Below are 214774 nucleotides of genomic sequence, written 5' to 3' on the forward strand. Positions count from 1 at the left end.
AGAGCAGAATCCTTTTTAGACACACAAACAGTGGCTGACTTAAAGTGCGACAGAGAAGGGACAGAGGAGAATGTCCTAAAACTGCCCACGAAGCCGAGCTTGAGTTATCAGGCTATAGAAGAGCTGAATGTCTGTCGGTCCCGGCTGGTGACTAAACTATCCTGAATTGGGCCTTGGGACAGTGTCTTCAAGATTTTGAAGCAATAAACTGACTCTGTCTCTCTAAGTTTGCTCATCGTAAAGTGCTCACAGCTGGTCTGGAATTAGTCTCCTTCAGAAAACCATGGGGAGTGTATATATTCAGAACAGCCAGTATGAAAGCAGTGAGATCCAGAAAAATTCCACAACAACCCATGTTCTTCAGTCCAAACCTTCTGAGACTTGTGGTGCCTCCTCCATCCATATATACCCCGTGCACTGCTGTTGTTTAGTTGCTAAGTCATGTCCAGCTCTTTTATGACCCCATGGACTGTAGCCTGCCAGGCTCCTCTGTCCATGGGAATTCCTAGGCAAGAATATTGGAATAGGTTATTGTTTCCTTCTCCAGGGGGTCGTCCCAACCCAGGGATCAAACCCACATCTCCTGCATTGACAGGCGGGTTCTTTACTACTGAGCCACCTGGGAAGCCCTGTACCTCATACAGAAACTTTCAAAACTTTCTACCATTCTTGCTAGTGCTTCCCTTGTCACAAAAATACCAACACTGGTGCCGCCGAGTGAAAATCATCCTCAAACAATATCGAGGAGATGCTTGGAGGAGTGTTCAGGGGAGAGAGATTTTTCCATCTTGAGAAAATCGGGTCCATGTTCACGTGGATCTGCTCTCACAGAGGTGCTGTCTTATTTTGCTTTAAACTTTAAGCAGGACAGATTGCTGCAGCCATGATATTTAAGGTTTGACTTTTAAAAAATCTCATTACTCTTAAAATGAATGCTGCCACATTAGAGAATAACCCAGGGAGGAAATTCTTCCTTGCCTGTTTTTACACTGAAATGCAATTAGCCGGCCAAATTATTGTCGCCAATCCTGCAATTATAATTAATTTTCACCCTTTTCAAAAATCTTGTCAAACCAGGCAGATAAATAGCTTAGCAAATGTAAAACATGCCGGGCCACCGCCTCTACACGGACCTTACGGAGTCAGGCTGTGTGTGTCACTCTAATCCAAATGGGAGCTTATTTGGGGGGAGGCCTTGCACTTGTACAGATGTGGTACTTGTTATTCCATGGCAGTAGCTTCGCTTCAGGTTGTGGTGAATAATGATATAGTTTTGCATAATTTCAAATTAGAGTGTGTGTGCGCGCGGGCATGTGCGTTCATGTTCGAAACATTTCCAATTATACTTGTCTGTTAAACACTTTTTAAAAAATCTGAGATAATTTTATTGCCTAAGGCATTTAAAATATTTTATAAAGCACATTATTCCTTTTGTGAAGATTTTAGGTGAAAGATGTGCATTTCGTGTGTGTACGTGCATACTCCCTGGCAGTGAAGTGGGAAGAGCCTTTGAGAGCAGCTGGGAATGTATCCACTCTTGTATTTGCTTTGTTTCTAATGCCTTCCCAGTTTTGTAGCACTGAGTTAGAACCCACCCCAGGCAGCAGGGTGCACCGGGGAGGCAGCTGGGGGGCGGTGCTGAGGTTCTAGACCTGCCCGCTGTCAGGCACTGACTGGGCGCGCCAAGCCAGCCCAGGCTCTGCTCCCCATGACTGGGAGGACTGGCCTCGCCAGGGAGCCCACTGGGCAGGAAATGAGCATCCTGAGCGCCTGGTACGGTGCCCACCAGAGCTCCACGCACTCTCATCATTTCCCGGCAGCGGGGCTGTCTGGTATTTTCCTTTACAGCAGGAGAAAGGAATGGGACGCTCCTCAAGAGAAACAAAGAGGATAGTAAAATACACTGGGAAGGAAGACTGAGCTGAGGTTGGTGTACGTGAGGAGGAAACAGCGAGGAGAGGAAGCCAAAAGTGACTGTCTTAGAAAGCAGACACCTCTTCTAACAGGCCCAACTCTTTCAGCTACAATTACCTATTTTTGTATTTGTGTGCTGTATGGAATATGGAATATTTCTTTTTTAATTAAAATTATTTTTTATTACTTTCTGAGATTGTTTTAAGGAGATTTTGTTACAGCTCTGAAGATGATTGGAAATGCCCAGAAGTGACCAGGGACCCAAATTCAGTCATTGTCAGAAGGTCTCGAAAGATGGAGACCCTTTGTTATCTTTCTAAAGAACCCGAGAGGTTTCCATCCGTGTGAGAAGCTGAGTTGTGATGTTTGCTCTGACCAGTGGTTTTTCAGCTCTTCTCTGATGGGCACAGAGGAGGGGGAGACAGAAGCTGGGGAAGGAGGTGATGATTTTTGGTTAAGGAGAGGGATGAACACCTGTCTGTGGGCGAGGCTTGTTTGTAGTTACTGACACATTCCAAGAATTAACACAGCCCTGCTGTAGTCTTGCCGCATGCCACAGCCCCGGTGACAGGGGAAGACTGTGCTGAGAAGACGGGTGCTGAGCCTCGCAGATGGTCAGCCATCTAGCGGTACGAAGAGTCCGGCTCCCATCTCATGACGTCACCCCAGCGGCTCCTCTCACGTGACTTCCGGCCACACTGCTCCAGGAAGAGGGCTGGGAGCCCCCGCTTCCAGAGTGCCCTTCCCTCCAACCTTTATCCTAATCGAAGACGATTCCTTCACGGACAATTGGAAGCTGGATTTTTTGGAAATCTAGCATTTACTTGAAAGAGAATCATTCTTATTTATTGCCACCAGTTAAATATTATGGAAACATGTCTGCTAACAATTTGCTTCGTGTAATTTGTTCTAATGCTAATAAGCAACAGCTGGGACACTTCCTGTGGTGAATTCCTTTGTGGTTACAGTGGTATTATCACACACGGACTTCACCAAATCGCTGAACTTGAGAAGAACTCACTCCGGCTCTCCCAGGCTGCAGGAAAGTCCCCTCACTTAGAAGCAGTTCTGGGCAAAGCATTTTTTAGAGGAGGGTGTGCGTTTCCTTCACTGTCTGCTCTTGAACAGGGCTGCAGATCTGTGCTCTTCAAGTCCCACCTAGAGAGCCTGGGATTCTCCTCCCTGTCAGCAATGAGCTTGATCTCCTCCAGAGGAAACACAGCCAGCAGAGCTAAAGAGAGACACCTTCCTCCAGGTCGGTGCACGGTGCCCAGAGTGAATAGAGAGTCAGGAGTGAAAAAGGCAGTGGAAGGTGGTCTTCTGTCCACCTCGTGTGGGCTGTGCCTTCCCCACTGGGCTTCCGTCAACAGACGAGGCCCAAGATGGGGGGAGATGCGTCTGAGAGCCAAGCTATGCTCAGAGTGGATGAGGTGATGACACCAGACAGTGTGGGCATCTTCCCTCTGAAGGGTCTAGACGTACCACTCAGACCTCCAGGCTGCCGGCCCACCGTCCTCCGCTCTGTAGCTCCACCGCATGGCCCGAGCCTTTGTGTTGCTCCCCATATCAGATGCTTGTTGTAAAGGCCAACACAAACGCCTTCTATTGGATGCTACTTTGGCACACAACCAAAGCCTTGCTTCTCCAAGCAGCTCACTAGAAATAGCAGACCCTCGCTGGGTGTCATTTTACAGTAAGCATATGTGACCGGAGGCTACCTCCACCGTAAATGTAGCATCCTCAAACCTCAGGTGGGCTCCACCTCCCCCTCCGGTGCTGGAATGCCTTCCCTACACCCCTGAGAAATGGCTCTGCCTGACCACTTCCCATTAGGGGGAGTTCAGTCCCATAGGAAGTGGCTTATTTCTCTGTTGGCTGGCTCTGGTTGTGAAAACGTTATTTCTCAGGGAGACACAGATGTCTGTGAATCAGACACAGACGTTTGAGACAAAGCCAACTCTGCAATCTTTCTCTTTTCAACAGAGCTTGTCCGTGCAGTAACCACACCTATAATACAAATTGACATTGGCAAGTCGGCCCCAGCCCCAGTACATTAGTGTAGGGCAGCAGACACTGTGTATAAATGGGGGACCCAGATAGGTCATGGCCATCAGATTCATCAGCCCTGTCAGGAAAAGCTATCGAAATTCTTGTGGCCTCACACACACAGAAGAGGGTGTCCTGGGAGAATCTTTACCGTAGTTGTAAATCTGGCTGTGGTCACATAAGCATGTGAGTTAGAAAAGATTGCGTGAACAAATCTGTAAGTCCATGTTCCTCAATAACTGGAAAAGACGTGGAGGTCCTACCTCTTAATTGTACTCGCTGGTAATATAATAAACTAAGGAAGCTTTAGTTTAGACAAAAACAAGTTGTAATTGATGACAGAAAAGTAAACATGGTCTGCTGTGAATTGAAGCAAGAGTGATGGAGTTTATGACGCCAAGCCCAAGTGGGTTTCATGCTTGTGTGTGCATGCCCCGGAGACTGTGTATTTGTGAGCTAGTGAGATAAGAGGTGGGAATTGGAGAAGGTATGAGAAGGGATTGCAAAAGGGAGCTTTTGCTTTCTAGAGCATTCTTATTCAGGAGAACTATTGAGCAATGATTTAGAAATCAGATCCCAAAGTAACATATAGTTTAATTTATGTAGTTTGCTGAGATAAAATTCTGGATAATGGAACAGATTCTCCGAAAGTATTTAAAACTTGGTCTTTGGAAAAAGTAGCTACCATCCAGCACCTTGCCTCATGGCACCTGCCATATAAAAGTTACCTCATTAATATTCATTGGCTGAAAGAAGGAATGCTTGACTAGTTTTCATATTTTATTCAAAAAAGCCACTGATTTCCTTTTTGGACACCGTATCTTTACTGAAAGGAGAAGTGCTGAAGGGAGGAGGCCAAAAGAAGAGCTGAAGCCTTTCGTTTCCTCTAGTTCCCCAAACGCTCAGGGAGGTCAGCCCCTCAGTTGTGGACTCGCATCTCACTCCTCTTTTCGCCTTAGGATCTCACATTCTCAGTGGCCTCACGTTCTGCTCAAAGTATCAGAGAATAACAATAGGCTCTTTCCAGGTTTGCTATTAAGACATCTTTTCCTTCTCAGTCCGTGATGGCTCTCAGCACTGAGTAATCACTCGAGGACAGTCAGGATCCCTGGGAGTCAGAGGGCACGTCCCCTGAGCCCTGCACTCCCGGTGCCTTGCAGGTCAGCAGAGCCGACAAGGCCCCCCACAAGCCACTCTGTCATCTCTTGATGGTGGCCCGGTTGGGAAGGCGCACCCTACAGGAGGTGGTAGGAGACCACTTTCTCCTGCCCTTTTCACTCTTCACCCGTCTTCACCCTTGAGAGCTGATTTGGAGAGATCAGGGGCTTCTTTTTTCTCTCCCACATAGTTAACAGGAGCATTGAGAATAGAACTATGTGACTGACTGTTTTTTTCCACAACCACACCAAATTTTGGAGTGTTTCACTTTCAAAGAAATCAGCTCAAAAGCCTGAGCATGTGTCCCAAGGATGTTGTCACTGCTTAGAATATTTCTGCTGCTGCTGCTAAGTTGCTTCAGTCGTGTCCGACTCTGTGCAACCCCACAGACGGCAGCCCACCAGGCCCCCCCATACTAGTGCATCTCTTTTGGGGGTGGCTCAGAGGTTAAAGCATCTGCCTGGAATGCAGGAGACCCAGGTTCAATCCCTGGGTCAGGAAGATCCCCTGGAGAAGGAAATGGCAACCCACTCTAGTACTCTTGCCTGGAGAATCCCATGGAGGGAGGAGCTTGGTAGGCTACAGTCCATGGGGTCGCAAAGAGTCAGATATGACTGAGCGACTTCACTTTCACTTTCACTTTAGAAGGTAGAACACATTCTCTTCAAAGTGGAAAGCCCACTGTCATCACTTGAGGGTGGATTCTTTTTTCTTTTTGGAGTCAAAGGCATTGGGGTCATGTCTGCACAGCAGCACAGCTGATCGACTTGGGATGTCAAGCAGTGTGTCTCCATACTCATCAGTTTGTCTTTTGCTTACATTTCCTTACTGGATGCAGATGGTCTGAACAATAACAGCCACAACTCATTTGTTAACTTGAATATATTAATATAAGGAGCTGCACTGCAGAGACTGCTATGGAGGGCAACATTACCTGGATGAACATTCAAAATGTTCGTTGTAAAGCTCGTTTGTAGTTCGCTGCTGTATCTCTAGGCATTGTAAGCTCAGGATATTGTGAGTGTCCCTACAACCTCAAATGGCAGGGGAACTGGGAGGAAGAAGCCTTGGGGGACACCTGGACAGCTCACCTCCAGGGGAGAGCCTTCTTCCACTGGTTCAGATTATGGTGCAGTGCAAAGAAATGAGCCCTCCGAGTTGCCTCATGCCCCATCTCCTCATCTGGAAAAGAAGTGGGATCCAGATGTCCTTTAAAGGCATTTACAGCTATTACTTCCAGCAAAGGCCAGTGGTGCTGTTGGCTCCTCCATATTCTGTTTTACGATTTCCAGCTTCTGCCTCTCCTCCTGTCTGACCTTGTCTAGATGTTTTCTCCTTCTCTTCTCTCACTGGCCCATTGTGGTTGTTCAATGACTCAGTAATGTCTGATTCTTTGCAACCCCATGGACTGCAGCAAGCCAGGCTTCCCTGTCCGTCACCAACTCCCAGAGCTCATGTCCATCGAAGCATTGATGCCATCAAACCATCTCATCCCCTGTTGTCCCCTTCTCCTCCTGCCTTCAATCTTTCCCAGCATCAGGGTCTTTTCCAAAGAGTCAGTTCTTCCCATCAGGTGGCCAAAGTATTGGAGCTTCAGTCTCAGCATCAGTCCCATGGCTCTTCCTCAAAGCCACTGAAGTATGACTGTGCTATCCTTTCTCATTATTTTTACTTTCCATTTCTTTTTTCCTGCCTCTGTGCTTTCTTTGTTTCCTCTTTTCTGTTTTCTTCATTCCATCAGCTCCAGTGCCTTGAGGGAAAGAGAGGAGAAATGGACAGGGAAATAAAGAATTAACAAGTAGCCTCTTCCCTGCCTAACTGGGCCATCCTGGCCCTTGCCTGGCTCCCACCATCCCATCATTAGCCACCTACAACATTCCTCGGCTCTGTGGTGCTTCTGGCCTGATCTCCACCTGCTCATTCCACTCTTCAAGGTCCTGCCCTCTCAGTCGTCCTTGAGTGTGGGAACAAGAGTCCTGTCCCTTTTAATGGCTTCATTTTGTGATTCACCCTGACATTTCCCTCCTGGGCCTCCTCAGCCTTCGCCCAGCATCGGACCTCATGCCCACCCTGTCAGGGGTCCCTCCTCATTCAGCCGCAAAGGTCAGAGCCAAGTGACCTGGAGCCGCTGGGACACACATGCCTCTTGAGAAGCATGAGTTGTTTCTCCCAGCTATGCTGGCTCCTGTAGCCTGCATGGAGTCACTCTTCCCTCCAGAAGCAATTCTGGCCATCCTACCATTCTTCATAGCACATGTAGCTTTGTCCAGACCCACTGAGCACGGACTGCAGCTCCCAGAACCAAAGCCAGGCCAGGGTCTCTGTTTAAATGAGGAGGGCGGCTAGGATCAGAGGAGAAGCAGAATGACCTACATCAGAAGCACTTCTAGGGTACGGGTTGTTTCTAGGCATTTTACAAGTCTGATGAGATGAGTGTTAAGGGGCTTGTGTCTCGGTAGGGGAAGATGGTGACATATTTCCCAAAGGAAAATGTGGTTTCGAGGGGGGAGAAAGGCAGCAAAATTCTGGAACAAGGATGCTCTGTTCCTGGCCTTTATCTAGCACTGTCACACCCGCTCAAGGTCTTTCTAGAAATCAAACTTGTTTGCCTCCCCAGGAACTGAAAGTGTCTCTGCTCAAATGTGAAAGAGTTTGGAGAACTTTGATTTCTTTCATTCTCCACTGTTTACTAAGTCACAGTACTTAATTTTCTGTCATCTTCCAGCTTTATCTTGGATCACATGAGGATTTTTTTTTAAATGAACTCTTCTTTATCTCATCCTCCAGATCTTTTTAAATAGCAGTTGTCTTATATAGTGTATATTTTCATTTTATAATTACCGGTTGATTAGATTATTTCTCTCCTGTATATACATAAAATAATTTTATTAATACAAAGATTTTATACTAAAAGTACATCCATAGATAAATTGACTTTTTATTTTATACACATGAAAACTAAATAAATAGATGAAATAAAATAATTTCATCACAATTGTATTCTGTTGCGAATTTTTCTCCACATTGACAGCGAAAACTTTTTATTAAGGTCCTTAATAACATCACGAAGCATCGTGAGGCTAAAAGTTTTGTGTTTTACTGCTATGCTAGGTTGTGATTATCTGACAAGGCTCTAGGTAAATAATGAGGAATTCTGAGTAAGTGGAAATCTATGTGTACTAAGCTCTCGAGATTGAATGATGATGATTGAAATGTTGTTTGGTAAGTTGAGGGGTTTATATTCAGATTCTTTCTTTCAACTCAGCCTTAGTTAATTTCACATTTCCACCTCCTTATTCTATGTCTGGACCTCAATATGCCAACACAGGGGACCCTCTGCTCTCTCCACCTGGGAGACTGACTGCAGCTGCTCACTTTCTCTGGTGAAGTTCTATTTTTAATGAAGTTGCAAGTAGGCCATCCCCTCGTCTCAGTAAGAGAGCAAGAAGGTTGACTCCATCCCTTTTCTCTACCTAGATGGTCTCTCCTCCTTTCTAATTAAAGATTGTGAAAGGGTGCATTTGCATGGATATTCACATGAGTGCTTGTGACTGAGTTTGTAAATTTGAGGCAAAGTTCATCCAGCATTTGTTGGATGATGGAAGTTTTTGCAGCACTTGCTTGTGCCGAGGCATGTGTGCAAGAAGGGCCTGGTGAGTGTGATGCAGATACTCTAATTACTTGAAAATCCACTGTGCTTTTACTTTTTATGGTTAGAAGTTAATTCTGGAACATTACTTCAACTCACTGCTTTATTTAGAAGTGTGCAAGGAATGCAGAGCTTTGATTAGGAAATGATGTTGTCTTAGGATCTGGCTTTTTTATTTTTAAAATACTAGTGGATCTAAATTTGCAGACCAGAAATCAGTGAATGGAACTCATTGTAATGGGGAACAGTATTTACATTAGAGCGGTAGGCTCTATCACCTGGGGAAAGAGCGGCTCCTTAATTTTTGCTCTTTGCGAGCATGCTGCAATCAGTGTTTCCTGACATTGGGACAATCCTCTCACCTCAAAGTGTTCCTGTGTAATTGTGTCACATGATGGGAAATTGTAATAGGCAATTTGGTTCTGTAATTCAGTTTGCAAAGCATGCAAACATAAGATAACTAGGTTAAATGCAATAAGCATTACACTAAGGTACAAAAACATGTGGGGAGAAAAGAAGCGGTGTCCATAACTTAGAAAGAATATGAATTTTATTCCTCATGTGCCTCAAAGTGTAGATCTTATTAAAGTTATTTGTCCTCTAGTTTAATTTCATCACATATTGTCCATACAGACGCATTATCTGTGTATGAACATACATGGTTTTTTACCGCACATATTTATACAGGTTTTCTCTTGCTTGTAATATGCAGGCTCCGATGAACCACATTCAGGAGTGAGTTGATGTGCTTATTTGTCACAGTGTACAGTGCAAATGGACTATTAACAAATAGACTCATGTAGGACACCATATCAAAATGTGCTTTAAAATTTTCAAAACCTTTTGGTTATCTGTAACTTTTTGCCTTTGACAATTCTTTCATTATTTAGAGGTCTGTTTTTAATGTATTCCCTTAAATGGTCACTACAGGTACACAATAGATACGTACAGTTTCATTACATAAACACTACTGGCCTTAATGATTTTAATATTTTCAGGTGATTTTTCCATTTTTGATGCAGTATTTTTTTTTTTTCTAGCACAGTGTATCATTGACCTGGGACTGATTCAATAAAATTTCTAAATCCTAAGATTCCAAGACAATGCAGTATTTTCTGTTCATGCTGTAAAAAGGATTTCTGTATTTTTAATAAAGAATGGAATTTCTATGAGCCTCTGTATATTTTATCTGATCAACTTTTTAATGTTCATTATTATTACATTAGGACTAGTTCCTGTAAGTGGCTAACAAGGAAAAGTCTTTCAGATGAAGGTTGTTGACAGCCAAGACCCCAAAGGCCTGATTCACAGCTGTCTGGAAAGCCACTCCCACCGGCTGCCTGAGGCCCAGCCCCAGGACCGCGCAGGAGGGACTTGTCACAGGAGCCTGGGGGTCTCTGCTGAGTACACTTCGTATCTCCCCGACCTTCCAATTCCAGTTCAGGACTACAACGGGGCAGCCCCTGGGGCAGGGAAGGAAAACTCGATCTGGTCGGAGCCTCAAAGTGAGGGTTCCCCAGGGGTCTTCTTAGACCAGGATCTTCTTCAAGGTCAGTAATCAGGAACAAGAGGGCTACCTCCTGTGACAGGCGGGAAGATTAAAATTGCAATGCTTGGACAGCTCCTCAAACAGCATCCTTTGAATCTGGAACCCTTGTTCCAGGCTGTTTACTCCCATTGGTTGTAGCTGTTTGGGGATCATGGCTCCTCCTGGTGTTTGATCCAACCCTCATCCTGAGTGGCCAGTGGCCTGCCCAGAGGCCTTCCACCCATCCCTGGTGCTTTGCAATAATCCTTGACAAGGGCAACGTGGTTCTCAATGAAACAATCCAGGATGGGGAATCCTCTCATGTCAGTGTTCTCTAGGCTGGATAAAGCCAGCAAGAAAGGTTTGGGGACAGCTCTTGGGAAGGGTTGGGGTGCAAACCTCCAAAGCCTTCTCCCACTATCTGCCATGGGTTTGCTTAAAACTTAACAGCCTCTGAAAATATTAACCTTACTATTTGCCCTGCCTTGAACACAACCATTTTCAAACTCATTTCTCCCCTCTCTCCTCCAGTCCAGGACCAAGCTAGGTGGCCTTTCTCACATGTCCATGAGCCCCTGAGCCACCCCAAGAAAACCCAGGCACCCAGGTCCTAAGGATCCCTTCCCCGAGCCTGCTCTTCCCCAGTTGTTAGATGAAAGCTCTGAAAACCCACCTTCCATGACTACCTTTTTCTTATTTTGTACCAACTGTAGTATCCTAATTATAAACTGTCCGTGTGGAGAAGAAATCCTGAAATAAATGCTTTTCTGTCAAATCTGAACATAGATTTGACCAGCTGAACACTTCCAGGCCTGGAAAGCAAGGAGGGAACTTCACGATGGAGGGATGCATCTTGCCTGGGATTTTAGCAGCTACATGGTGTGCAGACATCACTGCAGGGCAGGATCAGTGTAGCAGGTGTGCATGGTCAGGTCTGAAGCTGGCGTGTAAACCCCTGAATGCGTCTACATGTATGCACAGCCCCTGCCTCATTCTCTGTTTCTTAAGGGCCAGAAGATATTGTTAATGAAAAAAATTAATCAGTAGTCAATCTAAGGAAGAAATGGAAAATTTTTATCCAAGCCAATCTGAGTATTATAATCCAGGAAGCTCTGAAGACCGGTCTGTCCATCAGAGGTCAAAACAGTACGTTTTTGAGACAAAAGGTTATGCATCCAATGACATTCTGACAGATTACACAATCCAGAGCTGCACGTACAAAGCAGGCAGTGGGTCATCACAGCCCTTTACGAAATGAAGAAGGAATGTCATCCCCTAAGGAGGTCCGGGTAATGCAGATGTACAAACACACCTAAAGGAGAAGGAGGAGACCCAAGCAGGCAGAGAAACATTTTGTTTAAATTTTTGTCTTGCCATAAAAGATGGATTTTATTTCATCAGTAGATTGGACCAGAAGCCACCCCAGCCTGGGTTTTAGTTTTGACTTTCCCACCGACCAGCTGCGGATGTTGGGGAAATGACTTCAACTTTCCAGACCCCAGGGGTGTTAGACTAGCCAAGGTCCACGTTCCCACTCTCACCCTGACCACTCCAGCTGCCCTGAGCCTGCGGCTTGGTCATAGAAAGGCCTTGTGTGCCTAGATTCTCCTGTCAAGATCTTGAGAGTCCTGAGCTGGTGGGAAACCCATGGGGCCCTGTAGAGAAGAGAGGAGTTTAATTAGCTGGGACCAATATGACCACTTATGTCAGGGTCTCTCCTTAAGGATCAACAAGGGGAAGTTATTCTTAAGAACAGAATGGAGTTGATTTTTCTCAGACAAGTTCCCAGAAAAGAGAATTTCCTGTACACCATGTGAATCACGGTGATTCACGTAGTGAGAGAGATACTGCTCCACTGTAGGAAGGTAAAGTACCATCACACTGAGGGCGGACACAGCTTGCCTTCTGATGGCTAAGAGCTTCCATTCATTTTAGTGCTCAATGAACTTGCACATTTTCCAATTACCCCTTTCATTAAAAAAATAATTTTTTAAGGAAAATTGCTTTTCTCCTTGAACTCTTCACCAAGGTTGATTCAAAAAGCCATCTAGGAGTAGCTGGTAACTTATTGTTAACCTATTAGTGGAAGCAATAAAAAAAAAATCTATTGAGAGGCAAGGGCTATTTAAATAGTTCTGTAAAATCCCCCGGGATTGGGAGGTGAAGAAAAAGTGGATCTGACAGTAGCTCTGTTGCTGGTTTCAGACTAACAGGTTTGGCAAGGATGTTTTGTTAGCAGCAGTTAATCAGCGAATCCCATTACTTAATAAGGTTATCACTTAGCAAAAGCTGCAAATTACAGTTTCTTTCTCTCCAGGCTGAAGATAACATCCTTGAAATTTTGCATCTACAAGTAGTATCTCGTTAGCAGAAATGGGGTAAACAGAAGCGCATTGAAAATGCTATTTGTGTGCAAATCAGACTGATGCTTTCATCCAAATATTTTATAGTCGTGCTAGCCTGCCACTTCCCTTCTCACCCATTGTTTGGTGCTGGTGTGGAGTGTAAATCAGAAAAAGGTAGGAAGCAGCTCCTTTGTTCACCACCAGCTGAAGGAAACACACTCTTGTGTCCACTGAGAGTAAATTCACAGGCTTGCAAAAGCCTAAGTCAATGCCAATTCCAGGTCTCAGCCTTGAAGAAGACTTTCCAGTGATTTAGTGATCCAGGAGAGCCACTTGGCCTCAGCAAGACCACCTCCATTAAACCCCTGTCAGCTCTCACTTCCAGGGCTCTGAGCTCTGTCTCCCTGTCTCCTCATACCTCCCCACCCTTAGCTCTTGCTGATGTTTAAATCCCAGAGCCTCATCTGCCAAATTTCCTCTGTGTGCATTCATACAGGTTCACCCATCCCTTTCCCCACGGGCCTGGGGAAGGACCAGGTGGTGCTAAACATGTTGGCGTCTGCTTTGACCTCCTACGAAGATGGCGTCACATCCCCTGTGGATTGGGAGGCGGGGTCCTGGCGAGTGTGTCCTCCAGCTGTTGGGAGGCACTGTGGGATGGAGAGATGGAGGCAAGGGGAGCCATTTCCTCCATGCAAAATGCAGGGCAGGAGCTGCTGCTGGAACAGGCAGTGGAGAACTTTCAGCCTCATCTCCAGAGGGGCATGGCTGTGTCTCAGCCCCTCCCCGACACTGACAGATGCAACCCAGCCGACCTGCTATGCCCTCGCCACACTGCTCCACTTTCCAGTTCAGCTATTTTGTTTGGTTGGTTTTTTTCCTTTCGGCTCAAAAAGCTCCAGAGGGTATGAATTTGAGAATTTTTCTGGGGCGTGGTGTGTGTGTGTGTGTGTGGTGTGTTATGTTTACACGTGGAGGCTCTCTGCCTCCTTCCATTGTGGATGACGTTCCCTCCCACCCTTTCTCCATTCACCCACCCCTTCCCATGCATCCTCTGGTCCCCAGCATTTCTTGGCGCTGCATGTGATTTCCCCTGGGGAGGGACTTTGTGTTTTCTGGCTGAATGACTCTTTACACATCTCCAGTCCAACACTTTCGCCTTTGGGTTGCACCTCTGCACCCTTCCCCCTCTTGGCTCACGGAGCATTTTTTCTCGGAGTTCTGTTTCCTCCTCTGCCTCCTCTGCCCCCACCCCAGCAAGACCATCCCTGCGCGAGTCTCACTGCCTTACATTTTCCACCCGCAAACACTCTTCCAAGGGCCTCAGTGACTTGTGAAAATTCCTTCCAAACTTGTCTCCTGGAAACAGGACAGCAGATGAAAGATTTCTTCATTAAAATTAGACACTTTAGAGAGGCATCCAGTAAAAGCTCTGAGAGTCCCCCGTGGGCCTCCATCTGCACAGAGCTGGAGAGGGCGGCTGGGCTTTGGGAAAGGCCAGGACCAAGTGCTCTGGGCTTCTCCCCCTCCCCTTTTACCAACACAGACCCCCTCTCTCCCCGGACAGGGAGGATTTGAGCCCCGTGGGGTGTCGCCTCGCTTCCTACCCATTGCTCGCATTCTGACTGCTGCTGAAATCGCTCTTTTGTGAGGTGCCCTGAGGGCCCCATGACCCATGGTTCTCGGAGAACTGACTTTGATTTATGACTTGAGAAGCTGGTGGAGGCTCTGGATGTAATTCTAAGCTGTGATTTCTCATTTGGGCTCCTAATGTTTGATTATGCAGCTGGGTGGCGGCTCCTCCAAGAGGCCAGTTCCCAGTGTGCAACCCAAGCCTGCAGCAACCTCCCAGGCAGGGCCTTAGCAAGCTCGGGGGCCTGGGAGGGCGGCTGTGGAGCTCCAGCTGCAGCACGCCAGGTATGGGCACCCCTCGGTTCCTGCTCAGAGTCGAGGTCAGCCCTGGGTGCTTCACATGAACACGTGGCTGATTCCTCCACCCACCCTGCTCTGTGGGCATCTGGAGGGCCAGGTGAGCGTGCCCCGAGGTGCTCTGTCCTTTGGGAGGCCTTTGTTCTCCGTGAGGATCGAGGCTGGGTCCCCGGGTCTGGTGATTAAACCTCTGTCCTAGGCAAGAACCAGCTCACAGACCCCTGTTCTCAGTCTAGGGGAAACTTTTCCCTTCTCTCAGAGACTATGAATATAAACCTCTCAAAACCTGTCAAAACGCCAAGCACAAGAATGGAGGGAAATTTTGGTTTTTGTCACCTGGCCCACCTGGAGGAAGGCAAGGTAAAGCCTTCTCTCAGTGGAAGCACACGTGCTCACATCCACACACTCAAAATACACTCAACAACTGTTACACATTCACACAGCACTCCCAGCCGATGTGCTCTATCCTCTACTGTAGACCCTCGTGGTGTGTAACTTTCAAGCAAACTCGGGACTCACATCCCTGCCAGCACACTGAATCCCGTGGCGCTGGTGAGTGACCCAGGTCGATTGAGTCCTCCTTGTCCGGCTACAGTCTGCTCTCATCAGGCCCACCTCTGCGGACTCACGGTCACGTGTGCACCCGCTGCTCTGCCAGCAGACGTTCACCAGGTCCCGGATGACATGGTGTGTGAACATGCCCTCCTGAAGCAGGGCTGTGTGTCCTCACTTAGCTCTGCTGAGATCTGCCCCTGGCAATCCACCTGGAGGCAGCCAGGGCCTGGAGTGAGGTCAGGGGGAGGGGGCAGATCTCGAAGAGTCCATGGACCAGCTTGTGAGGCTTCAGAGGAAGACTTTACATTGTCTCCAGGCAAAAGGAACCCCTCTGTTCACTGAGAGGGGCCTGCTTCTGCTGACCTGGAGAACTAAGGAAAACTGGGGGGCTGAAGATTCCCAGATGCTTCCAGTCAATGCCTCCATCCCAAGTCTCAGGGTCCCACTCTGTCACTTTTAGAACCATGCATTAGCTGCAGGAAACCTCAGGTTGTCCACTCAGTGTCCTTGGCAACTCTGCCTCTACCATGATCAGATCTCAGGGCTGATTTTCAGCACAATTTGCACCATGGACTCAGGAGATGAAAGTTACGGGTGGCCACAGAGGACCCTGGCTTTCCCAGCATGCTCTAAGTTGGCAGTAAAGTGTCCCAAACATTTTTTTAAATCAAGTGTTGCAATGCCATCCAAAGCAGCCAGCACCTACTTCAAGCCTTACCATTATAATTATCCCATTTCACCAGTTGAGAGCCATGGTCCATGCATAGACCATGTACTAAGTCCTTTAGTCGTGTCTGACTCTGTGTGACTCTATGGACTGCAGTCTGCCAGGCTCCTCTGTCCATGGGGTTCTCCAGGCAAGAATACTGGAGTGGGTTGTCATGCCCAGGGGATCTTCCTGACCCAGGAATCAAACCATGTCTACCTCCTTTGACAGGCAGGTTCTTTACCACGAGTGCCACCTGGGAAGCCCATGCATAGTCTAAGGGTTCCCAAATTTTGGTGCCTACGAGAATCACCTGATAAATTTCAAAAATTCTCGACACCTGGCTTCCACCTAGAGACAGTTTGGTTTAATAAGTAAGTGGTGGGGCCAAGTGGGGGGTTGAAAGCTCTCCCACATGATTCTAGCATGTAGCAGCTTGGAAACTACCGGCATATCCGGGCACCTTGACTCGCATCTCCCTGCAGCGCTGCAAAAGTATTAGCGTGGCCACTGCATGTCAGGGCACGTCAGGGTTGTTCCCACGAGCAATGGGGGTCCAGCACTTTCAGACCAGGAGGTGATTCAACTCCCAAATCCATCCGGAGGATCTTCTCTCTAGGGCTGCACTGGGAATTGTCTCTGCCCAGAATCCCTAGAAAACAGAGACTGAGCCAAGTTTAAATGCTAAGACTTTCCTTAGAAATGGGGGAAGCAGAACTGAAGATAAGAGAAATGGGAAGAGACAAGGCAAACACATGAGGGGGCTTGTCACCAAGTTGCCCATGGCTTCTCGAGAAAGCAGTTGCTCAGAACTGCAGCATGTCTGTGGAGAGACCACATGACGTGAGACCCATCCTCAGACAGTACCCCCGAGGGGAAGAAGGGAGATGGGCTTACCTCTAGCTCCCGTCTTCCACTGGTCCTGGCATCCCAGTTGCCATTTCTGGGTGTGTGTGTATGGGCACCGGTAGCCTCCCACATCTCAGCAGGTAGAGGCAGGAACTGGGTGGTTGGCATGTGGGAGGGCACTGTGACAGGTGTGTGCTGCTGCAGAGCACACCACCCTAGGTTAAAACAACAGTGCTTTCATGAGAGCACAACACTACAGGCAAGCATCTTGGGCTGGGCACAGTGGAGTGTTTCCTCTATTGGTCTTGCCAGGGGTTGCTCCATAACCACAGGCATCCGGTGGCTCACCTGGGCTCACCTGGGGCTGAATGGTCTAGACAGCTACATTCAGTCATCTAGCTGTTGGCTGGTGGCAGGGCCTCTCTCTGTACATGGTCATTCACCCTCAAGGGGGCAGCCTGGGCTTCCCAACATGGCAGGATCGAGCTCTAATGAGGGGAGACAAGGCTGCAAGGTCTCTTGGGGCTGAGGCTCAGAAGTCACACAAGTCCTTCCTACACATTTTATTAGCCAAAGAAGTCACAAGGGCTTCAGGGAGGGGGAGACAGGCCTCTGGATGGGAGGGACAGGATAGGCACATGGCAACGGGTGTGGATATGGCAGGGAAGCAATAATTCCCGCCCTCTTTATAAGGAGTGCGCATGGTCACTTGATGCCCGCAAGCCGCCCTGGGCCAAGGGCAGTGGTGGAGACACAGCAGCCACCCAGCTCCAAGATGGAACAGCACAAGCTGTGGTGAGAGCTACTCCAACTCCAGCCCAAATCCAGGGAGAAGGTGCAGACCGGGAGGACTCGTACCTGAATCTCATCTTAGACAGCAATGTGGTGACATCTAACAAAGTTGAACATGTGCCTATACTACAACAGCAAAATTCCACTTCTAGAAATTCTCATGGGTATTCACAAGGAGGCCAAATATATTCACAGCAACATTGCTTGAAATAGCCAAACATTAGAACCAACCTAAAAACCTATCAGCAAGGGAATGGATAAACGAACTCTGACCTATTCATTCAATGGGCTGCTGCTGCTGCTAAGTCGCTTCAGTCGTGTCCAACTCTGTGTGACGGCAGCCCACCAGGCTCCCCTGTCCCTGGGATTCTCCAGGCAAGAATACTGGAATGGGTTGCCATTTCCTTCTGCAATGCATGCAGGCTTGCTACAATGGGCTACTATACAGTAACTTAAATAATACAGATATGTCAACGTGAATAAAGCAAGAAATACAATGGTGAATGCAAAAAAAGAAAGTGAAGGGTATTGATATAATTTGTGTCCATCTTAAAAAATACAAAAATGATACCTTATTGTTTAAGTATGTGAATACACATAGAAAAATAGAAAAACACACATGGGAAAGAGACTCAACCTCAGGAGAGAAGTTATCTCCAGAAGAGAGGAAAGGATTGGGGGTGGGGAAGGGTATCAAAACTCGGCCACATCATGTTTACTAAAACAAAAGGTATCTGAAGTTTATGCAAACTTGTGTTACATATGGGCCTTGGCTTCTCGGATTTTTGTACTATTGTCTACACTTACTGTGATTTGAAATATATCTCAATAAATGAAAGCAAATACCCTTAAAAGGGACCGAGAAGCCTTAATTCTGGTCTGGGTTCAACTTCTAAACTTGCTCTTTGCTAAAACTAGATCTGGAAATATACACCAACATATAAAGTGAGCGTTCCTCTGGGGTGATGAAATTTTAGATTATCTCTTCTTGTTGTTGTTCAGTTGCTAAGTTGTGTCTGACTCTTTGTGACCCTGTGGACTACAGCATGCTAATCTTCCCTGACCTTCACTATCTCCTGGAGTTTGCTCAAACTCATGTCCATTGAGTCAGTGATGCCATCCAACCATCTCATCCTCTGTCATCACTTTCTCCTCCTGCCTTCAATCTTTCCCACATCTGGGTCTTTTCTAACCAGTTAGCTCTTTGCATCAGGTGGCCAAAGTACTGGAGCTTCAGCTTTAGCATCAGTCCTTCCAATGAATAGTCAAGGTTGATTTCCTTTAAGATTGACTGGTTTGATCTCCTTGCTGTCCAAGGGACTTCTCAAGAGTCTTTTCCAGCACCACAATTCAAAAGCATTAATTCTTCAGTGCTCAGCCTTCTTTATGTTCCAGCTCTCATGTCCATACATGACAACTGAAAAAAACCATAGCTCTGACTACATGGACCTTTGTTGGCAAACTGATGTCTCTGCTATCTTTAGTTCCTTAATTTTCATTGCATTTTAGCATTTTTATTTTTAATTAATTCATTTTTTATTGAAGGATACAGAATTTTGTTGTTTTCTGTCAAACCTCAACATGAATCAGCCGTAGGTTTACGTATATCTCCTCCCTTTTGAACCTCCCTTCCATCTTCCTCCCCACCCCACACCACTAGGTTGATACAGAGCCCCTGTTTGAGTTTCCTGAGCCATACAGCAAATTCCCATTGGCCATCTATTTTACATATGGTAATGTAAGTTTCCATGTTACTCTCTCCATAAATCTCACCCTCTCCTCCCCTCTCCCCATGTCCATTAGTCTATTCTCTATGTCTGTTTCTCCACTGCTGCCTTGTAAATAAATTCTTCAGTATCATTTTTCTAGATTCTGTATATATGTGTTAGAATACAATATTTATCTTTCTCTTTCTGACTTACTTCACTCTATATAATAGATTCTAGGTTCATCCACCTCATTAGAACTGACTCAGATGCATTCCTTTTTATGGCTGAGTAATATTCCATTGTATATATGGACCACAACCTTCCTTATCCATTCATCTGTCAATGGACATCTAGGTTGTTCCCATGTTCTAGCTACTGTAAATAGTGCTGCAGTGAACATTGGGATACATGTGTCTTTTTCAATTTTGGTTTCCTCAGGATATATGCCTAGGAGTGGGATTGCTGGGTCTATAGTGGTTTTATTCCTAGTTTTCTAAGGGATCTCCATACTATCTTCCATAGTGGCTGTATCAATTTACATTCCCACCAACAGTGCAAGAGTGTTCCCTTTTCTCCACACCCTCTCCAGGATTTATTGTTAGTAGACTTTTCGATGATGGCCATTCTCACTGGTGTGAGGTGATATCTCATTGTAGCTTTCATTTGCATTTCTCTAATAATGAGCAATGTTGAGTATCTTTTCATGTGTTTGTTAGCCATCTCTATGTCTTCTTTGGAGAAATGTCTGTTTAGTCTTTTGCCCACTTTTTCATTGGGTTGTTTGTTTTTCTGGTATTGAGTTGTATGATCTGCTTGTTTATTTTGGAAATTAATCCTTTGTCAGTTGTTTAATTTGCTGTTATTTCCCCCCATTCTGAGGGTTGTCTTTTCACCTTGCTTATAGTTTCCTTTGCTGTGCAAAAGCTTTTAAGTTTAATCAGGTCCCACTTGTTTACTTTTGTTTTTATTTCCATTACTCTAGGAGTATTTCCATTACTCATAGAGGATCTTGCTTAGATTTACATCATTGAGTGTTCTGCCTATGTTTTCTTCTAAGAGTTTTATAGTTTGTGGTCTTACATTTATGTCTTTAATCCATTTTTAGTTTATCTTTGTGTATGGTGTTAGGAAGTGTTCTAATTTCATTCTTTTACATGTAGCTGTCCAGTTTTCCCAGCACCATTTATTAAAGAGGCTGTCTTTGCAACATTGTATATTCTTGCCTCTTTTATCAAAAATAAGGTACCCATAGGTGCATGGGTTTATTTCTGGGCTTTCTATCTTTTTCCATTGGTCTATATTTCTGATTTTGTGCCAGTACTATACTGTCTTGATGACTATAGCTTTGTAGTATAATCTGAAGTTGGGAAATGTTGATTCCTCCGGCTCCATTCTTCTTTCTCAAGACTGTTTTGGCTATTCGGGGTCTTTTGTGTTTCCATATGAATTCTGAAATTTTTTGTCCTAGTTCTTTGAAAAGTGCCATTGATAATTTGATAGGGATCACATTGAATCTGTAGATTGCATTTGGTAGTATAGTCATTTTTATAATATTGATTCTTCCTACCCAGGAACATGGAATAGCTATCTCTCCATCTGTTTATGTTGTCTTTGATTTCTTTCATTAGTGTCTCATAATTTTCTGTGTACAGTTCTTTGCCTCCCTAGGTAGGTTTATTTCTAGATATTTAATTCTTTTTGTTGCAATGGTGAATGGATTGATTCCTTCATTTTTCTTTGTTAGTATATTGAAATGCAAGTGATTTCTGTGTATTGATCTTGTATTCTGAAACTTTGCTAAATTCACTGATTAACTCTAGCAATTTTCTGATACTATCTTTACGGTTTTCTATGTACAGTATCATGTCATCTGCAAACAGTGAGAGCTTTATTTTTCTTTTCTGAATGGATTCCTTTTATTTCTTTTTTTTCCTCTGATTGCTATAGCTAGGACGTCCAGAACTATGCTGAATAATAGTGGGGAAAGTGAACTTGTCTTGTTCCTGATCTTAGGGGGAATGCTTTCAGCTTTTCACTATTGAGAATAATGTTTGCTGTAGGCTTATCACATAATGCCTTTACTGTGTTGAGTTACATTCCTTCTATGCCCATTTTTTGAAGGGTTTTAATCATAAATGTGTGCTGAATTTTGTCAAAGGCTTTTTCTGCATCTATCGAGGTTATCATATGGTTTTTATCGTTCAATTTGTTAATATGGTGTATCACATTGATTGACCTGCATATATAGAATACTTGCATCCCTAGAATAAACCCAACTTGATCATGGTGTATGAGCTTTTTGAAATGTTGCTGAATTCTGTTTGCTAAAATTTTGTTGAGGATTTTTGCATCAATGTTCATCAGTGATATTGGTCTGTGGTTTTCTTTTTTTGTGTTGTCTTTGTCTGGTTTTGGTATCAGGGTGATAATGGCCTCACAGAATGAGTTTGGAAGTGTTCCTTCCTCTGCAATTTTTTGAAAGAGTTCTAGAAGGATAGGCATTAGCTCTTCTCTAAATGTTTGATAGACTTCTGTGAGGCCATCTGGTCCTGGGCTTTTGTTTTGGGGGAGAGTTTTGCTCACAGTTTCAATTTCAGTGCTTGTAATTAGGTTGTTCATAATTTCTATTTCTTCCTGGTTCAGTCTTGGAAGATTGAACTTTTCTAAGAATCTGTCCATTTCTTCCAGGTTATCCATTGTATTGCCATATAGTTGTTCATAATAGTGTCTTATAATCCTTTGTAAATCTGCACTGTCTGTTGTAACTTCTCCTTTTTCATTTATAATTTTGTTGATTTGATTCTTCTCTCTTTTTTTTCCTGATGAGTCTAGCTAAAGGTTTGTCAATTTTGTTTATCTTCTCAGAGAACCAGCTTTTTGTTTTATTAATCTTTACTATTGTTTCTTTCATTTCTTTTTCATTCATTTCTGCTTGGATCTTTATGATTTTGTTCCTTCTACTAATTTGGGGAGTTGTTTGTTCTTCTTCTTCCAGTTGTTTTAGGTGTAAAGTTAGGTTGTCTATTCAATGTTTTTCTTGTTATTTGAGGTAGGATTGTGTTGCTAAAAATTTCCCTCTTAGAACTGCTTTTGTGGCATTCCATAGGTTTTGAGTTGTTGTGTTTTCATTGTTATTTGTTTCTAGAAGTTTTTAAATTTTCCATTTGATTTCTTCAGCAACCTGTTGGTTATTTAGAAATGTGTTGTTTAATCTCGATGTGTTTGTGTTTCTTACATTTTCTTTTTCTTGTAATTGATATCTAGTCTCAAAGCATTGTGGTCAGAGAAGATGCTTGATACAGTTTCAATTTTCTTAAGTTTAGTGAGGTTTGATTTGTGACCCAGGATGTGGTCTAACCTGGAGAATATTCCATATGCACTTGAGAAGAAGGTGTATTCTCCTGCATTTGGGTGGAATGTCCTGACAATATCAATGAGATCCATCTCATCTAATGTATCATTTAAGACTTGTGTTTCCTTATTAATTTTCTGTTTTGATGGTCTGTCCATTGGTATAAGTGGGGTGTTAAAATCTCCTACTATTATTGTGTTACTGTAAATTTCTCCTTTTATGTATGTTAATGTTTGTCTTATGTATTGAGGTGTTCCTATGTTGGGTGCATAGATATTTACAAATGTGATATCTTCCTCTTGGATTCATCCCTTGATCATTATGTAGTATCCTTCCTTATCTCTTGTAATCTTTATTTTAAGGTCTATTTTGTCTGATATGAGATTGCTATTCCAGCTTTCTTTTGCTTCCCATTTGCATGGAATATACTTTTCCATCCTCTCACTTTCAGTCTATATGTGCCTCTAGGTCTGAAGTCAGTCTATATGTGTCTTCAGATCAGTTGCTCAATCATGTCTGATTCTTTGTGACCCCATGGGGTTTTTTTGTAGACAGCATATATATGGGTCTTGTTTTTGTATCCATTCAGCCAGTCTATGTCTTTTGGTTGGAGCATTTAATCCATTTATATTTAAATAATTATTTATATATATGTGTTCCTATTGTCATTTTCTTCATTGTTTGAGGTTGCTTTTATAGATCTTTTTTCTTCTTTGTATTTCTTGACTATATGAGTCCCTTTAACATTTGTTGTAAAGCTGGTTTGGTGGTACTGAATTCTCTTAACTTTTACTTGTCTGAAAAGCTTTTTATTTCTCCATCATGTTTGAATGAGATCCTTGCTAGGTACGGTAATCTTGGTTGTAGATTTTTCCCTTTCAGTACTTTAAATATATCCTGCCATTCCCTTCTGGCCTGCAGAGTTTCTGTTGAAAGATCAGCTGTTAAGTGTATGGGGTTTCCCTTGTATGCTACTTGTTGCTTTTCCCTTGCTGCTTTTAATATTCTTTCTTTGTGTTCAGTCTTTGCTGGTTTGATGAGTATGTTTCTTGGCAGGTTTCTCCTTGGGTTTATCCTGTATAGGACTCCTTGTGCCTCTTGGACTTGATTGACTATTTCCTTTTCCATGTTGGAGAAATTTTCAACTATAATCTCTTCAAAAATTTTCTCGTACCCTTTCTTTTTCTCTTCTTCTGGGACCCCTATAATTCAAATATTGGTGCCTTTGATATTGTCCCAGAGGTCTCTGAGCCTATCCTCAGTTCTTCTCATTTTTTTAAACCTTATTCTGCTCTTCAGAAGTTATTTCCACCATTTTATCTTCCAGCTCACTGTTTCATTTTTTCTGCTTCAGATATTTTGCTATTGATTCCTTCTAGAGTATTTTTAATTTCAGTGATTGTGTTGTTTGTCTTTGTATGTTTATTCTTTAATTCTTCTAGGCCTTTATTAGTTGATTCTCGCATTTTCTCCATTTTGTTTTCAAGGTTTTTGATCATCTTTACCATCATTATTCTGAATTCTTTTTCAGGTAGTTTGCCTATTTCCTCTTCATTTATTTGAACTTCTGTGTTTCTAGTTTGTTCCTTCATTTGTGTAGTATTTCTCTGCCTTTTCTTTTCTTTTTTTTTTTTTTTTTTGACCTATTGTTTTTGAGGTCTCCTTTTCCCAGGCTTCAAGGAAAGTTGAATTCTTTCCTTGAGGAAGGTTGAATTCTTTCTTCCTTTTGGTTTCTACCCTCCTAAGATTGGTCCAGTGGTTTGTGAAAGCTTCATATAACGTGAGATTTGTGCTGATTTTTTGTTTGTTTGTTTTTCTTCTGATGGGCAAGGCTGAGTGAGGTGGTAATCCTGTCTGTTGATGATTGGGTTTGTATTTTTGTTTTGTTTGTTGTTTTTGCATCCTGCACAGGGTGCTACTGGTGGTTGGGTGATGATGCCGGGTCTCATATTCAAGTGGTTTCCTTTGTGTGAGTTCTCACTATTTGATACTCCCTAGGCTTAGTTCTCTGGTAGTCTAGGGTCTTGGAGTCAGTGCTTCTACTCCAAAGGCTCAGGGCTTGATCTCTAGTCAGGAACGAAGATTCAACAAGTGGTTTGATATGGCATTAAGTGAAATTAAAACAAATATCCAAAAACGAGAGACCAAAGATGAACCCCAGATAAATGGCAGTTACAAAATCAGGCAAATAATAATTAAAATAATGGAATATACATGTATACATATATACCCATGAGCAAAGTCAAAGCAGTCCAACAAAAATAAAGTACAGTAGACTGACCTGGCAAACAAAGGAAATCAAGACTTATATTTAGCAGTTAAGAACAAAACTACCTAAAGCACAAATTGGAAAACAAAACTAAAGCAAGGTGCCAAGTGGGAATAAAGCAATGAATACCAAACTAGCAAATATGTTGAGAGGAAAGGAAAGAAAGAAAAGAAAGAAAGAATAGATATGCAAAGTTACCTAGAGGTAGATGAAGAAGATTTATTTACATTAAAGATTAATTGCAAGGGGAAAAGAAGAGTAGGAAAGGCAAACAAATGGATAAATGTCAAAAAATATAATAGCTTTTAAAAAATTAAAATTATATAAAAGAGAAAAGAAAAAAGAATGGAAAAAAAAGAAAAAAGGGGGGAAAAAGGAAAACTCCACAGAACTGCAAAAGCCCAATGTAGAGGCAAAGGTTTATAACAACAATAAAAAGTGTGACTGAGGGGAAAAAAAAGCTCAAAAGGTTAATTGGATGTCATAGTGCCAATAAAATCGACAGCTACAACATGGGTGGGGGGGTGGAGGGGTGGGGGGGTGGAGGGGTGGGGGGGTGGAGGGGTGGGGGGGTGGGGCAGGGAGGAAAAAAGGAAAAAATCCAAAAGATTCTACAGAACAAGTCAAAACATAAGAATAATAAATGTTTTTCTTGAGTCACTGCTGTCGAGTCCTTTCCTTCGCTGGGAGTCGCAGTCCACCTCACTTCCCTAGGAAGCCCTCCAACACTGTGCTGATCTCTGGACCTGCTGGGGGGGCAGCTCAGACTCTAATCTGGTCCTACTCCTGTCCGCAGCTATCAGAACTAGTGCGTTTTCTTTTGTGGGAGCTCTCAGTGACCTTTCATATATTCCATAGACACAGAGTCTGCCTAGCTGATTGTGTGGATTTAATCTGCAGCTTGTATAGCTGGTGGGAAGGTTTTGGGTCTCTTTCCTTAGCTACACTGCCCCTGGGTTTCAATTGTGGTCTTATTTCCACCTCTACAAGTGGGTCGTTCACTGGGGTTTGCTCCTGAGGCTGCCCTGGAGGACTTGGGTTTGCCGCTGTGAAGGCCAGGTGTGGAGGTGGTGCAGCTGCTTGGGTTGCAGGGGTTCTGGCAGCACCAGGTACTCAGGGGGGGTTGGTGGCTAGGGCAGCAGGAAATATAGTACTCTAGAAGGGTGTGGTAACCAGTATTGGCCAATATGCTCCAGTATTCCTGCCTGGAGATCCCCCTTCCCTGATAGAGAAGCAGGCCACAGTCTACAAGGTTGCAGAGTCGGACACGACCAAAGCAACCCTGCATGCACAGATGCAAGGCTTTTTTGCCTGTGGCAGCTCTGCCCCAGTGAGAGTTGAGCATGAAGGTGGCGCAGCTGCTTGGGTAGCAGGGACCCTGGCGGCACCAAGTGTGCAGGGATATGGATTGCCTCTGCCGCAGGAGTTATGGCCCTATCAGATTCTTTTTTCGAGCCTCTTGTAGCTGGTGATCAGAAGGCCTCTTTGGCCAGTCTTTCTCCATAGCTCTGCCTGTTCAGGCACTTAGAGGGTTCCCTTGCCTGGGGTCCTTCTCTGTTGTTCGGTGTGTCAGGCACATAGTAGGGGTCCCCGGCTGGGGTCCTACTCTGTAGTTCAGTGTCAGGAACTTGATGGGCCAGCTTCTCTATTGTTCAGCTGCCCATGCTGGCGCAGGGAGAGAGAGGCTATGGTGGTGCCTCCACCCCCTATGTGTGGCTCAGCAGTATCACCTTGCTTCCATGGCTGCCTGGCTTTCCTCCACAGGCATTTCCCCCCACAATTTCTTTCCTTACATCTCCTTGACCCTTCTCTCCGCAGTCAACAGCAGCCCTCGCCCTGGGATTGCTTCACAATCCCTAAACTCCAGCTCCCAGACACTGTGCCTGCCTGGGGACCAGCGTTCCTGTCTGGGGTATATATGGCTGCGGCAAGGACTGTCTGATTCTCATTCCATTTAGGCTGCCACAGATTAGCTGTTTCACTCTCAGCCTTAAATGTTTCTCCTCTGACTCAGACAATTGCCCCCATGTGGGGATCAGACTCCTGCTTCAGTTCCCCCACCAGCAAAGGGGAGGTTCAGTCCTACTAACACTCTTGTTTTTTCCCCTAGTTGCCGGGGTCCAACCCCAGTGGATCCAGGGTGATTCGAAGGTGAGGGGACGGAGTCAGCCTCTTTGAAAAAATACATATTTAATTACAGATATAGAGAGATTAGAAATGGATAGTGTAGTAGGAAGATTAGTGGAGAAAAAGAGGCTGAATAACTTGGATTACGTGGAATAGCATCCATGCTCCAGATGGGAATTCAGCCAGAAAAACGGGAGCAAGAAAGAAGCGACATGGGGGAATCAGTCTTTCTGGAAACTGATCCGATTTCTTTATTTTTGGGTTTGCTTATATACCTTTTGTTACACATAGGGATGAATATGGAGTCACGCGGGGGTCAGCAGTCCTGACCTTTATCAAAATCAGGTGCTTCACATAAATGTATAAAAAAAAGGTCTTAGGGATTTTATGATCCTTTCTTTCTGATAACCAAAAACTTATTTTTTCCAAGGGTGTTTTTTCTTAAACCAGGCACCACCCTCCAAATAAAGTTGCATTCCTATAGGGTGAGGGTGTAGTGAGTTACAATCAAGAAAGGAATTTATTTAACCCAAGGTTAACATGATTAATCTTAAAGGTTAATGCTTATTTCTCCTATATGCTTAAAGGTTAATACTTATTTCTCCTGTATGTTAGCTATATTCATTATAAGGGTAGGGAACATGGAGATTTAGCAGCAAACATCAACCCAACAAATCAAAATCCTTTCACCAATGCTCCCCTTAAGATCTATTTAGTCTTAAGATAGTGATAAAGTTACATTTTTACGTAGCAAGGACACAGTGATTTATAACAAAGTACAGTGATCTATTACAAAAGAGAAAATCCATTAACTCAAAAAGTCTAGTATTGCTAACCTTAAAAACTACTGTATTTCCTTTTCTATAGTCCAAATACATTGATTAATATATTCCCAGATGCCTAAGGATATGGAGGCCTGGCGGCAATCATTGACTCAAGAAGAAGAAAAAGTCCTATGCTAATTAAGACTCTCAAAATACTCCAAAACTCTCTGTGCTGTTTATGGTTAAGAGGTAGTAAACAATCATGCGGCAGGAGTATGGATAATCCTGTCACACAAGCTAGTCTGTCAGCAGAGAGGTTTGACCTGAGACATCCTTGTCCCACCCAGAGCAGGGAATAAGCAGCAATTATTGACACAACAAATGGAAAACCCTTCACCAATATAATTCCTAACCAACCCACTATACTAATAATTTCTAACTCCCCAAAAGAATTTGCCTTTAGTAAGTCTAAAACATCTCATGCCTCTCAGGTTGGGAGGCTGTAAACAATCACTTGTGGCTGGACAGACCTATACAGGTGGGCTAGATAACCTTCAGAGGAGTCCGTAAGCTGAAACACTCTTGTCATGCTCAGGAATTTTTATTGCCTTGGAGCTGCACGTTTACTCCTTCTCCAAGATAAACGGTTATGGGGGAGAGCATAAAACAGACTCTGGTTTTGGGGTTAGATGCTCGGGAACAGGGTGTTTCCTGAGGCTTGATCACGCCTTTGCGTATGCCAAGCCTCCTTCCTCATGACCTTTGCCATGGGCGGAGTTCCTCACGCTGGCTCCTGGCACCTAGTTCCTTCATCCTTCCGAGTTTTGCGTGGTTCTATATATTCTTTTCCACTAGCCAGGTACTCCTGTCTGCTCTCAGCTGAGATATGCAGGTGTTCGGCATGCACGTCTGATGTATCCATGGAGACAGATGTAGTCTATATCCACCTACTCCTCTGCCACCTTATTCTCTCTCAGTATTGTTTTAATTTTTATTATCAGAAAAAAGTAAGATGTTTCCAGAACACTTTGTTCTTTGACCTTAGACAAATCACTCAACTTTAAAGCCAAATTATACATTATAAAGAAAAAAAATGAAGGGATACACTACAAAACACCCAACCAGTATGCAAAATTGTCAGGCTCTTGACAAAGAAAGACAAGTGGGAAACTGTCATAGACCAGAGGAGGCTAAAGAGACATAGGAATCAAACAGAGTGTGGTTTCCTGCCTCAGATTCTGGGACAAGAAAAGGACACTAATGGAAGAACTCCTGAAATCTGAATAAAATCTGGAATTTAGTTCAAATCAACGTGCCAGTTTTGGCTTCTTAGTTTTGACATGGGTACCATGTTCTGTAAGATGCTAACAGTGGGAGAAATTGGGTGGGGGTATACAGGAACTCTGTGTCCTATCTTTGCAACTTGTAAACTAAAATTGTTCTGAAATAAAATATTTATGCAAAAAAACAATTCCTTTCAAGTCAGGAAGAGTGGTAAAATGACCTCAGAATGCTAATCAGCACTGGAAGAAAACAGAAAGAAATAAAGCATATTTAGGATTAAAAAGGAAAAACTAAAACTGGTATTTATTTGATATGATTGTTTACACAGAAAATTCAAAGCAACAGGCAAATTGTTAGAACTAATAAGGCTTCAATCAACTGTTACACACACACAGATAATTAGAAGATGTAGATATTCTTTTTTTTTACTATATGTATACTTATTTATTTTAAAATTGTAGACAAAATACTGTGTCAATATCTATTGAGCATAGTATAAAGTCTATACCATTATAACCCAAAGAGGCTGAGTTCATGATGAAATAAACATGGTTTTATTTTTATTTTAATTACTAAAGAAACAAGTCTTTTTGTTCTCACTGAAATTATTTTTATATTTGAATATGCTTCACTATTTTCTGAAACTCAAAAAAATGTGTGATACAATCATTTAGTTCCGTTCAGTTCAGTCGCTCAGTCATGTCTAGCTCTTTGCGACCCCACAGACTGCAGCATGCCAGGCCTCTCTGTCCATCACCAACTCCCGGAGTTTACTCAAACTCATGTCCATTGAGTCAGTGATGCCATCCAACCATCTCATCCTCGGTCATCCCCTTCTCCTGGCTTCAACCTGTCCCAGCATCAGGGTCTTTTCCAAGGAGTAAGCGCTTCGCATCAGGTGGCCAAAGTATTGGAGTTTCAGCTTCAACATCAGTCCTTCCAATGAATATTCAGGATTGATTTCCTTTAGGATGGACTGGTTGGATCTCCTTGCAGTCCAGGGGACTCTCAAGAGTCTTCTCCACCACCATAGTTCAAACGTATCAATTCTTTGGCACTCAGCTTTCTTTATAGTCCAACAGTTATTTACATGTTTCTTAATTCATTTTCTCCAGTATTTTGTTGTAGTGGTTTTTGCAACTAAGGAGTATGTCTCATGAAGAAACATAATTCCATAATAATTTCTTTTATTGGCTGTTTTAAGTAAATTTCATTCACCAATTATGGAAAGACTTTTGTTAAAATTTGGCTATAGATTTCCATCTTCTCTGATGTCAATCAGTTGTTCTTGCAAAGAAATAAACAGGTTTTTAGAAGAGGTAGCTATTCTTAAAGATACCATTACAATAGCAATAAAAGCTATAATTTACTTAGGAATAAACCTACCATACGATGCACCATATCTTTATTAAGAAAGAAAATTTTATGCTGAAAGATATAAAGAAGAAATGAATGGAAAGATGCACCATGTTCATGCAAGGAAAAATGTTATATTGTAAAGATGCCACTTCCCTACAAATTAACATAGAGCATTAGAGTTTTTCATAGGATATTTCCAGAGTAGTTCATTTCCACCGAGGGACAGGCCATAGGAGAAACTCCACAGAGCAATGACCACTGACGATAGTCTAATCTCTTCTTTGCCATCATCCCAGGGTGACTGGGTCTGGGTCTCAGTTCCCATTCACCCCAATAGGGTGATGAGCAAAGGAGTATCCAGTCAAACCTACGACTGGGTGTGTTTCAACACTGGCTGAGTTCTGTGTTTTTGAAAGAGGAGGAACAGAGAAAATTGGTTCCTGCTATTTCTATTGCTCAGGAACCAAAGCCTCTTCAACCCTTGGCTCTGGCCAACTAGGACATAATAAATAACCCCACTAGTGGAAAAAACGCCTTCATTTCATTCCATGAGTTTATAAATCAGTATGTTACTCAGTTATCCCCTGACTTCATCTAATATTTTTCTCCATCACTCCACCATTGGGGAGGGTGTCCTGCAGGAAAAACTTACATTCTAAAATGTGCATTTCATCTTCTTCCAGTATGGAAAAGCAGGCTCACTGGAGGAAGAGGGAGCAGCCACTGCCAGCGCTCTGCTTGGAAACCTGCCACGGAAAGGCATCCAGGAAGAACCTCGCGGGCAGATGACTATAGGGCCAGATCAGGAGTTGACAGCCTGCAGCTCATGTAGGAACTGCAGTGACCCTCTGGGAGAGGAGCTGGCCTTGCCCTCCATGTCTGTGCCTCCAGTCCCAAGAAAGCGCTGTGACACGGCTCAGCTCAAAAGACCAACCCCAACAACGACACCCCTGTGTATATGGGACATCACAGTTTGCAAACCATTTTGTCTCCTTTGATCCACAGAACAACCCTGCCATTTGAAAAAAGAATGTGGCATTTTACAGATGGGGAAGCAAACCTAGGCTTCAGATTCACAGCTAGCAAGCAAACATGCCAAAACTCAAGCCTAGATTAAAGATAAATTTAAAAATTGTCCTTACTCTCCTGTCTCCACACGTCGTGCATCACTGCTTTCTGGACGTTTCCCGCCCCCGACTCCCACCTGCCTCCGCCTCTTTAAGCGGTGGTTTGGTCAAGAAGCCCCGCAGGAGCCGTTTTAAACTCCTCTGAAGTGAGAGAGGCCTGTGGTTGGTCCGTTGGCAAGACTGAGGGAGGGACTTTGGTAACTTCAATACAGTGCTCCTGCTAAAAAGAAAGGCATTTTCTCAAAAAATTCCTCTCAAAACGAGGAATTTTAAAGAGCAGCCGGCGACACCTTCTCCGCGTGCTGGGCGTTCCTCCTGGAGCCGCGCAGAGCAGGCACCTGGCCAGCTCACTGCTGCCACCTTGTGGCCGAGAAACAGAGCGCCCACCCACTTCCCCCCGGAATCCCATCAAGGAAGGAAGCTGAACAAAGCTAGGGCCGGCCGGATCTTTTTCTGTCCTTCCCGGGCTCCCCTGGCAAGCCGCTCATCTGAACCCGTTTGCCAGGTTTGCTAGGGAGCTGATGTAACTAACCCTCGGTGGCTGGCTGCAGCGCTTCCTCAGGCCCCGGGGCTGTCCAGCTCCTGACGGTGGGCGCGGTGGCTGTCACAGGGCCCTCTAGGTGGCACCTGCTGCCCAAGGCGGTAACCAGCACGCAGGGCACTCGCCAAACAACTGACAGATGAAACAAGGATTTGCTCGTAAAAATAGGCCTGAACCGGACACCTGAACGCCGGTCTGCTGCTGCAGACCTGAGCATCAAAAGGCGGGAGAGGACACTGCTGGAAATAGAGCTTGTGACAGCCAGCCCTGCTAACAGCCACTGAGGCAAGTTTAGAGGCAGAGAGCATCGGGGGCCTCCTTATTCTCAGGAAACACTGATAAGCTCTGGAAAAGGGGTGCTTTTTGATACCTGTTTGTGCGTCCTTCTAGTGGAAGCGTTATATCTGAATCTGAGATGCTATCGCTCTTTTAAGATGTGGTGCGCAGTAATTTCAGTCCAGGGTTTGTTTTTAATATTCCCACCAGTAACCATCCGTGGGGCTGTGATTTGCTTAATGAGAATTTAAGACCGTTCTATCTCAAAGCACCATGACATCCCATTACACTTGATAGCTTAGCGTCCGAAGCAGATCATTTCTTCTCTAGCCCTCTGTTTCCCCACCTATGAAATGAAAAGATTGAACAAACCTGTATTTCTTAAAATGTGGTTTGTGAACATGTGTGCATGAGAGTTGCATGGTCTTATTAAAGACCCAGATTTCAAAATGACTGCTCTGGGGTCTGGGTGGGGAGTGGGGGGCGGTCTGCATTTTAGTCCATTCTTCAGGTAATTCTTATGTACGAGTGTTTGAGAAGCAGGAAACAAGCTGATGTGGGATCTAAGGCTTATTGAGATCTATATGCACCAAACACTGACCAGAGCAGATCCTTTCCCTCAAAAAGCCCACAGTCCTGTTGGGAACAGAGACGAGTGAACAGAAGGTACAGCAAATGATAACAGATGCTGTGGAGGGAGGAGGAGAGAGTGGTAACAGTCTAGGACATCGCCCCTGAGGGCTTCGAGGTGACTCTGGGGCTGTCCGGAAAGACTGGGTCACCCGGGGCAGATAAGGTGCTGCTGACGGAGGGCGGGAGGGGCGCTGTAGGCCTCGTGAGCAGCATGTGACCTTCCGCCCCGTCCTAGGACGGAGGGGAACTGTTAGATCTCTGACGCCCCACCCCTAGGGTGAGGCGGCATCTGTAAGCCGAGAGGGAGACGCTAAGGATTAGCCTGACGTTTTCATTTGATCCAAAAATGGATCCAAAGCTCTGGTAATCTCATCCTCCACTTCCAAAGCAGTAAGAGGTCAGGTCCTCACGATGAGAACTGCCCAGGGCGGCCAGCACTGTGTCCCACAAGGCACACACGTGGGAGGGCCGTGGGAGCTTCCACAAAAGCTGGCCTAGGGATTGGGTCAGCACATGACTTTCTCCATAAAGGATATTTAAAAACCCTAGTCCTTTTCCTCCTTATTTCTCTTTCTCCTGCCTGCCTTTTCCATTCAATTTCCTTTTGAATTACCCTGATAAGGAAGCCTGATAGTGCTGCCGTCCATGGAGTCGCGAAGGGTTGGACATGACTTGGTGATGGAACAACACTGTCTAATATTTAAAACTTTACCTTCTGTAACGTTTAGAAAGATATATAAAAGCTCAACCCCATCTTTATTCACCTGCTACCTAGGATCTGATCTATGGTGTTCAATCTGCCCTCTATGCCTCACATGAGTTCTGTCCAGGCCTTCTTACCCAGGTGGCCAGTGTCTGGTTTCCTCAGCCTGGTGCCCTTTTGCATGCCCTGAGCAGGAACAAAGCACCTTCCCACCCATATCCTGCTAGTGCTGTGCTAGAGGATGCTCCTATGGGCTCACAGGAGCTGATTCTTAATTTTCAGGAATTTTCTGAGTCAGTTGTTAAATACAGACATTGTTAAAATTTAAATTACACATATTACAATTCAATAAGATGTTAAAAAGTAATCGATGCTCGAAACATACCACTTCCCAATTATTTTCTACCTTATATTATACTATTCTCTCTGCTCTTGAGGTTATCTACACCTACTGTATCTGAATAGTGGAAATATTGCATAACCTGGAGCCTCGGCACAGGTCTTGCCAACTCCGAGTTCAGTGACATCACACTGGTAGCTTGATCATAATGAAAATATTCATGCTACAGAAATCAGCATATGCTAGACCCGAGGGCTTGATTTATTGTTTGCTGGTTGTCTAAACTTCGGGAGATGATGGAAAATATTAATAATATATTGAGGATTAAACTCAAAAGCATATCCTATTTATGGCGGTGATATTGCAAATAGCACAAAAACTTGAAAGAATATTCTCCCCATATTTGAAGGCTACTAGCTGATTTAGGAAAATGTCATTGTTGTCACTGAAGAATAAGCAAAGTTTCAACTTGAGTCTTTGTGGCTTTACTTTTGTCTTGTTGGCTAATGTACAAGAAAACACCACTGAACATTTCTTCAGCAATTGCAGCCAGGTACAGGTACAAGAATTCAGCCAAGACCAACAAAAACATCCTGTGAGAATTAACTGGCAGTAGGGAATTGATAACAAAGAGGGTTGTATTATATTATGTGTAAATTGTGTGCTACATGTGTTTTATATTAGCAAAAATTTATAAAGCTCATGTGTATTTATGTATATGCACTTGAGTATTTTCCATGGAGCCCAGGGTTAAACACTTACCAGGGCACACTTAATCTCCGAGTGTCATGTCAGTGGAACACAACTCACACGCATCAAGGCAACAAAAGCTTTGTTGGTTTTAATCACCATAGTGGTCACTGGAAGGAGCACTAGATTGAGGTCCCTAAAGACCCATGATCTCTCCTTGACACTGCCCCTCACTGGCCACCTGCCACTGGCCAAGTCACGCAACCTATGTCCACAGCTCAGTTCTCTCAGGTGCATAGACAGGTGCAAGGAACGGCATGAACAGTCAAGTCCATTCCAGATCTGAAGTGTTAGGATTTTATGACTGTGTGAGGAACACATGAGTCTAAATTGCAAGGCTGCAATCCGGGAGAGGTTGGTAGCACAAAACTAAGGATACCCCCATTTACGCTTGAGTGTACAATGTCATCTGTGAGGTTGCAGGTGTGTTTCAAATGCCCGCATGTGGTTTGGTTAGTATACTTTCAATAGGAATGACATGAAATCCAGTCAAAGGGGAGGAGAGAGACATAGCCATAAAGAATGTCTTTCTAGGCCTGTCAATTTGAGATGAAATAGCATAAATCTGCCTGTGGAGATGGGAGTGAGAAAAATGCATTAAATATACTCCTCAGGCAAAAGTACTCTTGTCCTAACTGTCCCCCTCCCCACGCAGCACCAGTAGCCCAGGACCCGAGAAGAGATGCACACAGAACACAATGATCCAAAAACCAGCACTTTAGAGCTCCCACAGTGCCTTTGGAGATTTCATGATGCTGAGCAAGAAATGGTTAAGCAAGACTGTCCTAAGCCCGGCAGCCACCGGCAGGGGAGGGGCACTGATTAATAACACGAAAGGGAAGTTGGGCCTCCTTCTCTCTGCCCAGTGGGGAAATCCATTTTCGATTTGACCTCAATGAGGAAGTTACACTTCCTGCCAAAAGGAGTGGAGCACAACCTTCCCATCCCCGCAGCACAGAAGGACCAGAAGACAGAAGGCAGATGGAGAGAGAGAGCACGGAGGGCTGAGCTAACCCAGGAGGGATGGAGCAGGGTGCTGATGGACACACACACACCCCCTCCTTGGTAGGACAGGGATGCTTACTCACTGAGCTGGAGAACAAAGCTGGGAAAGGAGAAAATGCTCCCAGGTGTGGAACAGGAGTAGCAGGAGACTCAGGAGGTCAGCGACCGTGAAAGAGTCTAGACAGACCAGGCCGCACTGCCTGTAGTTGCCTTAGCAGAGAGTGCGCGGAAAGCAGACCAGAAGTCCACCGGATATTGTCATTATAGTATATTTTTAAACTAATGTATGATTTTTTAAAAATATGTAGATTTTATCCCATTTTTCTGTCTTTATAAAAGCCCAAGTTGAAGAACCCCTCTGGAAATTGCTTCTGATTGACAGCTGGTGCAGGAAGACCCTGACCTCATAGTTAAAGCCCAGGATCTGATGCTTCAGAGTGAGAAGAACCAGGGTAGAGGCCCTGCCCCTTTGATCTTCGTGTGCTGAGATCTTCAGGACGTCTGTTTCCTCTAGGTGTGAGAAACATTTGCACGTTCACACACTCTATCAGCTAAGGACCAACCAGAGAAACAGAAAGCACCTCAGTGCTTACGCTCACAGCTCACATGCAAGGGAATTCGATGACGGGGATGGCAAGCTGAGCAGTTAGGCAGGGGGTGGTGAGACTACCCCAAGACAGAGGAACAAAGGGAGGAGGCCACTAAGGGACCTGCCATACTCTGGGCTTTCCAGAGGGAACAGGAGACTTGGCAGAGAGGAAGTTGCTACTGGAAAAGCTGCCTGAAGCAGAGGGGCTGGGGTGAGGTGTGGGGAGGAAACCTTTCTCCCCCATTCCCATTGGCTGAACTCAGTCAGAGTCTGATTTCCTCCCATATAGGGCAGAGCAGAGAAAGTGAAGGAATGGGCCCAGAGCTAGCGCACATTGGATCATTTCATCCTGGAAGTAACCCCGAGTGACTATTATGATTTCCATATCACGAATGGAGAAAGCAAGCCTCAGAGATGATAAAAACCAACACAGCCAACAGCAGCATAAATGGTGAGGCTTAGACAGAAACTTAGACCTTCCATCTGTCCCCCCACACTCTGTCCACTCTCCTTATTTGGTCCTACAGTGGTATGAAGGCAGGGCTGTCTATTGAGCCACATGGCACTTCCAAGCCACTAATGGTAGTGGTCCTTAACCTGCAGCTCGTGCCTGGGCCAGGAGTCACAGTCAGGGCACCACATGGTGCTCTGGCGAGAGGGGAAGCTGCTGTGCGCCAGGACTGCCTTCCAGGGAGGGGAGCTCATGGAAGGTCTTGCCCAACCTCCCCAAGCCTCCATGAAAGGGCCCTGTGTGCTCTTCAGAAGGTAGAGCAACAGGCCAGCACGTAGGGTGTGCCAGCTCATTATCAAGCCCTCCTTCTGCTCCCTGGAAGCCCAGCCTGGGTGGGCATTCTGTGTTTCTGATGTCAGATGGCCTGGTTCCATCTTTCACTGGGGCTGGTATTTGGTTGATCCTTCAGGCTCCCATTTGGCTCATAAAATACAAACATCTGCTGGGGTTCTGGTTGGCCTGTGGCAGACTTCAGAGTGAAGAGGGATGGAGAAAAGGTGAGGAGGAGAGAAGGGACCAGGGGAGGGAGGATGAGAGCAGCCTTTCTGGAGGAGTTCATTAGCTACCAGATGATGGAGAAGCTTTATCTAGCCAGAGCCATGATCAGCCCCCAGGGACAGGAAAGGCAAAAGAGAAGACGAATTTACACGGAGTTTCACTGGGAAGCTTGGGGCTGAGTCTGTGCAGGCTTTTCCTCCACTGCTTTGCTTCCAACTGTTCCTTTTCTCACCAGTTGGCTATTATTTTCTAACGCATTTTGATAATTACTTTATCAATCAAGAAAGATAAACAAAAGCCTAAAATTGCATCCAAGGGAATGAATTCCTAGAGCCAACCAATCTTCAGTATTATGATTTTTATATTTAACTTTTTGTTTTTTAAAAGGAAGTGCTTGGGAAACCGGTTAAAGTCTTGGTACCTCATTCATTTGTGGTTCCCTAGAAGATATTAGCCACCCTCTGCCCTCCTGGCGCTGATCCAGTGGGCCAGAGAAATTAGTTAAGGAAATGCTATCCAAGCAAAATAAACTATCTAAACAGGTCCACTTTCAATTGTATCCTTACTAGAACAACAATTTGCCTTTGATTGGCTTATTAAATTAACAGAGTATTGGGTTGAGGGAAAACCACTTTTAAAAGGTAAAATGCAGGGAGTCTAGTCTACATCATTGCAACTGCTAAGGAAGAAAAAGTGCCAGTTAATGAATAAAACTCATCTTTCAGAAGCCAAAATGTTGTCTAGATGTGCCCTGTGACTGGACACAAACCCAGTGGGGGGCAGGGCCTCAACTTCCCTTTATCCGAAATCCTTGACTTTGGAATGAAAAAGTCACTGGGGCCAAGCACCCTCGTGACCAATTGGAAAGGCTTGCATGGCCTGCCCCACCCCACTGAGCCCCTCCCCGGGCTCCTTAACTCTGTGCCCAGCCAGGAGGAGGCCTGAGTTTTCTCTCCCATAGAGAACACACAGGACTAACATCTTCAGTGATTACTCCCGACAGTCCTTAGCAGGTTCCATAGGGATAGCAGACCTGAAGGAAACCATCCAATTTATAGCTGCTCACGTAAAAGCCATCAGGAGAATCACGAAATGATTCTCCATATGGTGCCCTGAAGCTTCCAAAAACTATACGAGAAAGGGGCTTGGAAGGAATTCTTTCCTCTTCGGAGACAAGGAGGGTCGAAGCCAAGCGGCTGTGGCAAGCGAGGAAAGACAGTGCTCCCCAACACCCACCCCCACGTGTCCCCAGGGGTGGCCTGGAAGATTGTCTGTGAATCGGCCCCGCACCCGGGGTCACCGACGTCGGCTTGTTCGGCTTTTCCATTAACCAAGCTTGTGTTTTCTAGTGTAAATGAACTCTACAGTTACATTGTGTGGAAGCATCGGGACATGGTTTGCCAAATGGAAAAACATTTGGAGGTTGGGAAAAATATCTTGCACATAAATTACTGAAGGCACAGAGAATCTAAAAGAGGGATGAAATCAGAAGCCAAGGAAAAGCCAGGAAGGCGCCAAAATAAAAAGCGGAGAGACAGAGACAGGGAAAGCGATGTAATGATTTCTCTTAATGACCTGCCTTCAGACCAGAGAGGCAAGTTTCTAAGCCATGTTTGAGCCTCATAAAAGCCATGTGCCTGCGTATCGGGAAATATCCTTTAAGTGGCAAGATCAAGTCCCCATTTTTCATCCTTTCCGAGTGGAGCTCTCCATTGACTTTGTTAAGTGCTCACCGCCGGTAAAAAACACAAAAAAGCTTATTGTCTTTGACTGTGGCAAAGGCCAGTTACACACTTGTTAATTTCCTGATTTATGACACTGAGGAGATGAGCTGAAGGCAAAGCTTCCTTCTGTCTCTCCCTCTCTCTGTCTCTCTCCACCTTTGTTTCTGCCTCTCCCTCGCTGTCTCTCTTTTGGTGGTGGTGGTGGAAACTATTAAAACAGAGGCAGATCAGGAAGTTTGTGATAAAGAGAAGCCAGGCTCTCGTCTGACATACAATCTCTCTTGGCTTAACTAAACTTGCTCCTTCAAGGCCTGCCATCAACAGAGTTGGGCTCACGTTTCACCACTAAATCTGAGTCAACAATCTCTAATCTGGACACTGGGTTCGGAATCCAGGCTCAGGTTGCACTTGGAAGCTGACAGCCGGGACGAGAGCAGAGAAAAATACGGCCTTTGTTTCGGGTTTGCTCGTCCCTGCTGAGCTGAGCTGAGGTCATGTGTCGTTTTCTGTCATCAACAAGATAAAAGTTTGCACCTCTCTGGCCCCGAAATGACTCTCCTGCCATTTATATTAAGGCCAAGAAGCTCTCTGCCCTGGGATCGGAGGGCCAAGTGTGTGGAGAGCTGGGGTTTGGAGTCCTTTTCATCTTTCTGACACATGATACCGTGACATAGGCAGCCCTTGCTGGGTTGCTATGCAGATATACAATTTCTGAAAAGTTACACCCGGAAAATGAAAACCCTGGGCTGGATTAGCATTTCACAAAGAACAGGGATAAAATGTGTAGCAGTTAGGCTAAAAAGCTAAAAAAAAAAAAAAAAGAAGTGAATTAAAGTTTCATGAAAACAAACTCTTTTTTAAAAGGATCAATACGTAGAAAAGTATCTTATTGCATTCCTGGCCTCTGGTCCTGAGCCCTAATCCAGCTACCGAATGTGAAGGGGATACCTTGAGGCATAGGCCGAGCCCGGGAAGGGAGGTCTTGGTGTGGGCTGGGGACTCCAGTGCTGGGAGAACGTGATCCAGAGGGGCCCTCCTGGGTGCTGTTGTTTTATGAAACTCTGCTTTCTCTGCCTATAATTGTTTTCATTTTTCTATGTTGTGATCATCTTTCCCTTTTGTTTAAATAAACCTAGAAAGAAAGGGATAAGAATATCCCATGATCCAAAGCTTGTGGCTAAATACGCTTCTGCACTGACCTTCCCTTTCTTGGTCAAGGTCAAAAGGCATGCCTTCCAGAACTCATTCACTCCAACACCAGCCTTCCCTAAACAAAAAATTTTTTTTCAACTACTTCCAATACCAGAAATTATCTTACGCGGGACATTTAAATGAAACGTGAGGGATGTGTTGGCAGGAGAAGTAGGCGAGGAGAAATGAGGAGTGGTTTTTCCTTTTTCTCCCCAAACAGCTGAGGCTTTCTGAGCTGGCCTTGTCCACGCTGCTGGGCAGGTGGTGGCACCTCACTGCTGCTCCAACGTCCTGGAGGGGAACAGGAAATGGGGTAGGGGGTTTTACAGACATAGAGGGTGTGGAGGAGATTTGAGGGACTCAGGGTCCCACAGTAAGGGGGGTGCAGCAGCCAGAATCTACATATCCAACGACTCCTTTGACACTGAATATGCCCTGCGTGACAGGTGTGTGAAGGGAATGCAAAGATGAATTAGCCCTGGTCCTTGCTCCAAGGCTGTTAAAAAGAAGCACATGAGTGGAAATAAGCACAGCAAAGAGCTTTGGAGTGAATCCCCTTGAGCATTCCTATTTGTTGGATTGCGAGGCCAGCAGGGTTTGCAGAGAAGAGTTCTCATTCAGGACAGGAATTGATGGGAGGTTAGGTGGAGAAGAAATGGGCAATTAACTTTTTCTATAACTCAGGGAGAAGGGAACCACTTCTGTGCTCGTCCACATGACTTCCAGGATTGATGCTCCAGCCACTCAAAAATGATGACATACATGAAAGTGTATGATTTGGCCTCAAAATAATTAAATGCTCTTGCGCTCACAAGATGCTTTCAGGCATCCATCCATCCATCCACAAGAGGGAAGCTGAAACGTGAGTGTGCTGGTGAGGCGAGGGCCAGGTATCCGACCGCCCAGATGCAGCAGCAGGCTCTGCCCTTACTTACAGCTTCCTCATCTGTAAAATGGGAATAATCATAGTAATCACCTCCTAAGGACCGTTATGAGGCATAACTAAAATAATGCAACCAAAGTGGCATTTAGAACATGTTGGGTAAATGCCCATTAAGATTAATGATGGGGTTTATTCTGGTGAGGTTCATTCCCTCTTGGAGGGGGTCACATCTGCTGGTTTGGTCCTACCCTGCAGGTGAGGAATGGGTGAGGAAAGAGAGGGTGATCTCTTTCCAGAGGTCTAGAAGCAGACTGGAATGATGTCATCAGGCACGTGCCCTGTTGGCTGATTCAAATTCGTACTGAGTTGTGACCCGAGTTGACACTGGTATTTCTGCAGCTGTGTTACCATCAAAGAGCACTGCACGTGGGGGCTGAGGGCCCAAATCGTGAGTTTCTTCCATATCAGCTGAGTGACCTGAGCAGATCACTTAATCTTCCTGGACTGTATCTTTCTCATCCAGAAATGAGGGTCACACTGACTGTATAGCGTGTGGTTTATTAAGAACTGTCTGAGCCCATCTGAGTGACTGCCCTGTGTGGAGTCTGGCACTTGGGGACTTTCAACATTTTTGTCCATTTGTGCAGTCAGCTAGCTGACCTCAGATCCAGTGGTCCAGCCCCCAAGTGATGGTGAAGACGGGCCCTAGCCCCCTGCCCATTGGGTAGAGGGACACAGCCCTATGTGGCCCCGGCAGTCCCACGCTGCTCTCACTTGACACCCCTTCACCATCCAAACAAGAGCTACAGGAGAAAGCCCTGCTTACAGCTCCCCAAATCAGAATAAGGGGAATGGAAACCAGCCCCTGGCCCACACGCCCCCTTTCTTCCTGCCACAGGAAACCTAACTCGAGACGAGAGTGCCTTTCTCTTCTCTTCTCTGAGCTGCTGGCCCAGGCTCCTTCCCATCTCCCTCAAACTTTCCCTATGGAAACAGTGACAGTTGCGTTTTTGGTGATGTTCAAAACCAGGCATCAAGAGAAGTAGATTAGTTTTTCCTCTCTGAACACAATATAGAGGTCAAAGCTATCTGAAGTGCATGGTTCGGGTGCCAAGGCTGGGGCTTCCCGGGTGGCACAGTGGTAAAGCATCTGCCTGCCAATGCAGGAGACGCAGGTTTGATCTCTAAGTCAGGAAGATCCCCTGCAGTAGGAAACGACAGCCTGCTCCAGCATTCTCGCTTAGAGAATCCCATGGACAGGGAGCCAGGCGGGCTACAGTCCATGGGGTCACAAAGAGTCAACTCAGTCACAATACGACTGAGCGACTGAGCACCCTCCCCCGACCACACACACACACACACACACACACACACACACACACACACACACACACTTGACCTGAACTCTGCCTGAACCGCCAGGCATCCTGGGCCCTGCACAGAGAGCGTGGCCCCTGGAGCCCACTGCTGGGTTCTGCCTCCATTTGTGGACAGAAGTCTCCTTCTTTGTCATGCCTCAGGTTTTCTTGACTGTGAAATGGGGATGATGGTCATGCTAGCGCCTCCTTCACAGGGTTGTTATGAGAATTTAATAGCGAATGTAGCAAAACTGGGGCCGCGCACAAAGGAAGCACCTAAGGATGGGAACCAGCCAAGGCTCCCCCTTTCACGAGAACTCCACACACTGATGGCAACTGCTCATTCCGCCCACCATGGTGAAGATAGAGAATAAGAGGCCATTTCTGGGTGACGAAGACTAACTTGCCATCTATATATGTACCCGAGGGTCAAGGAATGATCTCTAAGGCTTTTTTGGGGAAAATGTGTAACCGTCCCATTGCCTGGAGTCACCGCAGAGCCCAGAGGCCTTGGGGCAGCGCTGAGTCTTTTCCCTTTTGTGTCGTGTCTTGCTTTTAAAAGCTGCCTGAAGATGTACTGAACTGGGGGTGCCACAGCACCTCCTCTCTTGAGCCCCAGAAACAAAATGAAACTCCAAACGCAGCCTTCCCATGTCTGCCTCACGGCGGCTCTGGTTTCCGGGGTTCCCTGCCCTCTTCTCCCATTAGGCTGGTAGGAGAAAAGAGCCTCAACTCAGCCAACGTTTTCTGTTGCAAAAACGGAGAATAGCTCTTCAAGGATGCCAAGTTAGGAAGGCCAAGGTGCCCTCCCTTGAGGAGCCTGGATGATGTGGGAAGAACAGTGTGAGACGAGGCCTCAGTGCATTTAAACAAGAGCCGTGGGAGCCAGAGGGAGAAATGACCAATTGCCCCTCGGGGAAGCAGGCCTGACTCCATAGAGAGGTGGGACAGCAACTAAGCTTTGAAGCGGTTGGCTTGTTCATTGTGGTTACAGATAATAGCAAGAAGGAAGGCTTTTCAGATGCGGGGCCCAGGAGATACAAGGCAGATAAACCAGCACCCGCTTCCTCAAGGACTTCACAGACTTGTAAAGGCATGGCCAGGTGAGTGACTGGACAGGCTGAGTGTGCTATGCACGGGACGGAGGTGGGCTTGGAGGGGCCCCAGCCCAGCAGGGCGGGGAGGAAGTGGGCCCTGCAGCCTCCCCAGGAAAGCGTCCCCAGAGTAGTTGCCAAGTCTTGAAGGGCTACAGATACTGCCCTGGGAAGACAGGGACAGACAGTCAAGGTCAAGGCAGCTCCCTGTGCAAAGACACAGGAGTGGGAGAGAGAGCAGGGGTGTCAGGAAACAGTTCCTAATTCTGCAGATGGTATGCAGGTGAGGCTGAGGGCAGGGAGCCAATGGGGCTGGAAAAGACAGCAGGGGCCAAAGCAGGGAGGGTTTTGGGTGCCACTCCATAGGCCACAGGGAACCGCTGAAGAGCTGTAAGCAGGGTAGATGCATTCCCGGGAGGGACCCTGTGGAAGCTTGTCAAGGAAGCTGAAGCTAAGAGTGGAGGAGGAGCCGGAGAGGGCAGGAAGCAGGTTCGAATCTTGATGCCTTTGCCCCTGGGCCCCAGCCCTGGCCTTTGGCTGTGCCCTCTGGGCAGCACCAGTGGCATTTACAGATCTGCTCACAGCTCAGGCTGCCCATCCAGTGTCAAGGGAACATGTGCAAAAGGAGGTGGCTTTGCGTAGCTGTGAATCCAGGCTCAAAGTGTACATTCATATAAACCCTAGGAACTTACAGAGAGGTCCTGCTGAGACTGAGAAGTGGTCCATCTTTTCCACAACCCCACCTTCCCACCATGTGTAAGCCACCCGGGGCAGGAGCGGTGAGCTCTGGTCTCTCCTGGGCTACCCTCGGCATCACATACGGGTGTGTTCAGTGGGCCTTTGCTAACCAACAGGGAATTCACTGCCTAATTTCTCCGAAAGCAGAGTGGCCTCAGCATATCCACACACCCAACAAGCAATGGAGAGGGGTAACCATGAACACTCAACTCTCTGGCTTAGTTTTAAATGAGGGCCACTTTAGAACAACAAACCGAATCACTGCCAAGAACTTACAAAACTGCATTACTGCACCACAAAATGACAATTCCTGAAGATGTCAACAGTTTTTCTGCAGATTGGACGTGCAACCTAGGTTCTGGGGCCAAACCCCTGGGCCTGAATCCCATTCTGTCCCTCACTGGCCGCATGATCTGGGCCGACTACTAAACACACTGAGCTTTTAGATCCTCATATGCAATTAAAATAAGGGGAGAATACTAGGACCTTCTGTGAGTAAATGAGGCTAATAATGTACTTGTACTCAACACGTGTTCATAAATGTTGGCATAATTATTTCTATTTCTCTCTACACAGTGTTGATAGCCCAAGAGGATTCTGTATTTCAGGGAACACTGAGATTAAGAGAAGGCAGAGAAAGAGGAAAAGGTGTGCTGTCTGATGTGACACCACGGAATCTTTTCTTTATTGAAACAAATGGAGCTTTTGTTTCCTTAAGGGTCAACATGTTTGCTGGACAGTCTTGGACTACAGACAAAAGCAGAATAAGTATCCTGGGCGATGGTGTCTACAGCCAAGTCCAGATAAATAATGCTATCAGGGACTCTGCACCAGACCGCCCCAGCTGGGTGCCTGCCCCTGTATGAACTCGGCTGGGGCTAAGGGATTCCCATGGAGTCATAACCATAAACCCACACGCGGAGCCTCCAAGATCCCTCAGGCTCCACAAGAGAAAGAAACTAGGTCGTCAGAATCCACCCCAAGGATGGTTATTTAGAGAAGACTGCTGATGGTGCCTATGTTTTTTTAATGAACATTTGTTTTTTGACAAGTGAAACCAACTCAGTGTGGAGCCTGGGCAGGTCAATTCACTTTTCTAGGCTTCAGTTTTTATATATATATATGTAAAACAAGAGGGTTGGGGTAGATCTACATTGACTAGAACTAGGTATTCATGTACTTCCCATCTTAGAAACTTTCTGATGTTTAATTCAGGTACCAAAGCAAAACCAGATTGACTCTTCCCATTCACGAAGTACTCCTGACCTACAGGTGAACTGATGTACTGATGGGAGCAGAGTCCACTGGGGAGTTTTGCTTCTAGCGCATGGCGCTTCCTGAGCCTTAGAACCAAACCTTTGGAGCCAAAAAAATCAGGACTTGGAGAGCCTTTGGGAAGGGACACCCCCGTATACCGGCCCAAGAGCTCACTCCACATGTGCTGTGTATTATCAGTGATGGACATGGTGGGAAATCAGACCCTCAAACAGACCAGGTGGGCTCTTGTTTGCAGAGATGCAGGTTGGGAAGGGCCAGCTTCACGCCTTCTATTTCGACATCTTTTAAAACTAGCCTTATATGAAAAAAAAAATTTCCCTGGGGGAAAGACATGCACACCTTCTGTAACAAGGAAAATAACAACAATAGTCATAATAATGAGAAAAGCAAAATAAGCACATGTAAGTGCATTTTTCTTTCTTAGAGATTTATTTTTGTTTGATGAATCGGACACTGTGTCAGGGAGCGAGGAGAACGTTGGGGGCCCCCCGCAGGGAAAGGGATGCCCAGAGGTGGGGCTGCTGCGTCCTGCATGGGCGGGTTTGGTGTTGGGGTCGGTTGGTTGGTTTAATCGGTGGCTGGAAGTTTTCCTTTTGTTCACTTTTATAAATCTCTCCCTGGGCTTGCGAGCTTCCCCTCCCTCCCACCCCCTTCCCCTGCCCCCCCACATTTCATTTTTAAAAAGCGAGCTCGCTCGCCAGGTGTGTCCCCCCAAGCTCTCACAGCTCTAATAAATAAGGAGCACCTGTAAGACAGTAGCTTGACTTGTTAAGTGACTCTGTACAAAGGAGGATATAGAAATACAGTATGTACACCGCATCCACGGCCCCGTGGTGCTTCAGGGCCAGCGTGACACCGTCCTGGCCTCGCCCGCCCCCTCCTGCTGCCAGCTCGGCAGCCTGTGGGCAGGGGCACCTGGACCCCTCCAGAGGGAACAATTGCTTTATTGGAGTTAGTAAACAGATACACTGAATCACAAGGTGATTTGATTTTTTTTTCTTTTTTTTTTTTGTTTTCTTCTTTTTTTTTTTTTTCCCTTATTTTCTTTTTCTGTACTCATCAGAATGGGATACTCCACAACTGTCTCACCAACTCAGTGCCAGTACACATGCTCTAGAGGACTTCTGGACTCCCAGCTACAACTGTACAAGTGCACACAAGAAAATCTACCCTGTTATCCTCCACCCACTGATTGAGGATCGAATTGCACATTTCTCTTAACCATGACAGGAGAAAGCAAACAGTGAAACAGAATCATGGGTGAGCTTTCTCACTTTCCCTCCTGTTTTCATTGGTTTGTCCATACCATTCTAATTATCATGAAAGGGCTCTGCGTATAGAGAGATTGCTTCACTGACTTCCTGGATCACCGAAAACCATCAGGGTTGAAATTTCATCCAAGTCTTTCGTGACGCCCAGCAAATATTCCCCCTCGGATTATTTTACACCTTCAGGGCATTTTGGTCTTCAGTTCAACACTCTTGCTCTGTTCCCAAATGGGGCGCTATTTAGGGGAATTTAAAGAGAAAGCTGAGAAGAATAAACATTTACCGAGTTCTCTTGGCATTCAGTCTCTGAAAAACCACAGTATAAACTATTCATGCTGCTTCTTACATCTGTCAAATCGAAAATTAAAAGCCATAAAAGTGTAACACTGAAAATATGGCATTAAAAAGGATAAAGGTGGCCTTTGTAAAAATAACAAGAAAAGTATATTAGCCAATAAAATATTCTAACTCTTCATTTAAAAGTGCATCCTGGGCAGGACAGAGATGAATCTGGAAGCGTTGGGACTCCAGTACGATCCCTCTCCGCCGTCAAAACGTGAACAGTATAGGTCCAAAACCGTACAATGCAAATCACAACTCTTCGTGTAGCAGCAAAACCACAGCAGTTTTTAAAAAGATTAAAAAAAGATTTTTGTTTTCAAATTCGGATCGTCTTCCAGCCTCACCCTCTGAGCCTTGGAAGATGGGGAGGGGAGAATACCTACATTGGTCCTTGTGGCTTGTTGGTGTTTTGTTGTTGGTTTTTTTTGTGTGTGTTTTTTTTTTTTTTTTCAAACCAGGGGCAAAATCCCTAAGTTCCTCTGGAGAGAAGCAGAGATGGTGGCGGCAGGAAGGCTGGGCCCGCTTGGTGGGTCCAAGACGTGCTGGCTTCTCTGGGCTAGAGGCCACTGAGGGAGAGCTGCTTCCTGTGAGATGCTTAATGACAGGAAGCGGCTTTATTTGCTTGAGTTTTAGCCAGAGGGGGTGGTGAGCGGACCAGCTGGTGTCATTGGATGGCGAGATATGGTTTGCTCTGCGCCCTCTCTCCATGCAAGTTACCCTGTGAGTGCGCGTTCCTAGAAATAGAGGAGAAGGGGTTTGTTAGAATCCACTGGACCAAACTGCCCCCCACCCCCAGGCTGGGGAGAACCCCGGCCTGAGTCAGAGCAGCGCACTCTCCAGCCGGCAGGTCAGACTGGAGAGGAGGCCCCACAACGGGGCGGCACAGCCTGGTTTCCACACGACTTCATTCACGGTTCTGCGCAGGGTCAGCCCTGCCAGCTTTGTGTGAGGAAATGAAACTCGAGTCGCTTTTTGGAATACCATAATGAGCATGGCGCACCACGCCCTCGCCCAAAGACCACAGCGGCATCCTTTGCGACCTGGCAGCTTTTGCTCTTCACGTTAGTGCACCCTTAACTGGCAGGAGGTCTTTGGAGCTGCTCAAGGGCACCCCCAAAGACAGGCAAGCTCGTTAGGGGACTTGGAGCTGCAGACCTCACCCCCGTACCGCATGTAACAGCCCCGAGGTTTGCTGCAAAGGAGGAAGGCCATGAGATGAACGTTTTAGCATGTGGGTCAGCCTGAAAGGTGAGCCACTCACATCCCTTCATATCCAAACCCAGCGTGGGACTCGTCCCGGTGTAGCAGGTATGAAGGACAGTCACCAGGAAAGTGGGGAACGCCCATCCCAACTTCCACCACAGATGTCAGGCTCTGCCTCTCTATCTTTACTGGCTTATTTCATTTGCTACCAGTTTCTTGGCTTAAAATACAACCTCCTGAAGACACTCCGCCGTCACCCCTAGGAAGCAGCCATTTAGAAGTTGGCCAACCAAACTGTGAAGTCCCTGAGGTGTGGGGTAGTGTCTGTTTTGCTCATGTCCCTACACCCAGGGACAAATGTGTTCAGTTCAACACACATTTGTCAAATGAATGGGAGTCAAACAACTCTTGTTCCCCATGTCCCCAAACAGTACTTTCTTCCCCCCTGCCCGTAAATGGAGATGTCAGAAATGTGAATGGGTAGAATTTGGCTAACATGATGTGGTAGCAGAGGGCTCGTAAACATCTTTACAATTGTTGAGATTATTCCTAGAACAATGAACAAATAATTTCAGGTGACAGAATGGAGAACTTGAAGGGACCCCAGAGATAATATACGCAATTTCCTCATTTTATAGATGAAGAAATAGAGGCCTCAGAGAGACCTGGAAACGTGCTCAGAGTGTCTGCAGCATGAATTTAGTGCAAGTGTGAAAAGGTCAAAATGCCCACTGGGAGGACTACATCCAAGCTCATGCTTTGAACCCTGCTATCCAAATCCTGGTGTTAATGGTAACCATAATAATGATCAGCCAAAAAACAAGACTTGAAAATCTGAATGTGCATGACAGGAAATGCCTGAGTTCCCCAAATCACATTAAATCACCAGATCTGTGTGCATTTAATATGTATATTAAATAACCAAAGTGAAAATGCAAAACACCACAAATATGCAATGGGAGTGGAATTACAAGGCCATGGAAACCTTTTCATTTGGCATGGTCAGATTTGGAAATGTGGATATTTATCTCAGAATAAAGAGCTCACTTTAATTTCTTTTCCTCTCATTCTTTCTCTCTCTCTCTTCTTTTTCATTCCTTCCTTTCTCTTTCTTTCTTGCTTTCTTTAAGACAAAGGTGAAAAGAGTTACCAAAACAAAAACACAGAGCCACCATCGAATAAGAGGTCACAAAGGACTGAGACAAGAACTTGGAAACTGATCCAAATGGACAGAGCATAGCTTTTTCTGGGGAGGATTTATTTTTGTGTAAGAAGCACAGTAAGAAACTTGCTGTGAAGGGAGGAAAGCCATCCCTACCTCTGGGCTTGGGACCAAGAGTGACCAAATCTCATAGTCAGAGGGGACCTCTGAAACCTTTCTTAAAAAAGGGGGAAAAAAAAAAAGGTGTTTAATGCTTTCTTCCAGTGACTGGGAAACACCACCATTTTGAATTACTCACTCAAGAATGCTACAACTGCTTTTTCAAAGATATAGCTTTTTTCTTTAATGTGAGCATGACCGCCTCCAAAGGGGAATATGTCTCAGATAAGTTCCTTATATTGAAATCGCCTTTGGACAAAGGCCAAACACGGACAGCAACAGCCTGCTTGGAGAAAATCTCCAGGCTTTCATAAGGGACCAGGAAAACGGGATTATAATGAGAGCCATTCTGGAACCTTAACTACAGCGTTTGCCATCCCAAACACTATAATAATCATTATTATTCTCTGGTATCTATTATTGTCTGGTAAATAATATGTGTTTTCCCCCAAAGTTCTAAAGGGTGCAGCTGCACCGCACTCTATTTTTTGCAGCCCCACTCCTGCTGCTCAGAAAGCCTCCTCACACCAAGCTTATTTTAATGGCTAAAGGCAATATCTGTGCCATTTCCTTCCCTCTCCCCACGCACGTGCCGAGTCTAGGACACCCACCCAGGCAGGATGGTGGTGTTGCCGAAGTGCGAGTTGCTCTCGGCGGATGATATTTGAGGAGGGGGTGAACTGAAGGCCTCCTCCTCTGTCCTCCTGGCTCTGGATGGTCAGGGCAGCCCCTCTGTTGGTGACACAGGAATCAATGAAAATGAAGCACCAAGCTTGGGAGTCACCTTCCTGAGAGCTATTGGCTCGCAAGGTGTGAAACTCAAGAGTGGGGAGAGAGTGAGCTTGGGGTTTTAGAAAGCGTTCGTGGCAGGAAGTTTCAGGGCCCGAGCTGACCCTTGCCCAGCAGAGGCATCATATGGGACAATCTGTCCTCTCTGTCTAAATTTCCTGATCTGAGTAAAGGGGAAAGTTCTACAGTAAGTGAGACTGAGACGTAGACTATAGTCCAGCATGAACCCTCTGCAGTGACCTTGATTCCTTAACCCCCTGAGCCTGGATTCTCCCTCTGTGAAATGAAGGCCTGGGTGAGATTTTCTATTATATCTTCCATCTCTCATATTCTGTGACTGTATTTATAGGATTTTTGGACCGAAGCCATCATCAAGTATGGAAGTACACACCGTAGAAGAAAGGCTATCAACGTCTCCACCCTGAAGTCCTAAGTTTTAGAAAAAGTCTTCTTTCTATCTCTCTCTCACACACACACACAGACACACACACTCCTAAGGGAAGTGTGTCTTAACGCAAGCAGTTCTGTTTGTGCCTCACATTTGGGTTTTCCTCTGAATTGGGGGTTTGCTGAAGGCAGGACAGCCCAGGGCCCTGCCACATGGAATGTCTCTCACACACGCATGTGCAGCCCATCCTATGGACCATGCAGGCACCGTGTATGAAAACCGCTCCGCAGTGCATGCTCTCCGGCAGGCTCACACAGCCGGGTGCCCTCAGAACCCCAGGCCCAGCTGCCCCTCTGGCCAGAGAAATTCAGTGTCTCCTTTGTGGAGTCATAACTGCATGCCAAGTACACTGAGCGAGCCTCTGTCCACCAACACTCTCCCTTTTCATGAGGACAGCACTGCTAAGACTGACTTAGTTTTCCTTTATCACACGAGCACTTTCAGAGCACAATAGAAAACAAAAATAGGCCTGAGTGTTAATAACTCATCTTAATGTTGATGCTGTCAGTATAGAGTCACTCTCACCTTTTCTTCTTTGGCCTTTACAGCCTAACCATCGGCTCAATGATAATGAATTCACCTGCCAGTCCAGAAGACTTGGGTTTGATCCCTGGGTCAGGAAGATCCCCTGGAGAAGGAAACGGCCACCCACTCCAGTATTCTTGCCTGGAGAATCCCCATGGACAGAGGAGCCTGGTGGGCTACAGTCCATGGGGTAGCAAAGAGTCTGACACAACTTAGCGACTAAACAAGATAGATGCAGGTTGCATTTAAAAGGAAAATTTCTAATTTACACATTCCCAAATATAAATGTGTAGCCACAGAAAATGTCTTATTCTGTATTCCAATGAAAAGTGTCTTACTCTGTATTTTCAAGATAATCCCTCCGTGATACAAGATTCCACCTCTGCGAGGAAGCCTGCCTCCATTAATCTAATCCATTTTCCAAATTTTCATTCTTCCTTGATTCCTTAAATACCTTTGTCATTAGCATAAACAAAATCCTGGAGGTCTGTCCTGTCTTCTAGAATGCAAGCTCTCCGGGTCTGTCATATATATTCCCCCGAATCCAAAATCCTGTGGCATTAACCCTATGATGTGCAAGAGATGCCCACTGCCAGGCTGGCTTGTCTTTGTCCAGTTATCCCGGCCCTGCCGTGATGCCACTCACTCAGGCACGTCGGCCCATCACTTATCACAGTTAAATACAGCTATTACGTGCTGGCTTCGGCCATGCTGTTTATCTGCGACAATAATGAGTCCCCAAGGACTGGACTGCTCTCAGGTAGCTGCAGCTATTCTGGGACGCTCACAAGGGGAGAGCCCCGTGGTCAATGAACAGAGCCGCCTGCACTGGCTGATAAGCCCGGGTGTGACGCCAGATCGTGGTCTCCACACCAAGCCATCCTGGACTGGGCTACAGCTTGGGAAGGTTTTGCCAAAATATGGTTCCCTTTCTCCTCTATCCACTATTGCTTTGTGAAGAGTTCTGAAATGGCTTTTACCAAGCTAGAAACCATTTTAATTTACAAAGTAGATGGCATCTCTTTTCTTAGAGCTTGCTTGCTAATTGATGAAAGTAATTTAAAAACATCGCTTCTTGTTTCTAGCATGATTGCTTTGGGAAATAACCCATGATGAGAAGGCTGTGGCACCAACAGTAAGTTCCATCACTACTGAGCTGCCCACCCCACAGCTCTGATAAGCTAAGGCTCATATTATCTAAAAGAAAAAAAAAATTAAACTAAACAGAAGGCCTTGATTTTCTTTTTTTAATAATTTTCCTCCTTTAGCAATATCTCTTATTTTACTCTTTAATCAACAAAAATTCCAACCATATGAGACCCCCAACTGGGATAACTCCATCTTTAATTCTTTGTTTTACAAATTTAGGTTTTGTTTTTCTTTGTTTAGCTGGTTCTATGAGTCAAATGGGCAGAGAAACTTGTTTGTTCACACAAGTGGCCACGGCTATCTCTTGCTGACCTCTAAAAGATCCCGGGGGAAAGAGAACCCTGAGCTGCAGAACCCCTTCTGTGCACTGCAAAAGCCTTTATCTTCTCCCTGGACAATGGATCTTCTTTAGCCACCTCAAGTCCTTTCTAAAACCTGAGAGTTTAAGCAAAACAAATTACCCTGTCTCTGGTCCTTTTCTAAAAACAGGCAGGGATTCATGACTAACTGCACACATTTTTACAAATGTGCTGGAGCAAGTGGCTACATCCATTCATGAAAGAGAAAAATAAACAAAGAATTACATGATATAGTTAACGTTTTGCAAGAAATTTTAGAAGAAAAGCCTCAATCCTTATGCCCCTTGACTTTTGGGACCAAGCTCTTCCTGTTCAGTTTGGGAAAGTTACAGCATTTTCAAAGAAAAGAGTCAAATTTTAAGGAGCACTTACTTTATGTCAAGTATCACACTAGGCACTTTTATATATTTATTTCACTTGAAAACAAGTGTATTTTATATACTGATTATTGAAACAATAATGCTAATGAAGTATTTATCACTGTCCCCATTTTACAGATGAGGAAACTTTGCCAAGAACTTGCTTGCTCAAGGTCACCGGCTAGAAAGGAGCAAATCTGAAGTCTAGCTCCTACAACCCAAAAGTCCACGCTCCCCTCAGAGCAGGGCTGCCCCCTAGTCCAGGTTTCATCTCTCCCCTTCCTCCCCCAGACAAGCAGATGTCAAAGCTGGCAGGGGCCTTAGAGACAAGAACTCCAAGAAATTTTTTGACAAGAAATAATAATTGCATTTTCATTCAAGTCCTAGCCAATACACAAACTAGCTGATGTTGGCTCACGCGCCTTCCAAAAAATCTGCCCTGGACACAAAAGTAGATGTTTATTGTACTAAGATTGAGTTTGTTATTTATATAATCTGAACGTAGGCAGTCTAAGTTTAAAAGAAAGAAAAGATAAGAAAAAAAAACTGAGAGAAAAAGGCAGCTTTATGTGGCAAGTAGCTATTGTCTATGGATCAACAGACTTTAAGATTTTTAGGCTAGGTCTGGGAAAGAGGTCTGACACTTCATTTATTCTTTAGAACCAGCCCTTTAGCAGAAAGACAGAAGGAGAAAGAGAGAAGGGCTTCATATTTAAGGAAATTTCATGTGAAAAATAAGAGCAAGCATGCTGATTCCTGGCCGCCCCCTCCCCAACAGAGAATGAGATGGAGTGTGTGGCTAATAATTGCTTTTCTCTGGCCTTTCCAGATACTCAGGTACAACCTATTTCCTCTCTGAAATCAGCTCCGTGGTGTGAGGAAGCAATGCCATAGGTGGCAAAAGCATGATTCTGGTCCTTGGCACCAGCTGTGTAACTCAAGCAGCCCAGGTCGTATCCGGTGTCCCACTGAGGGGAAAGGCAGAGGACTCAGGTTCTGATCCTGGCTGCACCTCTCTGTGACCTTGAGCATGTGTTCTGCGTGCCCCAGTCTCTGCTTATACAAGTGGAGCCAGACATCTTAGGAGGATTTCTGGAATAGTTTCCCTAACTTCCGAGGTTGGTAGCATGGAAGTGTTTCATGACCTCCCATGACACGTTGAAGGAAGTTCTGGGCTGCAGGCATTACCCCGACAATTCTTATAATGAGCACCTACTATATATACGCCAGGAACCTCCTGGGCATTGTACTTCCATTGTTTACACTGGAGCCCGATAACTATGAAGTGGGCCTTATTACCTTCATTTTTTTTTGGTATATAAGACATGTTCAGTGGTTTTGCAGGGACACTCTGAATCTAGGCTACCAGTCAGATCCCAGGACTGCCATTTACTGGCTAGTGACTCTGGGTAGGATATTTAACATCTCTGTACCTCAGTTTCTTCATCTATAAAATGGGTTTAATAACAAAACCCCAGAGGGTTGTTGTGGGCATATGACATCTGGAACACTGCTTACATCTAAAAAGGCCACAGGAAATATTAGTTATTACAACTGTTTAGTGAGAAAGATGTAGGCACAACACAGTTATAAAGCTTGTCCAAACTCACAGCTGGTAATAAGCAACATAGCCAGTTTCAGACCAAGCAGACCTCACTCCAGCCCTGGGCTCCTCTCCTAGGCCTTGTAGCTTTTCTAATAAGACAGGAACTCGCTTTCCTGGGTACCGCACATGCACCACACTCTACCTAGGTTTCCTCATCTGTTCTTCCCAGCAATGTGATGAGCTAGGGACTTAGGCTCCAGGAGAGAAACCACTTCCTCCCTCAGTCATCAGCTCTGCTTAAATCTGAACACAGGCTGGCCCAACCTCAAGGCATAGGTGTGTACCCCTAAACCAGATACTGCCTCCCTTTACTACCAGGAGTCCACTTCACCACAGGAAAAGTTTCAGAAGGCCTTTGGTCTGGGGAGTTAAAAAGATAAAAGGACATCTCCCACAGTCACCAAACTCTTTTAAAAGTACCTGCTGGCCCTGGGGGGATCTGATTCAGCTTCTGTGAACATCTCACCCGGTGTCTGACCTTGAGCAAGCCACCCAAGCCTGTGGCTGCTCTTCAGTCCAAAGACAGAGCTTTGGGCATCACCATGGCCACTGTCCAGGCTCCGCGTCCATCCAGGGACGTCCCTTGCTAGGTGAGCCACTGTCTTCCTTGAGCACCTAAGAGGCGACTGACAGCCTGCACCACGCCCTGCCCCAGCAGCCTAAGGTTCAGAGCAGCCGTGGGTGGGGGGATGGGGTGGGGGGGTGGGGTGGGGGGTGGGGTGGGGGGGTGGGGGGGTGGGGTGGGGGGGAGGGGAGGGGGAGGGGAGGGCTGGGGGTCGTCAGAAGGGTGGAGCCCTATTTCCATGACAATCTGGGGCCCTGGCCAGTATCCCCTTGCCTGAACTTTGGGATGTTCTGTAGTCTTGAGGTTTCCTTCCACTGTGTGCCATGAAGCCTTTTAGGCCTACTCTGGGCTCAAAGAAAAGAGTCCATCCTCCCTGCGCATTGCTACGATGGCTTTTCATACTTAAAACGTGGATGTGGCAGTGCTCATCCCCCCATGTTGCAGCGAGAACGTCCTGCCATGTTTAGAATTCACTGCTGGTAATTAGCCTGTCATCAGAATGCAGGGATCGGCTTCAGCGATGCCAGTCTCTCTCTTGCTTCCTTTCAGTCTGCAAACAGCTGCTAAAGGAATTTTCCTCAAACACAGACCTCCAGCCATTCCTGACGTTGCCTGATGTTCAGAGTACAAGCTCCACAACCCTCTGCTCCAATACCCACCTGCCCTCGTCCGGCCTCCCGCCTTGCCCTCTCTGCAGGCAAGCCCTCTGCTCCAATTGGGTGAAGGGACAGCCCTCCCTCATGTGGCTTCTCTTCTTTTCACCTGTGGCTTTTGACACCCTACTGCCTCCCCTATTCCCCAATTCCTGACTGCCAGTTCACGGCCCTTCTGGGTTTTAGAACCTAACCCCAAATTCACCTGCTGTATGGAGTCCTACCGTGGTCATGCCATTAACTACACCTTTCCTGACCCTCTCTTCTCATTCACGTGCCCATCCTGCCAGCCCCAAGCTGGGTACCAAGTTACAACAAAGTGTGAACTGCCTGGGTCCCTGCTCTTGTCAAAGCCCTCTGTCTGCAGTATCACATCTATTAGCAGGTTCTGCATGAGGCTCGTAACAGTGAGCTTGATTATTTCCTGTCTCTCTCAGGTCACTGGCTCCTCAAAACAAGTCAAAGACTCCTGCCGCTCCCTCTCCCACTTCTTGGCTTTTCTCTTTCTCCCCTCCCCACCCTCCTCCCTTCCTCCCTCCTTGCCTCCCTCCCTCCATCCTTCTTTCCTTCCTTCCTTCTAACTCTTTTAGCAGCCTCTCCTGCATGGAGTCAGTATTCAAGACAATTGATTGAAAACGGATAAGTGTTACCCTCTAGGGAAATAAATGAAGACTAACTTTGAACCATAATGAGTAAACGGAGACTGCCTCCCTTTGTTCAGATATGATTAAGAGTTTATTAACTTTTGTGGATCGTGGTATATTAATTAAGTAAAAATTAAGCATTTCAAATATAGGATCTTTAAAAAGTTATTCTGTGCATCAAACACACACATACACACACACACACACACACAGCTGAGACAGAGAACAAGTTGATCAGAGGATCAGACAGTGAGAAGGGCTATCAAAATCAGAACCCTGAACCAGTGACTGCTCATCTTCATTTTCAAGGTCATAAAGTTTTTCCACAAAAAGATTTTTCATAGTTTTTCACTTAGTATTTGGGACTCACATTGCTCAAACCCTGGTGGATATGAAAATAGACATTCAGTCCCATGCCTATGATGGCATCGTATTAAATGAGAGGAATGGAGGGACCTGGATATATTTTTGGTTTGGCAAATTGTAGAACTAGTTTTTTCAAACATTTGAGGTTTGGCTAAAACCAAAACTTATTTTGCCAAGCACTTTGGCCTTAATTTTTAAACCCACGTGTATTTTAAAAGAAATTCAATCTATATGTTTCTGACTCATTTACACTTAACTCATGAAAATGCTGTTTGGTAAGAGCTAGTAGATGTCCAAGCAAGTTTATGAGCCCTTTTAAAGTCTTCTTTTCCCCATTCTTACCAGAAAGTTGTATTTTGCCAGCCATAAAGAGTGTGAGCCCCAGAGGCCTGTGGTCAGTTTGAAATTTATAACTTGTGAAGGTTAAATGGATTTTAAGTTTGGAAAAAGGCCTTTCCCCGCCCCACCCTTCCTCTTTCTCATATTAAGTACTCAAATAGGCTACTTATGATAAAGACGGGATCTATGTCTCAGTTTCTGATGGCCGAGGGTGAATAGTAAAGAATTCAATCTAACTACCAATAAACTGTCTCTAAGACATGTTAGAGGAACAATATAACACTTTTAAGTTCCTATGGGCACAGATTCCAATCCAACACTCTAATGGAAAGTTTTATTAATTATTCTCAGGATAAAAAAAAGGAGTAGGAATCGACATAATTCAAGTTGAACATTTTACCTTTGGGGGATTTGCTCATAAAAAAAAAAAAAAAACCAGAGACAACCAATCCAGTTCATGACTTTTTATACAGTTAAAAAATAAGCTGAATCTACTAAAAATGACATTTGAATCAAAACCAGAAAAGCAAGAAGAACGTGCATGCGTGTTGCAGTGACTTCACCCTCTGTCTACTATACGCTCAGTTGATGCTCAGATACCACTCAATTATAGTATTTTAGTAGGAGAAATCTTTTGGATAAAGTACTTAAAAATGGCTTATAAATATTTAAAATAAAAACATCCAACGAATCATAATGACAAAGTTTTACATTTAACCACATGTGCTCCAAATATCTTGAAATTACTCTAAATATGGGTTTAAAATATCAAAAGGGTTTGTTGATGGGATGCAGAACTTTGCAGAGAAACCTAAACCTGCTCATTCCTGCTCCCACAACACCCAATATGCACAATTTTAAAAGTGTGCGTGTGTAGATTTCCTTAGAAAAAGATCATGTTACAGTTCTGAATTTCCAAAACAAGAGTTGAAGGATGAAATATAGGGTTTCCCCTTCTCTCACCAAATGCAGCTCAGCCACGTTGCTTCCAGATAATTTGTTATTGTAGGTTGGCTCAAATTTAAGACAGTAACATTTTAGAAACAGTTGGAGAACTAAGCCAGCTGCAAGGAGGATATCATTACAAATTGAGACACATGTTGTATGGGAATACCATTCATTTTCAATACCAAAAACACGTCTGGGGAAATAAGCCATGCAAATGAGGGAGAGATATACTCTTTAATTGCATCTTTTGGACATGAGGTCAACGTTTCATATCAAACGAGTCCATAAAATGTGTTTCTCCCTTCTGTTCTTCTGTCACATTCTTACTTCCCTTTTTGCCCAAAACAAAACACAGCTTGCTATCACAGAAAGACAACAAACTAGAGGTTCAAAAGGGGGAAATGATGAGACAACCAGCATCGCAGCCAAGTCTCTGGATGGAATGAGGCCGGGCAGCGTGAGGCAGCTTTGATTGTCCCAGTCCTGACCCCACACCCGCGTGGCCAGGCAGCTCTGCTCTTGTGTCCCCATCTCCCTATTCAGACTTGTGCACTGGGTGAAATCGCACAGGCACATTCTTGCCTGTGGCCACAGCTTGGTCCCAGGAGCTCAGAGCTAAGGGATCTCAGGGGCAACTTGATGAGGGTCCAAATTAAGAACGTTTAGTACATGCAGGAGCTTTTCAAAGCATAGGAGATTTATTCCAACGTTTGTTGTTGTCGTCCTTTGCTTCTGCTCATTTTCACTAGAATCTTTTAAATGACTCTTGAAATAATTTGCGTGTGTGTGTGTGTTTCCCCTCCTTGCTGATGGCCTCATATTCCCCATTCTGACCCCACCCTGATTTTTCCTCAAGCAGAGTGCTGTGGAAATACACAGATCTGGAGAAGAACTCTCTGGGGTATTTAGAGCTGGCATCTGAGATGGCATTTACTCCTTTTTCTTGAGACTAAGACCATGTTAAATTATGCCAGGGCTAAATTGTTTATCTTTTAAAGCTAATTTATTTGTTTCTCTTAAATGGATTCCTTTTATGTTTGTGAGGCATTAAAAAAAAAAGTTTACACATGCAGAATGCATTGCCTTAACATGCATCCATGTATATTTATTTAAACCAGCAACAAAAGAATACAAAACAACTCTGTATGGGAGAGGGTGAAGGAAGATTGAACGGCGGCCACCCTCAGCCGCTGACACAATCTCTTTGACAAGAGAGTCTGGAAAGGCAGTGTATCGGTGGTGGGGGTGTTCCACAACATGAGGTAAGTGTTTCATGCTGTAGTGTGCTTTGGTCCTCAAACACCTCTGCCCCCCACGATGCTTGTCTGCATGGAGGTAGGTGTAAATGATTGAACCAGGATGCCCAGGCAGTCATTTGAGCCAGCAAGGGAGCGATTCATTGGAAACTAGACAGGGAGCTTATTTCCAGTGCCCTTCTGGGCCATGGCTTGTTAATAGCTAGTTGAATGCCTTCACCTGTCCAAGAGCACTCTCTCCAGGTGAAGAAGTATGTGCTAAGGAACTATGGGGATTGGTGGTGCTCCCAGATATGGCCACACCAGTGCTCTGGTGTTTACTCATCTACCCAATTCTCCAACTCGAGCCATTCCAATCCCTTGGCCTTAACAGCAGGGTTGATGGTTTTCCAGTGAAGGACAGCCGCTGCCTACAAAGCATAAACTTTGAAAGGCCAAGTGGTGAAGAAGCATTGAGCTTGTTCCTTTCCTTGCTTCCCTTTTCTGCTTTCCCTACAGATACTCACAGGTTATAGTAACTTGAAGAAAGGTCTGTGACCTTTTGCATTTTGTCACTAAGGCAACTGAGACAAGGGCTACATTATATGGCTGTAACAGTGATTTTCCAATATTAGGTCCACAGTGAAAACTGCTAAAAGTAAATTCCAAGTTTTAAGGGAAATTTACAATTAATTCATCTTCCTCAGAGTAACAAGAAAAACTTCTGCTCAGATACTGCTTGGCGATCATATAAAATAACCCTTCAGATATGTCAGATATGGAAGATACTTTTTTCTGAAGTCAAAAATCCGTGAACCACTCCTCCCAAGAAAATGCTTCCACTCACAGGCACATAAAGCTTTCCACAAAATTCCAGGGGGAGTGGCTGAAGGCTGTGCATAGACTAGTTCATGGAGGGCAGCTTTGGTTGGGGTGCTGCCACACAGATCACGAGGTTGGTAGATCAGGGCCAGGACTTGTGCCACAATGCCTGACCCTGGAGTCCTCACTAAAATTCGAGCACTAAGCATTTCTCTGGCCTCACTCTAGTCCCAGCCCTGTTGAAGGAGGAGGGCTGTAGTATATCTAAAGGAAATAAATACCCGATCACAAATGTCATTTCCCATTCCATCATAATTCGACTGAAATAATATCTAGTCAGATGCCCGCACATTAAAACCCTCTTTCAATCTCCTTGTTCTAAAAGTTAAAAAAGAGACCCAGCAACACTAAGCAAGATGTGTCTAAGAGCAGCCTTGACACTGTTCATCCATAAGACTCTCCTTGATGAGTCTGCAAGGATCACAGCAAGCACTCTCTCCAGTTCTCACCACTCACGTGTGTGCATGACACAGACCTGGCCGTTCCTCACTGCTGGCTCTTTGAACCACCTGGACCTAGAGCTGGGCAGCCATTCGCATCCCAACAAACAGGCAGAGCTGCACCACCAGGGATGGTGTTGCCAATGAATGTTTCCAGTAACTAAGTACTAGCACATTAAAAATCTCAAGTCTGGCAGAGGATCTGAGCACATCCTATTTGTATTGATTTCTTTTTCTCAGTTGAAGGGTTTCCTCTTTTCCTTGCTTTCATGGTCGGCATCCATAGTCATATTTCTTCTGTATGGACTTTGCAGACAGCCGACTCCCTCAAACTTAGCTGAAGAACCTGAACTGGCAAAAAGTTACTTGTCACCTCCATCCTTTGGGCTTTCCTAATGAGGCGAATCCCCTGCCCTCTTCTTGAAATAGTCCTTTCTTGGATTGTGGCTCCGTGGTCAGGCTAATAATTAAACTCTAAACTCCAAAAAGTCTAAACTACAGCCCCCATCCCTTCTTCAGCCCTCTCAGAGCAAACAAAAAGTGGAAGGAACTCCTGCTGCTAGAGTTAGGGGAGCATCTTGGAGTAGGGGCTGGGGACAAGACTCTCAGATTTTCTTTCTGGTCTTAGAAATTTGGGAGCCACAAAGGTGGGGAGTTCTTGGTCTTGCCACTCCTTGGGAATGGAAAAAGTGAGGGTGAAAGGGTTACTCATGGTACACATTTTTTCCATTGATTATTTTACTTAAAGAGAAGATGTCATTTCCCTGGAAAATCAAGGAGGGGGGATATTTTCTTTTGAATAACTTCAAACATTTGCAAATGGTTACTGTGAACTCCCCATTGTACCATAAACAAGTGTAAACTGCTGAAATTCAGAAAATGTACAAATACAAACAGCTATCCCCCAAACTCCAAGGCAAAGACAAGGAAAGGAGTATTCCATTTATAAATGGAATTCTTTGTGGAGAGAAGAGTTTGGGAAATGTTTATACATTGTTTTCCTTATTATTTGGAGGGATTTTATTTTCAGCTTACAGAAGCTGCAGAACTGGTATTTGGCATCTTAAAAGTTGAAGATTAAAGGAAGTTTCCAACCTTTTAAAATCTTCAACTAAACTTAATTAGTTCTGCATCTAGGAAAATATCTGCCTATTTAAATCACTTGTAATCATATCAACGAACAAGAATGCATAAAGTCAGGTAACCAGGAACAGAAACAGTCAAAAGGAAAATACAAAACCTTGTGATTGCCGAGAACTAGCAAAAATGATTATTTCTTTGAAGGTAACAAGCAGCTGCCTGGACTACTGATTTCAGGTTACAGTCTGCTTTGAATCTATTTTAGTGATTTTTTAAAAATAGTCCTATTGTATGAAAATGGTGGGCATAGCAAAAAGAATGAAAAACCTGGATGGCAGTCACTGACAGACTCTATGCCGAGAGATAATACGAGTTACCAACAAGCGCAAGGAGAATCACTCACCTCCGCCTCACCTACCACAACTCAGCCCGGGTTTGGTTTTGGTTTTTAATGCTTCCCCTTTGGCTTTAACTTGTCACCAAACAGTATTCACTGTCAGGTCACAAAAGCCATGCAGTCCTTTATTTAATGGATGCATTTCCAATTTCCGTAACCACATGCATGGGCAGGGTTTCTGAAGGCATAGAAGAAAAACAGCGCCACATGTGCAGAGAAAATCAGGAAGGGTCAGAGAATGTGAGTGAATTACAGCAGGTTGAGACTGTGCTATGAGTTGACACGGAACTAAAGAGGGCAAGAGGCGATGTGATTTAGAAGGGCACAGGCATTCTTCCCCCATCTTAAATCACTCGCCTTGTCACCCCACTGTAGCTGGCAAAGACTGAGAGTCTCTGGGTTTAGAGAAAAGCTGTAATTTCTTGGGGAAACCCATCATAAAAAAGAACTTTCCAATCTCAGGGGGACCGTAGGCGATTTCGTCACTGCATCTTCTGAAATTGACTGAAGTCAGGTTAATATTTTTAGTAATGACTCTGGTCCTCGTACAAGACCCTTGCCTGATTCCTTATTCAGAAATATATATCATCGAAATAGCCATCATATATTTCATGCTTTTATGTTCTTTTGGCCCCATGCTACTTATGGACTAGTGACACTCTCCTTGACCTGGTCACTTCTCACTTTAGTAATGGTAGTAAAAGTTTTCACCCTCCTGTTCTTTCTTTAATATCATTTGAATGAGTGACACTAGAATGTGTTTAAAATTACAGTTCCTGATGCTTTTTTGGCTTTCTAAAGGCCATCACTTTTTTAGTTGTACATCTTTGCATTACTCACTGCTTGGTCAACCAGATTAAACTACGCTGGTAGAGAAATTAGGGCCATTTTCAGCTGAGGTGACTAGCAGAAGGCTGAGACTGTCTTTAGAGAGCAGAACTTGCAGATGTAAAATCAAGGATTGATGAGCTGAGTTTTAGTATTTTGCTCCTACTGGCAAAGCCATCAATGAAAAAGGAAGCCTCAAATTCTGAGAAACCCTTCTTGCATCACCCATCAAGGTCCCTTTCACGGGCTCTGAGCTTCCCAGGCAAACTCCTGGTTACAAGTCGGGTAAGTGTCCGGGTAAATGTGCTGACTTTGAGGGACAATGGCTTGGACACATCACATCAAGTGTTCTTGTCCACATCTGTATTTCCTACTGTGAAGCAATGGGTTGGTATTCTTGTTTTTTCATTGTTCTTGCTGAAAAATACAACTGAAATTGCTAAAAACAAACAAACGAAAAACCACTGTCTAAACACTTAAGAGAAGTTGGTGGGTAGGCTTAGTTTTTATCTAGGAAATTTCCCCCAAGACAACTGACGTGAATAAAAGAATTTCATCAAGTAGGGTAATAAAGGGACCAATTAATACCTACAGTGGAGTCTAACAGCCTAAATTTGAATCTCAACTTACTAACATGGAATTCTTGGAATCTTGGGCAAGTTACCTAATTTCTACACTTTAGTATTCTCGTCAGTAAAATGAAGACAACTGCCAAATGAATCCTGACCCAAAGGAACACTACTGAAAAACACTTAGAGACTGCCTGCACAAATATGAGCAACTGTTCTTCCTAAAAGGTCCACTTCTCCTGCCAGACCTCCCTCCTCCCGGCGTACACTGCCACCAGACTGTAAGCACCTTGAGGACAGGTGCTGCCCCAGAATCACTTTGCGTCCCCTGCCCCATTCCCCTGACCCCCGCTCCTGGAAAGAGCTGTGTACAAGCTTTGTGCTCAACAAATATTCATTCCCCTGCATTCCTCTCCATAAACAGCTGATAAACCTCAGCAGAACATTAGCCTGTTTGCTGTCCTTGCAGACAGAGGAGAGCACCCAGGCTTTGGGTCCAGCAGGCCCAAGTCAAATACCAGTCCCCTCACTTACCAGCTTTGATTTGGGCAACATCTCCAAGCCTCATCTTCATCCTTGTAAATGCAGACAATGCTTATTCCACCAGGACTGGCGAGAGGATCAAATGAGGCCACATCTGGCTACAATAAGCAGCCACACAGGCTCACTGCCCTTCCCCTAACTGAAATTCTGGACTTGTTATTTATGGTTCACTTGGTATTAAGGATTCCTGCCCCACCCCATCCCCCCACCAAGGTCAGGGATGTGCACTCTCACCCACTTCAGTGACTGCTGCCCTTTTCTCTGCCAGAGCCTTCCACTGCTTGGCGAGGTGAACAGCCCATTAGCTGAGCTGCTAAGTCCCAAAAAGGGGAGAAAGCAAAGCTGGTCAGTGAGGCTTGAGGCCTAGCCTGGGGAATGCTGGTTGGTGACGAAGGAAGAGATCCCAAGAACAGGAGCTGCTCCAACACCTGACCAGGCAAATGGGGCTTCATGGCCTGGGTTCAGCTGGCATAGGCATCTAAGAAGCTTAGATTTTATTCTCATCTTGCAAATGGAATTCCCTGGTTATTGAGCACGTTTGGTGAGTTGGGACATTCTGCCAATGCCTGTACCAGCTAGCTCCAGGAAGTGGCTCAGCTCACCTTTTACTAGTCAGTCTATAAGCTCACGACTGAACAAGTACAGGTTCCGAGTAATCATTCGCTCCTTCCTCCCTGCATTCTTCTCTACTTACAGACAGGAGCCTAAGAACAAAAGTAATTAGTAGACAGTGTTTCAATTCAGGTTCAAGACTGGGCTTTATCACTAAGTGACCCTGGCCATGGCACTTACTTGCTGTTGAGTCAGTTCCCTCAGCTGTAAAACAGGAATTGGATCCAAATGATGGTAGTATGTGACCACACAAAGCGTAGTGTACAACACATAACGTAAAACCATGATTGTCAACACAACTCTCTCTCCCCCGCCTTTGCACGCATTTGCCTTTTAAGAAGTAAGGAGCAGTGCACTGCCTCGTGCGGAGAAGAGCCCCGGTGGACATACAAACCTTTTACTTATTCTGATTTCTAATTCGGAGGCACCTCCTTTTGAGTGGAGGCTCCAGGTCCTCGGGCCCGGCGCTGAGCATGGGCGAGGAGATGATGCAAGGCGCCATGGCGGCCTTCTCCGCGGGTTTTGGCACAGGCTGGATCACGCAGCCCGTCTTGGGCAGCATCCGCAGAGCGTACGCGTGGTCCTCGTCCGCGGGGTTATTAAGGTTCGGGTCTGACTTGTCGCCCCCCGCCAGGGCCTCCTCCCCCATCAGCTTTTTGGCCGCCTCCCCGTCCAGGTGGCAGTTGGAAGCACAGTTGTTCTCCTTGACCGACTCCAGCTCGCTCACCGCCGGTTCCTCCGGCGACAATAGCTTCTTGGGGGGCGCAGGAGGCGGCGGCGGCGGCGGCGGCGGGGGCTGCTCAGGCGGCGGCTCCGCGCCCTTGGCGCCCTCGGCGGCGCCCCGCGTGCCGTTCACAATGACATTGCAGGCCGCGGCGGCCTCGGGGCCCGCGGGGGCGCCCGGGCCCGGGTCGCCAGCGGCGGGCGGGCTGCAGTGGCCGTCCCTGCAGCCGCCGCAGGTCCTGCGCTCGGCAGCGCCGGGTTCGCGCTCCGCCTTGACGTGCGCGTGCAGCGCGCGGTGGATCACGTTGTGCAGCCGGGCCCGGTGGCCCACCGTCAGGTCGATGACGCCGTCCTGCGGGCCCTGCAGCACGCCGCCGGGGAAGCCGAGCTGGCTGCCCGCGCCCGGGGGGCTGCAGGCGCGCCGCGTCAGGTCCACCACCTCGCTCCGGCCGTGCTCCGCGGGCGCGGGAGCCAGGCTCAGGGCCTGGCCGGAGCAGCCGGGCGGCGAGTCCGCGGACTTGGACGAGCCCTGCTTGGAGTCCCGGGGGGACAGGGAGTGTCCGCCTGGCTTGCCTCCTGCCGCCGAGGAGTCGCCGGGGGCGCTCGGAATGAAGTTCTCCCCGTTGCTGGAAAACCCGTTGGGGGGCTTGGAATCACTGACATGGGGGACGGGAATGGGAATGGGGATGGGCACGGGCAGGGGCACAATCACGGGGTATGGCACGAGCAAGGTGGGGGGTGGCACCAGCGGGGCGAGCGACGGCAGCCCGAAATTCATCATCTGGGGCACGGGCATCGGGCCATTTGGCATCATGCTTACCGGCGGGAAGGGGAGACTCGGCAAGGGTGCGCCGGGAGGCGGTGGGGGCAGCAGACCCGGGGGGTTCCCCGGCATGGTCGGGGTACTCGGGGGGTGGATGTGGGGCGACAGCAGGGGCCGGTGCATGGGGCTGGAGGTGGGGCCCAGGTTCCTGGGGCCGCCTGGCGGGGGCCCGATGCCGGGGAGCATGGGGTTGGGCAGGGGGCTGTTGGGGTTGGAGGCGTGGTGCGGCGGGCCGCGGATGAAGGGCGGGCGGAGCTGCTGCATGATCTGCTGTTCCATGAAGATGGGCAGCGGGACCGGGCCGCGGTTGGTCATCACCATGGGAGGGCTGCGAGGCGGGACTCCGAGGGGAGGCCCGATGCTCGCAGGTGGCTGGACGGAGACAGGAGGGATGTTTGGCGTCTCGCTGATGGGCATGGACTTGGGCACTGGCGTAGGGATTTTAGTGACAGAGCAGTTGGCAGTGTCAGATGGAGAGACGGTGGTGGACGCCGATGGGCCAGGGCCCTGGCTTTGGCCAGCTGCAGCCACCGGGGAGGGGGCCTTCCTGCGAGCATCTGTTAGAGGGATATTCCAAGAGTCTGGAGTGAGCAGCTGCACCCCGGTGCCTTCTGTTTTATTTTCCATGGGAGGGTGTAATGTGCTGCACAGCCCAGCTGGAAGATTGGCCTGTGTCTCTTTGTAAAAAATGTCCATTTTGTACTGATTGAGACATTTCGCACTGCAGAACTGAAGCCTTCTTTCCCCGTCCCCAAAATCCAGGTATTCTTTCGTGTGTCTTATGTGCTTACACCAGTCACATACCTACAACACAGTAATAAAGAAGAAAAAACATAAGCAATCTCCTTTGGTAGATAGCATTTCATGTTTTACATAGAGGTTCTTTTCAAACTTTATCATGATTTTTCAACTAGGTGGACGTGTTTCCTTCTAAAAGGTAAAAGTCCTAAATGTTTGTAAAATGATTTCTCTTTGGAAGCCAGAATTGCTTTATAAATATTAACTCTTCAGACTAGCAATTACCACCATCTCCTATTTTAAAAAAAGAAAAAGAAACTGTTGTTCCCCTTTAAGCATGACTTAAAGGTGGATCTGACAAAGAGTACATATACCTGCCTATATATTTCCCCCAGTCAAAGAGGCTCATTGTTCATGCAAATCTAAATAGTTCAGATGAAAAGAATTCTCCCAAAAGTTCAGTGGGCTTTGAAATATAGACCCTTAAAATTCTCCTCACACAAGTCACTTTACACTATTGACTGTTGGATAATGCAGTTGGAAGGGGTGTGCTGTGTTAACCAATAACACATAGCACTGAACATCATTATGTCTGGCTTCCAAGGGGAAACTTGGAATTAGTCATGAAGTCTGTGTGAGGTTTAGCTATTCCCAACCTGTGATGTTGCAGCAAGCTAGAATTATTTTTTGAGCTGTTTGCCCACTCTCTCTCAGTAGTCAGAATTTTTGGTGACATTTCTTGGCAGGCAGTCTTATTTAACAACTTTTCAAACACCAGAGAACGTTTTCCAAAAGTTTTTATGGCTTTTCCGCCCTTCAAATCTACTCCTGGCAAAAGAAAGACATCACCAAATTTATTTTAAAGTTGGGCTGCAGAACTAATTAAAGGCTGAGAGCTTTTCCCAATTGGAAATCACTAGACATCAAAGTTCAAAAAATAGTCATTCTCGGCTTCAGAACCCATTACTTTGGAGAAATTATTGTGATTTCATTAACACATTAATTTTGCAACACCATCAGCTCTCACAGATGGTGAAGACATGATCTACAATTCAAATATGACTCTTGTTTGCACAAATGTCTTTCCTTCATATGGCATTTTAAACAAGAATTAATATGAGTAATCTTGCCATAGCTATAAACAGATAAACAGATGTCAAAATTTTCAATAGTTCTTTCAGTGCCTTACTTTTTTGACTGAACATTACACACACAATCTTTTTTTCTTTTTTTTGGTCATTTCCTCAGCACTCAAGCCATACAGCAGGAGAGGAAGAATTCTGAAACACAATGCAATGGTGAGTTCATTGAATCTGAATCTCTTTTCAATAAAGCCCTGGTTCCAATATTGCTCTGCACAGAGCCCTGTTTTTGTTGAGAAGGGTGTCTGTTGTTCTGTTGCTGGTGCATATTGTTTTTTTTTAACTATGGCAAACTGATAGCATTAAAAATGATAAATTTTAGTAATGATTGGTCACATAAACAATGCAAAAACAACATATGCTGGGCATTTGATTACTCATCTCATTTAACTCTCAGCTTTCCTAGACTGTAAATAGTGGTGGCAGGCTAGTCTGTGATTTTGAGTGTACACACTCATGGCAGATGTGTCTGTATGTGTAAATCCACTCTTTTCCTTCTCACTTTTCCCCCTGATATTGCAGGTAATATATTTGATGGTGTGAGACTGAATAACAAATACTTATTGGCATACATTAGTTTTTTGTTTGGTCTCATATCAAAAAACCCTTTCAAAATGCTTGTTGCAAAAACAAACAAACAAAAAAAACAATGCTAAGATACTCCTGTGTTTCATTACAGTGTTTCAAGTTTCTCCAGAATTAAGGGTTATGTTTTCATTTTTATCACAGTTGAGATGTCTAGTTTACAAATAAGCACAGAATTGCCTCTGATGAGAAGAGACACACACAATCTATCAGACTCTTAAAATTCTCATCTAGATAAAGGTTAAATAAACTATTGAAAACTTGATGCTCATAAGTTATTGATTTTAAAACCTGATAATTTTTATAAAATTAATGTATAATGACATGACATAATATATAATGAAATTCCAATATGAAATAAAGCCACCAGATTCTGTTTCAACATTAGGAATCCATAGAAAGCCTAAAATGTAAATTTTTAAGCTTGAAGTGAAGGATCAAATATAGCTTCTTTAATCATGAACTAAAAAAACATTATCAATGAATTAAACTAATTAAAATAATATATTAAATTTTCTGGCATATTTCTTTTGGATCGTATTTTTTAACCATAAGGGGAAAGAGTTTTCTGAAATCCTTAATTGGTTTTCAAATTGCCAGACTTGAATTATTTGCCTCCAGAGGATTCCTATGTTTCCTCAAGCTAAATAAATATTTTCAAGTAGAGTAACAAAAAATAATCTAAATATAACTTAAATGCTCTCCCTTCACTTCCTTCACTTTCAATAATTCATTGATGAATAAGGAATGCTTATAGATCTATCCCAATTATCCAAGGAGAGTTCTCCACCATATTTTATTTATTTCCTCATAAAAGGAATTACAAACATCAAAGTTCAAAGCAGATTCTATTTTATCAGGCTTTCCAGTTAAAGCAAAAGCCTAATGGTTAACTACTTGATTTTCTGTAGCATCCTAAAGGGTTTACATAATATTGTGACAGTTTATGACTATCTCATTTTGGGTAAGGAGTGTGAGTGTGTGTGTATCCTTGTCTTATTACATTTCAATTCTGAACACTGGTCTAAAAATACAGTAAAGCAATCTTTCTGGTGAAGCGAAAAATTATTAGAGGAAAAAAATTGTCACTTAATACATAATGAATCACGTCTGTCTTATAGGACACATCGTTTAAGATTGGGTCAATGAATTTATGGCACAAATGGCTATATCATATGAAGCAATAAAATGCAACACATCATTCATTCTACATCTAACTAATGACACACTTCTCGTAATTAAAGATTTCATCATAAGAGCCTGAGCTGATTACTGAAGATGTAGTAGGTAGGTGAAAATATATACTGTAGATCTTTCTCTTTAATAAAATAACATTTGCATATCCATGAAATACACAGCATGTGTCTCATAAGCTATGGTTTTTCTGAATTGTGGTGTTATAGGGTATCCTTCCCATCTTTTTTCCCACAGACGGCTTTAATTTTTACTTTTTAACTTTTTGAGGCATTATTTTTTTCCTCATTATGCCAAGAAGTACCAAAATTCCTTCAGATATTTTAGAAGATAAAGAGTAAGAAGTGCAGAGCTCAACTCACTGGGCTCTGGAATGATTTCCCCTAATTCCACCCGGCTTTGTTTCTGTTGGAATCTGGCCTCTTTGGTTCCACTTCTCCCCCTAACAGGTCCCAGATTGGATGGAGCTGAGGCTGAAGCTGTTTAACGATGGCAATCTGGGGACCGAACAATCAGCTAATGTGAGGCCTTTGAGCGAGACAGCTGAAATGCTTCGTATCACAAATACATAATGTATCACGTGAAAGACAAAAAGATCACAAAGGAGATAAACAAATGCGTATTCCATTCAACCCTATAACAGCAGTCCTCAAAAAGATTAAATTTACCTTCCTGGGATGTGTCCAATTCTAAACAACAGAATGAACATTTCCTTTAGTCCATTTAGAGTATTTATATTTTGGTGGCTGACTGCCAGGGTAGTACTTATAAGCTCAGTGGCCTGATGGATTCACTCCTTTCCTGTGAAATAAATGTGGCAACCTACACCACTAAACTGCTCAAAAGACACTGCCTCAGCAGAAATATCACTTGCTCTTGATACAAGAAAACTGAAAAGCAGGACTTCTGGTTCCTATAACTCTTTCCATCTTGTATTTCTCCTGGAAAGAAAGAAAGCTATTCATGTTGGCAACTGAGCCTTTATTTTTATATAAACGTCCAAAGTCAAAGCCAAAGTATGCCATGAGGTTACCCACATGGGCACAATATATACACTCGGCTGGGCTTAGAAGAAGATTCGGGTAGTGAGGGAGGGGGACAGGGTTCCTAATTAACACATTAATCAGCTGTCAGCTGTGGGAGTGAGGTTCATCTTCCAGTGGAATCTACTCACCACTGCCTTCTGAGTGGTGACTGGCATCAGGCAATATTAAGAAACTCTTGCTGAAATCTTTCTTACTGGGCAAAGACATTTGCAGCAATGGAACAGTAAAAAGATATTAGCAAATCCTTGAATACCATCAACAACTTGAAAACAAAACAAAAGCTTCCTGTGCTCCTGACTTTTCATGAATACAGCACTCAGGTAATAGCTCAGAAATTGTAGCTGCTGTAACCAAGACTGGAGCTTGCCATAAGAGGCTGGTTCTCTACATCTTGGCCTGTTGAACACAGCATTGATCTTGCAGTCCAGGCCAGCTCAAAAAATCATGAGCTCACCTAGGAGTGAAGCCAAGAAGGCTAGAGAGACCTGGACGGGGGTGATCACTGTTTTGAAGGCTTTGGGTCTGCTTTACGTATAGATAATCACCTCATAGCATGAATTAAGGACCTTAGACTGATCCTGCCTGAATACCTTCATTCAGCTCAACCCTGCAGTCCATGGTCCCAGCATCAGCTGTTCCTTTGGATTCAGGCTCTGCCTTTATCAGAGCCCTAATTTGGTGCACTTGGGCAGCAGATTGATTTGGAATCAGAAGATGTGGGTGTGAGTTTGAGCTCCAGAAGCACAGCCTTACAAAAATGTCAGCTTCAGTTTCTTCGTCTGTGAAATGGAGCTAATAGCAGTGATGGGTAATGCTGGTGTACTGGGCATATCAGTACACCAGCATAGAATATAGAATATTATAGAATATTTTTTCAGTTCCTAACCTGCCTCCCTCATGGTTGCTGATTTCCTCGGAACATCCCATATGTTTAAGTTCAGTTTAACTTAATGGGAAGATGTTTCTATGGCAGCGTGAGGAGGAAAAGGAGGGTTTTCATCCAGGCTTTCCTAGGAGCCTGCGTGTGTTTGACACAGAATGGAGCCTGTCTCTCTCTGGGCAAACATGCTGAACCTGACAGAGCCAGCTCCCATCCTGCCATTCCAGGGGTGACAGAAGGGCTGTCTGCAGTGACAAGGAACTGGATGACAGACCTGTGTGAGTCCCAGCTGCCCACCCTGCTGGGAGGGCCTTATTCAGTTCCTGCTGAGCCCACTTTTTCTAAGGCCAGTCATTCTCCAGTTCAGGCAAAAGCTTGAAAAAGCAGCACGGCTGCATGGAAATGAGTGTTAGAACCATTAAGATGAGTAATTCCTCTTAGGCTCAACTGCTGTTTGAATAGTGGAAGCCATAAACTGTGCTATTCATGTTTTATTAAAAAACAGAACTGATGAACGATCTGCTTGACTCATTACATGGCAGAAACTATCTTCCAAAGGAAGGGCCAGAAGCCACGGTATCACATGCCTTGAAGACAGGATGACCCGAACCGGCATGGCAGAATGTGTGTGAGGGCGAGCCCCCATGGAGCGGGGCGCCAAACTCTGATGGGGGGGACCAAGTTCACCATTCCAACTTTCCTTGCAAAGTTGGATTACAGTGAAGGAAGGAAGAAGATGACCTAGCCTTAGACATGCATAGCCACACAGAAATCAGGAGAGGGATTCAGAATGAGCAAAGGCTATTAAGATGATACCACCCTTATGGCAGAAAGTGAAGAGGAGCTAAAAAGCCTCTTGATGAAAGTGAAAGAGGAGAGTGAAAAAGTTGGGTTAAAGCTCAACATTCAGAAAACGAAGATCATGGCATCTGGTCTCATCACTTCATGGGAAATAGATGGGGAAACAGTGGGTAAAAAAAAAAAAAGAAACAGTGGAAACAGTGTCAGACTTTAGTTTTGGGGGCTCCAAAATCACTGCAGATGGTGACTGCAGCCATGAAATTAAAAGACGCTTACTCCTTGGAAGAATAGTTATGAGCAACCGAGATAGTATATTCAAAAGCAGAGACATTACTTTGCCGACTAAGGTCTGTCTAGTCAAGGCTATGGTTTTTCCTGTGGTCATGTATGGATGTGAGAGTTGGACTGTGAAGAAGGCTGAGCACCAAAGAATTGATGCTTTTGAACTGTGGTGTTGGAGAAGACTCTTGAGAGTCCCTTGGACTGCAGGGAGATCCAACCAGTCCATTCTGAAGGAGATCAGCCCTGGGATTTCTTTGGAAGGAATGATGCTAAAGCTGAAACTCCAGTACTTTGGCCACCTCATGAGAAGAGCTGACTCATTGGAAAAGACTCTGATGCTGGGAGGGACTGGGGGCAGGAGAAGAAGGGGACGACCGAGGATGAGATGGCTAGATGGCATCACGGACTCAATGGACGTGAATCTGAGTGAACTCCAGGAGTTGGTGATGGACAGGGAGGCCTGGCGTGCTGCGATTCATGGGGTCTCAAAGAGTTGGACACGACTGAGCGACTGAACTGAACTGAAGGCTATTATTGTGTGGTTGTGTTTTTAAGTCAATTCATGGAGAAGTTCATTCTCAAAACAAACTTTCTGCAGGTTTAGAGTCCAATATGATGGTGTTTGCTACATAGTTCTTTTTGTGTAAGGGTCTTATTTGGTTTTTTGTTTGGCTTTGCTGTTGGGCTTCTCTCTCTCCAATCCCTGCCTCTATCTCTCAGTCTCTCTCTTCCTCATGTAGGATTTGGAACTCAAGAAGAGATGAACAACCATCTTTGTTAGAACTGAACATCTCTCTAGAAAGCTGCCCTGTAGAAACTTTATAGCATGACTCAATTACTACTTATAAGTTTTCAGCTGGATTTCAGAAACCCTGGGCCAGGTCACCAGAGCAGAGCCTTCTCTTTCACATGTGCCATGAGCTCTGAGAGGCAGAGCAGAGACAGGCTTGGTTTTCAAGATCTCAATGAGCGCTGACAAATGTCTCCTTACTGACCCAAGCCTCTGTTTCTACAGCCAAAGCAAGAGATGGACTCCTGCCCCATATTCAGTGATGGAAGGTCCATCCATCCTCATGGCCAAACGTATGACTCAGAAGAAGGTGATTTTTCCCTTTGTTCCGACAAGTTTGGTTGCCTAAGCACATTAGCGTATCATCACAAAACTCTCCACTTCATTTAAACTGGATAAATGCTACTTACATCTTCCTAACATAAGTCATCCAGATGGAAAGTGAAAAATTCAAACACTGGAAAATCTGGCCCACCTGATGCCAAATGTTTGCCTCCCTGTTTTTCAGTTCTGCAGCCCTGAGAGGACAGACACAGACATAGTCCAGGAGATCTCAGAGCAATGAAACTCAGCCCTGAGCAGAACCTCAGAGATCATCAGGGACCTCTCTCCAGCCTCCAGCTCCTGGTAGGGCAGTACTTAATCATGCCCAGCTCAGGTGCTCAGCTGTAAACTGAGATCATCCATTGGGACGCACTGCCCAGGAAGCGCGTGGCCAGGAAAGAACCAGCAAGTGACTGCAGACATGGAAAATGTGCCCCATGAAAGCAGAGAGCCATGGCCTACCCCATCTCCCGGGGAATCGCCGCTGCTGTGCCCCGTGACTTGATCTTCTCTCCTTTATGTCAGCTCCAGATATTCTAATTGTGACCTGATCTGAAAATTTTGCCATCACAAGTCCAATTATTCATTCACTGGACTCCTTGTTTCAGGAGGCACTGAACTGTGAAGAAGTACAGTAAAGATTTAGCACCTGCCCTCAAGAAGCTCAGAATCTATCGACAGACATGGGAGGGACTCCCCTGACGGTCCAGTGGCTAAGGCTCTGTGCTCCCAATGCAGGGGCCTGGGTTTGATCCCTGGTAAGGGAACTAGATCCACAGGCCACAACTAGGAGTTCACAGGCTACAACCAAAGATTCTGCACGTTTCAACTATTTGGTGCAGCCAAATAAATAAATATTAAAACATCATCAACAACAGTCATGGGAGAAATTTGTGTGCCCCACTCCCCAGATTTGTTCTGAATGCAACAGTTTTTAACTAAAAAATAGTCTTAATATTTTACTCTCTTAGTATCTAACTCCCCTTTGCTCCTCTACCCCGTGACTCCTCTTTTATCAAATGTATATCAGAATCTTCTTTCAGATATGTATTTACCTTGGTTATTATAAACTTTCCTTGTTTTCAAAACAGATATATGAATCTCTTTTGAAATGTACTTTAATCTCACTTATCATTACTCTGTTTCCTAAATGCATACTTGAATATTTGAAATTTCATTATGTGTGACTATAAGAGCCCTCTCTCTGCCTGAAAAAAACTATATAGAGGGACTCTGGGTTGCACTTGTGTAAAAGGAGAGCCATCAACATGATGTGTTAAAAAGTGAAGTATACTAGTTACCTGGCTTCTTTTTATCTGTGGTCACTCACCTCATTTCTTCCTTCATACAGACTTTTTTAGAAAATGCAAAAAATCATACTTCAATACAAGGTTTTAATTCTACAACACAGCTAATCATACATCAATACTATGACTCTTCGGAAGGGCTATTATTGTTATCTGTGATATTTGAAACAGTCTCTTTTTTCCCTAGGGATGTTATTTGTATCTGCCTTCTCACCCACCCGGGCTGTGTCTTGGCATCAGTGATGAGCAGCACCACTGAAATGCCACAACATTAAGGCTGTGTGCATGCTGGTGGTCCAGGTCAAGGGCACTTGCTGGGCAGAATTCACAGGTCCTCTGGCAATCATCCTCCTCAGCTCCATCTCTGGCAGCTTCTCGAAGGCTCACAGCTGCTCCTAGTGACTCTCATTTATTTACCAACTATATTCTGATCGCTCAAAATCTGCCAGCTACTTGGTAAAGGGCTTCACCTGCAATGCCTCATTCATCCTAACCCAGGGATCAAACCCAGGTCTCCTGCACTGTAGGCAGATTCTATACTGTCTGAGCCACCAGGGAAGCCAATGGCCTCCTTCATCCCAACCCAGGGATCGAACCCAGGGATCGAACCCAGGTCTCCTGCATTGCAGGCAGATTCTATACCATCTGAGCCACAGGGAAGCCCAATGCCTCATTCAATCCTCTTTTAACAGTTTTGCACATTTCTGTGCTCCTGGGTTCCAGACTGAACCAGTTCCTATCTGTGAGTGCCAGGATTGCCCATTTCACCCCCTGGTATCCATGGCTGCCCAGTTCTCAGATCTCTCCAGGACACTCCATCGAAAGCTATGGTTTTTATTATCATGCCTAGTGGCAGCACCAATTTGATGCAACAATAATAGATTATATGAGTAATAAGAGCTTGCATTATTTAAGCACTAATCACCATGCTAAGCATGTTACATGAATCATCTCTTTTAATCTCCACGAGTACCTTACCACATAGATAACTGAGGTTTGGATGGATTAAATAATTTGCCAAAGATTACCTCTGCAGATAAGGGATGGTAGATCCAGATTCTAACTTACATCAGTCTGGCTCAAAGACTATACTGCTCCACTATCTCAAGGATTTTTGGCATTTTCCTTTTAAAACTACAAACTAAAATGACTGACTAATACAGACATACCTTGTTTTATTGCGCTTTGCTTTTGCACTTCTCAGATATTGTTTTTTTACAAGTGTGAAGGTTGGTGCCAATCCTGCATTGAGCAAATCTATTGGTGCCTTACTGCCTGCGGTACTTGCTCACTTCGTGTCTCTGTGTTGCACTGTGGTAATTCTCACAATATTTCTAACTTCACTCTATGTTTGTTATTGTGATCTGTCATCAGTGATTTTTGATGTTCCTCTTGGGAAAAGAATAAAACTTGCTGAAGGCTCAGGTGATGGCTAGCGTTTTTCAGCAATGAAGTATTTATTAATTAAAACATGTACATTACTAGAGACATATTGTTACTGCACACATCCTAGAGTATAGTGTAAATGTCACTTTTATATGCACTGGGAAACCAAAAAATGCATGTGACTCACTTTATTCCAATGTCTGCTTTTATTTTCAGTGACCTGAAACCAAATCCACAATATCTGAGAGGTATGTCTGTATTTGATAATAACTTTAGTTTGAAACTTTGGAATCGCAGACATTTAGACCTCTAAGGAACTTCACAGGTCAAGCCAAACCTGTGTCCCCAGGAAGTGTGGGTTTCTTTCCACAGAGATGGTCTTCCAGGTGGCCCTATCTTCCTATGACAGGGTGACCATACAGCTCCGTCCACATGGCCAAAGAGTTCCAAAGAGGCTGCAAGACTGTGAAGAGCCCTGTGCAGCCTACTTTGTCCTTGGACAGCTTTGAGTGTTAGAAAGTTTAATCATTCAACGTCCCTGTCACTTCCACCCACTGTTAGTAGTTCTGTTCACCGGGGTGTCCTAGCACAGGTCAAAACCTTCCAAATACTTAAAAAGAGCCATTGTGTTTCCCCCAGGCTTTTGTTTTTAAACCTCCCTAGATCCTGCACCCATTCGCCAGGGACAAGTTCCGAGAGCCCTCCCATCCTGTCTGTCCTTGACCCAGGCGTCCGCTTCACCTTGGGAACGCCCAGAACAGAATGCAGCCACCTGGCCGAGTCCAGGGCGTTCTCTGCCCTCTCTCCCATGGAACACCGTAGCTCCATTAATGCCACCCGAGAACACACGCGCTTAAGCTAGTTGTATCCCGCTGTTAGTTATTTGCTTTTTCAAAACAAACATTTACTGAATGTCTCTTATGTATGAAGCTTGAAGCTTTCACTGATCTCCTTTAATTCTGACAACAAACTTGTAAAGGAGCTACAGTTTTTCCCACTTTTCTTGAAAATGAGGAAACACGAGTTCAAAGAGACGATGTGGTTTCCCTAAGCTCTCACAGCCTACAAAGAATGGAGCTGGGATCCAGATCAGAACTCCCAACCCATCCTCCCTTCACTCTACCATGCTGCTTGCTTCACTCTGAGTTGTTGCTCAACCAAATCCCTTTTCTCTTAAGTACTCATCAACCACTTGTTTAATGATATATTCAAAGACTTTTGAGGGTAAGCCATGAGGCCGACTGGTCTAGACTTTCAGAAATCAGAAACCCTTTCCCAGTTTTGAAATGTTAGTCCATTTATGTCTTTTTGAAACCTTTCCTATCCATCATGATAGAAGAGAGATTATGCAAAAGTTGATATGAATTAATCTACACACTTCCCCTACATGGCAGGGAGAGCTGAATTTGGTGAGTGCGGCAGGTGCTCTCTACCTCTTTGCCCTCAACATGGGATTCAGAGTCCTCTTTATGGGATCTGTTTTACTCTTTCCAGTACAAAGAGCACTGTCTTTCTGGAAACAATGGAAAAAAGAACAAGTAAAAGGTGTCCAGCCTTGCCTTCTCACCTCTTTTGTTAAACATTTCACCATTTGCTCTGAACAATGATCTCTTCAATTCTACATCTTGCTTCTTCTATGAGCAGAGCCCTAAAAAGTTCCTTTTATTACCTTGGGCAGTTCCCCCAAGCATTTATTCCTTCATGCACCCTAGCCTTCCTGACACAATATCCATTTTCAGAATTTCCCACCCTCCATTTCCCCTCCTCACCCACACAAATTACACTAAGCTTCTGATTTGGCGAACGAAGCAACCTTCCCTTGGATTAAAAATGTCTGCTTTTCTAAATTCTAGGGAACATAGTTGATCACATCTGTGCACATTCCAAGACAGTTGGGCCACTTCCATGCCAAGCAGCTCTCCTCTATATTAAGCACCATGGTGGTCAAAGTAGGATTCCTCTCACAGCTTCTCTGCCTTCTCAGAACTATCCACATGGTATGGGAAGAAGGATCAACTGCTGTTCTAAGAGACTGATATTCTTAGCAAATATGTAGGTAAACTGCCCTTGTCTTGCTTTGTTGCTAATTAATCTGTTTTTAATCTCTACTTCAGGTTTTGAACTCAGTACCCCCCAAATAATTCTTTGAATCTTTTCTTTTATTTTCTTAAAATTCCCACTTTGAATTTCACCTCAAATGCATGTATTGCCATACAAAGATGTATTTTCCTGAATTTTACCCAACTATTAGCTATGTTGGTGGCATATGGTGTTTTATGTTTTAGTTCTATATGTCAACTCTCGTCTAGGCATAACCCAGCCCCACACACTCAGTGGTATCACTGAGGTTGTTTTTATCTTTTTGTGCCCACAATCCAGGGTAACTTGCTTCTTCCACTCTCTGCATCAGTAGAGAGATGTCAGAAGCCATTGTTTGTTCCTGCGCATGGCTTTATTTACTCTTGAAAGGGACTGGCCCCTTTTTCACTATTCCATTCAGCACTATTCACACGTGCTGCCTTCATTGGGTCCAGTTTTACAGGTTTAAAACAGAGCTCGCTGGTTTACCTATACTCTTATTTACTCCTTATTCTTTCATTAAATCTCAGTTATTAAAAACAAAGAGAAAACTCACTACTGTGAAGCTTCCTATGATGTGCACTTCAAAGTCAAAAGCACACCACAAAAATAAAACCCAGAAACCCAAGTCAACAATACACTTGACCCCAAATTTTCTCCACTGTGTTTGCAAAGGCTGTGGAGTGTTTGACAGTAACATAATTGCAATAATGAGGAGGCCTGCCAGCCAGGTTGTGGTGTGAAGCTCATGGATATTTTAGCCCTAGGCTCAGCTTCAGGCCAGCAACGGTCACCTGGGCCAAAGTCACCGATGGAATCCCTTACGCTCAGTTACACACAAATGTGACATTAATGGTACCTGGTGCACAATGCTACAAATTGAAAAGGCTCAGAGAGCTGAACTCACAAACTTGGGGAAAAAAAATAATTTAGGCTGCCTGTTGCCTTGTTTTTTTTAGTTAATCAAAGCCGGTGTGAGAGCACCCACTTAGCGACACTTTCTTAGGTGTCTGACGAGGATGTGTGGGACTGCTTCTGACTTCAGATCCCCACGTTGATTCCTTTGTCTCTGAAAAGCTTCCTGGATGTTTGTGGGCCATCAGCTTGCCTAGTTCTCTTCCATCTTTGTTCTGTGAATGCAGCTATTATGCTGGGCTAACTATTTAGTTGAAAGCTAGCACTCCACTAATGCTAGACTTGCCACTGAGCGTCTCTCTTACACTTCCATCCTCATAAGCAAATCCTGGGTTAGCTCAACGCAATCTCCCCAAGCAGGCTGAATGGCTGAAGTGCTAAACAGCAGACAGCAAGACAACCTGGGACAAAGATATGTATTCATATAGGTTTAAACACATTTGTTATCTCTATAACTTCTTTCAAAATTCAAGTGGTATGATAGACACTATCATAATATGATTCACCAGAAGTCTGCAAGAGATCAGCAGTCAGGTAACATAAATTAAGACTGCACCATGCTTAGTCACTCAGGCGTGTCCAACTCTTTGTGACCCCATGGACTGCAGCCCGCCAGGCTCCTCTGTCCATGGGGACTCTCCGAGCAAGAATACTGGAGTGGGTTGCCATGCTCTTCTCCAGGGGATCTTCCCAACCCAGGGATTGAACCCAGGTCTCCTGCACTGCAGGCGGATTCTTTACCAACTGAGCCACCAGGGAAGCCCAAATTAAAATGAGCGATAACTATATATTCATTATTAGTATTTGGGTAAAAGTCCCCACCTCATAAACCATGGGTAAATAATTCTTTGATCAACATCATTCTTTGATCAACTCTGAAGAAAGGAAATAAAATGGGAAAGGATCCTACTCTTTGACCCACTGTACAATTGGACTGTTGGCTCCTGAGTAAAAAAAGAAAAGAGTATGATGTGCTGTCTAATCCAAATGGCCTGTGTAAGGGACCTCAGATCCAGTAAGATACAAAAGAAAGGTGTACAGGAGGGTAATCAAAACACCGGAGATGGAGCGGCTCTTATAGTACTCACACTGGATACATTGTGCATGTACAGAAGTGGGGAGGAACAGGAAAGGGGAGACAGAGGAGGAGAAAAGAACTTGTAGGAACTACCTTCGGAGAAGGCAATGGCACCCCACTCCAGTGCTCTTGCCTGGAAAATCCCGTGGACAGAGGAGCCTGGAAGGCTGCAGTCCATGGGGTCGCTGAGGGTCGGACACGGCTGAGAGACTTCACTTTCACTTTTCACTTTCATGCATTGGAGAAGGAAATGGCAACCCACTCCAGTGTTCTTGCCTGGAGAATCCCAGGGACTGGGGAGCCTGGTGGGCTGCCGTCTATGGGGTCGCACAGAGTCAGACACGACTGAAGTGACTTAGCAGCAGCAGCAGGAATTACCTTTGTATCAGAACAGAACCCATTACACGCTGAATGCCTGCTGTGGCCACTGCCCGGCTGGTTTCCTGGCCTTAGCAGACTGGACCTCAAGACCTGGGGTGGGGCTCTGCCTAACGAGAACAGAGTAATCCAACAAGCCAATCAGATCTTCTTCTCTGGGGTTTGGGAATCAAGGTAACCCCAAGAGACTAAGCAGTGGTGGGAACAATAGCTGTGAGCAGAAACACATGGCTGAAAGCCAGAGCACCGTGGAAGACAGGCAGTAAGCAGAAGCCCCATGGCAGTGCAGGTCATGGGGCAGACTAGAGCTGAAAGAACTGGGAGTGGCAGGAGTTGCAAGTCCTCCAAGGATGTGTGCTAGAGCAGGAAGTAATGGTGCCAGCTCCTTGGAGGCAAAAAGACAGTCCAGTCACCAAGTTCTTAGGCCTGTGGGGTCATCTTTGCTGCCAGAACAACTGCCCAGGCTCCGTGAGCATGGGCAGCAATGGCTATTTCTGTCTTGTTTCCTTGATCTTCTACACAGTGAGCCTCCAACTTTAGGGAGGCCAAGAATCTAACCCAGCTGTGTATACTTTCTCCAATTTAATCCTGACCACAGCCCTTTTCATTTTCACTTTTTCTCAGCCCTTGTCAGTATTACTCTCTATTAAAAGATGAAGAAAATCTGGGAAGGGGCAGTGACTTCAAAGTCCTTCCTGGGAAGAGGCAGTGACTTCAAAGTCCTTTCTGGCCCCACACTACTTCCTCCTGTGGTTAAGGAGCTCCCTGTGGCCTCATCCCACCAGGAACCCTCTGCTATGGATGTGAGGTGCACAGGGCAGCCACGGCCCAGGAAAGCAGGAAGGTGACCCCAGGACAGCCTCTGACACAGGCCTCTCTATACTGGGGCTATTTCTGAGGGTCACCACAGAAAGGAAATGTGACTGCCACGTCGGGTCCTTGCCTGTTCCTAAATCCACTTGGATTTAGCATCCTCCCCCTTGCCTCACTCACTGACCACTTCTACCCCCAACTGTATTGCCTACAGGGTGTCCTGAGAAATACCAGGCCCATCAATGCTCTGCCCTAAAAACAGATTCCACGGTCAAGTAAGTTTGGGAAAAGTTGCACACCCTATATTCCTCTGGGAGATTCTCAATGCACGTTCCCATATTTAAGCCTCTGAGAAGTTCTACAGAAAAGAAACGTTTAATTTCCTCAACTTTCCAAAAATAGAACTTTTCTTTTTTCTTTCCTAGTAGGATCCTGAAGAAAATCACTTTGGAAAATGCTACTGTCATGATCTGGATCATGTAAGAGCCAGGAAACCCGGGCCTTAGGATTTTTCCTCTGATGAAAGCTTTCCTCCGTGGTACCCAGCCTGGGCCCTTACACCCCAGCACACTCTTGCAGGATAAGGCTTCCCATGTGCGGATGTCTGTTGTTACCTGAACTGTCAGAGAAGGTGATGGTAATTCCCATGCCTTTGCCCTTCTGGATGTTCATAGGCTCTGTCCTGCAAGCAATCAAGATTTTTCGTCCCTTTACAGCACTTTTCTCAGCCCTACAGCTCCCCGCTCCCCTCTCATCAGCTTCCTGTGCTCACCGAGGCCTAGACCCTATTACATTTCACCCTGCGGTTTCAGCTTCTGCAGTCACTACAAACTCAATTTCTGTCCTCTCGGTTCTGGTTACTCCATACCGCCCGCCAGCCCACAGGATGTCATGAATGCCATTACCTCTCGTATGACCTTCCACCCCCTGAAGCTCCACCCAAGAGCATTTTAGGTCACACGACTGCATCTTCCTTGTTATAGAGGAATGCATGAGCATCTCCTGAGAACCAAGGTGCCTCAAGCAAGAAGCAAACTCACAGAGTACAACAACAAGAAACACAAATGGCCCATTGGTATTTTCATATTCAGACACATGGTCACATAAGAACCATCCTTATCTGTCCTGCTGAATAAAAATATAAAATCAAGAACTACTACCCCAACCAGCCTTCCTCGCACACTGACTTTGAATGGAATTCGACTTGCCCATGAGGTTTATTCTACTCCAAGCCACACGGATCGTGTTATCTCTTCCTTTGGCCATTGTCCACCACAGGTGTCTGGGCAAATTCACCCTCATCGAGAGTGTGACATGTGTGTCCCAGAGGGCCAGGAGAACTGTGGTCTCCAAAGGAGAATGGGTGGTTAGCTATCCCTGGGCTAAGTTCATGTCTCTAATCAGACACCTGCATCCTGTAACACACACTTCATGGCCTAATAAACCCATCAGGAGCACAAGGGCCTCATACTGTGATTTCAAACAGATCACCTACTCTTCCAAGTCCTATTAGTTGGAAGTACCTCAGATTCTTCTCTAAGTCCTGTTAACAATGGATAGTCATTTTGCCCAAAAATTTGACTTAAATGAAAGGTTGCAACAATTGTCTAATGGGAAAGCCTAACATGACCTAAGCCGCCCATACCTGTTTCTAGACACTTTCAGAGAACACAGGCTTGGGCCTGAGGTAGTCAAAATGAGCCGAAGGGTGAGCAGACTCGCTGGCTTAATTGAGTTTTTTCGCTGAGCACCAGTGAGACACGAGTTCAGATTAGAATTCCATTATGGGTTCTTAATAATTAAACATTACATGTTTGGAACCTCATTCTTCTGTATTACTTTTTAAATATTAATCTATTTACATCAGCTGGACTTCCTGCAGCTTGACACGCAGTAAACGAGAGTCACGCTGTGAGAGACGACTGTGCTCCTAGCTTGACATCTTTGATGTTCAGTAACAGTAACGCGACACCAACCCTCGGTTCAACCCAACCCTGCACCATAATTACCCGCCTTTTACAATGCAGCTTCTTCATTTTCCAACACACTCATTATTATGCTGACTTTTTTAATCAGCAAGAATCCAAATTCGTCTTATTTGGAGAGTTTTATGATGCCCCTTGAGACCTCAGGGGTGGGAGGCATCCTGCCCTCTGCAGAACCAGGGTTGGGAATGGATGTGAAGGCACATGAGGGTTTCCTTGGCTACTACCTCACACTGTGATGAGACACCAGCAGAAAACTCCAAAACCCGGAGCACACATAAAACCTCATTAAGGGCTAACCCTGCTTTGGGCTGTGCCCTCATGCCAAGAGGACTTGCCCTCAGTGGCCAGCAGACATGGTCCTCCAGGGGACTCTGTGGCCTTCCTCCCTCCTGTCTCATCAGCTCTGTCACCAGCTCCTCACGGCCCTTTTCTCTGCTGCTGGGGGGGTTTGACTCTGATTTTGGCTGCCTGTCTGTTCTCTCCCAGCTCCAAGGCAGAACATCCTGATAACAGAGACAAGGGCTTCCCCAAATCCTAAATGCAACAGTGGATGGCCTGAGGCTGGACAATCAGTGGAATCCACAACTTGAGACCAGGCAGGATGATCAAGGGCTGTCTAAATCCAAGGATGGGGGAACCTGTGCAGTGAGGGTCCACGACTCCATGGTCTCCTAAGTCGAGGTCATCAGCGGACCCACATGTCCTCTCAGCCCTCGCAGAGTGTGCCACGGAACAGTCTCCAATTTGGTTTCAATTTATGAATTTTATTCCCTTTTAAGATAAAGCTGACCATGCAAACCAGTGGTGGCCTGTTTTAAAGAGTAAAATCCCATTTTATTTCATAAAAAGAGATGCAGGATTCAAAATGCAAAATTACCTGGGAGCTACCTTTGTAATAGAAAAGGAGCACCCTTATTCGGACTGCCCACCTCTGTTACCACAGAGGAAGCTGGAGGCACTGACACCTCAAGAGGTTAAACATAAAGATCTCTACCAAATGTCAACATATCTTTCTCTGTTTTACCTGTCAGTGTCATGGAACGGCTTATGCAAAATACCTCAATGCAAACATCTCTAATTAGTCTCAGAAGGAAGCCCAGTCCCACACGAACCCCATCCCACACCATGCATTCCCTCCAGGCAATGCATGGTGGCCACAATGGCTAGTCCGGGAAGGCTTCGAGTCCCAAACAGTGACTGGTGGTCCCCAGGAGCTGAGTGCATCCTAGAAGGCTTGTCTGTACTAGACTTCAGGAAGAACAAGCAGATTCCTAGTGTGTAGGGGAAATGCTCTCGGCTCTTGGGGGCTTCTGCAGTGGCTGAGGCCTCCATCTTTCTCAAGCCACTGCGTTCAAATCTCCCTGCAGCAGACATCTCCTTTTGACCCAGAGTTTCAAGGTCCTTTCCACCAATCACAGGAACAGATGACTTTCGCCTCGTCTTTCTGCCCTTCAAAGACATCACTAACAAGCAGGTGGAGCAGTCAGATGCCTGCTCCACCCTAGATTCTCCAGAAGGCTCCGCTGATTCTCACATTCAGATTTTACCCTTGGGAACACACCAACATTTGAATAATTCCTGGATTTAAGAAAAGCAAGTACTTGCTATAGGTGGACAGAAGTCATTCAGTAGGAGATTGCTCAGTTAGCTTTTCATGTTTATGAGACAGACTAGGAAGCAAAAAAAGCTAAGCATTCTCTGTTTGCCTGATCCCCAGAGACTGTGGTTTCCTCAAGATTATCTCAGCCTTTGTCCCTCTGATTTTCAAGTGACTTGGAAAACACAGGATCATATTTCCTAGAAAATTTCTAAAAGCTTCACCAGTCTATTTCTTGGAAGTAGCCCACTAATATTCAGTCTAAATCTTTTTTTGCTTAATTTCTTTCCCTCATTCTTACCCTAATGAAACCCCGTGTCTCAAGCTAAAATAAATTCCTTCCTTCCTCAGTGTTTATATCCTTTAGATGTCTGAAGACCATGGTCATGCCAACCACCCAATCCTCAGACCTAACGTGAGCCAAATGCAATAGGAAGAATGGTAACACAAACAGTCCCTGTGTTTGCCTCAGACTCCAGCTGGGTCTTCCCTGCTTTGTTAGCTCCCAAGATCCTTACCCATGGAGCAGCTCCATTGTGAGTGTTCCAATTATTAGGCTAAAAAGGGAAATTCCAACAGGTCAGAGCAGTAAACAGTTATCAGAGGGTATTCAAATTGATGCTCCCACTGAATTTATAAACAGGGGAAACGCATGTAAGAATTAAAGATTTTAAAATTTAAAAATAAATAAATAAATAAATAAACAAACAGGGGACAAAATCCCTGCAGAATAATTACCTCTAAATATTTCAAAAATTTCCATCAGTGATGCTGAGAGACTTTTTTTAAGGAAGGATACAAGTTAAATAGTGAAAATGATAGATTATTACCAAACTCCCTTTCGATATTGTTTTGGCATTCCGCACATAACAACTCAGCAGCTTTCAGAAGTCCAAAGTCATAATGCCTTGAGATGAGCGGGCACCAGGGAGTCATTTACATCTCACCTTCCAGTCAGCGCAGGCAGCCCTGCCACTATATGCTTGGTTGGTCATCTGACTCAACTGTGATGCTTCTGCCAATGGGGAACTCACTACTTCACAAGGGTGTCTATCCTACTTTTGTTAGCAAACTCTTTCTGATACTGAGATCTGTCCTCCTGCAACCCTTTCCCATAGGCCTGGCCCTCTACCCCAGAGCCACTGAGCATGTCTATATCCTCTTCCACACAGCTGCCCTGAATCTACCTGGCAATGGGGTTATATGTGTTCCCTTGGCCTTTTTGTCTAAGCAGAGCATTGTCCTTAGGCATCATGACTTTCAGACTGGCCCAATCCAGGCTGCCTCCATCTCACCTCCATTCCATTTTCAATATGTAACACCCAAGGTAAAACAAAACACTCTCCTGAGACTGCCCTCCAGGGACTGCTAGCGCTTAGCTTGCAGGAGTCTTCATGGTGTGGTTTTGTTGGAAAGGTCTTCCTTTCCTCTTCCTCAGAAATGACATTCTACCTTTAAAGACTTGTTTCTTTAGGTTAAAATGTTACAAATTTCAGGAGTAAAAATCCAAATATCCCCAAAGGGATAATATTTTAAACCACTCACAGCCAGTATAAATTGATTTATTCAGCAGTTTTGGACTGTGACCTAGATTCTAATTGCTGGCTTTGTCATTTTCTAGCTATGCAACCACAAGCACATTATTTAACCTCTCTGAATAGGAAAAATAATTAGTTGAGAATAAGGTACTGGGGTCGGCAAATTAAGACAATAGTCACTGAGGACTTCCCTGGTAGGCCAGTGATTAAGAATCTGCCTACCAAGGCAGAGGACACAGGGTCAACCCCTGGTCTGGGAAGATGCCACAATGCCACTAGACAACCAGGCCCGTTTGCCACATCTGCTGAAGCCTGTGCATCTACAGTCTATGCTCCTCAATGAGAGAAGCCACTGCAATGAGAAGCCTGCATACTGCAACCAGAGGAAGCCTGTGCCCAGCAGTGAAGACCCAGCACAGTAAAAAATAAATAAATATAAAATTTTTTACAGACAATAGTCACTGAACATCACCCAAGTATCTGTGAACTTATAGCAAATACTTTTCCTTCTCACTTTCTTTTCTTTCTACTTGCCACCTCTACAATTCTCAGAAAAAGATAGTAGACTGTGTCATCATTATAGTTAATACCAAGGTCATCAAGGGTAACATAAAATATGTGAGTGAAATTCCAGTCAACAAGAAATGGATGGATAGGCGTTTTTAATAAATGTTTTTCTGCCACCCTTCTGAAGTATCGTGAGGCATCATCCTTGAAGTTAAGTCAAAGAGAATCCCTAAATGGGACAGGTATTTTTATTTTGGGATCAGTCTTAGAAGGACTCTTAAGAAATTCTAAATATTGATCCCTGTGTGGAAAAATAAAATGCCAAAGTAGCCACAGAGTTGACCCCTGGCTGGAATGGATAAAGCTGCAGTAGGGCACACCGCCCTGAGTGTTCTGCATAAAGACAGCTCTGCGGCTCTGAGCCAGAGCTTCTCCAACGTAGATACGTGCCAGAATCACCTGGTGGTTATGCTAACACACAGATTCCAGATATCGATAGGCCAGTGTTCATTGAAGAATTATTCACAGGGGCCAAAGGATGGAAACAATCCAAGTTTCCATCAACAGATGAATGAATAAACAAAAACGTGGTATATGCATATGATGAGATACTATTCAACTGTAAAGATGAACCAAGTGCTTACACATGGCACACCATGGATAGACCTTGACAACACGGTTAAGTGAAAGAAGCCAGACACAAAAGGCCACATATTACATGATTCCACTTGTGTGAGACTCATATAGACAGAAAGTAGATTCGAGATTCTCAGGGGCTGGGGGAAGAGGGAAGAAGGGAGTTATTGCCTAATGATTAAAGAGTTTCTGTCTGGGGTGATGAAAAAATTTTGGAAATATATAGTGGTGACACTTGTACAACATTGAGAATGCCACTGAATTACATGGTTAAAATGGCAAATGTTATGTTACATTATATTTTACGATATTAAAAAATTGTAACCCCACACATTCCAGGGTCACAGCCCCAGAGTTTGTGATTCTGGTCTGGGAGCAGGGGGGTTGGGGCTGGGGCGGGGGGGGCTGCATTTCTAACCAGCTTCCAGGTGATAACTGGTACAGTGGGCCTGGGACCACATTTTGAAATCACTGCCCCAAGCCCACAATGAGGCTGAGCAACCCTTCAAGTTCTACTGCTTTGCTTTGCTCATCGTCTAGAAAAGGTCAAAGTTCTCTGCATGTATAGCAATGTCAACCCCATGCTACTGTCTAGTCACTCAATCGTGTTTGACTCTTTGTAACCCTATGGACTGTAGCCCACCAGGCTCCTCTGTCCATGGAATTCTCCAGGCAAGAATACTATAGTGCATTGCCATTTCCTCCTCCAGGGGATCTTCCCAGCCCAGGAGTCAAACCTGCTTCTCCAGCATCGGGAGACAGATTCTTTACCACTGAACCATCAGGGAAGCCCAATGTCAACCGAGGACGGGGATAATAAAAGCAGCTGCCTGCAGACCGACCTGAGGCTCTCGGGGCTGCCCTGTGATTTTTTCCCTCTTTCTCTTGTAAGTTTTGAGCTGCCATTGCAGCAGGAATGCCAGTCACTAACACCAACATCAGCAGAGTAGAGACAGGAACAAGTATGAATGGGCAGTGAGGTCATGGAGAAAGCCATCTTCAGGGGCCTCATCCTCAGAGGACTATCTCCCTCCCTAGTCTAAACTCACCACATTAATGATGAACTATTTTCTAATGGGACTTATTAAAGTCCTTGCTGCCTAAGCATCAAAAGAATGTGTGTGCCAGGCTTCCTGATACTGACCTGGGCAAGATATTCACACGAGGCATAAAGGATGTAATGCATGTGTCTCGTTTAGGGTCCACTAAACTGCCGAAGAGCTCACATTTCTGAGATTCTCTTTTTTGACATTTTTGGGTTCACCTCAAGTTCACTGGTTTTCCCAATGGTATTACTTAACTTCTACAAATTTAATATATTTTTATTCCTGCTCATTTGAGAGCTGTATTTCCACACATGCATGCTTAATTGAGCAAAGTGCACTGGGCATTTTTCCCTACAGAGGTAACGGTGCAGCTTTCTCACCCGGAAGAAACAGCACCCCTCATCACTGCTGTTGAGTAGCCTGCCATCAGAGGCTGATGTGAATATCCATGGCAACACAGGTGAACCCAATGCCCGGCCGGGCAGACCGCGTGGAGCGGGTCCTCCCACCAGGCTGAGGCAAGGCGATAGCTTTTACTCAGCCAGCAGATAAAGTGTCGGTTCTTTTCAATTCACAGGGCTGTCATGTTTAAATATGAAAATGTTGCTTATAGACAAATGTTAGTCACAGCAGCCTGTGGAGACGATCACGGTTTGCACTCTCACTCCTGCTAAAAATAGGCTCGCTTTCTCTGGATTCCTGCAAATTCCACATCTGCAGGAAGTTTTTGTTGCTGGTGCTGGCCCTTGCCTTTCTTTTCCGAAGATTACTGTCCTTTGGCTCCGCCAGGGCCCCCTCCCGAAGGGAGAACGCCATTCAGAAGGATAATAAACACCCCAGGCTCAGACAGTCCCACAAAGGCCTCATGTGGGTTCTCAGTTATTATCACAGGCCCTCGCCTCTGAAGTCTTTAGGGAAGAGGGAACCAAGCAGAATCCAGGGGTAGGATCACTCGGCCTTCGGAAAGAAAAGATGGAGCCTGGCAGGACAGGCTGGGCAGGTTGGGAAGCAGAAGACTCCTGTGTCTGGGGACCGATCAGCAGCCACACCTGCTCCAGCCAGGCAGACGGCAGGCTCCCTCCCGCGTGCTGGAAGAATTTTGTTTTTCAGGTATTATATTCACACCCAGCAAATGGTAACTATGGTAATGATGCATTTTGAGCAAATGTTCAATTTTTCTCAAGACAAGTGTTCAATAGCCTTTATTATTGCTTCTTTTTTCCTGCCCAAGGGTGTGTGTGTGTGAGGGAGGGAGAGAGAGCGAGAGAGGGAGGAAGGAAAGGGAGAGGGAGGGAGGGAGGGACAGGGAGGAGGTAGCCAGGGAGAGAGGGAGGGAGAGAGAAATGTTGCCTTAGGTCTTTTCAGGACCAGCCAGGAGATATTGCTCCGAACATGACCTAAGCGCCTTCAGACGCCCCTAGTGTTTCACTGCACCCTAGAATTACCGGGGAAGCTTTGCTCGGTCCCCACTCTCAGGGGTTCTGACTCAGCTGGCCTGCAGCGGGTGGGGCCTCTGTCAGGGCTTCGTGGCAACCCCGTGGCACCAGGCCCGGCCTCCTGAGCAAAGGCCACAGGTTCACTCACGGATCCTTTGGCTGCTCAGATGTGCCAGGTGCCTTCTTCCCAGACCAGCCTGCCTCACTCCCTGCTGCCTCTGTGGGCCAGCGACCTCTGATACGCCCTGGTGAGGATTCTAGACAGGAGACAGTCAGGACAGCAGTTATGGCTCCTTCTCCTCGAGAAAGAAAGATGGGCCAGCTCTGTAGTCCTGGCCCAGATGCCTCGCTCAGGGGCACCCCAGGCAGCTCTGGACCCAGTGAGTGCCACTGGAAGGGAATACCCATCTTATTCCCCTCCCCATCTCCAACTGGGAGAGGAGATATGACTAAGAGGGCTCTTTAGGACTTCCTCATAGTTCAGTGCTAAGACTCTGCACTCCCAATACAGGGGTCCCGGGTTCAATTCCTGGTCAGGGAACTATTAGATCTATTAGAACTATTAGATTAGAATTAATAGATTCCACATGTCACAACTGAAGATCTTGCATGCCACAACTAAAAAAGATCACCTATGCCACAACAAAGATCAAAGATCTTGTGTGCTGCAAATAAGACCCAATACAGCTAAATATATATTTATTTTTAATCATAAAAAAAGCCAGCTCTTTAAATGAATTCCTATGAATTGATCCCTCTGTGGGACCCACCTTTGCTTATGGAAATTGGAGATGAGTGTTTATGTTGGGAGGAATCTTCCTAGAACTGGATCCCAAGATCAGGAAGGGGTCAAAGAGCACCAGAGGATGGAGCCCTGAGAAGGCCTGGGGGCAGCATCTACGATCGTGACCCCACTGCCCAGCCCTAACTTGGTGTTTTCCTCACCGTTTAGTCCTCATAGTGGTGATCTGGGGGGTGCAGGGTTTCCACCTCCACTAGTCCTCCCAGAAACTCTGTCCTCCTCCTTCTACCTGGGATTCCTAATGCCTAATGGAGCCAGTGGGCAAGGTCACCCCGCTGACCAGGGCTGCCAACACTATCTACCACCCCAGGCTGAAAACTCCTCGGGATCCAGCAGAGAGGACATGGGCAATATATCAACTACCTATGCATTACACACAAATTTGGCATTACAAGCTGAATTACAACCAAGATCTCAACCCTGTGCCCCACTGTTGTTCTGTAATTTCTATCATACACAAACATCCATGTATTCTTGAGATTTGCTCAGAAATAGGACATGTAGCCTACCAGTATACATCCTGGGGCTTTTCTTATCTAGAGGAGATGTTCCTACAAGACCCAGTCTCCTGTGTGCTCCTCTCTAGAGTGCTGATCTCTGAGGCAGGGTGGGGTACCCCAGAGGGTGCAAGGACAATCCAGGGAAGGGATGGAAGAAAACATTAGGGCATCTAATTTTAACTGATTGGGCATGTAATCAAAAACCCACAGGTTTTCTGACTTGAGATCATAGGTCTAAGGCACAGTGGGGCCTCATTTCTATGAAACACTGAAAGCAGCATTAGGGTGTGAACAGCTGCAGGGCAAGGATGATTACTCCTTAGGTTTCCTTTACACTTAGGAGTGTAAAGAACAGATCAAAAGTGATGACTGCCCCTCGTTTTTTAAGGAGGTTTTGGACGCCAAATCTAATAGACTCACTTGACTCCCTTTCCCGGATCTGATGTAAGATTTGTCCTGCCTTGGGACCCCTCTTTGGCACTCTTCCCCTTGCTCAAAGCTCAGGTCACTATAAATCTGATGTTACTTGAGTTTTTATCATGTCTGTCCTATACTCTTAGCTTCCTGAGTCTGCCCTCAAGACACTCATCTCCTGCAAACATAGAGCTTTCATTTTCAAAAAGATGACCATGTCATAGTGAGGTCACTGGGTACTAAGTAGTTCCCTGATTTCGGATTCCATACCCAGTAAAAAAAACCCTCAAAAACAGCTTTTAAATTCGCCACCTTATCCCTTAAATTAATTTTGCCTAAAGAATTTTATGGGTGTGTGCTCACTCGTGTTCCTTTGCAACCCCACGGACTCTAGCCCATGAGGCTCCTCTGTCCATGGGATTCTCCAGGCAAGAATACTACAATCGGTTGCCATTTCCTCCTCCAGGGGATCTTCCTGACCCAGGGATAGAACCTACGTCTCCCGAATCTCCTGCAATGCAGGCAGATTCTTTACCGCTGAGCCACCACTATTTATTATCACTGTAATCTCATTTTTTAAAGGAAAAGAAAAAAGACATTTTAATGCCAAACAACTGAAAGACATAAGCTCTGAAAGAAAAGATGATCCCTCCCCACAAAAGACGGGGACCTTCACTTTCATATAAATTAGCACCTAACCAGCACTCTCATTTTCCCATTTATCATGCCCTAGTCCAGGAATCACCATTTAGACACAACTGAGGTGAAGGGAAGCCAGAGCACAATTCCAGCCAAGTCACTGACAGCACCCTGTTCCCCTGGGCGGCTAAAGAAGAGAGAAGTCCGTTCCCAACAGAACTATGACGTGTGAGGTGTAAGGGGTTTGTCCCACCGTCTGCTTCATCAGTCTTTCTTCCCCTTGGTTATCTATCCTCCTTTCAGGGCCTTGATCCCCGACAAATAAACCCAACATGTCAAACCGAGGTTTTCACCTTGGATAGCCTCAAAACCCAAGGAAAGTAACCTCTGATGGTGGAATTTCAGGTGAGTGGGTGGCCATACCTTCCCCTTGAGTAGCCCCTCAAATCACAGCATATTCATGGCTACAGACCAATTCGCCTCTCTCCAGCTGGACCTGGAAAGAGGTCCACAGCTCCAGCTGCTGTAAGGATGCTGACTGACACAGAGTCTCTCATACTGGCCCAAGGACAGCATATAATGCTGATACGGTTAATTCTACCATTTGAACTGAAAACAGTGTTATACCCAGAAAATGTGACTGTACTGACTGTACTACGTGTGCGTCATCAACAAAAGCCAACCTCAAGCCACGCACTGCCCGCCTGCACGCAAAAGGCTCCTGAACCACACAGGAGCAGCTTCTTCCTGAGCGCTTCAGTACTAAGGTTTTTCTCTCGCATCTTCAGTTTATCAAGTGCTAGCATATGCTTGCTACAGCATGTACCAGGTACTAAATGCTTAGGAAAAACTCTTCAATGAAAAAAAAAAAAAACTATATTCATTAACTTGTTTTCTGCAACAATGCCTGTATCTGACATCAGCAGTAGAACAAGAAGGCCTAGCTGGAGGTGCACCAGTGTTCCTTGGGAGTTTCAAGATAACAGGCCAGAATATTTTACATCAGGCCTCTTCCAGAAATTCCAGGTGGCCATAGACATGATCCTTTAACTGTCCACTTCTTGTTGTGCAATAAATTGTCACCAATTGCCTAAACAAAAAAAAATCAGGAAACATGATCTGACCTGTATTTGATCTGCCCTGGTGTGTAAGGCAGACTGGGATGTATAGCTGAGGCCCCAAGTCATCTTGATGATTTATAGTGACAACAGGCAGAACACTGGAAACCAGGTGCCCTGGAAAATGTACAGTAGCTGTTTGAATAACATCACCCAGAGCACATCCCCAGGACCGGACTTGAGGTCAAATGCTCACTGGCCCTAATCTCTTGTCACACACGCCTTCTTCCCAGTTCCCTTTCTTGGTGTGGACAACAGCCTCTGTCCCCAGATGATGAGAAACCCAAGGCCTCCCAGACTGTCATGTGCTAAGCTCCCTCACCTGTTCCATGCAGAGAGTGGGGAGGGGAGAGAGGAATGGGGATGGTGCTAAGCCCCAAGTTCGGAGCCACTGTGGACAGCTACTTTGAAGTCACGTGGCAAGGACTGGGACTGCCCCGGCTATCTTTCCCACCGCACATGTTGCTCTGCCTGAGCAGAGAGAGGCCAGCCAAGCCCAGCCTCTCCTGGTCCCCCAGGCAGAAAACAAGGGGGTAAATCCTGGTGCTGACCCTGCCCCCCCATCCTCCACTCCACCCAGCCTATGACCCAGCTCCCATCCCACCCTGCTGAGCCATCTCTCCTAGGATGAGAGGCCATGCAGGAGCCCTCCCTTTTCCCTCCAGAGATTAAACAATGAAACCCGAATTCCAGGCGTCAGAATTCAGTTTGGATTTCAGTTTCCCATCAGAGTCCTCACCTTTTCTTCCTAAATTGGAGCCCTAAGGCTCAGACTTCAAATGTGCAAAGGCACAGAAGCAGCGGGCTGAATTTCCCGTGGAGCTGCGGTCACTCGAAGCTGTGTCTGTATCCTCCCACCTTCCTTTACCAGTCCCCCAACCTGCTCCTTCTAAAGTTTCCCAGCCAGATACTCTCTCAGCTGAGGGGACAAAATTCTATCTGTTGTACGTTTTTCAATGGCTGTGAAAGCAGGGGAAGGAGTGTGGGGTGTGAATTTTTGAATAAGCTGTGGGCACATGTCCTGTGAGGATAAGGGGCCCACTGAAGCAGACCCAAATTTATAGGATAAAAATCCTAACCCAGAGCTTCTCAAAAAACTTTAAGGTACATATGAATCCCCCAGGATCTTGTTAAAATACAGGTTCTGATTCAGGATGGCTGGGTGCAGCCTGAGATTCTGCAATCCTGCCAGGGGCCCACATGGAATCCAGGCTGCTGGTGGGTGGACATTTTGATAGTCAACTTGGGGTGGGAGGGTGAGCCCACCGTCAAAGGAAGCATACCTTCTGAACCTCAAACCAGGGCCTATGGGCTGAGGAAACATTTGGGATTGCTTCCTGGAGCCAGAGGCGGTGCGGGAGCGGCAGCAGGAGGCTGAAGCTTCACATTTCCTGGGTCGTTCTCAGAGACTGGGGGTGGTGGTTCTCAAATTCAGCTTCCGAAGACACACTGTTTGCCTGTAAGCTGGACCAGCTGGAGCTGCTATTGCAATCAAATCACTTTTGTCTTCTCCCAGACCACTGAGGAGAAATGTTAATACCCTGATTTATGTTTTTCCCCTATATATCTTCCTCAGCTTTCATTAGAAGCCTTCAAGACATAGCTATGGCAGGAGAATCTCTAGTAGGAGAAAGGCAGCTAACTGAGCAAGAGGCAGTGACCCCAGAGCTCCACCACCACGGGGGTCCCCCCACTTCAGCCCTGTTGGGCCCCCATGGGTCTGTGAAATGGCAGCTGCCTGGTCTTCAAAGCACAAGCCTCAGCTTCCTTTGACCTGCTTTATTCCCAGTGGAACTTCAAAAAAGATATTACAGTACACAAGATGTGAGAACGAAAGGGAAATGGACTCAGAGAATACGGGATGCACAAAGGATGCTGGGTGACAGCTAGCCCATTCAGCATAAAAAGTTGAGGGGAATGTGAGCCTGAGGTGTGGACAGGCAGAAAGGTGACAGAAAGAGAGGGGAGGAGGGGAAAGTGACTCTGAGCAGGCTGACAAGTGACCGGAACCTGGGGGGAAATGTGGCCAGGGAGAAATTCCTGGGGGCAGGTGGCTGGAAAACTTGTATGAACTGGAATGTCATATTTAAGCTTTTCACAGTCCTGTGATAGAAAAGCCCTCGCTGACTCAAACCTTCCATAAAAACTGCATGCACACGCACGCCCACGTGAAGACACACACACGCACACACTCACCCCACAGTCTGGCTGAGAGAACCTAAAATATCAAACTCACAGGTCCTAAAGTGCTGGCACAAGTTGCAGGCCTGGGTCCAGATGCAGGATCCAACTTCAGGGCCAACTTGGAGGGCGTTATTATACCGCAAATCACTAGGGGGCGCCCTCACAGACATCCACACCGTGGTGAGGGCCAAGAAGAGCCTGCCTATCCCCAGACTTCACTCTTCTCCGTTTCTGCAGGGAAGGGGATGGGAAGGGGAAATAAGGGGGTAACTGGGTAGGGCTAGAGATGTGGGAAATACGAGCCGCCACTCCCTTCAGGTGAGACCCCAGTCTCTTCAGACACGGAGTGGCCAGGTCTCCAGAACAGGCTGAGCAGGGAAATCAATTCACAAGGCAGTAACCAACAGCACGCCTAAACAGAAATTACCCAGATGCAGTAGAAAAGGACTTTCTAATCTCACAGACCGAGCCTTCTGTGTCTGCTAGCAAGCGTTCAAAGATGACAAAGTCAACGGGCAGGCAGCAAAGGAATATGAGTGGGAAACAGGAAACTGTCGGTCCTGCTTAGTTAGCTTAATAATGTATTTGTTGAACTGTTTATGACTTTATCTCCTAAATGGATTACAGATAACAAAAGTTACTCCTAGTTCACACAATGGGGATTAAATAGGTCGATAATTCATAGTGTTCCCAAGAGTGACGCTATTTCCAAATGCTGGGCACCTGAACTCATTTGAGGAGGACCACTGGTTTATGAAAACAGGTGATAAAGGTGAAATTGGGAAGGCTGTGCAAATCCTGGGGTGTGTGGTTGTCACTCCGAGAGCTAAGGTTCCTGTGTCTGCCTATGGGTATGATGCCACCAACAAAAGATGCCCCCCAATACAGCCCTGAACCCCAGACCAGCAAATAATGAAAGTTTCCCAGGGCAATCCAATTTGCTCAATCCAAACTTATCTCCTTACTTTCCAGTCTTTATGAAATTATTACAGGGATTGGAGTTCAGGAGGACTCTTGGCCCCCAAAGCATGAGAGCCACAGGCACCCCCTGCCTCCTGTCCCTGCCTTCCCTTACGGTACCTCCCGTCTCTGGGAGAAGGGGGCTGGTGTGGACAAATCAGCTGGCGTATCTCCCTGGGCATAGAGGCTTCCTTCATGCTCCTATAGCACTTTTTTCAGGCTTTTCTATTACATGGTACTTAAACTGCTTTTGAGACAGTTTTCCACTGTGTTTTCAAAGCCAGTCCTGGCATGTCTGTAAACATCAGTTCATATTCCTGGAATAAATCTTTTTTTGTGTTCCATCCTACTACCCACAGGGGTACAGATGGCATGTTTTATGTGGTGGCCACTATTTACAACTCAACCCCATGGAGGCCCATGAGATGCCACAGATGGAGCCCACACAGGAAGACGGCCCCTTCGGCAGAGACATTTGTCCCGACAGGCCAGGAGTGCCAGGAAAGGGCACTCCCTGAAAGTACACGGGGTGCCTCTGCCACCGACACACATCCTCTATCCTGGGCCAGCGGGGTCTTGGGCATCCCTAGGAGGTGCACTGAGAGGCAGGCTTTGCCCAAGTGATGGCGGGGTATGCACGGCCAGTGGCTGTAAGCAGGAGAAACAGCACACAAAATGCCCCAAATTGGCTGCAGAGTTAAAAACATCAACAAAGCAAAGCCTTCTCTAGCAAGGAGGCTCACCACATTCGTGTGCATGCGCGTGAGTATCTGCTAGCTGAGGGTCAATGTATCCTCACTAACCTGATGGAAAGCCATTCATCACAACAGAACTGACCATGTCAGTACCTCAATGAGGAGACGACAGAAGCAGGGGTTTTAATGCAGGAGGAGAGAGGGAAAGAGAGAAGAACCACTTTACTCGGAAAAATACTCCGAAGGAGCCACGGCTGCCTCTGTCTCAGACGAAGATAGCATTTGCCGAAAATGTCAACAGATTGCTTCTTGAGTTAGAGTTGTGCAGACATCAAAAGCTTATTTTAACAGGGCATTTGCTTAAAATCACTTGGTTGGTTTAGGCATTTAGAATGTCTCTGACTATATAATTTGGATTAAGAGGTTCTTGTTGGGTTTTACTGATTTAGCATAAATCAGAAGGACATACTGGAATAGACCCCTTCACATAACCAGAGCCTTTAGGCCATGAACGTAGTAAAATTTGCTCTTTGTTTGTGCTGCATTTTTAGTGGGTTCTTTTTTCTTTCTTTGCTTTTTTTTTTTTTTTAACGCGGCTTAGTTGCTATGCGGAGGCTTAGCGCTCCTGACTGGGGATCAGTTCCAGACTTTGGTTTGATTTGAAACAAGCCAAGCAAATTTGCCTGAATGTGATTTCAAAAGGTTTTCCTATTTCTCTCATCAGGAGGTTGAAGGAAGCTAGGAAGCAAGACACTATTTGAGTTCAAATAATGTCGGCCTGATTTTCTCAAGTATTTAGTATGATTCAGTAGACCCGGTCTGACGGACGACCACCAACCACCGCTGTGATAGCTCTCAGGACCAGGTCTTGGCAAGCTTCATTTCAAAAGGAAGATTACTCACACTCAAAGATAAAGTCTTTTCCCTCCATTTTTACTTTTCTTTCAGTCTTTTTCACTTTCTCCATATCACATTGACTAGATGTGACTCAAAAAGTTAATGGTAATTGGTCTCATCTTAATTTAGCAAAGAGAGAGGAAGAGAGGGAGAGAAATGAGTGTAATTTGCAGAACTCAGTGCAGGTCATTACAGGTGTGTTATATTCGTGTATTCATGAGCCCCCCGGGACAGACATGCTGCGATATCCAATAACTTTCTTAATGTGTAATTACACACCATCAGACTATAATTGATTAATTGAAAAGAGAATGTAGGCAGATGTGAGGGCAAGACTTCTGCTGCTCATTAAATGAATATGTCCTTGCTTCTCTTTAATAAGTTAAGTGGAACTACTCAAAAGCAATTAAGTCAGTAGTGAAATTCATTAAATTTTAAGTAATTATTGGTATTAAATTCTGTAATAAAATTCAAGACTTTGCTCAGTTCTATTTCAAAAAGAAGTATGATCATTCTATGGGGCCAATTGAGCAGAATGAGGGTTCCAGAAAAAAACTACATCTTTGACTCACTGACATTTTGTATGAAAATCACCTGAGAGAGAGAGGGAGCTGGAAGGAGGGTTATGAGGGTCTCTGGAAGCTTGCTTTGCTTATCATCCTAGACAAACTAGAGCTAGTGTCTCATTTAAACCTAGGAAGATCGTCATGTTTTCAAAGCAATTCTTTCATTTAAAAATCTTAGTTTAAATAGTTCAAAAAGAATGAAAAATTACATGTTTTTAAATCTAATGCCTTGAGAACTACATCTGATACCTTCTCTAGTAGCTAAATTCAGACATATACATGAATATGGAGGCGTTGAATGCAATTTGGAGAACATTCTTTCAGGCTCCATTCTCTTATTTGGGAAATAAACATGGACAACGATTGGGGCGGTGGGAGGATGAGGTTATACCATAGTTTAGAGAGGGAGCCCCAGAGAGTTCTCAGAACCCAAAGGTGGCTCCTCCATCTCCTGCCATTATTCATTCTGCCCAAGAAACTGGGCAACTCGGAAATGTGTCAGAAAGGAGGTCCACTCAGCCAAGGCTGCGGCATTCCAGACATTCCTGACAACTCCCTAGACACAGGAGAGACCTTGCCGTCTGAGCTGGCTGTGGAAAAGTGCCCACAGGGAGCCACATGAGGACGGTCTGTGCATTCATTCACACAGTCGGTATTTCTTGAGCACCTATTCAAAGCCTACAGTAAGATGATTTTAGAAATACTCATGTCTATCTATATCTACCATCTATCTATACTATAAAGTAAGTATACAAAGAATTTATGGAAAACCACGGGGGATTCTGTGAAAATGCAGCCCATTTCACACCCACCCAAGATGACCTACACCCTGAACATCACGTGTGTTGCGCTGTGTTGTTAGTGGCTCAGTTGTGTCCGACTCTTTGCGACCCCATGGGCTGTAGCCCACGAGGCTCCTCTGCCCATGGGATTCTCCAGGCAAGAATACTGGAGTGGGGTGCCATTTCCTTTTCCAGGGGATCCTCCCAAAATCGTGCTGACCGAATGATGGAAGAAATTGATGACATGGGCTTTGAGGAAAGCTTGGCTGTGTGTGGTACTTGCATAAAGTTCTTTAATTTATGGAAACAGTTAAGAGATGTTAATGCATGGCCAGGATAAGCCAAAGAGATGTGACGATGACAGCAGCGAGTGAAGGAGAACTGACTCCAGAATCTTTGTCTATTTCCAGCTCTCTTGCTCTAACCATCAGCATCCTAACCAGTCATCATTCCTTTCTTGCAATAGAAAACTTAAAATGTAAACCTTTGTGTTGCAGTCATTAAAAAAAAAACACCCAAAGATTCAGCCATGTATTTTAAAGTCGTACTTCCAAATCTAAAATTAACTTTATATGGTTAGTTTCACAATCTAAAAAGACATTATTGTACTTTCATTATTTGCTGGGGCTAATACACTGATGACATGACGGCCCATCTAGAGGCAAGGCTATGGGGCTGTTGGTTCTGGGAGGTGTGGTTCCCATAGCAGGCGTGGTGAGAGGCATTCCCACCGCAGACTGACCAGACACAGAGGCAGTAGGGAGATATGGAATTCTACCATTCCCTGAGGGTGGAGAGAAAGCATATTCCATACACTCTCATTCCTGTCGGAAGAAAAATTCCAGTCTTCACACACATTGTAATTTTAGAAACCATAACTAATGCTAAAGCTAAATTAGACGAAATAGGTGTATTAGGCTCAGAAAGAAAAAAATCAGGGAATGTGGAAAGATATTAGGTCTCATTTTCTGTTTGTATGTTTTTCTGCTATAATAGGCAATTTATTGTCCCACAGCTCATTTTAATCTTGAACATGACCCTGATCATCTGTGTAGGGTAGAGGCAGCCCAGCAATTTCGAAGAGGAAGTCTAACCAAGAAAGATGCTCTCCAGCTTTACCATGTTCATTTAATGACCTTTTGCTCACATTATTTTGGATTTTTTTTCTTTTCTCTTTCACAACTGCATCAAGTCCCCAGTGCATTCCAAACTGTTAAATCAAACCAAAGAAAAACTGATTTATCAAATAAGGAAGTGCCTAACTGATATATCCTGAAATTTATCAGCATATGAACAAAGAAGATGGCCAAAGAAGTGGGTGATAGTGTTTACTTTCAAAAGAAAAGTAGAATTTAAATAGTCAGTTAATTAGGAAAATCAGGGAATGTGGGATTATAAGAAATTTGATTTGGGGTTTTAACTAGCAAACCCTCTTGGTGTAAGACTATTTTACCCCCAAACCACTTAATAGTAGCTTAATAATCTATCTTGGTAAAGACAGTAATCTCAATAAGATTTTTTTTCTTTATGAAGATCTTGAAAATCTTTAGGGTCATTACTAGAAAAATACCAGTTCTCCTTCTAGAGTCCTGTACACGTGCAAGGTGTAAAAAAGTAAGCTAAATTCACACAATCAAAAACTATATGTCGTAAAAATTTTCTCTTCATTTATAAAAAGCAAGGAATCGAAATATTCCTGTGAGTTTTATTTACTGGCATTTCTTTCTCTCTCTTGAAAGTTAAATACAAAAAAAGGGGGGGGGCGGTTATTCCCTTTACTAGTAACCTTTTACTGAGGCTTATTATATACCAAATACTTTTAATGTATTATTTCATTTAGCTGTTACAGCCACTCTAAATGGTGTGTACCGCTATTATTTCTGTTTTACAGCTGCAGAAACTGACCTTCCCAAGGCCACAAAGCTGGTCACCACCCAGCCAGGTTGGTGTAACTCCAGGGCACATAATCTGCACTGCCTCTGTGCAATTCTCTGAGAGAAAGGGTTCTTACATTCTTGTGAAGGGAGAATCTATGCCTCTTTAATTCAAATTTAAGAGCCTTTTCCCCCCAGTTTGTGTTTTTACAGTGAAATCACACTGATCCCTGAATCATTCTGGATCACAGCTCAGTTTCTTGCTTCTACTTTGCTCTCACTTTTTCCCATTGCACACAACTAGCTACTTACTCAATTATGACTCTTATCCAAAATCTAAATTTATAAGAAAATTGGCTAGAGATGAAATCTTTGCCAGTTATTTATATTAACATGGTCATAAGAACTTGATGACCAATATTTTTGGACAGTCATCTGCAGTCTCCTTCTTGCTTTCCAGCTGTGAGAAGCATTTGTCCTCATCACGGTGTACCTAGACTGTTCTATCTGCCTTCTAGAAGCCTCACCGCTCCCATTCTCCAAGGGGTGAAAGCACTGCTTTCATAACTGTGCCTCATTGCTCAGGTTCCTAATACAGATCCCCATATCCTAAAACACCAAGTGTAAAATTAGCTGCCTTGCTCTCACTGTTTTTATTATCTGACCATAACCTACTGAGTTAACTATGCTCACCACTCCCACAATGATGCCAGGCAGTGTCTCAATGGCCCCCCTGTACTCCATGCTCACCTCGTTCCCATCATTGTACCAACAGCCTTCTCTCTGCTGTGATACACTTCCTTTCCCCATCTACCCTACAGGAACCAGCCCAGACCCCACCTCCCCTGAGGATCTATTCCTGGTGACTCTAGCTCACCATCTCTTCCCCATTAAATGAACTTTTACTTCCTTTTTGTACACATAATACTTTAATATGTATTTCTATTCTCTAATCACCATACACCCCATCTGGCATTTTAATCAACATTGGAAGTTCATTGTTCACACCAGCACAGTTTGCATATAAATGCCTAACGAGAAGGATCCACATCTTATACCATCTTGTAAGCACAGCACTCAGGACAGAGTAGTACTCAATAAATGCATCTTGATTAGAAGACAAATATCTTCAAAATCTAGGTCATATACACACCCATAACCACTTACTCATATTAATTCCACTTTCTGAGATGTGTCTATGACACTAAATATTCAGGTTTTTAGAAAAGGTTTTAAATATTTATAGATACTGCATTGAATTATATATATATATTGTTTCATGCAAATTACACAGAAGAAATTAGATATATAAGAAACTATCCAGACCAAACACACCAGAGAATATATCCCTTGAGAAAAGGACTTTGGGGTTTGAATTATCAAGACCAGCTGTCTCCACTGATGCCACTCAATTTTTAACTTGGATGATTTGATGACAGTCAGAACATTGTTTAAAAATAAAAGTGCTAAGGAAAAATGAAAATTTCACTACAACTTTATTTTTCCATGTTACTTATTTTTATGTGTTCATATATAAACATCAAATTATGTTTTGATATTTACATCAAATACTGCATAAATGATTGAGAGTGTTAAATACCATAGGCTCATAAGCACTTCTGTAATGCTCCAGTCTATTTTCATTTTCTTTTATGTATGTATCAACATTTCTGCATGGGATATATGTTTGCCTCCATATATTGTATTTTGTATGTGTATATACACAATGATATCACATATTGTCAAGATTCAAGCTATCTGGCAAGTATATAAATATTTCTCTAAGCCAGAACTAGTGTTTATACTATCTTTGTCCTAACACAGTTATCAGACAATTTAAAAATTAAAAAACATCACTGTATGAAATGGCTACATAATGGAGACCCCAAAGTGTTTCATATATGTGAATAATTGGGATACTCTCCACGTGAAGGTCTTATCATAGCATATGTTCAATATTTAAATATTGCCTCCCTTCCTGTCTCAGGGTTCTGACATTTAAAAATGTTTATGCGGTTTTTCCCCCCTTCCGTGTTCACACCAAGAAGAGTATAACAGATTCTGCTGCAATATCAGAATCAGATTCAAATTTTTCCATTCAAAGGAAACTAAACTATATTGAGATCTGAACACTATGAAACAGCAGAGTATTTCACACAGTTAAATTTAGGGTATAATTCAGTTGATATCCTGAAGGTGGATTACAGATTCAAAGTGTAGGGAATTTATGTGTCTATGTGTACTCATCTCTTCTCCAGATTGGGAACTTCTCTAAGAGATGATGGTGCTGGTGATGAGAATGGGTTAAGAAAAGATCCCAATTTATTTAAAAAACCCATGCTTTATTCTAATGAAGTCTACAGCTTGTTCTATTGAGAAAGTGTGTGAGAGAAAGAAAGCATTGCTTCTCCACCAATGTGTTTTCATATAAGAGAAATACTGATGGATATACAATCCAATGTAGAACATTAAGCAATTTTCTCAATAATTAAGGCAGAAGTACTGTTTATTATTTTAAACCTGATTTACTGAGAGTATGTCTAAACTGGCTCAATATTTCACTTGAAATTATGAACAAAGCCATCTATCAGCTCCACTGAAGGGCAAGTATACAGCAGTCAAATTCTCAGCCAAGACAACCACAGGGCCACCCTCCACTCCACTTTGTTCATGGCCCATGAACAATCCAGACCCAACCTTAAGCATTTTGTTTTTATCTGAACTAGAACCAGGAGGATATGTTATTTCATATATTCATCCAACAAATTTAATTTTTGAGTACCTACTTCCACAGTTCATTGAATCTATATCACCACTGACTGTTAAGATGCAATTCTCTTATACCAGAAGGGAAAAACATTGCCAACTTTTAAAAAATGACAGGTCATCAATTATAACATGAAATCCCATTTCTGAGATGTGAACATGCTGGGGGGTGCATCATAAAATATGGGGTGGGCAAGCGTGGTTGTCAAGGGTACAGTGAGTAAAGACAAAGGTCTTGCCTCTCAGAGTTCTGAGCCAGGGGAGCCTTGTCTGGAATTAAAAGAGGGCATCTCAACATCTGGTTGAGTGTGGTCAGGGAGGAGAAGCTAAGAAGAGAGCTCTCCAGGAAAGTCCAATGCCTCAAACCAGAAGAGCAGAAAGTGTGCAAAACACATGGTCACAAAGGGCATTTCAAACCAAATGCAGTGGGAAAATACATTAAAGACCTTATCTGCAGCTTAACCATGGTCTTCTTTCTTTCTTCTCTTTTAAAATTCCCTCTCACCAGTCTGCCATCACCTCCACATCCCCATCTCCAATTTTTTGCCTCCTTTATTTCTCATGTATGTCATTTTTCTCAAGTCCAAATATTTTTTATTCCTTTTCCTTTTTCTCCCAAGAGACTTGCGTTAGCTTGTTCTAGCCACAAACCAAGCATATGACTAAATATGATTAATATTATTCCCGGCTGGTTTCTTGGGCACCTTTATATTGATAATTGATAGCCTGTCTGGTTTTCTGGTTTTGTTTGATATATGATCTAGTTTCTATCAAGCCATCAGAGGTGAATTCTCTTTGGTACTTTAGGTAATTGTTCAGTCTTAGCAATTAAAACAATGAAGGAAAATGTCACTGACACTTATCTCCAGTATGCTACTTGATGGCCAGAGGTCTTGAAGGCAAGATCAGTTTAAACCTGGTTTACCAGGTTCATCCCAAAGAATACAACTCCACCAAATCAAAAGAGGCCCAGTTTTTTGAAATGGCTTTACTGATCATGAAAAGAATAAAAATTTTCAAAAGAAGATTTAACATTTATCAAATACCAACTATTGCTGTCAGATTAAAAAAAACCCACTCAAATGCTTATTATACACTGAAAATTATATTTTCTATAGACTACCAAATTTAAAAATATATACTTTGGTTCCTTTCCCTACAATTTAGTACTCACTGGAAATTCTCAAACACTGACATGCCTTTCTGAATAAACTCCCCTTCCTAACATTCCCACAGATGTTCCTTCTGGCTTCAGAAATCTACCAAAGAACTGTTACCATAAAGAAGCCAGAAAGAGTGATTCTGGATTGATTTCTTAATTCTGTCATCCCACAAACATAGACTGGACCCTTTCTTTCACCCACGGATGGGAGAGTGTATCAGATCTGGTCCCTACCTTGAGAAGCTGGCAGTATTTTGGCCTGAGCACAGGTCACAGAGATGTGAATCAAATCAGGCTCTGCAATCTCTCACTACATCTCCTCCCATCTCCCAGAGTAAGGAATGTAACATCTCCAAATTGTAATTCCCCCCTCCGTGAAATGACAATAACAATGTGTGTGCCATGCTGCGCTAAGTGGATTCATTCATGTCCGACTCTTTGAAACCCTGTGGACTGTATCCCTCCAGGCTCCTCTGTCCATGGGATTCTTCAGGCAAGAATCCTGGAGTAGGTTGCTGTGCCCTTCTCCAGGGGATCTTCCTGACACAGGGGTCAAAACTGTGTCTCTCTTACATCTCCTGCATTGATTAGCAGGTGAGTTATTTACCACTAACACCATCTGGGAAGCCCTGATAATAACAATATATACTAGCAAAGGTATAGAGCATACAGGGTCTCAAAAAGGCTCTGTAAAGACCAAGTACAATGGCACACTGGAGGCACCCCACAAAGGATGGCTTCTTGTCTCCTTCCCTTAACAAGCTTATCAGAGGCACATTCATTTGCTATTGCAGATACTTCCATGTGTAAATTATATTTTCCTTTGCTTTGCATTTATTTTCTTAATAGTTGCCTATTGCTAAGATTAACAATTGTACTATTAAATGGGAGGGCAAGATGAAGGAGTCTTGGATCCCATAGAATCTTCTTTGATAGTTTTTCTAAAGCTTAGCTCTAAGAATTATCTGCGTGATACACCTTGTTCCTTTCATTGTTCATAAGGAAATTTCATGGCTTTTGCTTGCAAATATTCATACTCAAGACTTTCAGATAATTAATTGCTAGAAAATTCAGTTAGTGGTATTCTATGATGTGCTAGTAAGTGGACAACCTTGAAAGAAATAATCTTAGTTACAACAACCTCAATGGAATGCCAAGTGTTTGCCAAATACTGTTCTAAGCATCTTGGGGGTATTCATTCATTCAGACCTCATACCAACCTTACCAGACAGATATGATTGTTCTCCTTATTTCACAGACAAGGACATGGACAGAGAGATATGTTCAGTGACTTGCCCAAGGTCACATAGCCAGTGGGGAGAGTGAAGGAGTGAAGGACTATTTGAACCAAATAGTCCCAAGAGTCCAAGCTCTTCAACCTAATACCATACTATTTTGGGGAGGTTTTAAATCCTTCTTTGAAAATTACCCTAACATTACAGTACCTCACAAATCAGCAACATTTGCTATGCAGCCAATAGGGATCTGTAGTGTTCTTGGCATAAATATAGGCAAGTGAGTAGATGTTCAAGGGTTTCTCTGAAGTTTTGTCTTAAGTTAAAATATTTAATTTTAAGTATTTTATGGGCGTCTACCAACCCAACTGGGAAGAGACTCTAGTAGAGAAGAAAGGCAGGTGCTTCTAGCATCTGCCTTAAGATTCTGCTTAAATTAATGCTACTTTCTAGATCCTTTCTGTTAATAATAAGACTAAGGCTTATTGAACTTTTACTCAGTATGTCAGACATAGTAAGTGCTTCATATACACGATCTCACTTATTCCTGAAAACAAACCAATGAGGCAGGTACTATATTTATCTTCATTGTATTGATAAAAGCACTGAGGCTCAGGGAAACTTGACCAGCTTGTACAGCTGGTATGTCTGCAGAGCAGGGCTGGGACACCCACTCTTACCTGAAAAACACGTGGTCCTCCATGTCTCTCTCAAGAACCACTGTGATGTACTGTTCATGTAAGTCAACATGAACACCAAACCATATGCCTCTGATCTTTTTTGTGCAATGGCCCCAGACCGGTAAAGGCAAAGATCTTCATGCCTTGGAAAAGGGAGTTTGCAGGAGACCAAGGGTCTCCAATTAAATCTCATCCCAAGAAAAGTACCTACACCAGAGCAGAAGCAGGGGGAAGTCCAGCCTTCCTGCAGCTTCTCTCCCAAAGAAAGAAACTAAAAAGAGACAGTTAAAGTAGGATTTGCATGGGTGGTAAGTGAGGGACACAGTCTTTGTGGGAGAGGGTCTTTGTAGAGGAGAAGAAAAGGCTCTGAATCACAAGACCATGGCAGTCATGGGAGCCAAAGGGCTAAAAAGAGGAAGAGAGAAGCAGCAGGGCCAGCTGGAAAGAGGGTGAAACAGCAGCACAGATGGAAACAGGAATGTGAGGCGAAATAGCACAGCTCAGGCAGAACACACTCTTCTGCCTGTGTTAAAGTCTGCATGGTCTAGATGGAGAGTGCACTGGGGCCACCTCTAGCAGAACTACTCCTTGCTTAGTCTAAGATTGGCCCTCTCCTCTTGAAAAAGTTTTATTTTTCTAAAAACATTAGTTCAGAGAACCCTTCAGAGAACACCGGAATAGCTCTAGACTACAGGGGTCAGGAGTAGGGGTGGTGAGGGAGGGGGAAAAAAAAAAAGGTTGGATAGGCCAACTCTCTCTAGATAGCAACCAATCCCTGGGGATTTCTGGGTCATTTTACATCTTTGGGGTTTTTACAATGACTATTTCAGGAAACTGGTACACAGCATACTCCATACGCACACGTCATATGATATTTTATTTGATGTTATGGGAGTCCAAGTGTGTCACCATGAGTTTTAATTCTCAACGCCTGGGCTGCTCAGCTGTAACATCAAAGAAACAGTGTGTCAAATCAAGTTGAACCAGGGCATGTATCTGGCTTTCTGCTAGACTAGCAGCATTAAGGGAGGTCTTTGGCCAATTATACCTATTTTGAAAAGCCTATCAAGTTTCAAGTGAAATGTGGCTATTTCTATCATCCTTTTTGAGGTTCTCATTGAGATTCCATAATCTAGCTAGAAAGTCCTAGCAATAGCTAATATCTGACAGCAATCCAGAATTCCCCCACTGCTGTGATGAAGTCAACATGTACTGGTGAGATGGGCTGGGTTGCAAAGAGATCTTAAGTTTTTTGCTTGTAGAAATATATTTCTTACATTTAATTTTAAATCTTGATCATAAATTTTGTCCTATTTTCTTGTCCATTTAAGCTTCAGTTCAGTTCAGTTCAGTCACTCCATCGTGTCTGACTCTTTGCGACCCCATGAATTGCAGCACGCCAGGCCTCCCTGTCCATCACCAACTCCCGGAGTTCACTCAAACTCATGTCCATCGAGTCAGTGATACCATCCAGCCATCTTATCCTCTGTCGTCCCCTTTTCCTCCTGCCCCAAATCCCTCCCAGCATCAGGGTCTTTTCCAATAAGTCAACTCTTCGCATGAGGCAAGCTTAAAGAGATCTTATTTTTCAATAAATACATTTAAAACCAGGGGTGTATGCAAACTATTCTATATTGAATGGATAAACAACAAGGTCCTACCATGTAGTAAAGGGAATTATATTCAATATTCTGTGATAAACCATAATGGAAAATAATATAAAAAAGAATGTATATATACATAACTGAATCACTTTGCTGTACAACATAAACTAACACAATATTGTAAATCAACTATACATCACTTTTTAAAAAGAAAGATAAATAAAACAATAAAACCAGGGGTCCAACAGTAAAGAAAATGAAGTCATCACTAGCGTTGTGCCATGTCTTTCACCTTAAGGGTTTTTAACACTCCATCTGACTATCCAAGCCTCACAGAGTTGTGCTGAGCAGGGAGGGAAGAGCACACTGCATAACCAAGAGTCATTTGTTTTATGTATTCCTAATCCCAAAGCTCCAATTCCCAATTTAATCAGCCTCAATGGATTCTTTCTAGCCAGATAAGTGGTATGCTAATCTTTACCAAAAAAAAAAAAAAAAAAGGTAAACCAAACAAAAAAACATATGTTTCACAATACTTCAGCAGAATAAAAGGGTGGAGTGGGTAGAGGGTAAAGGGGTAGATGAAGCAAGATAAATAGTTGATAACTGTTAGTACACGGACATTCATTTTATGACTCTCTACTTTTGTATGTTAGGAATTTTCCATAATAATTTTTTAATCCACAGACGTACTAGGGATTCCTAAAAGTAAAACTACTAAAGTCTAGACTTGATAGGATGGTGTCAGTTATTCGTGTGTGCTTATTCACTCAGTCGTGTCCGACTCTTTGCAACCCTAGGCACTGTAGCTTGCCAGGCTCCTCTGTCCATGGCATTCTCCAGGCAAGAATACTGGAGTGGGTTGTCATTTCCTTCTCCAGGGAATCATCCTGACCCAGGGATCAAACTCTTGTCTCCTGTGTCTCCTGCATAGCAGGCAGAGTCTTTACCCACTGAGCCTTTAACCCAAATATAAGACAGTTATTTAGACCTCTGCAAATGGACTGGCCTGCCAGCTCTGTATCCGTCAGGTCCTTCCACTTCAGTCAACTTAATTGCCAACTGAGATGTGAGTTACTTGATCTGAACTTTCCCACCTCCTTGCCTTTGCACATGTTATTTCCCTCTGCTGGGAATGACCCTTATAACCCAGCTCCAACTACAAAAAAAATCCAACCCTGGAAGGCCTATATCAAAACTATCCTTGGTTAAGTCTCTAATTACAACATGTGGAAATAATCTCTTCCTCCTTTGTACTCCAGAACTTTGTTGGTGCCCTCTTGGGCCACAGCTCATTGTGTAACAATAATAATCATGAAATAAAGAAGGAGCATGACCATAGCAGCCAATATGTACTGAAAGTTACTATGTACCAGGCACGTTAAATGTGTCATCACTTTCAATCCTGACAGTACCCTTTGAGGCTATTACCTTTTATTATCACATTTTACAGATAAAGATCAAAAATGCAAAGAGGTCCATGAGGCGCAATGGTGATCCAATATGATATGATGTCAGATGTATCACCATAAATGTTAAGCCTTTGTGCCCATGATCCTTCACTATACCATCAGAGCAATTCGGTATTAATCAGACAAAACTCTAACTTCCAGGAAGACCAGAGAGCCCATGTTCCTGATGACTACAATACTGACTATCCTTGTTCTTCCTACTGAATTTAAGCTCCTTCAGGGAAGGGACTGTCTTTCTCTATTTCTGTCCCCTACAAACACTGTCTAGCAAAATGCCTTATACACAGAAGATGCTCAGTAATGTCTTCTTCACGAACACTGAATTAACACAGAGCAGTTCTGCCGAGGGGCAACATCCAACTGTTACAATCCACCTCTCTGCCTCCACAAGGAAATCAGGTGGACAAAGCAGCCCGTAGAACTGCCCAGCATCTCTCCTCTCCACCAGCTCTATATACAAAGGCCACAACACTAAAATAGTTTTCACCTTCTCCCTACACAGGCATTGTAAATGACCAGAAAGAATTATTTCCTGATGCTATTTCTATTTAGCCTCCCAACTAAGGGGCTTCCCACGTGGCTCAGTGGTAAACAATCTGCCTGCCAATGCAGGAGATGCAACAGATGCAGGTTTGATCCCTGGGTTGGGAAGATCCCCTGGAGGAGGAAATGGCAACCCCCTCCAGTGTTCTTGCCTGGAAAATCCCATGGACAGAGGAGCCTGGGGGGTTACAGTCCATAAGGTCTCAAGAGTCAGACATGACTTAGAGACTGAGCAGATACCTGTGCACAAACGTATGCACTCCCAACTAAGGGCATCTCCCCCTTCCTCTGCAAAACTGCCACCCTCAACAGCCTAAGGAAAAGCCAAAAGGAATCAGCCTGTCTAGGTAATGATCCATAAGCTGGAACTAAAGAAGATAGGCTGCTTTCCCCTTCCCCTTTGAGACTTCCTAAATCTAGTTTCTTTCCAACCAAATTACACCACACTGGTTTCTGCACATCTTTGACTATATTTTGACCTTATTCCTGAATAAGGTCTGATGCTCCCTGTATTCTCTGAATTGCTCCAAAGAACACCTGGGGCTCAGTTCTTACCTAAGATGCTGCTAGGTCTTACCCAAGGTGGCTTTCAAGAACTGAGCAAGTACTGACTAACAAGAAGGTATAAGCTCCTGGTATGATTGAGGCCCTCCTCCCATTCTGGCTCTTAATCCAACTCCCACCATCAGTTTGAGCATTTTAATAGGGGAAATAAGAAGGACTTGCAGTCCCAAAAGAATGAGACAATAACGGTAAAGGGATCAGCAACAGAGTTGTAATTTGGGACAAGTGCTGGTCACGGAAGCTGGCTCTAAATGCTGCCTCCTCTGGGCTCTCATAAGCCATGTTGCTGTATTGTTTTTGATTTTTAAAGATTTTTTTTTACGGACCATTTTTAAAGCCTTTATTGAATCTGTTACAATACTGCTTCTGTTTTATGTTTCAGTTTTTCCTCCACAAGGGATCTTAGCTCCCTGACCAGGGATCGAACCTGCACCCTTGCATTTGAAGGCAAAATTTTAACCACTGGATCACAAGGGAAGTCCTCCATGTTGCTGTATTGTTCAGGGAAGGGATATTAATTCCCCACATTGTCTTTTATTGTAAGTTATTTGCTTTGGTCATAAGCTTAGACAGACCAGCAAAATACCCTGAGGAGTGTGTATGTACACATCTATTTATGAAGTGGTAGATGGGGCCACAGTGAATTATGATATATCAAATAATATGCAAGTTTTATCTTATATCACTCATCTTGACAGCCTTGCATTTTCAAAACTACAAAAAAAAAAAAACAACAAGGAAACTGCTGCACAGTCACCAACCTAGGAATCTTGGCCACCAAGCTAAACATCTAGTCATCTGTGCTGCACGTTAAGTGTGAAGGCACATATCATAGTTTGAGGTTTAAACAGGCCAATCAGTACCTACAGGAAATCAACAGTTGCGCGGCAAATTCTTCTTTCAGCCAATGCTTGCTTTGTCAGTGCCTTCTGATTACATATACTTGTGCATTCTAGGCATTGCTTCTACTTTGCTTTTGTTTAGGTTACTTAATATTCCTCCTCTCCCAGGAAGCAGAGACTGGGGGTATGGGAAGGAGGGCAGAGACCACCAACGGTCAGTAACAGAGTCAGAGGCTATGTCCTGTCTCCCTGGCCAGGGCACTTTCTGTCAGCAGCTGTGGCCCAGAGGGTTAACCTTCCAGCCGTGTGTCCCTGACCACCTGGGAACCCAGAATAATCCATTCCCTCAACGCTTTCTCCCGAGAGCCATCATCATCCCTCAAAGAGCTCCCCCACTTTCTAAACCCACTCCTGTTATAGTGAACTGCACAGGAGGGCAGACTCACCCTCAAGCTAAGAAAAGCCCTCTGGAGCAGGGCTTGCAATCTTCTTTTCCACTCTTTTAAATTTGCCCTAAGTTACACTAAGAAAACTCCAAGGGCTTCTTCTCTTATGAACGAACAAATTTCTTTCACAGAGAAGCATAACTTCTCAGAGATTCATAACCAGCCAAACACCATCGCTTCTCTTGCAGGTGAAAAAAATTACATTTCTCCTTGGAGAAATAAGCTCACTTGTTTTTTCACTCTATTTTTTTCTCTTATCATAAGAAATTATAAAGTATTTCTAATAGCTACTAGAAGGACAAAGCTTGCACTGATTTCTCAAAACTACTGCCAACACAATATTGTGTTTAAGCACATCAATGACTAAATATATATTTTCTCTAAAGATAGCTGGAAAAGATGTTCACATGTATGTTTTACTTTCTCCCGTATAAACTGACCACAATCCAGACTCAAGCACATTCGTTTTTCCAGTATATAGGAAAAAAGTAAAATATGGCATATTACTATAAACAGCATCTCTACAAAGGAGTAAGCTATCCCCCAAAGCATTTTAATACCAAAACATATAATAAATGGCCCCTATGGTCTTCTGCTAGAAAACCAGAGCTACAGAGTGAAACATTAAAATGGAAATAAGTGAAAAGGGTTTCCCCAAAATAGGTAACACTAGCAACCCTGGAAGTTTAAGAGCCCTAGGATAAAATACGAGGTGAGTTAAAATTTCAGGAAAAAACTGCATTTATAAGCAGTGAATTTGCCTGCGGATTGATTGGTCAAGGGATGACACACAGAATAAGTGATGCTATCGTAACCGTGCAGACTGTGGAGGGGGAAGGAGTTTCTTCCTGTCAACATCTAGCTACTGCGGCTAGAATGAGTAAGAACTGTATTCTTCTCTCTTCTCCTGCTCTTTGGACATTTCATTTTTAATGAATAGTTGGTATCAGAGCTAAGTCCAAAGACTATTACATGTGCGATTTCCTAATGTGTTCCGCCAAAAAACTAAACAGAATTGAGACTACCTCAGAATGTCACAAGTGAGCATCCTCCTTCTCTTCCAGTGTTTTCATTTAGTTGGAGCAAATGTTTTGCTTTAATGCAATTGAAAAGAAAAGAACATTTAGGGACAACATAGCTAAGATCCCTCATAAAGCTTCATTTTCAAAAGCAGTGTTTGAATCTCTAAATAAATGACAATTCATTCTCTGTTTACTTTAGGTAAACAGAAAATGCATTGCGGAGCACTCGTTTTCAAAAGCTAATCAAGAACATTAGGTCCCAACAGATTCATTTAATAGAAATATAATAGGCATTCCTGCTCTCTTTTCATCTTGTCTCGCTGTAAATGCTAAAATGAACAGCAAATTAACCCTGCGTTGGAACAGAGTCCCTGTCACAGCTGAGATCCTCTCTCTCACGACTTGGAAACATCCCCGCATCCTGTCGCTGCTTTGACTTCTACATAGGAGAGACGAAAGCGCCTGATTGAGTTTGGCAAGAGAGTGCAGGAATACTTGAATTCTAAAGGGAGTACTGCGTGTCAACTCTGCTATCTTTCCTAGCAGAACAAAATATTACCATGTTGTCGCCTAAAATAGTGTACAATTAGGAAGTAGGAGGAGGGAAGGGGGTGGAATTGTTGTGTTGTTTTTTTTTTTTTTCTCTCCAAGCTTACATATATCAACTGTCTTTCTCTTTATTTTTAACTTTACTAGCCATTCTCCAAATGGCTGCTAATCAACTACTATACAGAACAAACTAATAAAGACAGGGCCATCCAAGCTCTATAATCAGATATAAAAGATGTGCAAACAATTTGAGATCTTATACTTCATATTCAGTGATATCAGAATTAGCATTAAGAACTCTATACAGAAAAACTATAATACTTCAAAAATTATGTAATAATGAACAAACCCTTTCAAAAACTGTTTTCACTGTGCTAAAGTAACATTCTAGACTTGTTGTAAGTATGTTATTCTTACAAGTAGTTCGCAGTTATTCTTGAAGGCAAGCCTTGGAGTTTCCTTAGCATAGTGCTGCTGGGGAAAATTTTCAGCATGTCCATCTTCATCTCTAGCCTGAAGGGAAATATAATGGCCTATTTAGGGACTTACAAATAATGGAAGAAAAAAAAGCTAAAAGCATAACAGCTCAGATCATTAAACAAACGGGAATCCAGAAATCACAACATCATTAAGAAATTTGTTTAAATACGCAGTACGCCTTTTAGATATCAAAATTTGGGATTTATTTTTCTTTACATAGTTCAGTTTGAACATGCAAATTCATTGTGGTGTAATATTTTAAATGACATGAAACAAAACAAAATCAAATAATTTTGCTGAAAATTACCACCACTTCAGACTTCCAGTGACTTTTTTTTGCACATTTAGGATTATATGACATACATACGTGTTTAAACTTTTTGGCATGCTTAAGCAATCTGTAGATAATGCACTTTTAAAATATTCTAATAGCAAGGCCATAAGAAAAGCAATTTGCATAGTTATATTTTGCATTGTCATACTATTAGAGATAAACTGATTCCCCTCAATTTTTAAATAAGATCTGAAAGGAGCAATGATCTAGTAAGAACAATGATTCTTAAATCAAATGCAGTAAAAATAAAAAAGATTTAATTAAGAAGCTGCATTAAAAGTTACTGGTTATTTTCATCTACACTGTTAATTAAGAAAGCTGAAGTTTAAATGGAGACATTAACAGAACCCATTAGCAATACCCCTTGCATACAGTCTTCCCTTTCTAATCTCCATCAGTTTCTGGTTTGGAGTTGGAGAGAAGAAAACGGTAGGTGAAAGGAGGCGTGTCCGCAGCGCACTCATTAAACCATCCATTTGGGTGACACTTGCACTCCGCTCTGCTCTCCTCTCATCGCAGCCCTAACTGCTCTCTCTTTCCTGGCCCTTCTGAAATTCACAGCTGAGCTGTCTCCCTCACATATGGCTCGCATATAATTATGCATATTCCATTTTGCACTGCATTAAAATGATGAGCTCCTGGCTCCCTGCCAGCTGATTTTAAAAAGCCCAAGTGAAGTAGGAAAAAGGAGAGAAACACAGGGAGAGCCGCACAGGAAGCAGCAGGTAGTTCTGTCTGCTGTCTCTTTAGATAAAATGTATGTCTGGCACCGGGGGAACAGCTGAGAACTACCTGTTGTGATGTATGGATTGAGGGGGAGAAAACAATGAGCATACGTCGGCACAGAGCGGTGGCAGCACCGAGTATTGTTTCTCTGTTAATGGCGTGAAAGCTGCCCCTGACAAGCACCACTTGTCAGAGCTCTCAGCTAGACTAGGGACTGTCATTTTAGAAAGGGATCCCTATTCTGTACGTTTTAGAAAGGGCAGCTTGTCTTTAATAAAGGCTTCTGCTATTTATCGCAGGGAGGGAACTGATGGAATTTGCAAGTGGACTGTCATGGTAGGAATACTGGGATTACAAGAAGTATTTTTAAGATTTACAAACATCTCTGGGATTTTGTGCCTTTTACCTGTACCTTCCCTCCCAACCCACCACCAAATCAGAGTAAAATGAAAATGTAGTTGCAGGATTGGACTATGTGTGACAAAGAGAAAAGTGTAAGCGTGCTCATGCCCAATGGCTATCAAGGCACTGGAACCAATAATATTTCTTCTCCCAGCATCAGTCCCACTTTGCAGCTACATCAGAGAGTAAGCCACCAGAGCCTTAAATAGGGCCCACTTAAGCAGAGTGTATACATAAAAGGCAGCAGTATAAAAAGCAATAAGATGCCAATGGATAGCATGTCAGACTCTTCTTAAGTGAATTTTAAGGCACTCGGTAGAGGTACAGGTTTCTTGAAGGCAGAGACCACATCTATTTCATCTTTCTTACCCTGCTACACCCAGCACCTTACTTTCAGTTACTGCTTAAACATTTCAGTGATTTAAAAAAACCCATACAAAGATAGTAACTAGACCTAAGCACAACTCTGTAGAAAAATGCCACCTCAAAATATGCTAAACTTGATGGTAGGTTTATTATATTCCTGATGCACTATGATGCAAATGCTTGGAAACATACATTGCATATAGTTTGCAAGGGCTACTATTTACATATCTATATCTATATTCAATATATATGTATTTTGTGTATAAATATTCATAAGGTAGAATATGTTTATTATGCATGTACTATGTATACACATTCATACACACCAGATGCCTAGGGATATTTTCAACATTAGTAGCAAAAATACATTCATTCCACTTACATGTAAGGTGCTCACAATGCTTTTTTTGTTTTTAAAGGACAAAAAAAAAACCCATTAAGATTTGAATGTGCTTCGTCAAAGGAGCCACAGATTTTATATAAAGCCTCATAAATTATGAGGTTAAATAAAACATCAGGGGAAAAGAAAGGAAAAGGAGGGTTGGAATGTTTAGGAGTGGAGAGAGAAAGGCAGAAATTTGCTTCTTTATTAAGCCATGTATTTGCCTCTGCATCACACTTCATGGAGCTTGGAATGGTCTGCCTCTGACAGTCAACCTGATTCTTGAGTCTAAGAAATTCCATCCCCCAGCCATTCACTGTGTTTCCACCACACACCGGAGACGGAAAGCACACGACATACCGGGAGACACCATCACCCTCATGAGTGTGCACACAAGCACTCACACACCTCACACGGAAGTAATCCCCTTTGCATTCTCAAGTTTTTTTTAAATGTAAAAGTTTAAATTATTTTTACCAGCCTAAGTGAAATTAACTGAATCCATCTAAGGCAGTAGTTCTCTGCTCTGGCTACACAGTAGAATCATCTGCAGTGGTTTTTAACATATTGGTGCCTGACCCCCCAACCCCGCCATGTTTCCAAGGTTCTGATTTAATTGGGCCTTGACATGGGTGGTTTTTGTTGTTGTTGTAAGTTCTCAGGTAACAGTAACGCACAGGCAGCCCAAGAAGCACTGATATAATAAGTCTGCCTGGAGGGGAGAACTGAGAGGAGACCCTGAGTGAATTTGCATGGTCTACAGGCAGGCCCCAGGCCCTCTGAAGTGAACAGCTATGCAACACTAGGAAGATCCAGGATGTGGACCCGGCAGTGGGGCTTACTCTGAAGATTTAAGAGATTACATGGCTAGTTGTGGTGGTTTTGTCACTAACTTGTGTCCGACTCTATGCTACTCCATGGATTTAGCCTGCCAGGCTCCTCTGTCCATGGGGATGTTCCAGGCAAGAATACTGGAGTGGGTTGCCATTCATTTCCTTCTCCAGGGGATCGTCTCCACCCAGGAATCAAACCTGGGTCTCCTGCACTGCTGGCAGGTTCTTTACCAACTGAGCTACCAGGGAAGCCCCACATGGCTAGTTGCTTGAAAGCAAAAAAAAAAAAAGAATCCATTTATTTTTAGTTTCTAGTGTGACAATCTTGGAAGACCTACTATACCTCATCCTCAAAAAGACCTTCCTGAACCTCCCTAACCAAATCAAATAGCTCCCATCTGCCTCTCTCAGGCCCGACACAGACGCACCCTTACACTGGCTGCTGTGACTTCTGTCTTCCCCACTAGACTGCGAGTTTCCTAAGGGCTTCTCACCATTGGATCTTTGGCCCCAGTCACTGACTGGAGCCTGGTAAGGGCTCTGTAGAAACGAGCTTTATTATCATTCCATATCAACTATGGTAACATTAGCTAAAACCCACTAGAATTTCCTTACCCTACATGCAGATTCACTTCAGCATGTTTTATAACCTCTTATATATCGAAGCCAGTGCCTTCTTCTGCGTCAGCCCCATTTTGGGTGGCAGACAATGGCATATCAAGGTGGGTGGACAGAGGGAACCCCTGACCCCTGCAGGGAGGGTGTGCAAACACTGGAGTTTCTCAAAATCACTGCTAATGGTAATAACACAAAGCAGATTGACTTTCAGTTGGTCTTATTATTGTTCTTGAGTTCTCTACAGACAGTGCCCCGTCTATTTGTCTGTCTCAAGGCAGACCACTGCCACGGGCTCTTAGTAACTACTGCGGCCACAAGACCCATGTTGGTGTCTGAGTTCATTTTAAAGTGACCAGTTCACACAGAAGTAATGTAGACACGTCATGATGAACTAAGTCTCTCCATGTGTCTCATTCTCAACAGCTTTATTCTGACTAATATGCTAGATATTTATGCCAACTATGGGGAAAAGCAAATGGGAAGCTGTTTATCACATTGTACTACAAATGTGATTGTAAGACCAAGGGTATATTTTTGATCTATTACTCTCAGAAAACTTCACTTCTTGCCATTAAATAGAAATTAAGAAGTTCAACTAAACTGCAAAGGGATTTCCCCATCTTGCTGCCAGTCATGCATCTATTTTCATGCCATGCCTAATATTTGAATAAATAATAGATTATGCGAGAAGGGTTTCTCAGGTGATGCTAGTGGTAAAGAACCCACCTGCAGATACAGGAGACATAAGAGACATGGTTTTGATCCCTGGGTTGCAAAGATCCCCTGGAGAAGGAAATGGCAACCCACTCGAGTATTCTTGCCTAGAGAAGCCCATGGACAGAAGAGTTGGTGGGCTATGGTCCACAGGGTTGCAAAAAGTCGGGACTTAAGGAACTTAGCATGCATGGATGAGAAACTTAGACTAACGGCCTCTCTATCTCAAACACCTCTGGCTTAAACAACATTTTAGTCACCTCTCTTTCTCTGTGACTCATTACTAATTTACTTTTTAAATATTGATTCTTACATATAGCAAACTTAAGTCCTCTTTCAAAGAATCCACTTCTTCCTTTGGTCTAGAGCCTTGGTGTCATGTGCAGTTCCAGGCAAGGCTAGCATTTTTTCTTCTGTGGAGGACTCCTTTGGAAAATGTGGAACGTTCTAAGAACAACTCCACTACCTACCCAGAAAAGTGAGATGTCTCTGACTCTATGAAAAGGTTAATACTGTTGCCATTTAAGTGGAAAGAAAACTAGGCTTCAGACTTAATACCTCCTTGTGATGAATGGGGTTTTACACTTTCGTTTCATTGTGATTTCAGAATTTCTTTTGAAAACAAGAAAAGGTTCTGCCTAGAATGAGAGCTTGGGAGAGTGCTGCAGAGCTTCCAGACTTTGCTTTGCAACTTTTCAGCAGATGTAGCACATGTCAGCTCACACGTGTGGTGTGGTGACTAGACTTGGGAACATCAAAAATAGTGCATCTCAAAGTTGTGGGAATAAGTTTAGTGATGAAGAGTTGTAGAGCAAAAAAAAATTATATTTTTATAACTAATTTTTAGAACCAGAAGCCATAGAATATCTTTTCAAAATTCAAGATAAATTAACTCTATCAGTTTAGCAAGAGAAATGGAATTTCTCATGGGGTGACAACTTTCAAACACCCTTGGAATTTCATTTTCTGATATGTCATTTCTGGTCTGTCCTTCCTTTGTTAAATGTCTACACACGCTGTCTTGAGGAAGCTCAGCAAAGAATGGATGGCAGCTGCCACACGGCCTTTCAGTGTGCTGTGAACATCCTTGTGAACTTGATGTAAGCATCAGCCCAGTGTCTTCACCTCTCAGGGAAGTGCAGCCAGTGCTGGCCCTGGGCTGGAACAGCATAGGGAGGCCTCCGCAGTTACCGCCCAGTTCCTCATGACTGAAAGTCCAGTCCCTTCACCTAGACTCCTGACCCTTACCTCATTTTCCCAGGGTAAAACCAGACTCCATCTCTCCTCCCCACTTCTCCTGGAAAATCTGCAAGCATCCTGTAAGCCTTCATTCAGAGTGCAGCTCCTTTAGGAACCGATCTGAGACCTGTTCCTCCTGGTCTGACCTCTCTGTCCTCTCTATATCCACTCCATCCATTGCACCGTACTATGACCATCTATGCGTTTGCCCTTCCCACAGATTTGTGTGGCCCTCGAGTGCAGAAACTGCGGTCTACTCAGCTGCAAGCTGCAAGAGCCTCGTCTAGTTCCTGTCGTATTATAAAGGCCACATAAATGGAGAATGAACGAATGAGTTCCTATCCTTTAACCCTAACAACTGGACATTCTGCCTTGCACTGCAGTCCCCAGAGGAAGTGTTCTGCCCCCGAACCCAGAAGTACTTGCCATGTTGAGTCTCAGCCTCTGCTGGAGCTCTTTGATCACATCTGCCTCACACTTTGACCTCTCACTATTCCATGCACTTCTGCCCAACACATATCCCTCACATGTGGTTAGACATCAGGGTCTTAGCTTGCAGATCCAGTACTCAATTTGGACTTTAGCCAATAATCCCTTTTCCCCACATGTTTCTTTCCTCTACCTCCCACCCAGATGGACTTTCGCCTAAGAAAAATCAGTCTACCTCTGGTCTTTGCCTACAAAACTCTCATCCCCTAAATTCTGTTCCTGGATTAACCAACCTGGTGCCTTGCTCGATTTTTCCATCTCACCTAGTTATAGTGCCCCAAGTCCATCTGGGACACCTTGGTGTAACTCACCCTGCTCAGGACTCCTGTCTTATCTTCCCAAACAGAATGTAAACTGCCGGAAGGCAGAAGCTGTGCATTATGTACGAAGGCCCCATGCTCAGCGAGCACCTTGTACAACAAGCCTATACATATATGTTGAGTGAGTGAGTGATAGTTGCTCAATCATGTCCTACTCTTTGCAACCCCATGGACTGGTGTAGCCCGCTAGGCTCCTCTGTTCATGGGATTCTCCAGGCAAGAATACTGGAGTGGGTTGCCATTTCCTTCTCCACATATATGTTGAATGGATTCATTAATCCTTGCCCTTCCTTAAGGTAAGGCCCGGAAGTGCATTTTCTTCACTCTGAACTGCCTACATCTATGTAAGCACATATTCAAGTCACTGAATATCAGATGGTAGATAGGTCGTGGACAGGATTGCGTATGCATGCAGCCGGGCAGAGAACTTTCTCCTAGACTGGGGACTCCTAGCTGGCCTCAAGCTCCCTGCTCCGCAATATCCCAGGCACCCAGAAACGTGGGTGTGTGGAACCAGGCACTTGCTCAACTCAACACTGCTCCTAATCTTTGCATCTGTATCCCTTGCCTTCCCTTTCATTAGCTTGTCACTGAAGACTGACTATGGGATCCTGCGGTGACACCCATTTTACTTTGTTCTTTTAACAAAATGTATTTAAATCCCCACTTAGCGTGTGGGCCAAGGGAGAAGCTGTTTTCCGCAGCAAAGTTCCTCCTAAGTCTCCATCCTCCTCAGCTGGCAAGCAGGGGGCTCTCTCCATCCTGCTTCAGGCTCCTCTGACAGCTCACACATCTCTGATGAATGAGATGGACTTATTTGCTGCAGCTATTTTTTCACTCCATACAAATCTTTATATATATCATAAATTTTTAATATCCAATTTGGAGTCTTCAAAGAATAACGGTAACAAACATGCAACACGAAGATAATGGGAATCGAATCATGTTTATGGCCTCCATGAGCATCGCCTTAAACGATGGTAGGTCAGAGCCACTCAGAGCCGCAAGCGTGTGAGGCTGTGGGGCTGATCTCCTGCCTGATTAATGGCTGCCCTCACTCAGGGGCCTAATGGATTGCATGACAGTTACGGCAACGGATTCCACATCAGCCTGAAATACAGCTACCACGTGGACGAAAATATATCATCCTCCATCCAGCACGCTTTTCAGCTGTGTCTGGAATTATCAGAGCAGTTGCTGAGTGGTTCTGAAATCCCTGTTTCTGCTTTTCATTTTTAAAATCTATTTTCCCTTTATCGAACAGGTGGCCCTTCTGGATTTATCTTGCACTGCTCTTTGTCAGGTCACCTGAGTGTCTTTGTTTGGTAAGAACTGCTTTTTCAAAGTGACCACAGGTAAGACCCAGCAACTGGGGCATGTGGCTCCTTCTTTTCAACTCTCAACTAAAGCAATACCACTGTTACATCTAGGCAGCTTCTGATTATCCCAGGACCCTTAATCCAGACTCAATGACTGCTCCCCTCCCCCACCTCCGGCCTCTGCCCAACACTTGCCTTTTGACTTTTCACTGCTTATTTGCATCTATTACCCTGGGACCCTAGAGAGAAAACAAAAGGCAGGGAAACACAGATAACACCATTTTGCTACCAATTGACCCCTATAAAATGCTCAAATAACTGAGCATTTCGGGTGGTCCTTTTATTCCTGTTCTTTGAAATCACTAGGCAAAAGGTCTGGACCCTGGTTTTTATATATAGCTCTCATGATGGACCTGAGAAATTAGAGAAAATGTGAAACAGGCAAGGACTGGAAGGAGACCTCAGGACCCCACCTGTAAGGCTAGGAAAGGATCCAGATGTTACGGGGGAAATTTACTATCCATAGGAAGTCTCCCCCAAACAACCTGGTCTCCAAGGGGAATAAGAAACACACTAGAACCAGATGAAGATACTGCTCTGGATAATATCAGGGATTAATAGGAACAGCTTACATTCCTGCAGCTCTAATGTACTCACCAGACAGCATTCTAAGTGCTTGATACATATTAACTGATTTTACATACACACTCACACATACACCATACAAAACCTTAGGAGGTAGGTATTAGCCTCCATTTTTATATGAAGAAACTAGAGCACAGACAGATTTCATAGTTTATACAAAGTCACACAGCTCACAAGTGGTAGAATCAAGATTCAAACCTAGGCAGCGTGCCTTCAGGGTGACCACTCGAAGCTCTGATGCTCTACCACCTCTTTGCTAGTGACAAAAATAAATCAATATCGAATAACTTGAAAATACTAATGCCATTAATTTAAAAGTATGTATTATTTATTATTAAGGGAATTTTTTTAAGTCTTTGGTTTAGCAGTCCAAGATTGAATACACCAAGGAAATTAGAAAATGAGGGTACTTAATGGCAGATACAACCGAAGGGGGAAGGGTGGTCTGCAAAGAGACTAGGAAAAGAAATCCAAGAGCAAGCAGGAGACAGTAATTCTCTCGCACAACCTGCGGGAGATGGCACTTCAAAAACTCTAAAATTAACCCTTAAAACCAACCAACCTCTTTAACCAAATTCTTATTAAATAACCTTCAGATGGTTGATCAGGACAGCTAAGTCCATCAATTCCAGATGGCTGCCCCTTGCAGAGTTCACTCAACTATTCAGACCCTTTAGTAATTTCCTTTGTGAATTTCTAAAAGCATCATCAACATTATCATATGATTTTTTATTAATCCCATAGAAAATGCCATACAAACTATAAAAGATGTTTGTGTGTCTTATCTCATTTACTCCCAGCTCTCTGGTATATAAGTGCAGGTTGTGACTTTAGTTAACATGAGTCAGTTCATCAAAGCAGTGGAACCCCCTGTACAAATTAGTGACACTGAGTCCCTGGACTTGCCTAGAGGAGAAATGAGGCCTGGACTGTGGTGATTCTTGAAGGGTGAGGGGTGGGGAGCCAAAGGCTTGGCTCATGGGCCTCTGCTCATTACCACCACCCCGCCTACTACTAGGAATAACTGAGACAGAGCATCAGCAATGCACTCTGGTCAGGCTGATGGCTGCTTAGCCCAGCTGGTGGGCATAATGTGGTGGGACGATGATGTGAGAAGTGCGGGTCATGGTCCTGGGACAGTTAGCTTGCTCTGTGTCTCCATCCCAGAACACATCCTTCTTCGTGACATATGCACACAGGTCTTCCAAAGGGTAGATGGATACCAGAAAACATGTGAGAGGATGTGGCTGAACCAGGGCATGTCTCTTACTACTTCTGGAAGAAATATCTCAAAGGGCATACCCCAGTGATAGTGGTCATGGAGAGCTATGTGTCATGAATGGAAACAAATGGTCTCTCTGAATTATTCCCTAAACCTGAGGTCAAGGACTATAAGCTCTGAATTAGCAGCAGTATTTGTCAATGACCATGATGTCACAATTGTTATCTGTGATAAAAGTTCAGTGCTCAGACCAATTTAACTTCCTTTTCTCCCACCAGCAGCCAAAGAAATGCCATAATCAATGTCCAGATACAACAGGGTCACCTACATCTGCTCTGGATGGTTTGTATGCTAAGCTGCAGTGAACCCTGTCCCCTGGGTGTCCACTAAGCAGGATGACAGAGGCCCCAAGGCTGATCTCACAATCACTCTGCACTTTTGTCACTGGTTCCCTACCAGCTTCAACTTTGAGTCCACTCCCAGCTCTCCACCCTCACCCTTGGCTCTGGCCTTGCCATGGACCCTCTGACCCATGCACTTGGCCTGCCTGGAGTTTGCTTTCTCTCATGGACTTAGCTGTGGACCCACCACTCTGGTCCTCCACTCAGGACAGACACAGGAGACTTACTCTGGTTACTGCTCTGGCCTGGGACAGCTTTAGGGTCAGCATCCAATATGTTATGTCAAGTACAATTTGCCTTAAAGGTAAGATTTCTTTAGCAAGAAACAGATCTGGAAATTTTGCAATGTTTATAAAACTGGCCTGAACATGAAGAAAGATGCGGACTAGGAGGAAAACTCTGATGTCACTGTGCACTGTCCACACAAATGTTCCGACCAACGTGGAGTGCTGCTGTGATTTACGTGCTGGAGGCAGGCAAAGGAGAAAGGCAGGGTGACCAATCCATTGGCTCTGCCCCCTGGGTCTTTCAGAGCGTGAAGTTGGAATGCGATTGTGAACAGGATGGACCCTCCTGACAGCTTCAATTAGAGTCCATGTGCCACTTGACCTGTCACACCAATATAGGCATTATCAGGCTTGGAGCAACAAAGTCTAAATTACCTTGCTTCCAACCCTAGGGCCAGTCAGCCTCTCTGAGGACCCAAATGCAAAGATGGTGGCACAGAGGCTTCATGAATGATGACCTCTGCTCAAACAATACTCTCTGGAGTCTTAGTTTTAAATCCTAGTCATTCTGTAGATGATAAATGGAGGTAATAAAAGGTGAGGTTGTGTCATGTTTAAATGGGAGATAATCATTCTAGCAGAATTTGGTGTTGACGGAAAGGCTCGTTGAGGCCAACAGCTGAGTATCAGGTTGAGACCCATTTTTGGATGACAACTTCAGTGAACACTTGCTCCTCTATCATTATTATTGTCCCATGAAATATATTTTGGAATCAAAGTCCATGTGACAAAAGACAAAAAAATGACCTGGGTTTCCACATCCTCTCCCTTTTTAGAACAAGAGATGAACAGGTGCTCCGCACAGTGAGCAGTCCCCACCTGCCACTCCTGTTTTGCCCTATCCCCCCGACCCCTTACCCAGCCATTCTGGTACCAAAATTCCCAAGCTCTTCCAGTTCCTCTGTACCCTGGTATCTCAATTGCTCACTGTGATTCTAGATATGAGATAACTGGTAGGTATCTCCCAGAGATAATGGAGGTTCCAAGACCACAGATTGGACCCCACTGGAGAGCACATTAACACTTCTAGAAACTTCCCACTCAATGACTGCTTCATGGAGCTGTCACCACAAAGGAAGAAAACCCAATATAGAAGTCCCTCTGACAGTAACACAAGACTCAAGTTTGTTCTGTGCAAGACACCACGCTAAGAATTTTGCAGACTTCATCTCATCAAAGTCCCCCAGCAAATCCTTATGAGGTCTATATTACCATTACCACCTCCATTTTGCCAGCAAGGAATTTGAAGAGTAGAGAAGGTAAGCGCCTTGTCCAAAGCTAAAGAGCTGATAAAGGCAAAGGCTGGGCTCTGAACGCAGGCATCTTGGCCCTAAGCACAGGCTCCTGCCCCCACACCACAAGGGGCTCTTCCATATCAGCACAGCCAGCAGCGGAAGCCTGGCTGACGAGGACCAAGAGGAACTGAAGACACTACCAGGAGGCAGAGAAGTGACAGCTCAACATCCCTGTGGGTGCTGGTGGGAGAGGGAGAAACCTTGCCCTCTGGTCTCCCTATTTCATGCTGAAGCACCAATGCCCAACGCAACTCAAATGGAGGTGTTCATGGAAGCCGTCCCCCACCCCATCACCGACAGGAGACTGTGGTCTATCAGACCACAGGCAACACAAGCAACAAAAACACAGCCAAAGGCTGAGCAGACCTAAATCCCGAGCCCACCTGAGGCAGCAGTCTTTCCAAGCGTCTGCCCTCGAGGTGTGGGGCAGGGATGGGGAAGAATGGGTGGGGCGGGGAGCCGCGGAGCGGACGTGGAAATGGGAGTGTGCCAGGGGGGTCTTGTACAGCAGCCAGGGAAACTGCTGGGAGATGGGGAAGAACATATTCTTTGAACTTGACAGACTTCTCATTAGGGGGCCTGCTTGTTTTCAAATCTCTCCTATATTTTGGTTTCATTTACACATCCTATGAATTTAAGACTACGGAATTCGAACTGAGAATGGGAACCCAAATCTCTTGGATTTCAAGATGGATTGAGACTGTTTTCAAGGACAAAGGATTCTAAACTCATAAAACTCACCTGTGGTTCTTGCCTAAGCGTCAAACAGAAAACTGTTATGGTTTGATATGGAAAACAGTAAAAGGGAAATAAGAATGATCACTTGATATATCTATCACTAGTATTAGCTTTCCTTTTTTTTTTTTTTTTCCTGTTGAGTCACACAGCTTGCAGGATCTTAGTTCCCCGACCAGGGATCAAATCCCAGCCCATGGCAATGAAAGCACCAAGTCCTAACCACTGGAGCACCAGGGAATTTCCCTGGCCTCTCCTTGTTAATAATAACAAGCAGTGTTGCGTACAATCAAGTATTCTAGTGTGATAAAGAAATTTCATTAATTTCTTTGCCTTAGAGGATGACAGACCTTTGCCTCTGAATTATAAAATGTTTAGCCCAACTTCATAAACTATAGGTTACACTATTCCAAATTTCTACCAAACCACTAACACGTGGCTTTGTGAACCCACAGAAAATGGGTAGCAATGACAGGGGCATTTAAACAATTTTTTCCTTAGGTCTCATTCATTCATTCATTATTTATTGAGCATCTACAACGAAGGATACAAAATGAATGGGATCCAGCCCATTCAACATTCAACACACGTTAATTTTTTAACCTCAATGTTAACAATAGAACAAACGATTCCCTGCCAAGGTCTAATCATACACGTTTCAAAGTGTCAAATATCATATATTTATATCCTATTTAAAATTTAGATTTTTTAACAATTGTAAATAAACCACAAAAGGACTAGAAAATATTCTCATAATTACATAAGAATTATGAGGAAGTGAAAACCAAGGGGGAAAAGAGCAAATTCTTAAAGGCTGAGCAACCAGTGTGCCATTTGGCTGAAGATGTTAGTACAGAAAAGGGGTGAGGAGAGCCATTTGATGCCTATAATGAGCTGAGTTCAATTTCCGGAGCCACCAGTAAAAACAGGGGATGTTAACATCCAGCTCAAGAATTCGTTGCAAGGATTGAATGAGAAAATCCATTACATGTCCCACACAATGTCTGGCTCAGGGTAAGAACTCAATAAATGACAGTTATTTAAATTTTACAAACCCATTGCTTTTCTGGAGAGAAAAACTCAGCTGACTGGAAGGTCATAGGGACTCAATATCTTTTCTTATCATTGAAGTCTTGATTAAAATTAAGTTGCACGCAGTTAAAGGGCATGCTCAGCAGCTAAAGGCAAAGGTGAAGATACTGGTGAAGATCTGAGGGCTTTTAGAAATACATAAATACACTCTCTAATCGGGGTCCTAACCCTCTATGCAGCCTAGACACAACAGGCACTTAATGACCTCTTTCTCTTCTGCTTTCTGACTACCATTGTGCCCCCTGCAAATAAGGCATCGTTTTGTTTTCTCTCTTTATCTCCTCTTATGTTTCATGAGTAACATCTCCATCAAGAAACTTTCCACCCTCACTGGGCAGTCCCACCCACATAAGCTGCCTAGGGTTGCATGCCGGGGGGACTGTTGTATGTTGAATTCTACTGCCTTCACCACATGTCCGCCAAATAACAACCTAGGTTTTATTGTTAGTCCCCCTTCTTTACTATTCATACCATCTCCCTTTATTCCTTATTTCCCAGCTACTAACTTCATCCTGTATCAACTTGGTTTCTAACTCAGTGATAGAAGACACATGTATCACCTGCTTCAACGCTCTGCAGAGGCTGGACATATGCTTGTCGGCACAAGCACACCTCCCAGGCTGAATGGCCTCACCAAAGATGGACAGGAGCAGACAAATAAAGGAGAGGGAGAATTTCTGAACAGTCTAATATTTGATTCAGCGTTTTCAGTCAATGTGCAAATGAATGGATACTATTTTCTTATTCAAAAGGCTAGGGCTTTTTTTTTTTAACTAAATGTTGCAACATTTATTAGGTCTTTATTTGTTTTAGAATTAAGTTCAAAATTGTTGCCTTTGAGGTTTTTTTGGTTTGTTTGTTTCTTAATGTGTTTATCCCCATCTTTCTGACACATCACTCCTCCTTTAAAACCCACAGACAGGACCCTGAATCACCTGGCAATCCCCTCACCACAAGTGGGAATCCCCTCCTGCACTTAGTCACCTGTACAATCTGAAACAGCTTTCTTTTTCTGATCTATTTCATCATAAATTAAAATGTTGTCCTTGTACAAAACACTTTCATTTCTTTCCACCCCTTGCCCTGTCACAGGAAGCTGCTGTACGGGTACCATATAATGTTTATGCTCATTTGTGTCTTCATATTACATCCTGCCCTCCTGTGCTCTAGGATGTGAGATCTACAAAGATATAATCAGAATGAAATTGTATTAGTTTAGATTAGCATCTGTGGCATCAATTCCTATAAATGATACAGACAAGGCAGAAGCTATAATGCTTGTCTTGTTTCAAGGTAAAAATGAAAAATGACATCTTTGATGGAGAAGACTCCACGGAGACCCGGGAAGAAATGCAGCCAGTCCCCCTGCTCACAGACAGCTCTCTTCCCCGTCACATGGTTGACAGGTGTGTAATCATGTTCCTTAGTCACAGTTTGTGTTAAAATAACCAATTACCCAATGAATGTGGGTCGAGCCCTTGTGTGACTGTCGCCACCACTGCAAAGCATCTGAAACACGGGCTTGAAGGAGAGTCTCTGTGCTCCTCCCCAGCCAAGGAGGATGCTCTGCAAGCCTGGGAAAGAAGACTCTGCTGCTCCACAAGGAATCTGCTAAAATGCAGGACATTTCTCTGCTGGTCGCTGCCCTTAGGATTAAAGCTTCCAACAGGGCCACCAGGGATGGTCAGTGGGGATCTCTCAACATCCCTGTCATTTCCTGTCCTTGTCTTTCCAGAAGACATCAGCTTCACCTCTCGTAGAGCACACGTTAGCACAAGGGCTGTCTGCTCACCCAAATTTCCACATGGACAGGGCGAAATCTACCATCAGCCTGTCCTCTCCCCTGTGGTGTGTGCATCACCTTCCCCCAGACACCACAGTGACACAGGACAATGCTAAAACCCAAGAGCCCTGCCATTCCCGGTGTATCCTCCCAGGCAAAGAGATTCCAATAGATCTCCAGCTCGGGAAAGGTTGGGTAGCAACACAGACAGCCAAGACAGAAGCTGTGTTCTATGTTGTGCGCATGGTCAAGAAGAGCAAATCCATCAGCACTCACAAATAATGTAAACCCAAAAATCACACTTTCGAATGGCCCAAAGGTTATCTGTTAACCTGCTGGGGAAAAAAGCCTGCAAATAACTTACACGAAATCAATGTAGAAAGTTGAGATAATGATTTAGTTACAACAGATTGATTATAATAACACTGTTATTATGCTTCATCAAATATAATAAACCAACTGCTCTGGCTGCAAGGCCTGTGGGTGGAGGAGCCCTACCTCCCAGACCAGTGGCTGAAGAATTTGAAGGACAGGTGAAAGGCAGTTACTGCCCTGTGGCCTGGTTCCCCAGCTGTGAAGAGGTGCTAGTACTTGTTACCTACATTTGGTTGAATGAGACAGTGGTTATGACCTCCATGTAAAACTAACATGGAGCTCATATTAAGAAGAGAGTTTGAGTCATGTGTCCACTGACATCTTCCGGTCAGAAATACTATATGCTTTCAAACAAATAAGTTTTTAGGAAAACCAAGGGAGGTGACAACTCAAATTTTAGGCAGCAAATATGAAAGTAAAATACAATGAACCAAAAACTCTCTGAATTGGCTTATTTCAGCTAAAGGAGACAAGAAGATACAACAGAGTTGAGTGAAAAGTACAGTTCTTTAATATCTCTCATCATTTTTCTTATCATGAAAAGTGTTCCACTGAAAGATTTACCTGTAAAGACCAGACTAATGTTACTTTCCTGTAAAAAGGCTCATAAGCTATGCTTTACCTGAGATGAAGAACAATAAACATTTACAGGGAAGAAAAAAAAAAAAAAACATCAGCTGGTTTTCCTCTCATGTCATTCCTCTCCATAACTGACGAGATTTAACCAGTCTTATTATCCTCATTAGCATAAGTGCTAATTACAGCTCTCCTCTCCTACCGGAAGGGCACCTGGGACCCCACACCAACCTTAACAACGGCAGGCACCCCAGACCCAGGTTGAGGGGACAGGATGAGGTTCGGGGAGCTGTGTCAAGGTGAGTGGAACACAGCGGGCCAGAGGAGCTAAAAAGGGAGGGGCAGAACTACAGGTGGGTATCGAAAGCAAGGGTCTTCTCCCAAGCACAGGGTGAGGCCTGGTACCCCATCCTGTCGCACGGCGGACGGGGTGTCTCTCCTCCACTTATTCATGCACTCCTGGCAATTCTGGCAGTGGCACCTCGAGTGAAAAGCACACTACTTTGCACATATGGTGGAAAGAATCTTGTGCATCAGTTGAATGCATGCTGTACTACATACACATTCTGTTTTATCTCCGGGCCCAGCCGTGCTGCAAACGCTTGCAAATTGGGAAACCTTCTGTGCAGTAAAAATACGGACAGGAGAAGCTAGACTGTGACTTATAAGATGCGACACTAGCCAAAAAAGCCAAAGTAACTAAAAGTTAAGGCATGTGCTTCACACTCATTGCAACAAAAGGCAGCTTAGCAAGGCGAGGACTCAGGGCCTCATTCCTCTTCATCCTGTGGTTTCAGACCCGAAGACGGGCTTCCCTTCCACACACACAGTGCCCCCTGTGGAACCTCTGCCTACATCCAGAGCTGCTTTCACTCTTGGAATGCTTGAAATTTATATGGAAAAAATGTCAGCGAAACTTCTCAGATTTACCTTGGTAGGGGCTAGTGATGAAATGGCTATTTTTGTCCTCAGTTTTATCCTGAAGTCTTTAGCTGACCATCCTGTCATGGGATGTTGCCGCCCTTAGCCAGTCAATGGCTTCATTTTCACTTCCTAAGTGTTTCTAAAAATGGAAATCTGATACGGCTCAAGATTCAGGACTCCCTGTATATTGGGGATGTAAAAGGGGCAAAGTGCTGGACGGTTCTGACTCCTTCTTTCCCTCTTTTCCTTTCCTGACCGCCCCCCACCACCAACTGAAATATGATTTCTTAAGATAACTCTTTTCAAATAAATGGCTCCTAATGAAGGGGATTGATATAAAAATCCATTCTCCCTTTAAATCAGAGGTCTTCCCTTCTTTCCTATTAGCCTTTTATATACATAGGGAAAAGGTGTGACAGTGTAAAGATTTCTGTAATAAATGAAGTCAGTTTTTATAGGGGTCAATGCATTAAGGTTTCCATTGCACTTTTTCAGCCTGCTGAGAATTGTAATGTGTCCCTGTTTCACAAATGGAAGATACTGAGATGTAACTGGGTGATCCAACTGAAGGCATAAAAGAATCATAACGTGGGGTTCTTGGCAAGACACTGACAGGTTAAGGGATAAAAGGAAAACAGCAGAAGGTACCCAAGGTCATGCCCAATATAGTCCCCACTATCTGCTAGCAGCTCCTCCTCATTCAAGGATATCTCTCTCCCCTCCTAAACCTTTTGTTGGTGCAACATCAGGGGTTGTAAAGGAGCAGTAAGCTTAATAATGCTGAGTGTGTTTGTTCCTTCCCTCACTTAATCTGTGTGTAGAATTTGTGATTTCGAGTCCATGTTACTCAGAATCTCTCACAAATGTTAGGAGTGACGGAAGTTAACCCCAAACTGGTGGGAAGCTCTGAGTTGCCTGAGGCGTGCTTCGGCTTATTTCAGTCAGTTGTTCATTTTCAATATGGTTTCAGTTTGTTGAGTTGCTAGAAACAATAAAATACATATTTAAAAGACTGTGTTTTATAAGGACTCCACAGGCAACTTCGCCATACTTTCCACTGTTCAGCACTTTGTCCTGCCTTATTCTTCGTTGTTTTGTTCTTGTGGTTGCTTTCTTTCTTCTTCTTCTTTTTTTTAATGAGTTGAAATATACAGAAAACAGAAGAAAGTCAATCATTGGAAGTGACTCTTGCCATTTAACTCTAATCTATTAACACAGTGTGTGATGAATTATTACTGATATATTTGAAATTCTTAACAGAGTCTTCTGAGAAGTAGATGTACACCAAAGGGAAAGAAACATATTACATTTTTGGGTAAAACCCCAGGTTCTTAAAATGAACAAGGTCATAAGAGAACCAGCCAGCTGAGTTTAAGCATTGCCCCTCTCCACATACATCCACACTAGAGCCAGAGAGGCAGAGGCAAGGGAGATCCCCTGGGCTACTTTCAGAGTATCTCTATCGTTCTCGCCTTCGAACCTCTCTGCCATGCCAGACCCCCCAGAGCAAAGCCACACCTTCAGCATCACAGCTCACTCCTGGACGACCAACCACTGTCTACACCACGTCCCTCCTCAGTCAAGAGCTCTGCTGTTTCGTATCATCAAAACATCTGCATATGTTACTAACTAAATTCTGCGACTGGACTGCATTTTCATGCATAGTATATTCAAATCATTAATCAAGGCTCCTCTTAGATGAACTTATTCCAGCATTCTGAATTCACTTTCTTTATCTCATCAGCTATGGGAATTATGGGAAAGAGACACGTAAGATCTGGCCCCTTCACTCAAGGAGTTTTCTGCTTGGTTAAGAAGATTAGACCTATATATATATTAAAGGGAGGAAAAACGTGACAGATTCTTGCTTAAATACATACATGGGAGAGAGGTATCTTTTGGGGCTGAGGTGGTGAGGAACGGATGGGATTTAGTTGAGCCCTGGAAGGAGGCTTTCAATAGGGGTTTTTAGTCATCTTTAAGGATCTGCCCATCTTTTCACACCCAAAGAGCAAGACTAAAGAGGAAGAAAGCACACTCTGGATTTTGGATCAGAACCACAAATTTGGGTATAGATGATTAAATCCTATACTTTTACCATCTTCCTCATGTGCTCCCTGTTATTTCCAATCTGCTTCTAGATGGAGTCATTTTTTTTTCCTTCCCTCCTTACTACATAAATAGGGGGAAAGGGCTTTTGATCACCCATGATGTCTAGCAAAGTGCTTGACACAGGTCAACACTCAGTAAATGTTGGGCAGTAAACTTGAGATATCAATCAAGGTGTCGACCCATCACATTCTTTCTACGAGAGTGTGTACCCAGCTTTGTACCATGTGACCAGCCTTAGCTGAGTGAAGCATGTGACCCAATGGCAGCCATTAAATAAGCTGGCCAGCAACCCATGAAATGCCCTGTTGCAAAATGATGGAGTGATTCCATCAGATTTTTTCTCTCAGGAACAAAAACTAGAGAGACTACAACAGGTAAGGATGGGAGCTGAACTAAAAAATCACAATATTGAGAGGAGTTGGAGAGGGCATGATGGAGTTGTGCACACTGAAGTAATGAGGACTAACAATTGTGGGGAAGCAACGAAGTCTGGTTGATAGAAAAACATGGAGCCAACAGCCAGGGAAACTCAGAGATATCAAGAGAGAGGAGGTGGAGAGAAGCCAAGCCCTAAATCTGCCTCGGTTCTCACTGTTTCCTAGTTCCAATTCCAGCTCCCCTTCTCAAGCAGCCTACCTAAAATAGACAAGAACTTCTATCTTCAGTTTAACTCCACTCCCTTACCGAGGCTTGTGTTCTTTCTCTCCGTGGCGGAGAGGGGACGTGGCTATTGCAAACTCCCAGGGTGACCAAACATGAGGATTCTGCATATCTCATCACAAACATTCCTCACCTGTTGGGTCCGATGCAGGGGGCGCTGCATTAAACCTTAGGAAAGAGAGTGAGGACGGTTCTGCTTTTGTTTTTCAGGAGAAAACAGCAGTGTTAACACACACAACGAGTTTGCCCATTTTCCTTTGTTACCTGAAATCACCACTAAATGCGTGGATTAGACAATGCTGTCTGTTTGGTGAAAAGTGGAGTCTGAGTAGATTCTATTTTTTTTACGGAAAATTAGCCACTGCCTTTCACCCTTCGGGGCATCTGTCATTTCTAATTTCCGAGAGTGGCAGATGTCAGCTCCCTTAGCAAGGGACAATTTTTAAAATCTGTTTGTACACATAAACTGACACAACCTGAGCCGAAGCCCATGGGGGACACTACAAGATTATGCTTGAAGCGAGCTGGAGAACGTGGCTTCTAGTGCCTTCTCCGCCCAGGAGGGGCGGGATGAGGCAGGATGCCTTCCCTCCCCAGCTCCCTTCATTTCCATCTCACATATTCCAGCTTATAGTTTCGGAAGGCACAGAGACTGGTCGGTTAATCTGAATACTCACATTAGGTGCACTCTGACTGTTCCGTCTCTGGCTCTGCACAAATGCCTAGAGAATAGGTGTATAATCTGGTACCTAACAGAATCTCATTTTTGTTTTTTGTTTCTGTTCAGTTAATATTATGCATGCATTTTACTTATCTCTAGACACCTCCAGTTATAGCCAAAGTCCAAGAAAGTGCTAAGGAGTAAAGAGTTATTCCCTGAACTCTGCCTCCTCTCCGGGACTCCACCCACTCCATTCCACACCTACCTGGTTCTATTCTTAACCCAGGAGCCCCGGGAACCTAGAGTAGGCTCAAGTCACCTCCTACTTAGGTGACCGTATGGAAACAGAGTCATATTTGGTGGCCCCCTCAATACATGCGCACACGCACGCACACACACACCCTTTTCAGTACTCAAACAGTCTGAATCAGACCCTTTGTGCCTGCCTTGTGCTGGATTTGGAGAAACCAGCATGACAAGGCAGGGTATGAGTAGGGAGAACTCTACCATGGTGGAGACTCTGAAGCAACGTGGCCTCCACCACACAGAACCTGCAAGGGTGGCCTTGTGCAGATAGCCTACAGCAAATCAAAACAGAGGCCAGCTCAACGGGGCCTAACAGAAACTCTGGAAGCCATGGACAGCTAGGTCTTATTTCTCATTGTCTATATCCCCTCCTTTGTGCCATTAAATATCACTGAGTCCTGAAGAAAAGACTTCTTGAGGTCTCTTGACCCCTCAAATGACAAGGGGACTTCACTTATTTGTTATAGCAGGATGTGAAATACCACCAGTTGATCCACCCACAGAATCCAAACTGAAGAAAAAAACATGTACAATCTCAAATTTTGCGTTCCCGCCACCCGAACTTCAGCTTTCAAGAGCCGTCTCTTCTTTCTCTCTTGCCCTCTTTATTTTGTTTTGCTGCCCTTCCAGGCAGTGATGCTGTTTTCTTTAGCAGACCAAAAGCAGTTTGTTTCTGAGTTAAATGTCACTTCAATATTTCCCCAAGTGAGATGTTTGAACCAGTTTATGAGTTTCCTAAGCAACCGAGAAATGCTGGAAAAATATTTGGTATCTCAGGTCTGAAAGTTGCCTTAAACTTTGGCTCCCTAAGGCAAATGAAACAGATAGATTGAATATTCCAGTCTCACTGAAGTTTCAAGTTGAAAAAATAAAGTATTGGCCTGAAGGCCCGTAAGTTCTAAAATCCAGCCTCCTCAAGCCGTACCATCAGGTTGATGCCCCCAAACACTGCAAAATTCCAGTGATAGTAAGATACAATGGCGGCGCAAATCCAGACTGGAGAAGCCACAGTCAACAACTAATGTGTGAGGAGGGAAGGAAGCTTCCCTAGGCAAACACAGAATTCTGCGGGTAAATTCCCGTGAGAGCCCAGATTATGCCCTGAAGGCTGAGATTTGATTAACCTTCTTGTAGCATGTGTAACGACAAATGTTATTGGTCATAAAATTATCCAGCCCTTATTAAAACACAGCTGCAGCTCTGGGCTCACTGACCTCCTAGGGGAGACATTTCCATAAGACAGCGAGAGACTTTTCGGAAGGAGAGCGCCTTCCTAGCGTTGAAACTACAGGAGAGTGTTTTATACTTTAATGAGGAGTTCTTGAGAGAGACCAGGCTCCCTGGTATTAAAAGCTTTAAGAAATAGAAGGACCAGATTACATCCAGTCTGCTACTTGGTGGGCAGCCAGCCTACGGCTCACAATATGGATACATCTTCTCTTTATGGAGAACGTGCAGAGGCACATTTGCAGACACACCTATCTTACATCCAAATGCCTCAATTACTGCTGAAGATGTTTTCATTTCTCTTTGTCTTGATAATTAAAAAAAAAAATCTCACAATTTGAAGGACACTTAAAAACTCTCTGGTCCAACTATTCATCCAGTTCCATCGCTAAGTAGAACTATCAGAAAATGGGAGCGGTTTGGAAGTGTTCCAGAAAGGCTAGGAAACCCTACGGGACATTATCGAGGGCTAACACAGCCAACAAAATTGATTCCTCCCAAGAGTTGAAGCTAGTTGGCTCTCCATCTCAAGTTGCAGAGGGAGGGGGGCCTCCCTGTGGTTTCCTGAGCCTCCACATTCATGGAGAGTGTAACTCTAAGACTCCATCCCAAACCAAAGACCATGGTGAGAAGGAGACCCTCTGCTTTTCTGGGCATATAGGTGAATCCATGAGCAATGCTCTCTTTTGTCTATGACAAGTTTTTAAACAGCTAGGGATAAAATAAGAACAAGGAAAATGCATATTCTTTTCTGTAGTTTGTTCCTCATAATTTATATCCAATTTCTTTTCTTCCACCTGAGCCACTAAACTCACTTTTACTAATGGGGCTTCCTTTGTGAAATTTAAACCTGCTCCTAGAAATCCTTCCCCCAATACAGAGTATTTCCTCAGTTTAATTTCTCCTAAATCAGCTATTTATCTGCTGAAAAAAATCAGAACCTGAAAGACTGCAGAGTTGTGTCTCATTAATTTTTTGTCAGTTATATAAATTTTCCAATGATACGCTTTTTTTCAAATGATGTAAAGCTTTTCTCGTGAAATTATCCTGGACCCAATCAAATTGGTACCATCCATGATCTTGTTTTTCTACCTCATGCATACCATGTTCCTATTAATATTTTATCACTTAAAAATTTTTTGTTATGAATTTTTTAAATATCCACAAAAATAAAGATAACAGAATAGTAAATCTCCAAATTTCCATTGCTTAGCTTCAACAATTATCAAACTTTTATTCCACTTACTTCATCTGCTCTTTCTTTTCTCCTTGAAGAAGCATTTAAAATAATTCTGAGTCATTGCACATTTCCTTATGAAAGTGTTAGTCGCTCAACAGTGTTCGACTCTTTGCAATCCCACTGACTATAGCCCACAAGACTCCTCTGTCCATATTTCTCCAGGCAAGAATACTACAGTGGGTAACCATTCCTTTCTCCAGGAGAACTTCCCCACCCAGGAATCAAACCAGGTCTCTCCTGCATTGCAGGCAGATTATGTACTGTCTGAACCATCAGCAATATATATTTCATTCTATCGATTTTTGAATAATTTTGATATTATTTTCTTTTCCTTTTTGAGATTTTTTTCAGGTTTGGTCTTCATGTAAACCATCACAGAAGGTTTCAGAGGCTCTCAGCATCTCAATGTACCACATTCACTGTCTCTGCTTTGGAGAGAGGGGCAGGGGGCAGGGGGTGGGGGGAAGGCTTGCCATACAAATAAGAAGACCCTATCATGAAATATGAGATTCTGGCCATCAATTTAAATTTTAAGCAAACTGGCATACAAAATTACTTGGGGTAGACAAGTGAATGTGCATAACTATACCACTCAGTAACCATGAGATAATGGAGAAGGCAATGGCACCCCACTCCAGTACTCTTGCCTGGAAAATCCTATGGTCAGAGGAGCCTGGAAGGCTGCAGTCCATGGGGTCGCTAAGAGTTGGACACGACTGAGCGACTTCACTTTCACCTTTCATTTTCATGCATTGGAAAAGGAAACGTCAACCCACTCCAGTGTTCTTGCCTGGAGAATCCCAGGGACGGGGGAGCCTGGTGGGCTGCCATCTATGGGGTCTCACAGAGTCAGACACGACTGTAGTAACTTAGCAGCTTAGCTTAGCAACCCTGAGATAAAACATGCTGTTGCCCATATTCTCATCAAGACAACACGGCACCATGCACTGAATGGCCTGCCGGTGTTTAAAGACACCCTTTCTTTAAAATTTCTTTTATTAACCTCTAAAAGGTTTCCTTTTAATCTACCATCATTAAGTGAAATTCAGTATTTAAGAACCAGGGAGCCATTAAGAAGCAAGCGTGTGATGATTTAATAATATTTTAGTTCAAAGAATACATGATTTTAATGATCTCTTTTGAATACCACAGAATCGCAGACCCTGGAAAGAAATAGAAACGTACAACACACCATTCAAGGGATCTATTTCTCTCTGTTGTTCTTACTTCTTTTTAAACTATCAAGCTGAAATAATTATTCAGTCTAAGCAGCCCCCAGTAAATGAAACAGTCCTTAGACAGCTGTCAAGGCTCAGTCTTCCGGAAGCTTTGATTTTAATGAAACTCATTAAGGAAAGAAATTAACAGAAAATATCATAATTTGTCTTGTTTCAGAAAACTAAACAGAAACAAAGGGCTTCCTAACCTGACAAGGAGTCTGACCAGCCAAGCTCCTTTGTGCTATTCAGAGCTCCCCACCAGGCAGCTCTGCACACGCACAGGACTAGGTTAGATAGAAAAAGTACCTCATCCCAGAGGAATGGCCTAGTCCAGCCCAGTGACTTGTCTCCTCATGGAGAAGACCTCCTCAGCCACAGCAGGGTGTTTTTGGAGCCATGCTGTGCAAGCACAGACTATTCAAGGAAATGAAAGTCTATGGAAAATGTAATTCCCATTAAAGGACTCTAGTTGGAGAAACTGTCCACACATCTGGCGGAAAACACTAAGTCCAACTTCCCTCCAACGATGATGAAATTTTAGCTTAGGTTTCTTTCCTTTTTTTTTAAAAAAAAAAAAAGGAAATTATTTTCATGTAAAGCATATATGAAGTATATATGCTCCCTACTTTCCCTTTCACAATATCTTCTAGATCAAATGAAGCTGGAATGTTTAAAAGACTGGCAGAAGCATTCACCTAAACTTCTATCTACTAGCTAGGACACTCCCAAGGAAGGTGCTGATGACCCCACAGTCTTTAGACTCTGCACAGCCCTGATTTGTAAATGTTTAGATTGCACATGGATTTAATTGGCACCTCGCACTCATAGGTCAGATAACCCTGGAGACAACTTCCCAGAGAGAAGGCATCGGAAGTGTATGAAACTGAAAGCAAGTATATCATTGACAGTAGGCTCACTGCAAGCACACACTTCTGATAAAACAAAAACCTGAAAAGACGGTTGGGCTTTTCCAGGGATTTAGGTTGTGTGAGCAGAAGACAAGGAGCAGAGCAGAGCACGGACTGTGTGCGTGGCACTGCTGCACCCCTGGACAGTGTGCACCCGGCTTCAGCCTGACGCAGGGATAGTCAAAGGCAATATCTGGTGGGGAAAGAGACCCAACCCAGTCCCTTACGGGCTGCCTGACCTGAAGCGATGTAACTTCTCCGAGTTTCAGGTGCCTCCCTCTTAAGATGAGGACAAAAACATTCTTTTCGTCAGGTTGTTGTGACGATTTAACAATATAAAGTGCTTGGCTCATCATCTCATGTAATGAGAACTTTAAAAACGGGAGGAACTATGAGTATCCACAGGTTTGTAGACACACACAATAACCTTTGGGGGTCATGAAGGCTTTCAGGGCCAGGATTTGGAGAAAGGATTCTAGAAGGAGAGGAACAAAAGAGGAAGGAAATCCTTGTAGGGTGGGCAGAGGTGACACCTGGAGGAAGTGCTGGATAGGTTCCTGCACTTGGCTCACCTCTCATTCTGGTATTGCACTGTCCCCTAAGCAGGTCCCCAGGAAACCTCTCAAATGAGCTAGTCCTGAGCTAGTCCTATCCTTACCATGAGAATCCATTCAGGGGACCCCAGAGAGAGCTGCATAACGTTTATCTGAACATCACTTGGGATTGGGAAGGTTAGGTAAGGCTCCTGAAATCCTCTTTTTCACCAGCTGGTTGGTAGGATGAAGACAGGAAGCTGTTAAGAAAATAGAAATCACCAGGCAGACATGAGGGACGGTGCGGGGGGTGGGGGGTGGGCAGGGGTAGAGGTTCTTTTATGGCACATAGTATTATTTCAACTATCCAAGAGGTTATTTTGAATTACTTAGTTTTTACCTTCTTCTAGGCTCCATTTGCTATACACTGGGGCATCAGACAAGCCCTCCTCACTGATGCTCTCTTTCCTCATAAGTCTGCAAGTCATTCACTGGTTTGCAATATACATGTCAATTTTTTTCATGCAATATACATGTCACGTTTATAACAACCTGATAGAAAGAATGTTTTTGTCCTCATCTTAAGAGGGAGGCAACTGCAACTCAGAGAAGTTAAATAGCTTCCTCAGGTCAGTCATTCTATGCAATGCATTGAACACTGTGCCTTTTCAAAGGAGAAAAAAAATGGACATATATATTGCAAATGAGTGACTGACTGATGACAAAGATTTCTACTTTAGATTACAAGAGTCGGTATTTGCTACAAGGTACAAACTATGTGTGGATAGTATTAAGAGAAAATAACCAGATCTATATGTCACCTGAACTTTGGCCAAATCCATATTCTTTCACACAACAAAAAATAAAAGTTTGGTATGGTGATACCACTGAATGGCTGATAATAAGATAATTATTCTTACTATTTTAAACCTGGGAAGACAGATTTGTTAATCTGCAGGGGTTTTATACAACCCAACGATTCAGGAACAAAGCCATGTGGATAAGCAATCAGGAGACTAAGGACCCCTGACTCTTGGTCCATTTACCTTAGACAGGATTATGCATACATTGTAGTTCTGTCTTTTTCCAATATTTCCTCTTTTTCTTATTTCATGCCTATTTCTATTGTTTTCTTGGCTAAAATTAATTTCATCTGAATCTTTTCATCTTGAATCCATTTAGATTATTTGTGCCAAAGGATTTACATACTGAAAAAGAAAAACTACAGTGATTAACTAGTTTACCAGTTATTCTTGAATCCTTCCAGGTTCAAAAAATGCAACCAACACTTGATGGTAAAAATGAGGTTATCTATTGGGTTTCCCTGATAGCTCAGTTGGTAAAGAATCCACCTGCAATGCAGGAGATCTGGGTTCGATTCCTGGGTTGGAAAGATTCCCTAGAGAAGAGAAAGGCTACCCACTCCAGTATTCTGGCCACGTGTCCAAGGGGTTACAAAGAGTCAGACATAACTGAGCGACTTTCACTTTCATTAGCCTAAAAACTAGAATTTTTAACATTTAATTCATCTAATTTGGTAAACAAATTAACATTCCTTTCCATGATCCTATTTCAAAAAGTCTGATCTAGTTTATTGAGTTCATCATTTAGTTCAGACCTCGTTCATTCATTCATTTGATGAATATTTATCAAGATTCTTTTATATGGCTGACACTATTTTAAACATTGGGGATATGCCAGTAAACAAGACAGATAAATTTCTGTCTTCATAAGGTTTTATTATGATGGGAAGTACAGACAATAGACAAATCTATTAAAAATATATGATATCCAGTAGCATTAAATGCTGTGAAAAGAAAAGCAGTCAAAAGATGTTAAGAGTGATGGGGACTGAGGATCTTAATAGATATTTGTTGAATAAAAAACAAGTGCTCAATTTTTAATATCATTAGAGTGAGTTTAATTTTTTCTCACCTTCCCTAGTGTGCTATGAATTAGTACATGGGAACAAACATGTAGCCCTGATGTTATACAGTTTTATTAATATAATTTTGTTTATTAATTTATTTATACACTCTCTCGTTCCTGAAAAGATTCATGGTGGAGCTACTACGCATTTCCACAAATTGCCCTGTCTCTTTACTACTGAAGAACTAGGTCTTTATGAAAATAGAAGAGACACAAACTCATTTCCAAAATATTTCATTTTCTCTCAAGTTGATTTCCTTGACAATTTAAGTGTGTCAGTAAGTACTCAGAACTAAGATTTTCCAGGAAGAGCAAATGAAAAGGCTAAAAATCAATACAGGCAGCAACTACTTCTTATAATCCCAATTTTCATAGAAATTTAACTTTGTGATTTTTTTCACAATGTGTCAATCTCAGAAGCATATCAGGATTGATCCTGCGTTTAGCTTCATGACTTTAAAATGTTCAGATTTCATATTCTTGTCGATATACAGTGAATATTAATAAGACATGGGAAAGTGGAGGCAGAATAAAGGGGGAAATTATTCAAAAATTGTGCAGTCACCTTCTGCTTTTCCTCTTTGATAGGGTGGGAGAAGTCTGAATCACACAAGACAAAGGCTAACCTAAAATTTGCAATGGAACATGCATAACTAATATCCCCTCCATAATCAATCTTGGTCCCTCAAAGCTCCTCTTGGCAGCCAGAATTTAGGGTGATGATGACGACAGGCAAACCCAAGCACTGTGAAAACTCAGTTCCTGGATAATCAAGTTTGGTCTGTACAAAATGTTAGCAATGTGAAATTTGGCACTCAGTGTCTATCTGTTGAAACATTTTAGAATAACTTTCTGAAAGTTTGACTAATTTTGACTACACCTGATATGCAACTATAGAAATTAAGACACACTTTGATTTGTGGTTCGTTTTGCCATTCTCAAAACAGTTTTTAAATGGCTGCGTATTCCATAATTTTTCATAGCTTGAGAAAAAATTTTATATGGAAAGAATAGAAACAGCTTTCTGCTGGTAAAAGTAAGCCTATGGTTCACAGAGGCACTAATATTTAATAAATATTTAAACAACTATTTAATAATAAAAGTTAAAATATATTTTTTATTTTTCAAATCATCTCTACTGGAAGTATTTATTAATTACATATGCAAAGGAAGTTTCATATGCTTTCATTTTTCTGTTCATTTCAAAGAAAAAAAACTTTCTAAAATGTGAAATACATTTTCTCTCCCTTAATTTTAGCTCTGCTTTGCATTCATACTATGTTTATCTACAAAGTAATCCTTGCACCAGTAACAAAGTGAATGTACCAAGTGCACACAAAATATGTGTAATCAAATAACACAATTGGTGAAGATCAGAGGAAGGCTAAGTCCAAGCCTGGAGGGACGTGACTGTTTTGTAAATGATAAAATGTGACAGAAACGTGTCTTCTTATTCTTATTATTGCTACTAGTGACATCCCATCAATTGATTTCCCTTAAGGCTCACTCCATAATAGGCTAGGCCACAGCTTTCTGAGTTACCATGCAGCTTTCTTCTATCAGTCACCTGACTTTCAGAACTGCCAGATGGACACATCTGTTCTCAGGTCTGACTAGAGTCTGATTCACCCAGGAAGAAAAAGTTCAAACAGGCCAGTGCCTACAGCTGCCAAAAGATCCGCCCCAGCTGACTATTTACATGCTACCTCTTGTTCGTGTATAATAACCAGGATTCTCCTGCTCAGAGTCAAGGTTTGTGGATGAGACTGTGCCACTAGCTTTGTTAGGCAAAAATTAATGCAGTCGGACTAAATAAATAATTCAGGCCATTCTGTCAAGCCAATTCACAAAGGAAGAGAACTGGGAAACCACACCATTACCTCATTTGGTATCTCTAAATCATGTTCAATCATTTGTTCTCAGGTGTGATGGATAAGGAGGGTTTCCAGAAAAGTGGCTAAGGTGGTGGAAATCACACTACCGTGAGCACTATGAGAGTTTGAGTAAGCTGATTTGTGTGTGTGTGTGTGTGTGTGTGTGTGTGTAGAAGTATGGCACTGATATAACAGAAAACCTCTGAATGCATGGAGGTTTTGGAGAGGCCATTATTAGGTCGTTCAGCATACCAAGGACAAAGCACAGATATACTGCATTAGCTTTAGAGTGTGCATTTTCTGCCTTCTACAAATGACAAGCCACTGAGTGGGATCTCTGCACACCATCCTTGACTCAGGACCATCTTAGAACACAGGTCACCTGTGCCCTGTTATAACACCTCTATCACTTAACAAGCAGAGTTGAGGTCTGGTTTCCCTGATTTGCCACAGAATTCTCAGGTCAAGTGTGAAGGCATATTATAGAGCACTCTCTGGCATATATTGTTAAAGCCCTCATTAAAGAACCTCCGAAAGTCTTCCACTGTGCAACTGGAAATATTTCCAAATCCTCTTATCCCCAACATAACAAATCCCATTGTTTATGAAATCTGATGTTTGGTAAATTTGATACTGCCTGGCTTATAGGGAAGGAGTATCTTCCAAAACAGCCTAAGAGAGTTCTTTAGGGAAAGAAAAGCAAATCATGAGAACCCCCTTCCAAGGTAAGAAGACAATTCTAGGATGTAGAGACACAACAGTGTTGCTAACCAATTTACAGTTCTGTCTGGGTCAGGCGCTATCTGTAGCAGAAAGAGGCAAGATGGCAGATGCCCTGGGTTATTTTAATTAATTTAATCATGTGACTAATTGGTCTCTGCTGGGTTTCTGTGGTAACTGCTTCCTAAGTGCTGATGGGCAATTGTGTTAAATGTAGCTTGGAATCCGCACGTAGGGTCCAGGGCCTTGGAGAGCTCGCGAGGAGAGCCGCGCAGCTGCGCTCGGAAGGTGCCCCGCTGGGCCTCTGATTGTCTGACTGCAGAGCGCTTACAGCTGCAGCAGCCTCTGGAAACGACCTCCCTTTTCTAAAAGAGCACTGCTTACCTACCTTACGTGGGTGAGAACTCACTGCAGATACAGGAAAAGTAGCTGTGATCAAAGGATGCTCAGTTTGGCAGGGAGTTGGAAATTACATGGAGAAAGTGATCTGTTAATAAAGGGACACTGGAATGGGAGGGAGGGAAGGAAAATCCAGGCTACTCTTCTGGGCATCATATGCAGCCCCAGAAGCGGCCATGTGTTATTCATAGCTGCCCAAATGATACTAATAAGCCATCCTTTTAAATGCCTCCTGGGGTTTATCTCTTTTTTTTTCCTGCTCTTACAATGCCATCTCCTCCTTGTCACCAGGAAGGTGCGTGGGAGAACGGGTGGGTGCATGGCCAGTTTTAGAGCACAGTCTACTTTAGACAGATGGAAGGAAAATGACTTCCAAATTTTCTCATGAAGTGGGATATGTTTGTATTTGTGCAATGCATTCTAGCACCTGTGCAGAGAAAAAAACTGTCATCACAGATTTCCCTGAGAAGGGGGTTAAAAAAAAAAAAACACAAAAATCTAACTGCAGCACAAAGCTGCTGGATTTGACCAAGCCCTTCCATCTACAGTCCCAGGCAGGCTCTCAGAACTACAGTCTCTCCCTAGCCCACCCTCCACCCCTGAAGAAAGAATGGTCAGTGCTTGGACCACTCCCGTGTCTGCAGAATGGCGGTATGAATGATACGTTTCTCCAGAGTGGGAGTGGCAGACAGAAGCAGGATGGCACTGCTCTCACCTAACAAACGCCACCGTGACCCACAGAGGCCACTGTATGTCACATGTGCTCCAGACTTCTGCAAAGGGGCAGCTCTGATGGACTCCGGCCCTGCTTTCCCTCCCCCAAACATGAAGGGACATCTTGGTAAATTAAACTAAATAGCCCTCATCTAAAATTTTCACATTGGAGATGAGCATTAAATGGGCTAACAGTTAAATTTCTTTAAAAGTAGTGAGGAGTTCAGTTAAGTATTACAAGGCATCTGACAGGACAGAAAGTGAAGAGGAGCTAAAAAGCCTCTTGATGAAAGTGAAAGAGGAGAGTGAAAAAGTTGGCTTAAAGCTCAACATTCAGAAAACAAACATCATGGCATCCGGTCCCATCACTTCATGGGAAATAGATGGGGAAACAGTAGAAACAGTGTCAGACTTTGTTTTTTCGGGCTCCAAAATCACCGCAGATGGTGACTGCAGCCATGAAATTAAAAGACGCTTACTCCTTGGAAGAAAAGTTATGACCAACCTAGATAGCATATTCAAAAGCACAGACATTACTTTGCCAACTAAGGTCCATCTAGTCAAGGCTATGGTTCTTCCTGTGGTCATGTATGGATGTGAGAGTTGGAGTGTGAAGAAGGCTGAGCGCCGAAGAATTGATGCTTTTGAACTGTGGTGTTGGAGAAGACTCTTGAGAATCCCTTGGACTGCAAGGAGATCCAACCAGTCCATTCTGAAGGAGATCAACCCTGGGATTTCTTTGGAGGGAATGATGCTGAAGCTGAAACTCAAGTACTTTGGCCACCTCATGCGAAGAGTTGACTCATTGGAAAAGACTCTAATGCTGGGAGGGATTGGGGGCAGGAGGAGAAGGGGACGACAGAGGATGAGATGGCTGGATGGCATCACGGACTTGATGGACATGAGTCTGAGTGAACTCTGGGAGATGGTGATGAACAGGGAGGCCTGGTGTGCTGCGATTCATGGGGTCTCAAAGAGTCGGACACGACTGAGCGACTGAACTGAAGTGAACTGAACTGACAGGACACCCAGGCATCAAATGTTATTTAATCCAGTATCTTGCTAAGACGGATGGCTTCCCCACATCTGCTATGTCTCTGCAATGCAGATGGAAGAACCTGTCCATAACATCACCAGTTTTTGTGACTTTAATGACATCCGTTTTGAGAAGTATCTGTCTGCTCCAAGTACTGGACAAACTGATGAAAAAAAGGTGCCATTTGATTCTCAAGGCCTATAGGAGGAGCATCATCTCTGTCACTAAGGCAGAAATTATTATTTATTATTGTACTGTACTGTTAACCGCTCAGTCATGTCCAACTCTTTGTGGCCCCAGAAACTGTAGCCCGCCAGGCTCCTGTGTCCATGGGATTCTCCAGACAAGAATACTGGAGTGGGTCACCATTCCTTTCTCCAAAGGATCTTCTCAATCCAGGGATCAAACTCAGGTCTGCTGCATTGCAGGCAGATTCTTTACCATCTGAGCTACAGGGAAGTCCCATTGGACACTTATTCTAAAAATCTGTCTGGGGACATCCAGCAGTAGCAGTCAACCCGCAGTCTGCTTGTACTGTCTCTCATGCTAACGGATTTACCTCTCACCTCCACCTGTTCCAAACCTCTATTCTAGGCTGCATAGGTCAGAAAACCTTTTGTCTTCTATCTCTGGTTTAAGGGAAGAACTATAACTTTTAGAACAGATGGGAAGCTGAGTTCTCACACCTCTTGTAATCCTTACTTAGAACTCTAAACCTGGAATCAAGGGGTCTATGAATTTTAGAAAGTCCATGAAATTATCCGTAAAATCTGTGTGTATATTTATTCCCTAGAGAAAACATCCACTCTGATGCTTTCTTGAATTACCCAGGAAGGCCATGATTCAAACAAGAGGTTAAGAACCCCTGCCCCAGACAGGCTTCTATGTAGGTTTATGTCCCACTCCATCCTCACTCTGTGTCTAATCTAGCTGTGAGTATTGAATTATTTAAATGGGGAAAGCCTTCATTGTCATTTCTTCATCAACCTACTAAAAACTAGATTCAACCACTCTTTCCTTGACAGCCAAGTTGTCCTCCCAAACAATTCCCCTGGCATTGCCAGCCCTTGTGAGGAATGACCCTCATGTCATGATGAGCTGTGCAGCTCTGGCCTGGAATAGGCCTGGCTGTTGTTTCTTTGACGGTGGTGAGAAAACCAGGCCAACAATTGGTTAGTCTGGTCATTTGACTCATCACCTTTGGCCCAAGACTCAGAACTACAGTGGAAGCTGTTCGGGAGGCTGCTCCTCCTCCTTCACACCTCTTCTCTGACCTCTCCTCCCTGTCCAATTTCCCTCCATCCCCCTGGCTTTCTTCACCAAGTCACCTCTACCTTCCTTTACTTCATTTTCACCTGATTCAAGAGCTTGGCACAGCATATTTTAAATGTGAGATTTGCTTTCCCTGTCTGATCAGTATATCCACCACTCTAAGTTCTCCATCAAGACAAATGCATACTTGAAAACAAATTATAAATGGGGCAGCCATAGGCCATTTTAAGGGATACATATGACAATTAAGACAGTCCACAATGAAAGTTCAGAATAGCTGATAGGAATACCTCAATTTAACCTAGTGAAATTGTAGAGCTAAGGTCAGGGAGAATCCAATAGTGAGAACTTGAAGGGTCCCTATTATGCCATAATGTGTGCGTCCATGCTCAAGTCATGTCCAACTTTGCAACCCCACGGCTCCTCTGTCAGTGGGATTCTCCAGGCAAGCATACTGGACTATTGCCCTTCCCTTCTCCAGGGGATCTTCCTGACACAGGGATCTAACCCACATTTCTTGCGTCGCCTGCACTGGCAGGTGGATTCTTCACCAGCTGAGCTACCAGGGAAGTCCTTAATTACATTTAATACAAATCTATCTATTCATCTATTTTCAAGCTGGGTTCTCAGTCCATTCATGAGATCCAACCAGCAACTTTTTAATGAGACAGAACAGAACAGAACAAAACAGACAATATCAGAGTACATCACATAGAAAATGAAGTATTGTTTCATGAAACTTTTGTTTCAGTTTTAAATAGATATGCCCTGTTTTGTGTATTCTAAAGCTTAAACCTTTTTTCACATTGTAACACTTCTAAAATCGTGATGCATCTTACAGTCGCTGTCAGCCAGGTTGCAGTTATGACATAACTGTGGGAAAACCTTCTGATGACACTTTCTGATAAAATCAAGAAACTGCCAGCATCAAAGTGACTCAGATATATGAATATGGGATGAGCTCGTGTGTGTGTGTGTGTGTGTTTGATGGGAGGAAGTGTATACTAAATTACAAAGTGAAATTTATTTCTCACCACAGGTTCATGGGAAATAAAAGCTTGAAAAATAGCACACTAAGCCCTTTCATAAAATGTATATGAGCACTTACTAATACTGATATTCTAATTAGACAGAAAAGCGGTTCCCACTGCTCTTCAGACAACTGCCATTACCGTTCTCTGCCCGTGGTGACTTCTGAGACCTCACTCTACTCGCAGTAATTAAGGTATCTGCCCTTCACTACTTGTGCGACCCCTTCTCTTTCCTCATCTGTACAAGGAGGATGCTGGAGAAGCTTTCTAACAGCACTTTCATTGTGAACAGTCCATTAAGTGTGCAGATACACACACAACTCTTTACATGTCTGTGCTTCCCTGCTTCCTTTCTCTCCTGCAGAAGCAGCTTCCCATAAAACTGAGACAGAATGATGTTAAGTATTCCTACAATGTCTGTAACGTTTTAAAAATGTTAAAACATAACGTGGGAAGGGCAGTAAGGGTTACACCACTGTGTTTTAACATGTGGCATGTGGAGCTCTCATTCCTGACTCAAAGCCTTTTTTCCTGCCTCACCATCCTTAGCTTTGTTCCTGGCCATCCCATTTCTTGAATTTACACTTTGGTCTCCATCCTCACATGTGCTCATTCGTGCTGGCCCCTGGGCTAGAGGAGGCCCCATCTGGGCCCCAGTTCTTCTTACCCACATCTGTTTCAGCCTGCCTCGTACCATATTATTTGTTTATGTGTCAGTCTCCCCTGTTCAACAATGAGAGCCTTGGAGGCAGAGACCTCTCCTTATTTACCAGCTACACAGCTGGGCAGCTACACAGCACTGCCCAGTGTGCCGTGGATGAAGCATAGTGGGTAAGGGAATAAAAGTGCTGCATGAGGTCAATTTCCACGCAAGCACAGGCAAACACACACTCAAGCAGACATTCTTCTGAGCAGAAACCACGGCTCAGATTTCTATGTTCCATGGCACCCAGCCCTGAGACAGGTCCAGCCTTGGAGAACCTAACTGAGCTGCTGGTTCCTTCACTGGCCCCACAGACATGATCTGTACCCAAACCCCTGTGCTTCTCTCCAGCCTTTCACTTCCCCAACCGAGGCCAGTATTCTGGCCCAAGCCAAGAGCACTGGGTCCCCCTGTTCCTAGTCTTGCTAGCAGCAGCCCCTGGGCAGGGGCTGAGTGACAGAGGGAGTTATTTCAGGACCCACAACCAAGATGGAAGCAATCAGCTTCTTCCTGTCCCTGGTGAGAGGAAGCTGGGCCTTCCAGGTGGGGGAGGGAGGAGCCCCATGAGTGCGGGGCTATGCAGGAAAGAGTGAGGCCCATGTCCCCACTTCTCACACCCTGCACAGCTGGTTTAAAGCAACATGGTTGGTAACTTCCAGGCCCTGGATGTCTCTGGAGAGCACAGGTGATGGAGGAAAACTGTAATAATCACTTTGATATAGGTTTTAATATATCCTCCTATCTCCCTGCATACACTGGGAGAGAGAAACTGAGATCCACATCACCACTGTCAGCCCCAGACCAAGTATTCAGGTCCTGGCGAGTCAAACGTCTCATCTAGAGTTGAATTTCATAGTTATAAAGAATTAAATTTCACTGATTTGGTAAGTGATAAATGGCTGCATTAGAAATGCAGAGGAAGTGAGCAAAACGGCTTGAATGAGGCGGCGACTTCTGCATGCAGGGAATGGAAATGTTAATATCGCCTCTGTTTACTTTGGTGCACTTTAATTTTCTTCTCTCATCACATTTAATACAAAACAATGCCCTAAATGAAACATGATAAGGCCTCTAAACTTTTCACCCAATTCTTCCCGAATTTCTATTTAATTCTGGCTGTCTTGATTTAAGCTTCAATAAATACAAATAATTTCTATGAGCTCCATCCCTGGCCTTGGGAGTACGCCTCTTCATAATTAATTCTCTGGCGTTTATCTGGTTTTAATTCACTTTTTGTGTGCTCAGTTGCTCAGTGGTGTCTGACTCTTTGGAGCCCCAAGGACTGTAGCCCACCAGGCTCCTCTGCCCATGGAATTTTCCAGGCCAGAATTCTGAAGTGGGGTGCCATTTCCTACTTGATGGGATCTTCCCGACCCAGGGATCGAACCTGTGTCTCTTGCGTCTTCTGCATTGGCAGGCGGATTCCTTACCACTCTTTAAGTCAATTTTAATACTCTGGAATTTGGGAAGCCAGTACTTTTTTTTTTTTACTTATTAAACAATTAAGGATATAGGAAAATGAAAATCATATCATTGGTACATGATGTTCTCTATGGTGCTAACAGGCTATAGGATTGGGAATTCTTTTTTTTTTTTTAATCAGTATTGACTTGCTAATCAGATTCGAAGTTTCACTAGATTTATAGCAGTGATGTCCACTGCCTTCACATTTGATTCACAAATTCCTCACACTCTGTGTACTCTCACTGGTACCATTTTAACCAGAAGTAAGAAGTCAAACTAAATCATGGACCTGGGATATGAGTCCACCTTGTCTCCCTTCCATCCAGCTGACATAGTCTAAATCACCCCTTCCCTGGAGCATGCCTCATCAGCTGTGCACTGTAACACAAAGGGGAAAATGTTTTCCCAACCCAGAAACTCATCAACTTGAACCCTGAAGCATGACATCTGAATACCTTACTGCAAGAGCAGAAGGAGCTCATGACTGCTATACACGATCATTAACAACCTGCTTGCATTTCCAGGGCTGCCTCGGTGGGTTAATATATGCACTATGTATTAAACCATCTGCCACGAAGTCTGACCCAGTCTTTCTCCATGGTGGCCAACTGCAAAGGTTACCTGTGAGTGTTAAGAGGTATAGTACACTATCATTACATTTATCTGTACCAATTCTTTGGTTTTATTATTGGTTCTTTTGTCCTCAACAGAATATCTTTTCAGGCTTTTGTGTCCCATATTTGCATAGCCTAGAGTCTAATGAAAATATATTTAATCCTCTATGTCAACTCTTTTAAAGTTCAGCATTAGCCTTTTATAAAACTCAGGCTATAGAAGAATGAACTTCACATTTCCTGTGAAGATGGGACAAAACTTGATTATCAGCATATAGTCTAATGTATTTTTGTGCACTTTAAAAACCTGTCTTTAACACAGCCAAACAAAGGTGGTTTTGTTTTGTTGTTAGTCTAGGCAAGGAGCACAACTGAGCTCCCTTCACACAAGACCAAGTTCCCCTCTCCGAAGATGCTGAGAGAGAGCCCATATCAAGTAGTATGGAAACTGAAACCTCATTCCCTTATGCTAGCTGACAGGCTTCCCTGGTGGCTCAGAGGTAAAGAATCCGCCTGCAATGCAGGCGACGCGGGTTCAATCCCTGACTGCGGAAGGTCCCCTAGAGAAGAGAATGGCAACCCACTCCAGTATTCTTGCCTGGGAAATGGACAGAGGAGCCTGGTGGGCTACAGTCCATGGGGTCACAAGAGTCAGATACAACTTAGCAACTAAACCACCACCACCATCATGCTAGCTGACAGCTCAGTGAATGGAATTGCATCTGATGTCAGGTTACTTTATCATCTATTTGTAAAGCAGAGGTTAGCAGGGGGAGGGGGCAAGGGGGGTAGAGATATTTTGCAGATATTCCTCGGTGATTTTTCAAATGAATGCAACTTAGAGAAAATAACAAACTTCTCCTCCTTCCTAGACATCTACTCCCAAACAAGCAATCAGTATATTAAATGACACTACTCCTAATATAAACCCCTGAGATGGAATGCTGTTAATTTAACTGTACTCTGAGGAATATCATCCACTCCCGACCTAGGTTCTTAATCCAAGGCTAGGCTTTATTCCTTGCTTTTGGTTATTTATTTTCCTCAAGGGTCCCTTCAGAAGGAGTCAGCCAAACTCTAAGTGAATTACTTAGATTTTTGAAAATCCAAACTTACCTGACATTTTGCAAGGCTATATTTGGTTGTGTGTGTATATGCGTGTGTGTGATCACTCAGTTGTGTCCAACTCTTTGTGACCCCATGGGCTGTAGCCAGCCAGGTTCCTCTGGGCATGGAATTCTCCAGGCAAGAATACTGGAGTGGGTAGCCACTGCCTTCTCCAGGGCATCTTCCCCATCCAGGGACAGAACCAGAGACTTCCGCATTGAAGGCGGATTCTTTACCATCTGAGCCACCAGGGAAGCCCCTTGGTCCTTTTTAGTTAGGTTTATATTGAATGTTAATTCAAAACACAAGTACTATATTCTTTCCTCAGGGGAGGTTTCTCAAATGGTAACCCTAAAAACTCTGTATTGTTCTGTGATTCTTCAGAATCTGACTTCTCTCAAAATGATGATAACGGAAGATCAGCAACCTAAAATCTGGGGGCTTTCTGTGTATGCATATGTGTACGCCCCTGCACTGCACATGCAAGGAACACACTGGACGACTGCACCCTTAAGCACTCTGGGGTCCCCCAGAGAGGCTGAAGCCCCTCCCACTCAGTGATTTCCCACTTCTCAGGTATGCTTACAATTTTTAATAGCAACATTGTAATTTATTTCCTTCATGAGCTTTGGACCTTCTGATTTACCCCACATAAGCTTCTCAAACTTGCCTCCGCTGATTTTTCTTGGAGATTCAACTCAGCATTTAAGGTGCATCGAATTCCCTATAAAAACTGCTCTGCAGGACAGGGAGGCCACACACAACTCTCCACACACTACATCTTTCTGTCACACTGCTTTCTGATGTCCTAGGAGCACAGCTTCTGATACCCTAGGTACTTACACACATTTCATGTTTTTGCCATCTTTGGTTGCTTTTTGAAATGTCATCCCATTTGCCCTCTCCATTTCTCACTGGTCTTTAACATGTCTTCTGAGTTTCCTGAGACAGATTTTTCACTTTTCTAAAGGATGCCTTTTCAGTACTAATAAAACTTTCATACTTGTCTGCTTAATCACGCCAGCTTTACTGTCCCTTTTTTACTTTTTTGTTTTTGGCTCAGAGGTATATGAACCATCTGTGCCTCGAAAACAGTTTGCTTAAATAGCCTCCAGGCAGATTTTATGGTTTTTAAGTTTTTTACTTTAACCTTCAGCCTGCTGTTAGCCATTTTCATCACAGTTTTAAAATCAGCCTCTTTTGGAGATGACTGTCACTATATGTAGTTTTCAGAAGTTACTGGAACTGAAAAGGGGGCCGCTGACTCCAGCTGAACTGTGCTGGGTTTCCATTCACAGTCACCTGAGGCAGGTGCAGGCATGGCGGAGCTTGATAAGGGTCACCTTCTCCTCCTGGCATCCTGAGGAGTGATGGAGACCCCCCTGATTTAGAATAGCCATGTCCACATCACCCAGTAAGACCCCGGAACATTAAATCTGACTCACCTGCCTCCTTTTTAGTATTACCACGTGTCTATGGCTTTGTCATCCTGATCCTAGCCACTAAATGAAACACAAGGCTGAAACAAAGAATGCAGAGAAAGGGCGGGGATTCTTCACTTCCCACCACACCACTGTGCCCTGAGAGTCGCCTGTGTTGGCATGCCAGCAGACGTGCCGCTCTGTCTCCACTTTATCAACTTGTGTAGTCTGGGGAGCTGCATGTAAGCATTCCTCTTAGTTGGAATACATCATCACCCAAACTTCCTGTCTGCCCTCACATTAATGTTAATATAGCTCTATGTGCTGTGCTCAGTCGCTCGGTCATGTTCGACTCTGCGGCCCCATGGACTGTAGCCTGCCAGGCACCTCTGTCTGTGGGGATTCTCCAGGCAGGAAGACTGGAGTGGGTTGCTGTGCCCTCCTCCAGGGGAATCTTTCCCAACCCAGGGATCGAAACCAGGTCTCCTGCATCGCAGGTGGACTCTTTACCAATCTGAGCCACCAGGGAAGCCCAACATAGCTCTACAGTTTCTCTCTATAACAAACTCTTTCCACACTCAGTGTCATGGGTAGGGGGTGGGAAGGGGTTAGGTTTGTTTCCAACCATATCTATCAGACAATAATGACACTATTGCTCTCTTTCAAATCAGCACATTTTTACCCAATCTTTTCTCTGTTGTCATTGCTGCTTTTCTGATATAGTTGATAACCAAAAACACTCGGGTTCTTAGTCTTATCCTTATTTTGATTACTATTTATTTACAAATTGCCTCTACCCACAGTGCCTCTACGCAGTCAATATACTCCCTGAAATGAATTAGTACCAATGGGCGAACTCTATAGTTATGAGGTTGAGTGAAGGATCAGAGAAGGCAGAGGCCAGCAGGCAAGTCATGCATTTCTAAAGGTTGGTGGGATGAATAAACAAATGGATGAATGAACACACAAACAAATGGATAAATGAGATTATTGTCCTAGGGAATGTTTATTTGTTCAATTGTTCTCTTGCTTGTAGGTAAAATTCCATTCCTTCCAAAAAAACTTGAAATGAGCAAAGCAGCAGCAACCCAGGGCCAGGATTGGAAATCATGCTGCTGTGTTCTCAGCCCAGTGAGTTCTTCCTTTCCCGGTTCCCCTACTTAACACCTCTTCAGATCTCTGAGACTTCAGTGCAAGCACTGCTTTCTCAGAGAAGCTTCCAGATCTTCCGGTTGGTCAAATCCCCCTATGAGAGGCCCTCACAGCACTGTGCCCACACCGTCATAGCTCTTGCCACAGTGATAATTTCACAACTGCATTCCTATTTAAACAAATCTCTGTCCCCCACTGGACTGTAAGCTTCATGAAGGCAAGAACTAGGGCTTTTATTTATTTATTTTTTGGCCACTGTAGTTCCAATGACTAGCACAGTGTCTGGCACATGGTAGCTACTGAACAAATATTTGTTAGATTGATTCATTAACTAATAACTGTGAAAGCTGAAGTCTCCAAGGTCTCTGCTCTTTTGCCTACCTGAACTTGTTTTCAGCCTCAGACTAAATCACAATTTATTTGGACACTCTCCCTTCCCTTCAGTTTAGCAGACTCAGTTTTCAGCCAGAGAGAGAGAAGTTTAAATGTATGGGCGAGTAGGCTACCTCTTGATGGGTAACAGCAGCCTCATCCCATCACCATCTAGTCCCAGGCATCTGACTCCCCACATCCAGTATGGTCCATGGTCAACATCTCCCAGGCCACTACACTGATGAAGCCACATGCTGGGTTATCTGCTGTTCTAACTGCACTCTTGTTCCTCTTCCTAAATGAGTATATCTAACAGCTAACTACAGTCCCTTTGTCTTAGCTCTATGCAATCTCGTGTTCTATAGAGTCCAAAAAGAATCAAGAGAGTCAGCACTTTGGTCCTGGCGCTAAAACCAACATTCTAATTATCGGGTTTGTCAAAGCAGCTGGTCCTGGATAGACGAGGTAGTGCATCTAAGGGCCCTTTGATGAATGTTAACCACATTTTTATCTTTCAGTCCACACACGGGTTTCAGATTCCTTCCACATGACAAAAGTTGATGGGCATGACATAGTCGTCGTGTAAAGAATTCAACGTCATGAGATCACTTCTCCTTTTCTCTCATGGACATTTGCTGGTACATATCATCAGCCATCACACTGACCTCATCCCTCTTTAAAAAGTGTCCAGATTTTCATTCTGGTAGCTACCCTTCCCCCATGCAGCTTCCTATGGGCTTTAGAGGAAAATGAGCCCGACTCCATTGTCAGAAGGGAATCATCACTGGCTCAAGCTAATTCAAATATCCATTGCTCTGGTCACAGTCCCAAATTCAGGCCTAAGCATGTGACTTCAGCACAGACAATGAGTGTGAATTTCAACATTCTTGCTCAGAACACTAGGCCATACACATTCTGTCTTCTATTGGATGTGAACAAAGAGACATCTAGCCCTGATTGCTGCTAGTAGCCATTCCATGGCCCTGAGGAGCTTGCCTTGGAATATGGTCAACACTCTATCCAAAAGAATATAGAAGTGGGAAGAAATGAGACCATGATAAGACCATTGCTCTGCAGGATCAACCTATCCTGAAGTATACTCTAGCTCAGGACTCTACAGTTCCATCAGATAAAAAAAGCCTTTCATTGCTTAAATCAGTTTGAATTGGGTCTTCTGCTACTTGCATTAAAAAATTCTAATACACCCTAAAAGTATGCAGTCACCAAATTCAGTCTACTCTTAAAATAAATTGGGCTTCCCTGGTGGCTCAGACGGTAAAGAATCTGCCTGCAAGGCAGGAGACTCAGGTTTGATCCCTGGGTTGGGAAGATCCCCTGGAGAAGGGAATGGCAACCCACTCCAGTGTTCTTGCCTGGAGAATCCCGTGGACAGAGGAGCCTGGCGGGCTACAGTCCATGGGGTCACAAAGAGTCAGACACGACTGAGTAACTAACACACTTAAAATAAACTTTAAATAATTTGATCCAAAGATGGTCCCTTCAAAGTTTCCACCTCCTTTTCATCATGCTTCTTTGAGGGGTAGAGCTTGAGAAGGCCTGTATATGTTGTATGTCTCCCAGGATAAGACTTGGGTTCCATATGGTGCTTGAGCTTGCCTCCCGAGGCCTTAACCTCCCCATTAGGTTGGGAGCAAGCCTTGTCAACCCCATAGAAAGAAAACTGCTGTGTCAGAACATTTAACCAACAACATCCATCCTTCATTCATTTCTTCCCACAGTGTGCCCCAAAAAAAGAACGAACGAAAAAGAAACCTAAATTGGTTCAACACACTTTTGCTACTGGGAAATGTTTCATAACTACGAATGAATAATTCAGTGAATACGATATTTTAAATTTTCTGTTGCCAGACACACCCAACTTTGATGGGAATGCTGTTGCCTTTCTTACTCTCAAAATCCCCTTTGCCTCCAGGATCTTAAATGTATTACTTCCTTGATATAGAAATCCAATCAACAACAAAAATCAGATGTCACGCTCCCTATTCAACACCTTCCAATAGCTGCCATCCTACTTAGAATAAAATCCAAACTATTACCTCTCCAGCCTACATGATCTGGCCACTAACCACCTTGATCATTCAACTGCAGACACAATGACCTTCTTGCTATCGCTCAAAAATGCCCAAACTGTTCCTGCCTGACTGCTGCCTTTCACTCGCTCGCTCCCTGGAGCCCTCTGCAAAACATGCCACGTGACTACTCCATCACTTCATTTTGTCCCTACCCACATTTCACCTTCTCAGAGATAACTTTTGTGACCATCAGGTACAAAATAGTACTTCATCACTATCCATCCCCTCACCCTACATTTTCTTCATAGCATATATCACTACCTCAAATTGTGTTCAATACATACATATTTTTAACTTATATATTATCTATCTCCCTTCAAGAATGGACTGTAAGTCCCTTTAAGGCAGGGATTTTCCTCTTGTTCAATGATGTAGCTACTAAGCCTAAAATAGTACCCAGCACATTATAGGAGCTCAATATACTTTTCGTTTTATTTTCTAAGAATGAATGGATGAATAAGTAACAAGGCTTTTTTTCTTAAGCTTGGCCAAAAACAAAGAAAAGAGCAGCGCAGAGGCATTTGCCTCTGGTTGGACAAATCCCCCTTGTTTTTACCTTTTGCCCAGCTTTATCTCACCTACTCCTGGATCTCTGTATCTCTAAATCATTTGACATCAACAACTTAAATTGCTCCCACTTATGAAATAGGCAACCCTATGGATGATCACAGGAAGTGTCAGGGCCTTCAAAGGTTCTTATAGCAAAGAATTGGATGTGCAGTCACAGAACTGCTTGCCACATTATAAATAATATGCAACCTTTCTATCAAAACATAATACAAGATAACATATGATTTATTGGATCCATATAGAAATCACCGATTTATCTTGTGATATTCACCTGTGAAGAAGACTAGCAGTCTTTATACCTCAAAACTCCAATTACTCATTGAACCCCCCAAATATACTTATTGGGTTAGGAGCCTGCATTAAGAGAGCAGACTCTCTTAAATTCAGTTTCAGTTTTTGTGACAAAAAATTGGATGCAAAATCTTTCATTTGTCATAAAATTTACTATCTCTCTGGGAAAAAAATAATCATTCCAAAGTTGTTTTCTCACAATCAAAAGTGATTAAATACTTTCAAATACCTTTCAACATATTTAAGAAGGAATTATCCTACATGCATCCAAAACTTTCTCACAAATCAGTATGTTTCCAAAGCACATTTGGAAGTAAAAAATGCACATCTATTAACTATATTTTCTTCTATTAGAAGATAAGTTAAGCAGAAAATACGTTAAATACATTAATATCTGAATTTATAATAGAAGAGGTTAACCCTTAATCATAGCAAACTAATGAGGAATATTTTACCTCAGAAGGATTAATCAGGGCTCTTAACACTGTGCAATTTGACATTTTGAGGACTTAATCAAGAATGAATTTTATTCACCTATTTACTTTTCATCACAGGGATGCCTTTCAAAGCCACCACATGTTAGAAATAAATATAATTCTTGAGCTTAATCATTCTGCCTTAAGAAAAATTTATTTTAAATAATATCTCATAGCTTTTTAAAACAGTTCTCACAGAAGTAGCCCTACTACACTTATGTCATCTCCAGGCCAAATTCAGCTCAAACATTCAGAAAATATCAATACAGATGTGGTGAGTTCCAGAGCCTTGACCTGACTAACACTCTGTTAGCCAGGAGACCACAACACAAATTCCGGGAGGTTGTGATTATCAGACACCGGCTTCTATCTATGGCCATTGATTATCTCCATCTTTCTTAAAGACTACAGGAGTTTCTTAACTAGAGTGCTCAGTAAATTGCAGCAGAGTTCAAGCATCTTTTATGGATTCATTAAACCATTGATCTGCCTTCCAGAGCTTGTAGTAGGGCCCTGCTCTGGCCCACAGCCTGTGTTTACAGAGAATACAACAGACTGGCATTTGTAACCTCCAAGGGCAGCCTGTCAGGAGACATTAGACTTTACTGTGTGCATGGCCACCCTAGGAGTGGATAGCAACCTAGGGAATTTCCCATTCTCAGTCTGAGCTGCTGGGGCAGAAATTAAGTGGCCCTCTGCTGCAAGATTTTCTGTACTCCATCCTAATCTGTGAGAATAAGAACAAAGAGCAGAAAGCCCAAGGAACAAAGAATTGCACGTGGCTTGCCCAGTTCACACTTTTGCTTATGTGTACAAAAGCTATCCAGAGGTACTGAGATGGGAGAGAAATAAAAATAACCACGGGTGTGCCTATAGTTTGCATCTCCTGCATATGGCCCTCTTGGGTGTACTAGGTTTTATGACCAGACATTGCAAAAGTGTATGAGAGAAATTCTGGACTCAAACTACTATCTTAAAATATCTCAAAGCAAGCCACCTGGCCTGTCTTATGCATGTACTTATTTAGACAGTTAACATTTTTAACGAAGCATTTGAATTTACAGAGCATAACTACAATCCTAGGAAAATGCACAATCATCTCTCTTGGTTTCTCCAGACAGTGCACTAAGCACTCTTAGAAACTTCTCTCCCTCCTAGTCGTTACTAGTATGGTTGCATGACACATTCCTTTTAAAATCAGCACAAAGAGTAACTCTGAGCTGCATGGAGCTGACGACTGGAGAAGGACATGAAAATGAGCCATTAGATATTTCTTCAAAAGCTCATTCTTCAGATAAACCTAAACACTGTTAGCAGCAAGGTGAGAAAGTTGACGATGCGAGTGACTGGATCAATAAGGAGAATGCAGGTCCCAAATAACTAAACCCCTTCCTAATCATTTGTTTCCCTGAACTGCCCACTAACCAAACAGACACCGGACAAGGAACTCAGAGCACAAACATTCATCACTCTGCAGCCGCAGCCACCGGAGCACAATGCAGCTGATGCAATCTGACACTGTGGTTAATGTTAAAAGGGAGTGTGCCTTTGAGATGGATTGGATAATTACCGGCAGTTCAGATGAGAAAAACTTGATTTAAGTGTAAAGCATTAGCTATCACCAAAAGGATGGCCAGAGGCTGACTGTCTGAAAATTAACATTCAAGCATCTATGTCAGTAACCCTGTGTATCGCTTTCTGGGTGATGGGATTTGAATCTATGGAAAGTAGCCCCTCTTCCTTCTGCTCATTGAAAAGAAACATTGAATAAAGTATTGGTGCTTGAAGCTATTTGGAGTTTTAATCATCTCTTCATATTTAATATAAAATATCTAATATTATTCAGAAGCTGACATCTATTCTGGGTAATAGTTTAAAATTATTTCTGTTCCCCCACAATATCCCAACATGTAGCCCATTCAAAACTATGGGACATGGTTGCTATTCCTTTCCTTCAGTACATGGTTGTGATCCCTTTCTTTCTTTTGCTTGCCCCATTCTTTTTGTCTTCTGGGGGTCCCTTAGACCAGTGTTTCTCAAGCAGTGTTCAAGTGTTCTGATAAACTCAAGATCGCATGCCTCTCCCCGAAGCTTCTGACTGATGGCTTCCTAGGGCACTGGCTCCTACCTGGCCTGAGAAGCTCTGCCCTCAGACTCTTTCTGCCTCTCCTCAAGGGTCCAGGCATCACTTTAACCTGATTTATCTCTTATTTCTCTGGCCAGAATTCTCTTGCTCTACCCCTACCCTGAATGTGTTTCAAAGGACTAACACAGTTCCTCTCCTCTGATGGTGTTTTTTTCCACAGGTTCTTATTTGCAGAATTTCATCAATATTCCATCCCATATTTCAAAATACTAGAGAACAAGAAAACAGGTGGGTTTGTTATTCTTTCTCCCAAAGCTTCCTGAGGACACCTTTGTTTGCTGTAACTGAAAAGGAACTAACTCAGCCTCTGGCCTGTGGGTTAAAGTCCTGGGAGGCAGCGGCCACTCTATAGGCAGGTGGTGGGCAGGCTTGCAGCACAGTTCGAAGACAATGCAGAACCAAAGCAGATATTCACCAGGCCAGAGTGCAGGTATATAGTCATAGAGTCTCAACCCCATAAAAACATTGGCACCAAAAAAAATGGCACCCCATAAAAAAACTGTGAATCTACAAGAAGAAATCGTGCTCCCTAAGAATTCTTGTCAATCAAGAATATTTGTAAACAACTGGTAAAAGCAAGTCCATGGCCTAAGCTTCAGGCAACTGGGACATTAATTACAGGTAATTTAATGTCCTTCCCTAAACCTTCATGAATGATAGCCATTTTGCAAATTAAATCTTGCAGGTGTTTAAATGAAAAAAATAGACAGGTTAATCACTAGATTAACAAGGCAATTGTTACACATTTCTTCTGCACTACTAGGTTCTATAGTGAGGTCTGAAACTGAGAATCTTCCCCAGGATATATTCAAGTTTAATAAACAGCCTAACAGTCTAAACAAAATGTAACTCCAAATACTATGATGATACATGCTGTGTATCCAGCGATACAGCCTGAAAGTAAAGGAAATGCTTATTATACAATATTCTCCTCATTGAATATTTGTTATTATTACCACGATTGTTATGAAGATCTTATTGATATCATCTGCAAATGTTGTTTCTATCTATATAACCTTTTTATTTTTAATTCATCTTTATCTCTTATCTACATAGATATTTTCTCACTATAGTCTGTGAAAGAACAGCAATGTTGTGATACTGAAGATGTATTTCTATCTATTCTTATCTCAAGTTACAGAAAAATTAGAACAAAGAAGCAAAACTTTGGTGCTATTAGGAATTTGTGTCTATTACTAAAGTATCAGTGAGACCACTATAAATTTGGTATCTGAACAAGGAAAGAAAACCTTTACATTGCCTGTGTTAGCCGTTTGTCTTGAATTTTGATTTCTTGCTTGATTTGTAGACATCAGTTTAGACAACAGGATATTTCCCATGCAGAAGGAAAAAGATCAAACACAGGATATTTGGAAATGACTACTATTTGTGGTCTTGTTTGTTACTCTTGTTTTAAGTGGGATAATGGTTACAAGGCATCACTCCCTTAGGAAAGAATATTTTTAAGTGTCTGTTATTGTGCAAAGTAAAACTGGTATTAGTTGGACTAAACACTTCAGCATCTCTTACAAAACCACTAAGGAGTCTGCAACTTTCCAACTCCTAGGCAAAACACCAGGCTAGAAATGTTCTCAAGTTCTTCTCTACTTGTGGCCTCAAGAAGGGGCTGGGAAAAGCATGAGCTATTAGTTCCCTGAAAAGTCTGCAGTGCATCAAGTAATGAGATTGACATCCCATTGTTCGGCTGATGCCCACAGACTACAAAAGTGCTTGTCTTACCCATTGTCTCAAACACTTTGGAGTCAGCAGTCGAGCCTGTTGGGGATAAGGATTCTATGAAATATGATTATGAATCAACACCATACACTTCCTAGAGCCAACATCCTGAAATGTGTAAGCTGGTAGTTGGGCTCCTTAAATGAAATACAGCTGTGACTCACAGTTCTAGCAGAAGCATTCCGAAGAAAGCCTACATACTTACAGCAATCCAAATTACTCTTCAAATTGAATTGTAAATTGGTTTAAAATTATAAGCTACATGCCACAAAGGGTTAACTTGGCTTCCGTCCATCCCCCCCCCACCCCCCCGCCCTTACTTCACAGCACCAGGATTTGGAAGACAGGGATGTGTCATTCTTAACCTATTCCATCAAACAAACACAGAGACCCCAGGAGAAAGAAGGTTTGAGAAGCAAATGAAATTTAAAGAGCCAATTTTCAGCGGGCCTTCATTCTGAGAGTTGGGCTATTTTTGTCCTTGTTTTTTAGCAGAAAATCAGTTCCTGCCTTTATACCCAAGCATTTGTGAAGAGGATGGCAGGGGAAGCACAGGCACAGCTGTCCAATTTACATTCACAAATGCAGGTGTTGCTCAGACACAAAATAGAGGTCAGCCGAATACTGCTCCTAATTAGCTACCTTTTCTACCAGGATTTTTCTTTGTAAAGTTATGCATGCAATTTGGGTTCAACTTAGAGACCATTTTTAGATCCCAGCATGCTATCTACCAAGAAGCAGGCTGTCATTATAAAGCATAATTTACAACATAGTTAATTTTACATGTTTTTTTAGATTCTACATTATACCTAAGGCAAAATTCTGTTCTGCATACACATTATTCACTGTTTTCCATCCACTTCCCAGTATTTAAAAGTGTAGAATTTAGCCAGAAAATCTTTTATGTAGGAATGGGAGGAATTCTGCCCTCTAAGATTAAGCAGTCCACAATTTTAATAATGAGGACTAAAGACTTTGTTAAATGATACAAGAACAGAAGTAGCTATTTGCTATTGTCTTCAGTGAGGAACACCCTGGGGTTTAGTACAGCAGTTCTTAGAAATGGCAGGATGGAGACTGGTATCTAATACAATCCATTAGGAAACCCAAGCCCTAAATGAAATGACCACAAAATCCTATCAGTTAACAGAAATGCAGCAGCTGTACATGTTTATTGTAATACAATAGGATATTGTTGCAGAGATAACACTCTTGAAATTAAAAAAAAAAGAATCCAGCAAGCGATGTGACCAGTTTATTTCTCTATCTGAAAAACGAGACCGTCTAGTGCGGCAGAGGTTTGGAATACATAAATAAGCATGAAGATTGCAGAGAAGACAGGTATTGTGTGTACACTAATGGCCTGGGGGGGGTCATCCCTCAAAGTCACTGGCTAAACTTCAAGTCACTGCCGCTCCCAGGTTTTACAGGATATTCAAAGAACTACCCCAATAACTACTTGCAGGAAGTGAAAAGTCTTTCTCCCTTTGCTGATTTTACGTACTAAGTATTCCAAATACTCTTATCTTGGCTCCCAGTTATCCATTTTTCAAAACTGTATGCTATGGAATTTTAAATTCAGTTTGACCTTAAACTTTATAATTATAAATATGTATATGCTGTATATATGATATGTATTATACATATATATTTTATGGACTTTTTTTTTTCAAATTGAATCAGATGCCTTTTATCAAAGGCTTAAAAAGTTGGATCACTGTGCAAAGTGCAACATGTATTACCAGGACTGTGACAAATTTATCTTGCTTGATTTTATTCACTACAGGCAGTCCATCAAGATTCAGACCCATAACCCTTTGGAATCATAGAAAGACAAAACCCCTGTTCTATAGCCATCTTCTGGGATGGAATGCAAAGTATTTTGTTGTGGTAAGTACGGCTTTGAAGATGAAAGCTCTGGGCCCACTCTTGTGATTGTTACCCCAGTGCTCAGCATTCAAAACGGGAGCCCCAGGGTCTCAGAGATCATTTTAATCCCCAAATATTAAAACAAAACGTGTCTCCCATGTGTTGTTCCAACCACCCTCCTCTAAAGCCTCACCAGCCCCTCCCGTGAGGCCCCTCCCAAGGGAAAGTGAACTGTTGACTGTCCCAAAAGAATTCCAATTTCCTTACTTGTCTCCCTGTTCCAGTGAAGATTATGAGACTAATTCTTAGAGACTGCTACTAAAATTCCACCTCGCTGAATTCTGCAGCCTAATTCTTTTGGCATTATGTTTTTTGGCTGAATGATGTGACCCAAATTTGAAGGAGATAATTTGCTGCAACAGTGCTTCTTGCAATGCAGTGAGCCCCAAATTAGCATTTCAGGATTGCAAATATCAGACTTAAAAAAACAGTAACTGCTTCAAAGAAGGACAGATTTTGATATTGTATAATGGAAATGGTTAGCAAAATGTGGACGGTTTTAGGAATTAAGGAAGATTTGCAGATCAATGGAAAATCATCAAGAACTAGCAATTGACTTCAATTATTAGTGGCAGAATGCAATAGCGGTTCTTAAAAGATTAGGAAATTAACTGAGTGTGTATGTTGATTGTACAAACATCATGCATTCCATTTCCCATCAATGGTGGCTAACGCTATTCTAAAAGGACACTTTCAGATCTGAGATGTCTTAAGACAAAACAAAAAAAGAAACCATAACTATGGCTGTTCCTGTGTTCACCCACCATGCTTCTCACAAACACTTCGCTGTGTGAGCAAGGTTGGTTCATATATTCATAATTTCATCTCCTCTCAACATCAATCAATTTTAATGTAAGGTGTCAAGAAAACCTTGACTTTTTCCTGATTAGAATTTGTGGGTCGGATTTTGGAAAGAGCCAGAGCAACATTCGCCTTGCAAACAAGTATAAAGCTGAGCGGACTAAAAGCTTTCTGGCCATGCTTCTGTGGCTAGTTCTTCAGCCTTGATAGGAAATTCCTACCACTTCTCTTTCATAGACCCTCGTCTAGTACTCCACTGCCAGAGAGACACTGTCACTTAGGATACCGGCTGCAACCACTGTGTCTTCATCAGATTCATTCACCCTCTCAGAATTCAAACACCAAGACAAGAGAAATTGAAGGACAGGTTACACATTAGAAGGGGGGCTCCTTAATCCAGAAGGTTAAGTATGACAGAGAAAGAGAACAGACAAAACAGAAAGAATCAAAGTACGGGGTGCGCAGTGAGTTCAGCTAGAAGCTAAGAGGCGCATGCGCACGGGGTGGTGAGGCCTGCATGGGCCGCCTCTCTCTACGGTGCTCTTACCTTATTTCTCTTGAAGTAGGCTCGTCGGCAGGCGGCAAAGCACTTCTCGCTGCAGAAGCTTTTCACCTCACTTCCCATACTCAGGGAATAGCGCTTGATTCCCACTTTCTGGCACCAGGCACACATTATTTGTACATTTGACACATCATCTTCTATAATAAAAGTATAAGAAAAATGTTCATATCAGAAGCAAACATCCCTTCAAACTTAGACACACCCTGAACCTCAGAGATTTACTTGAGGTCTGATCTTAATTTCAGTACCTCACCACTTTCTGACCTAGGAAAATAGCCAGCTCTTGGTGGAAAGACTTAGTGCTTTTCTCCCTCTCGTTTTTCTTTCTTTCTTTCTTTTTGGTTGGCTCCTATGTTTCCAAAAGACATCATTTATTTAAAAACCAAAGCATGACTGCAGAGCCATGAGGGTTCCCAGGGCTTCTTATCCTGGTACAAATGCTTATTCTGCCTGGTTAAACCAGGCTCTGTACTAATGAAGCTTGGAAAGTGACTCCTTTCTTCAAGGGTACTGCTGACAGCCTACAAGATCCATATTGCGTGGGCTGCCCAGTGCTAACCGATAAAAGTGATGTCCCCATGTGAATTGGGACAGTCAGGAGCCAGGCTCAATCTTTCTGTGTTCCCAATTACTGTTACATGAAAGGGGGTGTTTGTTGACTCTTGCAGTATAACTATTTCTGGGTGATAGGGTCAGTCAAAGAAAGGAAAGGTGTGAGTGGCCAGGTTCTCCGGAAGGAAGGCAGTATCCCAGCTCACTGGGCAGTCTGCTATGATACAGCCTTCCCTAACCGCCATCCTTGGGGAGGCGCAGTACTGATTCAAATTCCCCTCCAGGTGATGTGGTTCATGGTCCTTGGATGGAGGAATGGTAATGGGGGGTGTCAGCCATGAGGCCTGAGGTCACTCAGCTGCCCAGATCATTCACAGCCAGACTGGTGGTCCTAGTAGCTTCTGTAGCACCTGGTACCCATGCCGTGGGAACACTTAGAATAATGTTAGGTGGTAGACAGATATTTTCAATATTTAAACTACTGTATTTCTTGTCCTTTGTAAGAGAAAAAAAAACAAATTTAACTAGCACAACAAGCCCAGAATATCACAAATATTATTGCTTAAGACAAACAAAGGCTTTTAAAGTGAGTCAGTTAATAAAATATATTGAGTAAATCATAGTGCAGGTGGTAAGATGCTGTAACAAAATGTGATGGTGATATTCAAATGACTGGAGTCAGGGAAACACGGGTATTTACACAGAAAATAGACGATTTCTTAGTGGAAATCTAAGAAATATTTCCTTGCTACCTCCTAGAGGGCTCTCACTGTATCTTACGTTTCCATGGTCATCCCAATTGACTATGTGTGTGTATGACTGATTGCCTACCTCTTCCTCCTTTATGGATTTTTTTTTTTGTACGAACCCAAACTCATGCTCCATGTGTATGTGTGTGTGTGTGTGTGTGTGTGTGTGTGTGTGTGTGTGTGTGTGTGTGTGTGTATGTCTGATTGCCTACCTCTTCCTCCTTTATGGATTTTTTTTTTGTACTAACCCAAACTCATGCTCCAGACATGGGTGGCAATCATAAAATCCCCAACAAGCTCTGGTATAGTGTTGTCTGATTTCCGAATAAAATCCCCCAAAGACTAATTGCTAAGCAAGGCCTGGTTCATGAGTTGTTGACATATTCATGGTTCATAGAGCCTGTCATGCAATCATTCCATTTCCAGGGGAAAAGATTTGGTTTGAGGCAGTACGGTCATCAGCCTGCAAAATTAGAAGCAAACTAATTTGTAGTCCAGTGATATGGCTTTTTCCCCCCACCAAGTGTCATCACTCAAAACTCTGTGTAGCATTTTGTTTACCTTAATGGAATAAGTATTGTCATTTTAATGATCATTTTTATTTCACAAATTACATGTTGTAATTGATTGTTAATTATCAAATGAGACACTATAAAAAAAGAACCTCTGATGTTAATCAAACATTTTTGATAAAATAACTTCCTTTAAATGGAGTCATAACATGAATTCAAATGTCATGCAATTACTGTATTTAATAATGTATTCTATTCAAAGCAAGATTTATTTATATTTTGTATGATTAATAATATGGTACCTGTCTACAGATATTTTACATGGTATGAAAAATTAACAAGACTCTATAATTTCCCTTAGAGTATGGTGGAGTTTTTAAAATTAGGTTAGCAAGAGTATACGTAGAAAATAATCATCTATCATTACTAAACTAACTAGTACTAATATTTTAAATTTTATTTTAATAGAAACTAATAGTTTCTATTTTTCCAGTTAGCTACTTTAAAATCTTAAATTCCTGAAAAAAAGATGATACAGCAGAATTCTCACAAATGATCCGTTGGCCAAAAGCTTGATTCTGGTGAAATCTGTAAGGATAAAAAGATTTTACGGGGGAAATTATTTGGCCTCAAAGTTCAATGAGGAGACCCCACTTCCCCAGGAGCCACTTTAGAACATGCCTTAGGTTTCCCCTTGTGGTTTCTTCCTTTAAATAGTCTGATTTGGAGGGATGTGGGGGTAGTAAGTGTTTTAGTCCTAGATCTTTAACTATCACAGACTAAAAGCGAGATGACAGAGGGTAAGGAGCAAAGCTATAAGAAGGCTGGGCAGCTGGCCTGAATCCTGGCCTGACCTGAAGGAATGATGCCCAGGGCAAAAAGGCCACTCACAGGTCTGTCTCATATTTTACTCCATCATCACCACACAGTCCTACTTGTCTTTTTTAAAGGAGAGGCAAGGATAGTTTTTTACAATAGAGCTAACAAATAAAAAGTATAATTTTAAAGCAGATTATTTTTATAAATAATTTGTGCTACAAAGTAATGATATGAGAAAATGAGACAAAAGAAATTGTGCACTTTTTTATCTGGCAGTTGGAAAACTCTTAGAATGGTACTTAGCATCTGTCTTGTTAAATAATTCAGTATTCTCTTCCGTTCTTCATAAAATTGTGTTTCATAAAGGCAAACCCTTTGGAAAACTGCCATCAGATATCTCCTGTTCTGTCACCAAACTGTTATCAACAGCTAATGCTCCAAAGAAGAGTCAGATAAAGGGATTATTCCAAAAGTTCATGAAAACATGTTCAGATATCTCAGATGTTCTAGTCTTAATAAAAGTCATTTTTATTAATATATTTAAAAAATAAGAAAGAACTCTGGTTATTAAAATTAATATTGTCAGCTAAAACTTAGCAGAAAATTCTGCCACCACACATGAGATGGTACCCCATCTTAAACAGCATGTCTGTATCCCTAGTAAATGAGCTTTTCTTAAGTACTTAAAGCCAAAATGCATGAATGCATGCTAAGTTGCTTCAGTCATGTTTGATTCTTTGTGACCCTGTGGACTGTAGCCCACCAGACACCTCTGACCATGGGATTCTCCAGGCAAGAATATTGGAGTGGGTTGCCATGCCCTCCTCTAGGGGATCTTCCCGACCCAGGGATTGAACCCAGGTCTCCTGAGTCTCCTGCATTGGCAGGTGGGTTGTTTACCACTAGCATCACCTGGGAAACACTAAAGCCAAAAGAATTGGTTCATTTTAACAAGCACATCTTTTTCTAAAAATCTGAAACCCAGGAATTGTGTGCATGCTTTACACCGGCAAAACAGAAGGCCCCAGACCTTTAGTTTTTTGAATCTTATCTGCTTTAAAATTTTTTAATTTCAAAAATATTTCTTTAAACTAGGAAAACTTGATCTCTTATACGTAGGCTAAAATCTGGGCCATTAGAGATAAGATTACCTCAAAGAAAATTCTTGTAACAGATTTTTCCTTATAGACATTATTAGCCTGTGTATTTTTCATAATGAACAATGCAGCAACAAATGCAAAATGCTTACAGCTTTAAATCACATTCCCATAGTGAATAGTTTATATAACATGATAAATCCTTCATATGATAATATCATATAAATATGCATCAGTCAAAATAGGCATGTTTCAATTAATCATGAAAAATTTGTACCACCTCTTTAGGATTTAATTAAGCAAAATGTTTAGGGCACATTATTTCCAAGCTAATGTTCAAAGAGCTATAGAACATTATTCTACTCTATATACCAGAAGGAGAAATCTAAATTAATTACTCTGAGATAAAATCAAAATTGTATTTATTTATCACAAGGCAGAGAAGTATGAAGTCAAGCATTTCTGAAATGCCTTGCTGAAGTTGAAAAATTGCTTACCTGGGGACTTAAAAATAAGGATGGCCTTGGTCAATGCCATTCTAGAGGCATTTTAATTGGTTATGAACATGCATACTAGCTTACCTGACCAGAGCACAAAGCAAATCAGGAGGGCCGTAATGGACCCCAAGTGATTCACCACCCTTTTGTAACTTTCATGGGAATCTAAGACTGAGAAAACAAATCTAAAAGTATCTGCTGGGGCTGTTTCTCTCCTCCAACAGTTCCTAGAATGCATATGTCCAGATAATCATTTCAAGACTTGAATTATGTTTGAAATAAGCTGGAAGACAGCTTGAAGTGATTCGTATGTGTTTTCCACACTATGAAATGAAAGCACAGGTAACATTCAAACTATTTGTTGGAGAAGTTACACTTAAGAACAGAATAAATACATGGCCTGGAAAGCAGGCAAGAAACTAAGATTAAAGTTTGCTTTCTTTGAAGCCCTTCTTGGAATAACTGAATTTCAAAAACCTTAAGGCAGTCTAATTTAAAAGTCTCTAGAGTCCTATAGAAGCTCCTGTACAATTCCTTGTGTTCTAGAAATAAAAATAAGGGAGACTAGGAGAAAATTTGGACCACTGAACCAAAAGGAAGATAATTATGGCTAGTAATTATTTCATATTTAATAGGTGCCAGGCACAGTGCAAAGTTCTTTAAATCCATCATTTAATCTTCATCACAGCTACCACCACCAAGGCAGGTAGGTACCAACAGTATCCCCCTTATGCAGATGTGGAAAGTGAGGTTTAGAAGCCAAGTAATTTGCTTCAAATCATACAGTCAATACATACCAAAGCCAAGATGAAAACCGGGGCATCTGACTCCAGGGCCCAAGCTCTTGATTACTACACCTTAGGGACCACAGTCTTTCTAAATGGGTGAGATTATACACCATCCACGCAGACATCCCTCCAAGAAAAAGACTAAAAGCTGTCACAGATTCTGCTACTTGCACAGCACACTGCTCCATAACACACTAATAGACAAAATGGAATCAGAAAGGTCAAAATGTCTTTGAGGAGACAGCTGAAGTGTTACTCAATCAATATTTGTTGGTCGATTTTTTTAAGAAACAAGTTAAAGGCCCACAGTGCGAGCCTATGCTTCCTTATGACTATGAGACGTGAATTTGCTGCAAACATTCTGTCTGCACCCTCAAGGGCCACTTTAACATTAAATGATGAGACAGAAGCAATATACCTGGGTCTCAGGAAGCAGTCATTCTACTCACAGCTTTTTCTTTTGTAAGGATGGGGATTAGGAGCAGGACATGGATAAGACTGACTTTCCATGTGAGTGAAGTAAGGAGCCACTTATATATGTGTAACTTTGAAGATTCCAATAAGAATATTCTAGCTTCAAAAATTATCCTCACCTACTCATAGAAATCCATTTCTACCATTACGGAGTAATTTTCTGGGCTAAATATTTCTTCTATTCCATTAAAACATAAATTCCCTGAAAACAGTAGGGCTCAATACATATTTGTCTGTAATGATTTATGCTTTAAAGTGAGTGATTCTTTCAGAAAAACAAGTTTTCACAGAGAGTGGAGAAAAGGGCTAAGAACAGAGCTCCATGAGAAAAAAGGAGGGCAGAGATGGGAGAAGCTAAGGGCACAAGAAGCCTCTGCTCACCACTTGGCTAATGTTTAGCCCTGGGCATATAGGCAGAGCTAGCTGAGGACCAGCAAGTGAAGGCAGAGTGGCCAAAAGCCTGCCGTCTGATCATACTGCAGCATGATGTCGAATATTTTCAGAATGACTCTTAGATGTGAATTGAAAGCACAGGAGAAGCTGAAGGAGGTGGGAAGAACGGCATATAGCTAGGGATCTGCAGAAAAGAAAAGCAACAGGCAGATCCACTTATAACAGCTCAAGGGGGGGCCGGTTTTTAAGCAAATGAGGTAACAGATACCTACTCCTTTGCAAACTTAAGTCGCTATTATTTGAAAGACAGTATGATAAAGTGTGGAGAGAGGGAGACCGAGAACACAGGTGAAAATACTATTACTGCCCCTTTCAGCTGTGTGACGTGGGCAAGTCACTCAAGGAATAGTAATGCCCACCTTAACTCTAGCTGTGGTGAGGATCAAATGAGAGAAAGTAGGCACATTCCCCATGTAAATGAGACTTCCTTAAAATTACTGGCAATTAGAGCCATACGCTGGAGAATCCCATGGGCAGAGGAGCCTGGCGGGCTACAGTCCATGTGGTTGCAAGGAGTTGGACACGACTGAGCGACCAAGCACAGCACAGCACAGAGCCATAAGGAAAGGGTAGGTGACAGCTGTATGCAGTCTGGGAGGCCCAGTGAGTAGGTACCAGCCCCTTCAATCACATCCCTCCCACCCAGTGGATGATATCTATAGACCCAATATCTGAATACAAAGAACAACCCAGTAATTGGTTAAATTTCATTAACTCAGACTATTTAAGAATAAAGCCATTAGATTTAATAAAAGCTTCACTTACACTTATTCTTTTAAAAAATTAGTGAAATTAATAGTTGACAAGGTATTGCCAAATATGTCACTGTACTGCTAGATATTCTGTAATTAATAGATGGGAATTATTTGTAATTATTACATCAACTGTCCATACATGGGTGGATCTTTCTACACACTTGAGCAGTTTGCTCTTTTAAAAAGTATATAGTAACAACTGAAAATCTCTGCCACCTTGGTAACTGAACTATCAAAAATTGCCAAAGAATAGAGTCTGAATTAATAAAATTTTATTACACTTAATCCTCATTAAAAGGAGAGATGCAATTAAATGATAGTGGTTCCATACAATTATGATTTTTTATAGTACCTAAAATAACTCCCATTTTTCTTTTGGAAGCAGAATTATCTGAAGTGATTTCAAGATTTAAAATAGTCCACATCCCTTCAAATAGGGTAGCTGTTGTTTAGTCGCTAAGCAGTGTCCGACTCTTTTGCAACCCTATGATCTTGTAGACTGCCAGGCTCCTCTGTCCATGGGATTCCCAGGCAGGAATACTGGAGTGGGTTGCCATTTCCTTCTACAGGAGATCTTCCCAACCCTGGGATTGAACCCGTGTCTTCTGCATTGGCAGACGGTTTCTTTACCACTGAGTCACCTGGGAAGCCCAAATATAGTACTTAACTCCAAAATAAAATCTAAATTGCTATACATAAACTAAAATTTGGTTCCAGCATATAAAAGGAAGGGCTTTTCTGGTGTGGAAGGGCTTTTCTGGACTGCTGTGGTACAGTCCATAGGGTCGAAAAGAGCTGGACACAACTGAAGCAGCTTAGCACACACACATATAAAAGGAATGAGCATATTATACAAATTATATAATATGTATTCAAAGCATTATATACATATTATACAGAATGACAGGGAAAAGATGGAATCATAGAAGCATATATGATAACATAAATAAATAGCTAGCCAATGGGAATTTGCCGTATGACTCAGGGAACTCTGATTGGGGCTCTGTAATAACCTAGAGGGTTAGGAACAGGTGGGAGGTAGGAGGGAGATTCAAGAGGGAGGGGACATATGTACACCCATAGTTACTTCATGTTGATGTATGACAGAAATCAAACCAATATTGTAAAGCATTCAACTGATTAAAAATAAATAAATATTAACAAGAACTACACAAAAGATTTTTTAAGTTTGCTAAAATATGTACAAAGTACAAAAAGTTAAAAACTAATAAAATTAATTTTAAATTTTCTAATGGAACTTTTCTAGCTAATTTAAAATTATATATATATATACATATATATGGGGATATATATATATGACACATAAACATACATATTTGTCACAGATATGGCTCCAGAATGAATTAAACACTTACATCCAGGTGCAGGTCCCTGCACTAGGTTACTGGTCAAGAATGCTGAGTTGAACAGGACATGACCCTTCTCCCAAGAGAACAGACCCAAGAAGTCTGTGCCTCATAGTCTAAAACAGGAGAATGTGGGAATAGAGGGTTCAGAAGCCTGTTGAAGCCCAGAAAACACAGCTGTGAGTTGGGCCTTGAAAGGGGAGAAAGTTCAAGAGCAGGAGGCACAGGACAGAGGACCAGCAGGAGCCAGGGAGTGGCAGACATGCTCAAGGACTGGGAGAAGCCCTGTGGCCCCTCAGTTTCTACAGCTGTATGAAGAGAGAAGCCAGAGATGAGACTGGGACTGCTGGGGCCTGCATGAAGGGTCCCTTAAATATCATCTTGCTCTGGGGTGGAAGGGGCTCCTCCTCATTCCACAGGTAATAAGGAGCTCCCAAATGTTTCTTAAAGGACATGACAGGATCAGAGATGTGCTGAGAAGTGTGACTCCAGCCGGGAGGATCAGAATTCAGAAAGGCTGGACTCTCATTCCACACCTTTAGAAATAGGCAACAGGAGAGCAGGCACCATGACTCGTTCATCTTTGCGTGTTCAGTAACTAGTACATATCAATGCTTAGAGTATGTTGAATGAATGCATAAAAGCATGGATGGACGGATGGATGGACGGATGGATGGAGGCAGAGGAAAGGAGATGAAGTTCTGAATCTATATAGTAACAGTACAAATGAAAAGGAAAGGATAGACTTAAGAGACTTCAACAATCACGAAAATGTAACTCACCCAAATTCAGAGAATTCATCTCCCTGTGTCTCTAATCAAAGCATATCAGAGGAAAATCCAAAGAGTTCTTTGTGAAAACTGACTCTGTAGTCAAATTCAAAGTGAATTTGCTTTACTTCCAGTGTCTCTTCCTTACTCATTTTCCCAACATTTGAAGAAAGAAAGTATTAAGAGGAGAGATCCCGTAAAGTCCCAAAGTAGTCATTCCCTCTTGCATACCACGCTAAACTTGAATTCTTTAACCTGACACTACTGAGCACACGTGCCTGCAGCAGCTTAATTGTAACTTAAATACTTTCACTGATTAGCGAGTGAAGGGACGTTTTCTAAGCCTCTTCGAAAACCTCACCTCCACTTCTCAGTACTCACTGTAGAAAGTCTGTCTTTCCTATGTACTCACCCTAAGAAGGGGGAATAAGAAAAGAAGAGGGTAGAACTTAAGAGGTAAAAAAAAAAAAACACACACACACAAAAACAGAATTCTCAATGCAACATTTTCTAAAATACACCCCCACAGAACACTAATACCATGGGATACTTAGAGCGGTGTTATTTAAAACAAAAAAACTGCCACAGTCAAATATGTATGGGAAGCATTGGGCCAAACAAAGCTAAACAACAAGCTCTTTACTGTAAGACTTCTGGGTTCTACCAATGTGTCATTAGGAATCTTCAAGAGGGAGATAAGAGTGTGCTATATTTCACAAATGTGACCACAGACAGGTGTTTTCAGAGAGAATCCACAAGACTGGATTTCCAAGGACATCTGCCTGAGATGTTCTGCAGTCCTGCCCTGTAATAGTGCTGAAGCATGAGCGCTTCTGTGTGGATCATTAATTATCAGGAAGGTTTCTTCTCTTCTGCCCAGAATTTGGATCCCCATTGCTAGCAGCTCTGTCTGCACTGAGCAAAAGGACAAGGCCAGCAGCCATGGGGCCAGTGCTAGGTGTGCTAAGACATCCACTAGTCCTCAATAAACACCACTGGTCTGAACAAAGACACCCATGGTCCACTAAGTCCTGTGGTGTCTGCTACATGCATCATATACAGAGAAGGCGACCCTTTCTACTATAAAGTCCTACAGAGAAAACGGCAGACATCAATAATAAGGAAATGGGAGAGTAACACTGCTCCTAACAGACTGAATAATTCAGGTTCACTGAATTCACTAATTCAGGTAGTTGCCAAGGACAAGAAATGCAGTGAAAATCTTGTCCCCCATCCCTGAGTCCTGTATTTGACCCTCTGTCCAACCTCAGGTGCTCTGGGACGATTCTGCTGCAGTGATGGGGTTGCTCTCCTCTGGACCTCTCTCTCTTCTACATGGCTCAAGTCCAGGCACCAAGTCTCAGCATCTAGCCAACAGATGCACATGATTAGGGACAAGGGAGCAAGGTCAAAAAGTGTGCACCAGCACACTGATCACTTCTGGAAAAGCAATTCCAAGCCCCTGCTCTACACAGAGGGGTATCATCTCCAAAGAAAGACAAATAGCAGCATATTAGGACGAAAGGGCCAAACTGCCTTATATAGGACTTCAGAATAAGAAAAGTATTCCCATTACCCATTATTTATCCGAAGGGCTCATTTCTCCTTCTGAAATCTGGCTGTCCCACTAATTATACTTAATGGGCCTCACAGTGCTTGACAAATCTTCCCAGAGGGGAAACCTTCATTGTAGATAAAGGATTCATTTATTTACTCAACTTTGTGTCAGACACTCTAATAGGGTCTGAAAATACACTGGCAAACAAGACAGACTCGATCCCAGTCCTCAAGGAGCTTTCCATGGCTGACCCTAGCATAAAATGCCAACAAGCAGTAGAAAAGGACTGTGGGAAAAGCAAGCCTGCTCCCCAGGGCTCTCTGTCACCACCCAGGGGTAACAGAAGTCAGGCATTCTTGGTGACCACAGAGGGGGTATCGGCAGCCCCAGTGCGACCGTGCAGCACGCCATGTTCCACCTCTCGGCAATCCAGGTAGTTCAACCGGGCAGAGTACCTGCTGCAGCTGCCATCCTAGGGGAGAGGAATTGACAGCCTAGAGACCGGGGGCCAGAGGGGCATGCGGGGAGGGTAAAGCCTTCGCATCATGCGCTGCTGCCATCTCAGCCCCTCCCCTTCCCTCCAGGGCCTGAACTGCAAGTTCAGCAGACTAAAGAGTGGCAAGAACCGTCGCTGAACTAAATTTGTCGAAAGAACCGAGATGAACCTGCCGGAACACTGTCAAGACGATAATTTACTTTCCTCTTCACCTTCCCATCTTTGAAATATTCGTTCAGATTTCTTGAATGAGAATAATGAGTGATTGCGGGGCTCTCTGAAGGGGCCCCATGCCAATCCCTGTTTGGAAATATGATGAGCCCTCACGTGCCAAAACAGCCCGGCAACGGGAAAGGCAGAGGGTCACACCCACTGCAACGCTGCAGAGTCCTCTCTTCTCTCTGCATACTCCCGTTGGGCCATAGCATCTACGCACTCCTGCGACTCCCGCTACCATCCGTAAGATGAAGATTTTTGAACTGATAGTGTTGCTCCTCAGTTTATATCCAACTGCTTCCCAGCGTCTTAACCTGTCACATCCAAAGCTACATACACACCCCTCCCATTACCTGCCCCTTCAACCTTCCCATAACTTGTTTCCCGTCTCAGTTCCTGGCCATCCATGCAGTTACCTGCGAGCAGAAATCTGGTTATCTTTCCTGCCCCTTCCCTCCCTTTCACCTCCTATATTCTGATTAATTATCGGGTCCTCCTAAATATTTTTTACAGTATACCTATTCATTCATTCAGTTATTATTTACACAGTCTAATTACGTACCAGGCATTGTCCTAGGCTATACAACACCCATCATCGTGGAGTTTACTGCTATCCATTCCAAGGAAGCCACCAACACCTCTCGCCCATACTACAGGTGGCTTCCCACTTCACTCCCATCTAGCTCATTCCCTCCACTGTGGAAATGAGGAATTCCTCTGAAGCAAATCTGATTAACTGCTTTCACCTGCCCCAAACCCTTCGGTGCCATCCACTGCCCTCAAGAAGTCAAACTGTCCCACGGCTCCCATGCCCAGGACAGCCTCTCGGCTTGTCTACTCTCTGGGCTGTGCCTCCTTCTCTTTACCTTGAGGTGCTCTCTCCTCTGAGCCTTTCCATGTGCTGCTTCCTCCCTCACATACAACCTCAAATCCTTGGCCGATTTGTATCTTATCTTAAATCTCCTCCTATGGAAGCTCTTCCTGCCCCCAAACCTGATCAGATACTAAAGCATTCTGGACTTGATCATCATCAGACCTGATTGAGTTGTCTTTTTTTTTAATGTCTGTCCTTTCCACCAAACTGTGAGCCAGTTAAGACAGAGACCGTATCTGTCTTGTCCACTAGAAGGAAATGTCTGACTTTGGGCATCAGCATAAGGAGAAGAAAAAGCAGAATCCTTACTAGATGCACTTTGTGTAGTTGGATGTCCAGAGTCGGGGCAGGAGGTGGGAGAGGAAACCAAGAACACCCTCTTTGCTAACCACTCAGAACAAAGTTGCCTTAGAAGGAAACACCAGTGAAAAGCCCCCAAACAGAATGCAATCGTTATTTCCACTCTCCTTGGCCAAGTCCATGAACTAAGTCTTCTCAATTTAACAGAAACTTTGAGAAGTCAGCATGGAGAATGTCCCTAGAATAACAAGAGTTACCAACTTAACCTCCACTCCTCTCTCTTAACCAAACTTTATTTATACCTTCAAATAATTAATTTCAAACACTTTAGTCACGTCTTAATTAATTCCAGAAACACGCCCACCCTCTACAAGCAAGGGCAAGGACAGCTGACGTTTCCTCTTATTTCCTATTAACATCTTAGCATCTTGGTGACCTGGGGCAGGGTGTTCTAAAATCTTAGCTTGGTCACACTCCTCAAAAGAGTTTATAAAATGCCAAGAAAAGTTCCAGGCTGCCTCAGGTATCACAGAGATGAGTGATTTAGAATCCATGTTTAGATGGTGTCCTTAATTCTGCCATGAAAGCAACTTGGTGACCTTAAGAAGCTCATTTAGCCTCTCTAGCCTGCTTTTCCTCATCTGTAAAAGAGGAAATTTCCATAGATGATCTCCTAGGTTCCTTCTAACTAAAACTCTAGGATTCTAAATTTCTCAAAACAACAAGATCCATTTAAAGGAGTGCAGCCAGGGGATAATCTTTCTCCTTTCGTTTCCTTTCTTGAACCCCTCATGTAATTTCTTTTTTCTCCTTCCGTATGACCACCACTGTTGTCCCTTGCCCTTATAGAAGAGGCTTAGGAAATTCTTTGCCTGATGGGACAATTTTAGAAGTGGACCTTTCTAAGCTCTCCAATATTTGTGCCACCACAAATCTGGTACCCTTTTTTAAATTCTTTATTATATTTTCATGTTTCACTTTAAAGAGATAAACATGAATAAAATTCTGACTTTTTATATTATTTCCCATTAATTTCTGATCTTTCTGTGTGAACTTCCACACACGTAGTATTTTGTCCTGAGTCTTCCCAGAAAACAGAACCTGAGACAAAGATTTGCTTGCATGTGGTTTACTGGGCATGTGATTCCAGGAAGACTAGGGGACAAGGGAAGTGAACCTGGGGAGGACAAAGAGCCAAAATAACAGTGTAATACTAAGCTAGCCACTATTAAAGGAGACTGGTATTCAGTCATAGAGAACATTCTTTGGAGTGTGAAATAAATTTCATAACTCTTTGAAGTGAAAAAGTGAAAATGTTAGCTGCTAAGTCATGTCAGTCTCTGTGATCCCATGGACTGTAGCCCACCTGGTTCCTCTGTCCATAGAATTCTCCAGGCAAGAATACTGGAGTAGGTTGCCATACTCTCCTCCAGGGGGTCTTCCCAACTCAGGGACTGAACCCAGATATCCCGCATTGCAGGCAGATTCTTTACCATCTGAGCCACCAAGGAACCAGGGGGGCAAAAGGAAAAAGAATTTATTCATCACATCTCATGTCCCATTGACCTAGTGTGTCAATCCCTCTATATTTCTGGTTTGCACTTGTGGATGTGCTACCAAAATGATTTACATGAAGCCCATGCTGCCATATCGGGGAAGTCCAAAGGCAAGAAACTAGAAACATATGCCAGAAGCATGAGGCAAGGCCCTTTCAGAATGCACATGTCTAAGCTGTCAAAGTACCACAAGAGTCACTGTGGGACCAACAGGAGCTGGAGTGGTACATAAGAGGTGTCCCACACACAGAGTCGCCATCACTGCAGGGCCTGGTTTCTAATTCTTGTGTGGGATTGTCATGTGCATTGTAGGATATTTAGCTGCATCCCTGGCCTCTACTCACTCACACCAGTACCATCCCCTCTACCAGCTGTGACAACAAAAAAGATCTCCATATACTGCCTGATGTCCTCCTGGGGGGGCGGGGCATGCAAACTGACCCCCTGATAAGAACCATACTGCTCTAGATTAATGTGTGTCCTACTTTTTTGTCACTCATTCAGTGACCCTTCATTTCTCTCTACTTTCAGTACAGTTCAGTCGCTCAGTCATGTTCGACTCTTTGTGACCCCATGAATCGCAGCACGCCAGGCCTCCCTGTCCATTACCAACTCCCAGATTCACTCAGACTCACGTCCATTGAGTTAGTGATGCCATCCAGCCATCTCATCCTCTGTCGTCCCTATCTCCTCCTGCCCCCAATCCCTCCCAGCATCAGAGTCTTTTCCAATGAGTCAACTCTTCGCATGAGGTGGCCAAAGAACTGGAGTTTCAGCTTTAGCATCATTCCCAGGGCTGATCTCCTTCAGAATGGACTGGTTGGATCTCCTTGCAGTCCAAGGGACTCTCAAGAGTCTTCTCCAACACCACAGTTCAAACACATCAATTCTTTGGCGCTCAGCTTTCTTCACAGTCCAACTCGCACATCCATACATGACCACTGGAAAACCATAGCCTTGACTAGATGGACCTTTGTTGGCAAAGTAATGTCTCTGCTTTTCAATATGCTATCTACCATATCAAAAGCAGCTCTCAAGTAGATCACTTTGAGAGATATTAATGTCTCATGCCTGTAACTTAATTTTTAGGCTTCACCATGATATAATTCATATAAATAGATGATAATTCTTAATAATAAGGAATGATGAGATTTTAAATACTCAATTTGAAAAAGCTATGAACAGACTAGACAAAGGATAAAAATGTTAAAGCTACATTCTAGGGCTTAGTTGATGAAATCAAGAGAGGAAGGAGCTAATTTTTTTTTTTTTTAATCTAGGTCTCTAAGTCAAGGACTCAAGATTTTTTAAGACAAGAGTTTTTCAGTCTGAATTTTGTACATGTCATATACACACAATTTCACACTTAACTTCAAGGCCCACACTCATCCACATAGGCCCATCCAAGGAATCCCTAGGAGACAATGTTAACTACTGTTGCTGAGCATTTAAATTGTTTCCAGTTTTTAGCTATTATGAATAAATGCTACTATAAAGGTTCTTTCAAATGCTTTTGGCTCAATATATATATACACTGTGGTGCTGGAGAAGACTCTAGAGAGTCCCATGGACTGCAAGGAAATCAAACCAGTCAATCCTAAAGGAAATAAACCCTGAATATTTATTGGAAAGACTGATGCTGAAGCTGAAGGTCCAATACTTTGGCCACCTGATTTGAAGAGCCGACTCGTTGGAAAAACCCTGAGGCTGGGAAACATTGAAGGCAAGAGGAGAAGAGGGCGACAGAGGATGAGACGGTTAGATAGCATCACTGACTTAACAGACATGAATTTGAGCAAACTCCATGAGATAGTAGAGGACAGAGGAGCCTGGCGTGTTATAGTCCAAGGAGTTGCAGAGTTGGACATAACTTAGTGACTGGACTATATATATATATATATATATACACACACACATTTATGTTGAGTATATATCTAGGATGGAATTATTGGATAATGGGATATGTGTATGTTCAGCATTGGATTTCCCAGGTGGCTCAGTGATAAAGAATCTGCCTGCCAATTCAGAAGCCATAGGAGATGTAGGTTGGATCCCTGGGTTAGGAAGAACCCCTGAAGGAGGGAAATGGCAACCCACTCCAGTATTCTTGCCTGGAAAATCCCATGGACAGGGGAGTCTGGTGGGCTATGCAGTCCACGGGTTCACAAAGACTCAGACACAACTGAGCAACTGAGCACAAACACACACGTTCAGCATTAACAGATGCTGGCAATCAGCTTTCAAGAGTGGTTACACTGGTTTATACTCCCACCAGCAATGTACGAGCATTCCAGTTGCTCTGTGTTCTCCAACACCGGGTATGTCAATTTTTTTTCATTTTTGCTATTCTAGTGTTTGTATACTTGTATCTCACTGGGATTTTAAATTTTATTTTCCTAATGACTAATAATACTTTGGCCACCTCATATGAAGAGTTGACTCATTGGAAAAGACTCTGATGCTGGGAGGGATTGAGGGCAGGAGGAGAAGGAGACGACAGAGGATGAGATGGCTGGATGGCATCACCGACTTGATGGACATGAATCTGGGTGAACTCCAGGAGTTGGTGATGGACAGGGAGGCCTGGCATGCTGCAATTCATGGGGTCGCAAAGAGTCGGACATGACTGAGTGACTGAACTGAACTGAATGAGACTGAACAACTTTTAATATGTTTATAGGCCACTGGGATATTTTCTTTAATGAAGTACCTATTTATATTTTTTGCTCATTTTGCTATTGGGATGTCTTCTTTTTTATTTCCAGGGGTTCTTTATGTATTGTGAATGAGTCTTTTGTGGAACATGTATTACAAACATGATTTCCCACTTTGATTTGCCACTTCATTTTTTGAAAGATATCTTTTAATCAACAGAAATTCTTAACTTTAACAGAGTCTATTTAATCAACTTTTTTCTTTATGGTTAATGCCTATAGTATATAGTTTAAGAAGTACTGGCCTACTAAAGATCATAAATATATTCTCTGAGGTTTTCTTCTACAAGCTCTAATGGTCTACCTGTCACATTTAGATCTACGGCTAGAACTGATTTTTGTGAATGGTGTGAAGAATCAACATACATTTTTTAGCATTAGAACTTTTATTGAGAAGAATATTCTTTCCTCACTGTTTTACAGTCATTTTTGTTCTTACAGACTGAATGTTTGTGTCCCTCCAAAATTAATGTTGAAGCTCTAAGTCCCAAGGTGATGCTGTGTTTTGAGAATTAAGTAGGGTTAGATGAGGTCATGAGGGTAGAACCTTGGTCTGATGGGACTATTGCCCTTATAAGAAGAGACACAAGAGAGTGTGCCATCTCTTTCTGCCATGTGAGGACACAGGGAAAAGGCAACCTCCTGCAACTCACGGAGAGAGTTCTTACCAGATGTTAACCCTGATGACTTTGCTCTGGACTTCCATTCTTCAGAACTGTGAGAGAATTAATGTTGCTTATTTAAGCAATGCAGCCTATGATATTTTATTATGGAAACCCAAGCTGACTAATACTTTTGTCATAAATAATCAATCTAGGTTATTTTCTGGATTCTATTGCAATGGCTTATATGTATATCTTTATATCATTATCTCTTGTCTTTTTAAAAAATTCAACAGAAATCATTTATTATTGTTCATGGTTTCTGTGGATTAGGTATTTGAGAGTGATTTGGAGCAATTCTGACTCAGGATTGCTCATGAGATTACAATCAAATGTCTTTGGGGGCTACAGTCACCTGAAGACTTGACTTAGACAGGGGGATCCTGTGGTTCTAAGGTGGTTCAGACCCAGGGCTGGCAAGTCAGTGCTGGCTACTGGTAGGAGGCCTCAGTTCCTGCCTATGTGGGTCCTCCTCACAGGACTGCTTAAGTCTCTTCATGCTCCCCACAGAATGAATAATGTGAGAGAATTATGCAGAAACTACAATAACCTTTTATGATAGCCTTAGAAGTTGGTCACACAGACTATCCCTGATTCAATGTAGGAAGACACCACCAGGAGACTATGATTTGGGGGTCATTTTGGAAGCTGGCTACCATAATTTCATAAAGCCCAAAAATAAGCAAAAATAAGCTATATTACTTAGGGAGACATACCAAGTTGTTTCAACTATAGAAGAAAGGAAAGGAATAATTACCACGAAAGTAGTTACCCTATGGAGGACAGAAGGTTTGAGTACATAAGGATCACTATTTGTAAAAGAATGCATATATGTTTTATGCACTTTTACAAAATTTATATATTTCATAATTGCAAGGAAAGGTTCTATAAAACATTAAACCAAAAGAGAACTGACATGAAACAAAAAGTGCTCTTACCTCTTTTATATCTCAATATAGATCAATAAATTCTAAAGGATAATTTTAAATATGGTTGAAAGAAGAATAACAACAACAGCAACAATTAACACTAATAATATTAATTAATTAATAATTATTCTAGTCATAATAAATATTGAGATCTGACAGTATAAGTCTTCTAATTTTGCTTTTATTCTTCAAGATAGTTTTGGTTACTCATACCCCTTTGCATCTCCATGCATATTTTAGAAATAGCTTTTTATTTTCCACAACATTTTATGATAAAATTTTTATCAGAACTAAATTAAATATATCAATCAATTTAGGAAGAATCTGCCTTTTTAGAATATTTAGTCTCCACTTCTTAAACATGGAGTGTCCCTTCACTGATTTAGGTTTTCTCTGTGTTTATAGTTTATATGTTTATAGTTCTTTGTGTAGCAATCCTGCACACATTTCGTGAGGTTTTCTTCCCCCTTGGTATTTGATGGTTTGATGCTATTTTAAATGGTATTGTTAAGGTTTTTGTGTGTGTGTGTGTGTGTGTGTGTGTGGCTAAAATATATAGATATAATGGATTTAGGGGTACTGATTTGTTTAGCACTAATCAAGAGATGGGAATACCAGACCACCTGACCTGCCTCTTGAGAAACCTATATGCAGGTCAGGAAGCAACAGTTAGAACTGGACATGGAACAACAGACTGGTTCCAAATAGGAAAAGGTGTATGTCAAGACTGTATATTGTCTCCCTGCTTATTTAATTTATATGCAGAGTACATCATGAGAAACGCTGAGCTGGAGGAAACATAAGCTGGAATCAAGACTGCCGGGAGAAATATCAATAACCTCAGAAATGCAGATGACACCACCCTTACGGCAGAAAGTGAAGAGGAACTAAAAAGCCTCTTGATGAAAGTGAAAGAGGAGAGTGAAAAAGTTGGCTTAAAGCTCAACATTCAGAAAACGAAGATCATGGCATCTGGTCCCATCACTTCATGGGAAATAGATGGGGAAACAGTGGAAACAGTGTCAGACTTTATTTTGGGGGGCTCCAAAATCACTGCAGATGGTGATTGCAGCCATGAAATTAAAAGACGCTTACTCCTTGGTAGAAAAGTTATGACCAACCTAGATACCATATTCAAAAGCAGAGATGTTACTTTGCCAACTAAGGTCCATCTAGTCATGGCTATGGTTTTTCCAGTAGTCATGTATGGATGTGAGAATTGGACTGTGAAGAAGGCTGAGCACCGAAGAATTGATGCTTTTGAACTGTGGTGTTGGAGAAGACTCTTGAGAGTCCCTTGGACTGCAAGGAGATCCAACCAGTCCATTCTGAAGGAGATCAGCCCTGGGATTTCTTTGGAAGGAATGATGCTAAAGCTGAAATTCCAGTACTTTGGCCACCTCATGCAAACAGTTGACTCATTGGAAAAGACTCTGATGCTGGGAGGGATTAGGGGCAGGAGGAAAAGGGGACAACAGAGGATGAGATGGCTGGATGGCATCACCGACTCAATGAACGTGAGTTTGAGTGAACTCAGGAAGTTGGTAATGGACAGGGAGGCCTGGCATGCTGCAATTCATGGGGTCACAAAGAGTCAGACACGACTGAGTGACTGAACTGAACAGAACTGATTCATTATAATAGTTTACCTGTTCACTGTTGAGGGAGAGAGGTTCTAAACAAAATAGCATTTCTACCTTTAAAATCTTATATTTTTTGCTTCTTTTTCTTGTTTTCTTACATTTTTGATGAATTCTAGTACAAAATTAAATAGAAATGGTGATACTGGTTATCTTTATCTGATTCTGGACTTCAAGAGAAAAGCTTTCAATATTTCACCATTATGTACAATGTTAGCAGTAGGTTTTTGTGGATATTGCTTGTCACATTATGGAAGTTCCATTCTATTCCTACTTTTATAAGAGTTTTTATTATTGTGTTAAATTTTTATCAACTTTTAAATTTCTGCATTTTTTGAGAATATTCTATGAGCTTTATTTTTTGTTCTGTCAATTAGTTAATTATATTAACTATTTTTACAATTTAAATCAATCTTGCATTCCTAGAAAAAATTATTTAGTCATGACACATTATCCTACTGTTTATATCACTGACTTTGATTTGCTATGATTTTCTTCAGGATTTTTGAATCATTGTTTATGATAAACAATTTTCCCATGTTAATGTAAACTAATTACATTAAATTATCATTTTGATTTTTAATGCCTTTGTCATGTGATAAGATCAAGGTCATGCTGGCATCATAAAATGATTTCTATTTCTCTAAGAGAGTTTCTCTAAGTTTGTTTTTATTTTTTCCTTAAATGGTAGAATTTAACATTGAATCTATCTGGGTCTAGAATGTCCTTTGTAAAATGATTTAATTATTTAACTTCCTTACTACTCAGGAAATGTAGAATTACTCAGGTTTTCTATTAATTCTTGTGCCTGTTTTGGTAAATTATATTTGACATACTGTGACTTCTCTTTGTCAGAAATTTTGGAAAATACTTCTAGTGATCAAAACTTATATATAACATCAAAATGATTAGATTTAATAACATATGAGTGATATTAATCTTCTTATTTACTCATATTTAACACTTTCTGGCACTTTTTCTTGATTTTATTTTATTTCTATTAATTTTTATTGGAGTATAGTTGATATACAATGTTGTGTTATTTTCTTCTGTACAGCACGTTCAATCAGTTATACATATATCCACTCTTTTTTAGATTAATTCCCAAACAGGTCATTAAAGAGCGTTAAGCAGAGTTCCCTGTGCCATACATAGGTTCTTATTAGTTATCTATTTTATATATAGTAGTGTGTATATATTAATCCCAGTCTTCCAGTTTATCCCTCCTTCCCACCTTTCCCCCTTGGTAACCATAAGTTCATTTTCTGCATTTATTTATGACTCTTTCAAAGTAAAAATTAACAATCATTGAAAGTTGCCCTAAATAGCATAAATCTTCCATCAGACTTTCAGCTGCTGTAACTATACACATACGTAACTGGCTTTAAATATCTTCAATTAATTAACAAATATATATTGTGGCATGTTAAAATAGACCCTTTCAAATCATAAAATCATCTAGGCAATTCACTATATAAGTCACAAAGCCAAGATTTTAAAAATATAGGGAAATTACAGAGTACTTAAATTAACTACATCATTTTTCAGACAAGGAAACTGAGGCTCAGAGACGCTAAGTGGCTTATCCAAGGTTATACAACCCATCAATGGCAGAGCTGGCGTTAACAATCCAGGTCTCTCCTGGTTCTTGCTCTGGCAGTTTCTCCACCACATCATGCTAGCATTCAAACTACACATCCTATTTGGCATTAAGAATGACTGAACAGCACTCTAGAGCCGTGTCTACTAAAGCCTGTATGCCCAAAGCCTTGCTGCTCCACAAGAGAAGCCACCTCAGTGAGAAGCCTCTGTGCACGGCAATGAAGAGTAGCCGCCACTCACCTCAACTAGAGAAAGCCTGCGTGTAGCAAGGAAGACCCAGCACAGCCAACAATCAATTCGTAAAACAACAACAAAAGAATGACTGAACATGTTGAAATTTGAAATAACTTTTCAAGACCCCTTGATTACATTTAAAAAGATAAAACAGGACCCATGTCATAGTAGTTAACATTGTAAAGCTTCATTTTGTGTCTTTTTTATCACTTTGAATTTTCAGTGACTATCTTCTGGCCTACATTGGGTTTCAGATGCCACTCCTCCTTGTACAAACACAACAGCTCCCGAGAATCTGCCTGTAACACTTCCTACTACTCCACTTTAACTGCCCTTCTACTGCCACCATGTACCCTCCCACTGCTGCTGAAATTAAATTATACTTCCCAAAACCAAAGTAGAATCATGTTTTGATTATATATCAAGTATACTTTAAGTGCTTGGTGGTCAGGGATGATAAATGTATTTGTACCATGTACGTGTGCATGTGTGTGTGCTAAGTCACTTCAGTTGTGTCTGATTCCTTGTGACCCTATGGACTGTAGCCCGCAAGACTCTTCTGTCCATGGGGACTCTTCAGGTAAGAATACTTGAGTGGGTTGCCATGCCCTCCTTCAGGGCATCTTTACAACCCAGGGATCGAACCTGTATCTCTTATATCTCCTGCACTGGCAGGCAAGTTCTTTATCACTAGTGCCACCTGGGAAGCTCCACCATGTATATATGTATGTGTGTGTATATATATAATGTTTCATAATATATATATTACATATAATTTGTATTTATATTGTATATATTTATCTTATCTCATACAATATAAAGAACATTCAGTAAATACATTATTGACTAAAAGACTGATACTGTGTTTTCGATAGACCAGTGGTATGAATATGAGTTAAGGAGATACTGCACCTAAGTTCAGCTAACAGCTTGGCCACTTATTACCTGTGTGACCTCAGACAAGTTGCTTAACTTTTCTGGGTCTCAGTTTCCTCATCTGTAAAACAAAGTTAATAATAGCATCCACACAGAGTTGTTCTGAAAATTAGATGAGATAATCTATTAGCACATTGCCTGGCCCATAATAAGTGCTCAGAAAATATTAGCTTGATGAGATTATATCAATACTTTTATTAACTACTAGTACTCTTGCCATTTGCCATAATTCCTCCTGTCCTTGTCCTAAGTGGTTTGGAAAACTCTCCAAATCTGAGGGTTTAATGAACCTCTTCTTTTTGATGAGAAATGTATCTGCTACATAAATAGTAACTCATCCAAATCCCATTAACCGTAGGTAATTTTATTTAATAATCATATTTTAAAATTTGGACAAATAAATAAATGGCAAGGCAATTTTTATTAAATCCTGTTTTCTCAATGGCTATTTGGAATACAGCATTCATATGCAAGCCCCAAGAATATTGAGTAACAGATAAAATAAATAATGATCATAACGCAAACCACATTCTGATTCCCACTTCCCTGCAAGTACAGCTCCATGTAAGAATTACAAGAGCCAGAAAGTAACATGCTTATTAACTGTGGCTTACTCAGCTATATACATAGAGCTTAGCAGATCACGTGAATGTTTCCATATTCTCCGGTAAGCTAATGGTTCCTTAGAGCCCAGTTCTTATAACCCCTAAAGAATTTCAAGATTTGCCTGAAAAAATACATTTCCATGACTATGACTGAACACAAATGTGGAAAGCTCACTGAAAGCAAACCATCCTGGAAGACAGGAAATGGTCATTGTTTTCCAAGAAAGGCAAGACGCTTCTGCACAAAGGAAATCAAACTGGTTTCAGGAGCTTAATCTCAAGTCCCCCACATAAACCTGCAAGTGCCATATGGATGGACCCTATGTCTCACCTCACACATGGGAACATACTGGAACAAGAATATGGTCACTTATCATTGAAGGTAAAAGACATGTTATTCAAAACTGCCATATAAATGCATCCAGAGAGGTGTATTCCCTCCTTTTTTCACATTCATTTTATTTTTAAGGTATTCAGAGATCTAGAGGGATTCTGGACTTGTAACTGGCAAGTTATAAGCCTCCAGAAAAACCTGTCAAAAGACTCAGATCTAAAATGCTGTTTCCTAGATATACAGTGTTTTCTGCAGTCAGGCTCAGTGAAACTTTCACTAGCAAAGTCTCTGCTACCTCTTCAGCAAAACAAAGCATACTAATTGTTTTACTGACATTTTTAAGTCTTGGAAACAAAATGTTGTTCTTGGGACAAGTCTAAGAGTAAGAGATAAAAAATCCTGGTTCAAGTTCCAGTTGGTTACTTTAACGAGGAGTAGGCAAGGTGGGGAGACCTAACCTTGCCCAACCACTGCAGAGACCTGATGTCTAGTCAATGGAAATGGAAGTGAAAGTGTTAATTGTTCAGTTGTGTCCAACTTTTTGTGACCCCATGTACTGTATAGTATGCCAGGATTCTCTGTCCATGGTATTCTCCAGGCAAGAATACTGGAGGGAGTAGCCACTCCCCTCTCCAGGGGATCTTCCTAACCCAGGGATCAAACCCAGGTCTCCTGCACTGCAGGCATATTTTTTACCATCTGAGCCACCTGGTCAATGGAACAGAGTGCTATTACATATGTAAAGTAATAAAGACCAATATAAGGTCTTTGTAAAAAAAAAAATTACTGAATTTAAAATTCATTTTGAATGGCTTTGCTTCAGTAGTCAAACTTGCAGGGGAGCAGAGCAGACATAAGTATTTTGATGGAGACTCACTATTGTACAGCTCTTATAATCCATGCCGAAAGTCCTTTAGTGGTACAACCCTCTCTGAATGAAGTCCCAAAGGGTTGAACCCATATTAAAAATCTCTAATATGAGAAGATTTACAGCAAGGTTACAATGTAATTAACCTGAGTTATCTTTCAAAACTCTTGCTGATATATATTCTGTCACTTCAGACTATGCTTACACTCTGGTTTTTTAAATTAGCAAAGAAGGAGGTTTTCATGTTCATTCTAACTTAAAGGATAAAGGAATGTTTGCATAAAAAGAGTTGGCCAATACTTTCTATTATTTTCTAATATTATTCTTATAACTATATTCTTACAGCTGTTTTTTTAAATGGCTACTCTGTATGGCAAAACCTTACTCTGTCCACTGCAGAAAAGTTTGTGATTTTTATTTAAGGATCATGGTGATTCCCTTCGTTTGTTTGGAGGGGGGAAAAAAAAGTAAAAGCAGAGCTATTATTCTGTGTTTATAACAAGTCTATTACCACAGCAACGACCGTGATGTCACAAACCCTACACCAAGGGCCAGATTCTGTCTCCGAGGGGGGAAGGGCAGCTTAGCCTCGGAAATCGGTTGAAATTGGATGGAAATATGCAGCCAAAGACAGGTCAAAGCTTGTGGTAATCACCAAGACATGAGGAGTTCCCCTTCTCAGAAGAAAAGGGGTGCAGGAACAGAAAAGCAGTCCCCGAGGCCCAGAAATAAGCTACCCCCACACTTCTGTCTGCAGCTGTGCAAAAGCAGAGTGGAAATCCAAGCAAGTGTGGTATCACTGTGTTCCCGATCACGAGAATTCCACTGGGCCCACTGGCTGCCAAACGTGGATGAGATCCAGTGGTGAGCCTGCCTGAGCACATGAAACACTCTCTGGAACTAGTGCCTGACCAGATGTAGCCTTCTGGTACCTCGGAGCAGAAGCAACTTGCCTCATGATGGCAAGACTTTAAAACCAAGCTGGGGTTTTACTACTATTACTAGGTCACCCAGGCTCACAGAACCACAGATGCTTAGAGCTAGAGAACTTATCAAGTCTCCCAGTAGAGGTGGGCTTGAAAAAAATAACCTTCTGCAGAAACAAGTTGTATCCCCTGTCATTAAAGGAATCTGAAGTGGCATATTAACAAGTATTCCTATTCTGATACAGTCTAGGGAAATTCTATATAAATATGCTGAAATGGCAACTTTATATTAAAAAGAATATTGGATTAGGAATCAGAAGACTTTAGTACTAGACTCAAGTACTTGGAAGCCACGTGACCTTGAGAAAGCCACTTAACTATCTGAGCTTCAGTTCTTTACTTAATGATATCTCAAATGCTATTTCTTGGGGTTATTATTAAGATCAAAGTACATAAAATAATAAATTTGAATTAGTTTCATAACTACAGGATTTAATAGGAACATAAGGTATCGTGAGCATTTTCACATAGCTAGTTTACAGTATAACAGGAATAATTTGAACGCTAATAGTTATTTTCATTCCAGGAATCCAGAGTACACATACAGTGCTCATCTTCCCTATCCTGAGAGGTAGACACTTGCTTGATACAGTCAACTCTAAATTATTCAGGGCCTGATTATCAAGGGGCCGCTTTCTTTCAGCCATTGTATGATTAGTTTCCCTCAGAAATGCCACATTAACCTATATATGGTGAGAAAATTGACAGTGAGTGTCCCTCAACCTATCTTGAATAATAACTCTGGTAAAAGTTTTAGCAAAAGGAAGAACTGAAATGATTAACTAGATAGGAGTTTTTGGATAACTGGTGAACTTTACACTTATCTATGGATAAGGACTCAAAGCACTGTCACAAAGGCTATGGTTGTGGTCAAAAAGGTTGAGACCAACTCAAACAAGATCCTCGCACTTTCTCAGTGAACAACAGAGTAGCCTGTACTATTTATGTATGTGCAGTAGGAATTTGAATATGTCATTCATTCATTTATTCAACAGACCCTGGTGGACGACTATTATGTGACAGAGCTCACCGCCACATTCCCTGAAAACCCTGCTGTTTTCCTAACCTGTCACTGTCCCTTCCTTACGATGTAACAGACAGCACTTTAACAAAGCTCATAGCGCGACTCTTAGAAACTCTATTCACCTTCCTGTTATCATGAGACTTCTGCCAATCTTACCCTAACGCAAGGGTCAGCAAGCTGTTTTCCCTGAGCCAAACCCTGTTTGCTGCTCTTTTTGTAAATAAAGTTTTATTAGAACACAACCAGGCCCATTTGTTCATGGCCTGGTTATCTATGGCTGATTTTCTGCTGCTGCAGCAGAGTTCAGTAGCTGTGACAGGACAGGATAGCTCCAAAGCCTTAAATACTATCTGGCCATTGACAAAGCTTTCCGACCCCTGCACTAGATAACATAAGTCAAAATTCATCCCTGCTGTAAGTTTCTGCTTAGGGAATAATAGAGTAAGCTCCTTGAAAGCAGAGAACTTTGTGTACCTTTGTCTTGTCATATGGAACCCTGGAGTAGGACTGCGTCAAGGTTTAGAGCAGATACAGAAAATTAAACATGTCCTCCCCTATATTCTGTTTTCAACAGATGAGTGTCCTAGAATTCCATGGAAGACAGCACAAAACCACTGGTGTTCAGTTACTCTGGCTTTTAATTCCTCAGAGTTTTTACATCTAAGACTTCCAAGGCTCAATTTTTGGCCTCTATCCTTTGCATATTTATTTCCTGATCTGATGTGGAATTAGAGTTAAATAGGAGCTGTGTGCTTGAATTCCACGTGGCTGGCTCAGCAGGAAACTCCAGGGCAGGTTTTTTGGCATGCCAAACTCATGTTAGCCTCAGCTATGCTAATTTCTAGAGCTGTTTGCTTTGCTCAAATAAACCTTAGAGGGGAATTTGCATTTGGATGCACACCTTTTTATGCACAAATTATGTGCATGATAACTCTAGGGCAGAATAAGGTCTGAAAAAAAAAAAAAGAAAAAGAGGCATGGCATGTACCAAATGGTTTCCATGTGGCAAGCACTATGCTGGTGCTTTACATATATTTTCTCATCTCAGGGCCACAACTATCTCAGGTGGTGAAACTGCAACCCCCATTTTATATATGTGGAAATTACATAGCTGCTCTACACTCACAGACCCAGTAAATGACAAAGTCTAGATTTGAACCCAATCTATCTGAGCCTGAAGCCTGTGTTCTTTTCACTTAGGCTGTTTTACTGGTATCCTCAACATCACCACGCACTGAAGCCATTGGACATACGTCGAAACAAAGAATCCTACATTTACAAGATTAGTCAATTTTCTCTCCAGTTGTCCTACGCAAAATATATCTTTGACCCTTTAGGAGATAAATCTGGGTCCCTCTGCACCATAAAACAATCAACCAAAGAATAACAGTGGCATTACGAAGACAAACATTACATGAAACAAAAATTATGTTAGTATTTGGTAGACAAACATGATCACAAGTGATTTTGATATGTAAATGGATTTTCATGACATATGTGAGGACCTCAGTATGAAAGGACACTTTTGCTGCTAAAATGTAATAGGTCAAGTAAGAGAATATGCCCATACCATGAAGGAAAATGTTAGTAACACTTAGAAGATGGTATAAATATATCTATAATGTAAGCCCAGTAATTTATATCTTACAAACATATTCACCATTTATGGAAACATAACCAAACACCTATCTTCTCTCACCTCAAAAAAAAATAATAACACAAGTGTTATCTTTAGTGAGTTATGATAAGTACTGCTATCAAAATTCATTATTTATCATTGCTTAATTCAACATACAGAAAAATAACCAGCACAGCAATTAAGCATTCTAGCAAAATTCTAACATTTTACAACAAGCCAGATACAATATTACTGAACTTCTTTCTCCATGTGGAACATAACTGTAACCTAACCTGCAACAGAACATCATGTTCAGCCTATTGCCATCTAGCTTAATACACTGCCATCTAATTTTCTGGAAATATACAAGAACTACATGATGATTACATTTTCATCCAAGTAAAATTTGAATCTCCATTTTTCAAAAAGCTCTTAAAGAAAGCTTTCCAGGAATTAGAAACAACTCTGTATGAGATGAGTAACCTGGGTTGTTTCTTAAGTGGATTTAGAAGAAAGGCGCACTGGGGAACAAGCCTGCCACACACGCTTTATAAATTGCCCCTTCCTTTGGGAAACGCACCAGGGAGACGTGGTCCTCATTGCACCACACCAAAGAGCTCAACCATGGTTCCTTTTTTTCTTGTTAACCGATCAGTATATAACTTTTTTTAAAAATTAATTTATCCTTCTTAATTTTAAATAGATTTCAGACAAGGAAAATAACTTTTTTTGTAGCCAGGGGTAGGAAAATTTATTGTCAGCTGAAGGTGGACAGCCTAAGCAGTAGTAGATTGGGGGTATTTGCTTAATAAAGTAATGTTCTTCAAATGATACATACACTCACATGTCTTAGCTGCAATGTCCCTAAAACAGTGTTTTCGAAAATAAACTTAAGCATTTAATAATTATCATAGGGTAGTTTAAACAATTTTCTGTAAATTATTATCACTGGAAACCCCAGTAGTGACTTACCTGCTGGCGGCTTTATGAAAGGTGGCGGAATTAAAGGTACAATAATGGGCACATTGCCATGATCCTTCGACCCTGCAGGTGAGTCACTGAGTCCATTTCCTGTGGCAAGCCCTGAATAGCCTGTGCTTATATTGTATGGTGAAATAACACTGTCCTCAGGTAATTTGGGTTTTGGCAAAGAATTTTCTGTAAAAGAAAAAAAAATCATTCAATATGTTGAAGAGACTTACTTTCCTTACAACCACATTTTCTGAAGTAAAATGGCTATGGAATAAAATTTTTTTTCTTGCCAATCTTGAAACACTTTACCAGAACTTAATCCTGAACCTTTCTCAGCTGTGTTACCATAAATTTCTTATGGGCTCCTTTATAATTTGCTCCACCATGATAGCTAATATCTCTACTGTATCGTAGTGATGAATTTTCACACTGTAAAAGCCCACAGAAAATTGAGAGGCAATTAACCTTTTCCATGTACAAAGTGATATATGGCAGGTATCGCTCTCTGGCTACCAAAGGAGAAGCTTAAAAAGTGGTCCCCTACCATGGTAACCAGGTCCTGATATATTATAAAGGTGAGTGGTAATAAAGAACCAATGAGAAAGAAGCTGATGATTAGGAAAAAAGAACACAAACTGTTATTTCACAGGGTAGACTCATTAACCCATTAATAGACATTAAAAATTAACAAAAATGGAGCTTCCTTGTGACTCAGTGGTAAAGAATTCACCTGCCAATGCAGGAGACATGGGTTCGATCCACGGTCCAGGAAGGTCCCACATGCCTTGGAGCAGCTAAACCCATGCACCACAACTACTGAGCCTGTGCTCTAGAGCCCAGGAACCACGACTATTGAGTCCATGTATTGGCCGCAACTTGAGAAAAGCCCACACACAGCAACGAAGATACAGCACAGTCAAAAATAAATAAATAAAATAATTTTTACAAATTAACAAAAATGATCATAAAGAAAACTTCTAATGATATGAACTTTGTGAATTTTATCCTCACATATGAACCATTAAAAAATAAAACACTCAACCATGGAAAACAACTTTTTCCCTTCAGCAGCATATCATGGCATTCTCTCCAAGTTCCCCAGAGGCAAAGATTATTACCTAGACCAAGTATTAAATGAGCTATTAGTTTATAGACTAAAACTCATGACTTGCATTTTTCATTTACAGTGAAATTATTATCTCTGTAACATGATATGTACAATTTCATAGCAAGCTTAACATAAGATTTGTCACGTACGTTCAATTCCACATGCCCGCAGGACAGCTCATTTACATTTCGTTGCTTGGCATATAAGAAGGAAAAGCACTATCTTAGAGACTGGAAATAAAGTGCATGAACAGGTAGTGTATGCCAAAAGATTTTGAATGCAATGAAAATACAGATCAAATTGCCAATGATATCACACAATTAATTTAGCCCACATTTTATTCAAGTTCCCCAAATGGATATTCCTTTATGGATATTCACATATTCCTCTTCTTTTCTTTGATGAACAAATCTTCAATCCATATTTAGGTTAATCAACTCAGTATGCAGAGCAACACCCACCAAGGGTTCTAGGCTTCCCTCATGGGGTATCTGGCATTGCTACCCACCGGGAGAATCAGTGTTAATTCAACTCTGCCAAGCCTCTAATTTCTACTCTCTGGCCAGGCTTCGATGATAATTCCTAAAGAATAATATAGGATCCAATCATCTACTACTCTCTTACTTTTCTTCTTACCCTATCCAAGGCTGTGGGGATAAGGTGAACACTTCAAACAGAAAATAGAAGTAGGGCTCTCCTTTAGAATTCTCACCTAAAACTGGGGGGCAAGAAGAGAAATTACCAAATTAACCATGATTGTCTCTTGCAGTCTGAAACTTTAAACCTAACATTTCACTTAACAGAAAGCACCAGTCCTTAACAATTGATATATCAAAGGGTTTAGGAAAGTAGAAGTTAGCAAACGCTGTCCCTTTCTCTACCTTTGTGAGCAGGACCGCAGTGCTTAGGATCCCGAGCACTGTCTAGCTAGCCCTCCCATTGCTGGAAAGAAATTAAGCTGTGACTGTTTTTGTTTTATGTTGTGCTCTTATATTCTGCTTATGGGAAAGCACTCCTGGGGATGTACATTTAAATCAACTATTGGCATAATCAACAAAATGAGTCCCAGAGCAACTCAATTCTGGCAGGTTGAGATAGTTAATCCTTGTTTGCGTGAACAAAGGGACATTAAATGTCATTACCTTTGAGAACAGAAATGTGCTGCCGGCTCTCTCCATCTGTAGGATAGCTCCTGAATTCAATATCTTCACCGTCTTTCAATTCAACCTTATCATAGCCATACCAGCCAAGGAGTTCATTCATAGTGTTTTCTGCAAAGTTCTGAAAGAAAAGCATAGGCTACTTACGTATATAATCAGTAACTATTTGAAAAAGAATGCATACATTTAATTCTATTAGTACCACCCCGTGTTCTGCCAGCCTCGCCCTTCCTTCCTTAGAGTCATGTTCATTTTTCAAATCACGTTTGAAAACTGTCATGCATTTAAATCTCAGGATGACGCATCCAATTATGACAGGCCTTCAGACATTTGCAATTTACAGATAATAAGAAAAAAGGCATTTGTCAGTTTTGCTTAAGAATAGGAAGTCATATTTTGGCATATCCTTCTGCAAAGTCTGTATCGTGAACTAATATGAAAATATTGAAAAGCATGAAAACAGCTAAGAAGAGATTTTGAAACTGAAAACAATCGAGCATTTTGTGGCTCAGATTAATTTAAATTAGAATTGCCTTCTAACTCAGGTGTTGTTTCTTAACATAACTGATCTCAGATAAAGCACAATCTCAGCAAAGAAATAATTCCTCGACTGTCAACCACTACCATCCAGGAAGCTGAATAGGCTACAAGGGTTTTCCTTTTTAATTTTACCTTTTGTAACAGTAGTCTTTAAACAGCAAAGCATAATTTCCTTTACGAATTCCATTAGTGACAGATTCTTTCCCCATGAAATCAAAGGTCACTATGATTGTCTTCTGACAAATAACGTAAAAGCACCAAATAACTTTAAGGTTACTAGTCAGCTCAGATTTTGGATAACACATGAAAACACTTTATGAACTATAAATCAATCTATAATCAGCCTTCCGTATCTGTAGGTTCCTTATCCACAGATTCAAGTTACTCCTGTGGAAAATATTTAGGAAAAAAATTTTCAGAAATTTCCAAAAAGCAAAACTTGACTTTGTCATGCAGGCAACTATTTATATGGCACTTATATTGTACTTACAACTCTTTACCTAGCATTTACATTATATTAGGTATTATAAATAATCTAGAGATGAGTTAAAGTATATTGTAGGGATGCGCATAGGTTATATGAAAATGCTACACCATTTCACACAAGGGACTTGAGTACTGAAGAAATCTGGTATTCCAGTGTGGAGGTGGGATGCCCTGAAACCAATCCCCTGTGGATTTGGAGGGACAACTCTATAAATGTAAGGTATTATTATTGTTGTTAGTATAGATGTCAAGCTGTGGAAATAATGGGTAAATAATAGTTGAACAAATTTAAAGCTTATACTACCAGGTGACTATTTTTAATGAACTTAACAAATGCTAGGTCTTAATTCTTGTGTGTGCCTTAAAGTATCTCTATCTGAGAAACACAGAGTAGAGAAGGGATTACCTGGGGCTGAGGGGTGGCAGAAATGAGGAGACTGGTCAAAGGGTATAGTACAGAATGGTGTATACTACGGTGATTATAGCTAAGAACACTATCATACACTTGAATGTTGCTGAGAGAGTTGACTCTACATCTTTTCACTATAAAAAAGGTAACTACGTTACAGGATAGAGGTGGTAGTTAATACTGTGGTTGTAGTCATTTTACAACATAAATGTATCAAACCAACACACTGTACACTTTAAACTTATACAATGTTTTCTGTCAATTATATCTCAATAAAACTGGGGAAATTAATAGAAGGAAGAATCCTATATCATAGAGTAAGAGCTTAATAAATGTTTGCTGAATGAATTTTTTTCAGTTCAGTTCAGTCGTGTCAGACTCTTTGGGACCCTATGAACTGCAGCACGCCAGGCCTCCCTGTCCATCACCAACTCCCAGAGTCCACCCAAACCCATGTCCATCGAGTCGGTGATGCCATTCAGCCATCTCATCCTCTGTTGTCCCCTATGAACTGCAGCACGCCAGGCCTCCCTGTCCATCACCAACTCCCAGAGTCCACCCAAACCCATGTCCATCGAGTCGGTGATGCCATTCAGCCATCTCATCCTCTGTTGTCCCCTATGAACTGCAGCACGCCAGGCCTCCCTGTCCATCACCAACTCCCAGAGTCCACCCAAACCCATGTCCATCGAGTTGGTGATGCCATTCAGCCATCTCATCCTCTGTTGTCCCCTATGAACTGCAACACGCCAGGCCTCCCTGTCCATCACCAACTCCCAGAGTCCACCCAAACCCATGTCCATCGAGTTGGTGATGCCATTCAGCCATCTCATCCTCTGTCGTCCCCTTCTCCTCCTACCCCCAATCCCTCCCAGCATCAGGGTCTTTTCCAATGAGTCAGCTCTTCGCATGAGGTGGCCAAAGTATTGGAGTTTCAGCTTCAACATCAGTCCTTCCAATGAACACCCAGGACTGATCTCCTTTAGGATGGACTGGTTGGATCTCCTTGCAGTCCAAGGGACTCTCAGAGTCTTCTCCAACACCACAGTTCAAAAGTATCAATTATTCGGCGCTCCGCTTTCTTCACAGTCCAACTCTCACATCAATATGTGACCGCTGGAAAAACCATAGCATTGACTAGACGGACCTTAATTTTTTTAAGGCATCTAAAATTTTTAAGGCATCTTTATCAGTCAAGACAGCCTGAGCACCCTAGATGGAGTTAGAAAAACTATATATTTTAACCTACTCTGTGACTCAAAGAATCTTTTCTCATTCTCCCTAGAAGTTGTCATTTCTGAATTACACTGGGATGTATAGTTTATACCTGAAACAAAGCACCCAGGCTCAACCAGCATGTGCACAGCCTCAACATGCAAGTTCCATGTTCTTTTGAATTTCACTTTAGATTTCAGCAGAATTGCATAAAAAAGAAAGGATATTACACTACTCCACACACACACACACACACACACACACACACACACACACACAAAACCCTGGCATTTCAAACCACCTACATGATGCTAGACTCTTTTCTTTTTGCTTTAGTACCCACTTGAGCTCAGAGCTCCAAATGGGTCAATCTGTGATGGTATAATGCACAAGCAATTTTTTAAAAATCTAGACGGATTGATTCAGTGTTACCATCCACAAGGCCAACAGTCAGCCATATCAAGCTTTAGTGAGGCATTTATTCTCTCTGATGGCTGGTCATGTCCACATTAAATAGACATTCCTTTCATGAATGTGCAAAGATGATATGATCGATATGTATAATAAGCTCAGCAACTTCTGGTAGACCACTGAGGAGGATTCAGCTAAACACTGCACTACTCCATCAAAAGACATTCCTAATTGAATGAGGTGTCAGTCTTCCCTAGCTCTCAATTTCTTTCACTGAGCTGAGTGCCTGACTGGAGAACGACCGTCCTAGGCTCACAAATAGAGGTCTTCCATCAGGGCTCTGGCAGCAGAGACCTCAAGGATAACGATTATACCTTGCATTAAAAAACAAACCAACAACAAAACCCCCACAATCCCCAACAGTGTTAAAAGCCAAGTTCAAGCCATCCGACTGGTAATGTATACTGTCTGCCTGAATCTCTAAGAGAAATGAGCCAAAAAGATAACTGCTGGCCACCATATCTAATTTTCTAGGCCATTTGTATCCTGGGCGCCTCTCGCTGGTTGTGTCTAACCTCTGAAGTGACACAGAAGCTACAGATGCATCATTCATGGAGCAACCTCCCAGTCAAGGATACAGATTTGTTTGTTTCAGTCCAGCTGCAAATCCATTCAGCCTTCCAGAACCAATCCCAAGGATGGGATCCAGAAGTTTCAAACATTTGGGTAAAAACGGAAATTGCAACTGGATTATTGATACCAAATTTGTGTTATTTGGGCACCTTAACTGCATCACTCAGTTTATGGTTTGTGCTGAAAACTCAGAGCCCTCATGGAACAATCAATATGAACAAGATCTAGTTCATGATTTTTGAGTTACTATAAATGTCAGTGAAAATAAACTCTAAGCATTTCCTTTCTTATCACTGAAAATAAAAAGAAACACCTTAATGTTTAGATATATGATTACAAAAGCAGAAAACAAAAGGTTTATAAAGCCTTGAGCCACAAATCTCAAACCTTTCATAAAAAAGGAACAAGATAAAAGAGAAAACAAACACCAATGTTTCTTGTATTTATACTACATGAAGGTATTACCTATACAGAGGTATTACCTCTGTCTTATATAATATACTATACTACACTAAGAAGCTGAAGAACCCCAAGGAATAAATAATTTTTAACTTGATTTAGAATTAAAACTTAGAATTTGATGCTAGACATCATATGGGCTCATTATGGTGCTAAATCAAAGGAAATGAAATGGATTTTTGCAGTAACCATCCAAGAAACATAACATATTCTGAGAAGTGAGTTTAATGTTTATGGTCCATAAGGGTTTTCAAGTTTTTCTACCAGAAAATTGAGGTGATAAAGAGTTAAGTGCAGAGAGATTTTTGAGGTAAGGATGTTCAATAAAAGGTCAGGCTACTGTACTGATAGAAATTGTAAAGTCGGTTTCCCCCAAAATCTTCACCCAGAATTTCTCATGGAGACTTAACAGCAGGAAACTCAAGTACAGTCTCTCAACGTCCCTTCCAGCGCTAAGATTCTGTGAAATCAAAGAACTACTTACACATGAAATAAAATACATTTCACAAAGAAATATCATAATTACAGTGATCACACATCATAAATTTCACTGAACAGCCACTATCTCAAATATTTTATCATTGTTCCCATACACCATCAAAAGTGCCAGAATTTCAATATTCTGGCACCCAAAACACATTTTGCAGACTGCCTCTCGCCCTTGGAAGTGACACAAAAATCCTCTCTCATACCATGTGGTCCAATTTGGGTTTGGAAAATAGGTCACTATAATTACAATGATAATGTCTAACACTCTTATAGCACTTGACAGTGTTTCCACATCCTTTAACTCTCTTGTTCCTTTCAACAACCCTGCGAGTTAGGTGTTTGGTTTCCACAGTAAACTTTTGGTGAACCTCTGTGACATCCTCATTTTACAACAGAAAATTGGAACATACAGAAGGTAAACGGCAGGCGTGAGACATCACCTAGTAAAGTCAGAACAAAATTACAGATCTTCTGATTCTTATACCAGGACTCTTTCTACTATAAATTCTGTTCAGTCCAATGTGTCAGCAACTCCAAAATAACTACTTCCTTGGTCCAACAAAGGACTGCAAAGAAATCATATTACAGGATGTCAATTTCACATACAAAGAGCTTTCCAACCAGGACATATCTACTTATGGTAAACTTGTTTTCTGATTTGGTCATTGATCTCTACTCTCCTTAATTATCTGTACTGTTGGAATAGTGGTTCTTAAAATCCACAATTAAAAGTTAATCTTCTCATTTGACAACTTTTTGACTTCACATCTGACTCTAATGGCTTTGCACTTTTAATACTTTATCCCCATACCCTTCTCCCTTTCAGATCCCCCTCTCTCATCTCCAGGGTTTCTAAAGAAAGAAGAAAATTCTAACATTTAGTCTGAAAGCATGATCTTTTCCTAGAATTAAAAAAAAGGTGGAAATAATAAATAGTAGAAAGATGGGAAAGTTTACTTTTCCTCATTCCTCTGAGTTCTTTCTACGCTGGCAAAATTTACTTTTGTTGGAATTTAATTCCCAGGACATTCATTAGACATTCTCCTTACTCAACTAGAAATACTGTATGCACGTCAAAGTTCAATCTAAATGGTTTTTAACTGAACATTTTACCAGGTAAACAATGAAGACTTGACTTCAAGTCATTTTGAAAATCACAGTTAATTACAAAAATCTCAAAATACCTCTAAAATGAAAGTACATCAAGGTCTTCAAAGAGGACTAATGATTTTATTTTGAACATACCAATCCAACTTTAAAATATAGGGTGGGCATCACTGATTTCTTTCATCTCAGGCCTTACATAACTGAATGTCGATTTGTTTTCAACTTGGTATCCTACCCAAGAAAGCAGAAAGTTTTCGGAAAGCTCCCAATCATTCATTCAAATGAGAGAAAAGCCACATTCTCCCTCTTCTCACAAATATAATTTCCATTTCACTCCAAGTCCTAGATCCCTTTACAGTGCTAGTAAAATATATCCTCCATCCCAAACACACTGTAAGTTATATGAGGGCAGAAACTTTTTATTTCATTTTATGCCTCATCCAGCACAATGCCCAGCACTTAGGAGCTAATCAATAAATGTGGATACATGTGGATACATCCACAAATATTTTTTAAAATGTGTAAATATAGAAATATGATTTTCCATATTTTTCTAATGTGTAAATATAGAAACAAAATTCAGGACACATGATTCTTAAAAATGTGTGAAAGTTTAAAAAATTATAACATCTAATGTTAATGAACATCCTCAAACTATTAGGAATTCAAGTTGATTCATTTTTTAAAAAAGGTAACTTGACTGTATGCAATAAAAGTTGAAGAATTTACACACCCTTTGATTCAGCAATTTTATTTATTTCTAGGTATAAACTATTCTAAGGAAATATGTGCAAAACAATGCATGTTCAGTGTTGTTTTCTTAGAAATAAACTAAATACAATCAGAATTTGGTTAAATAAATATAGCTTAGTCATAAAATTACCAAAACAGAATACTATTTTGCCACTAAAATATTCTGTGGATAAATTTTTACTGCCATGGAAAACCATTAACACTATATTAAGTTCAAAAAGGAAGGTTAGTACACTATAAGACCATTTAAAAAAAATGTATCATACATTAAAAAGAACATGGAAAGAATACATCAAAATGTTGACAGTAATTGTGTCTGGGTGGGAAAATTATAGCCTTTGTTTTTCTTTTTTTGCTATTTGTATTGCTTATTCTTCTATTTCTGTCATGCCTATGAATTATTTTATAAAAATAAAAAGTTTTAATTAAAAATTAACACATGGTCTTCCCACAGACAACCATGTCAGTCATATTCATAGTCTTAATGACAGTAAAAAGGATCCATCAATTACATTACTTAACTTTAAAACATTCTGACACACATTATCCAAGAAAGTAGAGCATATGAGAAATACTTTCAAAGGAAAAGGAAACCCCCAGTCCTGAACAATTTACAAGGCAGGGAAAGAAATGCTAGTATCTCTGCCAGTTAAGGTTATGAATAATAGAATGATGGTTATTTTTGGAAAATATTTTATCTCTCTTTTCACCTCCATGGGTTCTGACTGAGTTGTAAAGTAGATTTCTATTAAGCATCATTCGACTCGCTAATTAAGATTTTTAAAGGGTTGGGGATGACAGAGGATGAGATGGTTAGATGGCATCACCGACTTGACGGACATGAGTTTGAGTAAGCTCTGGGAGTTGGTGATGGACAGGGAAGCCTGGCGTGCTGCAGTTCATGGGGTCACAAAGAGTCGGACATGACTAAGCAACTGAACTGAACTGAACTGAAAGGGCTCGGGGGAGGAAGCTGCAGAAGAGAGGCAATTTCTTCTGTAGGAAGTAAGAATTAAACTTAATTAGAAATCAGTTTCTAGCTCTATCTATCCCCCAGATCTGAAAGTTTAAAAAAAAAAATAGTAACATCCAATGTTAACAAGCACTCTCAGACTGTTGGGAATTCAAGTTGGTTCAACTTGAAGTCATCTCTCTTAACACAGATCTAATGGATCAGTTTCATTTCAAAGGTTTTACCAAGAAGGAGGTAAAATTTAAGTGGTGGAAAAGAAATGTCTACAGACTACAAAGTGCCTCCACGCTTATGACTTCACAGGATCAGAAGGCATCTTAAGGAAAAGCCACTCCCACAGACATCTCATTAGAGAATCATTCACATGGATGTCATGAAGAGCTGACAGACTCATACTCTGTATGCAGACTGCACCCATTGACCCTGTTGTTTGGCCCTGAACCACACACAGATTCTTGGCCTGAAATCCTTTGAAGAAGGTCACTGAGCTCCATTTGGGTCGCTTTGCAGCATTGTTCTCAGCCACAACTCAAGGATTATAACACGGTTCTAAGGGCAGGCGATGCATCAGAACACTAAAGTCCAGCTCCGACCTGGAGCAGGCCTGAGGAGAAAGTCTTGCTCTCTTACTGACACAGTCTCAATGGGAAGGTTGTATAATTGTCACATGAAACCAAAATGTGTGTGTTTCCACATGTAAAAATCTACGTTGCTTCACTGTCTTGTTGTGACATGGAGTAGACAATGATGTCCCTATGTTTTAATCTGTAGCCAGGACATCAAATGTCCTAAAAAGGTCAAACAAATGTGTGAAATTGTGGAGGCCAGCCCTTGGGCTAACACTTTGGCCGGCATAGCAGGTGTGCAGCTGTGGGCAGCTGTGTCCTATCACAGCTGCAGCACTGGCTTCAAAATCACCAAGACTTGTGACATTGTTTTCCTGTCCATGCCAAAGCCACTGGCTTTAAAGCAGGAGTTCCACAGACGTTTAGTTATATAGGAGATATTAACAACCATCAGTCTACAGATTCAAAAATATGCATTCAGCAAATTTCACCCACCTCAGGCTTTCATGTTTGTTTACATGTTTCAACTGGCACCATCAAAAACAAAGTTGCTTTTTTTTTTCCATTCTACCCTGAAATATCTCTTTTCTTTTAGGAAAATATTCAATAATCTTATTAGCTTAAGAGTGTAAATGTGGCTGACTTCCCATTCCACAAAAGGAAGTTTCAGACTTCCGAGATTTTTAAAGGATCCACCTTCTACTACTTCTAATAATTTTTTCAAAAGAAAAAGTATAAAGACAATAAAAAGAATACTTCCTTAGAAGATATAAAAAGTCTGGTCACCCTAGCAAGATAGTCTATTTCCCTGAACTCTCCATTTTCAAACAGTCACTTGTAGTGTGTACTCACTGATATTTGCCCTTTTTGAGGCCCTGTTTTTTGACTTTCCTTTAAAAACTCTGTTACCTCTTGGTTTCTATGAGTCTGTCTTTCACACAAGGAGAGTAGAGCTTGGCTTCTCAGAGCAGTGCTTGGCAAGCACAGAGGCAGGAAACGCAGAAGGGAATGAGTCTGTCAGACTCATTTTCTTCTAGTTCAAATGTTTATTTCAGATTCGGGAGGAAGTGGAGTGGTTCCTTTCCATTTCCTCCTCTCTGGAACCTGTGAGCTGTGTAAGGCTTAGAGAGTCTTGCTCTACCACACATCATCCTCACAGGTTCACAGATGGAGAAAGAGACTCTTCAGAAAATTCCAGGTTTGAACAGAGCAGGATTCATAGCTCTCTCTGCCTTCCCAGGAACTTCTCTTATGGGTTGAGACTAGAGCCTTGAGCAGGACAACTGAGAGCAATGCAGAGGACAAGGCCAGTGGGCTAGGGAACATCCTATACCAGCTCCCAAGGGGCCAGGGCCACGTCCCATCTGACGTAAGTTCCCAGCCCTGCCACACAGCACACCCCAGACCACTTCTTAGCCAGGGAGGTCTGCCATAATTTGTGAATGTCACAGTGAGATCTGGTCCCAAGCCCACTTCCTAGGTTCCTGAGACTTACTGTTTCTGACATCAGGATGGAGTTTCAGAAGCAAAACTTAAAATATACCTGTTTTAGTAATGAGCTGGTTTCAACCTTAAACATGCTGACTTTTCCAATCCACATTCTGATATCACTGTTTTATTTTATGACAAGCTATTTAAATCACCACACTCACAAGCTCAACTCTGCAACTTGCTTTATCGTCTATGCAATTGACACAGGTCATTTTTAATGCCAAATGGAGACCATCAGAAACTAAACTAGAAAATCTTATGGTGGGTTTACTACTAAACTCTAACAGATGTGCCTGACTCTAACATTAGGACTGAAGCATAATTTTAGGTACAAATTACTTATTAAGAATATTTATAGACAGAGAACTTCTTCAGCAAAGAACCTAAGACATTTAACACAGCTTATCCTGTAGCTGAGCAATTGATAAGGAAGCCAAACATTGTAAATGCATTAATTTTGGTTTGTTTAGGAAAGTTTCCAGGGCAGAGTGCATGATCTAATCACATTGGTTTTGACAAAGTTTTAGAAGATGAAAATCTGACTCATTATCTCTACTCATAGCTTAGACTTTTTTGAGCTGTATTACTGTTTGCTAGTCACTAATCATGTTCATGCTCACCAAGATCTCTGCATATAAAATATATACCCTTAAGTGCAACTATATTTACACTTACTCATATATTTACATTTACACATCCAATATTACATCTAGTTTCTATACTATGTTCTGGATGAACTCCTGAAACAAATTAACACTTCCATATGTCAAATTTCCTCCTAAGGGCCACTTATTATGATTCATGTGAGCTAACAATATATTGAAGTCATATTACATTAATACAATCATCACAATATTCACTTTAGAAACCGAAAGTACTCAACATATAAATTGAATTGCCATCTGATTGTTTAAAATTCCCTCTATTGGTCACTAACTAAACAAGGCAGACTGATTGTAAGTACAGTAATGTAACAAGTCTTTTTAATTAAGAAAAACCAGGATAAAGTGAGGGAAAGGAAAGATAACGAAACATAGTAAAGATCATAATGAGACAAACATTTCTACTTGAAGATATTTTCACTAGAGGACACTAAAGACAAGCTATGCCAAGTCATGTAATTTTCACACACAAAATTATATTGTATCAAATTTAAATTTGTTACAACTGCCATGTACATCATACCAGTGATAAGGAAAATGTAACTCAATATCTGATCTAGTGAAACAGCAACCAACATTAGCTTCTAGCCACATGAAGGCAATCTCCAATGACATTACTGGTGTCAGCTAAACCTCTGCCAGTTTGTCTTCTCCGTCCATTTTTAAATAAATGTGTGACTATCTCAATTAGGAAATCTTGAAGTCTCTATGATGAGGCAGTTTGGGTGCTCATTTTCAGTGCCCTGCATTTGCTGTACTTAAAATAGACACTTGTACCAATGTCCTTTCTATTACCCCAAGGGGAAAAAAAAAATCACATACACACCAGTCCTTTTTCTTTCAGCTCACAGAGAAGCAACTTGATCCCAGCAGTGTTGAAACCTGAGTAGGTCACTGTACACCACGATAAAATTCCCTAATCCCTGAGCCAACTCTCCCTAAGGGGGGCCTCCTCCTGATCCTCCACTTCCCAGGCTGACTTTTGCATTCGCTCTCTCCTCTTTCCCCCTTTCATTTCCCCTACCTTCAAGCCTTGATACGTGATCCCCGGTGGGGGCTCAGGTTTCCGTTTTTACAGCTTAGGCCGGGCTAGCTGTATACATTCCTTTCTTTCTGCCGGGCAGTGATTACTTACCAGAGCTTAGTTTACGCTGGTCCAGATGAAAGCCGTTCAGATGAAGGCAAACACAGCCAGGCAGCTCCAGCGGCACCGATATGAAGCTGCACAAGGCCACATTGTGTTCTCGGTGACATTTTGTTACACATATTTTTACACAGGGCAATCAACTTGTTGAGTTACTCTACAATTTAGGTTTGGGGAAATGGAGAGGTAGTAATACCAGGAGGTTTGGGGAGGGGCTTTATGCATGTGGTTATTAATATTAAAAGCAGAAAATATTGATGAGTTCAAGATAACCCACCTTTTGACTTTGAGAAATCACTTTAAAAATGAGAACTTTGGGCGCTATTATATTAGAAGAATGCGTACTGAAGACCTGCTCTAGAAATGGGATTTCATCACTCATTGGCATGCTGTGCACTGACCTGACCGAAGATTTTGACTTGGGGTCTCTTACGCATTGTTCCAAACTAGGGGAAAAATATGGATCCTTCAGGCAATTGAACTATTTGCTGCGTAAAACTTCTTATTTAATGCTACTCTGTACTGAAATGACAAGGATTAAAACTTCAAATAGTAGGTGGTAATTTGGAAGAAACATAACATTTTAAAAAGAGGAAATTCTGTGCACAAAGGTTAATTCCATACTTAGTCCTGCAGCACTGGCTAAAAATTGTGTAATTTTTCCCCTTCACACAATGTTGTTTTTGTTTCTTCCTCACCAGTTCAGACAAACATCTGTTATACTGTAGAAGGACAACTATCTCCCAAACCACGGAGTGCCCCTGCAGCCAAAGTCAACAACGCGAGCCCCAAGCATCGAGCACAGTCAGCCTTTATATCCAGCCGGGATAACATTTCACATGTTTTGATTAAAATTAGCTAATTTGTAATCCTAGAACCTATGAAACTTAAAAGCTGCCATCCATATAGATCACATTAGGCAGAGTGTTTTAAAGGGCCAGTGCACACTGTGATTTCTTGGTGGCTTCACCTCCCTCCTTTTCCTCCAAGACCAATTTAAAATGAAACAGAAGAGTAATCTGGAAATGCAGGACAGGAGGGAAGGGTGAGTGAGGAAGAATGGTTATCCTAAACTGTCTGAATTCCAGCCTCCATGGGAGGACAACTCCTACCGGTATCTTTAAACAACAACAACAACAAAAAAAAACTATCAATGGAATCACTGGTGGTTTCCATCACAAGGAATGGCACTGATTTCTAAGGCAAATCTTCCTTAACTCTCCTTGGACTGGAGCTACACTGCACGCTTCCAGGTGCTAAGTTCCTCACCCAGAAATCAAAACTCTTATTCCAAAATGTTGCTACAGACATTTTCTGAAAGAAAGGAATGCTAACCATACACACCTAGGTACTATATAATAATATATATAGTATTTATTATCCATGGGCCCCTTTCAAGGCACTCTCTAGAATATGCTTGTTCTAATCAAGAGGATGTCAAACTGCAATAGATTTTACTTAGTTGCTTGCCATTTTCCTCGTTTATCTTTTAAATACCAACTAAACCAACCTGACCAAGTCAGTGGGCAGTGTTAAGGACTCTATGCAGAAGATGGGGAACACCAAGAGGGCTGCAGAATGAAAACCAAAGTCCTCCCTGAAATCTACTTGCTTGTAACTCACAGAAAGACAAAAATTACAAATAAAACATTAAAAATAAAAATCAAGAGAAACTCGTGAAATCAACACGAAACAAAACCCTCACCGGGCAAAAGCTGCAACTTCATGGAAAATAAGTTGGTGGGGGTGAAGGGGGACGAGGGGGGTCCGGAGCTGAGCGGGGCTCTTGTGCAATCACTCCAACGCGAACAGCTGGAGCGCCAGGCTGCCGCGCTCGCCACCTCTGGAGCACCGCTGGCCTGGCGGGGAGCCCGGCCTCGCCAACAGGACTCCGAGCCGGCCTTTCCGAACAATGGGCAGGCGCTCTGCGAAGGCGGCCCCTCAGACAGCTATCTTTTCAGCAGGGCTTGCCCGGGTCTGCTTAAACTGGGAAGTGAAGCATGCAAAGGCTGAGAGGGAGGCGGAGGCAACCTAGTGAGAGGAGCGAGCAGGGGCGGGCGAGGCGAACCGGCCGTCAAAAACGGTACCTAGACCTGCGTCGCTCGGGCCACAACTCGCCACGGCACTGACAGCCCCTTTACGCCGATGCAGCAGGGTACTAGGAAGCGGTACGGAGGAACCGGGAGATGAACTAGGGAGAGAGGGGTGGAATCGAGCGCTCCCGGGATACCTTTGGCTCGGCGGCTTCCTAACTTTGGAGGGATCCGAGGATGGCTGCCGAAGAAGAGGGGGGAAAAAAAACTACCCCACCGACCAGGAAAGCCTCTTCACCATACCCACCCTCAACTTGGGCTCCGGGTCCCCTCCTCCCTGAAACACGCCCGTCCCAACCTGGGGTTTATAAGGTTAAAGAGTCTGTGGTTTCCCGGTCGTCCCCCACCCCCACCCCCATCAAATCCGAGGCAGACATCTCCGGGATGCAGCCCGACAGCTGGCCTCTGTTTTGCACCTGGAGGAGGAGCTGAGTCGTTCAGGGCATCCTACGGAAACTGACAAGCGCTCCTCTTGCACCCCCTCCCCCCCCAAAAAATCCATACAACAGCCCGAAGGGAGCGGGCGGGAGAAAGAGCTCGAGCTCTCTCCCCCGAAGTCCAAAAAATACCTTCATTTCCTCATTGATCTCCCTTTTCACTGGGTGAGCCGGTTTCCTGCTCCTTTTATTTTCCGGAGGTCTCCCTTCTTTCTCCATTTCTGCCATGTTTTTGTGTCTGGTTTCGGTGGAGATGAAATGGCTGCTGCCGCCGGCGGCGGTGGCGGCGGTGGTGGTGGCGGTGGTGGCGGTGGTGCTGATGGTGGCGGTGCTGGCGGAGGTGGCGGTGCTGGCGGGGCCGGGGCCGGGGTTGGGCGCGGGGCTGGGCGGGGGAGGAGGGGAGGCAGGCTCCGGAGAAGCGCGGTCTCTTCTAGCGGCGGAGAACGTCAGTGGCTGTCAGAGGGAAAGGTAGCTCGAGGGGTCTCGGGGATGCCGCCGCCGCCGCCGCTCCGGCTCCCGCCGCCGCCGCCGCCGACGCCGCCGCTGCCGCCAACGCTGCCGCTGCCGCCGCCGCTGCTTCTGCCGCTCCCGCCGCCGCTCCCGCCGCCAACGCCGCCGCCGGGCTGCATCCTCGGTGCCCCGTGGAGTCGTCAGCCATCTTCCGGCGCTCTGTCCGTCTGCATGGGCGAGGGGGACGAGGGCCCGGCGCGGAGACAGCGGCTCTGGGCGTGCGTGCGTGGATGTGTGTGTGTGTGTGTGTATGTGTGTGCGCGCCCGGGAGAGCGCGCCAGCCCAGGCACCCAGCGCCTCGCGCGAGCCGAGCCGGGGGCGGGCCGGGGGCCGGCGCCGGGAGCAGGGGGCGGGCGGGGGAAAGGTAGGGGGGGCGCTAGGACAGCCCCCAGCTCCCGAGCGGGCGTGGCTTCCACCGTCACAGGAGACGCGGATGCTGCGCGGCTCCGGGGGGCTGCTCGCGGCCGCCGGGCTCATCCGAGGCCGGCCCCGGCGGGACACGGCGCCCCTCGCGGCCGCTACCTCGGTACGACGCCCCTCGGGGGCCCTGCTCCGACCCCGGCCGCCCCCTTCAGCTCCGTGATGAGCTCGGGTGGGCTTGGGGTTGGGTTTTGAGCCCGAACTGGAAGCTGCTTGGGAAAAATGAATGGGGTTGCGGGGAGGAGATAGGGCGGTGGGAGGGCGTGGGGACCAGAGGTCGCGCTGATAGAAGGCCGCTTTCCGCCCCCCGCCCAGAAGGCAGACTGAGCTCGCCCCCTCCGGATGGCAAGGTCGGGGTCTCGGGAAAAGGAAACCTCAGTCCTGACCTCTCCACAGCTGTCGGGGACAGTGTCGCCTTCTGGGGGCCACCTCAGGGCTTGGGAGGCTGGAGGCCCCTTGGAGATCCCCGCGCCTTGCTCGGCTGGTCCCCAGCGCGGCGCGGGTGACGACTGCGCTTGCAAG

General features: G+C 43.1%; 1 protein-coding gene across 2 annotated transcripts; it reads right to left on the minus strand.

Moving 5' to 3' along the window:
• Positions 1 to 46563: 46563 nt before the first annotated feature.
• SOBP (sine oculis binding protein homolog) lies at positions 46564 to 214167 on the minus strand. Of its 2 annotated transcripts, XM_069598231.1 has the most exons (7): positions 213455 to 214152; positions 199437 to 199575; positions 197187 to 197372; positions 168215 to 168366; positions 115810 to 115905; positions 65439 to 67394; positions 46564 to 47918 (listed from the first exon to the last, which is right to left on the minus strand). In XM_069598231.1, the coding sequence occupies exons 1-6, from the start codon at positions 213548 to 213550 to the stop codon at positions 65442 to 65444; spliced, it is 2622 nt and encodes an 873-aa protein (XP_069454332.1). In that variant the 5' UTR covers positions 213551 to 214152; the 3' UTR covers positions 46564 to 47918; positions 65439 to 65441. The 2 variants fall into 2 exon arrangements, with proteins under 2 accessions (XP_069454332.1, XP_069454333.1); XM_069598232.1 differs by lacking the exon at positions 115810 to 115905 and having other exon boundaries at positions 213455 to 214167.
• Positions 214168 to 214774: the final 607 nt, after the last annotated feature.

The sequence above is a fragment of the Ovis canadensis genome, chromosome 8 (genome assembly GCF_042477335.2).
Source record: "Ovis canadensis isolate MfBH-ARS-UI-01 breed Bighorn chromosome 8, ARS-UI_OviCan_v2, whole genome shotgun sequence".
NCBI classification, from domain to species: Eukaryota; Metazoa; Chordata; class Mammalia; order Artiodactyla; family Bovidae; genus Ovis; species Ovis canadensis.

What these genes read in the sequence shown, in the direction of transcription:
- SOBP (XM_069598231.1), bottom strand. Translation starts at nt 213,550, where the DNA reads ATGGCAGAAATGGAGAAAGAAGGGAGACCTCCGGAAAATAAAAGGAGC. An exon ending in CCTACTTCAAGAGAAATAAG is followed by an intron (nt 115,906 to 168,214) that starts GTAAGAGCACCG and finishes ATTTCCCTTCAG; the next exon opens with GCTAGAGATGAAGATGGACA. An exon ending in AGAATAACTGCGAACTACTT is followed by an intron (nt 67,395 to 115,809) that starts GTAAGAATAACA and finishes ACTGTGTTGTAG; the next exon opens with GTATGTGACTGGTGTAAGCA.